The sequence below is a fragment of the Serinus canaria genome, chromosome 1A (assembly GCF_022539315.1).
Source record: "Serinus canaria isolate serCan28SL12 chromosome 1A, serCan2020, whole genome shotgun sequence".
Classification (NCBI taxonomy): domain Eukaryota; kingdom Metazoa; phylum Chordata; class Aves; order Passeriformes; family Fringillidae; genus Serinus; species Serinus canaria.
The window spans coordinates 7,977,008-8,265,365 of NC_066314.1; the positions used below are offsets into that span (position 1 = coordinate 7,977,008).

At 39.0% G+C, this 288,358-nt stretch overlaps 1 protein-coding gene and 1 pseudogene across 4 annotated transcripts; both read left to right on the top strand.

Annotated features, from left to right (window-relative positions):
• The first annotated feature begins 80,906 nt into the window (after positions 1-80,906).
• On the top strand, positions 80,907-212,038 carry SEMA3D (semaphorin 3D). 4 transcript variants are annotated; one of them, XM_009086870.4, is made up of 19 exons: positions 80,907-81,075; positions 89,099-89,230; positions 122,394-122,584; positions 136,739-136,899; positions 149,215-149,277; positions 150,896-151,015; positions 155,335-155,428; positions 158,659-158,787; positions 165,159-165,301; positions 177,117-177,231; positions 177,692-177,761; positions 179,499-179,643; positions 189,908-190,130; positions 193,218-193,306; positions 195,112-195,153; positions 196,398-196,555; positions 198,574-198,638; positions 200,813-200,952; positions 210,587-212,038. In XM_009086870.4, the coding sequence occupies exons 3-19, from the start codon at positions 122,470-122,472 to the stop codon at positions 210,998-211,000; spliced, it is 2,286 nt and encodes a 761-aa protein (XP_009085118.2). In that variant the 5' UTR covers positions 80,907-81,075; positions 89,099-89,230; positions 122,394-122,469; the 3' UTR covers positions 211,001-212,038. The 4 variants fall into 4 exon arrangements, with proteins under 4 accessions (XP_009085118.2, XP_030094207.2, XP_030094206.2 ...); XM_030238346.2 differs by lacking the exon at positions 80,907-81,075 and adding an exon at positions 81,369-81,513; XM_030238347.2 differs by lacking the exons at positions 80,907-81,075; positions 89,099-89,230 and adding an exon at positions 81,368-81,513.
• On the top strand, positions 129,679-131,459 carry LOC127059124 (inositol 1,4,5-trisphosphate receptor-interacting protein-like 1; annotated as a pseudogene).
• Positions 212,039-288,358: the final 76,320 nt, after the last annotated feature.

The following is a 288,358-nucleotide window of genomic DNA, read 5'->3' on the forward strand; positions in this document are numbered from 1 at the left end:
ATACTGCCATTCCTGTGTTTCAGACTTTGCTTCCCTCAGAAGGATGCACAAATAGTTGGAGTAGTTGCAAGCACCTGCCCCTGCAATTTTCAACTAACTGCATCTCAGAAAGGGTTCTGACAACAAGACATTCTCTGACATGAACACGGCATGCTGAGGCAGGACAGATGACTTTGCTACATCTTCTAGCCGAGATCTCTGAGGCCAGAGAACCAGTCCTTGAGATAAAATGAAAAAAAAAATAAATCAGGAAATGTATTTTTGCCAAATGAAAATGAATTAAATCTATTGTGGGCTCTCATTCCATTTAAGAGCAGTTGCATATACCTGAAAAACAGGTTTGTAAAGGAAAGGCTTCCAGACACTATAAGAATGTTAACAGGCACCACTGTGTTGAAGGCACAGATAACAGCCCATTTAAAGAGGGTTTTCTTTCATTGTAGTCGCACACAATTTAAAAGCAGCTCCTTACTTGCTTTCTTTTGTCATATCCATTGTGAATTTTTCCTTCTAGGAAAATGTAAATCGTTGTTTTCTAGTCATGTTTCTCATGAATTTGCAGTTACTTTGTAACCATTGTTACTCTAAAATTAGATTCCTTAACCATTGAAAAGATGAAGAAAGCATGGTCTTGGCTGAAGAGAGTGATGTCAAAAATAAAAAAGCATGGATTGTTTCTTGCTATTCACATCTATTACTATTTTGACAAATAAATTTTATTGTGGTTTGACTTGATATTTGATCTGAATTGATATTGATTGATTTGAATTGATTTTACCTATAGATTTCATAGGTCAGCATATTATTTTTTTTTTCTTTGGCTCTGCCAAGAAACCCACTCATTCTAATTCTTAATGACAACACTTTTCATCTTTTTTATGTCTTGTAAGTTACAAGCAGAAAACAAATTGTCAGTGATAATGTTACTCACCTTACTATTCTCTATTTTCTCCCTTTCTCTCTTCCTCAGCACAACTGAAACAGTTTATTTAGTTCAGTAGTCCTGGAAACAAAGGTAAAAATTGTCTTAACAATTCTGATAGCCATCAGTTGTTCAGCAGATATTACAAGACTGTCTTATCTCCTAATTAATCAGGAAAGCACAAATTGCACTTGTAAATTTCTATTTTAGTTCTACATACATCTTTTGCTTCTAGAGAAGCAAGATGATGGTAAAAAAGATCTTCCATGGCAACCACTGTGCAGCTTCCTGGCCAACAGGTTTTGAAGTCTCTGATCCTGAAATCTGACTTCATTAAGGGTAAATACAAAGAGCTAGAGAGCTGCAGTGAAGCCAGTGAAGGTCTCCTTGAGTCTGTGCATTGTAATAGATGATGGTAATGGGAGAGCTAAAATAAAATGCTTGTAAATCCACAACATAAAATCAGCATATGAAAAGGAAAGATCTGAAAGATTTAAGAGTCCATAGGAACAAAACATGATGGCAACTTTGTTTCATCACTCTCAAAACCTATAGTAAAATTTTAAAAATTGTTCTCATGAGGTACTACGAAGGTGAAAGTTTAAATGTGTGAAGAGAAAGGAGGAGGTGTTAGGGATGGTATGAGTTTTCTGGATTAAGTGATTTGGCTTCTAAGAAGCTGTGCTGAGTGATGAGGAAAGGACAAGGAAAAATGGGGAATTCCATTCTATCCAATAAAATATTAAGGAGAAGCATTACATGAAGAGTTCATTCTCTTGCAGCTTGATTCCTCCCTGCTGAATGTAAGGGCAATAAATACTCTGCGGTTTTCAGGAGAGAATGCACTGAAAATTTTTGTTCCAGGAACTATTCCATTCTTTTATCAGTGATGATGTGTGCTGCATGTAAACAGTTGCCAGGAAGGGTAAAATGATAAGAAAAGGTTAAATTTACCGATGAAAAAATTGCACGGTTAAGGCTTAAAGAAATTCAACTTTGAGACATTATTTTGAGCTAACGCCAGCATGTTTCCTTCTTCATAGTCTGAGAAGAGCCACCTTGTTGCTCTGATCACATATTTTCAGCTTTTGGGATAGAAACCTGCTTCTTTACAAAGGGTCTAAAAGAGCCTCTACTAAACCTGAATATAGTGGGCTTTTGCTCTGCTATTTCTGAACACCTTGTTCATATGAGGAAAAGTTTTTCTCTGAAAGGAGATCAAAGGAACTTTTAGGCCATAATGGAGAGGGAATGAAACAAGACTGAAGTACAGTAGGGGGAAAAAAAAATTTTTGCTGTATTCTTTATGCTCAGATCTTTCTGAATAAATATCTGTGCGTGCAGAAGCAGCCAAATCAACCATTTGGTCTTGACTTCTTCCTTCCTCACTCCTTATCTGGATAAAATGTACAATAATCAGCATGAGGGAGGCCAGGAAATGGCAGATGTAATAGTGAGTTGCTGTCATGCTTCCTACCCTTTTAAAAACTGTGGCATAATAGTATCTGAGATACTGTTATGAGATTGTTGACTTGAGATCTTCAACTTGGCTATCTTGCCCTTATGACACTCGCAGTTCTGAAGGATGAGTATCTGCATTGTCACAATGGCCCTTTCTTGGTGATTCTTCCTGCAGGGGAGTGTGACTCAGGCAGCCTAAACATCTTTCTCTGCATTTGCACCCATGAAACACAATGACAGTGGAGCAGATGCAGCTTTATGAGATTTGACCTGTGATTCTTAAGATGTGATGCTCACTTTCCAGTCTGCCCCTCTTCCTGAAGGCTTCCTGCTCATATTTGATTGATCGTTGAATGCATTTTCCAGATATGCTTTTTTGGTTTTATTTCCCCTCTCCCTTCTCCTTACTCATTTCTGAAATGAAGCAATGAGGGGGAAGAAATGAACTGTAAAAGAGCACAAAAGCAGAGATTTGCTGAATGACTACAGCAAACTCAAGGAGCCTTCAGGTAAGAATGGAGTAATGGGACAACAAAATATCATATGATTTCAGGACATGATGTGACAAGTATTCATATGACCTTGAATTATGCATATTCAAATACTTCTCTGTCTTCAACCACCATTCTTCTGGGAGCTCTCTCTGTATCATTTAGCTCAAAATGAAAGATACTTTGTTCCTTTAGGCATACAGGGGTTTCTCAGATATCCTTCAGCCTGTGTTTACAAGGAGGGGAGGACACACGTTTGCAGCCTGTCCTGGCAAGTGTGGCAGGTCTGTGATTGCCCTCATAGCTGCTCAGTTTCCTCTTCCTCTCATGTGGTTTTTATAGTTCTGCATGCACTCCAGCTTTCCTCAGCTCACCAGCCTTCCTAAATATGTCACATTGGCTCCTTGACTTCCAGGGCATTCCAGGAAATGGGTTTGGTTTTAGAGTTACTATAAGTGAGTTTTTATCTTCTTGCAAAAAGTTTATGCTAGCATAGTACTTCTCTGAAAATTCAGACAAGTGAGGGGATTGGGAATAAGGCCTAAAGAATACAAGACCAGTGTGGTGCCTGAGATCTTTCCTGTATGCTGTATATTTCTTAACCAGGAGACACAGAACCTCTTCCTTTTCCTCTTTCTGAGTCCTCTGTTTAGGCTGAAAAAAATCTCTGTGGAACACAGGGTTGCACACTGTGTGAGAGTCTCAAAACTCTGTGACTAATGAAGATGCAGGGGATGAGAATTCCTTTCTAATCACAACATGAAATCCACAGTAGCTTCTAAAAAAACATTCTTAGAGCTAGGCTGATTAGTACTGCTCTATTGTTCAGAAATATCCGAGAAGCAGACTGTATCTAGACTATTTTAAAATGTATTACTCTTTCAAACTGTATGGAGTATCCAAAATGTGTTTTATACATGTGTAATTAGAAATAATACAAAATATGAGATGTATCATTTGGGTGTCTCCACACTGGGTTGGTCACATAAGACATTAATTTTCTTAATGATTCTTTTTTGCTGAAGAAGATTTTATTTTACATACTGTGACAGATGAGTAATGCGATGGTTGACTCTCACAATTAAAAGGCAATATCATGTATACATGTTAAGAGCAGTTTTATAGACTTACAGTTATGTTTTAACCTGCTTGCCTTGTTGTCAGGGGGTGGCCTGGGTTTGGGAGGGTTGGCTTGTTGCTATGGCAAGATCTGATCTCCAATCAAGATTTAAGGAAGCAAACTCCACCACTGGACAGCGAAGAAGGAGTTGATGGACAGAACTTTGGGAGGGGCTAAAGGGTTAAAAGGTGGAACATCCATTGTGTGTATGAGCGCATGGTAGGAAAGATCCTCTACTCCTGGAGCCATATTTTCTCTATTCAGTCTTCTGTTGTATTTTTTATAAGGTTTTAATAAACCTTCTTAAATTTTTGGAAGTGAGTATCATTTCTCACAATACCTTTATGGAGCCTGAGAGTATTAGATATAATATTTAGTCTTTTAAAAATTAGATTTACAGAAATCTCCTGACATGCATATATCATGTCACATAAATCAATTTTGAATACACGTCTTAAGACAAGTTTTGTCCAGATGTAGCTAATGTGGTGTAATTATGAAAATTCTTCTGTGTCTTCAGGAAGGAAAAAACCCCACCTTTTATTCAAACTATGGAATTCTGTTCCTTTTTTGAGCAGCATATGTCATTAGTAAACTTAAAATATGCATTGGAAGTGCCTACCTTAGTGCTGTGTTGCTGTGTCCCTCTCCTGTCCCTGAACATTGAAAGTGAACTGGAGTCCTCTTAAGGTTTATACAGAGACAAAGTACAGTTGTAAAGACTTTAAATCAGTGAAATTTGCTGCCACTTGAGAAAGCATCTCTTTTTTCAGTGGAAGAGAGAAGTAAGGTGAATGCTGTCTTGATTAGAAGAACATGAATAGGGAAGATCTGTGGAAAGCCAGTAGTGACTGTTGTCTCCTTTCCTGTGACCCAAATGCTTTTGAAAGAGGTTTGTTTGTATCCAGTAGAACACAGAGTGTTAAAAGTCCTGCTGAAAACCAGAGAAAACATCCAAGGAACAGCACTCACTTCTGCACCAACAGCCATGTATTGTTTCAACCTTTGGCACAGGGAGGCTCCTCTCCCATCCAGGGAAGGTGGAAAAAGCACAACCTAGAATTTTTCATCACACAGAAAACAAGAAGGTCTCTTCTTCCTTTGGGTATCTCTCTAAAAGTCTTCTGTTGGATCACCTCTTCCTATTGCAGAATCGTCATAGTGGGGTTGAGTGCAGTATGGAATTCAGTCTGCCTCACGTGCCAGCCATTGTACTAGCCTTTTTTTTTTCTTTTTACTTATTTGTTTCATACTCATCTTTCTGTGGCTTTGACTCTGACATAAATATTTATAGGCTTTTGGATTTCTTTTCGCTGTAAGAGATTGTTTTTAATCAGTATAAGCTCCTGGGAAGTCACTGGTCCAGAAACCAAAATGTACTTTTTCCTATGTATGATAGCAGAAGAGGAACATAGGAATCTGTTCCCACTTCTCAACTAGGAGTCATTTCCTTTGCTCTCTGTACTAATGCTTCTCAGACTGAGGCCAAGAAAGCTGTGTAGATTTTATATCTGCACTTTTGACCCCCATAAGATAAGTGAATATGGACAAAGATGTTCTGTGTTTTATCTGAGTGAACAAGGAATAAGAGAGGAAACTGGTGACTATTTTCAGAGTAGCTACACTTTAAAATCACGGAATCATTGAATGGTTGGGGCTGAAAGAAACATTTCAGATCATCTAATTTCAATCCTCCTACCACACAAGGACGCTTCCCACTGGATCAGGTTGCTCAAAACCCCATCAAATCTAGCCTTGAACACTTCAGGGATGGGGCATCCACAGCTTCTCTGGGCAACCTGTGCCACTGCCAAACCAAGCTCACAGAAAATACTTCCTTCTCTATATCTATTTAAGTCTACACTCTTTCAGTTTAAAGCTGTCCCTCCCCTTGTCCTATCTCTACATGTCCTTGGAAAAAGTCCCTCTCTAGTTTTCTTATAGACCCCCTTGATGCCCTGGAAGGCCACTAAAAGACCACTTTGAAGCCTTCTTTTCTACAGGGTGAACAATCCTCTCAGCCTTTCATCATAGGAAAGGTGCTTCACAGATCATCTTTGTGGCCTCTGGACTCCAACAGAGGTTTTGTCCTTCCTCTGCAGAACCCCATCACTTTCATGATTCTGGTTCAGTGCTGAGCAGGAGAATGTAGCCTCTATATGCCATCAATTACCTTTTGAACCAAACATTTCCAAGTCCCAGGTGCCACCTCCATGCTCCATACCCACACTGTGGTTTAGCCCGTGCTGCCCCAGGTGTGGCTGTCCCATCACTGATCTGCTGGTAGCAGCATTTTGTTATTGCTCTGTTCAAAGTACCAACCACAGACATTTGCAGACAGGAGTGTAAATATTGGATTCTCATTTTCACCCCAGAGTTTCCTAGTGGAAGGTGGGAGGAGGGTATGTTGTGGACAGTTGTTGCTCTTGGGAAAGAGGTGATAGTGTGGGAATGGAAAACCAGAGGTCATACACATGCGGCTGAGGCCTGTCACATGGCCAGTACTCTGGGCTTTTCTGAAAAGGTCTTGTGGACAGTCCTAGCGCAGCAAATTAAACCTGGGATCCTTTCCCTAAAACTTTTCATCCCTCAGATACATCCATTTCCAACACATTCTTCATTACCCTGTAATATTCCAAGAGAGATAGAATTCATATTGATCACAGCCGTCCATTTCTTCAAGCTTCCAGAAGCCACACATTCATCTCCAAAACAACACATCTGCCATGACATTATCATGGGAGTTTTCAGGGTATATGTATTGATCTGACTGAGGATGAGAAGCCCTTTGCAGTGTTGTCTTCCTTCATGAAGGCCCGAAGTGCCTAGTGATGTTCGTGCAGCTTGGGTACAGAATAGCCACTGTGATGGCAGATCTTGAAAATCTCAGAGATCTGATGTAAAAGGCAGATTTGAATTTTGTCAAATGTATGAGTATCCCCACTGCACTGATTGAACCATTTAGGCATTTGGAGAAATACCACTATGACAAGAGTGCACATCCTGTGTTGTGTAAAACATTCCAGTGTGCATGGGTAAGGAGCTGTTTGAACTCATCCTTACTCATATTTCTTGCTGCAGTTACCTCCATAGGTCATTCAATCAGTTAATTTACAAAAGGAAAATAATGCTTCACACACTGGTTTGTGGTGCTTTCTCATCTCTCTGAGAAGTGTGATCATTTTGCTGTAAATAATGTGAATGGTACAGTACAGTAAATGTTAATTTGTAAAACTGTGTAGCTCCACCTGACCTAGATCCCCAGAATCCCTCCCCATACATGTGCAAGTGCTCCTCATGCTAATGAGGAAAGCATGCTCCTTGGAGAGGAAATACACACATCATGCTTCACATCTTAAAGTACTCAAGATGTTTTTTTGACATGCCAGAGATAAGTAGCACGAGGCACAAATGCATCCAATACTTGATGAGGTACCATACTACTTGATGAGATACCAAAATATACACAAATCCATTATCACTCAGCTGTCTTCCACTGCACATGCTGAGACTATCAATAATCACACTTGGTTTGGATTTCTGGCTAATATCCTGAGTTGAATTAAAATACAAGTATAACCTGGCACTAAGACTTTTTTTCCTGCATTACAGGAAAAGCAGAGCTAATTCAAAAATGTGTTGGATTCACTGAGAATTTTGAAGCGTGTATCTGCAACTACTTGCTGCAACTGGATTTTTTTTAAGTTTTACACCCTTTTACTTCTCAAATTGTCCAACTTTGACTTAGGAAAGTACAGAGTAAGAAGGTAATAATTTAGTTTTCTTATATTTATAAAAGAATTGAAAAAAATCCCAACATAAATTGAATATTACTTTTTTTTTTTTAGAGGTCTGGGCTTGGTTAACTGCCTTTGAAAAACAGACCAATAGAAGCTTGATTAGACTCAAAGGTCATGCTAGATCAAGAATAATAGTTAAATAATTAAAATAAATGTAACCAGCCAAAAATATTATAAGCCTTTTAATGAAGTCATACAATTCAGAAGAAAATAAATTATTGACTGGCAGACTGAGTGCTTGGAAACTTGCAGCTGGCAAAGAAAAGAAGAAAATGTGTTCTTTGCAGTATTTTAAATTCATAGATTACTCCAGTAGTTTAGAAATAGGGCCTGTAATAGGACCTGTAATCCTTAGCCAGTGCCTAGCTGGTTATGTTTTCCACATTGCCAGTGAATCAGAAAGCAAATACCTCAACAGCACTGCAAATTCCTGTGGGGTTTGTACTCATCTTATAATTTTTGCAAGGTCTGACTCCTGATCTACCTGTGTGTAGAAAACTCTTATTCATGCCAATGGACACAGATGTAAGAAGAATGCTGTATTTTACCCAATTTCTGTATTGAGTAAAACAGAACAAAATTTGGTGTTAAGTGGTACGAAATAATCACTATAAAAAAACATCTCCATCTGGATGTATATACTACATTCAAAAACTACTCATAATTACCTGGAAATTGACATTATTTGCAAGACAAATGAATAATATTGCAAAACTCTTTCATGGGCTGAGAGCAAAAATAACAAACCAACCTAACTACTATACTGCTCTGGGTTATAGGCATGACCAGAGAGAATAAAAGTATGAAATAACACAGTCCATCCCAAGTCCTCTTTGACATGTCAACAGGACTCAGAATCAGATCATTACATGCCCCCTTGCACAAGTGTATTGCAATCCTTTTTTATTGTGTGAGCATCTCTTTCCTGCAGCACAGCTGTATCCAGCAGAGCACAGGATGAGCTTACATTAATACAGGATGATATTCCATGAGTGAGACTCCTTTCCATTTCTTACCCTTCAGTATAACACTATGCCTCATTTAGTCCACATTATCTGAAGTTTCCACCGAGGAATCTTGTTTGTTGTTGCCCATCTGATTCTCCCTGCAACACTATTTGTGCACATCTTCAACAAGGACAAGGTCCTCCTTAGCTCCCAGTCTGGGGCAAAAAAGGGAGAGAAAGAAGAGATTAAACCACTTTCTTTGTATGATAGAAGGAGCAAACACCAAGGGCTCAAAAAATACCCAGCTCTCTCAGGTTGCACTCTTGTGCCCTAATTCAGTTAATCCCTTCTGTTCTTGGTGGTTTAAACCCCTATTCCTGGTGGTCTCTGCAATGAATAGAAGAGTACCAACTGTAGCAAACATCATTGCAGGAAGTGCAAAGTTTGGCACTCCCTGCTCAGCAAGGAGCTGCCTGTGAGCACTGAGGAACTCAGTGGGTTCATGTAGCAAAAACCCAACAGCAGGGCTAGGATCACTTTGGGATTTAATGGCACTTTCCCAGTGTCACTGGGACAGACTCAGAGCTGTTCTTTTGAATTGTGCAGTGGTAAAGAAGAAATTCCACTTTGTAGCACTATTTTCAGGGCAAATATTGAACATTAGTCTGGAGATAGGACAGCAGTGAAACGATAGAACTGATTCTATGGTTCAACAGTGAGACAGTGACAAAATAGGTGAAAGTGTCTTGTGGTACCAGATACTGCCTTTCACAGCCAAAGGACTCTGCTTCCACCAGCCAGTCCTACATGAAGGGAGGCAGATATCTGGAAAAAGGGGTTTTACCACTTCTGGTATTTGCTGATTTCTAGCTTGAAATAAAGATTTATTATTCCCAAAACATAAGTATATAATTTGGTCTGTCTCTTACTCTGAAGTGACAAAACTTTTGTTGAACCAACTTCTCAGGTTCAGGATTTAATTTTTAGGAAGGAATGTCAAACCCAAAAAGACCAGAACTTGGGGAAATCTGCCCAATTTAGAAGAGGAACACAAGGCTTGGCTCTTTTCATGCCGGATGCAAAGCTTATCCTCCCCATTGTTGGCAGTTCTACTCTAGGCCTCTCTTTTTCCTCCATCTCCCACACTCCGTGTCTCCCTTCCCCCACCTCTGAAAAGGTTTTGCCAGGTTTGGTTTCCCTTCCTTTGCCATCAGAAAAGAAACACTGTTTACAATCTAAAATTTGTGAAAAAACAGAAGATTTTTGTTTTTCAGGTCAGTCTGCTTATAAGTACCCTTTGCATTAGCAGAGCAATAGAATCGTTTCAAGTAGCCAGAAGCCTCTGTTTAAGAAGGAAAAATATGCACTGCGGCAAGCATTAAATGAAAAAAACCCCAAACCCCCAGAAATACTTATGAAATGGAAATTAAGCTAGTGTTTCAAAACAACTTACAAAAAAAAAGTTTCATTTCATTTTCTGGCTTCATTCAGTTTTATGTTCCTATGTGTTCCAATTGTTTTTTTTTTAAAGAGATGTATTATTGAATTCTTTTTGCCGAAGATACTGCTTTGTGGTAAACAGAATTTGAGCCCTCTTTTTCCAATCCTTTTGTCAGGCTAAAGAAAATGATTCTAATGCTTTCTGATTTTTGTTTAATAAGAAGTTCCTTCACATCTTCCAATTTTCTTTCTTTCAAAACATCAAATAATGAAAAATTTCTCCTCTGAATGTTGTTTTCACCTTCATTTTTACTCCTTTTAAATATTACTCTCTCTGCACTCATTAAAAGAGTAGCACTATCTTGCCTTATGAACTGGGAGACTGTCACAGGAAAAATTGCTCCTACACAGATGACTTTGCTGACCTAGGGTTATAAAAGTTTTTTTGTGAGACTCTAGCTGATAACAGAAAAAGGACTCCAGTCCTGTTGTGAACATCCTAAAGTGAAAAAGCCCAGCTTCATTTATCATGAAGGTTTTCTCCTTGAGCTTCATCTTTAGTTTTGCTGCTCACTGCCTGTTCCGTGACCTTCTTATCACCTTTTCTCCTTCACATTTCTTCATCTCCAGAAGGAAAGTGATTCCAGAGCCTGCATTAGAGTTAGGCAACTTAAATCAGTTGCTTGCTGACTCCAGGCCACTGCTATCCTCACAGGCACCTGAACACTAATGGTAGTACAGAGAGCAAAACTGATGCACTTAGAATCATAAGTCTAGAATTGTTAAGGTTGGAAAGGATCTCTATGATCAAGTACAGCCCTTAACCCAGCACCACCCTGTTCACCACTAAACAGTGTCCCCAAGTGCCACATCCACGTGCTTTTTTTGAACATTTTCAGGGATGGCACTTCCACCACTGCCCTGGCAGTGTATTCCAACACCTGATCACCCTCTCAGTGAGGACTTTTTTCCTAATATATAATCTAAAACCTTCCTGTGTGCCAGGCGCTCAGTTTTCAGACAAATGACCTCTGCTCTGTTCCTTTCACTAGAGTGATAGATATGTTGTGTCATTGTCTGCACAACACACAGCATCTAGTTCAGGATGTTTCTGCTCTTTCTTATTCTCTTCTGGGTGTTGATTATGCGCCCAGTCTTGTATAATGCTTAAGAACATATTGTTCTCTTGCAGAAGGTCATTGCATACATATTGGATATACAATGCAATTCTAGACCTCAAAAGAGCTCTTTCAAAGTGATTTTCTTTCACTTGCTAGTAAAAAAGGTCAAAAAACCACTGCATTTTTCACTCTGAAACAAATCAAAAGCAGAGTTGGATGCTCAGGAGTTTGTTCTGCCAGAGATGATGTTATGCTTAGAGCACAGGGGTCATTAAATATACCAGTATGCTCTTACAATAATAAGGCACAAAAGCTTCAGCATTAGTGGCACATACTAAGGATGAGGCATACTTGAATCAGAACCCTGTCATGACTTTTTAGGCCCATCTAATAAATATCCAGGAACCACAAGTTTTGTAATTAATTTCTCAATTCCTAACTATTGTCAACTACATTTTAGAAATTAATTAAATGCCTCCTTTGTGAAACACTTTTTGTGAATAATGGTAAATGAAGATGGTGAAGGGCCTGGAGGGGAAGCCATACAAGGAGCAGCTGAGGTAATTTGTCTTGTTCAGCCTGGAGAAAACTGAGAGGAGACCTCATGATGGTCTGTAACTTCTCATGAGGGGGAGCAGAGGTGCAGGCACTCACCTCTTTTCTCTGGTGACACTGACAGGACCTGAGACAATGGATGGAACCTGTGTCAGGGGTGGTTTAGGTGGGATATTAGGAAAAGGTTCTTCACCCAGAGGGTGGTTGGGCACTGGAACAGGCTCTCCAAGGAAGTGATCACAGCACCAAGCCTGGCAGAGTTCAGGAAGTGTTTGGACAATGCTCTCACGCACAGGTTGTGGTTGGTGTGCAGGACCAAGAGTTGAACTTGATGATCCTTTTGGGTCCCTTCTAACTTAGGATATTCTATAACTTTATGGTTCCTCAGGAATGTCTGTTTTCTTTATCACCTTTCAAGTGACTTTGAGGTGGCCTTCATATCCTGACAATGGTGTGATGAAATCTTTTCTCATTATCCAACTGCATTTTTACAATCAGTCTACATTTTCCAATTGCAATTGTACTTACATTTCAGCGTTTGAATCCAGCTCCAAGGCTTCCCTGACAAATAAATCCCAGAGTGGTTTAGCATCTGTACAAATGACATATTGCAGACACAGTACACTGAAGTATGTAGTAAAAATTCAGATTTTATATGGTAGTCTAAGATATTTGAGTGAAAGCACAAACTGCTATCCAAGAGCAGATGTTAATTAATAAGTCTTATATCATATGTGTTCTTTGCTCTTTATTGTGCTGTTTCAGGAGTGTATGTCCAGACTACCTCAGTTATCTCCAAGACAGTTTGGATCTTCTATCATCTCATCAGTCCAAGAGGACAATCAAATTCTTACCTTTTGGAGAAGATATTTTGTCTGAGCAGTTCCATGTGTTCTGAAGCTTATCCATCTGGCATCTGTGAAGGGAACTCAATGTGATAAATATTACTACACATTAGCATAGTTTGAAACCTTGGCTCCAAAAGGATTTAATTAACTTTATTTACGGAATGGTCTTAGGATGTATTTTAAGACTACTCCCTACAGAGAGATGAAGGTAAACACAGACTTTGACACTGCATGCTTGTGTTTGTATGTGTGGATGTCTGCTCTGAAACTCTCTCATCCAAAATACAGGTTTTGTTTTCTTGTTCCAAATGGAATATCCAACAACTTAGTCATTGGCAGTAAAACTTTTGGGTGCCTGAACTCTTCAAAATGAAATGTCAATAGCTGTTTTTTTAACATATGACTCAGGGTAAAAGTGCTATTGCCAAGGTTTATCAGTCATTAAACTTTCACTCAGTGCAGATACAATCTGTGAGCCTGGGAGTTGAAACAAGAAAAAACATGTATTCCAAGGCATAAACAAAGATCTCATCTGATTATAGTGCTGACCTATCTTTGGTTAAAATACCTTCCAGAACAGCTGTGGATCACTAGGCACATACTTATGGACAGGTTTTTCACTGGCAGATTGATGGAGGTTCTGCTTTTGGCAGCACCACGTATTAGATGTGGGATGAAAGGCAGTAGAGAAACAGCCAGTTTTGTGAGGAAAAGTAGCAGCAGAAGATTAGGAAGGGCAACTGGAACCACTTCTAGATGGCTAGACAGATGGAAATTAATTCAAACACTGTGGAAAGTAAATTAAATTACAACTCAAGTATGTGCAAAAATTAAGAGACTGATAACAAAAGACATTAGGAAAACTTTAAAAATAAATAAAACATGATTCAGCAACTGCTCAGCTTCGCTGTGTTAAATGAAATAAAACTCCAGATGGACCAGCATCAAGATATGTAAATATGGAGAGGATGCTTTAGATTGATATATTGTAACTGTGCAGTAATAGACTGATCCACCTACAAAATATCACACATTCATAGTAATGATTTCTGGAAGACAGAAGGAATATTACTTCACAGAATGAGACTGGGTCAAGTCCTCAGCTGATGCAAATTGCCATAGTTACTTTGACTTCAGTGGAGTTTTGCCAGTTAATTCTGGACTAAATCTTCAGCTGAAGATTTTACTTGTAAAAGTTTCTGATGTTTCATTTAATATCTTCTGTGCTAAAGAAATTCTCTCTTTCACATTTCCTCTGTACTTCTGAATTTTTTTTAATTACTCAGCCTCTTTTTTTCAGTGATTAAGGTCTTTTTTGTGAATCAATTAAATACGAACAAATATTTTCCAGGAAGACATACTAGGAATGTATCACTTGGATTCATTTGCAAGGCAGAGCAATCTTAGTGAAAGTTATGTTTCAGTTATTCATTTTTGGAATCTAGAGTTTCATTGGTATTTGTATTTTATTTGCTGGAATCTGGAATTGACTTTCAACCTAATTTTGTTTTTTTTTTAATAGGACTCTTAACTCAGTACATGTGTGATTTGGTGTCAATGTAATATTCTCTTATATGTGTGTATAGATAGATATAGATATATATATATATATGTATATATATATATAGAGAGAGAGAGAGAGTCAGTTTTCTTTTACATTTATGTACACAAAAGAAGTTATAGATCATTTTAATATATAACATATAAGATATATATATAAAAGATATAGATATATATAAGATGTAATACATCAGAAGATTAGGAATGATAGGGTTTGCCCAAGGTCTTAAGATGCAGTTCCTAATTCTGGGATTTTCTGTATTATCTGTGAAAACTGCTCACTCTCTTTGTGTCAATTCCCTTTTACTTGTGGTTTAAGCCCAGCTGCAGCCAAATCCCACACAGCCACTCACTTCTTCCTCCTCCCCAGCAGGATCAGAGAGAGAAGGGTATAAAAGCCAGAAAACTCATGTGTTGAAATACAGACACTTTAAGAAAGGACACAAAAGCTGCACATGCAAGAAAAACAAGGAATTAAGTCCCCTCTTCCCATGGGCAGGCAGGTGTTCAGCCATCACCATGGAGAGCAGGGCCCCATCACACATAATGGTGAGGTGAGCTGGGAAGACAAACACCATCACTGCAAATGTGTCCCTGCATTCCTCCTTCTTCCCCTCGCCTTGTGTGCTGCCCACAATGTCCAATGATCTGGAACATCCCCCTGGTCAGTTTGGGTCACCTGTCCCAGCTGGGTCTCCTCCCAGCCTCCCACACACCCCCAGCCCCAGCCAGTGTGGCTGTACAAAAAGCAGAAAAGGCCTTGGCTCTATGTCCTGCTCAGCAATAACAGAAACATCTCTGTGTCATCAACCCTGTGTCCAAGGCAGATCTGAAACACAGCGCTGTACCAGCCACAGTGAAAAAAATTAACTCAACCCCAGCCAAAACCTGAGCATGCCTCTGTTTAATGAGACATATTTTCCTTCCTTATCAGTAGATAGCGAGGATAGAACTGCTGGTTCCTCATGTGCTGCCTTGACATGGTCAGGTGGAATCAGATTCATCCCACCCAACCTTGTCTTCAGTGTTCTAATCTTTAGTCTGCCTTCATCAACAAAGGAGAAAAACCTACTTTCAGAGCATGCTTGCTCTAAATCATCTTATATTCCTCTCATATGCCAAAGTGAATCCATCCCTGAGATGGATTTGTTCTCTTCAGGTTGGAAGTAGCACAGATTTCTAATCTTGAAATTGCTGAAATTAGAGAAATTAATTGCACATTATTAATTGATGATTAATTACATGTACAGCCAAATAAATTGGCTTGAGAAGACTGAATTTTATAAATTGTGATATACCTAAACCTACTCACAAAATCACTGATGTTCATTGCTGCCTGGGGACTTCCCAGCAATTCATTGCAGAAGTACCTGAAGGAGGAATTTTAGAGGGGAACAGACAATTGCAATATATTCAGGTCAATCTTTAGGGAATATTTTGCAAAAGATCAAACATAACTATTTCTTTATTATAACCTCCCAGATATTAGACAAGCCATGTGTCAGTGCTTCTGAATATGAAAGGGGGGAAGATATTCATAGCTGGAACCAAATCTATGTATGTGTTGATAGGCATCAAGCAGATACAAAACTAAATTTAGCCTGGTTTATGCTGAATGCAGAACCATTAGAGATCTATGTAAAGGCTTAAATGATGTGTCACCCTTAAGATCTATAAAATTGCCTGTTCCATGGGCAGCCCATGAAAGTGATCTCCTATGCCTAGAGGGGTTCAGGATTTTTTCTACTTTTTCAATGCTTTGGGTTCTGGGCAGGCCATAAACTCAAGACCTGTGCCTGGAAGGCAGAAGTGCTCTGTTTGACCTGGGATTGCTCTGTTTATGCCAAAGCAGAGGAACAGCATACAAATAAGTTAGACTTCTGTCAGTAAGACACATTTGCTTGACCACAACTTCCTTTACTATTTATTGAGCTTATAATTGATATATAATTATTTTTATATAATTTATATATAAGCCAAGATTACCTTTAGCAAACACCACAGCTGAACTGAATTTCCTGCTCCACACTGAAAATTAGACTCCTCTTTGAAGCTCTGTTTGTGTCACCCATGTTTTCTCCTTCAGTTTTCCCCTGCCTTCAGAAATATTTGGTCTCTGATGCAGTTCTTCGTTCAAGGCAATGGTCACTGACTGTGTCCTAAAATTGGAGAGGAAGTAATGTTAAGAATTTTGGAAATTTGAGTATAAAATACACTTTATGAAATAGTATAATGAATAATTTAAATTTCTTTTCTTTATACCATACACCACAATCTTTAGAGAATTGTTAGGTTTTATTAACTTTCCATGGAATCTCTTAGCTGTTTTCACTTGCCAAATTCAGAATAAGTATCTGAAAAAAAATATATTAAATTTAATATACTGCAATCTTTTAGATCATAACCTCTCTCTACACACATAAACTACATTATCACAGCTGTGTAATGCCCTTTTGACTGAAACTGACAACTCCAAACAAGAAACCTGTGCATTAACTTTACTCTTGCATACAGCTTCCACTTGGTTCTAACTCATTGCTGACTAATCAGCTCTCTGGCAGGGTCTAGTGTATAAAAAGCATCAAAGAAACTTAAAGCCACTTTTGTTCTCCCATCACTGGTGTGAGGAGGTACAAAATACACAATTAACTCATTGTGCTTTATACCACTTCATAACCAGCCCTCATCTAGTTTTCCCCTCACTAATGGCCGTAAAAGGATTCTGACTAACTTGGGAGAAGTATGGCTTTAAATAATTATGGTGTCCTGAACGCAGCTCAGATAGTAGATACACTCAGCCTTTGTATTTCCTGGGATATTGGCCTAAAAATAACAAAAAAAAAAAGCACAAAAATTCATTCACATCTCTTTTTTTAGTAGCAGAAAGGGATATTATGTAACTTTGGAAATTCGATAAAGACGCAGCTTCAGAGATGAGCGAGTTAATGGGAGCATTCTGGTTTCCTCAAAAGAATGATGTCTCTTTGTTACAAACATGGCTGAAGAGTCCCCCAGGGCTTGAAGTCCTCTTCTGTACTGCTGAAAGGATAATATTTAGAACAGAGACAATCAACTACTCATCCTCTGCCCTGATTTATGGTCTACACTTTGGATAACACTTCATGCTGTAGTGGAAATTTTCAAAGCTTTACCTGTCTTTTAAACCCTGGGCAAGGATGGAAGGGGAATGAGAAGCTTGAATGAAACACTGAATATAATGCACACTGCTGCTGTGCATAGTGGCTATAGACACATTAATATGCTTCTCTGGAAATACTTTTGACCTCTAGGTGGAATAAGAGCTTTTTACCTACAGAATCTGTTCTATGAGTCACAATAGAGAGTGGCCACTACAGCTGATTTACAGTGTGACATGAGGCTTAAGAAAATGCCCAGGAATACCCAGCTGGAAGAGGAGAGAATGTCAGGAGACAAGGAAGACTGGATGTACCACAGGTGAATAAGGAAGTACTCAGCTTAAAAGAAACCTGTGCGTTGAGACATGTGTCCACTAAGACACATATCTGGTAATGGTGACAAGGAGAGAATTTTTGCTTGATGGCATAGATCTCACTGGGATAAGAATGATGGCTGGTAGGTGAGGTAACTTATTCACAAAATGTTTATTAGTTTTGGCTTAACTCAGAGAAAATGTAGTCCTCTTCTCTAGGCTTTTAGTAATTTATTAGGCTCTGGGCCACCCAGTTTCACCACCAGACAAGTTCCCTGTAGGCAGCAGCAGGGGGTACTGGAGGGATTATTCTTTAGGCAGCAATAACACAAATTTTTTTCCAGATAGGTCAGTGATTCTCAAACTAATTTTCCTTTGCTTCTCAATGGGGGGGCCTTGGGATAGGACACAGCAATAATTATTTGGCTCTATGGCTCCCAGGAACTATAGCCCCTGTTTTCTGCTTCTGTGTGTGCGGTCCATCTGTGCCCCTAATCAAAATTACTTCTAGGACAGATAGAAACTTCTTGAGTCTTAACTGCCACTGCTTCTTGTGGGAATCTGCCTGGCAATATGCCTAATCTTCTTTTCCATTCTCTTTGTCTGTAGTTTGAGAACTCTGATCCTAAGACAGGTTTTACTTATTTATATGTGTATTTGTATGTGTTTTTTAAAATTTAAATTTTAATTGGTTTCCTGAAGCTTTCAACTTCCTTGAGGAGTTTGGAGTTGATCTGGTGAATCATTTAAACCTTTTTGCTTTGCTAGTGTCTTCTGTATTTCTCCCCTTCCCTTTTGTATTTTAAATTCTCATCTTCATGATATTACACTGACAGCTTGGGAGGGTGGGGGAGGAAAGGAACAACCCCTTTTTATTTTCTCATTCCCCTGTGTTACCTCTACTACTCTTGTTTTAACACTGAGAGAAACCATTGCAATGTTGTCATACTTTTTCACTGGCGCAGATTCAATGCTCTGAAAAGCAACCTCATGCTCTGAATGGCATCTCTATTTGCCAGGAAATCACTTATTTACTCATGAATGGCTACACCCCTTGCTGAAACTGTCAGGTGTTCTAAACACATCTGGAACTTCTTTGGGATATGGAGGTTTTGGCTTAGCTGGCATCTTAACTAAGAGGCAGTGCATACAATCAAAGTGGAAAGGATCCTCTTGAATTAAATAGAAATCTTTACAAAATATTTGAAACAAGTGCTTAAAGAAAAAGGGGAGAAACTTACCAAATATAATTTCATCTTTACTCTGTCTTGAAAAGCAATTCTCATTAAGTTAAACCTGGCAGTTACAGGGAGCCCTGCCTATGACTGTTTTGGACTCAGAAAAGTTATTTTTTAATGAATCCCCCATTTAATCAGGTGTTACTTGCTCCACATAGTTGACAGTGTGGTGGGTTAATGTCATCCTAGGCAGATCTGGTACAGACAGAAATTAAACAAGTCCATGACCAAATGATCACATTTGAAGCATTTTTAGTAAGTGAACAAGTCTTGTCAAGAAGTAAAAGCAACTAAAAATGCTTCAGGATAAATATAGTAAAAAGCAAAAGGAAATGAATATGATTCTGTATTTATGAGATGTGCAAGTGCTTTCAAGAACTTCCCTGACATCCTCCCTGACAAAAGCAATGCTCTTGTGGACATTGGCTTGCTTACTGCAGTGCCTGGCCAGAAAGCCTTCATATACAGAGAAGGCTGATAAGCAGGAATTCGCTAGAAGAGAAGATTCTCTGGAATTAATTACCTGATTGGCTGCAATAATTGGTATGGACCAAGCAGGCTCATTCAGGGTGAAGCTGGTTTTCTGTTTTCTTTGCCCTGTCAGAGATTAGAATTAATTGAAATAGAAGGTAATATTTGAATGCTCATGTCCAAATTCTGAAATTAAGATAATATCACCTGCTTCTTAAATGATTTCTTCATTCCAGCTGATTTTTTTTTTAAGGTAGAATGACCATCTTATGGAAAGGATATTAAATTAAATTCATATGCTGAACAAACACATTCTCTGAAATTTAAGTACTAGCAAGTGCATTATAACTAAAGAAATGAGATAATTAAATAGTAATAGTAACAAATAGCATATTGGTATTTTTTATCTATTTAAACTCTTAAAATTGTGAAAAATAAATTAATCTTTCATCCATTTAATGTGATCAGGCACAGAAAAAATGCTCTTCTAGGCACATGCCACAAAATCATATATCTTTAAATAAGATAAAATTTATATGCTGACCTTTCAAAAAGAAACCACTGAAAGATATTGGAGATGATAAACTTCATTGTGAATGCTGTAATACTGAGACACATTCGTATGCTTTGTTATCAAAGTACTCTTTTTGGATGACAATTTTAACCAGCCATAAAAATTACTAAGCCCAACTCCACCTTCTGTGTCTAACACTGCACAATTGTACTGTCAGTCATTACACACAATGGTAAGATTTTGACATTTTCAATGTGACTGAAAGTTCCTATATGGCTAAATTAAGGTCATTAAAATACTGCCAACTTGAAATCTTCATGGACAAAAGGAGGAAATGTCTAATACAGATGCACTTAACCCAGTTTAACCCTCATTTTGCTTGTGAGAATAAATCTTTGGGTTTTATCACTGTAAAGAATAAATTTCTGTGTGTGTCGTTACTTTGAATAGGTTGGGTAAAAAACCCACTCAAACCAATCCAGCACTCCCAACACTGACCATGCTTTAATCACACTCACAAGCATGGGCAAGAGAGGGCCTTAAATTTTCAGAGCATGTCCCAATGGAAACATTAAAGATCTTGCTAGTGGAAATGAGCTACCTAATACTGCAATAAATATAAATCTGCCTGAAAAGATCATGATTATCCTGGAAGTCTAACAAATTGAGACACTTGGTTTTGGTTAGGAGAAAGCTTTCATGTTCCTCAAGTGTTATCTGCCCAACATTCATTTCATCTCATGCAACACTTCTAGATTTATGTTAAACTGAGGTGTACAAGCCTTTCTATATTTTTTTTTTTTTTTAGTTAAAACAAAATGTTTTAGAGTTCCTGTAGATGAGGGTTGATTAATTAAAATGCAAGCTTTGGTGGGACATGTAATTAGTAGGGGTGTTTGATCAAAAAGAAGGAAATAAAAATAATAGTTAAACTGTTACAAGTCCTTCAGTTTTATATTGATGTTTTCAGGTCTAGAAAAATGACAATGAACCATGCTTAATATGGTTTTAAATTTGGCCAGTGTCTAACATGATGTATTACTTCAAATAAATGTTTTGAGTGAATCATATCTACAAGAAGCCATTTGTAAAAGTCTTATGTTCATTTAAATATACATCTCCGACCTTATAATTTCACTTGTGAATGAAAAAATGATTGTTTGAGAGTAAAATATGGGAATGTTTATCCAAACCAGTGATTTTTTTCCTATTAAAATAGACAATAAAGTTCTGAAATAATTTTCCATTTGTCAGAAGAAAATGGACTTTTAGGAAATAAATGTTTTTTTTCTTTGATGAAATAAAAGAAGACTGTGTTTATTAGATGTTATTTGGGGATTTAAAACAATGGATCTTCTGAAGAAATCCAGGAAATACTGTTCTGGTTGTAAAACTACCAAATTTGTAACATTTGGCTGATCATTCTGAGACTTTTTGTTCAAACTCTGGATCTTACACTGAATTGATACCACCAGTTACAGTCATTAGTATTATCAATACCAATGTGGTTTTGGTAACTTCTAATGCTTTAATCTCTTCTGGATACAGTTTAAAGTCATAGTTTACTTTGTGTTGCCTTTATATGCGTTAAGGATTCAAATTATTCATGCAGAGTGTAAGTAAGTGTATGCTATAACTGACAAAATCTCAACATCAAAACCTTGTGGCTGGTCACCTGAGACTCTCTTTGCACACAGAAGAGCTAGTTAGCAGAGATATATTTCATCACATCTTAAAATAAATGTCAAAAGTAGGTCAAGTGTATCACACCCTGGAAGTCCTTAATTCTGTCTATTGACGTTTGCAAACCCAGCTCTTGATGTCTGCTGCAGAAATCCGAGCACAAGTGTTTATACTTTCATTGTCAGATATGATTAGGGACTTGAAAATAGCACTGAAGTGATTGGAGAAACATTCCTGAGGCCTCTGCTCCAAATCTGTCCAGCTATTGAAAAGATGTATTTATTCCACAATGAGAATTTTAAAAAAAAGTAAGTTTGGAGCTATGATAATTTTATTTTCTCTGACTTTGGGATTCCAGTGGCACTCACAGGTTTATGTGTGCTGAATGCAAAACTCATGAGAAGGCAATGCAGCCTGGCATGACAGCTAATGAGCACCAAGTTCACATTTTGTCAGTAGTACAGGCTGGACTCAGCAATGAAAGAAATGCTACATGATAACAAGTATTCTGCCTGACATGAAAAGTCATGAAAGAAAGAAAGAAAGCAAAAGAAGGGCTTGAAAAGGATGGAACTCCTTAAAGTACTGAAAAAATCCCGCTGATATTTAGAGCAGTTAAGCTGAAGACAAGGAGTTTTGATCAGAGAGGGTAAAGAAACTAATTGTTGCAGCAGAGAACACAATAGGATGAGAGAAGATAAAATCACAAGCAAAAGAGGGCCAAGTGGTTCTTTCTGTGTCTTTTGGAGTTGCTGATAATTGACAGTTCTTGGATTCAAACCAAAAGTCTTGCTGTATTTGATATAAAGATAACCCCAATAGCTTGGAGGGAGTTTCATGAGTGTATCTTATCTCACTTCATGAAAACAGTTTGTATTTTTAACTGATGACAGTTCATTTCTGTAGAGTAGGAAAGAAAGGTGTGGAAAAAAATGACAGATTTCCAAATATGATAAGAAAATAAGGTAGTGTTTAGTTTAGAAGGTGTGTCTGACAGCAAGCTGTAATTTATATGCCCAAAAGCCTTGGAAAATCTGGGGTGGGGGAAATAAACCTCAACAAAAATAGAACAATCATCATTCTGAGGTATAATTTACCTGCATTAAGGAGGCAATACATATCATGTCTTGTTTTGAGCAAAGTCTCTGGATGTATAGAGATTAGATCCAGAAGCAATTAAACCATTGCCTCTGGAAAACTGCACATTTTCAGGTGTGTAACACAGGGTAAGGGGAAAATTGGATTTATTCAACTACAAAAGAAAGAAAGAAAGAAAGAAAGAAAGAAAGAAAGAAAGAAGAAAGAAAGAAAGAAAGAAAGAAAGAAAGAAAGAAAGAAGAAGAAAGAAGAAGAAAGAAAGAAAGAAAGAGAAAGAAAAGAATAGAAAGAAAAGAAAAGAAAAGAAAGAAGTAGAACTACATGTATGTTGTTTATCCACTTTTCAAAATTATAATATCAGTATGAGGAATATAAGACTGAATTTTCATAGTTTAATTTACTACTGTCTGTCACTGGTTTTTGGAAATAATAGATATTTTTAGCCCACCATCAGTTGTCAGGTTATAAATTGTTTTTGGGGTTTTTTAAATTGATTTGTGTCACCTCACATCTGAAACAGGATGAGCTCAAATATGAATGTGCAATAATATTGCTAAATCCTAGTTAGGTTGTGTGTTCAAGTCACTGAGCCATTGGATCTACACTCAGTCACTCAGGAGCATGCAGTACTCCTTTCATGTCTGTGGAAAAAAATAACCTTGATTTCACCCAGAAACAAATCTGTAAACCATCTAGGACAACTTTCCCATTCCAAATCAACATGATTTTTGAAGATGGCAACAAAGGAAATCTGCATTCATTAAAGGCAGACAGGCCAGTATCTGAGAAGTTATATTTTACTGCAGGAATGGATTTAATCAGGTCAAAATCACAGACTTCCAAAGTATCACATGGATCAGAAATTTACAGTGTTCATTCCTGGGGTTTTTTTGGTTGGTTTTGGGTTTTTTTCTCCTTATTTACAAAATCTGATGTACAGGGATACAGGTCTCAAAGTTTCATTAAAACTAATTCTGGTGCACCTCTCTTCAAGAAAGACTGTCCCTGAAGACAACAAAACCATAAAAGATCATGAAAAACTGATTACATGCAGACTGTTCTGGAAAACTGAGGTTCAGGGTCACTGGACTCCTCACTGTAATCCTAAAGGTTTAGCCCAGCTGAAGCTCTGGGACTTCAATGAATCAGGAATTACAGTCTACCAGATGAATCACTCTTCCAAGGGAGACCATGGAAGCTGTGGCTTAACTGTTTTTTTACAGGGAAGGAGAGCTTAGGGAAAAATGCACTTAACCCTTTCTTGGAGTTAGCAGAATGCTCATTGAACTGGAAATGCTTCAAAACAATCTGAGTTCAATAAACCGCTCCTGAATTAATGCTGTTAATTAAATTTTCCAACAAGTTTTAAAGAAAAACATGAAATATTTCCGTTTCTGGGTCTTTCAAATCATAGTCACTGAAAGGAAAACACATTTATAAATTTCTTTCCAATGTAAATTAACCAGGTTTTGTGTACACACAAGGGTCCATTTAGAAAGAGAAATGAGAAGGAGTTTTGACTGCTCAACAGCCAACAGACTTATCTGCTCCCAGCAGAGTCTCCTTGGGGTTGAAACACTGCTCTTGTGTCTAAATGGAAAGCAAAAAGTGATCTGTTTAAAGAAAATTCTGGTGTTGGTGTTGGGTTCTCATGAAAGGTGGGATTTTTAAGGATACATACTAACTTCCTATATGCAACTACCTGCATGCTATGTTTTTTCCTTTAAATCTACAGTTTAACCTGAGCCTGCTTGGCTGCCTATAGAAGAAGCATTAAAAGATGCAATCTGTTCCAGTTACAGTAACCTGCAGCAAATATTTCATAATTGAGAGCTGTGGAGGCGTTGAATCCATACCTGAAACATTAATATCCTCAAAGCACATAAACAACTTCAGTGTCAAAGACTCTTTTCCCATGAAGTTTCATTATGCTATTAAAATTCACACCTGAGCCTGCAGGGTAGGATTGTTAACAGCTGACTTGGAATAAAATACACACTAGATAGGGTTTATTCTATTAAAATAACTTGTCAGTAGTTTCACTTTGTATTCTTTCCATAGAGTTTGATAGATGAAATGAATGTCTTAAATTAACACCATAAATGAAACTTGATACTTTGTATTTTAAACATAGATCTGTGTACAAATAATTGATGGTACGGCTGTATTTTTCATGATGCAATGACATTTTGCATAGTTACCAGCCACTAATGAGGTTTTAAGAAACTGCATTTTTAAGAGTCAGTGCTGTGTGTGCTCATGGAATATATCTGGCAGCCTCAGAGAAAGCCTGTCACACTAAACAAGTTATTTTTCTGTGAGTTATCTGATAAGTGGCCCGTATCCGTGCAGAGCTCTAATGTAAATCTTTAAAAAATGCAAGAAAGCCTCAATATGATCACAATATGGTCCTGGGTGTTTTGTAAAGCCAACAACTCTTCCAGCCAACTTAATATTCCAGCCCTGGGAGGGACTCCTCCCTGTGTTTTGGGAGTTCTACAAGTTGTTTCTGAAATTCCAATATAATTACTAGCTTTATACCAGAAATCCCATGGAAGAGGCCTGATTGGAATGTATGCATTTTCAGAAACTGTATGATGTTTTAAAGGCTTCTTTTTGTAGCTCTGTTTAATGGAACTGACTCCAGCCTCAGCCTTACAAGAACAGAAATACTTTCCTTTCCAACATGTCAAAATATGGTCACTTGCTCAGTTTGAGAAAGACTCTATTCATATTCCTTTCCATGCTGCTTCTCATGTCACATCCACAGGGCTATCCCTTTAACTTTCAAAGCATTCCTTAAAATTGTTCCCTGGGCTGCTTACAAATAAGCAAGCTAACATCAAGATAAGACCTCTTACCACTATTAGTGATCACCAGATAGACCAATATTATTTAATTTCCTTAAAAGCCCTTGGCTGCCTCAGCATAACAGTTTCACCTCCACATTTATTTTTCAGCCTTTGGTCATATGGGTTCAAGGTCCAGTGGGCCTCTTCCCTTCATTCAGTTTAGATGCTGTGGCATTTTATAAAAACAGACTTGGCATGGCATTTAGATCAAGATTGATAGATTTACAAGAAAGACATTTTCATGTGCTGTATTTAATATCCTTTCTTATTTATTAACAATATAGTCAACAGCATCAATAGAATTTGAGGCTGTATAATTGACTTTTAAAGAGACAAAATAAATTCAGCTCAGTATCTCAGATTTAGGCACCTAAAGCCATTTGGGATGCCTGAGAGTATCAAGTACAGAGACAGAACTGACAGATCTGACATGCTTTCAATGACCTTCTGAAGCAACACTTCAGGTCATCCCAAATTACACTGGAGGTATAAATTGCATCCTTAGTCTGAATTCCGCATTTTGCATGTAGAAGGTAATCTAGATTATGTAAATTTATTCTGACATTAAGGAGAGCCAAAGTATCTGTGTTAAAAAAAAAAAAATTGGGAAATTTGTATGAGTGCTGAGCTACCTGGAGCCCATTAAATATTAACTCTGTTCAGGTGTATGTCCAAAATTATTCTTTTCTGTAGACATCTTGCTGGGGTTGTACATTTGTTCATTTGTCTTCCCCAGTCTGGCAAACTCTCTGTTTCTAAACCCATGCAATTCCTGTGATTAATGCCTGATGCCAAGACCAAGGGAAAGGCATTTCTCAGAACTATTTCCCTGTAAAGCACTCAGTCTATGGTGTAGATAAAAGGTACCAGCTGGAAAATTGCTTGTATCTTTCCTTCCAGAAGAGAACACTTTCTAAAAGTGAAGTAAAGAAGACTTATTCTGATCTAGCTGGTGGTTAAACTGGTTCTGATCTAGTAATTGCTCTTTTAAAATACACTTTCTACAGTACTGTAACCTAAATTTAGCATAGTGAATGTTTTTGTTCAAAGGCCACGCTAGTCAACAATTTCCAGTGCTGGAAAATATTATAAAAAATTACTGGGAACAGCAGGCAGTCTGTTTTTTTCCAAAAGCATTAGAAATTACCAGCTCTGAAATGAGACCCAGGCTCCCAGCTAGCCTGGAAATGGAATAAGAACCACCTATTTCTCCAGTACAGTTCTTGAATTAATTCTGGCTTCTGGTTGGAAACATAATTAATTTTCCTTTCATTTTTATGTTCTTGAAAGTTTTTTTTATTAAAACTGGGAGGTGACATGACAGGAGAATGCCAACTTGGTGCTGCCTATTTCTTGAGAGCAAGAAAACCAGTTCCCTGATGGAGACCTCATGGAAAAGTTGTGTAAGTCTGAGGAGAGGGATGGGCTGATGGGGAGAGGGAGATGGGAGAACAGGAAGAGATAAAGGGAGATTAGTAAAGAAGAAAGCTGGAAACAGAAAGCTGTAAAGTAGAAACTGAAAATTTTTTGGTTGCTGCTTCTAGGATTTTGTTCTGTCAAGGAGGACTTGCTCCTTTCATAAAAGGAGTAAGTTTGGGGAAGCAAGTAGAGGCAGAAATGGTTTCTGGCCTAACCTTTCACAACAGCTTGGCTGAGCTGTAGACAATTTTACAGTGGAGATGAAACAAGTTTGGAGACAGGCTTGAGCATGGAATAGAGGTGAACTCCAAAAGCCCTAGGTTTTTAAAGAAAAACAAGAGGTTGTGTAAGGCTTTAAAGAGCATCTGAATTAGAGACCTTGGCTATGCTATTATGATTTGTAGATATACAAAATGCCTTTGCTGTGAGCTGAAAATCAATGTTTTTCAGAAATGAAGGTGAAAATCTTTCAGTGAAAGATTATCAGATTCATCTCTGTACAAATAGCAACTGTTCTATCTCAGAGGCTTCAAGTAAAAGTTAATATTTGCATAATTGCAGACAAACATTTTTAATGAATAGGAAACTTTGACATGTTCTGAAAAAGCTTCTTAAAAGAAAACCAGCCCCAAACTCAAAACAAACAGCAGAAAAACCAACTAAAATCCTGCATGGGAAGCATTTAATTTTAGTTTATTCCATCCTTGATTAGTTTAAAGGAAAATCTTTTATTATAGAAACATGGTTTAAGAATAAATCTCTGTTCAAGTCAGCACTGGAGTAGTTAGTTACTTTCCATTGGCACCTGTGGGACCTAAGCACATGATTCATATTAGACAGATGCCTAAGTGCTTCCCTGAATAGGACTGTGACACAGTGACCCAGCCCCAAAAGTGCATTAATGTATTACATGCAGTCACTATAATATGCCAGTAAACCAGAAATAAAATGGCTGCTTGTGCCAAAAACATCTCATGATATGTAGCTTACAGAATGGTACATTGTAGGTTTACTACTGTAATTCATTTTTATCACTGCAGTTCAGCTGATTTCCTGATGGAAAAGGTAAACAGGATTGAAGAATCAGCACTCCATGATTTCTCTGTACCTGAAGAGATTTATTCTCAAATAAGCTTAGGGACATTCCTTCTGCATTCTGATAGACAGCAAGCAGATTGAAGAAAGGCCATGCTTTCTGCTGGGGCTCTCAAACAGCAAAGAAATAAAAGGATTCCTAAGACATAGATGGTAACTTTGTCAGCACTCAGCAGAAAATTCTCAACTGTAAGTGAAAAGCAGAAACACAGCAGAAGAATAAATTCATTCAACAACTCCCCAGTTCACTAATTTAGAAATACCCTCCCATATGACAGCTAGGATAAGACACATTTTAAGATTATTTCCTTATTTTTATCAATTTATTTTGTAGATTCTTCCAGTTCTGTAATTAAGTCTTTGCTTAGCTTGAATACAGTTTGTCTTCCTATTAAGTCCAGAGTTCAAAGTGATTAGATATATCTGGGGGAGTACATAACACATGTTCAAGCAAAAAACCCCAAATAAATCAGTATTGCAAGTAAGTTCATTGCAGGGTCTATATTTTGAGAGGAATTAGGGGATTGAAAGCCATGGTATGCTCTTGCTAAATTCCAATGCTTGGATCAAGGTCTGAAGGAAAAAGGAATTGCTCCTAGTAATAGGCAATTCATGACTTAAAATTACACTGTCCCAGGGAAATAAGCCCTGAACAGCTCATTGCATTGAAAAGTGCTGCAGCTGGAAGACTAGGATGGAAAAAACCCAGACAACTGGAGCTGGAGAAGTGACAATATGTAGGTGAAGATGTGCAGGAGATGAATTCAACAAGGTGAAGTCAATCCTGTGTACAAGGGCTCTTGGTGCCCGAGTCCCAAGAATGGCAACATGTGCACTGAGGAACAAAAATCCCCCAACTGTGAATTTTAAAAGTTTAGTGTTGAAGAGGATTTAAACAACAAGGCTTAAATTACTGTGTTTAAATTGATTACCATAGTTTCTGAATTGAACCTGAATTTTGGTACAATGACTGAATTGTATTCTAACTGATTAAAAAAATACATGACTGTTACCCATGCTGTTGCCAAATAGTCACTGTTCACATTGCATTAATACTTGCTACTTTTTCTAAACAGACTACAACATGCATTTGGTCTGAACTGATTTTTTTTAATTTTTTCATGGAAAATGATTCTATTTATGCTAAGATGGGCCTGCAGGCAAACTTTCTAAATCCTCTTATCTTCCTTGAAATTGCCCCAAAGAAATGGAGGAAGTGAGCATGATTCCCACCTTACTCAATCCAGCCCTAGAGACTTGGGTTTGGTGATGATTACCTTCTCTCAGAGGACTTACACAGAAAACAACTGCTTTGAATTCCTGGCTTGATACAGATCTGAAATCATCACCCACCTCTCTCTTTTTTATCTTCAAAAGAATAAACAGAATTGCACCCAACCATTTAAATGAGCTTAAAGTGCATTGTGTTAAAATATTTCCCACTAAAGTCTCATTGAGGAAAACCTGTTCTGTCATTCAAGCATGGCCAAATCCACAGTAAGCATGCATGTTCTGTTTTCACAAAAAAGTCCTTGTAGGAAATATTAAAAGAGAACACAAGAATTCTCTAAAAAAAAAAAACTTACAAAATCTCTAGTTTGATTGCAGTTGTATTTGAGTGCCTAAAGCAATGTGTTGCTTTGTGAATCAAAGGTTATTTTTATTTTTAGATATTCTTTCAGCCACTGCTGGAATTTCTAATCAACAGGAACATTTTCATCCTTTGCTATCTTGTATAACTTGTTAAAAAAGCTCCTATTTACACTGAGGGGGCACAGAGCATAATTTCACATATTGCAGGAGAAGTAGATCGTGAATGTCCAGGAAGTCTAATTTTAAACGGAATTTAAGGGTTTCTTATATAGTGTGGGATTGAAAATTCTTTGCATAAAGAATAAGGCAAATCACACCCATTGTCTCAATGCATTTACTTGCAAATGCAGATCTGCCCAGAAGGGTGTCCAGACACAGTAATGTATCCTAAACACATCACCTGTGTCTGAAATTAGGAGAAAATGAGGGAAGTTTGCTCCTTTCTTACTTCATTTGGTCTTGCTTTGTCTTTCTTCATAAGCCAAACTAAATATCAAGTGTACAAAACCCACTTGGAAGTGGAAAAAACAACCAAATAGCACAATGCATTTCTTGTCTAGGGTGCTTCTCCCAAAGCTGAAATCTTGGAATCTGGTGTTGGCACTCCGAGCCTCTCTCCAGGCAGGGACTGTGAGCTGGGTGATAAGGCACTTCCTCCAACCCAGACTTTTTCTCTTCCAGTCTGTCAGATGTTATTTGTCCATTTCCCTGCATCATTGTGAGTCTTAATCACTTAGGACAATGCTCATATAATCATCAGTGGAGAAAGGTTAAGGGTCTTAATGTGCCCCAAGCACTATAAAAGCCTCAGAGAAGAGGTTCAGTGACTGAACAATATTATCTTCAAGGATAAAGATGCTTTTTTCTCCTTAATATATACAACTAGATGTGCTTTTACTCTAATGAGCAGAAATTACTTTAAAGGTCACTGATAATACTCTGTATTTATAGAGCCATTTAGAAATATTCCTATCTCTTCCCATCATTGTGGAGGAGTTTTACAATCCTTTCCTTTCATCAGGTTGGCCAATGACACAATTTCTTCTACAAAGTTTTTGGAACATGGGTAGAACTTGGAACAAAGTTCCAAGAATTTGGATGTACATGTTTAGGCTGTTACAAATTCTTCAGAATTATTAAAACCTTTATCTACTCAGGGACTTCAGTGAGACATTCACAGTTCCATATATATAAATTAACTGATTTAGATAAAAGATCTCTGAGATTGAGCAGCTTCAAGAACTTACTGTCCTCTATCTAATTATCAAAGCAATCTTCACCTACCCAGCTGATATTTCAGGTTCTAGGTTTAGCAGCATTGGCATCTCCCACTCTCTTTGTGTCCCTATTTTAAAGCAGTGGAAATCAGATGCCCCACCACTGTTTTAGCAGCCATTTGAATGGGTCGTGGAACTTTTTTCTCTGAAGTGCCAATTTTGATACAACAACACACACCCTAAATTAAATAGTTCCAGTAAAAGGATCAGTGCAGCCAACTTGGCTTCAAATTGGTGAAAGTTGGCCTAGCACACTGGGTAAATCCTCAGGAGGATGGTGTTAAGATACCAGAGATACTCTGCCATTGACATCCAAAGTACTTCCAGAAAGCAGTCATACATTTCTGTTTCACCATAGGCACATCTGAGTATGTGAGAGAAGGGCTCAAGTCTGAGTCATGTGGTTGTGGAGGCCTGTGAAGCTTTTGTATACATTGTGTATAAAAGGGATATTTCAGGCTCTGGGATGTCCATTTGGCACTTCTTCAAGAATGCGAAAAGCAGGCTTAAATGAAAAATTCAAACTTCTGTAATAGCTGATTCTTCCACATAATAAGACACAAAAAACTTCTTTACTGAAAGCAAAAACTTTTGTCCCATAAAATAATTCTAAAACAAACAAAAGCTCTTCTTTTTTTTTCCCCCCACATGATGTGATCAAGTACATTTGTCATGGGTAATTTGTAAAGTGCATGCTTTTAACACTGTGTTGGTCACAAGATTTGTACATTGCAAAGGCCCAATAAAAGCTCAGAAAAAGCTTGGAAAACAGATCCTTGCTCATTGTAACTAGAGCATGGAACAGACTGATATCTGAGCAGTGAGCTAACAAGTGACCCATTACAGAGGTTATTTAAATGTTTGGAATAAAAATGGTAATGCCTCTTTAGGTGCTTCCAATGGCAACATAGGAGTTTGAATTCTCTGTTGTAACAACAAAATGCTACAGAATTTAATGAGAAGAGCCTGAACTATTAAACCCTACAAAGGTCACATTAATTGAAATCTCTATGTAAGCCATTTAACTGGAACTTGGTTTTTTTTAACCTGGAAGTTGATTTTTCCTCTTTTGTGGTTAGAGTCTATCATTATCTAAATGTTTACACAATACCATTGATACAGTTTCTCATTTTTGAGTGAACGTGTAACCTACTTTTTGCATATTGTGATGGCTATCAAATTTCTGTATTTTTGTTTACCTTTAGCTTAGTATTTTTTCACTGGTAACATAGTCACTAGCAGTAGAACATTTCATCATGCACAGTCCTGAGGGTATGGATCTGCACCACAAATCCACCCACAGTAAAATCAGTACTTTAATCTTCTCTGCCTTTTTTTTTTTTTTTTTTAACAGTGTTTATAGGGCATATCAAGTGTGAAGGGCTTTCTATAGAGCTGAGAGACCCTGAATTCCGGGCTAGAGGTGAGAAGGTTTGCCTTGTTCACCTCCCATACACAGTGGGATTTTATAGGTGCTGTAGTCCTGACTCCCTCTGTGCAGTGGCAGGTCCAGAAGATGACTCAAGTCACCCATTATAATATCATCCATTGAGTACGGTCTGTTACACATAAAGGGGGTTGAATAGTGCTGCAAGTGTCTTTAAAACAGAAAATAAAGCATTTTTTATGATGGTTCTCTGAATCTGGAGGCTCTGGAAAGCTTCAATTAATTAACTTTGTTATGAAATATTTCCTGTTCACAGAGAAATGTGTAGGGTTAATGAATACTGACAGTCTCGGAGATCTGAGTATTGGAAACACATCCTCTTACTGTACATCCTTAGAGTCAACCAATACCCCTTATCAGTCACTGGATAAGCAGCTCCACTGTCTAGGACTTGTTTTCCTTAAATTAACATTGTTTCATATGGTCCTCAGAAATCTAGCACAGCAAGCCAAGCTAATAGCTTTGTGCTTCATTTGCCTGAAACAATTATTCTGGTCTTTTCACTCGGAGAACTTTTTTTCATTCAGTGGTGATGATTAGAGTTTGGCTGACTTTTTTTCTGTCTGGTCTCTCTAAAGTTTTATCTGGTACATGGATAAAACTCCATATAATCCAATCTAAGGTAAACAAAACAAAACTGTAGAAAAATGGAAACAAACAAGTGGGAATTGGAGAAGCGTTCCATGGGATGTACCGCGTCTGAAGGCTTGCAATGCTGAACATTTCAGATAAAGAGCTGAGAACTTTAGCCAATTTCTTTTCCTCTCATCTATAATTTCGTGTTCATTTCTGTATCATGGACATAAACTCATCTGCTGCAAAAACACATAGGAAATTATTTCTATAAAGCTGAAATTGTTGTGGTAAACAACACTTTTTCTTCATGCAAGTAGAAAAACTCAGAGCAGTTTTACAGTACCATAAATAGAAAGAATTCTTTAGCAGAAAACTTTGCTTTGTAACTAGAATGTATAAGGGAATAACTGATGGAGCTTCAGCAAAGCAAATATTCATAGCAAACATCTGGCTGTACAGTAGGTTTATAGCTAACATAGAATAATTTAAACTTAAGTCACATTCCCTCTTGTAGTTAGATAAAATGATTCCAGACCATTCTGGCTTGTAGTCATTAAGACTACTAAATCCTGAGCAAAGGTTCCTGGTTTTAGATCTCTCTTTCCACTGGTGATCACCCTTTCAGGGAAACTATTAAACCAGTATTCTTCATCCCTTCAGAGACAAGCAGCACAATATTCTCTTTCATTCCTTTCCAGTTCTCATTCTTCTCTTAGGCTAAATTCATAGCCCTGTGTATGAGGTCCACCACCTATCCATGATCACAATGTTTGCCCTTTCTTATGGGCAATCTGTCAGCTGTCATCTGCCACATTTTACCATCATTCATTTTTAATTAGAATGTTGAATGATTATCTTGATATTATACTTTTACTTTAGCAGCTTAAAAATCATTGTGTTACTTATATCCAGCTGAAAAACTAGAGAAGAAAATCTATACCAGAACAAGAATAAATTATTTTAAAAGGGACTAAGATAGATATTCTGAATAGAAATAACTGAAGTTTCCTTACTGTTACTTCCATGACCTAAACCAGGATAATGTTGTGCATTCAACCTCAAATAAAAAAAATAAAATATTTACTTTGAATTTAAAAATTGGGAGGAAACAAAAACTGTTTACAACTAGGAAGTTAGAAATTTGTAGGTCTCAGGTCTAAATCTGGATGCCTAAATTTAGGAGACTATGATGCAAATATCTTCAGGTCTGTGAGAGACATTGTATTCTCTCTCATAATAGTCATTGGAGACCTCACACAGGATTTAGTCTGGTTTGATGTCTGGTGGCATTTCAAGTTCCTTGTGGCAGCTGCTTGGCGTCCCCCTGCCAACTGAGTAGGACGTGGCTCCCCTGTAAATCTTTTGTTGTATCTCCCAGTCCTGTGAAAATCTCACACTCCCTACAGCATTTCAACTGGTGTCAGACTCCTACATTTAGATAAATTAATTGAATATAGTAAAAGCTAGAGATCACAGCTGGCCAAAATCCAGGTTGTCTAATCTAATCTAATCTAATCTAATCTAATCTAATCTAATCTAATCTAATCTAATCTAATCTAATCTAATCTAATCTAATCTAATCTAATCCAATCCTATTTGAAATATTTCGTAGAATTTCAGCCAGGCTTCAGTTGTCACTGTCATACATCTCCCCCTTGTTCTGTATCATCTGATAAGCAGCATGTCCTGTGTGCCAGGAGATGCACATGCATCATGCCAATCAGTCATGCCATGGCTCTCTGCTCTCAGAGGAGCTGAATGGCTTTTCCACGTGCTGTCAGTGGTATTCTCTCAAAACCTCTGTTGATAATTATGAGATCTACTGACTAAATAAAAGTGTGCAGATATGTTCCTGAATTTAGACACATTCCATACAACCAAAATCTACACTACAATAAATTTTATTTATGCCACTCTTTTGATCGTTCTAAATAGCCCTGCAGAGGGGCAGGGTTTCCTCCTACCCTTGTTCAAATCCACAGGTCCAGGAGAACAGCTGGGAGTGCATCCATGTGAGTCAGCAGAGGACAGTGGTAGCTGGTAGCACTCCACACTCACACCCTGGAGACCAGCTGACCTGTAGTTTGGCTTTGTGCTCCACAGTGAAAACCATCCCTGAAGGTGCTCAGTTCAAAAGTGCTGTATTTTGCTGCCTAAAGACTTGCTAGACAGCAGTTCCAAATGGAATGCTGTCCATGATGGGAGTCTGGACTTAGTCTGATGGAAGTAATAGCAGGTGTGGAGAGATCCCTTTGGAAACAAAATGGGCCAGCACAATTCTTGTGTTAATGCAACATGTGTTCTTAGTTTCATTTGCATAAAACCTTTTCTGTCCATGTGCATTTATGCAACTGAAGAGAAAAGCTAACATATAAAAGAACACAATGCAACTTTTGGAAAGCAAAATGTGTATTTGGGAGACAACTGTTCACATCAAGGCCCAGTTGGATTTTTTTTTTAATACAAAGGCAACTCAGTAAAATCAATGAACAGTCTTGTTGTTGTAACTGAGCAAGATTTATCCCTTGCTGTCTCAATTTTACAGCTGCATGGGGTGCTTATAAGGGTCAAGATTCTGTCCTTTTTTTTTTTACCCTATTCCCCAAAATCTCAGCATTCAATCAGCAAGGTCACAGAATCCTTTGGGGAAAAAATAGAGAAATTAGCCAAGAATTTGTTCTTTTTCCTCTGTATTTTTTATATTTAGGAACTACAGGCTTTCTTTGAGCAGCATGAGCACAGTGCTTTTACTTTCTGACACTGAGAGGTTTTTTGAAATGCTTGATGTGATTTGAGTTTACTCTGTGCCTTTCTGTCTGCCTCAAAAGAGTGTTGATATTTCCACTGTATGTACTTCTGGTGTTTGAAAACTGAATGGTAATAAACACAAACAAGCAAAAAAAACAACCCCAAAAACCCACAAGCCAACAGTAGAACACATTCAGAGAGAAGGAACACAAAGCATGGAGGAACTCTGTTGGAATATAATGGTGAAGATGGGAACTACATTAACCACTCTGAGGAGAAACCTTGAATCTTGTTCAATTTGGATTTTTCTTGGGAATGTTTGGGAACATTTCTGTTTGAGTTAGCTTGTTGTAACCTGGAAGAAATCACAGCTTTAATAATATTCATCTGTGAAAATCTGAACAAACTAATTATGTTTAGGCATGTCTGGGCTGAGGTGTTACCCTAATTTAGGGCAACATTTTGTGGCTTAGCAGTGCAATAGTCACAAACCATAAGGAAACACAGAAGAGACTATTAAGTCTCCTCCCACCAGGAAGAACTGTGTGTGGTCCTTCATCCTACAAGTACTCTCAGTAAAATGCAGAAATTACTGGAAAATAAAGATGATTAGTGGAGCAAGAGAACTCAACACAGTGAATGGCAGCTCACATTTCTGGGTCAGCTGGATCTTAGATGTGTCCTTACTAAATTTCATGACTTGTCAAAGCCTTGGAAATTGTAAATTGTGAATGGAGCATTAATATAGAGAGTCTGGGAAGCAGCCAGTTGCCCATGCAGTTGCTTCCCAAGAAATTAAAGAAGACTTAAAATGTTTTCGGAAGTACTTTGGGCAAAGAATAACTTCTGATTGTATATAATGCTGGTTTTTATTGCTGTGCATTTCTAAGTCCACATTCAGAAAATGGTGTATTTGTCTCCTTGTTTGCAGGAGCACCTAGACAGTTCACTATAATTTTACCAAGATGCTCATTGGGAGATATAATTTGTTTTTATTAGTGGTCCCAGAAACCTAACCTGGCCTATAAAACTGTCTAGCTGAAGGATTACACATATATAACTTTATTTACTCTTTCCAGCTCTACCTGGCAAACATTTCACAACAGCACACCGTGTTTCAGTGGAAAGTAATCATTGTGCTGCCAATGGCTTAGAACAGGGTCTCCATCCTCAGCTGTAAATTTACCAATCTTCAGTGATCAACACTGATTAATCCCAGATGAGTACGTGATTCTCCAAAGCTGTGGTCACAGCGTTGCAGATCTGGGATGGAAAACCAGGGGTCACATTTCTGTTTAGAGTGGCACATTCAAATCTCTGGCTGTCTTGTGCTTTGCATACCTTAAAATCAACAACTGACTTACCTAACCTGGAAGGAATAAAGCAAAGCAAAACAAAACAATACCCCCACAAAACACTCTTGTGAAATGAGGAAGATTAGAAACTTGCCAGGATGGCCTTTATATCTGTCATATCTTGCTGACTATTTTGCATTCCTATGCTATTGCAGCAATTTCTAAGTATGAAACTTCCTTTTCAGTGGTGTGTGTAGTGGGAAGTTATAAATTAGACCTATAGACAAACACAAATCTGAGGCAGAATGTTAGTGTGGATTATTCACAGCAAAAGAAGGAGCTGTCTTTACCAGAGCTGTCAGTGACTCTGCTATCCCACCCAAAATACTAGATAATGATCTGTAGGAAAGAAATCTGTGCTGGAAACCAGCAGAAGTAGCATTAATAGGTCTTTTTTACTTCCATATTTAAAAAAAAATCTTTCAACACAAGCATGGTTTAGTGGGTATCTGGGGACTTAACTGAAGTATGTCCATTTCACTCACATTGTGGTAAAAATATGTACATCTGAGCATGATCCTTTTTCAACTTGTAGAAGGAAAGAAAGTGGCTTAGGAAGCAAAATTCTGCTTTAAGGAGTTAAACGTCTGATCAAATACTTTGTTCCCACTCTGTGTGACACTTTAAGCTGCCTTTTCAGTTTTCCTCTCATTTGAAAATTCTCTTGCCAGTGGGGAGATGGTGCTCTGGTGATTAAACACAGATTTTAGTGGCTTGCTTTATTAACAATGTCTCTGTTTCTGCCAAATGTTGTTGTTGCTTCAGGATTCTCTGGTGTGTACCAAGAGTTGGCACATCTTCCTGCATTTGTTCTGGCACTTTTCAGTCCCCACAGTGCAGCAGCACAGGCACTAGAGGAATAATCCAGCAAAACGCCCCAGGGGCAGAAATGCCAACCAAGCAAAGCCTGACTCGAGTAATGCAGCCAGCACACTTGAACTACCCTGGAAAATAGGAACTGGAGTAATAGAATTGTATTTTATAAAAGATACTATTAAAAAAAAAAAAAAAGAAGAAGGAAAAAATGGTTTGAAATGAGCTGTTTTAAAGCCAATGTGAGCCTGAGCAGGGAGCAGTGCATGGCTGCTCCCAGGGCAGGGCAGGAATCAAAGTGGTCCACAATTTCCCTGAGAGCATGAAAATGATTGATGGCATCTTTCTTACAGGCATTGATTGCTTTCTGCTTAGTTCTGGCTAGTAGAGATGAGAGCTGCCTGCCATCCATTCCCACCCACCTGGTGATGAGGGAGGCAGATTTTGACCTTCCCTCATCACAAAGGCTGAACACCTCCCAGAAATGCAATGTCCCCAGGAGGGACACTGACCTGTGTCCAGGGCAGCAGGAGGGGTCTGTGCCCATCACGTGTGAGCACACAGAGGCTCGGGGATACAAACTCAGCTGTGAAGCTGAACATGGAACAGCTTCATGACCAAGAACCCAAATTTGCCCAAAACACTCCAGAGCAGCAGTGTGGGAAGACCCATGGAGCACCAGGCTGTGATTTGAAGCTTTTGTAGTTTTCCATGTGGAACCTGAGGTCTGTGCTGGGATCTGCAGGGTGATGGGGAGATCTCCAGCCTGCAAGGTCCTCAACCCAGAGATGTCCCTGTCAGAAAACACACACCTGGGTGCACTGAATGCAGCTGGGTGCACTGGGCCAGCTTGGCCTCATTCTCCTGGAGAGACCAAAAATGTTCCAGTTCTGCTCTCACCCCAATCCTGGACTTGCAGAGAAAGTGCAATGAGGTCAGTTTTCCCTACCTGCAGTGTGGGAATTATGGTTCTTGTTTAAAGTGCTCTGTGATCTGCAGCTAACTGTGAACTATTGATTTCTTTGTTCCCTGCTCAAAAGAGCTCTTGCTTCCATTTAAGAATAAAACTTTTTTTTTTTCTCAGAGCAGTATTTTTTTGCTCTATCTCCAATACAATTAATTAAAAAAGATTAATATATTAATTTTAATTTATTCACACATGTGAATCATCTAATTAAATTTTTTACAATGCTTTTCCAAAAGCTTTTAAAAGAAATATAATTTATCTGAAGAGTCACTTTTTAACACAGTATTTCTATAAAACGTAATTTATTTCTTTAGGTAAGACAGGTAATATTTTCTTTCTGACATCCCACTGACATTTTGACACTCTTCTGCTTCCCTGTGTTCTTGGATAGCAGAAAACAACACTTAAGAAATTACAGGGGATTTATTTACAGTGAGACATTCATCAGTGAGGTGGCAATAGCCACTCTGGTACTCATTGCAATCATGAGCTTAAATAAATTCCCAGACAGCTGTGATGCCTCCTCTCTCCAGCTGTGCTGCCCATGACTATTTTAAAGATCATTAACAATACTCATGTAACAGCAGACTTACAATCACCATGCAATATAAAGTTCCCTGACTAAACTAGCAATTTTCCATTACAATTTAAAATTGTTATTAATGGCAGGGATTTGCATATTCTAAAATATCATTTTATGCTTAATTTGTCTTCTAATGACTCCAAACATGTATTGCTTCAGTAATGACCCTTTGGACTGTGTTCTGCTTTCTTTCTGAATTAATCCTGACAGCTTTCTCACTGTAAGAAATCATTGATTTCACAGTAGTGTTGCACAGATTTCAATCACAGTCTTGCATCTGCATTTAGTTGTCATGACTGCAGCTGAACACTCTTCAAATGTTTAAGCCCTCCTGCTACCTCAACACCTTTTTAGAAAAGCCACCTCCCAGTGCCCACCAGGAATTAGCCATCAAAGCAAAGGCAGTTACCATGGTCTGGGGAATCACTGGAGCATCAATCAGGAAGCCTTTTTTCTCCTTTATTTGCTTGTTACCTAGGAAGAAACCCCACTGTTTTTATGTTATTGATTCTTCCCTGATTGCTATCTCGATAAGTAGATTAAACATTAGCACTCTGTAGGGTCAGGCCACTCCTGCTGTTTATGATTTCCAGTTCTCTTACAAAGATACTGTCAGTTTGCCTCAAACTCCCTAGCACATGTGTTTCACTTTAAAACTGAAATCATCTCATACAGATGCAAATCGCCTCGGTGCCTCCCCAGGGATTGTGTGAATTGGCATCCCCCTCATAACCTCTCCAGCTTGTGTGTTCCCTGAGAGCAGCCACTTAAATTCCACCTTACACCTGCAATATTGCTCCCTTTAGAAAGAACTGCTCTCACTCCACAGGGATATGTCAGAATATGGCTGGTGGAAGCCAAAGGAGTCTTCGAAAAAAGACTTATTATATTTGGATTTGAATAATAAAGGCTTCTCTGCAAGACTGCAGATTACCAAAAGTCCACTTAAACCAAAATCTCTTTAGCATTCAAATAATCATTTAGACAGGAACTCAGCCACCTAAAGAAACTCCTTTCCACTTCATCATCATTCTGGGAATAAAGCCCTGAGACTTTTCCAGCAGTCTACTGGTATAAGACTGGTGTAAGAGGAAAATCAGACACAGAATTTTCAATTTTTTCCAGCTATTAAGTGCCTTTCAGTAATTTCCTTTTTTTGCCATTAATACCGAAGAATGTCACTTCCTCAACCTTTTTAATTCCCCCCTTTTCCATTTGGGTAATGAAAATAGAAGGTAAGACTCATGGCAGCATTACAGCAATGAAATCATATTATCACTGCCTTCAGTTTCCCCTCCCTGAGCACCATGCTTCCTACTGAGTTTGTATATATCTCTTTTTTCTGAACATAGAACCTTTTATTTTTTTTCTTCTTTTTTTTAAACATTAAATATTAAATCAGATCTTTACTTTCAAAATTACTCATTGGATAGCTCTCTTATTCATTAAAGCTCTTTAGCAGTTGAACTGACTGCCAGTAAATTAAGGAAGGATGATTCAGGATTGGGTCAGACCTAAACTTACTACATTTAGTTGACCTATAGCATGTTATTTTAAAGATTTTTTTAAAAATTGCATTTCTGCATCATAGCTTTGCTGTTGATGATATGCTGTGGGAGCAGCACAGGTTTTGACTTCTGCTTCATTGACACACAAGAACCATTTTCCACCTCCTCAGGCCAATTATCTCATGCACTTTCCATTTCAAAACCTACCAACTGAATTCATTTGCAAGGAAATAATCCTACATTAAAGGACATCCCAGGAGTAAAAGCTACTTACTCTGTGTAAAGCAATGAAAAAATCACAGTCCTTAAATTATAATGTTGGCATTTCAGCTCTTTAGTTTCAGACTCCCAAGAGCTGTTTCTACCTTTTTGAGGTGGAAATAGTAATTTCTATTAAGATGTGACAGCATCTTTCCATAGACAGTGCATCTCAGGGAATTTTTGAGAAATTTGTGCCAAACCTCTTATTTGGTTCAGCTGGTATTGGGAGACTCTCTGATGGTCAGTTCTCATGGTTGCTTGGAATCCTCTGTGCTGAGAGCTATAGATTTATTTCTTAATGCAAACCCATCCTGATGGGTTTTGCAGTGTACACTACCCAGATTTCTTGTGCCAGTTTAAAATTCCCTGCTGCCATGTGAACAGAATAAACTGTAGCAATGGTATGCAGGCAAACGTGTCCCTTTGTTTGTTGCAATCGCATAAATCTGTGCGTATTGATACTGGTGCAAAGGTCTCTGATGATCCTGAAAGAGAGAATTTGGGCAGGATATCAATCTCTTATGATCCCAAAATAATGCCATGAGATCTTTAACTTCCACTTGAACAAGCACTAAAGGCAGAGAGATGGAAACTTGGATTAACTTCTTAGCCAAGTGACACCTCTCGCAATGTTTTTGACCCTTACTTTAAAGCTGTCACCGGTTGCCTTGATTTATGGAAACACTATCCTTTTAAATCCTTCTCCCTCTTATCTCTGCAGGCAGTTTCCTGATTTGCTTTTCTTTCTCTTAGATCATCCATATTATTCCTTGACAGAGGCTGTGTGGACAGCCACACTTTCGATGGTACTCAGAAAGAAAAATGATTCTCTGTTTTCCAGCTGAACAGAAAATATTACAGATGGTGTTAGTAGTTTCAGTCAGAAGACTCCAAGACTTTTTGTTTCAGGTTACAGAAAGAAAAATAATAATTTTTAAAAAATGCAGGAAAATATCACTGCAAAGTTTTTTTCTTCTTACTCTAATTTCACAAGCTAAGTTTCCCAGGAAAATCAGAAGTGCACTATAGTAACAGGATACCTTTTCCATCATTCCAAAGAGCTTTCGTCAGTAATAAAGAACCTGTTGGGCTAACTCTGATTCACCAACAAAAATAAAAGCTGGCCCCAGCCCCAGAGGTTATGTCTGTACACCAGTGGTGTACAGAACCATGACCAGGGAACAGGTCAGAGCATGAGCACACCAATATCTCTGTTATTTAACAGCTGCCATGATCCCTGCTTTGCCTTGTGCCTTTCAGTGTTATCCAGACAATACCTGGGTGCAGTTCAAGGGACTGCACATGCCTGTTTCCCATGGGCAGTTCAGGTGTTTTCATCCTGGTGGTTTTTGGAGAGAAGCAGAGCCAGTGTCTGAAGTCAGGCCATGCCATTTCATCAGGGGTGAGGGGCACAGAATGGTCTTTGCACATTTTTACAGCTCAGTCACAGGAGGGAGTCTGCAGCTGAAACATAAGGAAAGTGGCAGCACAAGAAGACAGTGGAGTATCAGCCCAGGGGAAGGAAATTTTGTGAGGCATCACCTGGAGAAACACTGTCTAAGCTGGCATAGTCTCAGCTGTATTTAAAAGGAGCTTTTCTAGAATCTGTGGGTCAAGATGAAATAAATAATGAAGACTGGCTTAAATGCTGAGAATAGACAATAGAGTAGGATTATTAGGTTTTGCTTTTGAGGCAGAAATGCACATTAGTTTTAAAAATTATATGAAACAACCATTGGCCATACTGTTATTATCCCCTGCCCATACTGGTGGCTTTCACAATTTCCTTTGGAGGGAGGACAGTCAGGCTGATTCTGCTCTCATCCAAAAAAAAAAAGTGATGAGGTGGGACATGAATGAAGCAGAGCACATTTTTCCTACTCCAGTGGTGGCTGATCTGCCTTGTGGAAGCCTGACCTTTCCCAGAGACTCATTCAAACACACCCCATAAAATGTTCAATACTCTCTAGTATCTTCATTTTTCTGCCATGGGTTAGGAAAATCTAAAAAAAAAAAATGTCTAAAAGGTAATTTTGCAAAGATGACTACTGTTAGTTAGTTACCATATCACAGCCCTAGAGTTGAGATTGAAATCTCCTTTGGTATGTGAGAAACTGTAGAAATAGACTTATAAGAGTTTGAAAATATGGACAAGCAAGTTGTACTTGATGTTCTTCTGAAAAGGCATCCACAAAGGGAATAAAATCAGAATAAAAGAGTACAAAATAGTAAGTCAAATATGTCACTTGAATTTAGACAAGTGATCTCAACAGAGTAATATCTTGAATGACAAAACCATTAAAGAGAAGGATCAGATCTCCTCAATGTGAAAATAAATGTAAAATAAATCTACCTCCAGCAAAGTCACTTTCCTTGCAATATTAGTATTGCAATGTTCTTCTGCAAAGAGATCAGAAGTGTCCCACCTCAATTATTTTATATGTGAAACAAAAATTTCTAAGTGAACTCATACCGTTTTTCATATTTTTCTTTCTCTTTTTCTTTCTCTTTTTCTTTCTCATTTTCTTTCTTTTTTTTTAACATGGACCTAGATTATGGGTTTTTTTTTTTTGGGTTTTTTTTTTCGAAGTTACTCTGGTGAAGAAGGGAACTGTAACATGAATGCCAGAACTGTCTGCAGCACCATCTCCTGCAGCTCCAAACCAGCAATGTGGGTAAGATCACAAACAAACAGCACAATCCCAGTAGGCTCCAAATATCCTGAACTTCCACTCAATAAAGCTGGGCCTTAAAACAATACAGCATGGCTTCCCCTAGAGATACTTTTTTCTGAGAAAAAAGAATAATACACTGAATCTTTAAATTTTTTTTTGCTGTGTCTTGAGACTTTTGTAATGAAGCAGGGAAAGTACAGCATGATTTCGTTATGTCTTGACTACATACATAGTGAATATTGACTTTTTTGTCAATTAAAATGTGAACATAGCTTGAAGATTCCACACAGCTTAATACATGATCAGCACAGTTACTCAGGTTGTGGGTATTTTAGGAACATGCCCAGATTGCATCTATCAGAAGCAGATAATTTTATTTGATGTGATTATTGTGGCTTTCTTATGTGACTTAAAATGTGCAAAGTTGAAGTTCTCTTTTTCCCAAAGTCAGTTGCCACAAAGCTATGGGAGAAAAGCAATTTTTTTCCACATGAAACCCAAGTTCTTAAGCTCTGTTCACACAGCTGGGCATGCAGAATCAGCAAAGCTCTTAAAAATTCCCCAGGGAATTAAAGTGACTTAATGGCAGTGTAACAATGGGACAGGACTTGTGACAGTCTTCCCAGTGACTTCCAAATAAAATAAAATGTAAAAAATAAGTAAAATAAAAAAACAACCATTCAACCTTCTCTGACAGAGATAGTTGCAATGGTATTAACCAGCAAATTTGTTCAGACCGAGACTGTGACCCTCACTGTGTTTATTGCAATGACACCACTGCCACAGTCACTGGAAATGGAGTATGTGAAAATTTTTCATTGTTTCTGCACTAGCTTGTTCTGCTACAGTAGCTGAGGCAATTTAAAGGCCAACTCGTGGGAATTACTGCAGCATATCTGTTAAATGTGAACATTATGTTAATAGCACAAGCCAGTCTGATTTAGCAGCTCTTTAAGGCAGAGTACAAGATGGTCCCTTGTCTCCTTTGAACTGAAGATATGCCTTCTCTTACTGTGGGGATGATTTCTAACTGATCACTGAGAGACTTTTTGAGCATTTTACATAATTTTATGGTCCTTATAATCTTGATTCTTTTTTAATAGAGAAAAATTGGCTGGCCTTCTCATGTGAATCATTGTGGTGTTTGGAAAGGGAAAACAGCCAGTAAATGTTACATAAAAACAGGAGGGGAATTGAGTTACAGACATAACCCCAAAGCATGCAAACCAGTAAAACATATCACATATTATTCTTTACCAGTGCAGCCTGTTCAGAGGTACTGGGTTGCTTCTCCAAGGTCCTGTTTAATACATGACTGACAAGAAAATGACATCCCCTGTCTTGAAGCTGACTTGACTGGCATCAGTGGAGGGGTCTCCTTTCATCCCACCAAACCTGAGCACTGAGAGGTCATCCTGTGCCTGGGATCTCTTTCCTGCTGTCAAAGCATCAGCTCTGGGTTCCTGCTGCCTGTCACTCCAGTCCTGACACAGCCCAAGGTATCATCTGTGCCACCCTTGTGTGCTGATGGACACAGCAAGTCTCTGTCTTCTCCTTCTTCCAGACTTTCCTGCAGTTGTCTCAAGTGTGAGGCCCACAAAAGGGTTGTCAGTAATTACTAGGCTTAGCAATTACTAAGATTGTGAGTGGGCTGTGAAAAGAGTAGACCTGGAAATTTATTTATTTTAGTTCCACAACTGAAGAGGGAAAATAAAGGTAGTGTTTGACAACGTGCAAGAGGTAAATCCATTCAGGTCAGAAAAGGTTAAAAATTGAAAACCTGTTCCTTTGTCCAGCAACCCAACCTAAAAGACAGTCCTGAAAAAAGCTGTTCCTGGAAAACAGCCTCATGCCATTCTGGCTCACTATCCTGTCAGTATAAGCTATCAAACCCTGGGCAGGATTCAAGGTATTTAGGACTTTACAGGATTTTAGAGTGAGGTTCAATGAGGTTCACTCTGCTGAGGACATTTGAACCTACTTTGTCCCACCTAGAAGAATGCCACAAGTGCAGCACAATGGTTCAGCCCTTTCTCTTTCCATAGACAAAGATTCAAAAAATTGGAGTGTAATTATGACTTCCCAAGTGAACACCTCAAAAAAAAGTGTGTGGGATAACCAGTGCTGATATTTTTATATGGAATGATGTATATTAAATCAAAGTTCTCAAAAGAAAAGACTGGAGGAACCTCCAACATTTCTGATGTAAGATTGTCATACTCACTTGAAATTATACTTTGTTTTATTGAACAATGATTGAGAGGATTTCTGTGGGAGGAGAGGGATTTAAAATACTTTTTATTGTTAGAAACAAAATTTGATCCTGTGTCTTCCAGATTCTGCATGAATTCTATTATTACTAAGTAAAAATGAAGACATTGTTTCTGTTTCTCTTTTCTCTTTAAGGCAGGCTTAAGGAACTAGCCTTTTTCCTTCCAAATTCATAAAATATCCTGGGCTCAGAACTCAAGTGCTACTATTTCACCAAAAAAAAAAAAAGAAGAAGGAAAAAAATTTCAGAATTACCCAGCTTTCAGAGTAAATCTTATTCTTAGATTTAATCTAACCTAACCTAATCCAAGCTTCTCAATTTTCTTGGGTTCACCACACACTTCAGGGTCTCATTACTGTGTTCCCACATCAGTATTTTGCCATTTATTTATTCTGAAAATTGTCTTCATCTTCTAATTCTGATTGTATCTATTGATGTATGGGCTTCCTGATCCAGCAAGACAATAATTCCTGATGGAAGGCACACGAGGATTTCTTGGGAATGCAAGAAGGGAGAAATCTGAGGAAGCTAAATCAGAGAGTGACAAAGGATATATTGGGTAGAAGATATTGTTTTTACTGCCTGGTGACATCACAGTCAGACTGTTCTGCACTGCTTCTGCTGTGATATACTTCATTTGAAGAAATGCAACTCCCATGGTCAGTGTTTCTTAAAGCCAAAATTGAATATACATGTAGAATTCACTTAGAGAGAAGCTGAACCAAACAAATGACCTACAATAAGTAGGTGTTCCTAGATTAAATCCTTGAACTGCTCATTTTGGAGATCACTTCTCAAACTGACAGAGAGGCAGGCCATGTTTGCCAAAGAGTAACACTCTTGACCTCTGTTGGCTGGGCCATAGAATTGTTGAGGGAGGCTACGTGGAGCACGTTCCTTAGGTGAGTGTGTTTCAGTTTAGGCCATTGGACTCAGAAAAAAACTTCTCCTTTGGCAGTTTGTAAAGGTTTGGGCTCTTCAGAAAGTTCATGCAAACCCAAAAAAAGAAAAAAACAAACAACCAAAAAAACCCAACCACAAAAAACCAAAAACAAAAACAACAAAAAAATCACCCCAAAACCAACAACAACAAAAAACCACAAACAAACAAAAACCAAAACCAAAAAGTAACAAACAAACAAACAAAACCCAAAAAAAAAACCCAAAAACCCACCCCAACCTGGGGAAAGGCATTGGCCATGGATTAAGAATCTCTTTTCCAATAATTTCTTTTATGAGGGGTAGAAAGTAAGGCTGGAGGCAGAGAGAGAGGGAAGCTTACTTGGGAGGAAGGGAGGCAACAGAGCTAAATGATGACTTATGAATAATCATTTTTTTTGTTGTCATGACATTTTATTGCATCTGGCACCAAGTGGCTGTGTCGTTATAGGAATTTATGTTCCTGCCTCATTCAAATGGAAAAAAAGGAATTAACAATTTGCTTCTAAAATAAAAAGAACATGCAGGAGCATCTGCAAGGAAAATTACCTCTTTCATTTAGCCCAGCTTTAATAATGTGTAAAAGTAGAAATTTACTGTCCAGCTGGTTTGGTCAAATTCTGTTTGGTTCCCCTTGGGCTTCATAGTTAGTCAAGCAGAGGAAGAATCTGCTAGCCATGTTCAAAACTGAAAAAACATGGATGAGGTTTTAAAAGGTTGTTGTGCTTTCAGACACTGTGTCACTCAGGTTCTGATTCTTTAATTAATTACAACAATTATCCATCTCTATCAGAATTCAGCTAAGGACTCCCTGAGACCTGAACACTGGGCAGGCTGTGTTTGGTTAGATACACTGATTTGAAGAGCTCCTCAAGTGAAACCAGTGTCTGTGGAGCCTGGGGGGAGAAAACAAGACATCCCACCTCTGTCCAAACTGCATGCTGTGTTTGCCTCTTTCCTGTCTCATCTCAGAGCTGGACCTATCCAGTGCCTCCACATATTTCCTCTGAAGCTCCTAGGTTGGCACTGAAGAGAGCTGGAGTTGGGGTTAGCTGAACCAAAGTTCAGTGTCTGTGGGTGTTCTCCCAGCTGGACACTTGTGTGCCCATGGCAACTGACTTCTTGTGATGTCCACTTTGTGGTGTTGTTCTTGGATGGCTGGAATAGAGAATGCTTTAACAGCTATTTGCTTCACTTGACTGGGGATGGAATGGTTCCAGTTGTGTAAATAGCTCCTGGTGCTCTTCCAGTTTTTCTCCTCACTGCCCCATGGAGATGCATTTACTTAAGCAGGGCATAGTAGGAGAAGAAGCTCTGCTGGATTCCTCCTCACAAACCTTCCAGCACATCTCAGGCCTGACCTGCAGCATCCCTGTCAGTACAGCTCTGACCTCTCCTTGAACAAAAATAACCAGTTTTACCACATTAGGTCATGGTTTTGTCTTAACAGCAAATTAAGAGGGATAACTTAACCCATGTGACTCCTGGTAGCACTTGGGCCTCCAGAGACAATCAGTGAACACCCCAATCAACTGCACATTTCTCTACCCTTATATGAATCCCGTGAGATAACAGTTGCACAAAAAGGAATATTATCTAATTAACACATGCAGTTGGAATTTGATCTTCCGTTTTCCTTTGGAATATCCCAGCTGAAACTGCACTCACATCACTACAGGATTTATGAGGATTACACAAAGAGCTTTTTCCCATACACATGGTGAGTATGAGTTTCATCCATCAATGCAAGCTTGCATAAGCCCTGTGAACGAAGGGTTAGGCATGACTTTGAAATCCTATCTCAAGGGGATAGTGGAAAAAATGGAAAGTGCACAGAATATAACACACAATCTGTGGATATGATTTTTTTTCTCATGTATAGTTGTAATCTGTAGTTTATGAATGTTAAATTAAGGCTGGAAGATCTAACAACTTGCATAACATAGTTTTCATTTGTTTGCTTGTTAACTAAACAGCATGGGAATTAAAAATCATCTTTTGATATTCTGTGTTGTAGGAATAACATCTGAAAGTTACTGCTGATTTTAGAGGCTTGCTTGCCTCCAAATACCCACAGCTGCAGAGGAGAAGAGTGAAAATTAGTACTTATAATCCCCTGGCTCCTAGGGGGGAGGCCACATGCCTAGATGCTTCTGGGAAAAATGATGGAGAAGGGAAGATGCCTGAATTCTGGTCTGATAGAAATTCCTGATGTTACATTTGTTCCTGGAGTTATGCTCTTGATGTCTGCTGAAGATATGACACCCTGTTAAAAATGTATTTAACAAAAAAATTGAAAGCATTCACTGCTGACTCACAATTGCTCTCCTTCTCCACAGGTACTGGAGTTGGTACAGAGTGCTGGACAATGCAACCAGACAAAAAAGTCCATCAGCCTTTCCTAGCCAGGGACTCTTGTCTGAAACACTTGGGGAAAAAAATCACACAGAGAAACAGTAAAAAACAAAGTGGCTTTTGTCCTTTCATGGCCTTTTAGCTTTGCCAGGGTCTCATTCAGACCTTTGAAAGAAGTGGAAAATAGTCAAAGCTTTAGAGTAGAGACCATCTTTCCTTTTTCTTTCTTTCTCAGCATTACCTTTCTTCTCAAGCCCTTCAGCATCCTTAAACTTTCTTCCTCCAGGAAGCAGCATTAGGAACAGAGAAAGTCCAGACAGAAAATGTGTATTCCAGGGGCCACAGAGACAGGATAGGCAGTAGGAGAATAACAAATAGAAGACTATTCATGAAGAGCTGGTCTTTGGCATCCTCTGGCATGTCCATAGAGGTGGAAATCATGCCAATTCTTGGGTTCTGTTCAAAACACTACAAAAGAAAGGCCAGCAACATCCCCACTATCTTTAGAAGAGCTATCCTAGGGCAGAGAAAGCTGCTAAAACCAAGATCAGAAGAGAAGGAGGTTTTCAGTCCAGCTTGTGTCATTTTAATGGAGACATAATTTGTATGAGTGGTGAGCACTGACCTGGAAAATCAGTTTCTAACTGAGATATCTAAGAGGTAGAACAAAAAATGTCCAGTTAGTTTTAGTAGCTGAGCCTACAAGGTGCAAATTCAATTACTCAGAGAATTCCTAATGGTTAAAAAATATCTTGTCTTGTAGGCTAGATACTGATCAGGATGCTTTACTTGAATAATTTCTGAAAAACAAGACCCTATAAAACATAATATATTTGCTGGTAAAGAGATATTAATTGCATTTGTACCTCATTCTGTCCAGCTGGATTAAGTTCTTGCTGAGCACATCAGACAGCTTTTATTTGCTTCTTGTCATGTTAAGAAAGAAGGCATTTAATGCTAGAAAATAGCTTTAAAATTATATAAATCTTTGCAGCCACAAAAGGACCCAGTCAGACTGAAAATCCTTGCTTCTTAAAACAAACTCACTCTGGTAACATATTTTCAGTCCAAATATTCAAAGTAATGTTTAACCCTTGTTGTCTTTTCTCCCCTCTTACACGATCCCCTTGTTCACTTATTTCAGTAAACTGGATTTAGATCACAGCTCTTCACTTTTTGCTCAATGCAATGTACAAGTAAGCATGGTAAAGTCTCACTGAAGAAAATAAATGTAAACTTCAGGTCACTCTCTGAGTAACTCTGTATGGCAAGAGAACTGCTGCATGTCTTTCACTACAGTGTGATGTATAATGATGAAAATCCTGGGAAAGTTAAATGGACAAGGCTGGATCAGATAAAAAATATCATCATTCTTAGACCTGAGAAGCTCAACAGGACACTTTGGATGCCAAAAAAATTGTCCAGGCTTTAGAATTTACATACTACATGGCTTATAACAAGGAATTTGAAATACGGATTTTTGTCTGTTCATATTTGCCATATACAGATGTAGACTTTATATTTTATTTTCATAATTAAGTTTTCATAATGAAAATACTTCAGGATCATATGAGTCACCTAGTTCAAGTATCCTGTTAAAGAAATGTAACTCCTCAATTTAGAAAATATGGAATATTTTCGTGTCTAAAAAGCTCATTAGGGCTAGAAATTTTTTAGACTATCCACAAATTGAATTACAGACTATATTTTGAAGAAAAAAAAGTGAATTTTGATGGAAAAGGATTGGTTTAGCAATTCACTCCTAAATACCAAATGAAAAAAGGCAAGAGAGTGCTGCACCTGGAAGCCACGTGTGTTAGAAAAGGATGCTCATTCCAGCCCTGGCCTCTGGCTTAGCCCTCTCTGCTCAGTTCTGCTCATCCTTGAGGTGTAATCGCTGTAAGCTCCATTGTTAACTCTAAATTCAGACATTGCCAGCATTTATACCATCTGTGGGCAAATTATGTTACCAAATGGGCTGGTTGCTCTACTCCTAGAAAAGATTTGATTATCTGAGTCCTTACATGAAGTGATTTCCCATTCTCTGTTGGCAGAGGTCCATGATAGCAGATTTTAGGTTGATTTTCAGCCATCAACCAGTTTTTCTCCTTGAAGTCACAAGTTAGTTTTTCTGGCTGATATTAATCTGGGATTTACCTTTTAAGTAGGAGCAAAGATACCAAAACAAATTTTATTTTTGAATGTGAATTTAAGGAACTATTTGAAAGAACCTCATGAAAACAAAAAAGGCAAAATATCATAGGCACCTATATGCAGACTGAAAATTAACTACCCTGCAAGCTTCTTGTTGGATTGGCCTAAATATTCCTGTATCACCAATTACTTTTAACATGAATATTTGGATTTCATTTGAGTGGTGTTGCAATGTCACCTGCATAAATCTTTTTTCAGACAGTCTTCATTTAATGTGTGCTTTGCTCGGTCAAGGCCTAGAAACAAAGAAGAATTCTTTAAAATTGAACAGGAACAAATTCCAAGGTTGAGAAGATATCCCCCAGGAGTTTCAAAGGAACATATATTGAGTAATATTATCAGGAATTCTGTAGGAAACATTAATTGTTACCATTCCCAAACACTTGAAAAATCAGTCATTGGCTTATATGAGACTCAAAATCTATAATATTTTAAAGCATGGTTTTCAGCTATCTTCTATTTGCTTTTTTATTGCTGAAGTTGCTATGGTTTGAATTTCCAAGCTTTTTTCTGCCCCATCCTGTAGGCTGATGCTTTATCTATGTTTAATGGAAACTGATCTTTTATGAGCATATAGCTTGGAGCTGAATTTTCAGAAATCTGTCACCTATTTCAAGTCCTAAAATAATATGATGAGTCTTGGAGTTACAGGGTCAGGTAAGAAACCACCTTATGGCATTTTACTTGTGTGATTTGGAGATCCCTTGAGAGATTCCCTTCCCAAAAGGCCCAAATGTGTTACTGTAAAACCTCAGGCCTGTTCCATAAAAATCTTGCTCCAAAGAGAGAACCATACCAGCTTGTCAGGGCCCAAGAATTCATCCCTTGGGATCTTTTCATCACACCTGTGCAATTCTTCACTGTGTGGTGCAGTGAAGCTGATGGACAGCTCCACGTGCTGTCTCTCTGTGAGAGGAGAAATGAACCCCAGAATGTCTGAAATGAACCCCAGAGCACAGCACTGCAAGACTGATGTTTAAAAAGCTCATTACCTACAAATGCATTGCATGTCTTTCATTGGATTGTAAGAATTGGGAATCTAGAGTAATTGCATGATGTCTTCCTTACAACAGACTTTTTGTATTTATCTTCTCAACAGTTTCCAGGGAATTGGTATTTGCCTTTCCTGTGAGCTGGGAGACAGGACACAGAGATAGATTACCTTGGACAAGTCTTCAAAAGAGCTGAACCTGGGCCATCACCAGACCACACACTTGTTCCTAACCCAAACAGGTGGAATTCACTCTTTGCTTCCCTTCCACAAAAACAGATCTCATGGTTACACAGGGAGTTTCAGCTGCACTCTTACTTCCTCCCAAGGAAGACAGTAGGGTTGTAGCAGATTAATCTGCTTTTTATTTCCATCAGGCAAGTAGCTTGACTTTTTAACTGACCCGCTGTGATTTCTGAGTTGAGGAAAAACACAAAAGGTTTTTATTAAAACCAAAATACTTAGCTTTTCTGAAACACCCTGCTTGGTATTTGCTTTCTACACATTAAACCTGTTTTTCTTTTATCCCTCCATAATGTTTTGATGAAATGGATCCTCCAGCCTTACTATTCAGCAATTGGGCCTTTAAAAACAAATTTTTGATAATAGGAGTTTTAGAACACATTTATATATTTATTTCCTGGATTAGTGTATTTAAGGGGGTGTGAGGAGCTGAGGATACTGGATGCTTTTTCTAAACCACACGGGGTTCTTTTGGCATTAGTGATGGAGCTGTTCTATGCCAGATAACTGAGGCTTAAATCAAAGCTACTTGATTTAAAAGTTCATGCCCAGGTTACAGAAACACCAGTGGTGTGAGCAGGTTTTCTTCTCTTTGAAACCCTTAAACAGCTAACTCCAGCTAAGGGGCTTATACATGCCTGTAGAAAGCAAAATGTCTGTGCTTCTGCTTCTCCAGCAAACCTGGCCACAGGTCCTGTGGCAAGCCCTCATTCACTGCCTAATTCTTTTTACAGGCAGCAGGTATTAAAGGAGCTCCTTGCAGCAGCTGTTCTGGGAAACACTGGCAGGCTGTAATCCCCAGGCTGAAATGCTCCCAGGTATTTGCTGACTGCTCAGCTGAGGAGCCTCCAACTCACTGGAGCCAGACTAACTCTGGGCTCCTGGTGTTGGTAGCCAAATGTAAAAACAAATCAAAATATACCTCCAGGATCTGAGTCTTAGGCTAAGTAGAAAAAGCCCAGATCAAAAACCTCTACAGTGGGGCACCCAGGAAAGTTCTGTTCAGCTCTTGAGTCCTTTTCAAAACATGCTTGTTTTCTTTAAACTTAATTCATCTTTTGAAATGTAGAATATAATTTCAAACTGGAATTAGAAACATATTTGCTTGTGACTCAAATAGATAAATCGATGGGGTTTTTTCCCCTCCAGTTTTTTGTTTAAGTTGAAACTACTTTTCAGCTTCTTTTACCTAATTTGGTAACTCTGAAGTTTGGGGTTTTTAAAATTTTATTTAGTTTTAAGCAATTTTAGAAATAAAGTATTTACTGAAAAGCATCACCCAGCACTGGAAAATCACTTTGGAAGGAAATATAATGAAAAATATTCTCAAAGAAAACACTGAAAATGAACCAACAAACATCCTACTGCAAGATGAACAGGAATATGAGAAAAAATATAGACTTCATTAGACAGATCAATTCCTCATAATAGCCTAATCTAATAATCAGGCTGACTCAGGGCTTTGTGTGACAAGAAGGATCTAAGAAATGCTGAAGCCCTGGCTCACTGCATTCTCTCAGACACTTAAGTTCTATATTACAGCCTCTGCTGTATTTATTATTATTAGTATTAGTATTAGTAGTAGTAGTAGTAGTAGTAGTAGTAGTAGTAGTAGGCTGCTTTAACTTCCTTATCCAGGGATGAGAGTTTTATGGATTGAGCAGACAGTGTACCAGCAGCTGAAGTTAAAATTATTCACTTCTTATATTACAGAAAGAACAGGTCATTTGGAATGGAAAGCTTTCACAGTCTTTGTAACTGAGATGGGCAAGGTGGCTCTCAACAGTTTCCATCCACAGGATAACTAAGATAGTTGAATTTGTCTGTCTGGCTTGGGAATGAGCTAGAAGCAGTTCTAACAGGGGCATGAAGATGGTTGAGCTTTAGGCAGTTCTGGAATGCACTGCTACCACATTCATTTACTCCATTTCATGGAGTCAGATCATAACAGAGCATCATGCTGTATACAGAAAACACACAGACACAATGAGGTTGTGAAGCAGCTTGTACAGAAATCTCCCAGTGAAAGCTGTTCAAACAGAACCATTATTTTTTCAGCCTCCCCTGCTTGTTTTTCAGCACAATGTGGTATCTGGAAGAAACCTTAATGGTCAGGCTTTCTGTGCTTTGGAAGTGCTCTCACCTGGCCACCTCTGCAGAGGCAGCAAGGCAAAACCCCAGGACAGCTCTGCCACAGGCAGTCACAATAAAGAGCAAACCACAATTGTGTCCCTGTCAGGGGGACTGGAGCTAGATGATCTTTAAGAAACCTTTCTAAGATTCTATTATTCTATAAATAGTACTTAGAAGTATTCAAATTACTTCCATATTATGGTGCTGCTTGGCATTTTCCCCAATTTAATCCCTCTTTCCAGTGTGTGAGTATCAGAATGTGTGCACTGTCCCAGATGGAGTCTGGCCATGACCTTGCACCCAGGCACTTTTCCCCAGTCTCTCTGGGTCCCCTGTGCCTTCACACAGCTCTGCAACACCAGCAGCTCACAGTCCTGCTGTGAGTTTCTACTCTGCAGTCTGCTTCTCTTCCTTTCAAACCCTCATCATCCAACCCCTCCAGCAGAAAGTTTTATTACTGCCTAAATCAGTGCTCTCACATTTCATGGCATGGAATTTTCTCCCATTTTCTACCTCTCGAACAAAAGGCTTTCCAATTCTTTCTTTATGGCATCTCCATCTTTCACTACAGTGACAATGACTTCAAATGCTGTGTTGTCATGTTTTATTAGCTCACTTCTGGGTTTCTGTGCCAAAGTCATAATGAAAACATTACATTAAATTAGTCCAGGTCTGATCCTTGAGAAATCCCACTGCAATGTCCATGTGATCCAAGGCTTCTTGTTTAGGTACAGCTTGTCATTTTCCATCTAAACAATCCTTTAGCCAAGTTCCAGTCCTTGTATTAGTTGTCTCCAGCCCAAGAAATTTCCTGTTACCCAGTCCCAAATATTTTACTGAAGTCCAGATATTTACTGCATTTTTCCTCATGAGAAGTTGAAGTATTTTATCAAAGGGAGATTGAGTATCTTTAATAGAAACATGTGAGACAATCTGTGGTTTTATCATATTTTCATTTGACTTTTTTTTCCTTAATTATTTTTTTAATTTATTACTCCTTTTCTTCAAAATTTTCCTCAAGCCTTAAGTAATGCCAGTAAGAGTATAATGGCCTTTTCTTCTCTTTCCTTTTTTTTTTTTTTTTAAACAGGAGAGAATGACAGTATTCCCAGATAACTAGCTTGTTTTAAGGAATCAATACAACAAAATCCTTATGTGAAACCTTGGTGGAAAACAAACTCTTTTTGTGACTCAGATTCCATTAGCCTTGGTGTATATTTGTTACAGGGCATTCCTGAATTTCCAATCCACATCTGGTATAAGTAAGACTAAAATGATTTTATAAATTGACAAAAACCAAAAGACTATAATTAGTGAATTGGAAGATGAAGGATTCTTGTCATAAGAAACTGGAAATTGTGTAGTCAGCTACATCACAGAAGAGATCTTTAGATCACTGTCAGCAGTGGTGCAAAAGATGGCATAAATTAGATGTGGGCATTGGTGAAAATGCAAGATGAGCAAGTTACATTCAGAAGAAGACCACAGATATTCTCTTTTTACAATACACAGTATAAAGCCCACTTGTGATATTTTTACTTTTGTTTACACTGATGGACCTCTGATGATTGAACTGTGGAATTTCTTTTGACCATCACCTCTGATGGATGCCCTAGCCAAGACAGGCTGTACTCTTCTAATCAGATACTTCACCCTCCCTACAAATACATTGCTGAAAATGACACATGTTCACAAGCATTTGGTATCAATGTAGAGCCATTTTATCCCCCTCAAAATATCCTGTAAGTTATTTTCTTAGAAAATTTCTGATTCAGTTCTTTGAGCCCACTCAAAACCTTGAGGAATACACAGATACAACAACAGGCCAAGGAGGCACTTTGCAAGCCATCACAATAGTAACTTTGATTTATTGAGTTTGTTTTTCTCCTGGTGGGGGCTCATCTCCTGATCTGCTCTAGGGAGCAGAGCACGTCTTCTTGCCCTGGGGAATCAGGAACTGCCAAACACTCCTGGCCACTTTAAGTCCTGTTAAGTTGGTTGGATCCCAGAGACAGATTAGATGAATATAATCTTTAATTTCTGATTTTAAACATTACTGTTCATATGGAGTAAGATTTGTTATAGAAGTCTATTTTAGTGGAAGACAGAGAGGATTTAAAGACATCACTCACCTTCCCTGCCCTTGAAATCTGTGTGATGCCAGGTATGAGGTCACCTGGGTGGAACAGAGACACTTGGCTTCACAGGAGCCATATACAAGAATTAAAAACTGAACAAAACCTGCAGTGCTGCAGTGAAAATGAAATAATTACATTAATCTGCTTTAGGGCAACTGGTGTTGGATTAGAGCTAATCAATTGGCCACGCAGAATACATAATAGCCACTATAATAGGACATCATACAGAGGCAGCAGATGGATTTCTGAAGAGTAACAAAGAGACTTGGACACCAGATAGATTGACTTTCTTTATCTCTTCACACTTTTTATAAGCACAGAGCAACTCCCTTGGCTGGCATACACTCACTTGGGTCAGCTGAGCTGAGTGGAACTAAAGAGATTTACAAGAGCTTACAGTCAATTCCTTACACCTCTTTTCCCCCTCATTCTGCTTGCACAACTTAGCTTTACTTGCAATTTCAATCTTTTTGAGCAGCCTCTACAACTTATAAGAGGAAATTCTATGCAGAAGTAATTTATTAAAAATAAATCATTCCACTAAAAAAGTTTTCTTCGTTGAACATTTCCTGCCTCCCTTGCACCTACCCTTGGTGATCTGTGAATTTCTTCACGTGTGACTATGCTGGGGAGGGGGCATTAATACTTTTCTATTTTCTCTTCACATCAAAATATGTCATTTTTTAAAAATTTTCTCTGGATGCTTGCACATGTGAATAGTTCTGCTCACTCTGTTATAATGTAGAAGCAAGAAATGTTGCAGAGAACCAGTCCTCTGTGAACAGTCAAAAATGCTTAAAAGTACATTATAGCCCCTAGACATTAGACTCAAACTTTTTGAATGAGCCAGCTTGAAATCTAATGTGAGCTCCCATATTTCTGCATCTAACTTTGGTATTTTTAGCTGATGTTCCTACAATGATGGTTTGCACATTCAAATACTTTTCATAGCCCATGAAATTGTTTTGTTTTTTTAGTGCTTTTTATCAAATCAAGCAGAGAGAAAGAAAAAGGATTTTAAATTAGTGATTTATTTAATCTTTCCCAGAAGTCCTTTGCTATTTCTTTGTATTTCAATCCATTACTAGGAATAGTGAGAAAAGGTTGAAACAACTGTATGTGATTAAAGTCTTCATGGTCATGTAGGCATTGGTTTTTATAAAGGTGTCAAAAAAGTACTGACATGCAAAATTTCAGTATTAATACAATAGCTTAAATAATTTAGATATTTTTATAACAAAATTTTTGTAATTTTTATAGCTCAAGCACATTCTGGATAAACATATCTACCAAAAGCAAGGGAATCTCTAATATGCATCATGAGCAACAATATATAGTTGCTCATAATGCATATTAGAGCATTTTTAGAAGAGGAAGGCATCTCATCCTCCAGTGTTTAGGGCTGGTAAGAAAACTATTGGACAGTGAAGGGTTAATTCTGATGATTGAATTCTTTGACCATTAAAGCTGCCACTGGCTTGTACAAAGGGGTTTGTTTTAATTGTTCTTAGCAAGTATGTCCTGGATTGCTAAACATGATTTTAATTTATAATGGTATTAACACAGCAGTTTGTTGCATTGTCACTTTTGGGAAGCACGGAATGAGACATGAGAGTTACCGGATTTGTTTGTGGGCACTTGGGAAAGTTTCATCACAATAATCACTCTCTTGGGACTGAACAGTTCATACTCGGATTTTTTAAATAAAACAGGACAGACACCAAATATTTCAGTGAAATTCTGTTTTGTATTGGAGCTTCTGTTGGAAGAAGAGCCTAGGGAGGGTGAATTTGAATTTAAATTTTATGTTTGTTGTTTGTGTTGCTTCAGAAAATCCCAAGTGTGCATTGGCATCCCAGTGACAAACCCATATCCTCATAGCAATCATTCTGTCTGCCAAGTACTTCTCCTTATTGCTCCACCTGTGGGAAGAGACTGAAGAACAAATCAGGGAATTGCTGTAACTGCATCAGGAGTGCTGTGTGAAAGCACAAATCCATCTGCAGCATTCCCTGCAGCACAGGGATGCACATCTCAGGTGGGTCTGACCCCGAGCTCTTGTTGCACTGTGGGGATGATGACAAGGTCCTCACCCTGGCACAGTGGGAGGTGGGTGTAAAACTGCTCCAGGATCAGCTGAACAGCCTTTCCACCACCTCTGGGTGCATCTCATGTCTCCAGTGGCTGTGGGAAGGGAGCAAAGCTTAAGGACAGGCTGAGGGAGCTGGGCTTGTTCAGGCTCGAGAAGAGATGACTGAGACACGACCTCATCAATGACTGCATCTGAAGGGATGAAGAGGATGAAGTCAGGCTCTCCTCAGTGGTTCCAAACAATGAGACAAGAGGCAACAGGCAGAAACTGGAACACAGAAAGTTCCACCTGAACATGACAAAGAACTTCTTTACTGTGATATCACATTTTGTGATAGAGACATCCTAATATAAACCTGATTTTTATGATTTTTTTCCTCGTTTGTTTAACTTTTAATTCCTGTAGGCTTTTGACATCCACCACAGCATGCCACAGTCTAACACCACAGTTTATCCCAGCACTGTGTGAGCAGATACAGCTTTCCTGTGACCTAACACTGGGTAATTTTTTTGACAGTTAACTGTTTTGTGCATCACAGGAGAAAACAAACAGCTGTTTCCAATATAATGTGATCAGGAGTAGCAGAGATAAACTGCATGAAGTACAGATGTGATAAAGAACCTAAAGGACTACTGCTATCACAAAAGGAGCTAACAAAGAACACAGGCTACCTCAACACTTTCCTTTGTATCAGCAACATCTCCCAGAAATATTCTCTGTTCAAACTATTCAGGATCCTTTATTCATGACCTCCACTTCCAATTGCTCTGTGAGTACTTTTACTTGTCAGGAAAAGTCTGTTCTTTAGCATTATCACTCTGAAATTGTATCATAGTGGCCAAAAGAGCTGGAATATTGATCTTCTGCCCACTGAGAAGGAAAGTTCAGTAAAACACATGGAATGATTCTGAAGTGTGTGGCAGAGAAAAGGCAGGTGGATGTTTTGGCAGTACCACCTGGATGGTGTCAGGGATAGGGCTTGGGAAGGGCTCACAGAACCCCAGGCCAGCTGGGTCAGCATGGCAGGCAGAGCACCCATTCCTATGGATGTGCTCTCAGAATTGTTTCCAGATTGTCCAGCCTGGCAAAGTGATGCTGAGTAGCATTCAGCCATTGCAAACATCTCCCTGCCATTTTCATTCCTGGGAGTTTTGTGTGCCTGACAACAGCCCTGCTGTTCCTCAGGTGGATGTGTCTCACAGGTTTCCTGTGGCAAATCTGCACATATGCTGCAGTATGGAAACAGCAGCACTGGCTTTCCCTGGAAATGTTCAATATGCATCTGTTAATAGGATCAGATTTTCTTCACACATTTTACAATCTGTTTATTATACACTGTTCAGGCTACTTTGGCAACACTGGTGTTCTTGCTAGCAAAACACCCTACCATTGTGAAACAAGTAGAGATGCCAGTTTGCCATGAGAATGGTTACAAAATGTTTTAGTTTGGCATTCTAGCCAAACTAAAGAGCTAAACTATTATCTGAGCTGCTTGCTTCCCATTCCATGTTCTTGCTGAGTGCTGAGAACTCCCCTGTCTTTTCCTCTGCAACTGAAACTCTCCCCTTCTGTAGCAGACAATTCAGTGGCAATTCTCTGTGATAAATAAAGAACATGACCACTTATGAGGTCTTATGTGCTGTCTAAACTGTTGGGATGCTATTTAATATCCTTACTTCACATCCTGTACTCAAGGGTTTAGGATAATTGGGTAGTTATGTTTACAAGCTGGAAATGTTTGGGTAAAATCTAGGCAAAGATAATTGTTTTGTCATTCAGAATGAGATTCAGCTCATGGACTAAACCTAAATTTGGACGTCTCTATGTATATCCCTGCTTGGGAAATTATGTGCTGAGGTTGCCATTGTGTGGCAGCATATGCAGATATGTATTAGAGTACCTTAGATAACAATTAAATTCCTTCATTTCCTACTGTTTGAGTCCACAGTACTAAAAAAATTAAAAAATCCTAGAAGAAGGGCCTTTATTTAGTTTTAAAAAACTAATAAGCATAAAACTTGTCAGTTCAAGTAAGATTAATGATGTAAGATGTAAGGTTAGTAGGAAGCATGAAAACCCCCCAATTGTAGCTTGTTTGCAGGATGGCCACACTGTTTAAAAGAAAATTCTGGTTAATAAGCATTGTTTCCCATTCTTTTACTTTAGCATCTGAAAATGCAAGTTGGCCAGCACAGTGGTGCACTGGGGCATAGCAACTCTTTGAGCATTTGAAGAACATTAAATTAAAAACCATTAGGTTGAATAAGTAAAAACATGCCCTCCAACCTGTTTCAATGGTTTGTTTTGTAGCACTGACAGACAACACTATTTATAGACTTGAAACTTCTTGAGTGGAAAAAGTTAACAAAGGTTTCATACAATGGTCCAGTTCCCTTTGCACATCAGAGTGTGTTCTCTGTCAGTGTGTGACACTGGAAAGGCAGTGGGTTTGGACACACAGAATCCTCTCCATGAAGACTTTCAGGCTGTAGCAATCATCTTCACTGAATTAAATAACCCTCCCATGCTGCAGCATGACTTCTGCATTTCACAGCTTTATCTGCATTCTCCCTTTATCTGATGGAAGCAGAATTTTTTTACATAACAAAGCTGTTAATTAGTTCTTGAAAAGATTGATAGGGACTTATTTTGTAATAATTAGAGCTAATGCCTTTACTCCTGAGGCTAGGGCTGTGCTGGAACAGAGATTGACAAGCTTTGTAGTTAAACAGAGATTCAAAGGCACTCCATAAACAAACCTGTTTTATGAAGGTGTAATAGACATATGCTTGCAAAAGCTGTGTATACCAAGTGTGTTTTGCAAGAACACATTATGTGAAGGAAAAACAAATTTTCAGATGATGTAATGGAATATAATACAGTAAAGTAGTTGTATTTCTTACAGGCATCTGAATTTCTAGACTACATTCTCTCTCTTTCTACTTTTGCATATCCAGTGCTAGAAATAAAACAATTTAGCTTTTCTGTGGAACTCCTAAAATAAACACATTTCTAAGGCTAAAACTCTGCCTTCAAACCCCTAGGTAAAACTGTCACTTGCTTCACTGGGTTATTTGGATGAGGAGCACATAACAAGAGGCATCAATAGGTAAGTCAGAAAGTGAAGTAACTATCCATACCCTTTAAAACACAAAAAGAATTGTTTAGAACTTCCAATTACTTTTGTCAAGAATAAAGTAAAATAAAGAAAGTAGAATAAAGCCTTGCTTTAGACAGGCTTTTATTTAGCACTTTCTGAACCATTGCCTCTTCTCTGGAGAAAACAGGGACCATGGAATGGTTCGGGTTGGAACTGACCTTAAAGATGATCTCATTCCCTCCCCCTGCCATGGGCAGGGACACTTTCCACTAGACCAGGTTGCTCAAACCCTCATCCCACCTGGCCTCAGACACTTCCAGGATGGTCCATCCACAACTTCTCTGGGCAACCTGCTACCCCCTCTCAGGAGATAACTTACTCTTAATATCTAGTCTATACCTACCCTCTTTCATCTTAAAGCCATTTCCCTCTATCCTGTCACCACAGACCTGCACTAAGGTCTTCCTCCAGCCTCTTCTTCTTCAGGCTGAGCAGCCCCAGGCTTTCCTCCCAGGAGAGGGGCTCCCTTCCTGCCCATCTCCATGGCTCTCCTCTGGCCCATCCAACAGGACCATGTCTTTGTTGCCCTGAGAGCCCCAGAGCTGGATGCAGCACTCCAGGTGGGGTCTCACAAGAGCACCCTAAGAGAATTGTGAATTAAATACAGAGAAATCAGGACCTCAGGACACACTGGCTAGATTAAATTTTTAGGACTTAAAAAAAGAAATCGAGAGTAATAACCATTATATCAGTTTTAACCTGATAAAAATGCATTCTTAAAATTTTATACCAAAAGAATATATACTGGTAATAAGGCCCAAACTCCAGTGATTAAAGAAAAATAAGCATCACTGAAAGGTTTTAATGATATGACACTTTAATGTATTTCTTTACTGTGAAGGATAGATATTTTTTAATATTTAAAGGTATCTCTATCTTAAATCCATCTGCAAAGTGCACATTCTGCATATTATAGATCCATTTGTAAACCCATCTTATCTGAAAAAAAGTCTAGTTTTTTTTTCCTTTTCCATGATCTCTGCTTACTTGCTCACAGTCTCTAATATATCATCTACTTGAAAATGGCTGAAAGAATGCTTTATGTCTGTAAGGTGTAAATACCATAAAATCAATTATTTTGGTGATGCACTCCTGCTACTCTACTCATACAGTTACTCAAAAACTGCAGAAAACCTCCAAAATAGGAGTAGTATGAGAAAAGGAGAACAGGGAGTGACTGCTGGCAAGTTATCATGATACACGAGCCTTGTGGTACATGGGCATCAAATACTCTGCAGGATGAGTGTTCCAGTGACCAAAGGGAGGTATCTTTTAACATATAACTAAACCATGTAACTCAAGAAGTGATGTGGACAATCAGATCAAAAGGCACAACTGGCCAGCTCATGAAAGGAAGGGACTGTGGGAGATTTTCTCACATGAAGACACCACCTCAAACTTGAGTAGGCCATTTTACCTTCAAATGAAGTCTTTGGCAGGGTTTGTTCAAGTGTGTTCCTGCACAAAAATACCACTTGCCTGCCCTTATTTTGCTGTGATCACCACTGCTGGAGACCAGGCACTGATACAGAAGGGCCCTCGGGCTGTTCCAGGACTGTTGTCACCGACATGTTTTATGAAAAATCCTTCCCTTAGGATTTTCCCCTCCTGAGAACAAGGAGAGGCCTCAGGAATAAACTGTAAACAATTCTTATCTGCTGCTGTGGAATGCAACAGGGGAATCTGTGATTGGCCTCATCAGGCTGTTTCCAATTAAGGGCCAATCACAGATCACCTGGCCAGGCTGTCTCGGTCAGAGACAAGCCTTTGTTATTTTTTCCTATTCTATTCTTAGCTTAGCCTTCTAGTGAAATCCTTTCCTCTGTTCTTTTAGTATAGTTTTAATATATTATCTATCACAAAATAATAAATCAAGCTTTCTGATACATGGAGTCAACTTTCTGGTCTCTTCCCTCATCCTGGAACCCTTGTGGACAATACTACAGACTGTTTGTTCTGAGGTCCTGTGAAGCAGATTTTTAATTTGGATGTGGGTTTCAATGTCTTAAACCAGAAGGTGCCTTCCTGTTCAGATAAGGTCTGAAGGATGAAACTTTAGCAGGGAAACATTGAAAAGCAGACTCCAAATCCTGACTCCCTGGTTTGTGTGGTGGTTTAAGCCAGGCTGTGGACTCAGAGAACCAAGCCTGGGCGTGGGTTCTTTGGGCAGACTGCACAGAGGCCACTGTGCACTGAGGCCAGGGCAGCAAGCTGCTCATTTAGAAAGGCTTCCTCCTCTCCTTCCCAAACTTGCTAGCATGTGTCAAAGGGAGTTGGCCTTCTGAATTCCCATTTTTGCGTCTCTGGAACAACTGGCTTGCCCTGACCACTGAGCTATAATAGCTTATGGATCCAGTGCTCCAGCATGAGCCACCTCAAATCTGGTGTTTGAATCTCAGTGCTATAACAGTGCTTTCAGCTTGGAAGGCAAGAACAAAAGAAAGTGTCTGAGAGTGTGGAGCTATGAGGTGCTCACATGGAACATTTCTGAAGTTAAGCACATTTGTAAAGCTACAAACTGATCTCTTGCTGAAAACAGATTGCATTCTTCTACAAGCAGTATTCCATTCTCCTTAAACTTGAGTACAGCTGCCCCAGGCTTGACCTAATCCAGCTCTCTGGAAAGTTTTCTGTGTGATAAATAGGACTTAATTTCAGATGTTAATAATTTCTCCTTTTTTTTTTCCAAGTCTTATTTCTAACCACATATATGAACCATTCAGGCTTCAAAACATTCCAAAATTCTAAGATCAGGTCATTTTATCATTAAAGGAATATAAGGAAGCACATACTCAGACTGAAAAACTGTGCCAGGAAAGTGCCTATGCTACTTGAAAGAGGAAGATTGGGATTAAATTGGTATTCACAGCTACAAAGAGATGGCAGGGATCTGCATTAGGGAACCCAAGCCATCTTTTAGGTGCCACTGACATTCATCAAAATGCCACCAAACCCTGCAGGTAATTTAAGTGCCTAGATTAACAGATTAAGGTGTCTGTGACAAAATTACAGCATCATGCTGCTTTTTCTGTTATTAATGGACAGAAAATAACTCCAGGCTGAGTCCAAGTGGCTGCAAGAGGCTTCTGCTCTGCAATGCCCTTCAGAGCAGATCCATTTTCTCAGCAGGGAATAAAAAGATGGACATTAGTCTCCCACATGTTATCCTTTGTGATTATTCCACATAACTCCCCATGTGACATCTGAACTGAGAAACTCCAGAGAAGAAGGTTCCTGAACTGAATGTAAATCTTAGCCTGTCCTAACTCCACGTGAGAGTGGGATTTAAGCACCCCCCAGACATCTCCCAAATCTTGTTTACTGGGAAAGATAACTGAGGCCCAGGCTGACTGTCATCTATGGTGAACTGCTCAGGGTCTTTGTTTTGAAACACTGCAGTGTCTTCTGTGCTGCAGAGCTGCAGGTCAGCCTAGGAGCAGTCCAAGAATTTGCACTTCTGTGTCAGGAAATGTCTATTTTGAGGATGTCCAGGAGCAAGGTGCTGAACTCAGGCTTCACCCTCCAGCATGACTTCATCCTCTTGTTTTGCCTGCCTCACCTGCCTGGTCTGACCCAACAGACTTGCTTACAGCTTCTCTAACTCCATAACAGACCAATAAGTTCAATAGTGCTGCCTGCCCACACACTCCATATTTTCTAGGTTGCAAATTCCCTTCTTCTGAGATTAAAACTGATTTTGTATGAAATACAGCACTATTCATTTGAGCAGCAAGTGGAATGTAATTTTCTGTACAACCTGTTCTTGTTTTTGTTATAATTATCTATAAGGTTAATTAAATCATGGGGAAATGAATGTTAGAGGCTTTTCTTAAAGAAAATCTGTTATCTTTCTAAATCAAATGGAAAGATTTCTTTTCAAAACTTCCTGCCAATTGGAAACATGGAAAAAGTTTTTCTAGAACTATTTGCAACAAAACTTAGCATCTTTTTATTTTTTTTTTTTTCCCAAAACAGAGAAATCCTGAAAGTACACTAAGATATTAGAAGGAGCAAAACTAGCAGCCAACCCTCTCCTTTCCTGCACACTTTCTGGATGCCAGAGCTATTCCCACTGCCCTCAAACCTCTCCCAAACACTTTCTCATCGAAACACTCCACTCTTAACCTGTTACTCCATCCAGACACAACTCAGCTCCTGCTGTTGGCAAGTGCAAACCTGATGAGAAAAGAACTGAGCAATGCCACAAACATTGCTGGTTCTGAAAATGAAAACATTTCACTTACCTATTCAGCAAACAGAACAAGCAAAATCAATCCAAGAAATCCCTTTGCAAAACATTGCACAGGGCAATTAATTCTCCTCCCTGAGAGAAGAAAATGATAGGGCTAATTTGCATATGAGAGTTGTTTATCATGTGTAAAGATGGTTATAAAAAAATTGTTGTCAGCACCTTTTCATCTGAAAAGGCTGTTTTAGCAGCAGTGATATATTTAAATACAATATTATGTTGTTTCCAGCAGGAGATTCTTTGATCTAAAGAAATGAACATTTCATTTATCAATGCATTAAAAAACGTCCTCTGTAAGCTGCTATGATTTTTCATCTTGCATGTTAGTTTTGGCACAGCATTTCATAGAATTTTGTAACTAGCACATATGTAATCACATAAAAAGTAATAATAAAAATGCAAGGAATCTGGAAACTGAATTCAGGGCTGCTCAAAGTTCTGTTCAGGTCCAGCAACACCCTTTAACACATTTAGTGCACAGTTACCCTCATACCTATACCTATATGCAGGTAGATAAATAGCTATCCTTATAATGGTAGCCAAGCCTTCTACCATCGATTTTTCACCTTTCAGTTATTGCTTGAATGTTAAAAACTTCAATTGAATTCATTTATATCAGGTTTAAGTCATAAAAACAAACTTCCTGAAGAAGTTTATTCCACAGGGCATCAACTCCTGTAATTATAGTGATTTAAACTCTATCATTTATAGTTTTGTATATACAAAACTTCCTGCCTGGTTTGCTCAGTTTCCCAAAGCTTGAAGAGCTTGCTTTGTCTTTTATCCCATAATTTTCCTATGGTTTATTTTAATTTAGTTGATATACTCAACAACTCGTGCCCTAGAGTACAATCCTTTCACAGATTCCTTTTCATATGGAGGAATTACATGTTTTTTATGTGCATACATTTAAGATATTCAAAAATCATCTTTCTTACAGGCTTACATTGAGAAATAGTAGTCTTTTCTTTTTCCCTTTCAAGGTAAAAAATAAACTTATCTTTTATTAGCAGTGAGCCAAGAACTTGTCCTGTTCTCATTGTGCTCACACATAATGAATATTTTCAATAATAACCTTAATGAACAAGTCAGGGAATTAGTTGGCTGCATAAGTGATTACGATCAGGTCACTTAAAGGGTAAGACAATCTTAAAATTAGTGAGGCACTGGGGAGGGCTATTTAGAACATTTCAAAATGTACATGTTGAGATATTCAAGAAACCTTTTTAACTCCATCTTTTGCTATAAAGAAAAGATCTCCCACTGGCTGAAAAATGACAAACCATCCATACATAATTTAATTTGTTTTGTATAATTCTACCCATTATTTTATTTGGAATGAAAGACACACGTTTGCAAGGCTTCTCAGCAAGTCTCTACTTGAATTTCTGCATTTTGGTAGTGCACAGCAGGATAAATATATGCAGTGTTTCTTTCTCCCTTTAAGTAATGGAGACAGACAGTGGAATGGAAACATATCCATCTATGAAAAGTGTTTGGTGCAGTTCCTTTAGTCAGGCAGGTCAGCAGCTGAAAATGCCTGGCTGCGATGACCACAACATGCAGGTTGTGTTGTGTGTGTTCTTCCCTCTCACAGCTGCTTGTCCAATCAGGACAATGGTTTAAGTGTCATAAAATATTTTAGAAAACTTTTATATGCTAGATAGAATTTTATTCTCAATAATGATGTCTTTCTATGTGACAATGTACAGCAGAAATATTGAGTCTTACACACATGAGAGTGTGTGATAGTAGAAAAATAAAATGACAAAAGGCAAAACTGAGATGATGGTGTGGGTTTGTCTGACTAACAGAAAAAAAGCTAAGATAGGAACAAACTGGTATGGAACAAAAAAACATCATGCCTGTGAACACTTCAGAAATGCTTTTATAGGGAGAAGTAATATGTTGTAAATACTGCTGATATTTCACAATTGACTGTCTCTGCTCATAGCTTCATGAGGGTCTGTGTAGAATTCCAATTCAATAATGAGGATGAAAAGCCAAAGGCAAAAAAATCATCCTGGGGAAATTAATGTTTGTCAAGGTAAAAATGCTTTTGAAGTTCATGTTTTAATTTATTCTGAAAGCAGACCCCAAATGAACCCCAGCCAAAACCCCTCTAACTGCAAAATGTTGACACTTTTAAAGGATTTTACTGCTTTCCCTTCACATGTCAAGTGGGGTCTGCCCACACCTAGCACAAATAAACCATTCTATATTGAAACCAAGTTTCTGAAGTTATGGCTGCTATACATAGGAGACCAACATGTTTAATATGCTTCAGCTCTAACCCACTCCTCCAATGGAAAATGAGTAATTTATAATTTAATTTTAATAAATTATTTCACCACTTGTTCTTTTTTGAGAAAACAGGCTGTATTATTTGGCATAAGTGGTGGGATATTGTGCAATTCACAACAGAGTTCATATTTTCAGTCCATACTTGCAATGTTTCAGCACAGCTTCACCGAGGTCAGTGCTGCTGCATCAGCCAAGGACCTGCTGTTGAACTGAGCTGAAAATTTAGTGTGTAACACACAGAAACAGGAAAAAAAAGCCCAATTCATAAAGAAAAAGCAGGAATGAAGGCTTTAGTCCTTAGTCAAAAAACCTCCCATAACCAAAAAATTTTACAGTTATTGTTAATTTCAATGGCTCACAATTCACTCTTCACCAAGCCACACCAGTATTTGTTTTGGAGTATTTTGCTATACCAGATATAGAAAATAACACAGCTCAAAAGTCATAGACAGGGCAAAGTGACATAATGAAACACAGACATAGAGAAATCAGCAGAGCTACCTGGGATACCAAAAATACAGTAAAAAAACCCTCTCTGAGAAGTCTATTGGTTATGTCAGCAAAAAGACTTGAAATGAAAAAAGAGGGACAAATTACAAATATTTGCCTTTTTTTTAAATAAAAAAGTATATTTGCTTTAATCAAATATGAGAATCTGAAGCACCTACTTAAAATCCCTCTTTCTGGTTCCAGAAATGAAAAAAGAGCACAACCATTCAAAGCAAAATGAAGTATTTTCATTTCCTCATCCTTGCTCCTGCAAAGGCCACTTTTTTTCACGTATTGGAGGAAGGTACAAAGTCATCTCTAAAGGACACATGCAAAATAATCTGCTAGAAGGGAATATCTGCTTAGAAAAATAGTTGCCATTTTGAATGTTGCTCTCCTTGAAAAATGGTAGAACTGAACCTTAAGTCTTCTTTCACATGCTATCTTTCAATATATTCATATATTGTGTTTATATATATATATACCTCTAATATGCGTCATGTTATGAAAAATGTTAGTGCCATTGTGGGGTATCAGTTAAGAAAAATAGGGGAGGTTTTTGTGCTACAGTTTCCTTCACAAATTGGTGAGTTTATGTCTGCCAGAAGATTATCTTTTCTTTGGAGAACATATGTAATATGACAGTTGTAAATTCTATCACATTTTTCTTCTTGAGTGTTCATGGACAGGATGCTGCACTTTAAAGGAATTCTGTGAGACTAAAAATTTGAGGTCAGTGGGTCTGGATGTCTGTTACTGAGTAGATATTCTATATTTAATTAAGTGGCTGATCCTGAGAAAAGAATCTGCTGTTTCTCCTAACCTGAAGATGTGACTACTCAAAACTTTAAGAGTCATTCCCCAAAACTGAGATTAGCAGTTGAAGAACCCATCCTGTGACTCATGGGATCTGAGATTCACAAGTCAAACCTCCCTTGTTTTGCAGGGGAGTAGTGAAATTTGGCTGGCTCTGGGAATTCTCCCTGGTGGTTTCTATCCTGCCTTAATTGCTTTGCAGATTTGTAACCTGTCCATGTTCCCCTCTAGACTGCACAGGAATAACAGTGACACTCTGGGGCCATGGTGTTGCCTGCTTAAAAAATGTAAAATCTTGAGGCTTTTGGTGAGTGAGTGCCAGGTAGATGTCTTGACACAGACAAATTTCTGCAGCAGACTTGAGAGGGGCTCATGGTGATTGCAGGCAGAAATTCCCACCTTCATCTCTGTCCAGCTGCTCCTTCCCACAGCTGGGCTCTTCAGCTACCCTTCTAAATGTGGCTGAGGTGTTTGTGCATCCCCAGCTTACCTCCTTTTCACACAGACTGTTCTCCCACTCATCCTCCTTCCTCACCTTCACTGCTGTTTGTCACTTTTCCCATTGCAGCAGGGATCTTTCAGAAATGGAGTTAAGGGAAAAAAAACCCCATGTCCAAGACTGAAAAACTACAGATTGCTAAGGATTGCATCTCTGTAATTGTTCTGGTTTTCTGGTGGTTTTTCCTGTGGATTAGGATGAAAATCTGGATCTCCTGATTTTCTCCAGATGAAAGTAAAGCATAAAATTCTGTTCCCAGAGTGATCTTCCTTTGTTATTTTTATGCACGTTTGGTTTTGCATTGAAATATTATTATAATAACTTCTGCTGCTACTTTTTTGGGGTTTTTTTTTTGTGTGTAGGGTTTGCAAAACCTCTCATTGTTCTGTCCCAGAAATAAGTCTGACGTGCATGAGCTGCTTCTCTTGATGCTCAGGACTCGATTCTGATGGCCACATATCAAAGGAGCAGAACTAATGGGCATTGTCCACTACAAAAATACCATTTTGATTCATGGTTTGCATTTTGCCTCGTCAGTGGTGTGGTATCACAAAACAAGGCTTAGATATTTTTCAGTGAATTCCAAGCCAACAGTTTTGGACTATGCAGAATGTGTGCTTGCATAGGCATCCAAAGATATGCCATAAAGCCATGAGCACAGAACCCATTTCTGCCACAAGCACCACAAAAACCGGGACTGAGTTGCTTCAGATAACTCCAAAAACCACCTAGATCCTTGCCAAGTCTGTTTGCCTTTATAGTTTAATTCTAGAGTCAATAAACACAAAGGAAAGGCCATCAAATGAAAAGTATGCATGTAATTTACAATTAGAGCATGCAACTGGTATATCATAAAAATATGGATACAGTTATGACTCTGGGCTGGATGGAAAGAACCACAAGTTTTGACAACTTGCACCTGCAATATAAATTTGCTGGGTTTTTAGAAAAGTAAAAAACTGCATTACATGTACACAAAGTACATATTCCTTAGCTATGGCCCTCTTTTGAAACAGAGATCCTGAACAATGTTGCCAAAAGAAACAGCTTTTGTGCTTTCAGACAGCCAACATCTTATAAAACCAGGCAGATGAATGATGTTATGTGTAAGGGATGAATAAAAATATCAAAGACTGGAGTTCCAAACAGGCTTTGTAGGCCAAGAAAATGGTATTAAAATTCATTCCACAGAAAATAAAAGCAAATAACATCGGGACCAACCTGGGCCCTTAGTTCTGCTCCAGAAGCTAAAGGCTTGTGAATATTCCTGAAGCAGATGGATCCCTCTTTTTGCAGTGAAACTTCCTAAGGTTTTAGACACATTACTACTCTTGGTTTGTTCATTGATAATAAATGTGTGAGCCTATGGTTTATGAAAGTTTTTTGGTAAGTGGGTATCCTTATAGCTCTTTGATGTTGATAGTAATCAGAGTCATGCTCTTGTATTCTGGCTTTTGAATTTGGGATGAACCTTTTGCCATCAATGTCAGAAGACTGGATTTCATTCTGACTAAAACCAGAAGAAAGATTTTGATAAGTTAGACTGACAGCCTTCACAATTTAAATGATAGAATTGCATTAACTCCCTCCCAACTTATGCTTGAGTTACCACCTAATAATGAAACAGCATGAATGTAATTCCTCAGTGATCTCCAAAATTATTTATTAGTGTACAATTTAAATAAAAACATTCCCTGATTTATGTTGATGAAAGAATTGAACACAACATTAATCAACAGAGGCTCACACTGCTTTTTAACTTTCTCATACCAGTAAAATAGGCAGGTGAATATTTCCTCTTTGTTCTTCAAAGCAATTGCATTCAGTTATTTATATAAAAAATGAATATTGGTAAAACATGAATATGGCACCATAGAGTTGGATCTATTTATCACATATTATACAAATGCATGGAAAAACCCATTCTTTTCCTAGGCTACACCAGATTTTATTCAGAAACTATCAACTGACCATCAAAGGTGATAAGAAGAATGGCATTATACAGACAAACATTCCCTGTGGGTAAGTTATGGGTGAGAGTCACCTCACCTGACTTGACACATCTGCAGATTAAAGTTCAGACAATGAACCAGTCACCATGCTCTGCCTTTGGGGGCCTTCCCCAAAGGAGAAGTCATCTGATCTTTCTAGAGCAGGATCACGTATTCTTTGGAGGTGCCTGTTTCCCTTCTTGGACTAATTGGGAGTCTCAGGTGACTGGATCATAATTAATGTCTTACTTATGGCTTGTACTTGCATGGTTGATCTTTCTGCATGACCAAGACATATCCCAAAGAGAGGAACAGAAGGGGTCACAAGCTGAAAAATAGGAAGTGAGGAAACAAAAGTGTATTTTTACCAGTATTTTTTTAAAGGCCTTATTTAATGAGAATATTCCTCCTTTATCTTATTTTTGGTCTTCTCTAGAAGAGGGCTGCTGTAACACAGAGGGATTCTGGCAGCAATCCTCAGTGTTACAAGATACATCTTGGAAGAATGTAGTAAGCTGGACAGCCTCTGTCCCTTGGTCACATAAGTTACAGCTCAGTTATATATTTGAGCTTTTTATGGCCTTGCAGATGCTGCTATTGTGACCAGTCACTTCATTTGTCTCCCTCATTCTATTTTATTGGTGTTTTATTGTTTTCTATTGAAATAAATTTTTATTCGTGGGGTGTTTTTTAATTTCTCAACCAAGAGCTTCACAAATAGAACAGTGTGATTCTTTGATCCCTTATGATATCCAAAGACAGAATAGATGTAAGCACTCCCATGTAATTACTCCCAGGTAAACGCTAAAGTTATCAGGTATTTTTAGCCTGTTTAGACATAACCCAGAAATCCCTAACTTACATCTGGATCTGCTCTGCTTTTCAGTTTTGCCAACAATGCATTTATGTCTGGTAAATAGTCTACTGGGTCTCATGTATTCAGAGACCTTGAAGTACCAAAATAATTTGCTGTTGAACCTTTGCCTTCCAAAATCTGGATGACGAAACATACTGCTACAATGGGATTTGCTCTAAAACTACCTAAAAATCACTTATCTTGATAATGATCATGGTTATTAGCTATGGGAATGATTTCTCCAGAGATTTATCTTCTTTCTAGTTACTTGGCTATTTCTCTTCCTTCCAGTTACTCAGCTCAGGACTGGCACTTTTTCTTATGTATCTGTCCTAGCTCACCCTGAGGCTGAAGGTTGAACTTGGGGATCATCCACTGAAATTTCTGAGTCAAGTCAGAGATAAGTTATAAAATCACAGTTTTGGCCTTAAAGTACTTCTCTACATAAATGAAGTCTTCTCATCTAACTGACATTAATGTGTAGCTGCCAAATAGCTGAGATTGAAATAATTCATAAATAAATGAATTTCCTTTTTTTTTCTACTTCCAATAAAATTATTTAACTAGGAAAAAGTTAAGCTGATAATATTTTTCTGTGCTGAACAAAACTGTTGAAAAGTACTCAATTTGCAGAAATTGAAGTCTTCCTTTTTAATATAAAGCTCTGGTTTATTTAAGCTTGTCAGTGACCTGGAGCTTTGCATTGACTTGGTAGATGCAGCATTTTTCCACATGTAAATACCTTTGGTGTAAATGTCTGTTTCCTAAAGCATTTTGTGAGTGCAGAAACTGCAGTGCAGCTTCTTTTCCATGGCCTCAGGCTCTGCTTCCATTGCACTCAATGTCCCAAGTCTTCACTTACTGAAAGAAGAAAATTTGAAAGAGATAATGTTGAAATCCAGCAAACCAAACCAATTCCACATTGCAGTTCTTGTCTGTAGTTTGCTAAGACAAAAGTTATCTCTCCAAACCAATGTATCAAATGCTGGCTCTTGAATGCTCTGGGATCCTTCCCATTTTGGGTCAAGTTACAGTCCTCTCAGCTGATAGAGCCACAGAATATATCAGCATTTTATATAGATGCACATGGTTTCAATGATGCTAAACTTCTTAGATATTTTTTGGTTGTTGTTGTTATTTTATTTTTTTAAGCCCTATCCTTGAAGACTGAATGGCAGCCAGGCATAGCCACATCTAGAAATGCTGCTGATGTAAACTGAATAAAATCTAGTATGAAGCTGGATCAATGATTTATCCTGCAAGTAGAAATATACAAAATCAATTAACAATCTGTTAGTTTAGTTGGAATAAAATAACTTTCCGCCAGACTCTGACAGCAATTTTGTTCAGCAAGGAGCACCAGCATGTGGCAGCTCTGTTTCCAGGTTGTAACGCTGAGATGAATAGCACCTTTCATAACAGAGTCCTCAATAACCTCTGGACTTGATCCTGAAAACACTTTGTATGTAATTATGTTGGCTTCAGCTGCACTACTTCAGGGTGGGTTTCACTCATTTAACATCAGACATTTAGAAGGAGACATGGAGGCTCCCTCTGCAGTCAAGGGAGAGATAGGGAATACCCTAAGGAACAGGTTGTGCTCCTTGCCTGAAGTATTTTTAATTATTTTTTTAGATGATGGGGTAGCTCATCACAGAGGGAGACTGGCACCAACCTCTGCTGACTGCATAAGGAGCAGCTACAATTCAAAAATCTCATTTTTATGCAATAAGCTTATTTGAAAATTTGAGTGCATTTGTTTTTGTGAGGAAGTCTGGGGTCCTTACAGCAGCCAGATGAGTTACTTTTGGAGACACCCAGTCAGTGCAATATTTACCACTGCAAAGCATGGTAATGACTGATGTCTCCTGTGGCAGGAAAGTGGCATTCTACAGGCCATAGATGCTGCAGGACAATCAGACCTCGATGATGCAGTTGTGATGCCAAAGGCAGTGCTGTGCAAGAAGAAACCAGTTCATCAACTGGACCAGAACCACAGCTGTTGGGGTGATGGCTCATGCACTATAAATCCACATCTGGCCATGTGGGAGGAATGAGTGCTGCTCCCGTAAACAGTTCTACTGAATTGCAAATAAATGAAAAATAAAAGTGGAAAAAAATAGTAGTGGTGTTTTCCCAACAGCTCCCCACAAAATACTTATTCTAATTCAAAATGTAGCTTGCTGTGCATGGTTGAGATACTCAAAATACGATGATTCAGGGATTTTGCTAAACTTTTGGGATTTGGCTTCCATTCACTGGGATTCAGATGTCTCACTAACCTCTTTTGGCTAGGCTAGGTTTCTTATACAGGGATACACAAACTTAAACCTTTGAAGTTCTCTTCTAGAGCTCTCAAAATCCACAGCTTCTATAAATATATGCCTGCCTACATTAGAAGGAGTGATCTTCAAGTTAAGAGCTCCTTTCCTTCAAACCCGTTGAAGATGTTTAATGAAAGATTTAAACAAAATTCCAAGATAGAACAGAGGAAGCATGTAAACAAACCTGCTATACCAATTTATTGTTTTCATCCTGCTGAGAGTGCTGAAAATTGCCATCTTCCAGACAAATTTCATATTGACTTGGCCAGCAGCATACTGTCTTCAGCTACTGACAGCAATCTGTTCTCACTGAGGAGGCTATAGCAAATTTAATGTTTAAGAAGAGTTTAAGGGAGGTGATCTTATAATACAATCAAAATAGTTATTTATTGAGGACAGTGAACATGAGCCCACATAATGTATGCTGTAAATCACTAAGGCATGTGGTTCCATTTAACACTATTTTACTTGAAAAGTGATCACTCAGAGGTAAGGTTTGCCCTAAGCTGGGTAGGAAACAAAAATATTCAAGAATAAGTAATAAATAGGGTGTGTTTTGGACAAAGCTATCTTTTAGAGCCATTTAGAGGAAAGAACATTTCTATCTATAGAACCATTGCTTGGATGTTTGTCTTCTGTTAACCACAAGTACATATTTTCACTGGAAAAACGCGAATTTCAGGCATTCACAAAGATTTGTTCATGCTAAGGAAAAACAGAACTAGATATCCTGTGTTCTGAGATAAGAAAATACATGGTACTATATCATGTAATACCACTCATGTTTTATTAAAATGAGGGTTTTTTAATTCCTATTTCTACAGCCACCACTGAGGGGAAGTGGAGTTCTCTGGACAGAGCTCAGAGCTGATTTTATTCTTACCCTCCCCTGCTTGGTGCTGAAGCCCATAAATCAGTACAGCAGTCACTGCCACTTAGGGAGACCAGGAGAATGCCTTAAACCAATTAGTGCAATGGCTGATTTCACTGGAAGTAGAAATATAGAAGTTTAATTTATACAAAGCAGGAAAATGAGCTTCAGTTAATATTTTTTTTTCATAGAACTATGGGCTCTCAGAAGCTGATTTTCTTTCCTACCCTGGACATAAGTGGAAATGCAACAAACCTTTTTCTTGACATACTATTTATGATCTGTAGACAAAATTTTTATTCTTCTCACCATATTTGGGTCAGATCCCACATGCACTATATGCCTGTCAAGGTCCTGGCCAGGACAGGGTAAATTTTTGCAGCAGTCAGGAAGACATGTCCAGGACCCTGGGATTACTGACACCACCTCACAGCCATGCTCAGGGATAGGGCAGGGTTTTCTCCAGGATGTTTTTTTTTTTCCAGAGACATAAAATCAGCATTACTGTGCAGGTGTCACATTATGATTACCAACACTGGAGTAAAGCAGATTCTTCTCTTCCCAAAGTGGTGAAACAAGAAGAGAGCAAAGTCCTTTTTCTTTCTTTGGAGACCCCCAAGGGTCAGCCTAGTTGCATCAGCACAGGGAAATAGACAAACTGGCTCTTCCTGTGGAGAAAGAGTGCAGAAAAATAGACTTTATCTCCTGATGGACTGCAAGGTGGAAATTCAATACCTTACTAGCACTACAGTTTTTCTTACTCATCCTCTTTAAAACACCTGCCTTCTAGTAACTCTCTGGTATGTGTGTGTGTGTATATATGTATGTATATATATACAGCCTTTTCTATACAGTCAATTAATCAATGTAGGTGCCATTATTGGAAGTGAAGATACGACTTACTGTCTTCAGAGAATATTGATCCAGATTCTTGGACAGCATTTGATTTGAATTTGACTTTATTGCAAGTATGGAACTCAGTCTGCCAATGTGCTTGCACAGTAACCATAGGAATTTAACCTCCCCAGGGAAGCAAATTTGGTGGCTGAGTCACAAACAGGCACTTGAGGCTGACTGGATGAGGTGATTTCTGTATTTCTGTGCCCAGCTGATTGCTCCCTCTTCATCCTTACAAAGACTGCCCCACTTCTGGATCCTTCACTGCTCATCTGGCTTTCCAGCAGATGAAGGTAGATCAGTTCTGGTCTTTAGTGGCTTTATCTACCATGTCTAACATTTTCTGGCTTTGCTGGAAGCAAAAGCAAGGATGGATGAACAAGCAGTGAACACTGTGAACAAGCAGTGTAAATCAACACCTTATTCCTTGGGCTTGTGAAGAGTGGGAGGTTCCTTAGAAAATTTTCAGAGTTGGACATGAATGATGGGACCTTCTCATAAAGAACCTCAGAGTCACCAAATGCAGAGTAGTTCCACTTGAAGTGATTCTCACTAGGCACAACTTAGCCCAACATTTGGAAAATAATCCCTCTCCTTAAGAGATTTAAGCAACACCACTGCATTGCATCATGCTGCAGGCATTTCTGTCACTGCTTACAGAAGGAATAATAGTACTCAGCCTAAGGATAAACACTTACAGTGTGGCAGCAGGCTGCTGTCTCGTGTTTCTCCCACAGTCTTTCCTAAAGGACTGTCTATTTCACCATGACAATTAATTTCACATGAAAATAGTTTTGCCTGAAATATGCCAGTTTGGCGTTGCAGCGTCTGGACATTGTTCAGATTAATGATCAGGCACAAAATTAAGCAAATGGGAAGTAACAAAAACAGCTGAACTCTCTTCCTCATTTTAGTTATTTATGAAAGATCTGCTTGGTTATTTATTTAAATCATGCTTGGAATATTGCCTGATGAGAAAACAAAAATGCAGGTACAGGTATCTGATGTTCAACTTCTGCTCTTTCATGAGCCATTCAGCTTTACAGGTAAATTGAACAGTTGCTGTGGGCACTGGGTGGAATTTGGCCTTAGGGAAGCCCCAAATTAGCTACTAAAGAAAAAAATAAAGAGAGAGAAACCCCCCTCACTTTTGAAATTCGTGTTTAAAAGGAGCTGTTGCATTCTTTTTCCATCCAATAGTCAGTGTCCTTCCTGAACAAAAAATAATGGCATCATCCTCACCATCATTATAATCATCATATCTTCAAAACATGGGAAGGAACCTTTCTCTTCTTATGGAAACTTTAGACATTTCTGTAAATTTGGCAGAAATTCCTATTTCAGGGGGCATTTCCAACACCCTGTTAAGAGCAAATGCAGTCCTGACTACAAAGGTCACTCAGAGAGGTGGCAATAACACAGATGCTGAAAAAGGTAAAATTCCTTCTGAGTCTCCCAGTAAAGCTGTACTTATCTGCTCTGGGAATTTCTGAACAGTGGTTTAAAATACAATGCCAAGGAATGCATGGAGTGATCATTTACAGTGATGCTGTGCAGATGGTGAATGCCTGCTCAGCCTGTGTCCATGGCATGACCTCGTGTAACCTTGCCTCAGAGCCTTCCCAGCGAGGCACACAAAAGCCCGCTCGTTCCCTGCTGTCTGCAGAGAAATGTTATTTTATCGGCTTTCCTTTGGTCAGCAGCCACAAGAGGGCAGATTTTTTCCTGCTTTCCTCCACTTCAGGAAGAGCTTCTATTTCACAAATTCGGTTTGATAACTCTTGAAAGACAAATCTTCTCCTATTTATTCCATATTCCCCCCCAGCTGCTAAAATAAAACCATTTCCAAAACATTTATTTTTCCCCACATTTATTTTTCTACATTTCACAGAGTCTGTAGATTTGTTCCACAAATGAGAAAAGGAAACATTCATGCTGGTTTCTTTTTCACAGGAGTCTGAAACATCTCCAGAACATGAAAAAAGAGAGAATTTTGCAGCTTATTTTCTTTTTATCAGGATTCATGTTCTCAGAGTACCTCAACCCCCTATTCTATAGTTCTAATAAATGTATGAAATACAGCAAAAAAACCCATTTTTCTTCCACCAACCTGCTCCTCATTTTCTATTTGTTGAGCTTCTACAGTCGCAGAAGGGGGTTATCAGCAGAGGGCCAGTGATCTTCAGTGAGTGGGAACAGGGTAAAGTGCAAGAATTATTCTGCAGAAATTCAAAACACAAACGGGGCTGAAATCTGCATCATACTCATCCCAATTATATTTGTATTAAGCAGTGCCATGGGAGGATTAAAGCAATGCAAAGTTTCATCAGTGATAATGATACGAATGTGGAAATTCAGTATAAAATCTTTCTTTTTTTTTTTTTTTTTTTAAGGCCTTAAACAGCAAAAGGTCAACAGTCAACCTATCTCCAAATTCGTCCCTTCATCTTTTGGGAACATAAAACTCATGTAGATAAGTACAGTCTATATTTGCATATGTAGAATTTATAAAAACAATGTCAGTTTGGGACTGTAGTAACAAACTGTTTAAAAACCGTAGGTAAAAAAAGGTGTAAAGTTGACTTTTGGTGAACCTAAAAACCTCCCTCTTATTTAGCTCCTGTCGTGTATACCCAGACCACCCATCTGACTTGTGTGTGAATGGTAGGTGAGGATGAAGTTCTGCTGAGGTGAGTTACATGATGGAAACTCCAACTTCTCTGGGCTTCCTTGGTTCTGCTGTTATTTCACGGAGCAACAGTCGGGGTCTGTTCCACAGCTGAGCTGCCAGCTGAAGCCTTTCAATCTGAGCCCTTCACTGAGGGAAACACAGCTCTTGAAAGAAGCCCAGTGTGTCTTGTCTGGAAGGGTCTGATACTGCCTGTGCCGTGTGTGCAGTGGCTCTCAGCCTGCGGGCAGGAAGGCTCTTCCTCGGGCAGCCACAGAAGGAAATATGTTGGAGAGAATGGTTTGGTGTGGGAGTGGGCAGGTCCAGGAGAGAAATTCTCTCTGAGGAAGTGGTCGGCAGCATGCGAAAGCTGGAGAACCACCAATGTAGCACATTCCGGGGCAAAACAAATAAATGCCAATGCAGATGTGTCCCTGGCAGCTACAGTTCGGCACACAGGCAAACTCTTAAATGCGCACCAGCCCTGAGCTCCGGGCCACTTATGGTGAGTGGGGCGAGCTGGCTTTGTTTACTCATCAGTCTACAAGCCATTCTGCCCCAGAGGGAATGTGACATGGGAACACCGTGAGCAGACCTGAGGCTGCTTCAGCCACGTGGATGAGGAGCAGCAGCCGCTCACGGCGATCCCAGAGACAGCTCGGGATGCTCCTGTGCGAGCTCGCAGGTGTGTGATCGGGCTCGGGGGTGCACACGGGCTCGGGGGTGCACACGGGCTCGGGGGTGCACACGGCTGCCGCGGTCGGTGTTGGGGGGCGCACCCCGACACTGCTCGGGAGCCGCGGTCCGGCGGGGCCGGGAGCGGGACCTGCAGCGAGCAGGGGGTGTGTGCCTGCGGCGGCTGACAGACACCCGGACACACAGGCGCACTCTCAGGCGGCAGCCCATTTGCTGGAGGGGTGTGCATGTGCGTGCGAGGGAGTGGAAAGGGGTGGCGGGATGGAGGGAGGGCGGCCGAGGGAAAGTCTGACACTCGGCGCAGAAGGAGCGAGACCCTCCGCTGCCGCCGCCGCCGCCGCCGCCGGGGAGGAGCCGCCGCGCTCGCAACGCCTCCGACACCCGGCCCCGGCCCCGCCGCGCTCCGGCCGCTCTCCGGCCCCGGCAGGTACCGGCCGGCCCCGCGGCTCTCCGGCCGCTGGGGCACTTTCCGCGCCGCGGGGAAGGGGTGGGGGCGGTGTGGGAAGGTGCCTGCGGTCCCCTCTGCCTGTCCCGGACGCTCCGCTCGTCTCTGCCCCGGGCGCCGCCGGGGCTGCCCCGGCAGGAGCGGAGCGGTGCCGGCACCTGGCGGCCCCCGGGCCACCTGCCTCGCTGTCAGCGGGGAGATGGGGCTGGCTTAGGAAGGGGCTAGGCTCTGCCGGGGTGGGCTTGGGGGTGAAGAGAGAGAAGGAAATAGTTTTGGGGAGCGGGGCGGTGAGGCTGTGAGATGGGAGAGGAGTTCGTGCGCTCAGCCCGGCACCCCTGCTCCGCAGAAGTGGCTCCGGGCTCTGGGAAGGCAGCAGGGCATGTTCAGCCCATGCTCCTCAGCAGAACTGTTGCTTACCGGAGCGCTGGCAGAATTTATTCCTTTCCACGCAGTCCTCCAGCATCGCCGTGAGCGCGACTGCTGAGCGCGCCCGTCCCCGGGAGCGCAGAGCACCTGGCTGGCCGGGGTGCAGCCGAAAGGAGATCGTTCGCCTGCTCACGAGGACCACCCTCGCTTCACTTTGTGAAGGAACTTCCAGGGTGGGAAAGCTCCTTGTTTTGCAGCGAATATTGCAAAATGAAAGCTGTTGCTTGTAGAAGGGAAACATTCCTGAGCGCGTTAGGTAATCGGTGACTGTGCTGCAGGAGCACAGAGCAGCCACCTATGTTTCCTCCAGAAGAGCTTCACTTTGATTTGAATTGGGGCAACTTGTCCAAGAATAATAGAGATAAATGGGACCAGAGGCTGAGAAAGCAGCAGTTGTCACTATGTCTGTGTCTCTGACAGAGGCCAGGAAGATGCAGGCAAGCACTAGAAGAATTGTACCATGTCACTTTCTCTCTTTTACTTGCAAATCTGGGGGACATGTAAAGAGACTTGATTTCGGTGTTTTGGAGGTGTTTAATGCTAACGGCACACCACCTCTATACCTTTTTTCAAGTCCTCATTAGTATAATTGATGTGATATTTCATCTTTGCCTTCTAATTATTTTATTTAGGTTATTACGGGCTTGATCCAGAAAAGCACATCATCTCCTGCAAAGTGTGAGGGTCAAAGTCTTCTGTGAAAGTTGGGTGTCTAAATAGTCTTTTAAAGAGAAATTGGGGTATTTTAATCCATGATTGTAAACTTATAGTCAGACAGAGATACCCAAATTCTGCAGGTGCCACACCTCTTTTTCTTAAAATTTCCAAGACAAGTCTTGCTCTGAGATGTCTCATAAATTGAAGCATTTTCGCCTTGATCAGGCTGAGAAGCTTGGCTTCACTTTTAGTTGAACTTTATTTTGGCTTGGACATCCAGACTAGCCTGAGATCCAGGAACTAAATTTGCTTTCCCTCTCCTTAGGGCTGGATTGATCCAGCAGGGATTCTCAGGGTGTGGACAGCAGAACAGGCTCCCATTAGGTGCAGTGCTGAAGCACTGAGAGTTGTGCTCTAGACCAGGCAGAAGTGCTGTGATTCAAAGTCTCCTGCAGTCAGTGTGTGGGCTCTGCCCTTGAGTGCTTTAACCAGAAATGGAAATAGCAGCTTCACCAGTCTCTGCTGTGACTGAAAATACAAGAATGACTTCTATTACAAAAGCTGGTAGGTGCTTTCAGGACAATAATCCCAGGAAGGGAGAAGTGCCACTCAGTAGTACTAAGTCAGGTGACTGATATGAGAAAGATATAATTTCAAGTTGTATTCCTGCCCTCAGCTTTGTCTTGGTGAGTAGCTACAGTCAGATCCCCAGAATACTGATACCTCTTTTTGACCCCACTCCCAAGTACTGGCCTCTGCCTGCTTCTTTCCCAACTGCAGGTTGTGCCATCAACCAACCTTCCAAAACACTGTAATTGCTCTGATCTTACTCTGCTGCTCAATGTTTTGGTTTTTTTTTCTTTTTTTTTTTGTTTTGTTTTTGTTTTGTTTTGTTTTGTTTTTTGTTTTCTGAGAGGTGATGTTTTCACTGCAGATACCACAGATACCACTGTGTTCATTTCACAAATTGTACTGCAGCCTGGACATTCTACTGGGATTTTGCAATTAAATAAAACAAGGCCCTTGGGGGGTGGGGGGGAGGGAAGTTTTAATTAAGGTAGAGTGTTAAAGGGAAATAGATGCTGTTCATTGGGAAAGAGCCCTTTAAATTGTTTGAGGATGCTGCATCTTTATTACTCAGAGATTGAGTAATGATAATTAAGCAGCTAACCATGTAAACAGCAAGATATTGAAAAGCAAAGGCAAAGGATGAAATGCTCCCAGCAGCACCTGTCCTTATTTTGATCCCAGCAGAAGGGATGTATATGCTCAGCCTCTTTTCCATGTCACAAAAAAGCAGAGGAGTGAATGTCCCACACAGTCAGGATCTTTACAGTTTAACTGGCAGAAAGCCATAAACATTGGAGTCACCCTGTGAGCCTGCTGTTAGCTCAGGGTGGCCAAAATAATGATGTCTTTCTGAATTCTTTTTTAATCCCTGTTCTGCTTTTCCTCTCATTCTTTTTGCTGTTAAAAATCCAGCAGCTGTAATCTCAGATGTCACTTCACTGTGTGTCGCTGACATACCGGTCACCTGTGGATCCAGAGAGGCTGATTCATCAGCTGGGAATCAGCTGAATTCCCAGCACATGCCAGGATTTCTTTGGCTAAAACCCCTGGAGCTGGAATTGGCCACTGAGCCACCTCTGTGCTCTTTGAGGTTTCCTCCATGAGGGAATCCTTTGGGGCTGGTTAAGCAGGCTTTCCCACCGCGCTCTCTTGGCAAGGCAGCCTGCGGGATTGCCGGAGCTGTGCTTGGCCCTTTGTGTTTTTAACCCCTGGAGAGAGCCAAAGGTGTGTGCTGAACGTCATTGCATCAGATGGACGCAGGGAACGTGCCCTGTGTTTGTTTTCCTTGCTTTCTGGATTCTCTCCAGCTGCAAACAAACAGCAGAGAGGCTCGCAGTACAGCCATGTGCATGAGATGTGATGTGTAGTGGCTGTATTTAGGTGTGAAGGAAATTTTGCTCCGTGGGTCTGCTATTTTTAACTTTTTTATAGTCCTGCACCTCTGTTACACTTCTCAACAGTTTCCCCCTGCCCCAACATTTCTGTCTGGGTTTTATATATTTTATAAACTTAGCAATGGCAATGAGTCATTATTTAAATAATCCCTGTATAAATCTTTAGCCCTTTTATCTTATTCTTTCTATCCTTGTGTGTTCAGAAAGGCCCCTCTCTGATATTGTTGGTCTTTTTCCACATTCTGGAGACGTGCTGCGAGAACATGCACGTGTTATCTGACAGTGGGTGATAGAAAAAAAGAAAAAAAGGCAAAAAATAAAAGCACAGCCCTTCTATTCTGCTCTCCCCAGCCTAGATGGATCCAACGTCACATGGAGGGGATCCAGGATGAGTCAGGAAACAGCGCTGTGGTCCAAAATTCCACTTTGCATTACAGCTGGGAGGCAGCGTTTAGCATCATGTGGATTTATTTTATTTTGACGGGAACTGCAAAATAACTTATGGAAGTCACATAACCTAATGGGCAGAAGAGATAACAGAAAGCCAAGAAGAACCTGGATTCCCATCTGGGTTGAATCATTGACTCAATTGACTATCAGGGTGATGGGTGTGGTAGTTTAAGCCTGGGACATTACAGTGGCCTTAACTAAGTCACTGCACTTCCCCCAACGTAACTGGAAAATGTGATTAATGTTCAGAGCTCTGTTGGTACCTGAGAGTTTCCCTAACAGTTTCCCTCGTCAGACTCAGCACAGGACATTGCAGACATTTTTTTCAAACCTAATTTTTCAGGACAAATACTAAATGGTTCAGAACATATGTGACTAAAGACAAGTTCATGCTTTAGAGCTTATATGTGCATGGAGACCTGTAGTTCTGCACTGCATGAATTTCACACTGTGTCTATTACTCAGCTTTCAGTAACACTTATCCTTTTTTGTACATCTTTGCATATTTTTCTTCCTGTGCTGCTATAAACAGAAGAGTTGTGTGAGCTTTGTCTTATAATGTGGTCAGTTTAAAAGCAAAATAAATAACCATAATTAAACTGTTTCCAATTTAGTTGGTCAGAGAATCAGGAGACTTGCAGGAAGCAGACGTCAAGCAGCAGAAGAGAGGCTGAAACCTCTGTAACATCTAAACATACTCCAGTGACCTGCTGGGTTGTTGCTGCTTTCTGATTTTTTTTCTCCAAGGGGGTGGGCAGAGGAGAAGTTACCAATTTTCCTGGAACATCCTCTTCCAAAATTCCTGAAGACACTGCAACACCAAGTCTGATCTCATCTTGTGTCAGCATAACTCATGCCTAAATGCACTGGGAACAGAAAGCGTAGGATTAACTGAAATTATACAAATCTGAGGCTGTCACAAAATGAAAGACTTGGGCCTGTTCTTAGTCTATCTGTACTTAGTGACTTCAAGAGACTTAAGCTCATGTTTAAAGATAGGCTGCTGTGTAAAATGCTCTCTTGAAAGAGTTACTTGCTTCAAGTCTAAGCCTAGAGTGAGATCAAGCCTTTTAAAAATTAAGTGCAGTCTTGAGTGCTGGTGTGGTGAAATAGTCCAGCTTAATCTTGGCTACAATTTTAAGATTTTGAACAGCTAGATCTAATGGTATGTGCCTACCTAGCCTGTTGTATTCCCCTGGAATTTATCAATGACACACTCCATATAATTGTGGTTACTTTTTGTCTGTCTAAAATCCTTTTTTGGTTTTGCAAGAAGCAGACTGCAAAGAGAGAGTATGTAAAAAATTCTTTCTTAAACAAAAGCAAAAAGTTGGTTTTTTTCCCCTTCCACAATGAAGAATTAAAACAATGTCTGTTGCTCTCATGCTCAATGTCAGAATTTCTGCTAAAAAATAGAAAGAAGAAATAGATGAATTTTTCATATGGAACTTATTCCCTGTAATTTTATAATGCATATATGTGAGGTTTTATGAAGGCTTATACTAAAAGGCTTTAGAACAGTGTCAAAAAGGAAAAATGCTCATAACATCCTTGGGTACCTAGAGAGCTCCACTTTGAGAGAGGGAAATAAAATAAAGGGCAATGACAAGTAGTAGTAGGCTGTTGCAAGTGCAGTTCCTTTTCTCCAAGATTTACAGTAAGAACAGCTCTAACTGTAAAGTTCTCTGCACTGTCATAATCTGTGGCTTTGCAGAATGTAGCATTCTCATATCCCTTCTCTCACCTTGTGAAAGAAAAGTTCCACCAGCATATAAGTTACCTTTAAAAAATCCTTTACCTAATTTCATGTCTTATTTCCTTTTTTAAGCAGGTGCTTGAAAACCTTTATGAAGAACATAAATAAATCTTCAAAGCTGGTACTATACTGTGTCCTGGTAATAGAGTGATCATTTGAAGATCCATCATTTGTTCAATAGAAATCAGAGAAGACGCAGGAACAGATTTAGCATTTGTGTTTATATAGTCATTAGTTACAAGCAGTGGGCCTTTACTCATTCAGAGGGGTTTTTATTAATTTATTAGCCATGTTTCAATAGCATTGGGAGGGGGCTGTGAGACCTCGTAGAATGAATAAATGGTTTGGGTTGGAAGGGACCTTGAAGATCATCAATTTCCAAGCCCCCTGCCATGGGACTCCTTTGGGATCCACAGCAATGAGCTCTCACAGCAGACTGGTATGAGTAGGGTCAGTCTTTTACTTCTACCAATACTTAAAATAAAACCTAAATTGTAAAAGGATATTTCAGTGGCTCAGGTGCTGAGGTGGCCTGGAAGGGGAGTTTCCCAGGTGTGGGTCAGAGCAGTGGTGTTGCTGGTGTTCTGGAGCTTGGCTTTCTCAGCCTTCTCAGTTCCACATTTTTGTGAGCCCTCCCTTGTCAGGCCCAGCAGAAGGAGTCTGGCTTTGCCCAGCTGCTGCATCTTCAGGGATGAGACTTCTTTTTCTGGATCTGCCCCAATTAAGGTTTTGCTATCAGTGTTGGTATTTCCTACCTGGTACTGAGCTACACCATGGAATGAATCATAAGGAGACCAAACCTACCTGTTCCCAGAGGAGCATGGCAGCCCAGGAGCTGCTGGATGGAAGGTGTTGGGAGAAGTAGATCTTCTCATTTCAGTCTGTGGGGAGAGGTGGGCACACTTGGAGCCCACCCCAGCTCTGCAGGTGTTTCTGAGCTCCTCTGCCGGTTTCTGAGCGCCACAGACACTGAGCAGTCACAGCTCTGTTGTGTGTGCACCCTGTGGTGCAGGTGCTGTGGGCAGGGGTGGCTACATGTAAAAGCTGAAAACAGCAAAAGACAGTTTTATTCTGATCTTTAAGGCTGAACTTGGCTGACTGAAGAGTCAGTTAATATCATAAATCTCTGTTATTAATCAGATTTTTTTCCTAAAACTATTTTAATAGGCGAGGATGCTTTACATAACTACAGTCTGAATCATTGTGGTCAGTTGATCTGATGTTTTGTACAATCTCTAATCTTGTCAGAAGTGAGGTTTTCTCAGACCTCATGAAATCCAAGGTGTTTATTTTAAGACTCAATTTATTATTTTGCAAATTGAACTCAAAGCTTTGAAGGCTTTAAGGAAAAGCTGACTTGATGTAATTTTTGGAATATCACCCCCACCTCACTGAGGAAAGAAAAGAATTGGTGCATCTAAGGAAGTTACTAACATTGTTCATACCCAAAGGTGTTTTAGGTGTGCTCTTTCTAGAAAAAAAAAGGTGCATTCAGCTGTGCTCCTCTGTGCTGTCTGTCTTTTTAAGATGAATGTCCTGGGTAATACTGTTTGCAGTGTACGGGTTTGTTTTGGAGTTACAATTCGGTGTTTAGAGTCCTCTAGTGACATCTACAAAAAGCAGATTTATTTAATCTCATAAAGCTGCCTCAGCTTGAAAAAAAAGTAAAAGTTGGATTTATGGCAAAGAAATACCTTCCCCAGTATAACATCCCAACTACCTGTGCAACTTCCAGTGAAGTGAAGGGAGTTTTCACATGGAAAGATTTTCCATCCTTAGATAAAATCATTAGAAGCTTCAGCCTAGGCTGAAGATTGATTAAACTTACATAATAAAATTTATGTGAAGGGGGAAATGGGCTGATTTTCTTAAGGTATCTGTCTACAAATTCACATGTCTGTGATTTGGTTTTTAGGTTGGTGAGTTGTTTTTTTTTTTATATTTCCGTAAAGAGTTTTACACGTCTAAGTACAGATAAATTGCTGTGCTGTCCTCAGGAGACTGAAGCTCCTGTGTCCTTTGCTTCCTGTGACTTTGCTACAGCTCATTACTTTCCTAAATGGCAACACGAGCACCATTATGGAGCTCGTAACACAGACAGTTATCTCCTCAATGGTTCTTAAAATCAAATCCTTCCTGCTTGGTGAAAGATGAGTTACTGTGCTTTGGCTCCTTAAGTGATGCAGTGATGGAAGGATTGGTTTTTTTTCTCTATTTGTTGCTGTTGTACATTGATGTGTAAGGATGAAGAACGAGTACTGAAGCACAATACACTACTGAAAGCTCCAGTGCCAATTTCTCTGGTTTTTCACAGCCTGACAGAAAAGCAGAAGGTGTGTGCAGCAAACAGTGCAGGGAGTTCATCTCAATCCAAATATCTGCCTTCAAAGCAAGAGAAGAAAGAAAAAAACAGAATGCAATTGTTGTCTTCCATTTAACAGCCAAGGTGAGATGCTGTGGTCTATCCTTTTTTTTCTACTGTGCTGTATCTGTGGTACTGTCAGCATGTCCTGTGGCACAGGGTCTTTCCTAAGAGGAATTGTCCATCCTTACCTTTTAGTGGCAGCAGTTCTCCAGGTGATTTCAAGTCACAGGACAATCTGCTCCTGCTTCCAAACTCCCCTCTGAAATTTAATCTCCTTCCTACAGTTAAACTCTCTCTTGTACTTTTGTAAAAGCTTCAGGCATTGTTTTCCTGTATCCTGTCAATTCCCAGAAATGGCCCTGACATGATGAAAATCTCTCACTCCCCAGGGGTACTCTGCCATGTGGGGTGTTAAACTGTTAAAGGGAGAGAATTCAGACAGATTTCGGGTCTTGTGCCAGGTTTTCACGACAATGGTAGAAATTCCTTTGTGATAACATTGATATCACAGGCACAGCTGTTCTGCAGTTGGTCAGTGATGAAATATAGATAGCCATTTTCTTAGTGAAGACAGGCTTTACTTCTATTTTTATCCTAGGTTACCACCATTATTTATGGGTAATAAAATCTGTTCTAGTAAATGGTGTTGAAAAAAAAAAAAAGTACTTTCCATCCTTTCTGTGCTTTCCTTCCTTCCTTTCCCTACAAACAAGGTAAATGGCACTGAAGTGGTGTGAGAAAAGCATTTTGGAATGTGTGTGGATTTGTTGTGGTTTATTTTCCATCCAGGAATTCAGCATGACACAATGGAAAGTGGGATTCGACATCTCCAAGATAAACTATTAGACAGCCTATAAAGTGCTGCACTCATCTTTATAAGATAAATAGTGTGTAAGGCCAGAATAACTGGGACACAGTGGCTTTGATAACAAGCAGCATTGTTATCTTCAGTGCAAGCATCAGCAGAGATTACAGTGCTCTGTTGTGGTGGCCCTGGGGGAATCTCACAAGGCCTTGCAGTAGGCACTGTACAATTTGTTTTCATTCTTTTCTCAGCAAAATACTGGTTTGATGCTTGGAAAGCATGACCCTGTTTAAATTGTGCTGACTCTCTTCATTCTGGTTTGAGCCACATGGGAGGAGAGGTGTGAGCACAAGCAGTTAGAAAAGTTGAAAAGGTGCAGATGGAGGATGGATAAATTAGTGATTGACAGTGAGCAGACAGTTTGTTCTGAAGAGCCAGCAGAACTCTGTGAGCCTTGTGCTCAGGATTCAGGATCCTCAGTTGGTGTTTCCAGTACTCTCTCCTTGAAGATCAGTAGCTTTTGTCCAAATTATTTTACTAGATCTCACTGATGGGATCTGGTCTAAGCTGCCCTTGCATTGTATTATGGAAATGGCACATTATATTATGGCTTAGCCTGTGTGTGCCACTGCTCAGAAGGAAAACCCAGCTCTGCTGTGGGGGCTGCAGCAATCACTCAGAGCTCTTTTTGGAATTCTCAAGTTGAAGATGTGACCTCAGTCCCATGGGTGTCTTTTGTTGTGTAGCAGTCATTTCCACCTCCTGCTTTTCTCTTAGACTGGGAGAAAGTTCCAAAATAGGCATTTGAGTTTTTGGCAGTGTTTGCTGCCTAAGCACTTACCCTTCATTCCCTTACAGAGATATGGTGCTGTGAGGGATTCTCTGGTGTGTGTAAAACTCTGAAGTAATTTGTTCCTCTGGTGCTTTGCAAGACAGGTTGGAACCCCTGACAAAGAACAAACATATTTTGTTGTTCTGGAGCTGGTGGATTGGGCAGAACTTTCTCATATTGGTGTGGGAGATTTAGATTTAACTTTTTCTGTTTCAGAAGATGAACTAGGCAGTCCCATGCAAAGGATGTTGCAGAATGTTGTTTTCTTGATATCCCCAGAAACTGAATCTTATTTGGACAATAAGAGCTACTCCACAAACAAGCTACTTGATTCAATCTAGGGGTAACATGTTAGGCTTTAGGAGTCTAATTAATACAGGAGATGATCAAATACCCCTCTAAAAACCAGAAGTCTGAAAACCTTTTTTCAGTTATTTCAGTAGCTTTCTTGAAAGATGCATGGTACTTTACCTGTGTGTTTCCCACAAGCTGCCCATACTCTGTGCTCATGGTTTCTGAAAACAGAACGTGGTTAGACTTTGATAATTCAAGGTTTATACAGGATTGTTTTGATTAGTTAGGGATCAAAGCAGCTATCCTAGAAGGGGGAGCACTGCACTTGTATAGTACCAGAAACAGTGGTTTTGCCTTGTCATTTGCCTGAGTAGTATGGGTCTGACACCTCTTTCTCCACAGAAACTGGCTTTTCTGTTTCATTTTAATGAGATAATTGCCAAAAAAATCTTTCCAGATGAAAGGAACAGAGACTGTTTCATAAAGTGACCCATACTGCAACCCAGGTGCAAGTTCCAGGCAAGTCAGAGGACCTGCTGAGCATCCAGCAGTTCTCCCCAAGATTATTCTAAGAAGCACATATCAGCCAGGGCTGGAGCCTGCTCTGGACTGATAAAGGTTGTCTACATGTGGGAGTCAGCTTCTGTTCAACTGGAATAACAGTGTGCAGAGTGGTATCTTCCTCACACTGACTCTGCCTGGCCTGTCTGCCCTAAGGCTGTTGTTCAAATGAAGTAAGTTGCTTCCAAATTAAGTAAGTTGCTTCTTTCTAATACACTCTCCTGTGTGATGTGATTGCAGAGCAGGCAGTGTGCTGCTAATTCACATCTTTCTGTGTCTGGACTCTCATGTTGACATGCCCCAAGTGTTTAAATTTTAAGGTCTTGGTCAATTACTTCTCTAAGTGCAAGAGACACAGTGTCATTGCTCTGTGCTGTGATGCAGAGTGCTCAGAAGCTGCATACCAGAGCAGAACTCTGAAGTGAATGTTGTATTTTCACTGATTTTAATGCGAGATCCAACTCTGTGCTGGTGTTCCTGTGTTTAGTTGTATCACAGTAACACCTAAAAAATCCTGGAATTTTGGCCTTACTGTGCTCTTACTGCTAAGTTAAGATCTAAGAATAGCTTAGAGGAGATCAGTAAAAGTTAGAAGGGAGGTTTGGAGTCAGGTTTGATTTATGAGGAAGAATAAAAGGCTTTGAGTGTTCATAGCTTGTTAGAGTTTGACAAAGAAGAAGACATGACTGTAAATACTTCAGAAGTTTTATTCAAAAAACAGCAGAGGATTTGCTTGATTTTAAGGACATTCCAGAGGTTAGGAGAGCAGCTCAGGAGACCTGGGGTTAATTCCATGACATATGTCCTTAAGGCAAGTCAATTCTGCTTACATCCCAGCAAATTCCTAAGGGCACCCAACTGCCTCTGCTTTGTCTACATCACTGAGTATTTGTCAGCTGATTGAAAAACACCTAATTTAGACAATTAACTTGGTAAATACCTTTACAGGGCTAGAACTTGGCCTCTACCTGCCTCAGCTGTATGTGTAAATGAGTCAGAGTTACCATTTATCATGGAAAAAGTGTGAGAATTACAGGTTTGGAAACTATGGATGCTCAGATATTATAACAATGCAAGTACAGTGAGTGGAAAAGCTAATTAAGATGGGATTGATTTCACTTGTCTGAAGTGTGAGATGGTCACCTAATCTTCTTCTGTTTTCTGTAGAGGATGAGGTGCTCCCAGGGGCAAAGCAGTATCTGAGCCAGGGGATGAATTAACTTGGCAGTGCCTGTCTCTGCCCTCCCTGGAGGGAGCCAAGACAATGCCTGAATTTTAGATGGTTGGAATTAGGCAAGATGAATGTTATCTTAAGAATATAAGGATCAAATAAAATCAACTCAGCTTGATTTTAAGGGGGAAAAAAATGTCTTTACTGGATGTGTTTGCTGAAATGTCCTTTTAAAACAATTATATAAACCACCTCAAAGAACTTGTGTTTTCTTCCTTTTATTTCTTGTAAAACATTCTTGTAAAGCATTCAGGAAATGCTTTTATTAATATCTAAGTACATGACAGAGCTCCCATTTCTACTATTTCCTTGAAGCAGTCCTTACACACAGTAGCAACATCTCAAGAAGTGCTGGTGTGCTATGCATTAGTAAAAAGGTTGTATTATGTACAGCCTACATGTCCCACGTTACCCAACAGTACACTTGGAAATCCAGACATGAATAACTAAATGGGAGCTGAGCTCTTTTGGCAACCTCCTTCTGATGGCTCTTGCTTGCATACAACAGCCTGAGTGGTTGGAGATACTGTGTTAGCTCTAGGTGGTTGCTGTCTCCTTTAAAGGGACTGATCCTCAGAAGAAATGCAGTTATGGACATTGTGAATTTTAAGAAAAAAAAGAAGTGGGAAAATTAAAGTTACTCAGAGAAGTTACAAAAATTTTGAGAGCTCCTATGGGCTCCGCTGGAGGTCCATGTGTAAAGCAGCTGTAGGATGGCAGGGATCTGAGGGAAAGTTAGGCAGTATAGATTCATGAGGAAGACCAGGATGACCTATGTGGGGTCTCTGCTGACCCATGCAGTGGCAGAAGTTCTCACTTGAAAGAAAGAGCAGCTTAATTAGTCTGTGCTGTTGTTGGTGTGACTCGATGTCAGAGTCCTTCCCCCCTTGTAGGATCACATTCAGTATTACCCTGCAGTGACTTTGTGAGTAGTTTACTCTTTTTGGTTTGTGCTCCTGCTGTCAGGCTTTGTCCCTCTTGTTTTGGTATCTCCCACCTCCAGCCTCTCCAGAGCTCACCTTCACAGAGCTCTTCTGCCTTTGTCCTCTGGCTCATCTAGTGATGAAGAGACAGGGATGTGTGAGCAATCAGTCACTTCAGGGACAGGGACCTGGTGTCAGAGAGCCTGTGGATTTCCAGTATGGTACTGGACTAGACTTACACTTGGGAATGTCTAAATGTGCTCAATTCGGAAGTGTTTGCAGAAATTTATGTTTATTGTTTTTGCTTGACCTTGCAGACCCAACACTAATGCTTTGGAAATCAGAGCTGAACAATCCTAAGAACTTAGAGGGACATGCAGGTTTTGCACAGAGGACCTAAACACAGTGGGGATTTTATCTGTGTGTAAAGCAGTTGTGACCCTGATCAGGAGGTGAAATAAATACTCCTTAATTTAAGAAATGCTTTTAGGTTATGAGACTGTGAGCTTAGAAGCTCATCTTAACTAAAGTGAGACTTAGTGAGTTAGGTGGGAGGTGCACCCATTGCTGGATCCCCAGGCAGCCTGGGCTTGAATTAAGATTTGTGTTCCTGGACACCATAAGGACTTTTGGCTGTTCCTGCTGTAGGCAATGTGTAAGGGAATGAAGACACAGATTATGTGAATTGCACCGAGATCAGCTGCCTTCTGGGCTCCCTTGACACCCCGAAGCCATAATCCTCCCGTGGGTCACTCCAAACCTGTGGTTTCACACCACCCACTTTGTGCCCTAATTCAGCAGGCAGTGAAAGGTGTTTTCACGTGCCCAGAGCTTCAGGCATGCAGAGGACCAGTCTGTATGTGAGTGTTTGTCCACAGGTCACTGCAGGTTGTAAAACATCGTACCAAGCACAGAGAGAAAAGAAACAACAGTGATAGGAGCTGGATGTTGGCTGTATATTGCCAAGTAGTTGTTGTGCTCTGCCTGCTACTCTTACTAACAACTGTCTCACTTTTTCCTCCCTCGGACTGTTTTCTCCATCTGGTCTCATTCAGTATGTATTTAGACTTCAGGCTGCAAGGAGGAGAGGCCCTTGCATCCTACTTGATAGTATGTGCAGCATTATGGGGTCCTGCCCTGGCTGGGGCCTCCAGGCACTGTCCCAGTGTAAATAATACATAAAAATACATCAGCAGTGTCCCATCGATCAAGGAAACCATACAGAGACTTAACAGTGATTTGGTATTGAATTGCTCTACTGTCTGCCATGGTATTCCTGCACTAACTCGCTGTAGTTTTCTGAATTAAAACTACAACGAGCCCATACAAAGCCTGGTGTCTGTGGGCAGTGTGCAGGGAGCTGGGGGAACCTGACATTGCTAAAATCAGGAAGTGGGCCAAAGATGATCTACAAGTCCGTGGAAGAACACATCTTTTGTGATGTTCAGGGTTTTATCGTTTTTATTTTGGAGGCTTTCCAAGATTTAATAGCAAAAGAGCAACCAAAAGCTTGGTTGAAGCAATCAGACCAGATTTCAGCTGCAACAACAACAGAAATAGCCCGAGCCTTTGTAGAAATTTCTTCTCTTGTGACACAGCAACTGCTCATGTTGCACCAGGTGAGATTACATTAAGGAAAACAACTGAGTGATGCAGGCAGCTTTTGAGGTGGTCAAATGCAGTACACAACAAAAATAGGAACTATCACATGCTAAAGTTAATCTGCACTCAGAGCTAGACTGTTTGCTGTACATAAAGAGCATGAGTTGAAACTGATGAACAAAATTAACAGTTGTTTTAGAGACCAAAGGTATACCTCAGAAATGAGGGAGGACTGTTTTTATTCAGTTTGGAGTCATGAAGGTGCAGTGATTTGCTCTTGCACAGTTAGAGGGAGTTAACAGTTCCTTGCAGTCAGTTTGATGGGATTGCTGAGGGGGTTTGGGAGGAGGAAATGGACAAGTCCATGGCCACTGAGTATACATGTCTTGTGAGAGCAAAGCACTGGACCTGTAGCACCAATTCTCAGATGCTTTTCATGAGAAATTGAAAGCATTTTCAAACCGTGGATCCACTTAAATTTGAAAGATCATTTTGTCTAAGTCCTTTTCTATTTAAAGCATCCCTGGAGGTGCAAGTGCCAAGAACTGTGCAAGTGAGACTCCTAATTCTTTCTGTATCAGACAAACTGGTGCTCCTGATTTCAGTTTCTGCACACTAAATAAAGTCCTTCTGTTCTGCAGAAATCTTTATAAATACATGTTGGGAGTCTTTGGTTTCCACAGATCCAAATAAATCCATAAAAAAGTTTCTGCCATTGCTTTTAGGAAGAGTTAGGCAAACAGCAAGGAGCAAAAGGAGAGGTGAGAAATTGTGTCGTTTCCATTCATATCATTCACACTCACACATTGGGAAAAGAATTCTCAGCTCATGAGTGGGCTCAAAATTAGAAGAGAAACATCCCCAAGGTTTCTGGAGTAGGAAGAAGAAAAAAAGCTGCAGAAGCTCCCCTCTAAGAAATTGCTATAAAAATCCCAACAGCTGGTTGGCAGAAGGGCTGTTCTTTGACATAAAATACTTCCAGAAATTCTTTCTTCCAAGGTCCATACTGATTCTTTTTTTGTTTTAGTTTTTCTTTCACATGAATTAGTTAAAAAAAAAATTAGGCATCTCATCTGATTATGACAAGAGATTCTGGCAATAATTTTGCTAATTTCTCAACTGATCAATTACTAATCCCTTCTTCTGAGCATGTGGTGGAAGAGAACAACAGACTCATGACACCCCTTTCTTTGTCTGTAACCCTGCCATCTTAAGAGTTTATTTCCCATTTTCACTCTGATTTCATCATAAGCCTTCTGTCCTCAGTCCAGCAGGCACAGCAGCCCTGAGTGCCAGGTGTTTATAATAAATAAGCCAGTGCTGACTGCAGCTGAGACAGTGTCCATGAATGGGTCCTCTGGCAAGGGGAAGAGGTGGTGACATGTGGCATGAGGGGTGTGACAAGCACTGGAGATCAGTACTGTCCCCCTGTCACAGTCCTGTCTGCATGGCTTTTATCCCCTCTCTTTTGAGGTTGGTATCTCCTGGGAGGTGAACTAAGCACAGCTGTGAGGAAGTCAGTGAACTTCTGCTCTAAAACCAGCAGCACCTTGTAGGAGAACACTTGTGTGCACTGTAGTGGATATCAGCTCTCTGCTGGTACTTTCCAGTTTTGTCAAAGCTTTTCTGAAAATGGCTTCAGTGATCATTAAAAAACAGCTGATCTTTTAGCCTAGCACTGCCTTTAAAAAAGAAACAAACAAAAAAACCCCCAAAAAAGTTAAATTTCCAGAGTTCACCTGTAATTTATCTGTCCACATGCTAATAAAACCTAGAATCCTCTTCATTTTTTTATTTCTACCTGATGGCTGTGTTAGCCTCATTTTGATGTGTAGTCACACTGTTGGAGTATTTTGCAAGGTTTTGCCACGTCTTGTATTTTCCACAGGAATTACACAATGAAAGGCAGTATTTTTTAGGTGCCAAAACTTGATGGGATGTTTTCCTGGCTGTGTCACTGGCTGATGGCTTTAGTGGCACATTTCCCTTGTGGGTGTAGGGACTCTGAAGGCAGTCACAGGGGAGACAGATGAGCTACATCTGTATTTGAAGTTAAACAAGGTCAGGAGACTGTGCTGGCCTGTGCTGGCCTGTGGTGTTTGTTAGTGTGCTCACTGGACTGGTTTTTGCTCTTGTCAGCTAGCACATGTCCAAACTGCCTGACTGTGAGCTGGGGGGGATACAGGGCTCCCAGGAGACAGTATGGATGAGACCACTTGGTTTTGGAGGGATGAGTGCTTAGCTGTATAGACAGAAGCTGTGCCAGGCTGCTTTGTCTCAGAGTCTGCAAATAGTGTCTGGCCCATTTTATTTATTGCTCCAAACTTAGACTTGGGGTCTGGAAGCTCAAGTCTGAGCAGCTCTAGGGGTGACTGTACCATATTCCTGTAATTAGACAGATTTTTCCTCCACCCATCTTCTGTTTATCTTCCTAGATGTAAGCTCATCAGGGAAGGTATTGGTACTTGCTCTTTATTTGTAGAGTATATTGTACCATGTGGTCCTGGCCTGCAGATTTCTGTTCAAATAAAGGCAGTTGAGTCTGCTCTTGCCTGTTTGCTTTCAGCTTGGAAAGTTTTCCCTGGCTATAATGTACTGTATAGGAAGGAACAAAGGATAGCTTCTTAAGAACTGTAAAACCTGCCTCACTTTAGTCCTGACTATTTAATTTTGTAGGCTTATGTCAGACCCTTAAGGTTAAAAATGTTTCTTTTCTTGTCTTGGCTTGAACAGCAAATGGAATGTTTCAAAGAAAAAAAAAAAAAAAAAAAGAGTCCATACGAGGCAGGCCAGAGTGATGCAGCCTTGCCTGTTTTTCTTGATCTGAAACACTGTATTAGCTGGAGCACAAAATGGTCTGGCTACCTCAGTTTCCATCCCATTTTTGGATGGAAAGTTGTTAACCAAACAAGAGCAGAAGCAATCATTTACTTCTGAAAGGGAAGGTTTTTGCTCATTTTCTTTGCAGCATAACACTTTCTTGGTTAGACTGTTCTTCATCTCTTCCTTCTCCATGAATGCCCCCAAAGCAGAAGAGTAAATAATTTTGGCTTACAATGAACAAGTCTCTGAGATGATAATGAGAAGTGGTGAATAAACTTTCCCTGTCTCACACGGGGCAGACTTGAACTCTGCTGGAGGGGCCACATGCAGCAAGGTCAGGAGTGTGATGAAGTATAAGTTTGGAAGGGGAATCTGCTGGAAAGATAGAATAACCCACTGAGTGATAAGTGCTGACAGACTGGCACCCTGGTGTTTGAAGTGCTTTTCCTTGCAGGAGAAGTATGTCTCTGATCCTGTTGTGTTATGGCCAGGCTCAGTCTGTTTTGAAAGCCTATCCTTTCTTCACATGGAGACTCAGAAAGAGTCAGGCTGAATGTGTTTAACAGAACCCTGAATTTTGGGCCATGGTTAAAGCCTAGTTTTATAAATTTGATATGGCTTTCCCAAAAGGTATTTATAACAATAATCATAAGCATATGTCAGTACATTTACATTATTATTATATGTTTACAATAATGCTTTTCTAATACTTCACCATTAAGTAACTGTGTTTAGTGTACTAGTTCACAGAGAATAAAAATGTTAAGTTATGATTTCAAAGGAATGATAAAACAATAACACTGGGGAAGTTCAGTCATCTTAACAAATTGGGAGCATTATTCAATCTGTCCAGGCAGGCTCTTGCATGGTTCCTGTTCTTCTCTGTTCCTTTCCTGTGGGTTTACCTTGAGAATGCTCCCAGTATGGCCACACAGGGAGACAAACTGAAATATGTGAGTGAGACCCAGGGTGGGAGGCAGAAGATTAAGTGAAATGTCCTGGGACCTTCCAGGAGAATGCCGTTCTGCTCTTTACCCAAACCTCAGTGACAGAAGTAGTATCACAAGCTAGTCGGATGGTTTGACTAATATGAGCTTTAAAAAAAAAGCAGTAGTGATATGTTTTCAGTTCCTTGAATCAGTTTATTTCAGTTGCATTTGCAAATGTATGTATATAAAAAGAACAGAATTACAAATTTTGTAAATGAAAAAGGTTGGGAGAAAGAAAAAGTGAGATTTTTGTTTTTTTACCTTCAGTTTTTAATCTAGGAGTGGGGCATGTTCCCCATCCCATTTCCTGTATATCCAGGACAGCAATATTCTGCCACTTTTTCAGAAGATTTCTGGTACCTAACATGGCAGCTCTGTTGTCTAGTCTGATACTTTGACAACCACTTAGAACACTTGGATGCTTTGGAAGACAAGAGCAGGCAGGAGTGGAAACCCTCAATAGTATACAGGACTAATCAAGCCTCTTTTAACTACTTGAGCACAGAGGGTATATCTATAGATAATTGACTAAAACTGTTAATATTTTCAACAGTAATAATGATAAATCACTAGACATGTAGATCTATCATGTTTCAATGATCTGCAGCCGTTCTCCCCTTCACTGGAAACAATGAGATATAATTTACAAGTTATTTTATTATCAGCATCCCAGAAGATCACTGTCTGCACTTCCATCCCTTCACACTCTCTAATGTGCATGCACTAGGCTGCACTTTTGGATCATGCTATCATGCAAATCAGGGAGCTTGTGTTTCTCACGACTCCTGAGTTATTCCTGCAGAGGGTGGACACTGAAGGAGAATGACACCAAGGAAGAAGAAATATTGTACTGTTATTTTTAGATGAGCTGAGCTAAACGTTTCCTTTATTTTTTCTCTGCTTCACAGTTTTACTGTAAGAGGCAGGATCACTTTGTTTTCCATCACATTCATTCCAGCTGTAATTTTTGCAGCTTTTCATTTCTTGGCCATGTAATCTTCTCAATTCATTTGTGATGAAATCCCTGTTGAGAAAGCTGACATTTTTGTTCATTTCCTCTCAAGTGAGGATACCACTACAGGAAGGACCTGAACACCTAACATCACTGACATCCTTTTTTGACATAGTAGCAGGAGGATAAGAAACTGTTGCACAATTATTGGAGGGATTCTTTACCTCCTACAGCAGAGAACCATGCTCAGATATGTCAGGGATGTTTGTGATTGTTCAGCAAAGGGCATTATGTAGTAATGAAGTAACTACATGTAGATTTGGAACTGGAGAAACAAAAGAAATTGTTCTAGTAATGTTTTTGTTGACTTTGGAAGCATTTATTTGGTCTGGCTGGTAAAATATATAAACAACCTATATAAATATAGGTCAGCATACGTTTTTCCTTCAGTATAGAATCTGAACCTTAAATAGATTAATGGGTAGGCACTGTGCAGCTCAGGCTGATAGTTTCACTTTCCAGTGGTTACTGTTCCTCTCTGTTGGTTGTGTGTGTAGCTTCAAGTTACCAGGCTGCCACCTTCTATTTTTCAGGCACCTGAATTGAATGGGGGTGAGTGTGAGCCTTTGTGATATTATCAAATATTTTTACACTAAAGTAGCTAAAGACAAGCTCTTCTTTGATTCAAATTTTCTGAATGAATGTGCTCTCTAATTGTTCCGTCAAAAGAATTTACAACTGGAACTAAGACAAGAAATGGAGTATTTGTGTACTATTGACCACAAATGTCACCAGTATTAAAGGGTCATGATGGTCATGATCCTTTTCTACCTAATTTAGTGCAACTTCAGTGAAATCAGTGGACACACACCAACGTGCACATTATTGATTCCTCTCTGCATTACCCTGATACAGCTCCATAGTGGAGACTTCGTTATGAATATTTATTGTAAATCACTTCTGCTTTCATTAAAAATGTGATGATATTCACAAAGTTAATTCCTGGGAAAAAAAGAAGGAAAATGAGAATGAGAAATTAGATAATTGCAGTCCATAACTGTAAGCTTTTCTAAAATATTGAACATTGTTACTGAGGCAAAATAATTGCATTTTCATTTGATCATGTTTAGAAAATTGCATGATCTTAAGAGGCTTGAAAACCTTCAAAGATACTGAACATGGGCAATATTATTACCCTAGGTAGTGGTATTCATACCAGTTTATGTATATGATCTAAGTAGGCATCTCTCTTAGAGAAGATAAATTAGTCTTCATTTTTAATGTCATGTGTGGGTCTTCAGAATTTATTTATCTAAATTAGATTCAGCACAAAGCTTTCATGTTTACTTCTGCAGCTCCTTTGCTCATGAGAATCAGTTTACCTGATGGACACCTCTGGTGTGATGCCACAGCTCTGTGCCTGTGCAGAGATCCAGTTCATCTTTGTGAAAACAGAGTGAGGCTGTCAGTGTGCAGTTGTTTAAAATAAACTCCACACTTCACCAGTGTGGTGGGTAAGATCAAGTTTACAGATCTACCCAGGATTTTAGAAGGAATTTGTAGGGATTCCTGTGGGGCTTGACCTTGGTGGCAGTGTTATTGACATAGGTAATTTTCTTCTCTGTTGCACAACGGAAATATAAAATGCAGCCTTACTAAATAGTCTTTAATGAGGCTAAATAGTCATTGTTGAGTTGTACAACTGCTACTGCTACTTTCAAATTTTTTTAAAATTTAAATGTCATTTACTAACAAAATTCCTATTATGGTAATTTTCTCTGCAAAGAAATTAAACAACTACCATCATGTGCAATTAATAAATATTTCTAACAGGAGATCATGGAAGAAATTTCCTACTTTTACTTGATGAGGAGTGTGAAAAGGGAAAAAGTAATGTGGGGAAAATTCTGTTTTTCATTCAGACACTTCTGCTTTCAAAATTGATACAAAAATTAAAAAAAGCTCTATAGAAACTGGAAACTACAGTGTGGTTTTGCATTGTGACTCTTTATATTTTCTCAGTATTACACAGCACAAATTTAGGCATCGTTTAAACAACAAATAGATTGCTAGTTAGTGACACTGCTTTTGTTTTTCTATTCTTGTAATTCTGAAGAATCACTAACTGGTATGGACATTATTTTGCAACAAACGTTGCAAGTCTCTAATTGATAACTTTTTTTCTGTCTTCTTCCTTTAACACCAAAAAAAAGAACCATGGTCTTGCATTAAAAAAAAAAAAAGAAAAAAATACATAGCAGATTCTATTGGCTTATTGTATTGAATGTGTTCCCAGAGATATGTCCAAGAATCTATGTTGTTGTACAGTGATAGTTTATAATTAAACTTCTCGTTCCCTGGAGGGCCCTGGTTTTGGCTTCTGAAGAGTAAAAATGCAACGTGATAGATGTGTCACTTTTTTTCACTTCAGATGAATGGAACAAATGAATGTCCAGATTTGCCTAAATTACTGCCCACATGTAGTCCTTAAAAATTAAAAAAACTCAAAAAAACCTGGCAGCTTGTTTATTTGAAGGAATTCTGCCAGTATTTGAAAGCAACATAAATGCAAGAACAAATGGTTCTTTAATTATTTTAAAGCACTAGTGTTGTATTTATTGGCCTATTGTTTGTGCTAAATTCAGCTGTTTTCATGATGTTTAGTCTTCTTAATACAAAACATAAATACGCAGTTAATATCCTGAGGATTTTCAAAATAGATGTTGCCTTGTCAGATGTCTTTCAGAACTGACTTTGTTTTGACAGTTGTGTCAGACTGTCTTTTGTTTGGGTATTGTTCCTTAGTCAGTTCACACAGGGTAATCAGCTCAGCTATTTCCAACTCTAATAACCTATTTTACCAAGCCCAGAGTGTTCCTCCTTTACTCTCCTTTTGCAGGTGCTTCTTTGCAGGGATGCTCTGCAAAGTCCAGCCCAGCAGGGCAGAACAGGGCTGTCAGGTGGGTAAATCAAGATCCTCAGCTTGGCTGATGGGGTCACTTCTTGTATTTGGAGACACGTTAGCTCAGTACCTCAGTCATGCATGAGTTCCCAGCCTTGGCTGTGGCTGATGGAACGTCTGTGAGAAAGGCAGCACTGCCTTTTGGTACCCCTCAGAAAGCTCTGCTTTTATTTTGAGTGCTCTAATTTGTGGAATTAGTGCAAAAGCATTTTATAGGCAACATCCTGCCTGGAACCACATGTTGGACAAGGCTGAGCTGGAAGATACACTCTGGGTCGGGGTTAGTCTGACACACAGGAAAGAAGAGAAGGGTTGTTGCAGAGTTTCGAAATTTTCTGTCCTCCAGCTTGGAAATGAGGCTGGGCCAGCTCCCAGTGAATGTACCCAGCAGTTCATTATTGCTCCTAGAATAGGCTCTTCCAGAGTTCAGTTGACTTTTCTGGTTGTTCTTTTGCTTTTTGGGTTTTTTTTTTTCCTCTGTCTTTGGGTACACCAGGGAGTCATAACTAGCTACCTCTAAATTCAACAGCACTTTAGAATTAGGTGCTTAACATGAGCACAGAGGTTTTGGCTCTCCTGTGACTGGGTTTGATAGTGTCCTTGGATAAGGCAGTCTGCCAGCTGCAGGTATGCCTATTCCCATTCAACTCTGGCAGTTCAGGTAATTAATGATTTCAGTGTAATCTAAGTGTTCCACCAGTTTTGAGGAAGACCCATCCCAATCTCCGTGGTATCCCCATCTTAGTCTTGCACCAGCCCAGCTGGACCCAGCTGGGCACAGACACAGTGACGGTTTGGGGCAACTCTTGCAGCAGCAGGTGCTGGCCTCATTTGCTCAGGAGCCATCATCCTTCCTTGGTGTCACCTACCCTTCATGTCCCTGTTCTCAGCCCCAGCCATCCCGCAGACCAGGGCTCAGCCTTGCAGTGGCTCACTGCGGCTTGCAGAGCAGCCCCTGTCCTTGCTGCCTGCCTCTCGCTGTCGGGGTGCTCGTGACAGATGACAGCATTGTTTCCTAGCCTGCTTTCTGGGATTTCTGGCTCTGCCTCCTGCCCCAGAGTTTGGCAGTTGCCCTTGCACAGTGTGCTGAACTCTCCATGACCAGCTCGAGGGTTTCTCAGCTGCGGCGTCCCGTGGCACGGCACAAGGATCTGCCTCCAATTAGCTCGGGAGCACAGCTCCAGACATGTGCTGGGTTCAGCAAATGCTATTTGTTTGCTGGGTGATGATGTTTTTCTAAGCTTATGCTTTATTCATAGCATGAGTGACATTTCTGCAAGAGGTGGTGATGTGTCTCTGGGTCTTAGTTCCGTTCTGGTTTTGGAAATACACTTCAAACAGCTATAGCAGTGCACACTAGATAACCTATGTATGAGTAAAGTTACAGTGATAACCAGGGGCTTAGGAATTAAATTAAATTATTATAGACACTAGGTTTTAAAAACAACAGGGGTTTACTGTGATGAAAGGAATAATTTTGATTCAAAGATGGAATAGATCTTGTTTTAAAATATAATTATATGTTTACAGTTTTGTGATTGTCACTGTTGGATTAATCATGGAGTTAAAATGCAGACCTTTTAAAATGAAAAATAGAAATACAGCTTTTTAAACATTTCATTTCAAGATCATTAGGTACATTATTGCCTCAGCTACAAGACAATTTCATATTTGCTCTGATCCTCTTTGATCTCTAACAGATAGGAAACAGCCTTCACTAGTCTCTCTTCATAATGTTTCTTTTTCAATATTCCTGTATCTTGGACTAAATTGCCTCTATTGAAGATCTGCAATGGCCCAAAGGACCATATTTGAGCTCTGAATTTTTTGTATCTCTCTTCCTGTTTTTTCTTTTGGCCTGTTTTCAGATTAATAATGTGAGACTAGATAAGCTTCATGGAAAAAAAAAAAGTTTATTCCATCATGTTAACCCAATAATACTATCAGGCAGCACCAAACAAAAAAGCTGTGTGTTTCTCCATAGCCCTGTGAGGAATACCTTTTTTGAAACCTGGAGATTTATATTCCTGTGGGAATGTAAAGGATATCAAAGGCAGCAGATCTGAGTGCAGCTGTAGTTTTCATTAACAGAGGTAAGTATTTGAAGGAATTTTGATATTTCAGCCATCGTTAATTATCAAGGGTCTCTTGTGTGAAATATGGCAACCAGAACACAGATGACCATTTATTGCTACTTTTGGCTTCATTAAAAAAGAAAAGAAAAGGAAAGGAAAAAAACTTCTTAAATGCATTATGTTTTTAATATTTAGGAAATAAGTTCATAGTAACCTGGAAACTCATATCCAGGTGCTGTGAATCACAGGAGTTTCTTGTGGAACAAAGCACAACTATGTATACTGTGTATGAATCTGAGTGTGCATGCGTTACTTTTCTATGAATCATGCATCTTTTATATCTTTAGATTCTTATGAATAGAAGAACATTAAAATCACTTTAAAATTCCTTTACATTGACAGCTAGAGGATCAAATATATAGAAAGAAATATAGAAGTGTGGACACTTCTGAGATTCTGGAGTTCTCCATATTACCAAGCAGAAGAGTTTATAATCTCTGTATTTTAACTTTCCTTGTCCAGTAATATGGATTACAAAAATAAGATTTTTATATAGTGTCTACAAGTGTAGTTTGAAGTACTGCCTTCAGCTTTCAGAAATTTCATGAAGTAGTGAAGACTAAGGACATTAAAGGAGGTGTTCAATAGCTGTGTGTGATTGACCAAAGCAGTTCCATTAGATTGTCTTCTTCCTCTTTTTTTTTTTAATAATTTAAGCTGTGCTTTTGCCAAATACCAGTCTCAGAACTTTGCACCCTACACTCTGACAAGAGGCAGCAGTATAAAAGTGGTGGGAAGAGAGGCTTTAGCAATATATTTTCTCCTTTTGCTGTTCTCCCAAGGCAAAACTTGGAATCTCTCTGAAGCCATTTGCCAGCATTTACTATTAATCTCCAGCCTATATATACATATTAAAATTCTTTTTGAATTGTATTCAGTGGTTCATGTAAATAAGTTTGCTGTCCAGCCATTATTCATGTAAGACACAATGCAACCAAATTGCATTGTGGTTTTCCTATTGCAAAATCTCTTCCTTTTTTTTTTTTTTTTTAATTTACTAATATTTTGTTTTTCTGAAGGCACAGTGGATGCAGACAATGTACCTGCCAAAGTCAGAGAGGCTGCAGACAGAGGTTCCAGTTTTTAAGTTTCCAGGGCTTTGTGTATTCAGATTCAGGCATTCCAATTTGAATATGCAGATATCTTACAGCCATTTAATCTTGCAAAGACAGAGGTTGTATTGGCATGGAAGAAAATACAGAAATGCACTCTATAAGGCCATGAAGGAATGTGACTGCATTACAGCAGCCTAACAGTTATCCTCCATCAGCTGAAGCATTGTAATTGTCTGTCTGTGCACTTGAGCTTGCCCAGAGTGAGGTAAACATCCATTTGCTCCAGGGATTACTCATTAAATGAAGCATTATGGTTTAGTACTGAGAAATCTCTGCAGTCCTTCCATTATTTTCTACTTAAATGACAAATTTCTTCTGCATAAAAGTCTTAATTATGTGATTTGCTGTGTGTGTATGTTGGATGTTTTTCAATTGCTCATGCAGGCTGTAGACAAACACATACATGTGTGCACACACAACATTTTCCCTGCTATAATTTGGTATTTCTGGCACTTTGCAATAGTAGGGTCAAAGCCAAACTGTAGCTACCTCTGGAAAATCTTAAAAGTAGCTGTAATTGAAAAAGGCAGCATAAATTTTCTGTTTTAAAACCTAGTGAAGACTTTTTTTCAGAAAGTATAATGCTTTTCATCATTGCTTCAATTCTAGTTTTTGATAAAGTCATGAAATTTTTGAATGTGTCTATTTTTAGAAACAATTCTGAAACTCACTAGGCAGTAACAGAAATGCCTTTACATTATTGTGATCCACTGCAGACACTAACTTAACTCCAAATTTGACTTTTGATAGATGTAGCAAAAAGAATGAAATTATTCTGAATTCTAAGTAAGTAAATCTAACTAATTTGATCCTCCAGAATAATTACAGTTTATAATACTGAATTGAAAAGTTTGTTGTAGTTGTAAAATGAAAGGAACTTTTTTGATAGGGCTTACTGTTGTAGTTCTGTGAGATGTAACCCTTTTGGATATTTCCTACCCCTCATGATTCACTCTGTTGCTAATGAAGTTATGTTCTGACAGGCCTTTAAATAAATGCCTGTGCCTGTATGAAGCACAAGTATGGAGTACATAAAGTACAATTGTTTTAAGTATTTATATTTGTCTAATGATGCACTAGAATCTAACAAACTCAAAGGACGTATCCCTTTCATGAGCTGTAAATTTCAGAAGTTCTGACCTATTGACTTCATGAGAGTAAAAATTCTCCAGTGGGAGTAAGATGTTCATCATGTCTTAACATAAAGTCCTGGAGTCAGGGAAATGCCTGGCTGGAATAAACAAGCAGCTCATCCAGTCTGCCATTCTGGCACCAAGGGTGGGTAAGACCAGATGTTTCAGCGGAAGGCATAAATCTTCACAATTTTACTGTTCTGTAGTGCAAGATGGTGTATCTTACTCACTCACACCTTAAAACATGAAGATTAATAGAGCTTATAACTCTGTTTCCTCATAGTTTATAGCATAAATCTTAAAGCACGTTTTTTTAAATTATTCAGTAATTTTGAAAGCAGAAGATTCTAAAGATACATTATCAACTGGTGCAGAAGTAAAACCCTTCACTCCCATGCCACCTTTATTAGAGTAAAAGTTGTGAATATGAGAAAACTTGGCTATTTCAGTCAACTAAAAGTGAATTTTACTGCAGTGTGAGAGAAGCAAAGGGCTTTGTCAAGGAGAGACGTGACAGATCTCCCCAGCTGCTGGGTGCTGGATGCCTCTTCCATCCTACCTGCCTGCAGGTATTCACCAGTTCATGTGTGGGAACCCTTCTGCTACCAGTGTTGAGCCATGGATGGCTGTGAAACTGAAGGGTTTGTCTTTCACTGATCTCAGGTCTGGTTTTGCCCCACCCCTGTATTTGCCAGCCTTGGCAAATGCCTGCTCTGTTGAATTGAACTTTGTTCAAAGCTGGCCCTGGATTCTCACCAAAGATTTAGTTGTGAAATATTATATCTCATCCTGTGCAGTGACCACAGCAAGATATTTTTCTTTGGCAGCGAACACTTGTTAGAGCTGATGACTGCTATCACCTTCTTAATTTTCTCTTGACCAATTTTCACTTAATTTCCCACTCAATTCATGAGACAATTATACAAAATAAAAGAAAGAGGTAGCATGTGTAATGCAGCTAATGCTGAAACTGTTGGATGATCATCACAACTAAATCAGAATTTTAGTTTTTTTATTGCCCAGTGGGATCTACTTTCTTGCTAATATGAAGGTGGTGCTGTATGAGGGGAAATTAATACATTATCACATTGCACTGTTGGTATTGGAAGGGTTCTTCACACATTGGATAGCAGACATATAAACTTGTGTGCCAGATGGTGTTGCAGATGCAAGAATTTTACAAGGGCTCAGAAGGATACTGGACAAGTACTTGAAAGTGATATCTACTTGGGGGCTGCAAAAGAGACAGGCCACAATAGGCTCAGGAAATCTCCTGAGCTGAAAATAGATGGCGAGGAGGGGGAGCACTAAGGGTGGGGAAATATCATGTATAAATATTCTATAATTATTCTTCTTGCTGTTGAAAAGAGACTACTAGACTGGATGAGCCTTCAGTCTTGCCATTACAAACATTTTTATATTCTTATTTAAGTAACAAGTTGTTGTGTGAGAGGATTTTTCTGGAACAGGAAATGAATGTTGAAAGTGGAGAAAACCCAGAACTGCTTAAATGTAGAAAATCAGTAATATGTTTCATGATCCATATTGCCAGGGAAAGAAAACTGAGAGACAACTTTGATTACTTTCTCAGTTACTCTCTTCATTGGTTTGCCATCTTGCCTATTTAGCTTTTCTATTTCACCTGACATGGAATAGATCTTCATTGTTTTGTAGTGATTTCTAGTGGTATTTTTCCAGGTACATACAGAAGGCATTTTCTGGTCTAGCTGCATATCTCCTACATCCTACATGCTTCTTTCTGCAGTAGAACTTAAGTTCCATAACTTGCACTACAGTACATGTATATTATTAATAAAGGAAAAAACGGCTGTAGCGCTGTGTCTGCTGAAGATATTCTTTTTCAGAAAGTGGATCCTTATGTGGAACAATTAAAAGAGGCATGGTCAAGTTACAGTTCATGGGTCAGTTTAGTGACTCATGATATTGAAATTTATTATGCATGTAAGACATTTATTTTAATCTTGTTTTTTACATTTGTCTCATCCTTCGTTGGGGTTGGCCTTGAATGCTGAATTCTTATCTTTTTATTGCTTTGTTGTTTTTAATGTCTACACAAGCACTTCTGAAAAACAAGAGCATGGTTGAGGTGCCTCTAAAGAAACAGAGATGCTAGGGCTTGAGTGGACTTTTTTAATTCACTCACTCTGCATGTCCAGACTACCAGAGCTGGGTTCAAATTTGTAAAAGTCACTAGAAACACCTGACTTTCTTATCCATAAAATTTAAATTTGCATCTGGCAGACTTTTTGTTGCCAAAAAAGTTTAGGAAAAAAGTTACAGCTATCATTGTTAGTATTGCTGTTCTTAATATTATTAGGATTAATGATGATGGTGAAAATTATAACTGTCCTTACTCCCAAAATTGCTCTACTTGATATTAAGAAGACCAAAACTCTGCTGCAGTGGTTTCTTTTGTATATTTTAATGTTTTGATAGATAACTGACTTTTGTCAGCTGTCTGAAGCTACTGCTTGCTGATCATTAGCATGACTACCACCCATGAGCTTATAGATACTCTGAAACCATTCAAGAATAAGTTCTGTGAAAAGGCGTTTTTCCAGAAAGTCTGTTAGTAAGAAAAAATGCTTTTTTGCATCCTCCCGGTATATTAGTGGCATGAGACAATAGCAATTTAACAATAATTTTCTTGGTATAAGTTATTAGTCGTCTTTGTTCTTTTGAGGAGATATTTATATTTTCAGTGGTTTTTTTTGGTTGTTGTTGTTGGGTTTTTTTTGGTTTTTTTTTTTTTTTTTTTTTGTATTAATGGCAGTTCTGTCACCATCTGGCTTAGTCAATCACAGATCTCCAGAATAACGCAACTCGCAGTTTGCATACATGTCTCTGTGGTTTTTTGGGGGTCCAGAGAAATGTGACTATTTTGCGTTTCCTAGAAAGGGAGTTGTGAGCCCTCAGCCTGCATTGCACATCACACATAAAGAATCTGTAATGAGCTCTTTCTGTGCCTCAGGAGGAGCACAAAGCAGCTGGAGTGGGACTAAGGGTCCAGACAGCTGAGCTCAGTGGGGATGGAGGATGGTCAGAACTACAGAGAAAATGTTCGATAGCTTGTCAATTCATGACCCTGAGGTCTGAGAGGCTTCCATTCCCTCAGACAAATGCTGATCCCCATTAATATGAATGGTTGAACTTCATTTGACATCAGTCAGTCCAGGGTCTGAGTACAAGTACATTATTCCCCGTGCCATTAATGCAAGTCACATACCCCAGCTAGGCAGACAAGGGAAATAGAATTTTCAGTAGTCATTGTTGTTTTGCTTTGCAGTACTGTGTGGTGGTGGTCAATTCCTCATGCTTGATTATCTTCAAGATATTTGCTGCATTTTATAAAGTTCATCTGCAAACTGTGCTTGCTTCTTATAAGTGGTGTGCTGTATCATGTAGCCCATTTGACTGGGTAGAAAGAAGCATGTCATGTTTAAGATAGTGACAGTGATAATTAGCTGTTAGTATCTAATTCCACTTCTTTTTTCACTTCAGTTCCTCCCAGAATATCTAGTGAGTACATTTAGCATCAGCTTCCTTGGCAGAAATAGTAGGGGCACATTTCCTTTGCAATGACTCAATGATGTATGTACTAGTTATGTATATTTAAAGTTGAATGTATGAAATATATTGTATAAATTTTGAAAACTACCTTACTAGTTTTTTATTCTTCTCTAGGCACAGGAATTTTCATTTTGTATTGTGATTTAAGTAGAGATAACTAAAAATCAAGGCTTTAGTTAATTGGTCGTCATATATCTCATTTTAGGGGTGGTTACCATTTAGTTTGCTAAAGGACCCAAAGACTCAGATTCCTTTTGAACAGCCAATATCTCGTTTTTCCTGATGATTTATTCATAGCAGTTTGGTTTTTACAATTTCTTGAGAGGAAATTGCCCTTCATAGGATCTGTCTATATGTAAGGTTGTTGTATAATGCATGCTCATTTGCTTAGTTATATTTGTAAGCTCCAGCTGTGCCCATCACTTGCTAAATCTGTCATTGAAGGATTTTGTTTTAAATTCTGCCTGGCTTTGTTTTCAGATGTCTCTGAATTCCTTCCTGTGTTGAGTCACAGCTGTGAAAAGAGAAATCTCCCTCTTTAATTCAAGGGGTCAGTGGTTTAAAAGCACTGAAGCTTGGTGGGGAATGGCTTAAGGAATGTAGTTAATCATGGTGATCCCAAGACTTCATAAACTCACACAAGGCTCATCTGACAGGAAGAGTCCTGGATATCTTCAAGCCCTGGTTTCTTTGAGGAGTAGCTATTTTACCAGGGAGTGGAATCCTCTATGGACCAAGCACCTGTGGTGGGACTTTGCCACCTGCTCAGCCATAGCTATAGAAACACAACTTAATCTTCTCCACCACATTTCTTTTTCTAGCTAGGCCAGCATGGAGCCCAATTCCTTTCTAGTCATTTTTACCCCCCCACAACGTTGAGAAATATTTAATGTGGTAACTACAATGGCTTCCACTTCTTGGTTCCACTGGGAGATAATAGACTGGCAGGAAGGAGTTGCTGGTCTGGAGAGAAAAGAGAGGTCAGCCTGGAAAACGCAGATGGTCTTGTGTGCTGGGTGAGAAGTCATTGGCGTGGTTTGGGTGCCAGTGGCCTTTTTCACACATCTTCTTCTAACTCTAGGGGGGCAGTTCTGGAATTAATCCCCTTCTTGTCTCACCAGTGCAGCCAAAACCCTTATTTCACATACCATGTTAATAATTTTGACACTCAGTTCTGTGCTTAGTTTTCAAACCAGGACCTTGTGGAACTGTACCAGGAAGCTGTGAGATACTGAATTGATACAGCAATGCAGTGCCTGCACCTGTGCTGTGTGTACTCCACTTGCCCTATGCACACATTGCTATTCTTGATAGAAGGGTTTATTATCTGCCTGTGAATCAGTTCTTGAATTGCCTCAGCCTTTGGACAGTCTCATAAAAGAAAGGTGATCCTGTTTTCAGTCAGATTTTAATAGTAAAGTGGTTACTTTGTAAGCACCTTGGGTAGACACTGCCCTTATCAGAAGAGTCTTTGGGAAGATAAGATCACTAGAGAGTAGAAAAAGTCATTTGATGGTTTTCAGACATCCAGGTTTAAGTGGAAGGGTGTTAGACATTGAGCAAGACCTTCAGTGTGTGATTCAGTTCAGTTATCATTTGTCCATTAACTGCTAAAGGAAGTAGTAGAAAAAATAGGGTTGAAGGAGACATGAGCGAGTCATATGGTTTAGTTTGTATTTCAAAGGATGGATAACTTCAGCTTTGGATTAGATTGCACAGAGCTGTGTTCAGTCAAGCTTCAAATGTCTGCAAAGATGGAGAATCCACCTTCTCTGAGTTCCTGTTCCAGTGTTGACAATCCTTTTAGGGAATGAAACCTCAGAACTGCCTCAAGACTGAGATTGCCTCATCATCTTAGGGGACAAATGACTACTGGGGAAAAGGAAATGAGAAATAGTGTTTTACATCCTACCTTTTGAATACTGGTCTTCTGGGTATGGAAACAAACTGGGTAACCATCTAAAAATCTTTCCTTACTTCAGTGAAATACTGATTCAGCTTTGCCCACTGTGTCCTCACTTTGTCCTCACAAGACAAAGGAAAGTGATTGTGATTTTAAACTAAAGTGGAAGTATTTCTGTGTTGAATGGATTAGGTGATGCCTGAATTCTTGGTTTCTTTTTCAGTATGGCTGTTTTAGATTCCAGGTACTGTCATGATAACACCCTTCACAAAGCAACTTAAAAATAGACCAGCAAAACAACTATTGCACCAAATATAAATTGATTTCTGCTGTGACACAAACAGAAAGCTTTTTGAGGGTCTGAATAGATAGCAGCATGTTGTAACCTTTGAAAATGGTAAAAATGATGATTAGAGGACACAGGACTGTTAAATCCTTGATGGCCTGCTGTTTGAACCCACACTGGCAGTGTATTTTTCCTTACACAGCTCTGTGAAATTCTTTATAGAAAATGAAACTGTGATTGCTTGTAATTTTCTGTAGTTTGCAGAGGCACTTAAATTTAACAAATAAAACACTGGAAGAAGTGAATGTGAGCCATGGATCTCACTGCAGGAGTTACAACTCTGTTGTCCCTGTGGAGAAGGCTGGCTGTGTGACTAAGGGGATGTGGGTACTGGTCCTGACTGCTTGTGTAACCTTATCCAAGGGATGGTAGCATTAAAAAAAATCCAGTTAACTCCTAAACAAGGAGAATAGAGACATTAAAGCTTTTGAACTGCTTGGATGCTGTGATGATGAGTACCTGAGGGAAACCCATCAAGAAGAACAGGTCCCCATTGAGCCAGTGACTTGTGTAAGCTCACAAGTGGGATTTTTTATAGAGGCTGTGCTGATTCTCTGTCACATATACTCCAAATTTAAATGAAATCAAATGTTTAAAAAAAAGAGGAAGAAAGCAAATGTGTTCAGCCTAACAATAAAATTACTGGGTTATTGGGCCAACAGAGATCACTGCTCTGCAGACTGCACATTCATATGTGTATCACTTAACACTTTGGCTGTACAAAATGTTGATCCAAAATTAGTTGGACAATGAGTTAAAAAAACCCTTCTCCAATAGACTGCAAGCATATAGTCATGAATTATTGAATCAGTTTGTTGGAAGTGGAAATTAAAACCCTTCCGGCATGTCTTTCCCTGTAGTGCAGTTTATACATTAAATTCTGCAGACTGTGCTGTACAGAGTTCACTGACAGTGCATCAAATAATGAGGCCATACGTTGATGAAAGGAATTTTAGGGAAATATGCCATTGGATATACAGCAAACAGATTTGATCAAAGCTCAGCTGCCCTATGAAGTACACATTTTTTAACCATTGCTAAACTGTATTAGCCTGAATTCTTTTGACAGTTATGATTTTACTTTTACACAGCTGACAGTAAACTAAATAGTACTGGCATTTAAGGAAACATCCTATCAGGATTTGTAAAATAGAAATAATAATAAAAATGTTTAACTATATTAAGATGCCAACTACAACATGCAGTTGCCTCAACTTAACATTTGTAACATTCTGTTTTTATCTGAGAGTCTCACAGACTTTAGATACAGCTGTGAGTGCCTGCAAGCATTTACACAAAATTGCAAACTATTTGGCAATACATTAATGCTTACATCAGATAATCTAGCTACTAATTTTAGTACAATAAAACATTGGCTGCGAAATGAAATTTACATTTTAAATATTTATGTAATTGTAAATCTTTGTTCCCTTATTTCTTTCTGCTTTGGGGAGGGTTTGTTTTGGGGTTGTTTTGGTTGAGTTTTTGATTTAGTAGTGTCTGCTGGGCTGTGATTGTGTGCATGATGTGCAGGTTGTTTGCCTGCACACAGAGTTGGCTGCCTGGTGATGCCTCAGATGTATGTATGGCTGAAATGTCTAACATATTGCTGTGTAGTGTGCAATTAATGGAGCCATACAGCACTGGGAGCTGGCTGAGGTCTGGATTACTTGGATCAAGGACGTGAGAGCCCCACCTACTCGCATCTGTAGATGTATCCATGCAGACACTCTCTTGTCTGTTCCCTTTCAGAGTGTGCACTTTCTCCACCTTGCTGCTGTATCCTGCAGAGCTGTAAGTCTGGATTTGATATATCACAGATTTCACCAGAGTGCTGCACTACCTTCCATCAAGCTGGGTTTTTTACAAATGTACAAAAGTCATGGTAGGGCAAGTTCAAGTAACTAATCTGTAGAATACCCCATTGCTAGTAGTTACTGGTAATGTCCAAAAAGTCAGCCAGTTCAGACTTCTGGTCCGTGCTAGAGATCTGGTGCTTCACTCCTGCATATACTGGAAGGTCTCCTATGAAAGGAAGTAGCAGAGAATGGTTTTTCCATAGCAAAACACTGGCAGGAATTCCTGGAGGTGAAAATGAGACTGTAATCCTTCCTTTGTGTTGGCCAATGTAGGTTTATGTTTCTTCCAGCAGAATGGTGGTTGCAGGGTCAGTGGTTTGGGTGGCTTGACAGTGCTGCCTGGGGTTAATTCAGGCTGCAGCAGGACAAATGCAATCTGATAGAGTTCAAATGCTCAGGCAGGTCTCCCCAAAATGAGCATTTCTTTTCTCTGATGGCCATTGTGACATTTTTCTGGCTTTCCGGTGTTTTCTCAAGAGCAGGCCAAGGCTGTTCCACCGGCAAAGCTTCCTGCAAGTGTTGTCTCCCTGTCTCCTTCACTCAGAGCTGAGCCAAACCACCCCAAGTGCTGCAGGTGGTGACAGACATTTCAGAGGAAAATTCTCTGTCTCTCTTTGAAACCCTTCAGACGTCACAGTACTTGGCAGAAAGTGGTTTTCCATCTAGTCTACCTTTTCATTAATGTCTCTAGGAATTTTCATGCTACTGCCTTTTTCTTTTCTTGGATACCAGAGTTACAAAACTCATCTTAGAATCACTTTTCATAGCGTTAGTGGTTTTTTTGGTCTGCTGGGGAAACATGCTGTACTTAAAATAATGTAACAGTGAGGTTTGGCTTAGGGCTCCTTTTGATTCTTACGTGTTGCTAAATCGTGCCTTACACTGCTTTCTCCTTTGGCTTGTGTTTAGGTTTTGTTGTTTGGGGTTTTTTTTCTTTTTTTTTTTTTTTTTTTGGATGATCAGACTTGTAGGGCATTCTCATGTCCTTCTAAATAAAGAGCCTATGGAAAACTGTTATTATGGACGTAGTACCTGAAGTCATAGTTCCTTCCCCAAAGAAAACAAGAGGAAACAGAACACATAAGAGATACATATGCATCTAACTTTAGAATGAAAGGCATGTTGATATTTCTGTGTGAAGATCCCAGCTTCACATCTGACTGGTGGGACATTTTATTTATGTGCCTACCTCCTTTTAGAAATATCATTTTCAGATGACAGATTGCTTATTATCCCATCCTTTTTCTTGAACAATAGATACTGTATTTGAGAAATAGACTGTAGAAGGTAAAAAGCTATGAGTGGTTATTTTGTTTGGGTTTTTTTTTTTTTTTTGGGTGGGGTTTTTTTGTTTGGTTGGTATTTTTTTTGAGGAGACACAATATACAAATAATTAGGGTTAGAGAATAGCATTTAATCTATCATCACTCTTGGATTTATGTGTTACATGTCTGAAAGATATAATGCCACAGATAAAATTTCTCAGAATCATTGATTATAATGATACATAGCATGTCTGTGTGCATGGCTGTCTGTCTGCCACCTTCTGAAAAGATTACTTCTGTGTCTGTGTGAAATCTTTGGGTGTAATCCTGACCTCCCTGACATTGACCTGAAAAATATCCTGGTATCTTTTGAGGATGAAGTGCTCATTTCCTATGTGTATAATTTTAGGTGCCCAACAGTCAATTTCATGGTCAGATAAGCTCCTCAGAGCAATGTGACATGGACCATTCTGTAAAGTTTCTACCATTTCTACCAGTGTTTAGCTCCAAACAGACTATGTGCCTGTTAGAAATGCTTCTACCAGCAGATTCCCTTCAGAAAGATGCTGAAAAGTATGAAAAAGTAGACAAATTAAGGGAATTCCTTCCTTCTTTCTTTTCACTTCCTTCGTCACCATTTTTACTTGATCTTGAGTTCATCTCAACAAAAAATCTAGTGTAATCCTCAAATGTATTTTCTCTCTCTATTGGAGAGCTTTATTTATTATCAGATGGTTCTCTACAATAAGATTTTTTGCTGACTCTCTTCCCTCAATTACATCCTCATTGTCTTTCAGACCCTTCATTTTTCTTTGCTCTATTTGGTTCTTCTCAAGTGGGAATCACAGCAGTCATTTTTCTTGCCAAGTTATTGGTGTTGAATGGGTGGTGTGTAAATCCTGTGAGGAGCTCAGTAAAAGTTAAAGCCTTTATAGTTTTGCAAAGCTCATTGTAAGCTGGGTTATGCTTCTTAGGAGTCTGCTAATTGTTTGGGTATTTAACAATAGCAAAGACTGCTCCATGGCAAAACCTCTTCTAAACCAGGTACACTAACCCCGGTGATTTTTACAACACAAAATGGAAAAAAAAATCATTTACTGCAGGCTCACATAATGTTTTTTGATTGTCTTTTTATTCAATAATTTCTCCTGGTGTTGGGAAGTGATGTAATGCTGATCTGGGGTTTGTGTAAAGAGCAGTATTTTTCTGAATCCTGAAAGAGAACATTTTCTATAAACAGCACAAAACCTACTTAATAAGTAGGAGAATAGTGATGAATAATACTGTTTACCAGTTCTTGGAAGGAGTTAGCTTTAACTGAGATTTCACAATGAAGAGAAAGGCATCTTCTGCCAAATAATAAACAGACCATCTAAGGGGTACAAGAACATAGTTTCATTGTGCTCTGGATAAATGTCATCTTTGTTATTGCAGAACTAAGTTAAGAATGTTAAGTAAGTCTAAAGATGTAATTTTATTTTTAGTCTATTTGATTTTCTAAGTTACTAATCTGAGCCATGTATGCTTACAGTTTTCCCTCTTATTAACAAGACAATTCAATATCCAGTTCATGATTACAGTACAGTTTTGAACCACACAGTAGACAACCACAGTAATTTTTCTTTTGGAATTTGTATGATAATTTCAAGGTGAGATATCTACATAATGCATTGGACATGCATATTTGCATACTTGTAGTTAAAATAATGTACTTTAAATATGTGTGCATATACATTTTCTACTTATAATAGTAGAAAATAATCAATTGAAATAAACAGATATTTATTTATCTCTTAATAAAGACATGATAAAGACATAATATACCTTTCAATAAATATGAATTGTAGGTGGGGTAATTTTTTGTTTATTCTTGTAGCTGATTAGTTTTAAATCTTTTAAAGCAATATGTTTTTCTGAAAGGCCAATAGCATGTTATTTTGTTGATGTCTGGAAGGGACATCTTTTTCTCTCTTCTGACTCCATAGACCAAAATAAAATAGAACCCCAAGATGTCAAACAAGGATAGATGAGGAGAAGAATGAAAAACTTTCATCAGTGATAGAAAATTACATATAGAAGCTACATGGCCTAGGCAACTTATTCATTAGGTTTATAATGAATTTATAAGCTGATAGTGACTAGGTTGCTCTAGATTTTCAGTTGTCACAATCTGCAACATTGCTGTTAGATTCACTAAAACTGAGCCATAACTCTTTATTGGAATATAAAATTCTGAATTTTAAAATGGCCGTGGAAAACTAGTACTGGAAACAGGTTTTAAATTATCTTCCAGTTCCACAAAGGCTTTTTTAACAGAAATAACTGAGATTTTGATGAATACAGTATAAAAAGTGTGTGTTTGCAGATGGGTCAAAGTCGTTTCAGCTCTGGACTTCGTGACGCCAGGAGAAGTGGGAAACTGCACAGTATTTGTGAATGCAAGATTTTGCATTTAGATAGGTTTGAGCTGAACGATCTGAAAAAGCTCCCATAAGCACAGAGCTCCTTACTGTCTGTGTGTTTGAGAAGGCTGAAGAGCTCTGTTTATTGCCACAAAGGGCCTGGAATAAATTATGTTTAGCAAATTGGCTCCAGGTTTTCTTGTTTCAGACAGTAGCTGTGGAGCAATCTGTTTTATAGGCTCCACTAGATGTGACCGATTGCGGGGAGGTGACACCTCGTTTTGGGACGTGCCATGGCACATGTGCCAGTCAGGTCTGGCCCCTCTCTCTGTCAGGATGGCAGCACACTTGCAGCTCCACTTTCTGTCTTCTGGCACTTTAACCCACATCCCAATTTATGGGTCCCGCTGGGAGGTCTGAGCAGGATGGAGCCAGGCTGCTCAGCCCCTCTCAGCCTTGTGCCTCCCGCCCCTGAGTGGGGCAAATAAAAGCTCCTTTATTCTGCTGGAAATGCCCCCGTTTCAGCGAGGTGTATGCATGGCTTCCTTCCCTGGTCGGTCTTGCAGGTGATAATTAACACAGCGCAGTGCTATTTCCTAGCTGAAGCCAAGGTGGGGAAGCAGCTTTAGCCTCAGTATTTTTCTTTTTAGACTCTTTTTCCTCATTTATTTTGGATCTGTTCATGGTGAGGAAGTTTTAGAAGGTGTTGGTCCTTAGCTGAAGTATCAAAGAGCTAAACAAACCAGTAATTTTTTCCTTCTCTGACCAAATTTGTCTTACTTTTGAAGGAAGAAAGGAATAGGGAAGTCAAATTTGCTTTTAGGTTTTATATTTTATTTCTGCTCATGGGACTGTTTTCTTCTGATCAGTGTGACTGTGGGTCTTTTCAGTACAGGACACTGATAGACATTGCATGTGTTACAGAGAGGAAGGATATTTCCTGAAGATTAATGGCAAGTTAGTTGGCCTGAAGTTCATTAACCTGAGCTATTCTGTTGGAAGGACTCTATGTGGAAGCTGGAATTGTATTAGAGGATCATCATAAACTAAAAATATATGTGACAATCTGGCCAGATTGCAATGAATCTAAAGACAGGACAGGGTTGGCTCGAGCTCACAGACCAGCTGCCTCCAGTGTAAACTAACCGCCTTGTGAAAGCAAATGGTTTTTCACAGACATTATTCAAATAAAAGGGAAATGGGGGAAAAAAAAAACAACCAAAAAAACCCAAAAGTTCCCATTAGCAAAAAATGCCTAAATGAAAAAGTGGGGTTGTGAGCTATGGGCAAAGGCCTGAGTTTGGTGCTGATTCTCAATCAATTCAGCAATGACAGTGCATTGACACAACTGGTTTTTTAGTCAAATTTAGTCTTGATTCTTTGCAGTAATTTGCCTCAAGAAAATGAGCCCCAAATCCTTTGGTGAATTCCCTGTTGGCTGAGGCCCAGACCTTCAGGCCATGACTTCTCAACATACTTGCAGTGAGACTGGCTCCTACTTAATTGCTTCTTTTTGAAGTATGGTTTGTCACTATCATCCTGCTGAAGATGAACAGGGCTGGTGTCTCATCTTCATATATTCTTCCCCCTCCTCCCCCTCCCCTTCTTTTCCCCTTCTTCCCCCTAAATAGATTTTTTAAAGGCAATTTAACCCTACCATAGTCTAATCCACATCTGTCCTTAGTGGTCCACCCTCCAATAGATGTGTTGGCACAGAAGTAAAGGCCTTCTCTTTGGATCACATCCTGTAATAAAGGGAAGAGAAAAGATGAAACAGGCATTTCATCTTTGTCTGTTTTCTCTCCATGTCATCTCATGAACATGCACTCCCCTTGGCCAAGACCAGTGCATTCAGACACAATGTGAGTGTTGAAGAGGGGACTGAGAAGAAAGAAGCTCAGTGTTCTGCAATAGGAGCTATGCTTTGGGCATTTTACAAATTATTTCCCTTTTTCTATTTCGCCATCATCCTCTTGCACACTTCCTTGTCTTTTACTATTGACAGAAGATCTGGAGGCTCAGAAAGCCCAAGTTTCATCTGAGTGAGGTTTCCTCTGTCAGAGAGAACTGTTTCCATCTTTTCATGCCAGGAAGGATGAACTGCCTGCATCAGGAGGTGCTGAATTGGTTCTGGGTGCTGGTGTAGCTGAGAGTTGCCCGACCCAGTGCTGCAGGAGCTTGAATGCCAGACCAGGGGCCACAAGCTGTGCTGCATCTCTCATGGGCTTGTAAGGAACCTCTCCTTTGATGTCTGTGCTAGTGCTGGCTGATGTGGGCACTAGGACTGCTCTTTTAATCAGGCAGTTCCAGTACCTTTCAGAAAAGAATTTTCATGGCCAGTCATGAGCCATTAATCTCTTGACTAACCATAACATTTCTTTACTCCTTGGTTTTACAGCATTACTCAAACACTGATATTTGTCATTTCACCAGCTGTCTCCCTTGACCTCTAGCATCATGCACTTGCAGGAGGAAGGATCTGGTCTTACAAGTATTTTCATACTCTGATGTCTGTGATTTATTAACCATCAAGTTTTGCCTTCAGAAGTCAAGAAGCCATTTAAAATAATTTCATGTGCAAAAGTGGAGTTATTGGGCAGAAGGGATCCTTGATAGCTGGATACAAAGGACACCAGGATTGCTGTTCCTCTTTTCTTTTCAACTACTGCATAGTGTGACCTTGAGGAAATAGGTTCACTGCAGCTTTATGGTTCTGTTTTTGCATAGGGAAAATAAGGACAGTGATAATTGCTTTCATTTGTAATACACTTCAAGATTTATGGAATATGAATGACACTTATTAAGTGAAAAGTGCTGCAAAGCTGGCTTAGTTGCACACTGTGCTAGCAAAATCTCCTATCAGCCTATTGACCCCAGCCTGAAACACTCATTAAAGTTTATAGGACATTTTGGTGGATGAGTTGCACTTCTTCTGCTGGAAATATCATACTGAAAGCACTTTTAAATACATCATCTGCATTGACTCTTTTTTTTTTCCTGTTAAAACTAAACACAACTGCTTGTTCCATCCAGTTTTCTTAGTTTATTTATGAAAGTTTTGATGGGTATGTACTCATTGTTAACTCTGCTTGTACCCCCATGGCATCTGAGACATTACAGTTCGTTCTAGTCATAGCATAAACATAAAATTGCTGTTGTACTGAGATAAAAAGAGTTATAAAACATTAAGATATCCAGTGGACTGGTGTGAACTAACAAGTTGCATGGTCACTTTTGAATGGTAAATGTTCTTTTTGTGGATAGTGCATTAATTTATTTTGTGCTTGAACTTTAGCTGTGCTAGACACTGGTGTTTGAAAAATTTACATATTTTTCCAATGTCAAAATGTGTAAATTTAGTATTAAAGAAACAAAACATTTTTCTTGTGCTGGAGAAAAAAAATACTTTTGTAGCAAAGAAATTAAATTAGCTGCTCTTTAAAGATAGGTCTGGCTTGCTTACAGAATTATTATTTATACAGTAATGCAGGTCTACAGATGTTTTCCTTTCTTTCTTCCAGATAAAACTTGGGTTGTTTGAAAAGTGGGGAGATACCTCACTGTAGTGCAAAAGAAGATAGAGAAGAAGAGAGCAGAATGAGAGCTTTGCAAGTGCCACATGCCTGCAGCCTGCTGTCTTTAGTGATGCTGTTCCTTCCAGTCACTGGAACGTCAAAACAAAATATCCCAAGACTGAAGCTTTCCTATAAAGGTAAACTTTTCAGTATTTTTTTCTGATTCTGCTGCTTTTGTTTTGATGTGATGTTGCCAGCAGTTCATTTGTATTACTTACCAGGAAAGCAAAACACAGTTCCAGAAATACGTAATAGAAGCCTTAAGGATGGATAAATTCTGCCTAGGGATGGTATCAAATTCTAAGGGGGGTTGGTCATGTAGAGGCACATGTTTCTGAAATATAATTGTCTTTTTAAACTATTATTTCTGTTTGCTCCAAGAGGATATTAACAGACTACAAAAATTAGAGGGGAATGGTACTTGAAACACTCCAAGGCACATTGGAGACATTTCCATGTGGCTGGTGGGGATATGTGAGACATGGAGGACATTCACACCTTCCTAGCGCATCAGAGAAAGTTGAGAGAGCTGCCTCAAGTGTTTCAAGGGGGCTGACATTTAATTTGGTAATTCTTTTTCTATCACTATGTTGGTATGTTTAACTCTGCATATGTGGTTTTCTTTGTCCTTGCTTCTTTGGGTCACAAAAGCATGTGATCCAAAGAATTTGGAATTTCTTAGTCTTGTACGTAGTTCTTGTTGATAATGGTACCATCTGGGGAGTTTCAGCACAGACATATTTATGTATTAATGGACAATTTTTAAAAAAAGGGTGGATTTTCTCATTCCTTTGAATGCAGAGTACACCTCCATAGGCACAGAGATGTGCAACTGATGCTGTCTTTAGCTAAAACAAATGCTCTCCAGTTAGTTATGTTACGACTATGTCAGCACCCTGCCCTTATGGGAGCTATTTCTGCTCTGTTTTTTAAACTTATGTCTTCCTATGCCTCGCAGAATTGCACTCAGGATGGTGTGATGGGGCAGGCTGTAAAGCCTTCATCAGGGCTTATGATATGTTTATCATGAGTTTAACACCCAGAGGAATTTATTGAGTAAGCAGAATGACATGCTATTTATTTACAAGCTTCTCTTTTGCTAGATTTGCATGCCACTGTGCATGCTATTGCACTGTGCATAGATTTGTTTGGATGTGTTTGTGTGAGAGAGACGGAGGAAGTGAGATCAAGGGATCTTGACAACATTTTTATAAATTCAGGAAACAGTTGCACTCACTGAAGCCAATGAATACAGAAACTGAAAGACATGACATGAGTTATGAAAGTTAGCAGTAAAACCCTCCTAACATAAAGCCAGCCTGCTCACAGCTAGGCCTTTTGAGATAATTCCCAAAAGCAGCATATACCATATGGCAGTGGCCTTTATTGTGGATTTGACACTCACGATTAGTGAATTCCTCTCAACTTCAAAAGCAGATAGCCTTTGGCAAAATCCTGATGGATGCATTTGGCAGGTAAAGAGGGGGAGAAAGAAAAGTTATTGAGGTCAACACAAGGGAAAAAGAAATGGCTGAAATCTTAGTTTAAAATAGTGGCAGAGACCTGCTGGGAGCAGTTGGGAAAATGCCTGAGCTCGTTTAAAAAAGACAATGAGCAGATGATTGATATTTAGGCCCTGACCCAAACTTTTATTAGCAACTTTATAAACCTTTCAGTTTGGCTTGAGGGATACCGTTTCCTGTCCAAACTTATCCACCTATATCCCTGTAGGGGGGGAAAATCAACAACAGATACAGATGCAAAATAGCACATAAATCTTAATTTGGAAAGCTGTGATGGAGCTGAAAAGCCAGAAAAAAGAGAATTATGAGAATTTATTGTGCCTTGTCTTACTTTTTTGGGAGGGTGGAAGGTGTGTATTTTTCCACATGGAGCAAGAAAATATTCACTGTTGTTTTTTCCCACTGATGTATTGTAAATGATACCAATATGGCTTATCATAATTAAACCATATTTTTGTTGTTGATAACAGGATGTCAGATGTACTGAATTTTTAATAAAGTTGTCAGAATTAAGTCTACCTTCCTTCCCCCAAGTGTTTCAGACAAAATAATTCCATGGTTTCTGTGAGTAAGATGTAGGAGAATAGAACTGCCTTGCCAGTTCTCATAAAATTGTTAGTCATATCACTGACAAGTCCTGGCATCTCTGTTCTTTGGAATTAAGACTTGAAATATCATCAGAAGGAGAATACAGGGTTCTTTCCCTTTGTGGAAAACAGATGAAAAATGGCTGCACCAGGCAGCTCCAAAAACCTGCTCACATGCGTGTCTTTGAAGGGAAGGTTTCATTCCCTTCAAGGTGCAGTGTGTTTATGGCATAGCTCTTCCCAGAAGAGCTGAGCATTTGCTGGGGCAGGAGAGCTGAAAGTAAGCAAGATTTTGCTCTGCAGTTACTGAATCTCCCAGCTGCATCAGTCAGTGGTGGATGGGGAAGAGGGAGAGGGTGGGGTGGTTAAAGATACGTCAGGATAACTGCAGGAGTGCTTCAAGAAACCACAGCATGTCACAGCTCCTTTGTGTTCAGACAGCAATTAAAATTTTCAGTCTTCTCTTAATGGCAGTTTCAGGTTTTCATCTTCTCTGGGTTTTCATCTTAAGAACTGGGAATCTGTGCTGGAAATGCTAAGATATTCCAGTGAGTGATGTGGGGATCAATGCAATGTCATACGATGGATTTCCTTTATTGTGTGCACGTCTTAAAATGTGTTCTAAAAAATCATGCACCTATAAAACTAAAACTACACACAATTCAATTGAAATATATTGTAATACAGAATTAAACTAATATATTCTCCACCTGTGTTAATATCATACACTATGATCTTTAATCACATATCTCATCCTTTATTCCCACATTTTCCTGATTCATTAGTTGAAAATTTCTCTTCTTCACTTAGACTTAACTTCTAGATAGTAATCATGTCATTACTATCCTAGAAATTCTCACTGCTCTTGTGATGTTTTTAGGGTGCTCTCACTGCATAGACCTTACTTAATCTATGTATCTTAGATACTTCTACAAGTTTGAGGTGCTATTATTACTACTATTATAGATTTAATATATGGAGGAGGTAACAAACTGTCTTCTAATAGAAGATTGACATCTTTAGAAAACCAGGGGATGATTTTTGAGTAATATTCCTTATTTAATATTATTTGTCTAGCACTGCATTCAGTCTTAGAGAAACAGTGTGTATTTATAACTCATTTTCATGCAGCTGGAGATAACCTGTGACCTTCATCCAAACTGTAGAACTCCTAAAGCACAGAAGTGACATTCAGCTTCCCTAAGCAGCACATCCTCGTTGTCTGCTGCCTCATTTAACATCCTCATTCCAACCTCTAGAGCAGATGCAGAAGGTTTTCATATACCAGTCTCATTCATTAATGTCATTTTCAGGACAGCATCACTTACTAAAGAATGGAAGGGTCTCTGTCCTAATTCATATATGTTTAATTCATACCATGTAGAGAGTCTTGTTTCTGTGTATCTTCTTAGTAATAATATTTTTCAATTAATTGAGAGGTGCTTGCATACATATTTTCTGAGTGTTTCTCTAGGTTCTACTTTATAAGGAAGGGTAGAGCACAGCCAAAAAAGAAGGTTGATTGCCTTCTAAGGAAAACAGAACAAAAACTGAACATTTTTCAATTTGTGGCTATCCTGAAATTTCCCTGCAGAAAAACAGATTCCTAATTGCAAATTTAGCCCTATTGATTTGATTTACTTTGCTGCTTTTCATGGACATCTTAGTGTAGTCTTTGTTCTCAGTGTACGCATTTATTTTACAAAAGTGTGCACCCTTGTTTATTGGCTGAGGGGGGATGCCCCAGCCCAGATTTGGATGTTGTCACCAGTGACATCCACAAATATATATCATTCCTGTGTGGGAATGTGGCCATGCCCCAGAGCAAGCCTTGCTTGCTGTGAACGGTGGTGACATCAGAGGGCCAGGAATCCTGCATTGTGACACAATACATAGGGAAAAGCACGCCTGAAGGTAACCTTTGGCTTTTAAAACAGGATTTACCTAGTGCTGTTAAAAACAACTATGGTAGTAATTTAAATCTAATAAACGAGGGCATTATTCTCAGCTGATTGGTTTTTCTCCACATTGAATGAATGAAGATGCAGTCTCACTCCCACTGAAGTCATGGCAAGTGTTTGGCCACTTAAGTAAATTGAAGCAAGATCAAATTCAGAGTCCTCACTTTTTTCATCTTATATAAGTAAACTAAAGACAGGCAGTTCTTTCTCCTCTGCTGAAGATGACAGTGCTAAATCATCAGCTCCACATGGAAATTAGCCACGCTTAAGGATTGTTTAGTTTCAGGCAGTGTTTTGCACGCAAGATTTTCTTCCCCCTAAGAGTGATCCATTCTTTAAACATGGTGAAAAAGCAAACAGAGAACATTTTGGTGCCAGGAATTCTTTTGAAAATTTGACTGGATGAGTACACTTGCTTAATGTTCAAAAATGGTCCTTTGAACATGCTGCTTTACAATGTCAGGCATTCTGTTCTCTATATTGTTTTTGCTTTAAACCTGTTTCATTTTATAACTGATGAGATGCTTGATTGTTGCATCAGAGCAGTTAGTTTGCTAAGTTTCAGTACAGCTGGCTTATTTCCATGTCATGCATCATTTAATTATCCATATAAAACATAGTTAAAACTGCACAGCTCCTTGAGCCTCACTTAAACTGTCTGTGACACTGCAGTAATCCCAGTGCCCTGATGGGGTGTTGCACAGCTATGACTGGTTGGAATGTGGTAAACTTGTGATATATAAGAGCCTAGAAATGAGTTTGCATTTTGCAGCTGTGCTTGCTCTGCTAGAAGAAGTAGAACCAGAGAAAACCCTGCTCCTGTGGTAGTATCAGCAGCTGTAAATTTGAGTGCTTATGAAAATCAAAGAAAATATGCTGAGTGAAGTGGTGTTTTCCTCTTGTTTTTTATTTAATTAATTTTTGATGGTTTGTTATTTCTCAGAAAAATCTATCTCAGATTACTTTGTGGAAAAATATGAAGTGTTTATGTGAGAGTGAAGACCTGACTACTGGAAGATTGTATAGTTACGCAAAATACTTTGCCTGTTTTGTCTCAAAAATGCTTTCTGGAGGCAGTGATCATTGAGACTTAAATTATACCCTAGTTTGTCGATGGATGGGCACTGCTGTCCATGCAAGGAAAGTCTCTTGTATATGCAGTAAACTAAATATAAATGTGAAGACATTTAGTAATAGGAAAACCAGAAAATTTCTATTCTGGTTTTCCTATTACATTCCTATTCCTATTACATTTTTTTCTTTTTTTAAGCTAGTGAACCTGAAGGTCAGATCAAACTATATGTTGCATTTTCTGTCATATAATTATCATATATATATAATGTCCTGGAGAGCAGCTTCCAGTCACTGACATCAACAGTTTACATAGCAGTTGAACTAAGAATAACCTTGGAGAACTAACCCATATCAACCTCTTAAGTGTAAACTATAGCTCACAACAGTTCTTATGTTTTCATAGTCACAGAAGGGCCTCAATTGGATAAAAGAAGAATTGTGCTCAAAAAATATAGAACTATTCTGCTGACTGTTCACTTTATTAAATTTTGAAAAATGAGAGGGAACAAAATTGAAAGAGTGATACTTGGCAAATAATTTTGCTCCCTTGTAAAAAGGAGGAAGCGACAACATCAAAACCAGTTTCCCTGGAAGAACAGGGGAAGATACATGATAAGTGGCATCAGCTCTGAAGAAGGTTCAAAACTCTTTCTTTGACTGCTTTACTAATGACATCTGTTAAGCAAATCCAATTCAAAGCAGTTTCAGCAATCCCATTATTGTTCTCATTCTGTGCACTAATGGGAGGGCGTGGTCCGCCTTACATCAGTCAGTCTAGCAGTGGACATCTGTGGTCACTGTTCAGGTTCTCAAGTCACATCCTGTTTCCCTTTCCTCCCTCCCCATTTCAGCAGTTCCACTGATAGATGAGAACCCCAAAGAAGAGCTGAGGAGTATAATCTCTCCTGTACTCACAGTTCTTTGGAGATAAATGCACAAAGAGATAACAGAAAAACAAAGAAGTTCCTGTATCAGTCAGAGAGATTGCTGACTCTGTTTCAGGGAGACAATTGTGAAGATGGTGGGAGTGACAAAGGTACATCGTAGCACAAATTTGAAAAACAGACATTTTACTTTCTGCAAATCCTGGCTATACCAGAATTTTGCACAGTGTTGAACCATAGAGTTTGAGAGCTAAGAGGCTATTGAAGACATGAGAATTTTTTAGTTAAGTTATTTGACCTTTTTAGGAGGCTTTTAAATCTTCCTGTGCATCATCCAAGCAACCAGAATTGCTTTAAGAATTGAAAGATTTCTCACTAAATCTGTAACTGAGCATTACCCTACATGCCATCCTGCGCCATAAGTAATAAGTATAAATACTAATGCTAAAAAAATGTCCCCCACCAGTATTAAATACAAGCCTTCACTTGTATACTGATAACATCAATGCGTCATGTCACCATAATTTATATTTCACAAGAGATGTGTGTGAGGGCATTGCGCCTGCTTTGCCAAGGGAAGCTCTGGGGTTCCTGAGTGGTGGGTCTGCACTTGGTGTGTGTTGGGGCTTTGGGTGCCCAGGGACATGATGGGTTCCCTGAGCGGGCTGGGGAGGGCAGGCAGGGCTGGCCTGCGATGTGCTCTGGGTTCTGTGACAGCACAGGGGCCGTGTCACAATGGGGACAGCTATAAAAGGCCACAGCGGGTGCCGCAGCCCCAGTAGAGCCTGGGCAAGCGGTGAGTGCACAGCAGTGAGGAGCCAGGGCTGTGGGAAGGCAGGGGCTGGAGCAAGGCAGGGGCAGAAGCTCCGGTACCGGGCTGTGCGTTCTGTGCCCGCAGCCAGGGCCCAGCCCCCGGCGGCAGCGCCTGGCTGAGGGCGCGGTGCTTGCCAGGGCAGCGGTGCAGGCCTCGCCGCCCGCCAGCTGCTGGGGGCCCTCTCCTTCCTGCCGCCACATGCCTGCGGCTCCTGCCCCCACTGTGAGTCTCCATTCTAGCCCCACTGAACCCCTTCTGTGTGTCCTCCTGCAGACCATGGCTTTACTGCCATTGCTCTTCGTGCTCGTGCAAAGCCTGATCCAGTACCCCCAGCCGGCTGGGGATGGGCTGGATGAGGCCACGCACCGGTGAATGAAGGAGCGTCAGGAGCTGCTGGACCACGAGATGGCTCGGCTGCTGCAGGAGCTGGAGGAGCAGGACGAGGGCTGGGGAGCCATGCTCTTTGGTGCCCTGCAGCAGTGGCAGTTTTGGGTCCTTGCTGGAGTCCTGCTCCTCTTGGGCCTGTGGTTGAGCTGCAGGAGAAGGAGCCGTGAGGCCAGCAGCAGTGATAATTTAATGAAGGTAATTATTTAAATGAAGGTAATTATTATTATTTATTATTTAAATGAAGATAATTTAATTGAAGACAATGTAGATGGACGGGAAGAATACACAGATGTCAAGACGCAGGAAAACAGCGATGCCAGTGAAGAGAGAAGCAGTGATTGCACTGGGCAGGAAGACAGCAGTGATTGTAGGATTGAAGCAGGCCATATTGGTTTTGCTGCATCTGTGAAAGAAAGTAAGGAAGGTATACAAGAAGTTGGTAATAATAGGTACAAGCATGAAGAACAGGGTGATGTGAACGTGGAGGCAAAAAAGGAGGAGGATGAAAAAGAAAACAAAGAAGGTAATGTGGCTGCCAGTGAAAAAGAAGGCATTCATGGCAGCAAGGAAGAAAGCGGCTGTGTGGTAGACAGAGAAAAGACTGGAGATGCTGGGAATGAATAAGGCATCCTTTTAGTGGACCACATAGAGTGGCCTGTGGAGGACCTGGAGAGAGGTTGTTCAGTGATAGCTGAGCTGATGGAGAGCTTCAGGCGTGTCTTTGTGGACAGTGTGAGCAATAGCTTCTACCCAGTGCCTCAAGAAGCCATTGGGGTGGGCAGTGCCTTTGAGGGTTGGAGGCCCCATGACTGGGATGGGGTGTACCGTGTGCTGGTGCCACTGAATCCCCCACCAGGGCACGCCTTCCACCTAGAGCTGAACAGTGCAGGGAAGGTGGCAGCAAGGACCTTCAGCATCCGTGTGGAGCTGGTGTGCACGTGTGAGAAGGAGCAGCTGGGAAAGAATCCGCTGTGCTTCCTGCACCACTTGCAGAAGGAGCTGGGGTGGAAGCAGAAGCGCAGCCTCTTCAAGACACTCTGCACCAGCTCCTACCTGGATGTGGAAAAAACCTCCTGCTGGTTCTTCCAGCTGGTGAGAAGCTCGTGGCTGCAAGTGCCTCAGTGGCACTCCTGGCACGTGGTGTTTCAGCCCTGCAGTCGGTCCTGCCGGTTGCAGCTGAGCAAAGGCAGGAAGAGCCTGACAGTGGATATTCTCTTTGGGGTGCGCCAAGAGGACTCTGACATCTTTGTGGGCAGCCAGCTCACAGAGGCCCAGAAAAGCAGCTCCAGCATCTCTGTGAGCAGCCAGCCCACCAACATCATTTCAAGGACAGCATGGCCCCAGACGTATGCTGTGGCAGAGGCAAAATTCTTCCGGCACATTGCCAGGCAGCTGCCATGTGAGAGCTTGCACCTGAAATGCCTGCAGCTCTTCACCTGCATCCTGAGGGGCACAGGCTTTTCCAGCTCTACCTGGAAGACTGTGGTCATGCACATGCTGACCACAGTACCGCTGTCCCAGTGGCACAGGAGCGCATTTGCACGGCGGCTCTGGGAAGTCATGGCGTTCTTGGACCGCTGCCTGCAGCTGAAACGCCTGGAGCACTTTGTGCTAGGCAACGAGAGGCTTCCTACAGAGATCAGCTTGCCACCAGCAATGCGAAGGGTTGAGCCACCCAACCTCTTTGAGCACCTGGCCCGAGATCCGGCTGCCCACAGAGAGGCCCTGCAAGCTTATGGTCAGCTGTGATTTCACCCCTGGGTGCTGCTCTCCAGCCACTGAGAGGAGTTCCCTGCACAGAGCTGTGCTGGGGGGGGTCACACCCGATGGCAGCCACCTGAAATCCGCATAACTGGCACATTTGTCACTGGCAATCCTGAAGCTGCTTTCCTGCTCATGTGGAAGGAAGATGCTGCAGCCCATGGATTTGTTGTGCAGACACATCTCTTAATGGCCTTGCCCTTCACCTTCGAGTTCCAGTGGTGCTGCTGACCAAGTCTGTGAGGCAGAAACTGGCTCCACCTGCACATCCTCACAGAAGACAGCGAAACTGAGAGAGGTTGCTTGGAACACCTTGAAGACGGCAACCTAGCCTGTTAGGGACTTAATGTAGTTAATTAGTTGTAGCTATAGCTTTAGTTGTAGTTGTAATCGTAGCTTTAGTTGGAGTTGTAACTGTAGCTATTGTTTTAGTTGGAGTTGTAGCCGTAGCTTGAGTTAGACTTGTTTATTATCATTCCTTCTAAAGGCCTATTAGTGTTGTCAATTTTGCCAAGTTACCATTAGTTTAAAGAATTGAAGTCCTCTTCTGTAGTGAGTGACATGTCTGCTTTTCAATAATATTTGAATATCTATATTCGAAAAGTTAATAAAATGAGATAAATTTCTCAAATGGCCTGAAATGTGTCATTCTTTGTATTTAACCCTCTGTATCTTAGAGTATGTCCTTCCTCTACCTCTGACTGAAATAAAGATGTTTTGCAAACACAGATGTTGGATATATTAAGTATGATGTCTCTTGAGCATTCCCATAAAAATGCCTGAAGTGAAAATGCCCTTAAGCACCTGAAATTTTGTAGCTGAAATTTCAGGGATATTTGGAAAAGTTTTCTTTACACCATCAGTTTTGTACGCTCCTGGGGAGCAATTCAATCCTGAAAGATGAAGACAGAGAAGTCCCTAACTGCAAAACCTGTGGTTTAATACATCTTTTTTTGTCGTCTCATAACCAAGGTTTTGACACAAAATTGTGACTGACGAAAGTCATGTTTTCTCTATTCCTGGTTATCTGTGTCCTTTTGGAGCGACCGTGCTGGTCTAAGAATATAAACTTTTCCACTAGGCCTGTATAATGTGTAGCAATGAGAGCCATTTTCCATGCACAGCTTTGTCCATTGTGAGATACAGCTAAACAAAATATAATTTACTTCTTGTAGTACATAGTAGAGATTTGTAGTAGTTTGGAAGTATTTATTCTCTTTGCCATTGTATCAATACATCTGTTGTCAATTGGTCAATTTTAAACTTAGAATACCTTAGGAGTTGGATAAATTGCTACAGTCTTGCTATCTTTATAACTTTATCTCAAAAGTTTGCTTGAGAATTTCTACAATTCCCATTTAAATCTTCATGTATACTCTGCAACATGAGAAAGGACTTGCTCCTACCTAAAGGAATGTGAGGCGACCTCTGTTTTGTGTTGTATATGAAAATTATACAGCCTTTAATTTCAGAGGCCTTCCAAGGTGTCGTTAGGTGTAACTGTTTTGAAGGAGGTTGAAATGTTCCCTTTCTGCTAATTTTGGTGTGGCTTGTCATTAAAAGAAGTGTGTAACTGGTCACAAAGGGAATTCTGAGTCTCAACCGAGTTGGTTCCACATTGCTGCATTCTTACACCGTGCTGGAGTTGGGGAATGGTAGCGTTGTCACCACAGATGTGCCTTGATGCTTAGAAGCCTAAATATGTTTAATAAATGCAAATACATATTACCAGAACAGAATGACATTTTTACTTTTGAAGCCTTTTTGCTGTGGCTCTGCTGCTGGAGATTTTTTTAAAGTAAGTAATGATCATGCTGTTTTAAGCCAAGTCCAATTAGATACTGTGCTAAATGAATAAAACCCAGTCACTATTCCAGCTTCTACCACTCAGCAGTGAAATATTAACCCAGAAGGGACTAAGCTGGATGCTTTCTAAATCACCAGGCTGGAAAAAACTCTTTAATTTTGAGGAAAACAGCAAATAGATACTATAAAACTGAGTGCTGAACATGTACTCATGAAAGACCATCCCTGTAACTAACTTTGTTACTGTGCCTGGTGAGAATGCTGTTTCTGTGTTAGCCAGGCTACAGAGATGCAGTGATTCAAATTGACATCTTGCTCTAAGCTTCAAAATCATTGGGAAATGTGCTTTTCACAGTAAATTTTTCCAGTGTAATGTCCTTGGTGATAGTAAATATGTCTCACTGTGAAGGGAAATTTCAACGAATAAGATTGGATTGTGTTGTTTTATGGAGTGAGAACAGTGATTAATTTGGCTGCAATTTAATCCACCCTCTGTTAATGTTTACTTTTGAAGTTTTATTAGGTCATGTTACATTTATAATCTTATCAATGGTCATGCTCAGAGTCTTACTTCCAAGCTGTTTTCCTTAGTAAATGACTGGCCAAACCTGATTCTTCATTGCTTTGCAGCTTGTGTTGTCATCTGCGTCAGTAAGAAAGGAGTGTGCAGTGTTGTCATTTCAATCTGGAATATTCTACAGATGTTTTCCTTATGATGTAATGAAATAAATGATTGTACAAGGCATCAGACAGGGCGCAATTCCCACTTGGGCATTTCAGTCATGAGGCAGCATTTTCCCCCACTGTTGTAACTCTTCTAGGTGGGGTTTTTTTACTGAGAAATTCTAGAACTGTTAAACAACAGATGAGAAATATCCATTTGGAATGGTTTCGTCAGAGATTGTTCCTTTCAAATAAGAAGGAAATGGGAAGTAGAGAGGAGTCTCAGTTATTATCCTTCATGTATGTGGAGAATCAAATCCACATATTTTTGCAACTGACACTTTTGCAAAGGCCCATGCTTTTATTTGCACAGGCAAAATTTGATGTAAGGAATCTATCATTCCTTACATCAAATTCCCGTGGCTGCAGATGGGAAGGAATTTTCCCTCATATTCTGTATGTTAGTTACTTGCATCCTGCAGATGAGTACTGAGGTTTTTATAGTACCATGTTAACTATGAGCTGTTCCTAAGTGATCTTGCTGGCAGTTAATAAACAGATCTTTTAAAGTGTTATTAGTTTAGAAAACAAACCCTGACATCTTTGTCTTCACAGAAAATATGAGAGAAAGGACAGTGCTGATGTATGGCAATGTTTGTCCAGCATTGGATATAATTTTTCATTGTGAAGCAGGATTTTTTTTCCTAAGAACTTCCAAATAAATCTCATCTAGGGGAATAGGAGTGGCAATACACAATTTGTTTTCAGATTGTACCTTAACAACACCCTGCACTGAGCCAGACAAACACACACAAACTTAAATAGAAGTGACTGAGCCAAAAAAATAATTGTCCTAATTATATTCCAGTTAGTCAGAATAATAATTATAAAATATTTTTCCTCCCAGAGTGCTGTTTGTTAGCCAGCACCAAAATTTAATTTTTTTTTTTTTTTTGCCTATCATATGGTTTGTGAGAGACCTTGGAGAAAAATATTTGGGTGTGGTTTTTTTCCCTTTATTTCATTCAGGACTTTTTCTCCAAAACACTGGCTGTAATTTTCATCATGATCAGATGTGCAAATGACTTTTGCAGTAAGTCTGGCTTTTCTAGCAGGAATGCTACATTGTCCATCTAATGCCAGGAAGGTGGAAATACCCTTAATTTTATGTTCAGTTAAATACAGGATTTGCCTTTCTGTCTGATGATTTCCAAATAGTTTAGCTTGGAGAGTTTGGTTGCGGAAGAGCTGATTCACATGTTTATTTTCTTTTCCCCAAAGTAATGACTACCCAACAAGACTTAACTATCCTTGTGCTCTTTTCTATACTTTGTTTGTGTCCTCATCCAGAATTACATCCACAGAGTATTCATTAGGCAGAATGTTACAGAATTTTTATTTTACAGCCCTTTAGCTTTTTTGCAGCTTTATAGATTCTTTCATTAGTTTCACAGAGAATTTTTTTTCCTAATTACATTTTTAAAGAGATTTGAAGCTACTGTTAATTCACAACAAAAATTTAGTGTCAAATTTTTGATTTTAGTAAGGATCTTAGAGGTGTTGCTACTGGATATTCCCATCACTATACCATCCTCACTGCAGTTGGAATAAATTGTCTTTGAAGATCCCTTGTTTGGCTGGAGAAGGAGGCCTGTGTAAGCAATGTGAAGTTCAACAAGGCCAAGTACAAGATCCTACACTTGGGTCAGGGAAGTCCTTGATATCAACATAGACTGGATGATGGATAGATTGTGTGATGAATAGGTTGAGTGCAGCCCTGCAGAGAAGGACTTGGGGATACTGGCAAAATAAATAAAAAATGGATTTGAGCCAGCAGTATGTGCTCATATCCTGCAAAGCCAGCTGTACCCTGGGCTGTACCACAAGAAGCATGTTCAGTGGGTAGAGGGAGGGGATTCTGCCTCTGCAGTCTGGTCTGGTGAGACCCCACCTGCAATCCTACATTCAGTTCTGGGGCACCCAGTTCAAGAAAGACATGAACCTTGGAATGAACCTTGAGAAGAGCCTTAGTCATGGTCAGAGTGCTGTAACACCTTTCATATAAGGACAGGCTGAGAGGTTTGGGGTTGTTTCACCAGGAGTTGATTTTGAGGAGATCTTATTGTAGCTTTTCAGTATATAAAGGAGGCTTGTAAAAAAGATGAGCAAGGACTTTTTACCAAAGCCTTTAGTGACAGGACAAGGGGCAGTAGTTTGAAACTGGAAGAGAGTAGATAGAAACTGGATATAATAAAGACATTTTCTATTATGAAAGTGGTGAGAAACTGGCACAGGTTGCCCCGAGAAGTTGTGGATGCCCCATCCCTGGAAGTGTTCATGGCTGTGTTAGGTGCGGCTTTGACCAAGCTGATCTAGTGAAAGATGTTTCTCCTCATACTGAGGGAGGTGATCTGGATGATCTTCAAATGTCCCTACCCACTACTATTTCCTGCTCCTTATTGTTCTTGGCTGGTATTGACCTTCTTTGCTGCTTTATATTTGGAGCACCAAATATGGTGAGGTATTGACCCTTGAGCACCAAATATGGTGAGGTATTGATTTCTGATTCTGCTATGCCATCCAGATAATTTATTAAGAAAATTTTACATAGAAAATATTTTGTGAAAGTAAATATTACCCAATTTGGAAGTAAAAAAAACCCCAGAGAACCCCAAAGTTAACAGGAACTGTATTATGACTTTGGAAAGACATGCTCCAAGACTGCTTATCTCACTGGATATACTCCATGCTGGTTGCATATATTTATAAAAGACACTGATGAGTCATATATAAACATTTTGATTATAAAGATTTTCTTTGTTTTCCCACAGACTTGCTGCTTTCAAACAGCTGCATCCCATTCCTGGGCTCAACAGAGGGGCTTGATTTTCGAACCCTGCTGCTAGATGAGGAGAGGGGCCGGCTGCTAGTCGGGACAAAGGACCACATCTTCCTGCTCAACTTGGTTGATGTAAACAAAAATGCAAAAAAGGTCAGTGCTCTTTCCACGGAGTTTACCTCCTAAGTAAAATTTTGTTAAATTCCTTTTTTGTTTGTTTTTTTTTCCTGTGTGATTTTATTTATTTCTTCACTGGGTAACTGCAGCTTCATTGTGCAATGCAATTTATCAAGATTTGATAATCTCACCTCCCACAGTTATACATATAATCTTTAATCAATTGAATTTCTTATGCTATATGATCTCCTGTGTGACTGGTGACCTGCAAGAGATTAGCTGTGTGGAAGAGCTCTGCAGTGAATGAAAATAGCATCAAAATATCAGCAAACAGGAAAAATGTAGCTCAGAGTGTTCACTTCTCAACTCCTCTGGTCATGGTTACCCTCCTCATTTAAAAGCATTTGGAGGGAAATGACTGAAGACAGCTCTTTCATTGCTTCCTGGCATCACTGGAATTGCTTTACTGTAATACTGAACAGAGCAGAGGTAATTTGGATGGTTTAAATTATAGTAAAAGGTAAGTGGCAATTTTAGCATTTTTGTTAATATCTCAAATTGCTAGTGATAGGAAAAGCTTCCACTGGGATCTTCTGTAGTCCCTTGCCCGTGCCCAGTGACAATGTGTTAAATTGAGATAATAAGATGACAATTTAGCCTTCAATATTTCTATCAGACATGGTGAATTGTAGCTTTTGTAAGAACAGTTGACTGCTACGAGTGAAAACCAGATGCTTGTGCGGGAACACATGAAAACTGGTTTCCTGCTTCTTCCAGATATGAAGAAAATATGAATTCTCAGCTGTGTTTGGTATTTTCTTTAGGCACCAGAGGGGAGTTTTAAATTACTGTGTTCTGCTGCCAGCTCTGAAGAGGTAACTGACCCTGAATTAATGCGATTGCAGGCAGGGGCTGAACAGGTGGAACAGGAGACTGTTTTGCCCACATGTTTGAGTACAACACTTGCTGTCATTGTATAGAAGAGATACAGAACTAGGCAGAGTGCTCTTGTTCCTTATCTTGACTTCAGCAATGCTGCACATGCCAGTATTTATAAAACTCAGATTCTGAGTATTTCAGGAAAATTCTTTCTGGGATGCTTTATCAAGCACTTAACTTGCTTCTGTCATCTCAGTAACTGACTCAAAATCCACCACCCCCTCAGGATATTGCATTAATGACAGCATTGCTAATTATAATTGCAAATTTTCAGACTACAAATTGATTTTTGGTGTAGGCTTTATGTAGAAAACAAGTTTTGTTTGTGTAAAAAGCAGATTTCTCTTTCTGTGGGGTGCTGCTTGCCTCCTAAGAGATGCTGAGTGCTGTCACCTCCTGTTATGTTCATTGGGGCTTTATGAGCCCAGACCTTGCTGGAGGTGGCAGCACCCTGTGTGAGCAACCCCTCAGTCCAAGCTGGTGACATTTTGCCTTTGGCCAAGCCCCCACTGCTCATTATTGACCTTATGCTTTCCAAGAAGAGCAGAACACAGAGCTAGGAGAACTAATCTGCAGTCAGACAGTGATATAGATGTTACAGAGGAAAGACTCTGTATTTGGAAGGAAAATTTGCATTTTCTAAGACGGATAGAGAATGTATGCTTACATATCTGTGGTAACCTGAAAGGAGGGAATAAAATTCCTAACCACTTGCATATCTAGACTAAATATGTGTGCAGGTTCAAATACTTCTACTTCTTTTAGTAGTAAACTAATAACAGTTTAACTATTCAGATAATATTTAACTTCTCAGAAAAAAACACATGAGGCAAAATATATCTAAGTGGGAAGAACTGACTTGAGAAGCCTTGCAGAGCATCCTGGTGTGATGATTTCCAAGGCCTCCATGGGCATTCAGCAACTTTATAAATGTATCTTCCTGCGTAAATGCCCAGGTAACACAAGGCAATATCACACAAGTGTTTCTCTTTAATTCCCCTGCGCTTGGCTGGTTGAATCTTGTCAGTGGAGGGAAGGGATGAGATGGAGGAAGTAGCGTGAGGAGCTGTGTATAAATCTCAGTGCTGAGGAGGATGCTGGAGGATACTCTACAGTAGCAGGGAAGTGTCAGAAAGTAGCATTTGCCGGTGCTGTGTTTAGACTGACCGTAGTTTGGGTTGGCGCCGGGCCAGGCGGCTCGCTTCCAGGCTTTCCCAGCGTGAGGAAACCACACATGTTGGGACTACAAGGGTCTGAAGTGTGTCCTTTGTACTCCTCTGGAGTATGACTCGTCTGGAAAAAATAATCTGCTTATACACAGCCACTAAAATGAGTAGAAATTGATTAGAATAATAAGCTTCTGCCTGTAAATGATGTGTTTATTAATGACTTTTAGGAAGGACTGTTAAAAGCAAGCTGAAGGGGCAAGAGAGGTATAACAACTTTGAGACTAGAATGCAAGATTGTTCATAGTTTACGGTTTCCTTTCTTTAAAACAAAGCTGAACATTAACTTTAGAATGCTCTGTGCTGGGTAGATTCATCTTATTTTAGTAAAGCTCTCAATTTCAGATATTTGTTTTGTTAGGAGCTACTGATACCTCCAAAAGCCAAGTCAGAATCCCCAGCAATTTATTCTCATATGTGGATATAATTACTTGGCAAGATTATATTTTAGAGTCTGAAGCTCTGTATTAAGACATTTCTGGAAGAGTATTCAAAGAAGCATCCAAAGCATTGTATCCTGCTCCCTTCTCTAATGTATACATATATATAATTTAATAACTTCCTTTTTAAAACCTATTTATTTACCTAAATTGGTTAATTTGACTTACATATATTAAGTTAAGGCTTTATTTCCTGGTGTATTTTTCCTTATGAAATAAATCAATAGTTCTGCTGGAGCCCCAATTCCTTAAATCATTGTAATTGTTATTCAATTTATTGTGTAATAGGTTGAAAACTTCCTTAGCTGGCAGCTTAAAAAAAAGTCTGTCCGGTTTCCAGTGCTTGCAAACCTCATTACAAAACAACAGTAAGTACCACAGTGTAATAAGCAAGTCTTCCAGAATGACAGGCGAATGCAGAAAGCTAAAGTGATTATAGTCAATAAATATATAAAGTTTAGCAACAGATAATCATCTTTCTGTAGCAGGGATGTATTTTCTCTGAAGTTTTCCTGTACAGAAGCCTGTAGCTCCTGTTGCTGGAACAGCATTATCAAGTGCCATAGTCTTTTTTGAAAGATCCTCACATGCCTGACAAATTCTGCAAGCTGTTTGCAAACTGGAAGAATTGTGATTTCTTCCTATGAGTAAAATAAAGATGAGCAGTGAAAGAAAACAGTTCCACTGAAGGCCTCTGTGCCATTAACACCAGAAGTGCTGTGTAAAACAAAAGGATGTTTAATAGCATGAGAGGCCGGAAAGCTGGAGAAGAAATTCTGTAGGAACACCAGGCTCTGGGATCCTGCTGGAAACATTACTTTAGTACATCGAATTTTCTCGTGAGTTTGCTTAAAGCCTTTTCTGTTTTACTCCTTAAGCTAAATAAATAGGAAATACAGAATGTTGTCAGCTGGGTAAACAGTGGGTAAATAGCTGCAAAGCAGTGGTGCCCCTTTCTGTGGCTGTGCTAACAGTGCACACAGGGTTACATGTCAGCGCGATTATCACGGTGTGATCCGCAGCGCGTCCCGCCCAGCTCCGCGGGAATAGGAATGCTATCAAGGCCTGACAAGCTTTTGAAAAGCTGCCAACCTGCAGGAGCTGTCAGTGCTAGAAGACACAGCCCCATGTGGGCCAAATAGATAAACATGTCAGATCCCCCCTAGCAGCTTTGGAACAAGTTGTTTTCATCTGTCCCAGTGTGCACTGGCTCTGGGTCACCAATTATCATCGCTTGGAGCATCCTTGGTTTGTAGTTGCTACTGTTTTTCTGGCATGAGCAGCCGTCTTGTGACATCCTTGAATGCCCTCTTGTATTGACTATTTTCTGTATTTCAGAGGAAAAAATATACATATCCACAAATATATATTTATCTGCTGGGTAAATGCTTATGAAATAGCTGCACGTAATTTCTTTCTATAACTCCAGTTCTTGCCAACAGTTCAAGTGGGTTTGTATTTCATCACTATTTGCAGTGTGACCCACCCATCTCTGCAGGAAGGGGAGCATGTATGCAAATACATATGCATATTTATGTAAAACAGCACCCATGAGATACAGGAGCAGAATTTTACATTCATTTCTCTGAGAAACTTTCTATGAGTCTATATAAGCGTGGTCTCAATTAGGAATGAACCCAGTGGGAATTTAGCCAGTACTGAAAGGAGGCTTTGGTTCTTGCCATCAGGCCTGAGCCTCAGGAATACATACAGAGTCTGAGGTGTTTATTGCAGCCTTGAAACACAGTAATTCCAAGTTGGTTCTTCTTAAAAAATATATGCTGCTTATTCTATAGCTCAAAGGAAGTTAGCTTCCTGCCTGTCAGCAAAACTGCAGACAGTCTGAGAGTGAAGCTTTTTTGACCTGTCAGAAGAAAAAGTTTGCCAGGAAATATTATTGAAGGCCAGAAAGTCATGTGGAAGCCACTGGAGATATCTAAATTTAGGAGAGTGGGGCATCAGGATAATCTAGGATAAGCCCAGTGAAACTTCAGGTTAGGGACTTCCAGAGGCAGAGGTGATACCTTTGTGCTTGTCAGCCCTTGGAGGGGTCTTACCTCGGAACTATTTATTCTACAAAGTTGTTTGACAGACTTCAATTTAGGCACCTGTGTAGACAAAGTGAAAGCTTTTGAAAAGTGTTTACAGACACAAAAGCGCAGATGGAGTGAAACGTGAAGAAAGCAGTATGAATCCAGAATGACAGCAGTCCTAGGTGGAAGAGAGTGTCTCTGTTATTTCCTTTTGCATTGTTGCCATAAATTATGTTTCCATAAACATCCGCTGTCATTTTTGTGTTTTACCCATGTGTTTAGCTATAAAGAATGGCCAGTATCCTGCTCTCTGAAAACATTTGGTTATATTGGTCATTGGCTTTTTCAAAGGTAGGATTTGTTTTTAGTCTGAAGTGATAAACATGTCAGGAGCAATGCCATTTACCCTAAAAATCCTGGTGTATGGTTTCCTTTTAGGAGAAACAGACGGTAGTCAGAAGTCTTCAGTGGTTACACTGTGGAAAATTAAGTGTAGAAGCACTGAGGCCTTTTAAGATTTCATCCAGTGTAAATTAAATTAGCATCTGGTATATTTTCTTTAAGCTTTCACATGTGCCCATAACATACACATGAAAATGCACTTTTCAGAACACCCTTGAGGATGGAAGTATTGGCTGCTACTTAAGTTGTTTTGGAGATCAGTTCAAGAGGAGAACTGGGGCATGTGGAGATGTTGCTTTGTCCCAGACAGATGCAATATTAAAGCCCATTTGGTTCTAATGTGAGGTTTCACTCTTAACAGGCACCTGCCAAATTAAAGGTACCAAAATCTTGTGAATATGTCTTCCAAATACACAACTTTCATTTTCCTCTGACTTTCAGTGCTTTTTACTCAGTTTGACAGCACCATGAAAATAAAGAATGCTGTGCACTGACACTGGCATTCCTGCTGTGTTGTAAATCACTTTGAAACAAGTCTCATGTTCTCTCTTTCCCCCTTCCTGTTACATCAGATTATATCTATCAGAGATCCAATTTTCTGTTACTGTGAAATAATTGGAGATGGAAATTCTGGTCAGTTTATTTCCTGGATGCATGTTGCAGGCATGGGAAATAGAGCCACAGGGGCAGGTCTGTGGCAGGTGTAAAAAATATTAAGGATACATTCTTGGCCTTTAAGGATCTCTTAAGTATTTCTGGGAGTTAAACCTTGATGAAACTGCTATAAAGAAAGCTAGGTGAAAAAACTCTTGAGGACAGCCTGGTTAGTTTTCAAATACAGGGAGAAATTTAGATGAGGAACTTAGATGTCTCAGCTTCTTTTGTTTGCTGATGACTTTAAAATATTGAATTCCTGAGTACAGCAATTACAGTGGGAGTCAGTACCAAGACCTGCTTGGGGTAACCTTCCTGTTAGGATTTGTCTGTGAGAGCAATCTGCCCAGTTCCCCAAGCTGTGGACTTCCATACTGCCCACATTAATGCAGAGGTGAGATATTTAGAGAACAACTGGTGTACAAATATGGTGTGCTAAATCAGATAGTTTTGTAATTGGTGTAGTTGGTTAGAGCATGGTGCTAATAATGTCAAGGTCATGGGGTCAGTCCCTGTACAGGCCACTCATTTAAGAGCCGAACTCAATAATTCCTGTAGGTCCCTTCCAACTCAGAATATTCTGTGATTCTGTGATAATTGTAACACTCTTTGTTTTCCACAAAATAATACAGAGAATGCATTAAATTCTTTCCAGTGTTTTCTGGGAAATTCAGTAAATTTTTAGTGCTTGCAGTAATTTTCAGTGAAGTGACCTGGGGTCAGTATACAGCACTGACAAATGTCCTAGTTCTCAGGATGCAATCCATGAACACCCACTCTTACTGCATTGGGGCATGACATTTGTGATATTGTCTTGTGCAGCAGGGTGACATTCTTATTGGATCACTGTTGTATGTTTTCTCAGTGCTCCTTGATCTTACTGTTTTTCTTTGCTTCTGATTTTTGAGCTATGAATTACAAAGTTCTTCAGAAAATCAAAAAAATAAAAAAAAAAAGAAAGTCACATTATTGTCATTTTACTGGTGGGAAAATTGAGACCTGACTGTCACATATAGTAAGGCAATAACAAAACTAGGATTAGACTGTCTCCTGGTTTACTTCAGTCTGTTTGGCTCATGTTGCCTTCTTTACTGTACTCATTTTATGGTCACATTGAGCTAAGTCATGAATCCTTTTTTTTTCACACAGCGGGGTAGTTTTCCATGGAGAAGAGTTAGTTTCTCAGGGGGAGTGTATTGCATATGCCAACGTGACAAAGGGTTTACAACTCAATCTTTGTTCTTCAGAAACTGCAGTTGGGACTGTCATATGGTGAATTTACCCATTCCAATGAGCCTAAGCTTCTTAGTTATAGTGTACATGCTTCACAAAGCCTTAATAAGACATTTTGATGCCCAGAAAGCTGTAATTTTATTGCATAGCTTCCCTCAAGCATCAGTATGATGAATATCTAGTACATAGAATGAAACAAGGGAAGAAAGCTGGCCTTCTCTTGCTGCATCAAGCAGCTGTTTAAAATCTGCATTTTCATTTAAATGCTTTTATCACTTTTTATTCCTTTAAAACAGGAAGAGAGCAATCCCTTTCTTCCAAGGTCCCAGATTCGCTGTGTGAGTGTTTTGAGATGTGCCAATCAGCTGATATTCTTCACTCCTGCTAGGGACACACCCTGCTGGAGCTCCATGCACCCCTAGCACAACACTTTGGGTGTGTGGTACCAGGGGCTGCACTGATAGAGAAGTGCTGCAGCACGTGCACAGCATCAGGCATGGAGAGGCTCCAGTGAAAGCCCCAGGGCTGCTGAAAGCCAACAGCCTCAATGGGACACTCAAGTGCTTGCTGCTGGCATGAGCGTGGCTATCTTGGGGACCTAAACTGGAAGGAGTCACGTTGGTCAGTTGGTCTCACTCCCTGCTATCAGCACCACCTACCTCATGGAGCAGTTATTCCTTTCATAACCAGCTGTTGTAAGTGGCCCTTTGGGACACTTCATGCAACTTCTTTAGGAATGTTGTTGCCGTGGAATAGATCCTTGTTACTCCAGTGTTTCAGATTAAATTTTTTTTTAAATCCACAATCTGATATATATTTATTTGTGAGCAATTTATACCCATTTCCTCTGGCTGTTTATAATTCTGGTCTTCAGAGCCCTTTGATTCTTCCTGCATAATGTAACTCCATTTGTATTAGTGGTGCTTCCCAACTTTCTGTCGCCTGCATGGGTTGTGGCAGAGTTCTGGATTTTTACCAAGGCTACTAAAGGGTACATGAAAGAGGATGAGTTCTGTTCCTTGAGGGACTTCATAAGTGACTTTCTACCTCAAGTTTTTATTTATCGGATAATTTCTTTTTTTTTTTTTTTTTTTTTTTTTACTAGTGCCTGATTTTTGCTGCTGAGCTAATCAGTTTCCATGAGACAATTTAGTAAATACTGAAGTGGAGCCGTGAGGAAGATCAGCTCTAGCACCTTAGTGTACTTCGGCTGGGTTACTGAAGTGCAATATTAGAGTGAACCAATGTCTGTTTACCAAGTTACATTTTCTTCTCTACCACACTCCATTGGAAACTTGTGTTATTTCTCCCCTAACTAGAAACTTGCTTTGAAACCTTACAAACAGACGAAGTAAGACCAATGGGTTTTTTAATTGTTTAGGTAGCTTATGATCTTTCTCTTTTGTATTGTGACAATATAAAGCATTTTCCACTGATTTTATGAAGTCCTGCACCATCCTAGATTTAGAAGCCTAATTAGAAAGGATTCTTGAAAAAGCTGTAATTTCACACATTTTTTTTTGTAATCAGACTTTACTGCTTTATTTTTGAGAATCCCTTCTCCTAAGGATTTATAGTCTGAAGTGTTAGCTTTGGAACAAAATCTGATGGAGAAAGATAGATACTGAAAAGTGAGTAAAATACCAGTGTTATTAATTCATGACAGATAGCAGCTGAAATTAGGGTCTTTTGGATAGAGAAGGGTGGATCCATAGATTTTTTTTATACATCTATGTGTGTGTATATACACACATAGCTATATACACATGTGCATATATTTGTGTATATATATATTTATCATCCACATACCAATTATATATATATATATATATATATATAAATTTTTTGCTTTTCTTTTCATTCCTTTATTATAGTAAAAATGTGTATTTCATAGACAGGAAAATGTTACTTCTAGAAATCTGCTGCTCCTGATTTGGAAAAGACCTTTGTGGTTTTAAATGTTTTGTTTTAATCAGAAATCAATTTCCAGCTACCCTTTAAAGTGATACCTTATCTGTCCCACACTTATGTACTGCTTAGTTTCGTACTCCTGGGAGGTATTCTTTCTCTCTGATAGAAAAGAGCTTATTAAATTTCATTTATTAGGAGAATTTAATTTCTTTCCTGTTGCTAAATTTAAGAAAATATTTGAAGAATGATTTAAAAGTAATGGTAAGGTTGTTTTTTGTTTTAATTGGGCAATAGAAGATAAAAGCTGGAAATCATGACAGCAGCCAACCTTTGGAATTTTGATACGGTTATTTTAAAAGGAAAATAAACTGAAGATTAAGAAAAGAATTCTATTTAAGTATATAGTTCACATATTCCAACTGGTTGCATTCTTGACTTAAATTCAGTAACTCTACTAAGCTATTCTAAGATTTCTCCATATATTTAAAATACAGATGCCACTATAAAATATATTAAATATATAATTTGTACTTTTTGTAACACAAAATGATTATAACTTAAGTCAATGTTGTTGTCACCTTTAATATATAGTGCCTGGTTATCTGTTTTTTTTTGTTCCTATTCCTTGAAGTTTTTGCTTGTTGAGGAATTTGGGAAAAAAAGAATTTGTTAATAAGCTGTTAGCATTGTGAATAATGCATGTAAATATGAAAAAAAAAGAAGAAAAAAATACCAATTTCAAAGTTTCAACTCATTTAAAAGCTCAGTGATTTTAAATCTAACAGGAACTACAGGAGCATGCAGTCTTACTTTTTTGAGATATTGTAAAACTAAGTAACTCATTGGAATAAAATAGAATAGTAAAACTTAATTCCACCCCCTACAGAAAAGTCAATACAGATGTGTAGCATTATGTGTGTCAGTGTTTGAGGGAACCAGACCTGTGGTACTGTTACACAGCATGTCCTGTAATAAAAAATGAGGCTTATGCTTTTTTGCTCAGCACATCAACTCATTATTTATTATGCAATTTTCTTGATCTATTATGATTTAGAACTGACAGTTTCTGGGAACATCTCATTTCTCATATGTAAAGCAAATAATTATAACTTTTACTACCCCATATATAATTGCAAATTGATTTTCAAGTTGGATCACTTAGCTTCACTTTTCATTGTCTAATGTGGCCTTACATAATGCTAAATACTGCGGCTGTTGAGTAAGTGGAGAGTAAAACAATTGATTTTTTAATATAATTGTCTGTGGTCAATTACCATAGAAGTGGGGGTGTATGTATTTCAGCCTTGTAGGACAAACACTAATTCCCATGAAGGAATCTGTAGAATTGGGGTAAGTCAAGTCCATTAACACTTCTGGTGCCTTGGAGCAGATGTCTCTGTTTGTAACTCCTCCAGTTCTTCTGTGTATTTGGCAAGGAGAGCTGGGCATTTTCGAAAGCCTACAAGGGGATGTCTTGTCTGCCTAACTGGATAACTAAACTTTGGCCAAACACCTCCCAAGCCCCTTGGCCTCTAGGCTTCCCTGTAAATGATTCAGGGATCTTTGGCAGAATTGGGCATAAAGTTTATGCCAAAGAGAGCTGACAGCTCAGGCAAATCTCCTTGGCCAGATGTGTTTGGAGATCCATGATCTTGTATTCCTCTCTCTGTTCCTTCTCATCAGCTTTTCTTCACTGGTAGCTTTTCATCAGCTTTTCTTCTTAAACTTAACCTGTGTTGCTATTGAGATTCATCCCACTCTGCCCAGGCAGAGACCAGGCTGGACCTACCTTCAGCCCTTCCTGATATTCCCAGTCCTTTCCTCCGTGCTTCCTGGCACTGTGCACTGTGCCACCCACACACCCTGGCGTGGTTGATTTCAGATTGCATTTTCATACCTGGATGCTACGACCACATCATTCTGGGAAAATGCTCTGGGAAAGCACAGTTGTGCTCCAGTGCTGCAATGCTGTTACACTGTCTTATCTCTGACTCCTTGTAAATATTGCTGTAGAGGGTTAAGGTTTAAGTAACTTAAACTACATTATTTCTACTAAGAGGTTTTTATCAGAAAGGTAACTAAATTCACGTGAGAGGAAATTAATTGCCTTGCAGAAATCCAATACATCCACTTTCATGGGAATGAAAGAGGGAGAAGTAAAATCAAAAGTGTTTCCAGACTAAGAGAAGCAGTGACTGTAGGTTTTGGGAAGTGATAAAGGTACTTGACACAGGACACTGGCTGTTTGCTTTCCTTACCCGTGTGGGACAGCCTGTGTATGTCAAGCCACTTCCTACAAGGTGCCAACAGCTGGGTGGAAGGGAGTATGACAGCAGTCAGCTCGTCTTGTGTGCCATTGTGTTGTGCATCCTTCTTGATGATGCTTTTATTTCTGATGCATATTACAATAATTCTTATTCTTATATATTTGCTATTTAAGATTTTGTAAGGAATGATTGGAGACTACTCTAAAGCATTTGTGACTACTAATGACCTGCTGACTGGTGCCTGAGACTTGAGGCAGTGTACTAATCAATATTTGCTTAAAAATTAGTGTGATTTGTGGTGTTTTTACTGTTAGTTATGAGAAATAACAATAGTTTCATCTTGTCATAATTAGAAGTACAAAATACCCATTTTTATCAGACTGGTTGTAGAAGAATTTGTATTTAGTTTCTATTTTAAATTTAATAGCATCAAGCACTAAATCTTAACCAGTCTTGACTGCTTAATGGAAGTCAGTGAAACAGAACCTGAACTGTTGTTCATTGATATTTCTTCACTAACATAATTTAGATTACAGTGACTGATAGTATTTTGCCATCAGGATTCATCTACATCAAAACCTATTTTATAGAATTCTTCAGGGCAGATTAAAAAAGAGAAACTGTATCAATATTTAATGCCACTTATCCAAGGTCCATGATTCTACTCTAAACTTCTGTTTCATTTTCTCAGTAAACTCAGTTAATGTTGATGGGTGACATTTTTAAACCATGCACTGTTGATTTTCTGTCAAATGTACTTTTTGTTCTACAAATTTCCCTTGAGCTATCCTTAGTTTTTTGAACTTTATTCTGTTCATCTGAAAATTGGCAGAAAGAGCTACATATTTTTTTATAACAGTTATGCCAAATCTACTGGCCTAAATTCTTTACAAATGTAATTTGCCTGGCTTTTCAATCAGCTTAGTTTCCAGATGATTTGGCTCATCATAACTATGAGGGAAACACAGAATGGTGACAAGGTGCCCTGGCCAGATTAACTGAATGCTTTTTAAAAGTACATGTGGCCAGTGAAGAAATAAACAAAGATCAGGGGGTTGATTTAAAACCTCTTAACTTTTTGTAATGGAATCTTGTATTTGAATGTCATGTTCATTTCAATTTACAGGCAAGGTCTTTCAACATGCATAAATCTGTTTTAACTGTTAATTCATGTAATAATTATTCTGTTAGTCATAGGACAGGTTATAATCTTCATAATATTTGTTTTATTTTAACTATGTTACAGATTTACTGGCCTGCAGCAAAAGAGAAGGTAGAATTATGCAAATTAGCTGGGAAAGATGCCCAGGTAAGTATGAGGTATATTTTTTATTATTGTTGAGATTTATGAATATCTTTGTGTTTGTTACTAAATGCACAAAATGCATTAGTAAGCTCTTGTTACACTTCTTCTGAATTAATGTCCCAAGTCTTTTTTCTTAATTTAAAAAAAAAAGGCATTTCTGTTGTTTTAAAAATATTATTACATAAAAAAATTCAATATTGCAGGCAGCAATCATGCTAGATTTTTCTTTGATGTAATAAATGCAGCTGAGAGATTAATGGACTTACCTCAGAAATGTATACCAGGCAATGCTTCCATAAAAGACTCTTTTTTTGCATTAAAATGCTTCTTTTTTTCTTGGGAGTGTCCTGAGTGTAACTTCATTATAATTCTTTAAAGAAATAGAGAAGTAGAGCCATGTACAAATCATCTTAACTTGGGACAGCTTCAGTTAGGGTTAAAAGAGAATCTCATTCCCAATGGCTTTTCCCTGGAACCACACATTTTCTTTTGGAAGTATATTTAAGGTACATACATGTATACAGTACTACTTTTATATGTTTTGCTTAGCACAGATTGCATCATGTGTCTAGAGCCTAGCCCCATAAATGTAAACATTTGCTGGCTGTAAAATAAAATTTCCTCATTCTGTCTCAAAAAAATCTCCTAATTTCTGTTCAGCACAGTGGTTACCAAGGTAGATTCCAGCTCAAAACACTCTCAGCTCTCTGCTTGAAGAATTTCAACTTCTTATTCTAACTTGTTGCTACCATTATATTCATAGCAGTCAAAACCTAAACACCTTTGCTGAGCCCTGGGAATATTCTTACACTGTTGTATATGGAAGATTTGTGCTGCTCTATTTCTGTACTAAGAGAAGAAGGAAAGGGTCCCGGGAGAGAAATATTTGTTTTGGACTCTCACTTAGGTGTAGGGTGATGTCTAGAAAGTATGAACAGATCTTGTGTATTCCCTCTGAAGTACTTGTTTTGTGTTTCTGTATTAATTTCATTTTGGGTAAAGATATAGCAAGCCTTTTCCTCCAGCCCATGTACCATCCTTGGAGCACACAGCAGCTGCCTGTGCTTCCCAGCAGGGACCAAGCCCAGCTAGAGCCTGGACAGCCCATTGGACTCAGAAATGACCAAATAAAAGTCACCAGTAAGATGTGGTTGGTGCAGAGACAAAGCATACCCTTGGAAGTGTGTTGAAGCCTTTTAGGCCACCACAGTTTCTTTATAATGCAATATTTGGTGTTAAAGCACCCTGAGCTGGGAAGCAAAGGCAGAAGGACTGGTAGCCACACAAACCCAGTGGCTCTGTGACCTCTGCCCTATTGTTGGCAGGTGTTGTTTGCTACAGCACAGGCTGAACAGATACACTCCAAACCATGCTGTAAGCACACAGCTTCTTATGGCTGCAAGCCTTACAGCAGAATTAGGTTTGCAAGTCTGATTGATGAACTGCCTGGTAGATAGCCACTGTCAAATTGTAGTTGTCACAGCTTTGAACTACTTTGTAAACAGTCTCTGCTACAGTGGTTTTAAGTATAACAGTGCTATGGCTGTAACTTAGTAGAATGTATAACTTGAAAAAGAAGAATAAATATAAAAAGTAAGCTTTATCTTTCTTTTCCCAACAGACAGAATGTGCCAATTTTATCCGTGTTCTTCAGCCTTACAACCGGACCCATGTTTATGTCTGTGGCACAGGAGCGTTTCACCCTCTCTGTGGATACATTGAACTTGGAACTCACAAAGAGGTAATTTAACTTTCTCACTAGTGTGACATGTCAAGGAATAGCCCTCATCTTGTTTAGCATTCATCATAGATTGGAAAATACTATGTGAGTGTGTAAAAAATGACCTGACAGCAGCTTGCATAAATAACAGGATAAATGGTGGATTCTGCGGGTCAGTCGGGAACTCTCGTTCTCACATTTGGTATGTGCATATCACTTTTGAACAAAGCACTTTCCTCAGGCTTAATACACAAACTTCTTTGGAATGACACTTCCGTGTGATTAACTAAGTGGAGAGAACATCTAACCCAGATGTCTTCCTTTCTAGTAAGTCATTTCTGCACATACTTTCCTTATGCACATACATTCAGAGTTCAAGATGAAACTTGTAGTTCTATCTTTTAGTGTACATATTCCCTTGGCCCACAGAGGGATTCCTATGCCTTGTGCCTGAGAGTAATGAACTATTTGAAAAGGGTCTCTGAGCCTGAGTGCAGGGACAGTGTCTCAGGACTTTGCAATGTGTTGCAGTCTGGTCACTGAGGAGGTGTTAGTTGTCGTCCATCACTAGTGGCATATTCCTGAGCTGGTTTAGCAGCTGATTGGTCTTCATTTGCTGGTGACAAAGAAATCTCTATCCTAAGTGGTAAATGTTTGAGACCTAACCCCCAAAACAGAAGAATTTTGGTGTTGTGTCAAGCAGCCACTTAGTACACAAGTCCCTTTTTAACTCCTATATGTATCACACCTTGGCTATATTTATCCCACTGGCACTGTTCTCAGACAGTGTTGAGATGTGACCTGTCTGGCTGATTGCCTGTGGTGCAGGCTTCCTATGCTGCTGTAGAAATAGCTTTCTCTTTTCTTCAAGGCTGGGTAAAATTCTGGAATATAAGAAATGACATCTAAAGTTACTAAATGGATTAACCTGAAAAAGAAGTAAGAATCACAGAACAGTTTGGGTGGAAAGGGCTCTAAAAGACCCCCCCCAATTCCAACGTCCCTGCCATGGGCAGGGACACTTTTCACAGGTCATGTTGCTCAAAGCCCAATCCAGCCTGTCCTTGAACAATTCCAGGGATGGAGCATCCACAGCTTCTTTGGGTAACCTGTGCTGGTGCCTCACCACCCTCACAGGGAATAATTTCTTCCCAATATGTAATCTAATCTTACCCTATTTCATTTAAAGGTATTCAACCTTGTTATGTTGCTGATACATGAAATCAAGAGAAGATCCTCATGGAAGGAAAAGAAAGGAATAATGCTTGCCTAGACTGAGATCTGTCATTATGTACCCCACAATCTGTGGGTTGGATGACCAACCCAGAGGGGCTGTCTGTGCAACAGAATACTGAAGCTGTGAGAAATCTACACAGTAGTGTTCTTTGCCTGATAAACCATTAATGCTCCTGGTGTTGTCTGGTATATGGTGTATAGTTTGGCTTACAGTGAAATAACTCTGTAGACTTCTTTGCTTTGCTACTTTCAATATTCCAGTTGAAGCAACTGAAATTTTAGATCCCTTGTATCATGCTGATTTCTTAGCTGAATGATCAAATACGCAGCTGAATAGACCAGAACAGCTCTCAGCAAGAGTATAAAGAAGGCTCTGGTTTACCTCTGGGTCATTAGCAAGATTCCTTATTCACTCTATCATTGCCCTACTTCATTTCATCGACTTCATTTGTGAAGGTTGTTTTCACCAGACCTTATGAAATTATGGATTTGGTCTGACTGTTCAGTCTGGCAGCCAGTCTAGACAAGGGGTCTGTCTCAGCTAGACATGACCAATTACCTTGTGAGAGGAAATGGAAGAAGAATCTTGGTATTGTATTTCCTAATCCCCTCACTGTCCCCCAGTCCTGCCTCTCCCACATTCCTCCTGGTTGCTCAGCTGCAGGGGTAGGTTGGACAGTGTTCAGCCTTGCTCCTGCCTCTTCTGACAGAGCAGCTCTTCTACAGCCTCCTACTGACTTATCAGCCTTGAATGGCATCAGGCATATTTTCCCTTTCCTTCTTGGAGGCCCAAACACTCTTCAGCCATCATCCTTCCACCGCCTCTCCAGATAAATGTGACAAGGCAGGAGGGTGCTGAGGATAGGCACAGTGATATGAATTTGACAGGCAGTTGAAAATGTCTCCTTGTAGGAACTGAAGCCAGGAAATCCATTCTCTTAGAATTTTTTCTTTGTTCTGTCCCTTGCCTTTTTAAAAAAAAATTAAAAAAAATTAATCTCTGGGTTATAATAACAGATAATGAGTGTTTGGTATTTAACAACCTCCCCAGGAAGATGTGGGGTGCTTGGGAGAGCTAGGCCCTGAGATAGCCTCATAGAGACTGGGAAGCCAGGCAGTGCTCTGCTGACCTTTGAAAGCTGCTGGTAGATCTGCACAGTGCTCTCCTGGCTAGTGCCAGTGCTGTGAAAACAGAGAGCAAAACACTGTGGATCAGGTGACTCAAAACCACAGCAGCCACTGCTTTTGAAGCAGTACAAATCCCCAACGGGATCACACAATTAAAGGGGATTAAAGTCCTCCTCCTGCTATTGCTCGAGTCGCTGCCAAAACTTCTCTTGGCTGGTGGAGAAGAGGCTTGGCCTGGTTGATGCTGTTAGCCACAGCTCTCCAAGGGATGCTCTTTTCTTTGAAAGCTTTGCCTGAAGTGAAAGCAGGAGGTTAATTCTGTGTGAATGCCTGGTAGTGTCCATTAGTTTGTCTGGGTGAAGTCTGAAATATTTGATGTTGATCTGTAACTCCCTTGGTCCCCTGAGTACTGCTGGGCTTGCAGACAGCCTCTTCCCATGTGATAAGGCAAGGGTTCTCTGAGCTGCTCAGGCTTCCATATCCTAGAACAAAGAACAATGGGACACCAGCATTGTCAGGAAAAAAAAAAGCCTAATTTTTAGTTTAGTTTTATCCTTGCTGCGCTCACTTTAGCAGCCTGAGAATTTGGTTTGCCTGATATTCCACAGGTTTGGGAAGGTAACAAGTTTTTTGATGATTAAATTCCACTTCCTACAAGCTAGGATTGCTGGAGGAAATTGAATTTATGTTCCCAGATTGGAATTGATTTTTCTTTTCTCTTAAGGAGCTTAATTATTCAATATCCTAGGCTTTTGTCTTCTGAGCCTAGAGAGTTTAGGAGGCACCTCAATAACATAGAAAGGTTTGGTCATTTATAATCTGATGTGCATTAAGGATGAATTGAATTAATGTGTTGAGAAGTCTAATCCTATGTGGCCATCTTTGGACATACTTGCTTGTCATTTGTACTCTCCTGGCCTCTTGCAAGGCAGATATATGGAATAATTAAAATCACTTAACCCATTTTTAATTGTTGAAGTCATGGAAACATTTTGATTTTTTTAAAACTAGCTTCTAAATTTTCATCTCTGTAATACATTGATTAGATTTCTGAGCACTAGTAGGATTTTAAATATCAATGTAGATAGGAAAGCATGTTAAAGAAAAACATCTTAAAAGAACTTCTGTAGCAAATCTCCCCTCTCTTTTAAAGGCAGCACAATTCTGAAGTCCCCATACCTGCAGAAAATTCACATTACTCCTCTGAACTATCAATTTGCCTTCAGCAGGACTCTATGGATTTCAGGTTAACTGTACTTTCAGAAAACCATTGAAAGGGGCAAGTAAAAGAACCCCTGCTGGCAATTCAGAACTATAATTAAGCTTCAAGTGGATGCCTACAGGAATTGAGTTGTTGATTGCCCACTGAAAACATCAGCAATAATTTTTAAGTAACTTATATTCTTTATCTTCCTCTATGCTCTTGTTCTGTGGCCCAGGAATTAATCATACTGTATTTGGAAACTGCAAGGAAGAAACTATTCTGATATCTCTTGTATCTTTAGCCTTGTTAAAAATAATAAGAGAGAGCATATTCTGCTTTCATTTTAAAAGGGTCTGAACTGTGTCTGTTGTGAACATTATTCAGCAGTCCCTGGAGAAATTTCAGAGTCAGCCAGAATCCCTTCAGGGTCTCCTGTTGCAACAGAGTCTATCAGCACTTTCCCAAATAGAAGCCAGTGCCTTTTAAGTACAATCCAGCTTTTAATTGGAGTAGAAATGAACAATGCACCTCTTATTTTCTGAAAATAATTGTATTTTTTTCTAAGATTTGTGTTTCACTACAGAGTGACCAGGATACAGTAAAACACTGAGTGAAAAAATCCAGATATGAAACAGACACAGACTGTAAACATCAGTGCTGAGATGACAGCTGCATGGTCTACACCTTCACTTTGTACACTAGTAGAACAGGCTGTCTAAGTGAGTTTTTCTCTGTAGCCACACCAGGATAATGAATTGGTGTTTATTCTCAGGAGATGGTGTTCCGTTTGGATACCCAGAACCTGGAGTCTGGCAGATTGAAGTGCCCCTTCGATCCCCAGCAGCCGTTTGCTTCGGTGATGGCAGGTAAGGAGCCACCAGAGCCAGGCGCTGCCCTGGGACCTGCGATGGCTCTGTGCGAGCACAGGGGCTCAGTGGATGCCACTGCTGGAGCTCCTCTGGCACTGGTCATGTTTCCAGTGCTGGGGAAGCCTTCAGGCTGCAGACACCAGAGAGCTGGAAGGGCAGCAGTACAAACAGAGGCATTAGAACGGCAGTGAAGCCTCTGTCAGCTGGGCGGGAAGGCGGTTTCACCCTCACCCAGTCATTGCTCCTTTTAGAGGACAACAAAAAAACCCACATGGACAGAGAGTGTTTGAAGCCCTTGTGGGCCTCTTTCTGCAATTATCAATATGTTCTGCCCTTTGAAGTCTGCTGACATGCACTATTTCCATAAATACGTTTCTGAGGTTTCTATTTACTCGAGTAGCCACTTCTGAAGCCGGGAGCCGAGGAGCAGATAGTGCTCGCTGCCTGCTGCGTGCATCGCAGCACTGTGTGGTCTGACATTTGGGGCCAAGGAATGTCAGCTTGACCTCTGGATTTCAAATCACTATAAGAGCTACTTTTGTCATGGTTTGGTTCATAGCTTTGGACAATTTTCATTTAACTTGTCCGTCGAGCATATGAATACAAGATAAGAGTGAAGCACCATGACGTTTTCATTTACAGCCAAAGAGTGGTGACAGTGCTTTGAAGTGTCGGTCACTCTGTGTTATAAAAAGAATATGACTAATGTTCAGTCTTTATTCTCAGATAATAAGATAGATGATTTGTGATTCTGACCCTACAGATGGGGCAGGACTTCCTTTATTAAAAACAATAGATTAAAGCCTGTGCTTATTCTTCTCAGAGACCCCTAGTACTCTTTAATGACCGTGAAGTCTATTTTTAAAATGGGGTTTCAGAAACTTTAACTTTTTTTCTTTTACTTTTTTTTTAATGCAAGCAGTAGAACTCTGTGATTTATTACAACATTGCCTAATTTCAGTAGCACTCTTGTGCTTTGACTGTTCTATGAAATCTTGTGAAATGAAGAGGCTGCTGTCTTTTAGCCAGCTAAGACATGAACTTTGCTGCATAACAATTTTTGAGCGAGATAAAATTAATGGTCAGGGTATTCTAGTACCCCTTTTTTGACTTGCTGGTGTCAAGTGCTTCACAGTAATGTACAAGAAGCACTGTAAAGAGTTACAGGCCTGACCAGACAATGTGGTTTTGGTCTTTCTTTGGATGCTAACCTTATCCCCAAGTGAACTAGGGGAGCAGTATAGTTCATGGGTAAGATTCTGCTCTGGAGCTCAGGTGAGATCATTTCCCATCTCTTCCATTAATGAGCAGAGTAACCTTGGCATGTCACTTCTCTCCATCTACTTTTATTTATCTGCCAAATGGCAGTAAAGATTACTTATATCCTTCAGAGAACACTTTTTATTCAGTTATACATTATGAGCTAAGTAATATCTAACTATATTTTCACTCATATATGTAAGTTAATGCAACTGAGTAATTTTCAATCTTTATAGAAATAAGTAATCTGAGTATACATGACATATCACTTCAAGTAGACCCATAGATAAATTGGAAAAACCAGTTTTTTGACTGAAAAATCACCTGCTCATCATCTATCCTCACGAATTACCACTCACCAAAACTGTTCAAGATGCAACAGGAGCTTGAAATGAGAGATACCAAATGCTGAGAGAAGTGCTGAAAATGCCTTGTCAGCAGACCCTGAGCAAGGATAGAGAATTTCTGTTGGCCCTTCAGATGTATCGATCACCAAGTGCCTGTCACTTAGCAAACACCAATTACCCTGCCCATCCCTCATTATGACAAATACCTTTCAGAATGCACTGTTGTTTCTTTACAAAGGCAACATGCTGTCTGAAAGATGTGCTTTCCACAACTGCCATGGATATAATACAGAAGTAACAATAATAATGAGGTTAAAAGAAAGATGATAGATCTTTTTTGGACAAATAAAGTGCTTGTGGATCATGGGTTGTGGGTTGGTTTGTTGATTTTTTCCCCCCCTTGATCTTATTTTTTTAAGTGCATTTACATCTTTCTCAAATGAAAGCACAAACATCAGTGTTGAATGGTATTTATTCTGCATTCACACTCAACAAAGGCTTCTCTCTAAAAGATCTTGTGAAATGTTTCAACCCAGGAGTATCAGAAAACCTGGATGAGGAACTTTTGGAAGGGGATTTTTTTATGTATCATATAGCTTTTTATAAAATTATAATTTGTGAACATGAACTTTTTTGTTTTTATGAATAAGAGATTTATTTCTGCAAGTCATTAAACAAAATAAAACAAAAAAAACCCTCTTCAACAAGTAAAGCTTGTTATTTTACAAAAAAAGGAGTATTTTAAAATGCACTATATGGTAAAAAACAAAAAAAGTTTTACAGTGATACTGTTTCTTTCCTTCTTTTTGAAAAGTACTGAGATCTGAAGGGAAACAGAAAATATTGTGCATTTCTTAGCATTTTCATTGCCCACAAAAGGGTCAAAAGAGCAAATAGTGACTGCAGTTGCGGCAAGCTCAGGGCACTGTATTACAGATGTAGCGTCCTTGTGAGGCAGATTCTGGCTGCCTTATTCAAGCAAAATGTGTCATTTATTTCAGGGAGACCACTCTGTGTTAAAATGATGATGATTTGTGTCTGTAGCCATATTGCTGTCGTTTTCACAAATTCCCTGAATTTGTGCCTGAATTCCTCTTTGTGAAATAAGTGTTGGATGGAGATCCTTGCTCCAGGAACGGGCCAGGCTGCAGCATTCCAGTGGGGAAGCATCCATCCTGTTTTTCTGGCTCAGGAGCAGCAAAGCCATCAGGGCCATGGCAGTCCTGGGACACAGGAGTAGCTGGAGGTGGCCATGCCCTCACTATGGCTCCCAGGTGCATGGGAGAGGGTGTTCAGATTAAAGAGACCTTTATACCCTTAAGAGCTCAGTGCCCATTAAAGCCTGGGAAATTTACTTTCCTGAGTGCCTGAAAGATCTGAAAATTAGATGTTGACTATGTTACTTCTCAGACATATAATTACAAATATCACCCTCATTTAAATGTAAATAAATTCACAGAACCAAAAAACCCATTAAAATATGACCCAATAATATTTTAAAGCATTAAATTAGTTTATAGACCAATTAAACACAGGTGTTGTTCACCCAACAAAATGTAAATTGTTGTAAGTTTTTTTTAGGCCACAGCTGTAGGAACCGTATTTCTTTTTCATTTGCAGATGAGTATCTTTATGCTGGAACAGCTTCTGATTTCCTTGGCAAAGACACTGCTCTGACACGTTCTCTGGGTCCTTCTCACGACCACCATTACATCAGAACTGACATTTCTGAACATTACTGGCTTACTGGTAAGATCCCAAACATATGCTGTTGTCATCTGCATTGTCCCTGCCTCTGAAGTTAATAGCTCCTTCCTTATATAAATATATGTCCAGTAACTATAAATATAGATATTGTATCATGGGGGCTTTGGATTACATAGGCTTTTTTTAAAGAGCTCAGTGGAACAGAAATGCACTTGAGAAAAGTCACAGAGGTGAAAATGCTAATTAAGGGAAGAGTTTCCATCTTTGATGTGTATATCTGTGTATAATCCTACAATTGAAATAATATCATGACTGAAATGCTTCTATATCCAGTCTTGTCAGAATCATTTTTTAAACTGTATTTTCCAATCACTTGTTAGAAGCTGTTCTGTATAGTGTGTTGAAACGACAGACTAGAAATCCACATTTTTTGGTAGAACGTCTTTTTTTTTTTTCTTTTCCTTTTTTAGGGGGAAAAATACCCTTTGTTGCTGTGAGGATCATTTTAAAACCACTAAGGGCACACTAAAATAGCTTCCCAAGCAAAACAGTGCTTTTTCTTGCCCGTTAAAAAACATTGTGAGCTAGTAAACCCTCTAAGAAACTGGCTGCATTTGCACCCAGCCAGTCTCAAACCACACACAGAGTAACATGGAAAACTTCACTCACAAGCTAACCCTGCTCAATTAAAGCATCCCCCTTTTAGCTGTCAACTGTCTTTAAAGATGTGGCAACACTGGCCCTGGCTCAGGATGCCTGTGTGACTATTATGGGTGCATTGTAAGGCCAGGGCCTGCTGACCACAGGGTTAAGTTGTCTTCCCAGCAGACAACTTCTAAAAAGGATAATTTTGCCTCTTAACTCTTTGAGACCTCAACAAGAGGAAATGTTCTTTCTTTTTCTTAATAATTTTTCCCTATACCTTCTCTTCCTTCTTCTGTATTGTTGCCTTAAATTTCTATCTAGGTGCAACTCCATAACCCCAGGATTTCTGCTGTGAGATAAGGAGAAAAAGAAAAAGCCACTTAGAAGTCATGTTTACCTTTCCAAATAGGAGATTGAAGAATCTCACTCTGCTGACCTATCCCACTTTCATTTCCTGTGCTGAAAATCTTTCTTATCCCCCCTCTGGTATCTCATCTGTCGTTTCCACACACCTCTTGTGCGGTGCAGGGCAGAAATGGACTCTGATGTGGACCATGATGGGTCCTTCCAGAAATCAGTTTTCTAATTCTAGTTAGCCATGCAACTGCATATCCAGTTTTATCACTGATGGCCTGCAGATGCTCAGCATGGAAAGGTGGCTGGGTAGCTGCTTTCCTAAGGGATGCAGTAAGAAGGTAAAAACAAAGGTTTACTGTAGTTTGGCCCTGAGGAGTGTCTGGTGCAATCATTAGTATAGATCCACATTGATGAGCATTACAGGGTTCAGTTGACAGCCCAAAAGAACTTGTAGCTTAAAAATGCATTTCCAAACATTTCTTTCTCTTATTATTGTTTCTTTGTGAGCAATTTGAGGCAAGGGAACAGCACAAGAAAACAGAATAAACTGTAGGTTTAAGAAATGTTTAAATGTTTTAGTGGGGGGGGGTGTCTGCCTTTCCTCTCTTATTTAGATTGATTCACGTTATTCTGTTTTCACTTAAAGCATCTGTATTTGTGAAACTTTTCTAAGGAGAACAGTATATTAATATGTCTGGGTCTGAAAAACAGCTTTAGTGTGCTAGACTGTGAGGCGAAAATTGCCCCACACTATATAAACACTGAAGACCCTATATATTCTTCAGGTTTACCTTGTTTCCAGCCATATAAAACCCTACAGCCACAATTCTGTCTAAGACTTCACAAACACAATCCATTCAGTGTTATACTAAGAGGCATAGACATAAACTAGGTGCTTTTAATATTTTGAAACAGTCCTTTTAAGGTTGGAGAAAATTTTAAATGCAGCTTGAAATGACGGCATCATTTCTGCAATAAGCCATGGGGTGGCCAATATATTTCTAGTTTATTGTGTAATGTTACCAATTACATACTTCTGTGCTTTCACCCAATATTGGTATAAAGAAAATATTTACTTGATTTCAGATTTAAAACTCCCATCTCATGTAAATCCCTTCTTCCCCAATTCTACTGCCCATTTACTAAGCATGTGTTAGACCTCCAGTAAAAGTTGTACATACTTGGATAATTGTACAATTGGAAATAAATTATTACCACGCATGACTCATGTTTTACTTAGGATAAGCATAAAATGTACAGCTTGTTTTTTTTCTAGAGGGCCAAGGAAGTTTTGCTATAATGCACCTTAATATTTTTAAAGTTTAGTCTTATTCTGTTTCTGGAAACAAAATTATCCTTCCCTGAGGGAAGGGAGGTAAAGACAAAGCATGAGGGAAAAATGCGTGGGATACCTTCCAGTTCCTTGCAGGGCATCTCTATCTTGACTAATTAAGACATGTCCTAATCTCAGTGGCTGAATAGCAGCTCCACAGAGGGGGAAGGAGGAAGGCAGCTAATCTTTCCCATGACTCAGGCTCACACGTGCTCATCCTCCCGCAAGGGTGGCACTGGAGCAGAGGGGAGCAGGGCTGGGCTCTCAGGCGTTCCCACAGCTGCTCACTGGAGCTGTCTCACCCAGGGACGAGGCACGTGGGGCTGGTGGCCCCTCTCCGGATGGCAGAGCCACCCACTGGAACCAAGTCTGCCCCGTGCCAGCCCCGTGGGCAGAGAGCACCCCACCAGCCCTACACACAGGCATCCTCTGAGCAGCTGCACATCCCTCCCTCCTTCGTAGGAAGAGAAGGCCATAGCTGGAACGAGGGTTTCCTTAAATTGCATTCATCTCTTTTTTTTCCTTTTCACTTTTTTCATTGCAATTTAGTCGTCTTTTCCAGGGCAAAGTCTTGGAGGCAATGAGTTCTTTATATCCTGCGAACTTTGGATGGGATTCAGCTCCCTTAGCTCTAAAAGGCAAAAGCTAGCATCCTGTCTGAGCTCAGTCCTTTTGCTTGCCTCTGTAATTTTCTGAGCAGGGTGACACTTCCAGAGGGTGACTCACCCCGCCTATTGTAGGAATCTGTCTTAAAATAGGATTATTCATTGTCACTTTGTCCCTCCCTGAGAGAGGACCTGGCTGAGAATGGGTTAGGAGCTTGACTTCTAGGTGGTTATGGTAAATGAGGTAAGAAGCACTGTCTTTGTATTCTGTCAGGCCATGTATTTCTGGCAACCCAACTACACAGAGGTGCTGCTTCCCACTGTTTCGGGTTGCTTTTTCATTTCTTTGTGCTCTGAGACAGACCCTGCTTTGTGGTTCTCTTTTTCTGAGCCTAAGTTCCCCATAGCTTACACTGCCAAAAGTCACTGCTGGTTTCAGAAGGGGTGATGGCCAGCAGGTAACCAACAGGCACCCCAGCAGTGAAGAACCAGCTGTATCAGCTTTTCCTGTCAGGCCACATGAAAAAAAGCACAAGCAACACATGTGCCCATCTATTGCCAGAGCTCATGGTGCCATTAATCCCTAGGCTGGTTACATACAATCTAGCCATGAACTTAATATTTTGGATGATCTTCTGCTGAAGCAAATAGTGGGGGGGAGGATAGCTCTGTCTGTGGGAAAACAATCAGTAGTTTAAAATCATCATAGTTTTTCCTCCCATGAAAAGAGTCCAAAAGCCTAATTCACAGTTAGTTTAAGTGCACTTTTATTTGTTGGATAGATGGGTTAGAAAAGATGAGACTAAGATCTCAATTACAGAACATTATGTGCTTTTGAGATCATAATCTCTTCCATTTAATTATTTTCACTTCATATCTTTTACAACGTATTTCTGTTCGAATTTAACTGTCAATTTCAGTGTTTTCAGTTGTGATTTAAAATTGTTAAATATTGGTGTTCCTTTAATTCGTTAGAGATTCTTCTAAATCTGTTCCAGGAATTGGTATTGAGACATTTATTTTTGCATTTGGCTTGCCAAGGAAAGCAGTGAAGTTTAATCTTCAACCCCCCATACATTCAGTGTTTTGTTTTGTGAATGCGGATTAAGAAAAAAAAAAAGGATGTGACTTTCAAAAACATGGAATAGAAGAATTTCACAGGTTTCCTCTTAAATGGCTGTTTTGCTAACCACATATTTAAGAAACCATACTAGAAGCATATTTATGTATTTATTCATGCCTAGAGATCTAATCTTCAAAGTAGCCTTACAGGCCCTGAGGGGTAATGGAATATTTTCCTCAAGCTCATTTTGAAATCCTAACTTAAATTTATAGATCTTGATGCCTGCATCGTTTCATTTTTTTCTGCTGACACCATTCTCTAGTGTCAGAAAGGTTTTAAATGGAAGCAGCACTGTGACTATTTTCACCCATAAATTTACTCTTCTGTCTCAAAGGTGCACACTGAGCACTTAAACACATCCCGTTTTGTCTCAGGCCCTTTGTCTCAGACTGCAAACTTTTGAATCAAGGACTCCCTTTTTCTTCTGTGTGTACTGTGAAGTTCATGGTGAAAATTCCTCGAGGCTAATATAAAGTAACAGTCATTATGAAGGACAAAGGCATGAAGATATATTGAAAGCTGATAATAGTATTCCCCATATAAACAGTGTGCTCTGTTTGCTCTGCACTCTTACACCACCCTCCTTATTGCTTTCTACTGCAGCCTACCTGATACTGGGGGACAAAGACTGTGTATTTTATTGCTGAAAGAATGTATTTTAGAGTCAAGGGTCTCTTTGCACTGTATTTGTATAGCCACTTCTGTTTAAAGAAAAACACCATTGATCCAAGTGCCCTCAGAAGAGCTCATCTATTGCAGCCCACTGGGGAATGTCTTAAAAATCACTGCCCCAAGTAGCTGGTTCACTTGTGCAAGGCAGGGTTGTTGGCTGCTCTGCTGCAGTCCTGGACCCTGGAGTTGCTTCAATTTCTGATTTTAGTGCAAAATTACAAGGAAAACAAACAAACAAGAAACCCCAACACAGGTAACAAAAGCCCTCTACTAGTGAGCAGGTAGAGCAGGATTGGAGGCCATGGATGAGGGGGCTTGGGAGCAGTGAGGAACACCTTGGCCCAGGAAGTTCACCTGCAAGATGCAGGCAGACACCCACACTTACCTTGGAGGAGACCAGGACTAATGCAATGGCCCAGCATGCCACAACAAGGCATTTTTTTTGCAAAAAGCAGATTTAAATAACCCAAACAAACCATTACATTGATATAGCCAATCTATTTTCAAACACAGGGAGCTGCATCCTTAAGAGTGACCAACCAGTTTTGGGGTTTGCTGTGCTAACTGGGGAATCCCAGCATGTCACTGTGTTGGATTTGTGTTGGAACCATGGTTACTGACAATTTTAGACTTTTCTGTACTGACAAACACTGTCCCCCAAGAGAACACTAGATTTGACCTCAGGCTGTAGATTAAATTTCCAAAATGAGATGATGAAAACTAAGATTATTAGTGTATAGTTTGAATAGAAGTGTGCAATATTACATAGTAAAAAACTTAGAATTTAAAGCTTTAGAAATAGTAAAATATATAAAACTAGGTAAAAGTTTTAAAGCAGAAGCTAGTCCTTCTTCTTCACCTTCTTCTTCCTGGGTTTGGGTGATATTGTATAATTAAATAAAAAAGTCCACACTACAAACTACAGATAGTTAGTTGTTGAGCTAAAAGTAAAAATAATTTAAGTATCATTTCTTAATTAAATAGTTTATCCTTAAAAAGCCTCATAGAGAGAGAGATTTGGCTCCATTTTTTAGGTTGTTAAAATGAAGTACTACAGAACTCATAGTTGGTGAGACTGTAATACAAATAAGAACTATTAAAATCTAAATCCAAACAAAAAATACCATCTCACACATTTAATCCCAACCCTGACAAAAAAAAAAAGGTAAAAACTCCACAGATTTGGTAGATTTAGTCAGTGAGATTGCTGTATCACAGATATGTGATATGTGGGAAACATTCCTTTGCAAGCTATCTCTAGTAAACAGTAGTGTATTTCTGTATTCATAACTGCTGCCATGAGTAATTAAATTAATTTAAATTCTACCAGGTGATTTCAGAAAATCAGCTTAGCTTCATTTTTGTGGCAAGGGCAGTAAGGCAGATTTGTGTAGGCAATACTTTGTACTGAGAGTTACTCTGTTTCCAAACAGAGAATGATAAGCAGTGCTGCATACTTTTGCAAGTTGTAGTAAGATCTACACACAAAAACATCAGCCTAGGAGTAAATACTTCAGACTTTATGGTGGTTTTCCCTTGGAGTTAGTAAGAAACACGTTGCTGCATATCTATATAATATTTTTATTTCGCTGAAAGTTGTAACATAAATGCAGAGTTTAACAGCAAGTACTAAGGCATTTCTTCACATTTTTAACCCCCTTTTTCTTCTGATTTCCAGGAGCGAAATTCATTGGAACTTTTCCTATCCCAGATACTTATAACCCAGATGATGATAAAATCTACTTCTTTTTTCGAGAAATATCACAAGATAGTGGCACATCTGACAAGACAATCCTTTCCAGAGTTGGGAGAGTTTGTAAGGTGAGGACTTTTAATCTTTTTGATAAAAATTAAGCAAATTTGTTTTATTTCTGTGAGAAATGTGTTTTCCCCTTTGTTACCCAATGAACCACTGTAGTAATTTTTCTGAACATTGATTACTAATGCCATCTGAAATTTACTTGGCAAAAAAAAGACTTGATATTGACCATGCACCTCTTTTAAAAAGCTAATATGATTATAAATTACAATCCTGTGTCCAAACAGTAAAGTATTGACCTTCAGTGCAACACTGTCATGCTTTGTTTCATGGGCTTCCAGTGAGGGTGCATGAGTCAAAGTGTACACAGTGGCAAGGTATTTGGGGTTTTGTGGAAAGCGCCCATTGATGCATGGACATACAAACCCATTCCTGGGCATTGCTGAGAGCTGGGGTCAGTCATTTGTTTCTGCACATTCCTGATAATCCTCTGGGGTGAGGGGAGGCTAAGGAAGTATGCAGTTTCTGAGATACACCCACATCTGCCTGGGTGTTTCCTCCCCTGGAAGAAGAGCAATTCTTGACGCATTGACCAGGAGGAATGAGACCTTGGGTCTCCTGCAATGTAAAAAGTTGATTTGGCTGATGCCCTGACCTCCTTTGAATGAATTACTCCTTCACTTTCTCCTTCATTCTGCTTGGGTTTGCCCTTTATGAAAGATTTGTGCCTCGATGGTATACACAGACTTAGGCTTTCATGAGCTTCAGTCTTTTCGGAGAAGCATCTCTGTCATGGGTAGAATCCTCCTAAAAAGATGAGGAGAAAAACATCATTCCTGCACATGAAGACAGCAGTCAGTGTAGTTTGCTGTTTAGTTTGCCTGATGGTTTTACTGAGGTCTCCCCAGTGGCAGAGGGCTTTGTAGACTTCTGTGTCAAATGTACACTCAATCCAGTCCCTTGTCCCCTAGGACATTCTGTCCCTGTATTCTGTACTAACAGAAGTAGTTAGTAGAAGTACTTCCATCCTGTCCTTGGGTCATCAGGAATCACTGGTAAAAATCAGGAAAATGGAACTTGAAAGCTGCCTTCATATTAGTAACATAGTAAACCTAAGCTTAGAGGAAATGTTTATCTCGTGATACATTAGATATCAGCAGCACCACAGAAGTCACACAAGCAGGTACATTTCTATGATTTTGTTCAGAAGTTTTAACTGACTTGCAGTTTCTGAGCAGTGTGACCATGCAGTGTGTGGGAGAAGAGCACTCATTTAGCTATGGACACACACTGAAAACAAAGAGTGGACAAGTGTATGGATGTATACATCTACAGCTTCCCTGCAGTGCAGCAAACTCCCAGCTCCAACTGAGATTTCAGTGGCCACAGCCATTTCACACTTCTGTCCTTGACCTAAAGTGTTAAGATAACAAAATATTCATTCATAAATCAGTTCTCTAGTAGGTTTTTAGCCAGACGAAAGAATGGATAATCTTTAGTTGGGTATTTCACAGCAGAGTGATTAATGACAGAATGGAAATGCAAACATTTATGATTTGCTGCTAGACGTGGCATTTGCTGATTATGAGAGAGCACTTAATGCATTAGGAGAAATTGATAGACAGCATTTTCAAGCCAAGGCACATGAGAGAGTATAGTAAACTAAGATATATTGGCTAGAGAAAACCAGCATCCTTTACCTAGAGAAAAAGGGAGATAAGCTATCATAATAAAAGCAAATGTATTGTAAGGAAATCCTAATGACTGTGTATAATCATACCTCAAATGAGAATGAATTTGTAGAGTAATCATGTTAATGGGAAAAATGTAGTGAATTTTATTTTTAGTAGTCAAACCAAAACAGTGAAAACTGATAAGCAAGGTGATTATTATTAATAGTTCTACACTGTCTTCTTTATTTATTGAGCACTGGTTGCAGAATTAATTTGATAATCCAGACTCCTGTTTTTTTTTATATTTCTCCTAATTACCAACAAGTTAAAAAAAATATTTCTAGTTCTTATAGTAACAATAGAATTATTATTGGTATTTGATATAAATTAAATGTGCAAATAGATTTCTCTGTTCATGGATGAGATATTTTGGATCTGTGCTGTGGTATGAAACATCTGCTGTGCTTAATTGTCTCTGACATGAGAACAATGCCTTTGATTGCAGCAATTGATAACAACAATTTCTAACTGCACTGTCTCATTAATGTGATCTGTACTGCACAAAGTTAAGCCTTTGCCTTCTTTCCCTGTTAAGCAGAGAATAATAGTATTTGGGAGGAGCTCAGCAGCTTCTGAAGTAGTTTGATTGGTGTAAACACAGTTTTTTTCTGCTGGAACTTGATTGCTCTCTACCTTGCCATGCCTTAGGGCTTCTGTCCATTAATGCCAGAAACACATGCTGAAATTAGAACAGGCTTTGTTTTTATTAAGAAGCTTAGTCAATGCAGCCTATTCTTTGGCTAATTTCCAAGGGTTCGACAATATGGTCTCTCAGTGATCCCCTCCCTTAGGGAAAATCTCTGGAAAGCATTCCCCTTTCCCAGCTACTTTCAGACCCAGAAGACTGCAGTGCTCTTGCTGGCAGCTCTTTGCCCAGAGTCCAGCAGCTGTCCCTTGTCCTGTTCAGCAGAGCATTTGCACCCCGTGCCCTGCAGCCTGTGCTGCAAGAGCGCAGCCGCTGCAGCTCTGCACAGCCTCACTCAGCTTTACATCATCTCTTCTGTGTCACTGGCACTGGGGAGCAACTGCTTTCAACAGTCACTTTCAGAACCAGTTGTGTCATTTATCATGGCAAATGGCATTTCCTGTTTTTGGTTTGAGCAAGGCAGAAAATGTGTCATTGCCCTATCTGCAATACCTGATCCTATTTCTGGTGCATTCATACTTCCATAAATTGCAGTGTTTGGGGTTATTGGTTTTCTTTTCATGTAAGGCCATAACCGAAAAGAAAAATTATTATTTTAGCCAGCAAAATTTATTTATTTGTTAAAATGCATGCAGTTAGACATATGTATATTTATTGATCACACAAACCTTGACTTCTTAGGAGCATGGATCCCCTTATTCCTATTTCTAGAAACACAGGCATAAGCTTTTACAGCTACACTGTCTTCAAGCCCACAATGCTGAACCACTTTGTATCAGATAAAGACAGGACACAATCATTAGACATTGAGGAAGATTTTGAAAAAAATACAATTTCAGCATCCATACACTATGCCCTATGCAGTCCAGTAGCAAGTCAGCTTCATTTCTGTACATACTGCAAGATGATGGTAGAATTCTAATTCTATTTATTGACAACCTCATATATGTACAAGTATAGCCCTAGAAAAGGCACAGTTTTCCCTCTTATTTTCCCCACTCAAATAAAGAGAGAAATAAAAATTTAACATAGAGGAGACACAGAAAAAGTTTTGAAGAGGGAGGAAAGTTGTTGGAGCTTTTGTTTGTTTGTTATCTATATAGAAACACATCTTTTCATAGTTACAACCTCATCCTATTGGAATGAAGTGGAAATTAGCCAAAAGCAGTAGTCTCTCTGCTGCAGTATGAAAATCCTGTTTATTATTACAGCGGTTTGCATTTGCTGTGTTACAAGCTTCTCTTTAATGGTTTTGGTGATGTATTGCAAAAGTTAAAGCTTGCAGTCTTAGAGGCTGGTTTCCGAGACCTCAACTGCCAAGAAATCAGACTCCAGCCCCTGATGTTTTCCCATATTTCCCAAAGTGTTTGGTATCCAGAAACAGCCTTTGTTCTAGTGGGAACAACTGAGCTCTTTGTCTTTTTTTTTCTTTTTTTCACCCTTTTTTCTTTTTTTTAATACCATTCCACCCCTATATATACCAAGCTGTACCTGGGGAAAAGAATACTGCAATTAGGCACAGCCCTCTTGGTTAAACTGTACTTTCTAAGCACACTGGAATGTAATCATTTTAAGAGCTCTTGAGTCGAGAGCCCTGGACACACCCTGCATTCCACCTTTGGGTAATGTAATTTATTTCCAAAGGCATGAACATCAGCAGAGTTCAAGGCTGTGACCTTGCCTCCTGTCTGGTGCTTAGAGCAATTTGTATTCCCAGAATGGCAGGAGGGAGTTATTCCTCTGCAGCTCCAAGTCCAGAGTCTCCACGGGCTTTGCCACAGGGCTGCTGGTGTGCGGAAGTTAAGTTTTTCTTGTCCTGGATATAGTCTAGCCATGCCTTTGCTGTGACTAGGGATAACTGGTCCGTGATCATTATTGGTGTTTCTGCATTGTGTGGATAATTGATCTCTCCCCAAAGCCCTTGGAGCTATCCTGGCAGTGTCCTGCTTTCCCGTTCAGCTGCACCAGCCAGGTCCCGGAAGCCAAAGAGCCATGTTCACATGTTCTCAGCAGGGCTAATTAATCTGGGCTCAGAGCCATGCTCGTGCAGCCATCCTGCTTCCAGCTCTGGAGGCAACTCATTCCAGAGGAGATTTAACTTCCTGTGTGTTACATGCTTACATACCTCCTTTGTCACCATAATATTACCTACCCACAACTCCAGCCATGGGAAATATTTTTTTTCTTGATTTCTCAATAATAATGATTAAGAACTCTCTGAAAAAGTCATCCCTTGAACAACCTTTGCCCTCATTTGCCCACTAAGTGTCTTTGCAGCCGTGAGTTCTTTGGCAACCATTCCTCTTGGACTTCCTAATTTGGTATTTGCACATTATGTGCCATTTGAAAGTTTTCAAATTATTTAGAAAAGCAGATGCTCATCGTGATGATTTCATTTTTAAGGGCTGATGTGTTGGAGATTGTCCAGTTCCATAGAGTATCTGCTTCTGAGTGTGATGGATTAAGAGATATTACATCAGCTCTTTTGGTCCAACTTTTCTTATTGGCAAGGGTTATATAAGTATAGGAAGTTTTGTAAATTTCTGTCCCTCATGGGTGTGTTTCAGTAATTGGTGTTTTGAAAGGGGAAATCATGATTTACAGATGATGCAAAAATATGTAAGATACGCTTATATGTAAAGAGGTGTGACTGAATTTTACTGAACCTCAGGGAAAGTGAGAAAGAAGTTGCAGTATCAGGATAGATCTTTAAAAACTGGACTATGGAAATGCAGCTGCATGACCTCTGAAGCAACTTTGGATGTCATCCTAGTTGCCAGAGAGACATTGCATAAGACACTGCCAGTACGCCTTGGCTCAGAAGTGGAAACCTCTAGAAGTTCCTATAGCTAATCCAAAGTCCCTGACTTGTGAGTGCTTTGGCTCAGATGTTCAAATATCTGTAAGAGTACAAACAATGACTTTCTGATTTTGAAGTTTTACTTCACATGACTGAATTATCTTCCTGTCTTTTTTTTTTCCCTTTCAGTACATTTGCTATAAAAATGTACCATGGTTTGCAGTTTTGCTGTTGTTGATTGAGTACAGTGTTGTAAATGCAGAGGTTTCAGGATTCCAGATTCTAAAGGACTCTCTAAGATGATGATCTACCTTTATTCTTTGGTCTCATGCCCTTCCCAGCTCTCAACCTGTGGTTATCAATGCTGTGATCACAATATCTCATGCTAGTGACTTCAGGCACTTGTATATATCCAAGTGAGGAAACTAATTATCAGGCATGCCCTTCCTTCATTAAAGGCAGATAACTAGTTTTGGAGGAAGACTCCATTCATCTGAAGAACATATTTTCCACTGACTTTAAAGGGAGCTCTGCCCTACTGAATCCCTGGAACCTGAAATTCAAGACATTCTGATGTAAGAATGTGAAATTCTGAATGGCAAATTCAAGCTTATTTGTTCATAAAGAAACCAGTTTATCCCAATGCTGGGTCTCATTCTCCTCCAGTTTCACAGTGCTGTCAATCTGTTAAAACCATACAGAATCTGATTTCCTGTTTGACATTAATTGCATGATCCATCTAATTACTTGACTTGCCCTCATAATCAAGAATGATGCCTTTCATAACCTGAAGACTTTGTTCTCTGTGTTTTTATATATTTCTTATGTATGGATATATTGTTATTTATATTATGTATATATGAAAATTTAGACGAGAGACAGGTAAAGGCAAGTCAACCACCCTGGAATAAACCATGTACAATTTATACTCAAAATTTTAAGTAGATTTTCCTGAGAACCCCGTAACATATTTTATTTCTTTAGTCATAAGACTTTGCTGACTTCAGATTCCAACTGAAGTTAGATTGAACAACCTAGCAGTGGATATAGTAGAGTACATTTAATTTGTGGCAGCATTTGGACAGTTTAGGGGAATATTCTTAATACTAGCATGCCTGCTGGAGATAATCTGAGCAGGATTGCTGCGTGGCCTAAAGGTAAAATGGTGCTTAGTTTTAGTCTTTTATTTCTCCCAAGCCATCCTTGTCTTTACCTGAGCCTGTTAGTTTCTGGATTTTAGGGATTTTTCATGGTATGTTTAGTAACAGTCCAGAATTTTTCTTTGCTGTGTATTTAGATTTTCCAGTCTGGATCCCATCCAAAGATAATTTGATAGAACTTCTGGGTGTGATGTTTAAATATTTTCCAAAACAAAAATCAACATTTTCCATGGTGAAACAAGCAGTTATGCATGCTCAGTGCACTTACTCAATGAAATAAAAACAAGCCTGGTTGAGGAGCAGGAACTAAACAGAGTCCCCACCTCATTGTCAGATGGGAAGAGCAGACAGGGAGGAGAAGTAACTTCCCCAGATTTACCTGATGTATCCATAGGAGAGCAGTCAAAGTTCTAAAGTCTCATGTGCCTCCTTTCTCTTGCTTATATTGCAAGTGTGTTTTTATTCTCTCTCAAGTCTTCATGCATAGCTTGATGTTTTCACCCATAGCCTGATGAAATCGTGGGAGGAATCTTCATCTACATTTGTATGGTTTCAACAAGAAATTTTGCCCCTGAATTCCTGAAGGAACAATTTTACTTTCCTGTGTTAGGTTGGTACCTAACAGTTGAGTGGGGACAGAATATGTAAAGTAAAACAAAATGATTATAGAAAGAACTGAACCTGACGACAGAAGTTGCAAGGAGATTGTTGGCTGTGTCTCCATTTATAAAGTCAGCTACAAGGTTGGAGGGTTTTTTTCCTCCATAATATAAGGCTTTGCTCCAGGGGATGCCATTTGTTTCTGGTAGCTTTGTCACATAGCTGCTAAGCTTCAATAAGAGAAAGGCTCCAGGGCCTTTTGCAGTTTCAGCACTTTTCCTCTCTGTTCTCCAACATTTCCTTTTATTCAGGCCAGGAATTCTCTTTGGGTAGTCCTTTTGCACATCTTGCCACTGGCTGTAATTAATAACCTGCTTCTAGAAATTCCACTCATTGTCTTGTTTCTTTTTTCTTCCTTTTTTTTTTCTTCCTTTTAGAGGCTGTTCAGGATAATTACTGTCTTTAAAGTTTTATGAATCACAGTGTTTGACATCTTTGATGTAGACTGATTTTTCAGATAACTGCACTTTTTGTTCTAATGTTCAATTTGTCACTGTTACTTACAAGCAAATAAGAGATTTAAATCCCCAAAGATGCAGATGTTCTTTAGTTTCATTGCCATCTGTTTTCCTGCCTACTGGATTCCAAGACTAACATTTGTTCATTTTAATGAAGCTATATTTATATAGTATACAAGATACAACAGAGTAGGAAATAGATACAACAGAAAGTCTTTAATATAAGTGGATTTTTAAATCACTTGATCATATAGCAGTATCTTTTCTAATGGCTTTTATTCTCATGTGAACTTATCTTTAGCTAGATGATTTGAAAAAGCTTAATCTGCAATTAAGTTGTTTTGCTTAATTGCACATAAATTGCACATAAATTGCAGATCAGAAAACTGAAATTTCCATGGAAGACTCCCAAGAGAGGTGCATGACATGACCTTAAATTACTTCACAAAATTTACACTGTGCCATTTAAACAGCAGTCTTCCTGAATGTCAGCCATACAATTACCTATGCTTATGGAAGTGGGACATCTGATATTTGAATTCCCAATGTAATTTGGTAGAAACCTGATTTCTCACTGCAACAAATTGTTTTCTGCAACCAACTCTATGAAAAGGGATGAAATTTTAGGGTTTCTGTTAATAAGAGTCTGCCTGATTTATTAAACTACTATTGGATTACTTACCCATTTATCTAAGTAATTTGTAGTTATAATTTTTTGTGATATTTTGGGGTAGTATTTCCCCAACAGGTAACAGGTTGAACAGCCCTCCTTCTAGTTGGCAATTATCTATATTTCTAACTCAGACAAGCACAAGTAACCAAGGTCTTACAGGCACTTCTTTCTGTTAAAAAGAAGGTATTTCAGGCAGAAGTGTTGGTATTTGTTACAGCTTGTGAGATTACAAAGCTGTAAGTGCTAATTAAAGCTTTATTTATATTCAAAATGAAATATGCAGTCCCTAAGTGCCTTCATCTGTCCAGTAACAAAGTTTATAGTAAACACAGCTAATCCGGTGTGCTTAGAAGTGATATTTTGGGAGATAAGATTTCAGATACTCAAGGCTGGTTGGCTGTTAAAAGATTAGCCATATTTTTGGAATGAAAGGCTTGTTCATGCTGCCTTCCCCTTCTCTCAGCACTTAAATTTATCTTGTCTCCTTGTCCATTCTCCCTGAAATATTTAGAGTTCTTTGTATTCAGACCATATCTCTTGTCAAAAATAATTTCAGTACATCCAGTTAATTACTTAAGCAGGCTTGAGGCAAACCTTTGCTTGGTATAAATCAGCTGAATGGGCTTCTTAGGAGTCTATGACTTTGTGTTTAATCCTCACTTCAGTCCACCTGTGCACTAACTGGCATTTGCTTTAGTGATTTTCACTCTTCCATGCGTTTCTTCTAATCTACTGACTACCCAGCCTGTACATCCTACTGTGTTTATGTTCTGCTCTACAGCCAGCTCACAGCATTTGAGCACATCAGTGATTCATTCCAGACTGCTACTACTAAATAATCTCTTTGGCAAAAGAGTCTGTCTTCTTTCTGTAGCAGTCCAGTCCCAAAAATAACTTAGGCCAGTATTTCCTTTGTTTAGCCTCTCAGAGACCAATAATCAGGAGTGATGAAGGTCCAAAGAATCTCCACCAGAGTGGGCAGATACAATGCAAAGTGAATGCCTTGGTCTCATCAACATGGTCTGAAGGAAAGGAGAACAACTCCATGTTCTCCAGCACCTGAAGCCTCAAGATGGTCAAAGACTGACCTAATATGCACCTAAAAATACTGTGAGGAAGGAAGAGGTGCCCTTTCTTAAAAAAAATAGACATTTACTGAGCTTAGTAAGAGAAATTCTACTTGAGACTCGAGGAACAAAGACATACCTAGATTATTTATAGTTTCAGAACCTCCTTAGACTGAACTAATTCTGTATGTAGATAAAATCATGGCCTTTGTCAGTTCCTGCACTTTCTCAGTCAATCTAAATGAATCCTGGGCACGCAATAGGAAAGGAAAGACACCATATTAAACAGAGATGACATATAGAATTGAGGAGTACTTTATGTCTACTGATCCAAAAAATACCCCAAAACCACAAGAAAAAATATCTTCATAGTAAAATGTGCTTTTTATGTTGCTCAGCCGTGGCAGTAGGAAGAAGCATGTTGAAGGATATGTCAGCATATTATATGTGCAACTGTCTAAGTCAGTGAAAGGTCTTTTCAGTCTCTCTGCACTATAAATTTGTCATTCTCTGGCTTCAGAAGGACTTGGTAGCTGTTGGAATGCTGACTGGTCACTGAATCCCCTTTGCTCCATTATAAAGTGTACAGAGTTACTTTGGCAGTTTCTGGAAATGTAAAGCACACCAAGTGAATGTATTTTCTAATGCCTCTTAAATTCAAATAACATGGTTAACATCATGTCCTGGCGTGAGAGAAAGCAAATGCAGATACATCTTAAATCCATATATTTTATACTTTAATGCATGTAGCACTTGCTAAGATTACTTCCTTTGAGCACAATGTTTGGTTCACACTGCTATCTAACAACTCAATGGAACTACTGATATATTTGAAATAAGCATTTGTGAAAATGCTGTGGTGGATCACAAGTTAAGGTTGGTAAAACACAAGTACATATCTTCCATCTCTTGCAGAAGCTGAATGCTGCAGTGACTGAAGTAGAAACTAGACAAGGATCTTTCTTCTATTTCAGCCCCATCACTTGCTCCACGCTTTCTTCCTATTTTCAGATTTTAGTCAGGTAGTTAGAGATGTCTCATCTCCTGTGATGCTGCAGTGCATTCACCAGAAATCTAAGTGGTAGCCCTGCAGTGTGAGATTTGCTTAGCTAATCTGAATTGCCAGAGGAAGGAAAAGCTTAACACTCCTTGCATTTTAACATTCTTTGTTGCATCTTTGCAGTTGTTTGCTTTCAGCTGCACCACAAAATCTGCTCTGCCTTTGAACAGAACACACACATGCAGAGGTTTTTTTTGCTATTTGCTTCAGGCTGCTAATTTTGACACCTTTATAATAAATCTGTTGGGTAGATGCAAAGCTTCAGGCTTGGCAGAACCTCAGGAAATCAAGAGAGGAGGCAGCAATTCTTGTAAGAGCAGGAGTTCCAAAGGCCATATATTAACAGGAATCATTTCCAACTGAGCTAATCTATTTGAAAGTAGCAGGTACATGAAAAGGAAAAGCAGTTAGAGTGCATTACCAGAGAAGTGTTACTCCTTGTGAAGTGATTTCAGCACTTAAAACCATCTTTCTGAATGCCTGTAGTATGTATGATACAGCCCTGAAGGGCCAAGTACAGTCTGTGGTGATGACATGTAATTCCCACCAGCCAGTGTTTCCTACTCTGGCTGGTTCTGTGCCTTCGGATTGCAAAGTGAATTAACAAAAAAGTGATTTCTCCTAATGAATCTGAAGGGGCTGAATATTTATGGCTAAATTTGTGGTCCTTAAACTTACAACACAGATCCCCTAACCTTTATAACTGAGAGGAAGAGGCACCTTCTGGGGCTATTCAGAACCTGCAGCTGGGAGACTATTCCTGGTGATAACATTTCTTTTAAGTGTTTCAATTCTTGATTCCTGCTGGTATATCATTGCCCTTACCATTTTTAGGATAAAGAGTTCTGGGGGCCAAATAGGTTTGCAGAGCCTGAATTGTTCTGCTGTTTGGAACCAGCAGGGTCTTTCCTGTCATCCATGAGCAAACTCCTAGTTTGGCTTCTTAAAATTTAAATCTTCTGAAATCTATTTTCCATACATCTGTGCTGATCGAAGTCAGTAGAAGGTCACTTACCCTTCAGAAAGGTAATTCCAGTTTCAAGTGACCCTTTATAGTTTTTTTCTTTCTCTAGTGGCTAAAAGGAAATTTGGGCAAGCATGCTTACGTTTTGAAAACCCATAGTAAAATAAATGAAAAAAATCCCAGTTGCAGGAGGACAGACTGATATTTCTGTAACAATGATTATTAGAATAATATGACTGGTTTTTCCTGGAATGCATTTTTCTCTGTACTGTGTACACAAAAAAAAAAACCCAGTGCAGTATTTGCATTGATTTTGAAGAACAACTGATTATAAAAATTAGTCTCACAGAGAGCAATAAATCATGTGATATGGATATTCCAGTTAAAAAGCTGGTGAAGGAACTTTGCAATCAGTTTTGAGTATAATTAGAAAATTTGAGTTGCCCTCTCTCTGAGCTGATCAGTAACTACAGAAACTACTTAGAAAAAGGCTCTCCTACACTCTTTTAAGAAAAAGAAAATGAAAAAAAAAATTATGTTGTTGTGGTTGGAGTCAGCTGTGGAATCAGACAGAAGATGCACAGTCCATACTGTGCTGTCATGTGTTAAAGTCCCTACTTTTTTAATATTCAGGTATTTCATTTTATTTTTGTTAGAATGATATGGGAGGCCAAAGAAGCCTAATAAACAAGTGGACAACTTTTCTGAAAGCCAGGCTTGTGTGTTCCATACCTGGTCCTGAAGGGACAGACACGCATTTCGATGAGCTGCGTAAGTTGATTTATCTTTAATGGTTTATTTTGATGTTAGTAATACCTGCTTTTGTTGGAATTTTTCACCCTCTGGTTTATGGAATTACTATGTCTTGTGCTGATTTTACTCCTCTTCCAAACCATGCTAGTAATACCTCTGACTTTGATCAGAAATCCTTGATTATAACTAATACTGATCTGATCAGAATTACAGTGTTTTTCCTTTCCCTCCAAAAGCTGGAAAGTAAAAATCTGATTTGGTATAAAACCCACACTATCTGCAAATGAACACGTTTCAGAATATTGCTACAAATTCACATGACAGAAATTAAAATTCCAACAAAAATAATTTGGTTATATTTTTATGAATCTGGTTATATTTTTATAAATTTCCTACTTACAGCTGGTTAATGTAGAAATAGTCAATGGATGTTTAACTAAAAAAATTAAAATCCCCAAATATGTTTTTCTCACTGCAGAAGATATATTCTTACTTTCTACAAGAGATGAGAGGAACCCACTTGTGTATGGAGTCTTCACTACAACAAGGTACGTGTTGGTATCATTTTTGCCTCTGGAAACAAATGATGAAGATCTTACTCAGGAGTTTTATACTTTTGTGTATACTCAGGTCTTCTAGACTAGATCCTGATTCCTGAGAGCAGTTAGGAACTGCTGGAATTAGGTGTCCAATGTCAAGGCTTTAGTCACTGAGGACAATATTTTTCAGAACTGGAAAGAATAAATTATGTCCCTAAACCTTTGTGTTCCTAACTTTTAAGAGTGATTCTAAAAAGTAATGTAAATGTAACAATCAAAAGCAAACTAGATTATTTCAATCTAATCCAGTTGAATTTGTGAATTTCTGTATTTATTGAGCAACCAATTGCTACAATTTTAGGCAAATTATTGTTGTGAAGCCTCATTTCTGTAAGCAATACTTTGACATCTGCAATTTCTTAGTATCAAAATTACTCTATAAACTGATAGTTAAGTGATTTTATAGTTCAGAGTTAATGAAAGGATAACCCAGCTTTATCTTAGGAGGATGCACTAATTAATAATTGACCTTTCAGATCAATAGTGAAGTGCTCTCTATAAAAAGTCAGAAAGAAAATTAAAAATTCTTTCTTTTGTCTCCAGAACCTTTGAATTAAGTGTAAATAATGGCTAGCCAAATGCTGATGAGTATGAGTACAATGAGGGATTGCCAAGACACTCCTTAATTCAGAAGCAGTTGCCACAGTAGCTCTCTAGAATATATAACCTCAGAAAATACTTAAAATTTAAGTAAATATTATGCAATAAATGAAAAGGTTTGTGAAGCAACTAAAGTGCATGCTACTCAGCAACCTGGCGGTTGGTGTTCTTTGGAAAACTGAAATTTTTTAGATTTTTTTAGACAAATACATTTTAAAAGGGAAAAATGCATGAAAATTCAATAAGTGTTTACTTTTATATCTTGTTTTTTTGGTCTTTCTGATGCAACTTTTAATTCTCAGGGACCTCACCTATATCACTAATATATGGGCTTCCAGATGTGAATGCAATGTAAATGAATGTCCTTCACTGGATGAAAGTCTAATCAAAATAGCTAGTAAAATAAAGCTAGTAAATGATAGCTGGAGACTGTCAGCCCCTAGAAAAAATGACATTCTCTTGAGTAGTCCCAAAGGCCAAACCAGGTTTCAGCCGAGCAAAGCTTAAAACTGTAACAATGATGCTTTAAGTTCAAGCTTTCATATTTTCTAGATTTTGTACTGCTTTAATGTATAACTTTGAACTTCCTATAAAGTGTTAGCAAGTTCTCTTCATGGTTTAGTTAAACAAAAAAATAATTTTCCAGCCCAAGAACCAAGGACAGCATTGCAGCTTCAGGCCCAAAAAGTATAAACAGCAGGGAATTGAGGAGATCATCTGTGAGGATGGGACTTCATAAGCTGAAGCTGTAACTGGACAATTAACCCCAATATGTAAATGGACCAAAGTGTGAAAATTCGTGACTGGTCCATCTTGGGTGGAGCCCCAGACAGGCTCTTGCACTGCCCAAGGTGCATTCTTTAAAGGCCTTTTAATAAATCCCTATTTCATTGCTTTAACACTGTCTAGCCTCTGTTCTAGGTAGCCTCTCTAGGTATCAACAGCAGGGACATTAAATATCTGTAGTTAGCAGATCTGTGCTCGTTGATGTTTAGCAGCACATCGGCCACCAGGTGTGGGATTGATCCCAAGGCTCCCTGACCGGGGGTGTTTGCAGCCTGCCCATGTTTTCCTCTTCCCTTGCAGCTCGGTGTTCAAGGGCTCTGCAGTGTGTGTGTACAGCATGGCCGAGATCAGGGCGGTGTTCAACGGCCCCTACGCGCACAAGGAGAGCGCCGATCACCGCTGGGTGCAGTACGAGGGCCGCATCCCCTACCCCAGGCCTGGCACAGTGAGTCTCTCCTTAATTACACACCTCTGCTTCTACTCAAAAGCAATCGTGTTTCACACCCCTCCCTCCCCAGGCTGGTAATTTATATTTTCTGCTCAGGATGTTTCAAATTATCCTCTCAACTCTTCCCCTTCTGTTGATAGCTCAGATTTCTACCTACACTGTAAGTATATAAATATACATTTTTCCATGTCTCTGAGATAACATTGTGTCCAGACTATTTCCTGATTGTCTCTCATATTGTGGTCTCCCACTGTACAGCTATATTTCTGTCTGTTGGGATCACCTCTAAGGCATCAATGCTTCATAAAAAGCCAATGACCTTTCTTTATATAGTTATCACAGGTTTTTTATTTGTATTTCTAATATCTTCATGTCTGTTAAAATCATTGAGATAGTGTCTCTGATTCTGTTGTGTGTATTTGTGTATGTGTTGTGTTTTGAAGTAAAATAAGGAGCTAACTGCTGGACATTTTATGGGATAAAAAGTAAGCGACAGGAAGAAAAGAGAAGCTTGGTATCTGGAAATACTTCTAACTCCAGTCTCTTAGACTTCAGCTGTAACAGGCAAAAATGAGGAAGAAAACTGAAAAACTCATTAAAGTTTTCTTTTCCCACTTCTGTCACAGTATTAAATTTCAAAAAGCACGGGCCAGCATTACAGATGAGGAAGAAATGGTCTTTTCAAAAAGCACCTCAACTTTAAAAACATCACAAGTTTAGGCAACTCTTTGTACATAAAATTGTAAAAGAGCAGCAATTTTATCTGGAATAGCTCTTCATCCTCTTGGTCAGGTATTCAGTGAACAAGTCTTAGGCAGCCAGCCGTGAGCTGTCAGTATTGGACATGGCCTAGAAGTCATGTGGCCATTTCTGCACTATTTCTTTGACCTCAGCACTGGTGTAACCTCTGCCTCAGGCCATATTATCTAGTTGATTTAGTTCATCTTTTCACATAATTCCTTGTGCCTCTGTGTTTCCTTCTTCATCCTTCCACTGGGCTGAACTGTGTGTTCCAAGCTGATGCTGTTTGTGGCACATGGTGGTCCCAGCGCTCGGCAGGTCAGGCCCCAGGTGCTGATTCCCTTCTTTCAGCTGAGGATGAACCTCAGAGCAGCTCTCTCTCCAGGGACCAGGACAGTTCATAATTTGGCTTGCCCATGATCTGTCCTGATGGAGCAAATCTCAACCTGAACAACTTAGGCATTGCCAGCTTACGCATCTCTGTCATGTGAAATACCCAGTGCCCCCCAAAAGAAGATTAAATTTAATTTTTTTGTGTGTGTGCAACTTCCATACCTGGTTAATAAGATCAGATGAATTTAATTTTAGCTATTATAATGGTGCCAGGGAGAACAATAGCTGGTCCCATGGCATCTAAAGAGATTAAAATAACTCTCTTGAAAAACTCAGAGTGCCCCATAAGGATGAACACTTTGCACAGATAGACGGGTCATAAGCTCATTGCATTTTTGAGTGTATTAGCCATCACATGGTTGAGCTGGGATTCTCAAGAAAGGAAACATGCCATGCTGAAGCATGTCAGTGCTGATCTTTATCACTGATTTGAGTATCCATGGTTGCAAGGTTTGTAAAAGTTGGAAAGTTTAAAGATAAATATTTTCTGTAAGCCAACCCTTAGCTCTCCAGCTGCTTCCTTTAAGCACCTGATAACAGCTGTGAGAAATCAGTATCTTAAAAGTCCTCCAAACCTTCATAGTCAGTGGATTGGTGTAGGAGTTTGTCTGACCAAGGACTGAGAAAGGAAGTGGATTTACTGAGGAAAGCTGTCAGAAGAAAGATATCTATCATATTTACTGTATAAATTAGGTAAACATAATGCTGCATAACTTTTTATCTGTTCCCTTTGTGAGCTGGATTGCAAAACACTTCAGGCTCAGTAGTTTGATGTAGGGTATCCAAATAAGTAGATTCATGCCATGCTCTTGGCTTGTGATGGGCTATGCCAAACTTGGATATGAACGGATTTAGGGTGGGATCTGGACAAGCAGTACTGTGCTAAAAGGCAAGGAAAAGCAGCAACATGAACCTTGAAGACTGCTGCAGTGTGAATGCTGAAATGCTTTTCCTTAGAGATTAATTTTGTCGCTTTTTGTCAGCTATGAGGTGGTTCAGGAATGCCCAGAACAAAGCCAAAGGAACAATCTACCCTTTTTTAAGTTGCTAGAACATTTTTGAAATTTAAGCTCCTCGTAAGTGTTGCCTACAGTCGGCGTAGCTAACACTGCTCTGATTCTGTATTTCTTATACTTTAAGTTACTGGCAAAGTCTAAAAATGGCTATTCTAGGAAATGCATTTCTTTTGGTGGTTGGCTTTGAGAAATGCATTGACTTCCTTTCAGCATTTATACAGAAGCAGGAGACTGCATACCCTAATTTAACTTTCTGCTCTGCTGCCTTTATCTCCTAAGTAAATAAAGCTGCTCACTATAGAGACTGTGACTACTTTGATTTTGAAATTTTGACAAAATGCTTCCTGTGGCAATTTGTGTTTGAGATAAACTCCCAACATGACCATGATATCATGCCTTCGCAATGCTGAGTGGGTTCAGGCAGCAGCAGCTCCTCTGTGCTCATGTCCCTGAGCTGTGTCAGGCTCTGCCTGCCCTCTGCTGTCATCAAAACACCCCTGGACACGGCGGCAGGGGACCTCTGGCACACTCCACACCTCTGACACTGCAGAACATACAGCTCTTTAACTTCGCTCAGTGGTATAAAAGTGCAAGTGGAAATAATGGGAATTAAACAGAGGCAAGGCTTCAAATCTGTTTCTATTCAGAAGGTGAAAATAAAAAGAGACAGAAAGAAAAGCATGAAGCAGGCAGCCCCGACACAAAGAGTGAGTTGAAAACCAAGGGAGCTTGTGCTCTATCTGCTTTAGCTGTTTAAAAAATTGGACTTGCATATCTGCAGCTGTCCTCAGATAACAAATCCAGTTTTATTCCAGTCTTTTAGGGTTTCTCTCAGGAAATTATCCATTAATAAAGAAACCATGGAGAACTTCCTTTAAAATGCGTTCTGTATTCTGAAGCAGAGTTTTCATAATGCCGTCCCAGAAATCACAGACGGCATTTGAAAAAGATTTTCAGTGAATTAGGAGGAAGAAAACTTTTCTAGTTTATTTATTGAGCTGTAGCAATTGCAGTATCACAGCAACTCATAGTGCCCATTTGGAAATTCTGATGGGGTTCACAGGAGTCATACTCATTTCATTGACGGTGAGTAAATATTGTTAAGGTCAGATTTTTAGAGAAATGTCAGTATTTAAAGATGCAGATTAACACTCAGTCTGATCTACTGCAGAATGCAGGACTGTTAAATGCTAGCCAGGGCAACCGCAAGTATTTTGATAGGTCTGTATATCTTACTGATCTGATTTGTCAAAAGAGCAAAACATCTGAATGAGCAAAGTAAGAACCTTGCAGTCTGAGTCACTTAGCTACAAGAAGGAGCAGCCCAACACCTTGCTCTTGTCCATTTAAAGAGTTTAATGTCTCACCTACTTCTACTCCAGATCTGAATCTGGTCCCAGCCTCTTGAATTCTTTGTGTTTTCTTTTTATTTAATGAGTTCCCTTACAACCCCTCAGATTTTCCTGTAATCATGGAATCTTAGAATCATAGAATCCACTGAGTTGGAAGAGACCCATTTGGATCATGGAGTTCAACTCCTGTCCCTGTGCAGGACACCTAAGAGTCACAGGATGTACATGAGAACATTGTCCAAATGCTTCCAGAGCTCTGTCAGACGTTCTGTGACCACTTCCCTGGGGAGCCTGTTCCAGTGCTCAACTACCCTCTGGGCAAAGAACTTTTCCTGATATCCAACCTAAGCCTCCCCTGACTCAGTTTCATCCTTCTTCATCTTCTTTTCTCTCAGTTGTTTTCTCTCCCTTTCTTCAGTGAAACCCCTTCCTTTATTTCTTCTGGTCTTCCAGTGTGCATGCTGATCAAGATGTGGTGTCCATTGGGACTTGGCTGTGCCACAGAGAAATACTGCCTGCCAAAAACCTCCCTTGTCCTCCCTTCTGGTTAGTTTTGCTGCTTTAATAAGCTTGTTTATAAAACATTGAAGGTTGCAGAGGTTTCCCTTGTTATTTTTAGACTTATCTTCCCCTTTCACCTGTCTTTTATGGGACAGATGGCATTCTTTGCTTCTCCAATTCCTGTCTCCTTTGATCTCCCTACTGTAAAATGGGGCAGCTTAATTAAGTAAAATGTTTCACTTTATGGTTTTATTTTCCTCAGAAAGCCTCCTACACCTCCTGTTACTTACCAGCCTGTTTTCCACAACATGAATCACCTTCCAGCTTGTAACAGCCTTTTGCAATGTTGCAAAACTTGTCACCTTTCCTCATATTAGAGGTCAGCAGAGAATTGCAAAGTGCCACCTGCAAAGTCAAGTTCACTCATCCAGCTGGTCTCAGCTCAGCTAGCCTCAGATTAATGCTCAGTTTTCTCAGCTTTTTTTTTATCAAGACCACAGGTGTGTTAAATAGCAAAGCAATACAAAGTGCTCAAGAAAAAACACAAGAACAAATCTTGCACAAGCAATGGAGTACAACCATTAAAAAATAATAGGGGACTTAAAAATTTTGTTTTCTTTGCTTGTGCTTTTTGTTGCAAGGGAAGAGTTTGTTTGATTCCATTTAAAATTGGCACTGTTTGTATTTCTCCTACAAACCTGTTTTGTTCCCCTCACGCCAGCCTTCCTCCAGGCTCACTGAGTAGCTCCAAGGTTAAAAGTGAGTCTCCCCGCTGTGTGTTCAGTCCTGGCACTCATCTTGTAGAGAGCATAAAGGGGTTTTGTAGACATTATAGACAAATACAGAATGGATTGTGCAGCTCTGATCAGTCTACAGAAAAGAAGCCACATGGTATTTAGGCCTCTCAGGAACCCAAGTTCCATCTTCAGTGCATTGGCTGTGTTGGAGGTCCCCATTTAACACAGAAGTGAGAGGATGAAGGTAGTTCTCTACTTTATCTGCTATTTGCTTGATGAATCACTGGTAAGACAACTTATTTAGAGCCTGGAAGACTTAACTTATTAGTTACTAGTTTTGGCTAAGATAAGAGGTAATTAATCTGTGAAAAGTAAAATGTCTTCAACACGAAGGAGCAAGGAGTTCCCAGGACAAGGAGCAAGGAGTTCCCAGTTCAAGGAGGGAAGCCCAGACTAAGACATCTAATTCCCTGCTATGGGAGCGGTTTAAGAAATACTTCACTCTTTCATGTTTCATACTGGATACTTCCAGTACTCACAAGAGTGACTTGCTGGCATGGTTCTCAGTTGTCCTTGTGAAATCCATAAAAATTCCCAGCCTGGACATTATAAAAGCAAGCAGATGCCTACTTCACTCAATATAATCAATTTACCCTGTAGCTGCTTGAGTCTCAGTGTTAAGTGGGTCTCAGGATACATGTGACAAGACACTTTAAAACTGGGATTTTCAACACATTTGTAATAGAAACCCTTTTGAAGTTCCCAGGGAACAACATTCTTTTTTTTAGTTTGTCCATAGACACCAGCACTACTGAACTACAGATGCATCATTAATGAAAAGGATATTTGTTCATGTACCTTATAGCTAGGTTCCCAAATAATTGCCACCATTTTAATAGGTGTTAGATCCAGCAGCTCTTACTGAGTTCACTGGATGGTGTGAAGCACTATCCAGTTTGGCAAATTGGAGGTTTATTTAGGAGCCCAGCTTCTGGCACCAGCTTTTGAGAAACTTGGCCACGTTTCCCACATAATGTTAACACAGTCACACTGTATGTCTCAGCATTGTGTGAGATCCACACATCCAGCACTCTGCTAAGCTGCAAATTTAATAAGACAAGTGAAAAAAGGAGAAAAGCTTACATATGTGTGGTGGTGTTAATTTAGTGTGTATTTGCTTTTATTTAAGAAAGATTAGCCTAAACTTACCACTGTGTGACCACATTCAGATACAAATAACAGGTGAGGGAAGAGAAGGCATCTTTGTAGATCACATGGGATCAGGACTTAGTCCAGAGTGATTACTGTCAAAACTGAGCTCACACAGAAGGCATGTCAATAAATTTAAGTAACTATTGATTTTTCAGAAGATTTGTGCCCATAGAGTTTATAGAGCAGTTGAATGCCCTTAGCACTTCCAGCTCTGTTTCTTTTGGGTTTGGGGGTTTTTGTTTGTTTGTGTGTTTTGAGTGGTTGTCTTGTTTTGTTTTATCCTTCATTTCTGACACACATATTTTTATCAAGTTATTATTTATGGCAGTAAAGGCCTAAACAACCTCTGAGGAATTGATTATATGGTGAACAAGCATCTTGCAAAATTTTTATCTAGTGGTGGGAACTTGACTGATATCATGTGATTAATTTTGTTTGATATCAGCTATCTAGAAGAGCATCAAATCCAAGCTGCTTGTTTAGAGTTCTTTATCAGAAAGAGAAAGATAGCCTTCTGTGAGAAAAGAAGCTGCTGTTCTGTGCAGTTCACATGCAGCCAAGATTAAAATCTAGATCAGGTGAGACGAATCCCACCCTATAGCAAAAGCTGAAGGTGCTGAGAGAGCTCAGTGATAGTGTTATGAGAACTTTTATGAAGCCAGATTCTCTTGTAGTCCACATGAAACAACTCTGCCAACCTACTCCTGTGACATTTGATATAAAAGCCAGTATCTTATTGTCCCCAGTGGGAGATGTCACATATCTGAGACAGCATCTGGTCCTGATGATGTGAATAAATGAACTATGAACTGGGCAGAGAACCCAGAACTGCTGTCATGAGACCTGCAACAGGATGTGAACTCACCTTTTCGGACATGAAAGGTTGTTTCACTCACCCACTTGACCATCCTACATCCTACTGATTGCTAGAAAAGGAAGCACAAGCCTACAGGAATTGTTCTGCAATGATGGGTGGACCCAGCTTTAAAAAACTGCCTGAGAACTTTGCCAGAGGGTGGCTAAAATGACCTTCTAATTCCCCTGTTCCATCCATCATGCCACAGTGAGTGATGCCTCTGGAAATAACTCCCTTGGCCAAACATAACAGTCACACCTGCCCAGCTGTTCTTGGTGGTCATGCTGTCTTAGGATAGGGTCCAAAGCCCTGAAATAATTGGAAAAGATCCTGTTGACTGAAGCAGATTTCTGGATCAAACCCCTAGTCCTTATTTTTAGTTAATTAACTAAGCAAGCTGGCAGAAGATTTCCCTGTATCGTGCATGGTAGGGCTTGGGCCTTTGGGATTACTGTAGCAGCTCTATAGTTCCATATTGTCAGAAATTTTATCCCAGTGGTTTTTAGTAAGTGATGTCACTGCTCTCATCTTCCTCCAATGATACATTTTTGGCAAAAATCTAGATCTTCTTAAGACTGAAGGGGCTACTCCCATTTTCCACATAGAAATGAGCTTCTGGAATTGAGTTGTTAATAGGTGAGCAGTCAGCACATTTCCAGTAGATGCAGATACTCTGAGTAATGAGTGGGAGCATGAACCACAGAAATGGGACATATGGGGAAAATCAACCTGTAGTCCACCATGAGGGGAAGAGAGTTACTGCATGGTTGGGAAGTTGAAGAGGTGAATTTGTTTCTCATCCTTTACAGAATAAATTAATGCAAAACTCTACTGCAAAGAAAATTAAAGTCATCACATGCTTCTCTCTATTTATCCCAAAAAACTTTTTTTTCAACACCTCTAAAGGTAAACTTAATTTTTTAATCTCAAACTCTGCTTTTTGTCTCGAAGTCATATTTTTTTGTGAAATTATTTTACTGATATTGTTCTCTTCAAAAGCCAAGCTGAATACAGCCCACTGAAAGGATGTAACCTTGCAAAGACTTTGTAAAAGCTCAGCAAAAAACAGAATGTGGGAGATGATACCCAGCAAGCCGAGGGTGAAGTTCTTACAGAACTGCCGGCACAAACCCCCTAGGGATATCTCCCTGCAATACGTGTTTCCAGTGGAACTGCTTTTATCAACAGGACTTTTCCTTTTCTTCTTTTTTACTTGTATTCAGCTGTATCTTCAAGGAATGTTTTTTGGGTGGTTATCACATGACAATGCAACCCTTTTTTTTTTTTTTTCTTGTCTGTTCTTTCACAGCCATAAATGGAATTATACAATGAAACAAAAATGACTGTGTGATGGAATTTTTCTTAATTCAAATTGGCACAGATTTACTGTCCATGGGGATATTGTCAAAAACTATTAGGTGATCCAGGGGCTTAAGATGTTTTTCAATAAACTATTTCAGATCTGTTAAGAAGATGGGGATGCAGAAGCTTAACTCCCACAGTCTGAAACAACACTAAGCAAGTGGACACTTGCACAAAGTCTGTTATCTCTCTAGATAGCCATAACATTCAGTTCAAGCAAGGAATGGAAATAGGCTGCAGACTCTTAAATCACCAGGGCTACAGCTCTGTTAACTAAAACCAGAGGTCAGGTTCAGACCCCTAGTTAGTCTTTTGTTTAATGTTAAGATGGGCTTTGCTGTAGTTTAGGCATGCTCCAAGTGTCACCTTCCCCATGGCAGTGCTGTGGCGGTGTTTGGGGTCTAAGGTAGACCAGGAATTGACCCAAACAGAAATTTCAGATATGGCCACAGATGTGGATGTGTAACATCAGCTGGCCTGTGCTTTGCTGGCCTGGTTTGTTTCTGAATATACAGGTAGTCTCAAATACTTTTGTGAAGCTTTTCCCTCAGTCAGAAATATAGTTGCTACTCTGCCTTACATGGTGGAAGAAATCCTAACTGGCACCATAGATTCAACACATGTCAAACTGGGTAGTTGGGAATGTGAACTAAAATCTTCTCTGTCAAAAATTGCTATGAAGGAGAGCTGTATAGCAACTTCACCACAAACCTGAACTTTTGATACAATACTGAGGTATTACCAGATGACATTTCTTTCTTCACAGGCTGTGTTAGAGCTCCACCTGGCAGTAAATACAGGGATTACTGCATTAAAAACTAATAAAAAAGAAGCAATGAATAGTTCCTATGTGAAAGGTTGTCACCAACTGGAATAATGTGTCCAGTTCATCTTATCCAGAATTTTCATTCCCCAGTAATACATCTAGGTGCCTCCAGATTCCAAACAGAAGTTTTCTCAGGCTTGGATTCGAGACTGATTGTAAAAGAAGGGACAGAAAAGACATGTAAACAGTTGCTGTAAGAAAGCAGAGATAGGTGATGAGAGATCATGGGTCACTAAAATGAACCACCTTGCACATATGTACTTGGGCTTACCCCAAAAGGCACAGAAGGGAAAAACCTGATGAAGGTTGAAGAAGTATGTTTGTGGGTAGTCTTTGGGCAAGATGTGTTGGAGCCACCTTTGTGTAAGCTAAAGAAACAGGTGGAGTGACCAGTTTGTCAGTAGGGGTCTAATAGAGGTGGGAGTGAACCCCAGCATGGAGAACTGTCTGAAGGAGCAGAAGAGAATGAGATTGTCCTGTTAAAAGTTAGAGAAAAGGATGCTGCCACAGCTGAGCCATGGGCCTGGTCAAGAGTATCAGCTCAGTGAATGATTAAGGAAGTAAATTTGGAGAAATAATGAGTCACAGGGATTGTCTGGCATCCTGAGAATACGCCTTTTTTAGATGAAAATATGTGTGATGTGTATGAAGTACAGTTCACTGAAATTTAAAGGAATTCTGGCCATATACTGGGAAAAGTTACGGCCTCTGATTTCAGGCCGAAGGCAGAAACTCAGGCAGCAACTCAGGCAGCTTTGGAAAAAAGAACAGAAACACTGAAAGCAGGAAAACCTTGAGATGCTGCACTTGAAGTACGTGCGCTCCTCCCGCAGCAGCCACGGGAGGGCAGCCCAGGTTTGCTGATGGCAGCCCCTGCTCTGGTTCCAGCTCTGCTCCGGGCAGCCTGCAGCAAATTTAACTGTGCTGCTAGCTGTGCCCAGAAGCGAATCCTGCAGAGCACGACAGGTCTTCTTTCCTCTCCTTGTCTGTGTAAAATACCAAACGTGGCGTTATGGCTGTGAGTGTCACAGGGAACAAGGAGGTAAAATTCTCTGCACCCATACTCAGCCCATCATGAGAATTTCTCTGGTTTTAAAGCAATTCTTTCAAAAAATGAGGCATTGGTGACCAAGTGCTGCTTTGGGATGAGAAGAACCGCTGAAGAATAGGATTATTACCAGCTTTGCAAATGTTATTGCAGAAAACTTGATTTCTACTTGTTCTTCCCTAAAATTCCACTCATCTCCTTGTTCTCTGTCCCTCAGTGTCCCAGCAAAACCTATGATCCTCTCATAAAGTCTACCAGGGACTTCCCTGACGAAGTCGTCAGCTTCATCCGGCGGCACCCGCTGATGTACAAGTCGGTTTACCCGGTGACGGGAGCGCCGGTGTTCACGCGCATCAACGTGGACTATCGCCTCACTCAGATCGTGGTGGACCACGTCATGGCAGAGGATGGGCAGTATGATGTCATTTTCCTAGGGACAGGTATGGGAGAGAGCTGCCAGTGTCATTCTGCACAAACCCCATCCTTTTAGAGCACCTTTAGTCCAGTAGGTTCTGCATAAACCTGAATCTAGCTCTAGATTACCATCTTTTTCCCATGCATATGAATTCCTGTGCGTTCAGGAAGCATGTAGGTGCTCCTGGTTCTGATCCAGCTCTGCCTGCAAGTGCTTAAATTAAATTAATTTGTCAATTCAGGATATTACTGCTGTTGGGATTTAAATGCCTCCTGCTGCCTAGGTGATAACCCATTTAGGGGTCAGAGTACCTGAACTTTCTTACCCTCCAGGTACTACCTGTCTTTACATTACATGGTAGTCTCACATCCTGCTGAAAGCACATCAATAAAACTATTTAAAAAAAAAGAAATTACCTTGATAGCTTCAAGGAGTGTTTCCTATTATCACTAGTGACATGGAGCTTCAGCATTTTATCTCATGTGATGCTGAACAGTTAAGGATTTCAAATTGAGCCTAAGGCAACAGTTATACTCAACTAATTTAAAAGATAAAAATTATCAACATGAAAGCTCCAAATGTGACAACTAGGATTAAACACAGAGAGGTTAAGCTATTCTGTCAGGGAAGAACCTGCTTTGCTGTTTTTCTCTGGGTAATTATTTATCTATATACATTTTTATAATAGATAAATGCCTTAAGGAAAAGGCCTAGTTGTCCCATAGTAATTAAATTTAGAATCACTGGATGAATCACCCTACAGCAAGGTATGCTAAGGAATATGAATATACCTATTCATAACATTTCTGAAGTAATAATCTACCACATTACTCCACTGGGGTTTTTTTGCTCTTATTTCATAATTCAACATTGTCTCACTCTCATTCTGTATAGGTCTTAGCAAGCACTTTCTACTGGTAGATCTGAGTGCTTTAGTAGGGAGATCATTGCCATTATCCCCAACTCAGAGAAGGTGAAACTGAGGTACATAGAGGTGGCAAGGTTTATCCAAGTGCAGTGAATGAGCTACTGCCATGAGAAATTAGGATTAGTTAGAAATTAGTTTTTCCCTAATTAGGGAAATTAGGATTTCAGTTTGAATCCTACCCCAGTGCTATTGGATTGCCCAGCATTTTATCTGGCTTGTGAGCAAATTTTGTCATATAGCACAATTTGATACGTGTGGGTATTCTGAAGTAACTTGAGGAAAGGAGTGAATTGTCAGAGAGCATCATCTCCTGTAATGTGGGTTGTCTCAGCCTTGAAGAGTTTTCTACCTGTGTTACATCACACAGGAGTCTAGAGATAGCCTCTCTCTCAGAACCTTAATGTCTTTCAGCAAAATTGGTTTCACAACCCTTGTCTTCTAAAAACAGAGAATGTCACAGACCCTCTGTGATCCCAAGTCAGTGCAGTGGGGTCAGAGAAAAAAGCACAGAGTCATTAAAAAAGCCCATTAAAGTGCTGTTTGCTCCCCCACTGGCTGAGAAGGCTGGGGATGAGCTTTAGGCATGATGGTGGAAAATCCTTGTTGCTTTCTGAGAGCAGTATTAATATAGTCAACAGAGTAAAAGGAACTCCTTCCCAAACTGTGTGATGCCTAGGATTTGGGAGTGCTCACTGCAACTTACTTTCCTTGTGATAAGAGTGAGAAGAAATTTGAAATTTAGTTGTCTGAGAAGATGAGATCACTTGTAAAAATGTACAAAATATTCTTTTAGTGGCTGTAGAAGCTGCTTTCACATGTTTGTTGTCCTCTATTTTAAAGTTTTTTGTAGAAATAAAATTGTATTGAGAGACCAACAATCAAATACTCCAAGGTTAAGTGTTCCTACCTGGCACTAAGACAAACAGAAGTGTAAGTAGTCAGGTTTAGAGGTGTCAAGGCCAGCAAGTACCATGCAGTCACTAGATGGCACTCCACGATATGCAAACATTTCTTTTTCTGCAGTGCCTTCCTTAAAAGTGAGTTATCTTTTCTGTAAATGGGTGGTTTTGTTCTGTTTTATCCTCTAAACTCATTGTAAGGAAAGAAATTACCTCAAAGATAAAGTTTCAATTATTTAGAGAGACTGAATAGGGATATAACAAATAACCCTGGAGATGCTGAGCAGCAGAAGATCAGTAGCTTATTTATTATATGTTTGAATGTACACAGCCAACTTGTACATGTGTGACTTTGGCAATTATGTCAAACAAACTCTGGAAAAAACCTCTCATTCATAAGGCAAACTGTAATAATTTGGCTTTGATTGGTAATATTAACTTCGGTAGTTTGGGAAAAGAAGAATGAAAATCTCATTCTTTGCCTTGTAATGTATTATTTTTCATTATTTCACTGCTATGTGTGGAGCTTAGGACTCAGCTGCACTGCATCATTCCCACATCCCAGCACCCAACCCACTTCCCCTGAGCAATTTCTGAGCTCTTTTTAAGGCTGTTCAAGGTTCAGTAATGTGTAATGGTCTGACATGAAATGAGCAGCTTTTTTTTTCACCAAGCAAGAATCCAGGTTAAAATTGATAAATAGATTTAACTTTAAAACTCTAGATGACTCCAAAGAAATAATGAATAAATTAAGATTTTCATGCTAAATGAAGTTGAGTTAAAAAAAAAAACCTTCAATGAAAGAATAAATTTAAAAAGTGCATTGCTTAACTCATTGCATTAAAATGAAGTTTACTTCTGATTAAGGAGTTATACTGGAAACAAATGAATTCTATAAAAAAGAGGAAATAATTTTCTGCCAATTTAGTCCCCTGAGCCAGTTCTCTTTGGGGTCAGACGGGCCCCAGTTCTGGCTCAGGGAAATGTGCAGAACTTGTATCTGGCAGCATGGACATGCTTGTCTGTGTGTGTGTGTTTGTGTAGCAGGAGAGCTGGACCATCCCTGCCAGGAGCAGCCTGTGACTGTGTTGGCTCAGCCATACAGTGAAACCATAAATACACTGCATGGAGAGAGCTCTGCAGGCTGCAGTGGATGCAGAGGGGATAGATGTGGTTGGAAAGCAGCATCCCTCATGGATTAGCTTTATCTACAGGGCAGGAAATGGAGTGGCCCACCCCTATTGAAGCATACCTGAGGGTTTTACATGAGGCACATTTGTTTCAGATGTAGGCACAGTCCTGAAGGTTGTGAGTATCACAAAGGAGAAGTGGACCAAGGAGGAGGTGGTCCTGGAAGAGCTGCAGATATTCAAGGTAAGCATTAATAGCCACAACATCAATTAAATATTATTCAGGGGAATTCATGGCCCAAACTGGCTTTGTCTGTCTGGTTGTTTGTTTAGTGGAACTCATTCAAGTTTCCAGAGGAACACTACGTAAATTTTTAAATGTCTTGGTATTCTTTGGGCAAGTCAATTGAAAAATGTCCAAAACCAAACAGACCATGATTTTTCAAACCTGTAGAAAGCATCACTTAGCCTGCTTTGTTCTAGTTTGAAATCTTATTATGAGCCCACATTTTTTATTATTTATACCTATTTAAATAGTAGTACTGTATTTTTAATGTAAAATTTTCTATGGCCCAATTGGCATTGACAGTATTCTAGGTACAATCATAATTTTTAAAAGACAAGCACACAAAATTCCATGGGTGCAGAGGAGTCCTTTAAAATAGCAACAATGGGAATTGAAAACATAAGGAAAATAAAAAAGAAGTTAGTTTTGATTATCAGTGTGCCTTTATTTATTGGTGAAGGCTGACTCAGTATTTCTGACCAATTTGATTTGGTTATTCTGTAAATGGAACCCTGCTAACACCAATGACTTCTTGATAAACACAGCTTGTGAAAAGCCCAAACTTCTTTTTGTTGCACAGGCACAATTTCTGACTAACTTTAGTGCTGGTAAAGGAGCTGACATCAACATACTTTTACATCAGAAAAAGGGAAACCTTTGTCTTCCCTACTGATTTTCTTTTTCCATTTATTAGTTTCTTCTTAGTTCTTTGCTTTCTCACTTTGCTTTCTTCTCATGCTGCACAGCTCTTCTTCAGTTTTCACTTTGCTTTTCCATCAAAGTTCGTCTGCATCCACAGCATTTTGATTAATTTCTCACACATCCTCTCTGCTATGTGCTGTCCAGCCCAAATTGTTGTCCATACTGAATAAATTAATTTGGGATTTTTCCAAGTGTAAGCACAGAATCATTAACAATTATTTCAAAGAGTTCATTTCTTCATATGCTTTTTGATATGTCATGTGTATGATGAAGCTTTGATTTAAAGGATCTCTATGTCTTCTTCCCACTGTCTTGGACACCAATTATAAATATCACTCAGAAAATACCAAGATAACTCAGTTGCCTGCCAAATAATGAGCAGTTCCAGTATGTGCACCAATTTGCTGCATTCTTAAAACATAACGTCAAGGGAAAATGTGCCATATCGTATTTAAAACAAAAAAGAGGTCATTTTTTTCTACTCAGTAGACATTCCTTCACATTTTTATTGGTAATGTTTATAACTGCTACCTCCATGTTTTTGAATCCAGAAAATTGAAGAGGATAATGGCTAAAAAAATGTGCTTTATTTCCTCAAACTGCATTAATATTAAACAATAGGTTTAGATTAATCTTCTGTTGGGTGATAGCTAATACCCTGAGCTTTGTGCTGTTCTTACATCAGTTACAGGCAAAAATTTCCCTATCTCTCATAGCCATGAAATATATCCTGGTGCAGGGATCTGCCTATGTATCCCTTTAATGGCAACTAAGCCTTTCAAATAGTGCTTAATATGAACTAGAGTTGATGTAAAGGCTCCTTGCCCAGGATGGGGTAGATAGCAAACTCTATCCTTCCAGCTGGGGAAATTTATGGGAGCTCTTTTTGGCAGCATGAATTTCTTGATTTTCTGTTGTTTAGGGTTTTTTTTTTCATATTTTTTAAACCATGCAAACGAACCTGTAGTTTTGTTTGCTTATTGTGTGTTAAATTTTGCCCTCTTTTTCACTAAGAGCAGGGAATTTGTAAACTAATACATCTTGCTGTTTTATTTTTTCAGCATCCTTCATTTATCTCGACCATGGAGATTTCTCAGAAACAGGTAATCATAATCTCATCTAACTACTGTAGGATATGGGGTACACTGAACACCTATTTTCAGGTGATGCCTGTTGCTTAGTTGCCAAGCTTTCCATGGATGGCTCTTAAAATGTAACTGGAAGGAAGGAGACATGTTTGAAATTGTTTCCCTGCCTAATTCCTATTTGCTTACAAACAGTAACTTGTGTACCCAGGCTGGTAATTATTCAGGAAAACAAACCTTTAGTCATATGGTAGTGGGATTTGTAAGTGTGGTAGTGGGATTTGTAAGTGAAGCCAATGCACATTCTTTTTCCAGCCTCCAGAAATACTTGTCTCTTTACAATCTAGCAATAAATTATTATTACTATTTTTGTTTTTATTTTTATTAGTAGTCAGGAGAGATCAGGGCCTCACTGTGCTAAAATTTGTATGCACACAACCAGTCCCCCTCCTCTAAAATTGCAGCCTGAATCTGGGTGGTCCAACCCTGGCAACGCAGGGGCCGGTCCCAGTGCAGTATCTCCTGATGGGAAAGGGTTTTATGGCAGCTCCAAGCTCTGGGATGGCTCCTTGCATGTTCAGGAGGCAGCGTGACACCAGAGCCACCCCTCCCTGACCCACAGAAGTGGCCAGAGCAGCTCTGGCACAACACAGCTCACTCACACAGGAGGAGATATTTTGGCTTTCAGGCACGCACAGCACAGCTGGGTCCCATCTCCCATGAAAAAAGGTGGCAGGCCAGATGGAAGTGCTGCATGAGCCAGCTCCAGCTTGGACCACCCTTGGCTCCTCAGGCGACCCACTCACATGCTGGGGACAGGGCAGTAACATTATCCCTGTCCTACCTCAGGATCAGAAGCAGAACATGAAGTTTATTCACACAAGGTCACCCCTAGTTCCCAGACTGTTAACATCATGAGTATCCAGCCCTCGTTTTTAAATGTGTTATTAAGCCATTCTTTCCGTGGTTTGGTTCTGATCTTTTACTACAGCACACGTCTAAAAGTGTGAGGGTGTTGAGTGCTGGTGTCTTTCCAGGACTGCAGTCCCCTTTCCTCTCTGCTGTGTTGCTGGGATGGATGGGCACTGGCCAATTCACACTGAGCCCTGAGAAACATTTCACACTAAAGGAGGAATTTTTTTGTTGTTTTACAAAATCTGGGATAAGGTTAAAAGTCTGCAACTGTGGCACTGAAGAAGGGAACTTTTTACCCTGGCTACTTGGAGAACACTTCTAATTAATTTGCTTTGCCTGATTTGCAGCAACAATTGTACATTGGTTCCAGGGATGGATTGGTTCAGCTCTCTCTGCACAGATGTCACACGTATGGGAAGGCTTGTGCAGACTGCTGCCTTGCCAGAGACCCATACTGTGCCTGGGATGGAAACTCTTGTTCCAGATATGCCCCCACTTCTAAAAGGTAAAAAAACCCCACGATGTGCTGTAAAAGATCTTGCTGCTTGCAAGAATTTTAGATGTTCCAATTCATAACTTGTTGCCTTTTTACTTAGCATATCATTTGCCTTAAAATGTGATCATACTCTGGCCATGTTTCACATTTCTGCTCGAAGAGCTGTGAAGACAACATAGCTTTGTTTAAGTGTGTGTGTGACAGTAACTTGGCTATGGCAGCTAAGATCATAAATCCATCACTTTCCTTTTTTATGCTGAATGCTTCAAGTCACAAAATGCTCAGATGGAGGTCCAGGTTGTGGCTAACTCTGCCCGAGAGGCAAGAGCCCCTCTTAAGCTTCTGACTTTTTCAGAGTAGTTAGAAAGCAGAGTTTAACATAGCATCCCAGAGTGGTCAATAATAAAATATATTTAATTCCCTGACCTAACCCAACAATTGTATTTGTGGTCTAGCCATGAGAGGGAGACAGAGATTTAAGTACCATGATTTGACCACATTGGCAGCAGTCTGTCCACAGTGAAAGAAGCTTCATCTGAATTTTCTGTACCCACCAGCTAGGACAACACCTTGTATCTGGATGGAGGGAGAGCACACTGTAGGGTCTAGCAGTGCAGTGCCTCAGCTGCTGGATGTGTCTCCTGAAGTTTTTGGCTGATTTAGCTGGAACCAGAGTTCTTCACAGCCTCTTTATTCTGCTTTGGACAAAGTCCTCCTGACAGTAATTCTTGCAGTGGGGTTGCAGTTAGAGCTCAGGCTCTGACACTTTCTACCTTAGGGGTCACAGGGCTGGGTCCGGAGCCATTGAAGTTAATGACTCATAAGTTATCATGTCATGGTGTCAAGAAATTTTATGGGTTCTCCCTCATAGCCAAAGCAAACTAAATTCAGAGAAGCATAAAAGAAAGGAGAAAAGCAAGTGTTCAGGCTCACTGCAAAGTTAGTGACACATGAGGCTTGCTGAAGTCTGGGGTGGGCTGGGACACGGAGATCGATGGTCCGTGCTTTTTAACAGATGTGCAGCTTGGAGGGAAGGCTAAAAGTCTGTGTCTCAAAACAAAGGATGGGTGACTGGCCCTGGGAATCCTGCAGCAGATCAGTTACTTGAATGTTTTCCTTCTGTGCTGAAGGCTGTGCTTCCAACATGTCTATAGCTTTTGCTCAGTGAACAGATCAGCCTTAGCAACCTGCTTTCCTTCGAGGCCATGCTCTGCACATGGGAGGTCCCGCTGCTGCTGCTGTGAGGAAAGACTAGTTCTTTCCTGGGTCTCCAATTCTTCTACTGAAAAATTGAAAAAGTTGCCATTTTTTCCATAGCTCTTGTGAAATAAATGCAGGCATACACAGAGAAAGAGTTTACTCTTCTTTTAGTGCTATTACACTGAAATAACAGTAAATCACGGTGAGTTCGTGTAACACACCCAGAGTTTGGTGGGCAAGTTAGTAAATCATCTCAGACCATTGCCTTATGTTTTTTCTGTCCATTAAGATGAAAGATAACAAGATTTGTCAATTGTTTTTTAACAAACTAAAATACATGCTCTTCTCTCTTCATTTTAATAATTGCTTTATTAGTCAGTATTACCTTGGGCTAATACTGAGCTTAATTTTGAATATCACCTGTTAAACTTCAGGTCTTTTTCATGATCTACAACATGAAATGATTTTAGGTATCTGCAACACAGTCCACCCCACCATTAGACCTGTGCTCCTAAAGCAAGTTCAGACACTCTTTCTGTCACTGCTTTACACACGCTTTATTTTAGGCAGATATTTTTCCCTTGTTTTTCCCCTTTTCCCTCCCAGTGGTTTTCCCAAATCACAGGCTCTTCTCTTGATGTCAGTTATACAAATCTCTCTGGGCCACATGCTGCTTTGAGGGTGAGACTGGTTTCAGTTAAGACTGTAATTGTCAGCAGTAGGATGGGAGCAATGCAAGTCCACATCTGCTGAGCTCCTCTGTATTTTGTTGTTGCATTCCAGCAATTATGTCTGAAGTGTTACAAGTTTGCATGCTCTTCCCATAGGCGAGCCAGAAGGCAGGATGTCAAGTATGGAGACCCAGTTGCACAGTGCTGGGATGTGGAAGACAGTGAGTATTTTTCACCTTTCTTGCTCTTTTGTTGCTTAGGCAGCAGATTTTGCTGTGACAGTCTCTGTCTCCAAAAACTTGCTGAGCTCAACAGAACGGTTGCCCTTGCCACACTTCATATCCATTAGCCCTCACACAGTTAAATTTTGAGCTGGAGCTGGTGAGGGACAGCCAGCATGGGATGTCACCCTTGCATCCCTTATGGGCAGCCCTCCCCAGCACTCACACCAAGCAGGGAGGTATGACCCTGACACCAGAGCATCACACACATCCCTGAAAGTAGCTAATGGGGTGTGCAAGATGTTCCATCCAGAAACAGGGCAGCAAATCCCGCAAGGAAGCTTGCAGGGTTGGGTGGGGAACATGCCATCTCTCTGTCTGCCACTTGACACTGGTCCAAAGGCTGAGCTGTAGCTGCCAAACCAGCCCCTTCCCCTTCCCACAGCTACTTAAATACTCCTGTTATTAACAAGACCCCCCTTCCCCCTGCCTGCTTCCCCCTCCCTTTCCCACACCCTCTTTTCAGATGCCAGAGGGTCTGGCTGCTCCTCTGGCATCTGCAGCCCTTCTCTCTCAGTGAGCACTGTCAGTGTGAAACCCTGCGGTTACACAGCAATCTCTGTGGCAGCATAAAATAAATGAATAGCATTCAAACCCGAGCTTGCCTTTGTCTGGGGTTCTTCTAGCTGCTTATTAAAGTGAACAATCCAGACAAAACAGTATTGATTGTATCACCACGTTGAACACTGGCTTTGGGACAAGCCATCCCTTCCCATTGATCTCCGGTTATTCCGTGCGGCTGCGGTGCTGGGTCCCTGCTGCAGACCTCAGTGGGAGGCAGTGCAGAAATCAGAGCTGCTTGCCATGGGATCAAAGCCTCAAGTCTGTTGCACGGTCTAGAGGGCTCTGACTGTACATGTGTGCTTGCAGACATAGTTTAAAAGTCAGGGTAGGATCTCATTTCCATCAAAGTCAACGACAAAACTCCTGTTCATCCCAAGGGCCAGAATTTCCTTGCTTGCTGCTTGCCACGACTCTCCAAACACTGATATCTGAGACTGTGCAAAGCTCAGGGTTATAGAAACCCTAGCAGAAAGGCTGACAGTGTCACATTTTCCTGGAAGAATAAAGAGATACTGGAAGAGTTAGCTTTATTAGACAAATCTACAGTCTTGTAGCACAAAAATTGGTATTAATACTCTGACATGGTGCCACCAAATAGCAATTTCATCCACCTAGGAGTGACTCCTGTGTGCCATAAACCCATGAAGCTGACCTTTGTCACTCCAGGCTCTTGGGTTATTTAGGCCATTTGTGATAATCAGTAGTATTATGGTCCCCAAACTTATTTAAATCCACTGCTCTCCCAGAGACTTTGTTGGCTGAATGAAGTTGTTTGGCTCTACCTAAATCTTAGTGGCACAGGGAAATGGTGCAGAGAGCTTGAACTTCTATAGATCTCATACAGGTATTTGTTATATTGAAAGCATGATCCAAAATTGTTTTAATTATGATGTGGAGCTAACTTTTGATTCAGGAGACACCACTGTTTTCACCTTCCTTTCTGTTATTCACAGGGCATAAGAAACAGCTTTAGTCTCTTGCTAAGGTAGATAAGGCACAGATAAGACAGACTAGAAGAAAAAATGAAGATGTAGAGATTAGAAATTACTTGCTCAGATTTAAAGACCAAGAAAGGATTTCAGATCCCCTCATGGCTCCTTCAGTGTTTGTTCTGAAACATACTACAGGGCATTTCAAATTACACTGAAGGGAAGCAAACCTCAGTTTACTCTAGCTCTGTGACTCCTTTGGGTGAACAAACCAGACCATACAATCTAACTTAACAGGTTTAGCTCAAGTTTAGTAGTTGCATTACTTAAAGGAAAAATACAGGTCAGCTTTTAAATTCCTCATAGGTGAAAGCCCCAAGTTTAAAATGGAGCAAGCTCATGATACAGATTTTATTGACCTCCTTAAAAACCAGTTGCACTGAAGGAAGGTTAGCAGCCGCCTCTAAATCCTCATAGTTATAGTTTAAGCTAAAAGTTAAGTTTCCTTTTGCGTTTTTATAATTCACTCACTCTTATAGCATCTGTTCTGAATCAGGCTGTTTTCCCATTGCTTTAAAAAGCAGGTCAGGGTTAATCTCCTGTACCATGTTTGCTTTCCAGGCATTAGTCATGAAACTGCTGATGAAAAGGTGATTTTTGGCATTGAATTTAATTCCACTTTTCTGGAATGTACTCCTAAGTCCCAGCAAGCCTCTATTAGGTGGTATGTTCAACGCTCTGGAGAAGAACATCGAGAAGAGGTAAGTTATAATCATCAAGGCAGGTTTCCTCCACAGAGAATTCAGCTGAGCATTGAGAGGCAGGAGTTACTGGGGCTAGTTGATGTTTTACTTTTCCCTGCCTCACCTCAGGTATCACATAGCATTCTGCTATCACCATTTGGGGCATGCAGTGGGGAAGAGAGAAGCCGTTTGCACTCTATCATAAGCAGATTTTGATATTTATTTTGACTTAACCTGCCCATCCTATTAAAAAAATAAAAAGAGAGATAATATAGCTAAGTGATTAAAAAGTCAAAGCTGTTTTGTCCAATAATTAATGCATCTGCTTCTGTAGGTGAAAGTATGTTCAAAACCTTATGTTTCACTAAAGTCTCAGCTCTATTTAGTGGCTGATTGCTTTCCCTTACCATGTTGAGCAGTGTAGCTAAGAATTGCATGTATGGTTTGCTGCTTCTCTCCATCTCTCCCCAGAGGAGGAATGGTCTGTGGTTAAAAGGATTTTTATTTGCTTTTTTTCTTGTTAGTGGAGTCTGAGATTTTTCCTTAAATGGCATTTAGAGAATTCAGGTTAAGGATTGCTCCTTGCATCTGGTGTAGAAAGCAGTGGGATTTGTGATGGCCCTTAATTCCTTTGGGAGCTTTGCTGTCCTCACTGATGGAGGAGCTCTGGAGAAGCCTCCAGGTTGCTGCAAACCCCCTGCACAATTTCCTGATGGTTCCTCTCTGAGCTAGTGACAGAAGGGCTCTCCAACATGACTAAAAGGTCAATGTACTGGGACTGGTTTGGACTGGGTTTGTGAGTGAGTTTCAAACCTCGGGAGTTTTCATAGCCTTTCTCTTACATGAGTGATTTTGTGTCTGAGGCCAAGTCCTGCTGTGATGGCAGCCATGGCAACAGGGAAGGAGAAGGGAAATGAGCTGCCCTTTCAAAGGATCTGGTCCCAGGTGCTAGATATGGTTTTCTGTTAGATGTTCATCCAAGACAAAAACTAGTTTAAATGACAGGAACTATCAAACATACAACTGGTGTTCCACCCTCAGTGATAATTCATCCTATGAGACTTCCTGAGTGCAGAGGACGTGCTGGTCCATTCCAGAGGCTGGGGAGTTGCAGGCCAGGGCAGGTGTCTGGGAGGGAATCACCTCTGGGTGAGATGTGACTCATGGTACTCACCCCAGAGTTGCACCCCCAGTTATGTCTTGGCCCAGAAAGCCAGAGTTGGGGGATCTTCTACCAGATAAGACAAAAACATAAAAGGCTGTATATTGACTGTAACACTCCAGTACTTTTAATTTATTCCCCTTCTCTTACACGTTTGGGATTGGCAAAACTTTTTTCCTCTGCCGGGGGAAAAAAAGTGTAATTAACTTTTAGACAGGTGCATTAGCACCAAAAGAAAGAGATTTCTACTTTGAAATACTGCCTGTAAGCCCCATTACAGCCTGTATGTGGAAATAAAAAAAGCCTTCTGATCAAATGGCCAAGAACACTCTCAGCCACAGGAGGCTGAAGTGCACACCCAAATAGAAGTGTATTGGCATTTAAAGACCTACAGTCATTCATTTTACTGAAATGGAGTTACCTTTACTCTCCTGTACAGCAGACTATGTGCTCACCTTTCCTAAGGCAGCAGTTTGTAAATGCACTCACATATTTGATAAGGGAAACAAGTAAAGTACTTTCTTAATTATTATCATGTATTTAATTTTAAAGTAAATTTAAGCAGATAGTTAACAGGTTTCTGACTTGGGGGCCAGGGGGAGAGGGGGTGTTTGTTCTTGTTGTTTTTCCTTCGTTTTATGTGGCTTTCTTTTTTTTATGAATGAGAAGTCAAGTTTTCAGAAGACTCAGTCTTTTTAAAAAGAATGTATTGCAGCTATACCATGAACTATAAACTTTGCATAAAGGAGCCAGTTCCCTGTGAAGAATGTAATATTTCTATATCATAAGAGATTACACTTTCAAGACTTAAAAGCCTCTTTTGAAGGGCTGCTTTTGAGTCTTTATCTGTGTCAATTTAAGGAAAAAGATATTATCAGTTGATTTTCTCATAAATCACAGGTTCAGCTAGGCCTCTGAAGGTCATGGAACCAAGATCGAGCTGTCTTTCTTGTTTGATCATAGAACAAACTGCAGGTCAAACCAACTTCTGAGCAAATTTACAGCATGCTAATATGTATAGCATAGCCTTAATAAATGCTATACTCTTTCTTGATACACATTGTATTTCCAGGAAGTTTGTTGTGGCAGTGGCTTGGCCCCTCCTCTTTGTTCTGATCCAAATGCCCCTTACCCAGGCCTGGTGATGTCCAACATAGCAGGACTGCCAGCATTCCAAGGATGTGCACGTTGGGAGGGATTTAGGGAATGTGTGCACATGTGTGGTGGCATTAGAAGCCTCAGCAAGCACACAGAATTCATCTTTGTACATTAACAGCGATGTTTACTGGGCTTGCTCTGTGGAAACAGTCTGACATCTGTTTGCATGAGAAAAGTAAATCTTTCCTAAAAGGCTGGATTAACCTCTGAGGAAAATTTAGTAGAAAATTTGAAGGAATAATCTGCACAAATTTTCTACAATATGAATGTTGAAAGTAGGCAAAGAGCTTTTTGTCACACGTTGTGCCTTAATCCACAGCAGTGCCTCTGTGATCTGGTTTTGGTAAAACTCAGCTCTTGGGGTGATTTGGGGGTTTTTTTGGTTGGGGTTTTGGGGGCGTTTTTGGTTGCTTGGTTTTTTTCAGTCTGAAGATAGTAGCCTATAGAAATGTGTATACATACATTGATGGTTAGAGGATCAGGTCACTTAAACACAGTGTATAGATATTAGTTCTGTTTGAAGCTTGCCAGAAAATTCTAATAATAGCAATTTATAGTATTTTGACCCAGCTTAGTTTCAGGATCCTACAAAACTGAACTCCTGAACAAACTCTGTTTGCATGTATTAAATTGGTGGACATCATTTCTAGAAAAAACAAAAAAAAGAAACTTTTTGTTTGCTTTTTAAGATAACTATATTCATGTAGAAATTACATGTTTTCAAATGCAGGACATCAAATTCCTAATTTCATTTATGGATCCCTAAATGATTGACCAGGTCTGTAGAGATGCTGAACAATCATTTCTCCTATTTGATGGAATAAGGGTGAAATGGTTAAAATGTTAATCCCTTAATAATTTGCAGATCCAAAAATTGAGGTTTCCAGGTTTTCTAACTTGACTTACCAGTGAAAATGAGTTCATCAGTATAAAAACCTGATTGGAGACCTTCCTAGAAAATCTGAAGAGCAGAGTAATTGACTTTCTTTTCAAAGTACTTCAGTTTGACAAAAATACCATATGTGACAGAAACACTGAGGTCATATTTAATGTATAGCTTGATCTTTGCTCAGCCAATGCACTACTATAACTTTTCCCATTGCAATTATATTTTCTGCTCTTTCTGTCTCCCTTCCTGCAGCAGATTTCTCAAATAACACTGTGCATTCTTCTGGTGCATGTCTTAGCAGTGTAACTTATTGTGATGACGATACCATGCTTTGCAAATGACTCCACGCACCTGGAACTTAGGTTACGGACTTTTAGTTCCAGGGCTGGAGCTGTAATGTCTTAGCAAGTCTTTAAACTTGGCTTTACAAAGAGATGGCTTTGCACTGTCCCAGACATGCACTGCAGCTTCCTGAGGGAAGGGAAAGGGCAAAATCCAGAGTAGATGGGAAGCATTTGGCCCAGCAGGATGTCCCCGACATTTCACCCTTAAGGTCATGGTTCAGAATGTGACTTCCAGGCAGAGCAACCTGCGGGGAGGGACAGGATCTCCTGTGATACAGAAGCTGTCACCAGGTCATTTTGCTGCCAGTGGGAGTACATTTCCCTGTAGTTTTGGGCTGTTTTAAGGTCAGGAGTCAAATATCTAGTGCTTTTGTGGTTAGTGTTGCTCACGCAATTGATCATGTTTGTTCCTGTGCGTGCAGCGTTAGTCAGTGGGATGACGGAGAGTGTTTCAGTGCCTGGAGTTCATAAAAAACTCTGGGGACGTCATCTGTTCGTAGTGTCTTGGACTGCTGAAGCTCCCTGAAGCTTTAAACAGATACTGGTTATTTCTCAAAAAAAGTCCTGTGTTATTTTATGTACATAACAAGTGTCAGGACTGCAAAAAGCAAATGGCGTGGCCCCCTACAAAGGCATTAGTTCTGGTGCCTCATTGCTCTGAAAAGCTTCAGCCCCTCTGCTTTGGGCTGCACTTCACCCTCAGTCCCCTGTGGCTCCAGATCTGCCAAGCTGCCACCTCAGCAGCAGGGGACAGAGCAAGTCATATGGTCTAAAGTGACAAAATAGGTGCAGAATATTTTTAACTTTCTTCTTTCTGCTCTGCTTATACCTGGTGGTGAAAATAAATCCACCAAAATGCCTGAGGGTATTCCAGTTTCTCCTTCAGCAGTTCTCGCCCTTTCCACATTCCTGTCTCACAGCTCAGACTGTGTTTTCCTGGTGGACCAAACTTAAGGACCATCTGATATTTTGGTAGATAGAAGAGCTGGACCCACTTTTGGGCAGGACATATTGCAAGGCACAATGTTGTGACCTAGCTCCCCCATCACAGCGGGAGATATTGTTTCATTCCACATTTTAGGCATTTTTTTCAATTAATCCAAGAGATAAGTTTCAGTATCTTTTTGCATCTGGAGGATTTTGCATCATGATGGCAACTTTGTTACAAACATCTGGTCTAGCAGAATCATAAGAAAAAAAGCCACAGATTCAGTGCCAGCCCTGAAATCCAAAAGTGATGGCTGAGTCAGGCAGAGGGCGCACAGCAAGGACTGAATTTCCAGTAGTTCCTTCTGTCAGGGGAGTGTAATTCTGTGTTTGAATCTTTAGGTCAATGAGAAAGAAGGTCAAGAGAGTTGGGAAAAAGAAATAAAGAGATTAATTCTGCAGCCTAAGGACTGTTTAGTTCTCATGCTTTCATTCTTTTATTTTACTGTATAATTCATTGTGGTTTTTTTTCTTCTAATACCTTGAATGTCTCAAGTAAGACTAATATTTTTGACAGTTTCATTGGGAAAGAGGAGAGGTAACTCTGTACTGAGTGACATTTCTGATTTAATTTGGATATATTGGAGAAGTAACAGGAATGGAGGAGTTTACAATTTATTCTCAGAGTAAGAAGTAAACTTCACCTTGAAACTAATAGGAATCATGCGTGTCCATTATGCCATTTTACCAGCAGCACATTCTTTATTTTCCCTGAGGCTGTTGGTGAAGTAAAAAAAAGATGTTTTAAAAAAAATTTACTGTACAGCTGTGTTGTAGCTAAATTATTATTTTCCCGTACAAGAGAAACAGTCATGTGTAACAATAATGTCAGAAAAACCCTAGAGTGATCTTTATTTCCAGTCAAATGATGAGGATGAAGAAAACAATAGAAAAACGAAGATGAATGTGAATTCTCTGCAAATGTTCCTCATTTTCTTTTCTCCCTCTCTCAATTTGTTCAGGGGTTGCACTAACCCATGATTAGTCCAGCTTTACCTCTAACATTTTTTCACATGTTGATTAATGAGGAAAGGCAGGCTTTGAAGCCACTTTCTTCTCCCAGACAGGTGCAGTGTTTTAACTGTGAAAGAGCTGACATGTGAATTATTTGTAAAGAGGGAGCTATCTAGACACATCATTAGCAAAGGACAAAAAGCATTGACCTAACCTGGTGCCACAGCACTTTCAAATCCTTGATTGTTTTCCAACTTACTGATTGTTTAAAGATTTGCCATCATTATTGTCAATATTTTTTTTCTTTGTTGTTAAATTCAGGTTGTGAAAATCAAGTGTTAGATTTGCATGGAGTTCTTTCTCCTTTGTCATACATTGCCAGAATCTATGGCATGTGCCATAATTCTGTTAATGTAAGTTTTGTAAAACTTATGTTTTATGCTTATCATGAAAGATGAAAATACAATTTGTTGTTACAGTCTCATCAAAAATCTGTTCCTAGTTCACTAAGAAAAGAAAGCAATTGGTAATCAGTTGCTTCACTTTGAGTGATTTAAGTTGTTTCCTTTGGAACAAAGCTGTCTTTCGTGTTAAAGTTTTATTGTATGCTCAAATTTAAGGACATGTCAGCAAGCTTTTGTGAATTTAAGCCTGTGTACTTCTTAATTGCTAAATCCTATTAAGAAATATTTTGGAAGAGTTACTGATTTTGACTTGGTGGGGGGTGAAACAGTGAATCCACAGTTGAACAAAACAAAATTTCTTTTATCTAAGTAATCTTTTCACTTTCCTCAGAATTTAATAAAATACATTTTACATCTATAGGTCAGGAACCAAAGACCACATTAAACATTCAAGTGAAAGGTTAAAGATCTACTACCAAGTAATGAAATGCCAGGTGTTTATGAAACTCCAGAGCCCTGTGGGGAGGAAAGCAGAGAGGAAAGACAGGAGGAGTTCTGAACCTATGGGTAAAACAACATAAACAGGATACCAAAAAAGAGAAGTGAGGGGGGAAAGCAGTAATGAAGTGTTGCTCAATATGTGTGAAATCGGAGCCATAATTTTATCCTGCCAGAGGATAGGAAAGGAATGAACAATGAAGTCACAGAGGAGGAGGTGACAGTCACCCTAAATCAGTGTCCAAGGTTAACACAGGACACTGTGTAGGAGCACTGCTTCATTAAAAGCAGGAGTCATGATGGGCTGGGATTAAGGGACATAGCCAATTTAGACTTTTACCTTTCTCTGCGGTGTCCCAAGGCAGAGCAGGGGACAGCTCCATCAGTTAACACATTTATGACTAAAAAGTGATGGCTGTTACACAAATGGTTATGAGCAGTGGGGTGCTGGACCTGGGGGTCCAGTGATCTTTTCAAGTCTAGATCTGCCATTATTCTGCCTTTCTTTCACTGAAAAGAGGCAAAGCCCTAGAGAGGGCACTTTGGACTGGCACCTAGCCAGCCCAAAGAGCCAGCTGGAGCCCTTCCAAGTGTGGGAGGTGCACAGCTGTCAAGAGGCTCTAGACTACAATACTGGCAGAGCCACCGGCAGGCAGATGCTACTGCTGCGATTGCATCAAGCCCCAAGCTCAAAGACATCAGTCCTGTTTTCACTCAGGCAATGTGGGAACTTGGTCTTTGCACAGTGCCTTATGAAACCCAAATGTCTGGAAGTTAGCTTCTTCTTCCCAGGCTTCTCCCAAAATTTTGCAAACGTGGATCTTCATGTTGACATGAAGCCTGGGCAGAAGAAAGGGATTTCCTTGTTGTCTTGCAAAAGCCAGGCCTCCAAGCACTTCCACCTGGCCCCTGCTCCTGCTGCTCTCTGTGGAGCACAGCACCACAAGGAAACACATGTCCTAGACATATTTCTTCATACAGCTCCTTATTTGTGGATTCTTTTGTAAATTTTGTGCTCCTGTTTTTACTGTAAAAAAGGAGCATTTACTTGAAGTGAAGTGTCACTCACTCACTGACTAGTGCCCTGTGCTGTGGGTTCTGCAAAAGAGCAGCCTTTTCTAGTTTGTCTCCCTGTTATCTTCTGTGCATGTGGCTCAACCATAATTTATCTGGTTTAGACTCAGTGTGGTAAATCAGAAGTAGCTTGTGCTCATGTAGCACCTGTTGTCAGGGCAATCGATTTTCCAGGAATTTCCTGAAATCTGTATCATTTCACCCTCCGGGTACTGAGTAGATATGCTTATATACAGTTTACAAACAGTGAAACTAAAGCTCCCAACACCAACAACTGGGGCCGGGAGCCAAAAAATACTTGGCCAGAGAAACAGGCAACCAGAGCTACAAAATCTGACCTGCTTTTGTAGCATCTTATTTCTTGTGTCTACTGCTCCCCTGTCTGTGGCAGTACACAGGCCTATATCCATCCATCCATATGACTTTCCTACATACCTGTCTAATGCATATGTTACTGAAGACTGTTAAAGCTGAAGCAGTAGGAAACCAAAATCTCTGTCTCTGGTTGTGTTATATTCATGTGTATTGTTTTTTCTGGTGATCTCAATATGGTCTCTAAAGCTTTTTTAATGATTTCAAAGTCATTGTCATAGAAACTTAGAAAAGGGTAAAGCTGAAAGCCCTATAAGGTTATCTCATCCATCTCTTTGCTCCAAGAGACTCTATTATGATAAAGTACTAGTGAGTTAGAATCATAACAGATGGAGAATCATATGTATGTATAAATTTTTTCCCATGGAGTAGCAGAGGGAATCGTGTGCAGATTTTTTACATAAAGAAACAGTGTGTAGCTTACCCGCTGTGAATAAATCTAATTTAGTCATCTTTATGCCTCCCTGATCTTCACCCTCTGAAGTTTGCTGGAGGGTCAGATGTGCACTCTGGGAAATTTTGCAGATTTTCTGTTGGTTCTTTCCACCCCCAGCCCCCCTTCTGAAATCCACTAGCCAACTTGAGCTGAAGTTTTCCCCCTTGGCAGCGATGCCACCAGCTGAGCTGAGGCTGCCTCCAGCAGCAGTCCAGGTCTGTGGGTGCCAGCTGTGCTGCAGCCTCTGTGTGGCAGCAGAACACAGCACGCCTGGGAGGGAACAGCCTGGGACAAACCGGCATCATTTTCAAAGGAAATGCTGGTACTAGATGTCGGGAGTTAGGGCTCTGCTTCCTACTCCCACCTCTGCTACTAATCTTTATATGGTCTTTGGCAAATCACTTACCCTCTATGTTTCCCAGATGCAAAAATACTTAGGTACCCAGTGCCCCATCCTGTTTATTGGTTTGGTTTGGGTTTAGTTTTTTGGGTCTTTTGGTTGGGGTTTTTTTTTTTTGTTTTTTTTTTTTTTTTTTTTTTTTTTTTTTTTTTTTTTTTGAGGTGGGGAGCTATTTTTTGATTTAGGTTGGTTTAGAAATAATCTTCAGGTTACCAGACACATAACTTACCTGACAGTGTTACTAGTCTAAGGTACACTTTACTTTTAACATGTGAGGCCCTGCATTTTTAAAATATTTCTAGACTTCAGCTCCCACTTGCAAGCTTATTCTTTGTTTGGGGTTTTGGTTTTCTTAAATTCTTATTTTTCTCTAAGTTATTCTACACAGATCTTAGCAATAAAAGTGCTGTACTTTGTTGTATCCGTCCAGCCTTATTGCCTGCTTTTAATCACATCTCAGTGAGTCAAAGCCAGCATCAATTTCCTTTTGTAAAACTTGGTTGAAGAAGATCAGAAGCACAATATTTCACTGTAAAGATCAGTAGTAGTATTCATATTCATCATAACAGGGCCTCAGCACTGCTAGCACTCTGGTGTTTTAGGTGTATTACAGATAACTCAAAAAGAGCAGTTAAAAGAATGATGGGATTTGTGGCAGTAAGTAGCTCCCCTTCCTCGGAGAATGCAGCCTCACTCACTGCACTGTGCTGTGCTGAGTGCTGCTGTCTGTCCTGTCAGCTGTACAGCATGTGTCTTTTGCTACTGCATGCTGAGTGTCCATGATCCAGATGCTGCAGTTAGGAACAGGACTCAGGCCTTAACGGAACTGCTGGTTCCTGTCCTAGCTGCACCATAGGGATGGGACACGCCATGTGCCAACCAGGCCATGCCTCCACCTCAGCACAGCATTGACACCCATCTCATTTGGACTATGAGACTCACCTCCTGTGCTCTTTTCTTGTCCAACCCCACAGCTGAAGGCTGATGAAAGGATCATTAAAACGGAGCACGGGCTGCTGATCCGCAGCTTGCAGAGGAGGGATGCGGGAGCCTATTTCTGCAAAGCCCAGGAGCACACCTTTGTGCACACCATCGTGAAGCTGAATTTAAACGTCATCGAGAACGGACAGATGGAGAGCACTCAGAAGACTGAGGACGAGGAGGGCCGGGTGAGGGATTTGCTGACGGAGTCCCGGCTGAGGTACAAGGACTACATCCAGCTCGTCAGCAGCCCCAGCTTTAGCCTGGATGAGTACTGTGAACAGATGTGGCACCGGGAGAAGCGGCGGCAGCGGAACAAAGGTGGTGCCAAGTGGAAGCATGTGCAGGAGATGAAAAAAAAGCGAAACCGAAGGCACCACGAGCCAGCCAGGCCACCATCGACGTAGTTTGTAAATGCTATTTAAAGAAAGGACATTTTCAGTTTAGAAAAAAAAATACTGTGTTCTGGTTTTGTGCATCTTGCCTATGAGTTAGTACTGCTTCTTCTTGAAATCAGAAAATTTACCATCACTGTTAATCTGTGTGAGAATGTACAGTGGGATTCAATGCCAAATGAGATGTTCCTTATTGGAGTGCTGCAAACCAGGCAATCATTTCAAATGCATCCATTAAAAAAAAAAAGTGTACACTTTTAGCTAATTTCTGGGTAGCCTTAGACTGCGTGAGCTGTGTTCTTTACTTCCTTTGTAATTTTCACATAGGGTTTAGTGTTTGTGTTCCCATATTAACATTTGCTGCCACATTCCACCCCAGAGGTGGCTACATTTCAGGGGAAGGCAGATGTACTTCCAGTTCTTTGGCATCTTTCTGAATAAGAAGCATGGTAGAAATGTGTGACAGATCTGCAAAAATACCCCTAATTTACCCACTGGGCCTGTATACAGGCACACGGGTGGGGTTTGCTAGCACAGAGAGGCACAGCAAAAAATCAAATTAAGTTTTGGCTTAGGGACAGCATTCATTCTGCCCATAAAAAAGAGAAAGCATAATCATGGTTTTAGAGTGGGGAATTATCGAGTGTTACTTGTTAGTGTTTGAGTAGCCACCAGTTTTCAGTCCATCTGCTGAAATGAAATGCTGACTGTAATTGAAATTGCCACCAAGATGTTTGGGAGTAAATTTCCTAAGTGGTCCATGGGAGGTATGTGCACAAATCCTATTAACAAATAATGGGACTCTTGCCTGCACCTCTTCTATGCCTCTAAAGGTTCAACTCTGGCTGTTTCTCTGGCCCTTTGCTGGCTTTGTTTTATGCAGAGGAAAAGAAAATTAAAAGACAACAACAAGGCTAAAATGAAAGACGATGAGGGAAGTATGTAGTGGCTGAGACCAGTGCTCTTGACACGGAGCTGACATTCCTCAGATGTGTGTATTCTTTGGGATTTTTTCTCAAAGGTCTTATGTATTTTTAAGTTGAAAATTTGCATTGTTGGAATTAATACTTTTATTATAATTAATTAAGAGATGTCCACGTGTAAATAAAACTTGTAAGTTAGAAATTTGCTGTATACCATAATTTCATTTGTAAAGTGTTCCTTGCTCCCTGGTTTATATTTTGGGTTTAGTAATGTAAATTTTTACACGTAAACAAGAAATACTGGCCTCATCCTTGTCTGTTTTACACCAGTATTATTCAGTTTGATTTTATTCCTGATATGCAGCAACAAACACAAGCTCAAAATCAGGCCCACTGTCTCCTCTGATGACTGAGTCACAGCCCCCCTCTCCTCTGTTCCATCAAACCTCCCTCCGTTTTGCCTTTCACGCCTTTTTGAGTGTGAAATGACAAATTAGCCACTTCCTCACATGGAAGACAGCTTTGATGGATACCAAAATGACAGACTTTACTTGTTTCTCATGCATTCTACAGATCTTGAGAGCAAAGTCTGTGGGAAACGCGTGCAATTGATGTGCACCTCATTAAGGGACCAAAACTGTTGGCTCTGGAGCCCTCGCCCATGCTGGTGTTTGTGTGCGCATTCAGTCTCAGATCTAAAATTGTGAAGGTCCAATTTGCATCGTTGTTCATTTCCTCTCTGTTGAAAGTCGGATATGGCAAAGTGTTTGTCAGATTTCAGGAAGGAATCTCAGCTTACCCACGTTTCTTGTAAAACCCGAAAGCTGCGTTTGCATGTGTTGTACAAAAGCCAGCGATACCATATGTCATTAATTTTAGATGCTGTTTTAATAGGAGATCTATGAGTTAATTAGGAGATATTAGATAGCATGCATACAATGCTTTGATAGTGTAAAGCACTGAGTGCTAAATATTATAAAATACATCTGTGGGGAGGAGGGAATTTCTTAGCACAGGACCTTTAATCAGCAGAAAGACTGATGCTGAAGATACTAACCAGTCGTACAGTACTTTGAGAACATGCAGAGAACTTTTTGGCATTTTTGCTACAAAATAATGTAGACCAGGCATTTCACAAGAGGCTCATCAATTTGGGTACCTTGATTTTAAGGCCAATTAAGACTACTTAGGGAAGGTATGGGGGGGTATTAAACTACTACAAATAAAGCACAGGGATACTTAATATTCTTGGCTGGAAGATTATGCTGTCACCATACAGAACCTGCCTGGTTATTCCTTATTAGATTTTTATCAGTCCACAAAGTCCCATTTCTCTGGCTTGGGCATTAAGGAAATGAGTGGAACCACACCAAGGCTGTGGAATGGCAGGTGGGCTGCATTCACAGGCACTGGCAAAGGATCCACTCCTCTCATCAGTGGTGACATGGTACTTCAATTGACAACTCTCATCACGTTTGCCTACATCCTAAAAAAGCAAAGCAGGGTCTTTTTTCATATTTTTTCTCCTCCATGAAAACTAAATCATCTGAATAATGTTTGGATATGATTGGGGGTTTGTATTCTACAACTGAAACCCCCCCAAACTGACTTTAGTAGAAATATGGGGTAAGGGTCTCAGTACTGGGAACATTAGATTTTAAATGGTTGAATTAAACTGTTATTGCTCTTAAAATCTACTTTCATTTCTTTTCTTTCAAATGTTCTTGCAATACGATTCTTAAAGAAATGACCTCATCAGTCTGGGGTACAGTGGTAGCATAAAACCCCAATTGAGATATAAGACCTCTTCCATCATGGGAAATAAATTCAATATCCTCCAAACCAGTGTGTTGCATTGGGTTCATGCCGCCCCGGGGAACGTATTTAATAATCCCACATAGATAAAAGTCTGTGGTTTGATACACTGGGTTAGATGAATGCTGTTGCTTGCAGGGGTAGCACACTTCATACTGTGCAGGTAATGCACAAGCAAGGAATCCACAGGACCTTGAGACCCAGGAATGAGAGGGATAGACTGAGAATCACTACTGGACCAAAGGCCTGGCTTTGTTAGGTGGGGCTCAGCAATGCAAACCCACGAACAGGAACAGGAGGAGCCATGGGTCTTTACCACAACCTGCAGTCCCAGAGGGAAGTTCAGAAGATGAGCTAGACCAGAAACCATAACAGAGGAGTAGCCCCCACTTTTCAAAGGGGTTTAATCTTTAGTGTCATTATAGGCTCAACTTGAAGTCTGCTTGAATTTCAATTCAATGATTTGGGGTTCAGCTGGGCTGCTGTGAGCTGTGCTATGAGCCACAACAGGCCTGTAGTTAAAATGAAACTGAGCTCTGCCTCTTTCAAGAGTGCCATAAAAATTTAAATTGAATGAATTTTTGGTACAGTGTGGAAAAAAAAGTTGCCTCCACCTTAATAACTGTAGCTTTTAAACAGATCCCTTAGTGCATTGTTTCAAATGTCATGAGGTTCCCCAAGGCCAAGTGCCAGGCACTGCACTTTGGCCACAAAAAAACCCTGCAGTGCTGCAGGCTGGGCTAGAGGAGTTGGAAAGTGGCCCAGTGGAAAAGGACCTGGGAGTGCTGGTCCACTGTGTCTGAGCATGAGCCAGCATGTCCCCAGGTGGCCACGGAGGCCAATGGCACCTGGCCTGTGTCAGGAATAGTGTGGCCAGCAGGACCAGGGAAGAGATTCTCCCCCTGTACTCGATACTGGTGCAGCTGTACCTCAAGTGCTGCGTCTGCTTCTGCCCCCCCAGTTTGAAAAGGACAAGGAGATGCTGGTGTGTGTCCAGCAATGGGCAAAAAGGACTAGAGAACCTCTTCTGGGCAATGACTGAGGGAGCTGGGAGTGTTTGGTCTTGAGGAGACTCATGTGGGACCTCACCACCCTCCACAGCTCCTGAAAGAGGGAGTAGTGAGGTGTGGGCCAGCCTTTTCTGTTGTGCCTGCAGTGAGGGGATGAGAGGAAATGGCCTTAAGCTGAGACAGGAACGATTCAAATTAGATATTAGAAAAAATGCTTTTGCTGCCTGGGTGGTCAGGCCTTGGAATGGGCTTCCCAGAGAGGTGGTGGAGTCACCATCCCTGGGGGTGTTTAAGAGGCACCTGGATCTGGCACTGGGGGATGTGGTTTAGTGGTTCAAGGGTTACAAGGGCAGTGCTGGGCTGACAGCTGGACTAAATGGTCTAAAAGGGCTCTTCCAATTTTATGGTTCTGTGATTCTGATCTTTGCCTCTATATGATCTATTTATTTGAATATGCATTCAACAGGGATTACAGTTATTAATACATTATCTTTTTCTTCAACAAAACCTTTCTATTGACCCTACTTCAGCAGCAGGTCAGTGCTCAACTGAACCAAAGTGGTTTCAAGCAGACTCTTAGAATAACCAATACAATGTGAGCTGTAGTTATAAAAATGCTGAAAACTGATATAAGCTTTAAAGCCCAGCAGGGCTCTAAACTTTGCAGCAATCTTGCAGTCAGTTAAAATAAAACAGAAAATGGGATTAGCAGAAAAAGGAATAAAGTATTAACACTTACTCTGATAAACTGGTTCTGTTACTGGAAACCATTCCAACAACAGGTGTGAATGTGTGTTCATGTCATAAGAAAATACTTTCTCCTCTAAGCAGTTAAGCTGCTTGAGGTATCTAAGAACATGAGCACTTTCCAGTTCATATGTAGATTTTGTCCCCAGTTCTTATGTCACCCATAATGAAGTAATAAGGCTAAATGCAACAGATACCCCCTGGTTAATGTGCTTTTGAGATCAGAAAATTCCTGCAGTTCAGATGGTATGAACCTCTTATTCGAACCATTATGGGTATTGATCTTCATTTAACATTTTAGATAATGAATAATTATTTGTTATTATTACTCATTGATCATGTAATCAGCCTGAGTCCCATAATAATGTCTCAATATTTAATAACAGCTAATGGAAATTGAGTTGTCTGACGTTTTTTCATACAGGCTCATATGTACAGGAGTGCATATGCAAATATCTCTTTTCTATTTATTTTGTAACAGAGGTTAATTTGCAAAAAGCAAATGTGATTTCAAGAGTCAGGGTTCATTTCAGTCTCTATTGACAGTGGAGATTAAAATCTTCCTGGAACTGAACTGAAGCCTAAGCACACTATAATCTATTTATAGTCTGGTAGTCAAATCCCAAATCTGTGTGCTGCTCTGTGGAGTATGTTGGCCTGGTTCTTTTTGCACTCAGTTATGGATGAGACATGGAGGTCTAAGGAATTACATCTATATGAATGGAAAATTAAGCCCACATGTCTCTCTAATATATTCTGTTACATTTTATAAACTTTTAATGGTCTCTCTTGTAATATTTCACTGTTGTGTTGCTAATGTTACCCTGAACTGGGCTGCTGTCACTAGCTGAAGTGTGACATTCTTTGCAGTTGTAATCCAGATTTCAAGGTTTGTAAAGTAAGTTCATTACAGCAGAAAAAATGAAGTCATGTGAAAAAAAGTTTCATTAGTAATTCTACAAAACAGACTTATAATATTTTATTTCCACATAACAAAATAGTGGTTATACTAGAATGTGTGAGAAACACCAGTATTTGTTTTCTGTGCAGGTAAAAATACATAACAAATTGTAATCTTGAGGGTCTCACTTGCCAATGTGTGTCTGAAACAGCTGGTGTGACAGCTGTGGCAGGACTCATTTTTTACTTGCTTGATCTTTTCTTTTCCCAGTAAGCCCATTGTCTCCTGCCTTTCAGACTCTGGTCTAGCAGATAACCCCACTTTTACATGGAGGAGGACTTTGGAATCAGGTATTTTGTGACATATACACACACCCCTACACAGTCATGGTATCACAGTCTGCCTTCAGGTGAAGACCTCCCTGAGCACCAACTCCAGCATTCAGTTGCAGATGCAAACCAGACACTGCGAGGTAAATTGGAGACCAGATGGAGTTTTCATTCACAAAGAACATTTTTTGGACAGGTGCTGAGAGGTCTCCTTTCTTGTTCTCATGTGGTTGCCGTGTAAAATTTAAAATTAAAGTATTTTGTGCTTAAAAGCATAAGATTTTCCAAAGGATGTAAAAAGACAAACAAACAAGCATACATTTCCATGTGATTGGTTTTTATTTTAATATGGACTCCTGGTCCAATGTCAATGCTTTAGTCCAGATAGTACAAGCCAAGAAAATAATGTGTCCAAACAGTTTGTATGATATCTGTAAGGACCCCAGACACATCTCAGTTTTGGTGGTATTTCACATTTTTCTCCCTTCCCTTTATGGTATAGAAGTGGATTTAGCTGGACTTTCGGATTTTTTTAGGTGGGGCGGAGTGGTTTTTGTCAGTTTAATTTTTTTAGAAGGGCCTTATTTGGTGGTCTGGGTTTTTCAGACTTTTTGGGATTTTTTGATTGATTGGATGGTTGGGGTTTTTTTGCTTTGTTTTGTGTGTCTTTGGTTTGCTTTTTGTGTTTTACTCTTCTACAGTTCTTTCATGTTATTTCTCCTACTGAAAGGGACCACACCCAAGCCCAGGTGCTTTCTGGTGTGTAATATATGACACAGCAATAAGAGGAGCAGAAGGCTTGGCAGGTATTTTGGTATGGAGACAGCGCTGTCTGCTTGCAAGACACAAAATCTGAAGGCTTAAATGACAGTGCTGGGAGTTCAGAGACCACAGTGTACTTCCCTGGCCTCCATTGAAAATTCAGGTAGGTTTATAGAAGGTATAATTTTTACTTTCTTAATTTTTTTAATTAAAATGTGTTTTAAATCTTCACTTTCAAACCTCTCTTTGCAAAAAAAAAAAAAAAAAAACAAAAACAAAAACCCAGAAGTCCAAAGAGAAATCAGCATCAGAGGTTTTTCATATCTTCCTTCAGAGACTTCATGTAGCTTCCTCCCAGGATGCTTTTTGTTGAAATTAATTGTAATAATCACATGTTATGACTGCCTCTGTGCTTGTGAACATGTTTTGGCTGTAAAAACTGGATGCAAAGCATATGAATCTATGAAAATACAAAAGAAAAAATGAAAAAAATACCATTTTCAAATCTTTCTATTACTTTTCCATTTTGATGTTGATGCATCTCCATCCCATCTTCCCCAGTAACTGTCTCAGAATGTTGCTTGGCTGAGAAGAAAGGAAGAGATTGCAAAAGCATATTATCTCCAAATTATAAATTCCAAAATGAAAAGTCACATTAAATGGTCTGGCTGTGAGGATTATGATTAATACCTCACTTTTGACCAAGAAAGACTGTTTTTTCTCTTAAAGTGAAATTTATCACTCTGCCCAGCACAGGAATTGTATGCCATTTGGCCTCTTTTTTGATTTGTAAGGCATCTCAGGTTGATTATGGGAGTTGGGGTGATTTTCACTCAATAATATAACTATTTATACAGCAGTAAGACTGAAGTATCTATTTGTACATGTTGCAGCTCATTGAGTTGCTATTATTACAGAAGTAGAGCTTAAATAATCTACACTGTTGCTTGGCCTGCTGGTTTATTACATATTTCAATTTTATATGCAAAGGTAACTGAAAGAAATGTATATTTTATTAGTACTATAATAAACAGAAAAATGAGGTTTTGCCTCTTTTGTAAATCCAAGTAAATCTACAGCATAAAACAAAAGATTTCAGAGAAACAAAGTCCACAGCATGCTACAGAAATAGCAAAGGTGCTAAGCCAAGGTTCAGTAATCTGAAGTTTCTTTCTTAGAAGTCTTTCCTAAGTGGGGATTGAGTGAGATTCACCACTCCACTGAGAATGTGCTTAAGGCCAACAGAGTGAGTTTACAGAGAGCTCAGAGAAGCTGTGTGCTGCACAGTGGTTGATGCAGAGCAATACACAATAGGTAGCTCTGTGCTTATTAATTTAAATTCAATAATAGCTTTTTAATGCCTACCTTTCTAGATGATTAGCAACAACCATTTTCCTGAAAGTCCACGCTGACATTGTGCTTTAAAGTTACCCTCAGGCTAAATTGATCACCCATCCATCTTGGGCTGTCTCTGGAGTACCTTTGGCTCTAGAGTGTGATTGTCTCCCTCAAAGTGTTTTCAGGACAGGGGTAACTGGGGAGAAGGAAGTTTTGTTCATTTTTTTAGTCAGGCATTGCTGCATCTGTCCACAGTTACGGGGCGAAAGTAATTTTTTGAGAAAAAAAATATCTCTAGGCAGGAAAATAAATAGGCTGGCTGGTCCACCTCCTGTTCTAGCCTTCAGCACAGCACCCTGGGTTTCAGGGGATTTATGGAAGGTTAAAGAGGCTAATTTGTTAACAGACGGTCTGCATGTTACTTCCAAGGACAGCCGCATCGCTGCTCCCAAGGATGCCAGTTTCCCAGTCCCATGCTGTGTCCATTAGAGCACTGTGCTCCTGACCCTTTGCTGGGAAAGGTCTCAGGGTACTGCTGGCCTGAAAGCTGATGCCAAGTCCCCACTGCGGCAGTAGCGTTCTGCTCACCTCAATTCCACCTGCAGCTGCAATTGGATCCGGCATTCTTCATTTCCGAGCCTGAACTCTTGTTCCTGCCTTAGCCTGCGCTGCTGAACAGCTGCTGTGCTCCCCCACTCCCTCCCCGCAGGTGGCTGCAGTTGATAATGTCTCATGTAGGATCAATCTGGGTCCCATTGAAGTAAGTGGGAATTCTGCCAGCTTGTCCCAGATCTGGCTCTGCATCCAGCTGGTGAAGCACTTGCAGCTCCTGCAGGAGAAGAGGTGCTCTGTGCAGCCTGGCTGATTAGCCAGGTTCATTAGCAGAGGCGGGTGTCAGAGGGAGAGAAGGAACACGAGAAGCCCTTCAGCTTCCTTCTGACACCACGGGATCTGTAAGAACTTAAATGCAGCACTGGTTTGTGTGCACTCAAGGAAACAAAAGCTAATTAAGCTGAAATCTGTCATTTTCTCTGTAAGAGTTTAGCAGGGTCAGACTTCAAGACAATTAGTGATGAGTCTCAGGAAGATGCACACAAGCTCTTCTCTGGCTGCTCAGAAACATTTTCAGCACTGATTGGCTTCCTGAGCTCCCCCTGCTCCACTATTTTTTCCACCTGTGATGCCTCTTTTCAGGTCCTTGGAATCCAGGAGGGCTGTTGGCTGAGGAAATCTGTGCTTAAAGTAAGAGCTATGAGGTAAAATCTGGCCCTTCATGATCCAAACAGAGGGAAGTGTTCTGGGACGTGCTCACACACCAAGTCCATGTGCACTGTGAAAACAAGCTAGCAGGCTGTTCATAATCATTTCTATTTCTGCAGTGTAAACCATAGTCCAGGGGGCACTTAGGGGTTCATATATTTTGCACCACTGTGTCCATGTAGTTAGTGTGCAGAGCAACAAGGGATAGAGTTGCAGAATGAGAGAATCTGCAGTTCCCAAGCACATTTCTGCAGGAATGCTCATCAAATACTGAACAAAAATGCACACCAGCTTAGAGAGGACAACTTATGAATTGCTAATACACATTATCTCCCTCCCTGGTTTTGCTTTAAATTCCTTATAACAATTTGTAACTGAATATATAAATGGAAAAAGTTAGCAAGCAGTTTTAAGAGATGCTAGGTGAAACTGAAGTTTTGTTAGGACAGGAAATGACAAATCTTGACTCTTTGGCCAAAGTTTGATTCTTTCCCTTGCAATAAAAGTGTTAATAGCTATCTTTCTTATCATCTTCCAGTGTTGCAATTACATGTCATTACAATTACATCTTCCAGTGTTAGGTGCATTTCCACATGAAGGAAGGAGCAAGCTGCTTCTTCTCTGCTTCTCTCATGGGTAGGTGGGGTTCTTAGCTTTCTCCCAAGAAAACTTGGCTGTTGTTTTTTTTTCCTTCATGAAGAAAACAACCATAAACACTCAGTGTTTGGACTGTCTGTGGATGGACCAATGTCAAGGATTTCAAGTTGAGCACAGGGGTTGGCATGTGCAGCCCTGAAACTGTTGTTTTATCTTTGGAATTTGACAGCTTGGGCACATAGGACATGGTTTAAAACACTCACATGAGAGCCATTGTCATTAAGGTTTATTAGTTAAGGAAACACAATGTTTTGTTATTAAATCTAAGTAATATACATTTTGGGTGATGCTTCCATACAGGGAAGATGGGTATCATAATGAAATTATTGCTGTCCTTTAAGGAAAAGCCCTCAGATATCAACAGCTAAGGTAAACTGCTCCATTTCCCAAAGCACAGCTGTGGACCAAAAATTTTTGAGGAAAAGTTTTCCAGAATAGCAATAGGAAAGTTGAGGGAAGCACAGATAATTCTCCTTTAATGAAGAGAAGACTAGAAATTCCCTGTTTCTTAATGTGATACAAGTCAGATATTTGCTGCCAGGTCAGCAAATCATTATCAGATTCTCAAGGAATGTACTTCTAGTGAAGTATGTTGCATGAAACAGGCTGTGCTGCTCTCATATGGGGCATATTGCACCTTTCACTTCATACTATTCTTTTTGTAAAAAGAAATAGTAGGACAGGAACAGGCAACAATCAACCTGCATCTGCATATTGTTTTCTTGCTCTCTTTCCCTTCCATCTGGTAAGTATTTTTACTTTTGTTATATTTTTCTCTTGTTCTTGAGGAGATGTCCTATTCTCACATGGGGTGTATTTCAATGTGCATTCCTGATCACAGGACTTAAAACATGCTGAAGAGGGTAACAATGTTTTCACTTAATACTGTCCAAATGCCCTTTTGTAGAGGTGCCTTTATCTCAGGAACTCATAATTCACTTGTTGCATGCTTCACCTTCCCTCCTTTTCCATGTCACTAACACAGCCTGTGAAGGTCCTCTTTGACAAATGAAAATGCTCTGGAATACGAGCAGTAGGATGCACGTGTTATTTTATGCACCAATGCAACTCCATTCTGTTCCTATTAAAAGAATTTTTTCATCATGAGTGTTCTTGTCCTTTTTCTCCACACACAACACTAAAACTTCTGGGTCTTATTTTCTAGCTTTTGTTGTTTGTGATATACGTTCTGCTTTTGTTTAGACTGGAAGGAGACCTTTTTTATTCATAACAGAATGCAGGATTACATTAATGCATAGAAGTTTTTTGAAAGAGGAAAACAACACTAAAAATTTCAGACATAATACAAGAAGCTTGTTTTATGCAGTGTGCAGGCAGTTGGTTAAATGAAGTGACAGGAGCTCAAGGACCAGGAAGGTTTGTGTGGAAGGCACTGCATGTCTCATACCATGGTGCATTGTGTCCTTCACCATGATTTGTCAAAGATGAATCTTTTCATTGGCATAATGCATTGAATCACAGATCTGAACTTTGTCTGAGGCACACAGATGAATAATTACATTAACAGGAGCAGTTTTAGGAGCATAGTGACAGAAATATATGTGTTAGGAAAGTTGAGAAGATTTAAGATTTAGTGTTCTGGGCAGTGATTTGATATATGATACCTGCAGGAGAGAGAAATCCAAAATGTGGACCCTTGATCATAGCTTTTGGGGAACAATGAGAGATAATGTGTGGTGCACTTTTAATGGCAGATCCTAAAATATATTAGGACAAGTTAAGTCCTAAACTAGCTGAGTGACTGGGACTGTGTTGTAAGGAGTGTCATAGGCATTAGTGTTTCAAGGGTGGCAGAATGGATAATAATTTTACACTGTAATGAAAATGATAGATTTTTTTCCTTTCTCTTGATAAAGAACTAATGGAAATGATAATGTGTTTTCTGGTTTGTATTATTTGGGGGAAAATACATCTGTGAATGTGCCAAGTGTCTGCTCAAAATAAGAAATAAGATATACAGATGTTGAGTATTTGGCCTATGTCTTTGTGATATTGTTGCAGAAGCGCATTATTTAAAAGAAAAAAATAAAAATCTTTCAAAGCCTTTTCTGAAATGCTGTTTTATAGACCATACACAAGGATCTTATTTTATTACAAAAGATATTCTATCAAAGGCTATTGGCAAAAGCCATCATTATCTGGCTGTGTCATTTGTAGCTTTACTTCCTATTGAAATATGGGATCCATCTGCTCACTGATCACAGGATAACAGCCATCATTCCCACTTGCTTATCATAAATGATAGATCTGAAAGTACCAGAAATGTGATGGAGTACAATCCCAACCCCTGGTCAGTTTCTTAAATCATTCATAGTTATCTTAATTTAGGCCAGGCTGATATGCTTCCAGCATATTGACTGAATTCCAGCTTCACTAAATTCAGTTTGATCCACTTGAAATTTCCAAGGCATGCCTAAAATTCCCATCCTGCTTTATTTATTTTTTTTTTTTTATAACAGCCTATTTGCATTGATGCTCCATTCTGGGGCTGTGTTGGTACATGTGAGTCTGGCTCATGTTTTAGTTTACTGCTGTGCTGTAAAGACTGCTTTGTTTAATCTTAAAATGAGTGTGTCACAGAGTTTGAAGAATCATAGCTATGAAATCTGGCACACTAAGCATCGAATCCATCACTAAACAGCTACATGGGAGTTGGTCACAGACTAAAAGAATTTGAATGTCACTATGAAGTGTAAGTTATTTGTCTGTTGCCAGGTTGATCTGTTCTCAAATTCCAAGATGCCTGTATATAGCATTTTTAAAATAAGAAAACTTAGAGCTTGGCTTGAGAATGTGGAGTAAGCACCAAAAATTTGGTCTTTTGCACTCTGATTGTTATCAGTGATACAGAGGCAGAATTCAAACTGCAGGAAGGAAAGTTTCCCAATACCTGGTGTGATTCATAGATTTTCTGAAACTTCATCCTATAAATGGATCTCAATCAATAGCCATTAATTTTTTGTCTCTCTCCACAACCACTTGTCCAACCTTTTAAATATCCTAAACTCCCAGAATTTAAAATGGTGTTTTGGAGCTTTGAAGAATCTTTTGGGTATATCTGTCACCAGCTTTGCTTCTGATAACTGCTATCAATATAGATTTATCTGCTTTGCTTAGCCAAAATTGTTATTCAAAGATTTTTCCCTTAAAAACCTTCTCCTGATGAACCCACCCCTGAGGTTCCAGTGAACATTATTTATGCATGAGTGACACAGAAATCTGCTGAGAGTGGCCAAGTGCTGCTGCCTGTGGTTCCCTGTTAACTGCACACAACCAGTGCTCTCTCAAACCCCATACCAAAATTGCCTAAATCACATGTTGAGGACAAATGACTAAAGAAATGTCCTTTTATTATTCAAAATCCCTTCCAAATTAATTGCTTGAAGTGATTTAGGAGAGCTTGCAAGATATAACACGCCTGGAGCCCTTATCAGCTAGGAGAACATTCTTCCTCCACCTTAAGGCAGTATGTGTCAGCAAAGTACAGAATTATTTGTGCTACTGAGAGATTGCTGCTTGATGCATTCATTTAACACATACCCCAGCACATGGGCATGGTCATAAATTCATTTTGCTTGAAAATGGAAAAAAGCCCCAGAGCTGCCCATCTATTCCATGTGACTTGAGCAAAGACACACTTGGACTGCATAACTTTAGAATCCCATTTTGCTGTCTGACCTGTGCTAATAGGACTCTATTAAGTCAGTTGTCTTCTGGAAATCTTTTGACCTCTCCATGATTAGTTACGAGATGATGTAAGTGGCAGTGAAGAAATGGGTTATAAGTCACAATCTGACATTATTCCTCACTAAGAAGCTCCTGCATCAGAAAATAGTTCTAATGAGGCTGCTTCTCTCCTACAGCAGCATCTGAAAAGGCTTGGGCAAATTTCAGCTGAACTTAAACCTGGAGTTAGCATTGTTACTTCACAAACTGGATACATCCAATTTAAGTTTAAAAGCTTCAAACTGAATCATGTAGACAGAAAAAAATTTAAAAATAATTTCCTGTCAATTACTTAAAAATATATGCTAACAATTTAAATTTGAGACTCCTCCTGTGGAATTTTTAAATGTGGTGTGTTTTACCATTTTATTGTTTAAAATGTCAAGAATTCTAAAAATCAAACAGCTTCTCTGTTTCCTGAGATGAGTTGGGGAAGAAAATTACAAAAAACTAAGCTCTCATTTGCTGATCAAAATGTAGCTTGCTCTGAAGCACTTTTTCAATGTTTATTTATTTTTAACTAAATGCAGTGATTTAGTATTGAAAACAGAATATTTCTATTTGGTTTGGAGTGCAAGAATAAGAACCCAGTAGAATGATTTGTTGATTTGCATTAAAACATTGCCACAAACTGTGAATTCAGTGCTTCCAGGGAGTCTTACTTCAAAGAAAAGATTTTGAGAACCATGGCATTAAAAAATTGCTAGCATGATCATGGGGATTTGACAGAAATACTTTCCTTTTTCTTACTTCCAGCTAGGAAAACATGGCTAAGCATCGTTCCAACTCTTTGTGGAAACAGATGGTTTGTGATAGTGAAAGACTATTTCAGACTGAAATATGCTCACTTTTTTCCTTATCATTCTTATCATTTTTGCCAACTGTCCTTCATTATAGTAATTTGTGTGCATATTTTCTATGGAGTCTTCTTTCAAAAACATAACCCAGACCTTTAACATTTTCTGTGCTTCTGTGCTGAATCAAATCAAACCTGGGTCAGCAAAGGAAAGATGCTTGTATTTTCTGTGTGTGCATTTTGCCACCCTGTTCATATCATTTTAAAAATCTAGTTAAATCCACACAGGCTGGTTTCATTTGTGCATTTAACCTCTGCAAAGGTAAGACCAATAAAGATTATATCCAACTGTCACTGTGTTAGATCAAAATCTCAGGCTCACCATATGGTACAGAAAGGTTTGGGTATATAACCCTTGAATCTGGATTTGTGGCATAGAATTTCTGCTCTTACTTGGTAAAAGATGTGACTGTCAACAGTGCAATTTTCTCAGCTTTTGTAGCTGTGAGTCTGGCATGGTGATGTATCAGTACACATTATAAATAGAAAAAGACCAGGCTTTAGTGTGTACCCTTTCCAAATGTCCACCAGTAACAGTGAATAATTTAGCAATTAGACATGTCTTTATCCAATATAGAACAATTTCTCTAATTCCTGCTATCCTTGCAGGATAAATGGTGGCTAACAGAAGAAGCCTTTTTGTTGTTTGTTTTCTATAGGATGGTATGGAATCATAAAGTGCATTTCTAATGAGTTCCTTTCACTAAACCCCTCAACTTCTGGAGATGAAGAACAATGTCAGGATGAACAGCTAATCAATTGAGTATAGCAATTCCTGTGAGAATAAAAATTCCCTTGAGTTAGTTATGAAAGTACTTAAAAAATAAATCTTAAAAGGACACTTTAAAATTTATTTAAATATCCTTTTTTCTACTGCCCTCTTTGCCAAAATCCAGCACTGTGGCTATAATGACAATGAAAAAGAAAAACTAAAAAACAGATCAGGTAAAAGCATGGAAGGAGAAGAAAGACAAAAATATTTTTTGCTTAAGGCTGTTTTTTTCATCCTCTGCTGGATTTTACCCTGGATTTCCTCTCTCAGGTAGATTTCTTGAGTGGGGAGGAATTGAGGGGCAGAGAAAGTAGTAGAATTCAGTAAGGTACTCAGAAATACAGTGTTTCAGAGGAACTAATTTCCAAAAGGAATAAAATTTAACATTCATTATATTTATGTGTCATAATAAATAGCAAAATATTTCCATTATTATTATATGTATGGCTTTTCAGGCTGATTTTTATAACAAGGGAAAGCTTCTTAGTTGAGGATAGTTAATCTCACTCAAAGATTTTTTTATAGATCACAGGCAGGGATTTTTTTCATAATTCATGTTATTAATGTAGATTCCATGTTCCACTGTGAACTTATACTAAGCTGAGTAACTATTTAGTTAACCCTCAAAGGCAACATTTTCCTGCAGACATTTGACTATTGTGGAATGAATCATTAAAGCAATTTACTTTAGCAAAAAGAAAAAAATAAAGACTATTTCTGAAAGAGAAGTTTTCATTCCCATGCTGTTTCAGAATTTATTTGCCTATTATGATTCCATAATAACTTAAATGGTCTCATTCCATTCCTGATTCATCCAATAACTTCTTTGAAAGTTGGAAAGCTAATTGCAAAAGTGATTATTTATAATATCTGAGTGCTTTATTCAGGGGGCCCATTAAAAGCATAAACACTGGGGACAGAGAAAGGTTACAACTGTTTTAATGAAAAGAAACATATGAAAGTTTTATACAATTATCACTCCTAGACTTTTCCAGATTTTAAATAAAAACTTCTAATGAAAATCATGTTTTCCTTCAGAGTATCCAGTATGTTCTATTCTAACCAAACCTGGTTATTTTACTCCCAATATAGCTATTCCACTTTACTTGACAGTGTTGTTGTCAAGATTTTCTTGTGATATTCCCAAAATGTTTCCTTAGAGTCATGATGTTTAGTGAAGTAGTGAGAATTTCAGCCTGTAGTTAGGAAAAAAACAGAAGGGCCTCAAAACACACTACTTCATCTTTAAGTGATTTTTGTTTGTTTTGTGGTTTGGCCTTCTGTTTTAAAGAACCATACCACTAGTAAATCAATGTGGTGACTGTCTGAGACCAGAATATTTTCCATTTGCACTGCTACCAATCTGCTGTTAGATGAATATGGCACCTCTGAGGGCCAGCAGGACAAGTGACATTCTACACCATCTGCTGTTCCCTCAGACAGACTGGATCATCCAGAAGTATTTTATTTATCTCAGCCACGATTCATTTGTGAAATGATGAACTGTTTAAGAATGATGGGTTTTACTTTCATATGCTTCACTTTTTTCATGGTGTTTAAAAAACCAAACCAAAACAACCCTGAGGCTCTCGTGCCAATTGTTCACAAAGAGATAGGCAACACTTTTGGTTAGTTTTTGTTGTTAAAATATGATATTTTCTTAAGACAGAAAAGCCTTGCTATTCAGTTTCTTTCAGTCTTAGTTTCACAAAAGATGAGTTTGGATGGAAAGAGAAAAGAAAGCAGAAGTCTGTTACACCCTCCTTTCTTTCTGCATGTTGGCCTTATGTGTTAATGCACAATGGCACTGAGGAGGGAGGAGACCTCAGTTTAATCCATCATCAGCTGACAGACTTTGCATGTGTGCAGAGCCAAAAAGACGATTTGGAAATCTGAATATTTCATATCTTATACCCTATGTGCACATCCAGCCCAGACTAACATTTGAAATCATCCTCTGGGACAAGGTCATAAAGATTTAATTTCAAAAGTGTTGTTCTCATACAACTTGGAGTTTGCAGCTTCTGTCAAGCATTGTTTTCCTTTCTAATATAGAATAAACTGTTGTGAACAATATCAAGAGAGGCAATTCCAATCTCCCATATAGACCCAATCCTGAATATTTTCTACGCCCACTGGAATCAATTTTATTTTGGAGTATTCAGTGATTTTAAGGTGGTTTTGTAGTGAATTAATGTGTTCCTAATAGATGCAAACATGCTAGTGCAGTTTATTACATCTTTTCTTCAATTTAACTAGCACTCTAATTTTTATATCACTTGCTGTTCTAACCCATGGCATTTCTCTCTTCTTTCTTTTGCTTCCCAGCCTTTGGACAATACCTGAGACATTGTATGAGCCAGTCATTATTTTATTTTGCAGTGCCAGGTCTCTGCTGTGTCAATAGACAGAAGTGGGGGGCATGTGAAGACTGTAGGGGAATAGAAACTTCTGTGGATGAACTGGAGAGGATAAGGATGTTGCTTGAAATTGTGAGGCAACCCTTTCAGGATATCTGAGTGTTTTATGCTACATCCCTCAGGCTACATCTGAGAAATAGTCAAGACTATGGCATGTCATGCCAGTGTGATGTGAACAGGAATCCACATCTGGAATGTAGATGGCCTCCTGCAGAGTTAGGTAGCCCAGACATCTGTATCAGGATACATCCTGGAGCAAAACCAGACCCTTACATGAGGAACAGTGCAATGCCTTGACCTGGGAAACATTCATTATGGTTGGAGAAGGATTTTTTTTAGACAGCATGTTCTTACCAACCCTAATTTTTGAGTTGATGGGTAGGCCAGGGGATAGATTGTGTTTGATGTGGGGAAGAGGAAGCCATGGCAAAACTCTCCAGTGAGCTTCTCCTGGGAGACCAGAAATGAATTGCATGTGAGCCATGTTAGTTACTCAATGAATAATTGGAAGGGCTTCAGATACAGCAGTGATGAGAGCACTGCAAGAACCCATGGAGAGTGCAATCATGAAGGTAACAAAAGATGGGGGGTGTTCAGCTTCAGAGCAACATGCCAGGAACATGATTTAAGATGTTAAACTGGCTAAAATATCAACAGATCAAACTGAGCGAGGCTGAGACATAATGTCATCCTTCAAACTGCAGATTTGGGACTGAATTTACACTTAACAGTTTGAGACTCTTCCCACTGAAGTCTGTGGCAAGCTGCCAGCTGACCTCAGTGGGAACAGACTTAGGCCAGAAGCTACTGTGCAAGCAGAATTCACAAATGAATCGATGCATTAGAAATAAAAGTCATGGTTTGCATGCCAGAGAAAAGGGAAAAGGGCAGGGAGAAACCCACAGAGATCTAAACCAAAGGGTAAAGGACAAAACACAATCCAGGATGGAGAGGCAGTGGCACCAGGTAGTTACAGAAGAAAAGGCAATAAAAGATGGACTAGAGAAAGAGAGTGAAACCAGCATCAACATCTACTTGTAAGAGAAGGTTCAGGGTCTGCAGCCAGCCAAGGGGAACAGCAAAGGGGCTCTGGCTCCTGACAGAAGGTGGTGCTGGAGCTGCCCTTCAGAGAGATTCAGTGGAATACTGAAACCAATTCTACTTATCTCTGTTATTGTGAGCATGATTGGGAATTAAAAATATGCTGATTTGGGAGGGAGCTCTTTACTCTTGTGGACACTGGGTAACCACATTAAACAGATGCAAATTCTGAATAAAAGACTTCTCTACCTGAAGGAAGGCTAGAGCAATGCAGGTTTGAAAGCAGCTATAATACTGTAGGAAACACTAGTATAAGAACAAAGGAATGAATCCATTTTTTTTCAAGAAGAAGTGCTAATGTAAAATAGAGCTGCTGCACTGATGTCAGCTAATGCTGTGACCTGCACTTGGGGGAAATCAGCAATGATAGAAACAACCTCACTGCTCTGACCAAACAGCAAATGACATGGAATGTAATTTGATTGAACAGTTTAAATTGAAATGTCACATTACCAACAACCTATGCTTCTTGAGTGAATGCATTAGGAAATTGTCACAATGGATCTGCCTTGGAACACGGCACAGCAAATGGAAATCACCACAAATGGAAATCACCAAGGACACTGCCATTGTTGTCACTAATTCCAGGCATTAGCTTCTTGACTTTGATGTGTGTTTGAGCTCTTCAGCCTATTAGCTTCCATTTCCTCCAAGTGCCCAAGCATTCCTAGCAGCAGCTTTTCATGGAAATCTCCCTGGTATGTGCAGTCACTGGAGCATGGGTTCCCCATCACTGGAGCATGTAATGGGGGTGCTGGAGCTGGTGTGATCCACACTGTCCCTGCTGGGACACTGGGATGGCACAAGGTTACCAGCTCAGTCAGCATGACTGTGACAGCTCTATTTATTCCACTTTGGGGCCAGATTCTTTGGTCTGGGTCTCCTCTTTCATCAGAAGTGGGCTAGCACAGAATTTTGCCTACATAGAAACCACATGTTCCTAGTGAGCTGTATTTTTATTAGCAACCAAAATTACTAGTTGTTTGTGTTGTTACTTTTGAACTTTGCTTTAGAAGCAAGTTTGTCAGCATTTTTGGTTCAGAAGATTGAAAAAATATGGTGACTTCAAAATAAAAGCAATTAGTTCATAAAGAATGCTTAATTTCTAAGGTATATGCTTACCTAAGGTAAGCACATGCACATTAACCTAAGGTAGGATGTATACATTGACCTCACTTTTGTTAACATATACATCTGAAATCAAATGTGTCAGTGAAACTTGACAAATGAAAATGACAAATTAACAAATAACAAATGACAAATGAACTTGACTTGAAAAAAAAAGCTTTTCTTTGAAACCAATGTTTTTATTGCTTAATTTTCAATGCTAGTTCTTTTTTCATTACTTAGGACAGCACAAATCTGTAATATGCTTTAATTAGAAAATATTTTCAACTTTTTTATTCTATCTGAATCTAGGTGTGACAAGCAATAGCAGAATTCTCATTAACAGAGTTTGTTCTATGGAGGTGAACTGAACTCTACAGGCTTCAGATTTCTGACTACTTGGCTTCCATGAATTAAATGGTCTTTTTTGTCCTTTATCAGTTTTTGTGGGCAAATGGGGGGGGAAACAACAAAAAAAGTATTATTGGCTCTTCTACGTTGTGGATGAGCTAATATCACCTGAAACTGAGGCACATTTCTATATTTATTAGAATAGTAAATCTGTCTTTATGAATCTGAATACAGAAGCATGATGGACATGTATAAGAACAGCAGATATCAAGATGAAGGATCAGAGGCTTAACCAATTGCTCCCTGATGTCAAACTGAGAACCAGCAGAAATAATCATTTTGGCATCAGACAGGAAAAGTCAAAGGTCAGGATTTAATGCCATCACAGAAGGATTCTTCAAATAAGCCAAGCAGGTGCTTACTAAAGCATGATTATTTGTTGTGTTTAGGGATTCAGAGAAAAGCATGTTGTGAATGGGAATGCAAGGTCTCTGTGTAAAAACAGGGGGAACTCTCTTATCTGGAAAATCTTCCCCACAGTAAGTTTTTACTTGAACAATTCCACAGAAAGTAGGTGAGTAGGCTCCTCCTCTTTCCTGCTGTTCTTCTCCTCAGCTAATAAGATCTGCCTTTAAAGGATTTTCCTTTTTACAATGAAATAAAACCAGTGTCCTGCGAAAGCTGGATGTGCTGTTGAACAGGAAGCACAAAATTGCTCAAGTTCCAGCTTGTCAGATCAGAAACAATGTCTTAGTTTTGTTCCAGCACAGAACACCAAATGTGACTCCAATTGCCAAGGATGTTCTGCTGTGGAACTCCAGCAAAACTCTTGGCTGCACTGATATCTTCCAACACAAGAAGGTGTCTGTTTGTGCAGTCCTGCTTCTCATCAGTCCACACATCAGTGCCAAGTTGAATGGAATCTGGGATGAAGTTCCTGGATGTACAGATCTGTGCTTTGGGTGCTGGCTTCCACAGAACCTCAGAATCTCAGTTGTTAACTCATGGAAAAATAGTCACCTTTATAAAGTCCTCTAAGCATCCAAATTCTATTGATAGTTGAGATGTGAGTTTGCAGCATCTGCTTAATTCTAAGAACTGCTATCACACATTCCTCAGCAGCTCCTAATGTATTTGTCTCTCAGAACTACTAGGAGAAATGGAACAGAAGGGAGGAAATGAACAATTCATGCAGTACAATTTACCTGTGTCTGACATCAGTCTTCCTTCTGGCTTTTGAACAAAAATAAAGCGGTCCTAGAGACATGCCATTGCTTGAGGGTTAGGGGTAATGAGAAAACAGATCTAGCTCAGGTTAAAAATGGTTGGAGTATTAGGCATCAAATCTGCATACTGTGTTTCAATACTGAAACACTGTTGTTCAGTGATGAAACTTGGAATTTGAATTACTTGTGCAGTTATCCCTCATTCCACAGGGTGCTTAGGAGGGAGGGGTGGGATTGGAGTAACCTCAGACTGCTTCTGCAGGACAGAATAAAGTTTTGAGGTCAGACTAAAAAGCTTTGCTCAAGCTGTTGATTGTATCTTCAGAGTTCACATGATTCCTTTCCCCAGCCTTACAACACAAATTAGTTTGTATATGTTTATGCAAACTGTATAATCAGCTGGAGGTTTCAGAGGTTGAATGTTTTGTCAAGTCTTGGGGAATGGCTCAAATTCATTGTTCTTCAAACTCTAATGCCATCAGAAGCACTAAAACAAATTCCCTGTGCATGTAATAGGAGCAAAATACATGTTCAGGATACTCAACATGGAGTGCATTGAAAGCCAAGAGATTAAGGCAGAAAATGAAACTGTAGACACAGAATTTGAAAGATAAATAGTGAGACTGCTATGGGTAACATTGACCATGCCATCAATTTTGTCCTCAAACTTTGTATGAATTGATCTATAAACTTTTGGATCCTTGAGAAGATCTCCTCTCTGATTTCTTAGATGCCCATGTGATGTCCATGTGGATCCCATCCTTAAGTACATACAAGTTTTCCATTTCTATCTTTTTAAAAAATTTGTTCCCTTATTTTTGCTTCATCATTCTCCCCTCCCCCCCCACCCCCCCTCCACCTTAGAGCATATTTAGCACATGCTGCAAACCAAGGGATGAATCTCCAGAAGGACTTGAACGCCTCCTGCTTCTGTGGACACTGGCTGGAGGGTTTAAATGTTCTGCTAATAAAGTTCCTAATACTTTCTAAAATTATCAAATAGAGGAGCAGCTTCCCATTTGAAGTGAGCAGGGATGTTTCCTGATCCCTTTCCATGGCTTGCTGTGTTGGCTGTTTAAGACACCCAAGTTGGAGCTGCTGGATTCCATTGCATGAAATGAGTCACTGGGGTGAGGAATACAATAGCAGAGGAACTGTTTAACAGAACAGATCAAAAATCCATCTTATCCAGCATCTTGTCTCAATTCAGAATACTTCAGAAGGTGTTAAACCCATTTAGTGCATGTGATATTATGTGATATTATACAACAGGGGATATTTCTTCCTTACCCCATCTGGTGATCAATTTATACCCTGAGGCTTATGGATTGAATTCAGATTGGAACTATTCAATTCTTTCATTTTCAAGATCCAGAAAGAGTACATTTCTAAATGCTGCTACATGTGACTGCCAGACACAGCAAGCCTCTAGTTTCAAACAAATATCCTGTAGCATTTTGTTTAAAAAAAAAAAACCAAAAAAACCAAACCAAAACAAAAACAAACAAACAAAAAAAAACACCCCAAAACCCATAAAGTAATCAAAATTTAAAACAAAAAAAAAAAAAAGAAGACAAATAAAAAGAAAACATACCACAAAAAAATCTAGCCTCAAAGCAGAAATAATATCATGGAGGAAAATAATCTAATAACCTTTTAATAAAAAATTTTACTAGTTTTTTCAATTATATTTGGAAAAAAAAAAGCCAAAAAACTTGCAACTACTCTAAAATATGCTTTTGTTTGAGTAATTCCAGGATTAACCTCCAATCATTTCAAGCTGAAGTTCTGAATCATGTTCTTTTCACTAATGTTGTGACACTGTGAAATTATGCGTGTTTCCACTACTTGAAAGAAGAATAAAGGTTAAATGTCAGTGAAGTTCTTCTAATTACTGGGTGGAATCAGGACATTAATTTTTTTTTTTTTTTTTCCTCCTCATGATTCTAGGGCCAAAAATTCAGCAAACTGTTGTAGTTTGGGTGCAACCTGCTCTAAGCTCTTCCTTCCTTTTTTCTTTGTCACTGAGAGTTTCAAAGGAGTGGAAGGATGATTGTGATCTAGTTCCATTCAATTCTGAATGTGGTTCCCAGGTCCCAACATCACTTTTGATGCTCATCCAGAAGGATGTGTTCCCAAACTGCACTTTAGCCTTCATTTTTAGAAGTTACTGCAAATGCTTGTCCAAAGAGTGGGCTCTAAACCAGTGCCCCAACCCACAGGAAATTCTGACATTTAGACATTGGTTTTCCTTCTGAATTGTTACATCAATATATCAAACAGTTTGAAACTTTATGTCAAACAAACTGCTGAAATATTTCTGTTCTGACCTTATTAAAATGTTTTAAGGTAGATTGTATTTTAAAGGTTATTTAGCCAGATAAAGCAAATGTTCTGATGTGATCCTCAAAAAACAAAATTGTTGATAAAAATGTCATGTACCTTATGAAATTTTCAAGCTCATTTAATCAATGTTTTTTCTGGAAAACTTTTCCTTCAGGAAAATAATAATGCCTACCTCTTCTATAGCTGATCACTGTACTGTTGGACTGTCAAACTATGGTGAAAAAGAGTAAATTCATATTCCTATTGTCATGGATATTCTTATTAAGATACAGTTCACTTGAAACTTGACTAATCAAACATAAATCTGAATAGTCACTTTAAGTAATATAGGCAGGACTTGATTGTTCTTGCTTAAGTGTTTCATACAGTAGCAATGCTGCTGATATCCAGTGTGGTTTGCAACTAAAAAGCATTCTGTGTTTATCTGAATTGTTGAAATGTTAGTCCAAATTCCACTGAAAAAGAAAGTATGCCAAAACAGAAAGCCTTTCATCTACTTGCAGAAGGTGTTTTTCATGATTTTTCTTCTAGTGACATGTAAAAAATTGCTTATTTTTAAGGCTTCTATTCTGTGTGGTGTGATGCATTTGCCTCATCCCATTACAACCTTCACGGCATCACTAGAAATCAGGAAAGTATGAAAAGATGAGATTTGTTCTCAAGCCCTTCAGTTAGGTTTTAACCAACATGTAAAAAGTATATGTGGTTCCAGTGCAGTGAAAAGAAGAATGACACAGATGGGAGAACTTTGCCCTCCAGAACTAAGAGCCATGAGGGTGTTAAAGGAGGCAGAATATTCAGGAGCAGTCAGCACAGGGCTAACACAACTTGTGCTGAGAGCAGAAACAAGCAGGTTTGACCATAATCTCCTGTGTCCTGTCCAAATAGCAAAGTGTCAGAACTGAAAAACATGACCTGCTGTCTCTGTATTTCCCCGAGTAAAGTTTATCTTTACATTCTAGCAGTAATTTAGAACAAGCCTTCTAAAATTGCAGTGCAAGTTCTTGAGGGGGAATAAGTTACAGATGATGTGTTACATGCTGGAGCATTCCCACGTGGGGTTAAATGATACCCTCCATGGCACCCACTTGTGCCACGAGCAGTTGGTGTTATCTCAAAAATGCAGATGCTTGCCAGCAGGCATTCCTGGTCATTCAAGTCTGGGCAAAATTGGACATCACAGAGAGGGCACAGGCTTTGATTTATGTCTGAGATACTCTAATACTCCATTACTCACACGCTTTAATAGCAAAACACTGCATGAGCACGTGTTGGAGGACGAAACTCATTTACTGCACAGTCCAAAGGGGAAGCAGCAGGTTTTCTGGGCTGATATTTAGGACCTGAACAATGTAAAATGGCTGATGTTTAGTACTTGAACAATGTAAAATCTTGTATCAAAGCCAAGGAGCTGGAATGATTGTCAACTGGTGTCATTTTGCTCCGGCTTTCAGGCCCTTTCTGTAATTAGATATGTTCTTGCAGGATACACTTGATACTGGAGACATGTCACCTCTGTTAAGTTAAATACGATCCAGGAGAAAAGGCAGAAAGCCTAGGAGTTTTGGCCAGCCTTGAAATCAAATGTTTAGCTAAAAGTCTTCCTATTTTTTTTTTTTTTTTAATTTGAAAAGGTTGAAAATCAAACAGCTGACACATTCCTGAGGACTGCTGAGTCAGTTGGAATGTTACTGAATTATGTTCTCAAGCCTAGTGAATTAAAAAATGTGGATTAATGGCACCCTAAGATCTTCAAAGACTGATTTACAGCTAATAGTTTATAGCTGTATCTGCTGACTCAGCTTAAAGAAAGCTTTCTGGTTTAAGTCTCAGAGTGAGATATTTAAATACGCATTTTAAATTAATTCAATTAAGAGTCTATTGCTTCCCTCTGACTATAAACTTGCAAGGTAGAACATTTAAATTATAAAGCTAAAGGGAGATCAGATCTAATCCCTTTGCTGTCCTAAAGTTGTTCTTTATGTATTTACTAGTCTGAAGCTGGGGGCTCAAATCTGTAACTTAAATATTTTTAATAATATTCTGCCTGTAGTATACCTTTATATGAGATGTCTGTACGTTACCATAGAGCACATAAAAAAAAAATTAAGCTCAGTCATTTCTGGAGAAGATATTTAAGGCTTAACATGAGTAATTGACTCTTATAAAATCTATAAAAGATTGCTGTATTCTTTTGTTTTCTGAAACTTCTCAGGACACAGTAAAGCTTTAGGTATATATAGCTTCTAACTGAATTAGCAGTATTTCAGCAGCTAGAAAAAATCATGGAACAGAGGCAGAGAAAACTGAGATTAAATTTACCATAAATACAATTTTGAATCAAAGACAAAAGCAGAGCTAATAAAGTGCTGGAGACAAAATCCATGAAATAAGAATTTACACCACTTCAAAATCTGACCCTTCATCTACTTCATTAAATAGTGCACAGTTTGCACCATTGGTTCCACATTACAATCACATTTTTCTCCCTATCTAATTTGCTATTATGATTAATTCCTAGTGCTTCTGTTATTAACTATTTATTAAACATAAATAGATCTTAAGTGAACTACAGGAAAGGACTGCTGAAACTCTCTTTTAGTGTAATGAAGTGGTATTTTCTTGCTTGCATGCTTTCCAGAGTTATTTCACTTTATCAAAAGTTTGAATGTAATCATCTATCATCTATCTACTATCTATCTATCTATCTATCTATCTTCTATCTATCTATCTATCATCATCTATCTATCTGTCTGCGTCTTGTCTATCTATCTATCTATCTATCTATCTATCTATCTATCTATCTATCTAATCTGAATGAGGGTTCAGTCCATGACGCTTATCTTTTAATTTCTGAAATAAATAAGAAGGAAAAAAGAGAATGGAAAAGAGAGAAAGCACAACATTACAGTGGTCATTCAGGCTTCCTGCTAGATTACTTAGAAGTAAATATACAAACTAAGTCTTCTTTGTGCTTTAAATATCCATGAAAAATATAGTAACTGCCACAATAGTCATAAAATTCTTTTGTCAATACACGGGAAGTGTGGGGAAAGACAATGGAAAAGGTGAGAGAGAACTGCAGAGAAAGACTGAGACATAGTCCTTACTTTTTAATAAGTCTCAGAAATCACTTAATATCCTTTAAACAATGGTCACACCTTGGGCTCCCATCGAGCCCCCTCCCCACTGATATTGCCAGTGCAACACCTCTTACCCCTTTATTAACCCCACATTTTATGATCTGTTAGTCAGGGAGGCACAATTGCTTCACAGGCCATAACCACAGCACCTGCCCCAGCATCTGAACACCAAGATATGCGAGTGCAGAGCAGGACACGTGCTGCCTGCATGGGGATCCCAGCATGCAGGAGCAGCCAGAGGAGCAGGAGCAGCCCCAGCTGCTCAGGGGGTGCACACTTGTGGTCGGCAGGCACAGGGCTTGGCAGAAGAGTGAGCAACTCCCAACAGTTCCAACAGTGGCAAATTATCTAAAGGGAATAGGGGTGTGAATTTGTTATGTGATCATGTCATGGAAGAGCCTCTCATGATCCAAGCCACGGGGTCAGGGGTGTGAATACTAAGCCCAAACTCCTGTTTCATGGAGCAGTGCTGTGGCTTTTGGCTCAGTAAAGATAGACTGCGAAAGTTCAAATGAGTTCTCTTGTTTAAAGTTCAGGTGAGATAGCTTTGATATCCTGAATATTCTAGCCACCAGCCAGTTCTGTAAAGGAATAGGTTCTAGCTTTGAACAAAGGAAAGGCATCCCTACTCTCCTTTCTCAGATACTTCAGAAACACCAGCTATTGCTGAGATGTTGAATGAATATTCTTGATAGAAGACAAGTTATAGGAAATAGCTTCTTGGCAGCCATACATTAGAAAGAACCTGTCTGCTTTTTTTCTTTTTTTCTTTTTTTTATTAGTATAAGTGTCCTCTGAAATAGCATCATGGTTCTCTTACCCAGGATAATTTTAATTAATGTTGTGAATGTGAGGCACACTTCTGTCCATCTTCCTATTTTTAGACACAAGTTTTGATGAAGGGACAGAGAATGGGGGCAGAAAAGCTTAACAAGCCCCACCATTGGTGTTTGTGTTGTGCAAAATGCAAGCCCCCTGCTCCAGCCATGGTTTATGATGGTCTAAGTGGTGAGAGAAGCCTGTGTTAATGTTTGAAGCAGGAGAAAGCTGGACTCTGTTCTACACATCCCTGAGAAATCAGTCTGAGAGCAGGGATTGGTGCTTCCTGCTGGCAGTGCAGCCTGCACCAGGAACAACAGCCTGAAGACAGAGGAGTGACCTTGTATCACCCTTCATCTGGAATGAGAGGCAGCCTCGCACCGACCTTGCAATCTGAGAGCTTGTTTGCTCTATGCAACTGTTCCAGCAATTCTGCTCACAAACTGCTGTGTGCTTCCTGCTTTCAGCATGGATTCTTCCTTACCTGTCCCTATTCTGCCCAGAATGCCCAATGCCAAATTTTATGATGCAGAAATTTCAAAGTCATTATTTCTTGTGAATGAAACCAAGATGATTTTTAATAGAATCACGGTTTAGTCGATGTCATTTCCTGGTTTAGAAATTACAAACATTTGAAGAAGACAAAGGTTTTCCAGAAGTAATGTTTTGAATGGTTTTCAGTGGAAAACTACTGCCCTGTAACCAACAAAACAGTTCATTTAGTTTCTGTCTTTTTGAGAATCCCTTACCTGACTTCAATTACTAAAACACTCTGAAGGAAATCCTGGTCTTTCCTAAAGCTGTTAGCAGCCCTCCCCTGGATTCCTGCAGGGCCAGTATTCCACTCTCTTCCTCACATTCTTGCTTTGGCCTCCAAGCTTTGTAGCTGAGAAATTCATAACTGAATTGCTCATCTCAGCCCAGAGGGCATGGCTGCTGACCCCACTTTTACACAGCTGGTGTGGAATACAAGGACATTTCCGGAAATTTCATCTGCCAGGAGGTGCTTTCTGCCACACTATCTATCACCTTAACAACTGCAGGGGAGTGAGTACATAATGTGCTTGACATTAGCACCTGTTTTTATAACACTCCAGTTAAATACCAGAGGCCAGGACTACTGGGTTTTATTCAAAATACTGCTTTACCCTCAAACCAGACTGTAACTGGATGGTGGAGAAGGAAATGACTCCCAAAGAGAGTCAGCCTCCTTAATCTACTGGTGTGATTGCTTGTGAAAAACTACTGATTGCACATCGAAGTTGAAATTAGTCGTGTTTAAATGTCACTGATTGGAATACATGATTCTGTGAACCTAGATGAAGGAAAGATTGACAAAATATTCTAATCAGGAAAGCAGAGCATTACATTACCTTAATATTCTAATGTACTTTATGAATTATACAAAGGATAATTAATTCAACTCTAAACCAAATCAGTAGTGACAGACAATGGATTTTTTTAGTTCTTACTTTAGTGTCTACTTAGAAGTCTGTGTGGCAGTGGTAAAATCCTTGTTCAGTTCTTCATGTTAAGATATCCAGACCAGCTAATTACTTAAGTAAAAAACAAACAAACTACCCTATTTTCACCAAGCAGTGGAGGCAGCATCCTCATCTCAGAGCAAACAAGGACAGGCTGTCTACTGTCTTCACCTAAAACCAGAAAGAGGAGTTATCATCATGTGGTTCTATTGTTCACTTAGAAATTGCCCTGCAAAGTCCACCATGTCCAACACAAGCACATGCTTTTCTTGTCATATCTTATATTAAATGTTCTGGTAACTTCAGCACAATCCTAGGGACATTTTTGCAGTAACAAATAACCTTAGTATTTGTATCCTAGACACTGTATCCTAGTGTCTAGTCTTTGTGTTATGGCATTCATGTGCTTGCCTTATAAATAGAATACCTTAATTTAAAGCTCTGATTGCATTGATAATTATGGATCATAGTAACACATAGGTTTTTCAGTTATTAAGTCAGATAGGCCTTGCATTCCTAATGCTGTTTCAGTATCAAATTGCAATGAAAGAACCTTCACCACTCCATAACTGTCCTGTAAGAAAAGTTTGATACATCTATGCTAGTGAGGTTTTTTATGTGTTATGTCCTTCCCACCATTAAATAACAGAAATATAACAGTCAGCTTACTGCCCATGGTTTCATTTCTTTTTTTTAATGTTGGCCTTACACTGTCTTTTGTATATCTAACATTTATACATTATAGAGCAGAAAAAGTTTAGGTAGAAATCTAATATGTTCCTTACTAAAATATGTGACATGAATGATAGGGCACCAACCCCAAGATTTTTATGAATAGTCAAACTGCCCCTTATCCCCACTGACAAAAGTCTCTGAATTCACAGGCATTGATAGTTGTCTATTTGTCTACATAGGCTGTCATGTTTGATTTTTTAAATTTCCTTTCCTATTTTTCAAGTAAATGCAATACTAGGAAGTTACCATATCTGCACAGGTGAAAAGAAACATGTAATTTTGGTGTCACAGATTAATAAAACTGATATAAGATGACCCTCTTCTTTGTCTGGCCAGGTTCACCCAGTCTTGTGATTAAAATATCACAGAGAATTAAACTGTCAGGGAGTTCAGCAGAAAGGATATGATTTGTTGCCTCCTCATTACTTCACATAGTTCTTATGATGACTATTGGCTTAAATACAGGTGTTTGTGGTTATCAATCACCTTGGAAAAGAAACCTCCAGGCCAGTTTTCACTGGTTTGTTGATGGGGTGAGCACATCTGCCTGCAGCCACCAGTTAGCAAGCACATGTAATTCAGAAGAAACAGTTGCTATTGTCTATGTTGGAGCATTAAAATCACAAGCATTTGCACTGTTGGAAAGGTTTATGGGCAGAGGAGAGAAGTTCAGTAAATTATTTCCCATAGAAAACACTATAATTTTTTTTTTAATAATTCTGAGTTTTTTCCCTAAGGTTTATTATTTTGTGTCTCAGAGACCTGTAATCCACCCCAGAAAGTTTTACAATATCTTAGATGTGGAACAATATTGGAGAGAATAGCAAGCTGCTGCATGAGACAGGGAAACTTGATTTCTGCTTCTGGAGCAGGACTACCTATAGGTCGGGGAGCAGGGACCAAAGTTCAGGTCTCCACTTTGCCCAATGACTGTTCAATCACTCTTGTTCACTGGGTCATGAGTCTTTTTCTAAGAAGTAGAACAAAGCCAATATTTTCACCTGAAGCACAGTTTTGCTGTTCTTATCTGGGTGAGAGAGAGGTGTGGATTTGAAATTAATAATTTTTGAGAGAAGATGAGCTTTGAGCACAGGTTTTCTGATTCCCCCCTGAATTATCTGGACAGGAAGATGATGTATAGAAGAGAGTCCTTCGTGCTTTGAGAAGGACTCATTATAATGTTCAGTCAGAGTTCAGAGTTTGGATTTGTCTCCTGGGGTGTCCAGCCCCAGGAGACAAATCCAAACTCTGAACTCTGACTGAACATTATAATGAGCTTCACCATGAGCACAGAATATGAGCCTCCTTATGAGGCTCTGGTGGTCCCTTTCTAAATGTCTCTAATCTTTTGGTTGGTGATCTCAGTTGGCTTTGTGCACTTACATTGAGGAGCACTGTACGCAGAACTCAAATATCTAAACAAAGTCTTGCCACAAGACTACATCATTGGCACACACTTAGAAGTTAAGTATGATACCAATAAATGCAGTGATCTGAAGTTAAGCATTGTATCAGCACATGTTGCTGAGTTCCTTTGAAGATTCAGATTTCAACTTAATTCCTCAATTTTAACATTGATTTCTGAAAACTGGTCACCTAGAGCTCTTCAGATTATCAGTGGAGACAGACAGGCAGCTCCTGGGACAGTGACCTCATCCCATGATAACTGTACTATGTCAGAGTCACTTCCTTAAGGAAATTCTTCCTGTTTAAAGCAGGTTTCTTCCTGTTTATACCTTTTTGATTGCTTCCATTATTGTTATTCTTATTGTTGTTATTATTTTTGATATTTTTTAAGATTACCACTGAAAGGAAAAATCCATTTCTGTTGCCTAGAACAGCATAAGGAGTCAGTTCAGACTAAATACCTAATTTTTGGTAGGTGGGACCAGTCAACTGAATCCTTCATGACTTACTTTCCCATCTGTAAAATCAGCACTGTTCTCTGCTTCTCCAGGAGGCTGTAAAGCTAAATAAGTAGAAGATTGAGAAATGTTTGAAAATTAAAGTTGTGTATGATTTATGAACTCAGAAGTCAGGGGGAATTTTGCTACTGACTCCATTTGTGCCAGGATTTAGCCTGAATAATTTAACTTTCATTTGGAGGAAGCTATTATTTTTTTTTTTTGTTTTTCTTTTTATTTTTTATGTTCTAGTATACATGCAACAGGTAAAAACCTCAGTATCTGATGGCTTTCAGAACAGCAATGTTTCTTGTTATGAACCACTTACTGAAGATAATAGTAGAACTCTGAATAAGAAAGAAGGCTTAAATAACCCCTTGACCATATAGCCTGTATTATATTGTATAACATTTTTAAGTATGATCACTTTTGCAGATGCTGGCTGTGTGGCTCTCTCATGAGGACTTCAGCTATTTGGAGATGTATGGATGTATATAGCATGTTGTTTCCCTGAATGTCAGCTACTGAGCCACTTTCTCCACACAACTGGAGAAAAAAATGTTTCACCACTGTACAGGAGTGTGATAAATTCACTGAAGAGTTTTGGTCTTGATAATCTCAAAACAATAACAGCCTTAAAACCATTCTTGTATTTCCTTAAGCAGTAAACATGCAGAGCAGACATGGTTGTGTTCTGCCTAATATCATCAGATGCTGGAGCAATTCCAGCTCCAGCACTGTGCTGTGTGCTCTGATGCATCCCAGCTCCATGGGAGAACACCCATTTCTCTCCCCTACCTTGTGCCCAGGCAGAGCAATGGACCAGCAAAGCCCTTGCTGCGTGCTAAAAAGTTGTTTGGCCAATGGGATGTGTACCCAGACTTTTGTGTCAGAGGTTGTTTTCTTTGTAATAAAACTCAAGTTTTTGCAGACTGGCCAAATTGGGTGCTGCTGACTGATGGCAACAGATGACTTCTCAAGGAGTTTCCTGTCAGCCTTTCTCTGAAGTTTCTGGAGAACTTGAAAACAAACAAGTATTTAAGAAAACAGGGCACATGAAAATGGCTCCATATGTAGATTTAGGTATGCATTCAGAGTGTAAAGCCAGACTCTGCTGAGCTGTAGGAATACCCTATCCAGTAGCTCTTTCTATGGCCATGGCAGTGTTTGCTCTCTGCACTTGAAGGATGATATCTTACCAAGAATATGTGTGGTACACTCAAAGTCTTGCAAGGAACCTAGTCTAAGTATTAATTATCCATTTTAGCAGGCAATTTAAATTGTCTGGTGGAATAATATAATAAGAGTACTTTATGAAATTATAAAAAAAGCAAAATGTTCCTTTTACCTTGAAACACTTCCCAAAGGACCTTGTGAGATAAAAAGATTTCGCTTTCACAAGAGGAAAGGAAAATAAATGTTTATATTTCTCCAAATATAGAGAAATTGCTTGTCTCCCTACAAAACTCAGGAGAACTCAAGAAATTTAAAAGGCAAACTCCTCTCCTTCTGGAGTTCTGGAAAAAACATAATTCCCAGCTGACTGCAGTTTGTCAGCTCTGACCTCCAAGCTTTTGAATGTTGTGTGTTTTGAAGCCCTCACCACCCAGAAGAGAAAGCCTGGCAGAGGGAGAAGTGTGGGTTGCTAAGGGAGTTCTATGACAAAAAAGAGACCACATGCTATCTGTGAGTGAGAGGGTAACCCCTAAATCACACACTGGAGTGGGACCAAATTTCAGCTCCTTATGGGTCAGTAGAGCAGAATAACACTGGCAGCTTTAGAGAAATCTCTGGTGCTTCAGTGGATGTGAAGTGGAAATGGCACTAATTTAAGGACTGAAAAGCTTTTATCTTTAACCTCTTGTTTACTGTTGTAGTAAGTCCAAACCTTACCCAAGCTGAAAGATGAACTTGATGTAAAACATATGCAGTTATTGGAGGATGATGGTCAGTATCACCATGATAGAAACCCCTATACATGACTCAGTGAAGAATTAAACCTGCCTGAGCTGTTTAAGCTGAGCCCATTTGCCTGGAGCACCCAGAAGTTCTTTGTTCAGCAATAAATTAAGTAAATATTTCTGTAATTGCCTATGCATGTCATGTGAAAGCCTCTAATCCCCTGCACCCCTCTTTTGCAGAACATTCCCCTTTTTCCAGACATATGAAATGTCTGAAATGTAGAACTGGAGAACATTCCCAGAGTTATGTGTGAGCCTTGGATACATCTCCACTCTGATTTATACAGTGCAGGAATATATTCTGAAGTGCCTATGGCTTGTGATGTTTTGTAAACTGAAAAATTCTTTTTTAATGTGGTAAGGCTAACCTAGTTGAATTTTTATGCTGACATCTGTCAGTGACATGAGTCTAGACTGTCTGGTAGCCATCCATTATGGATACATGTTGGTAATAATAAAAAATGATCTGTGTGCTTGGCCGAGGAATGAATGCACATATGGAGTCTGTGGGCTTAAACTTTGGGCTTATGTATTCTGAAAAGAAAAAAAAATCAAATATTCATGAAGTTTGTCTAAGCTTTCCAATGTTGCTGTGGGAGAGCATCTTTTTTGTAAAGATAAAAAAAAAACTGAAACAGAAATATTGGATATGAAAAACTTTTTAAAATGGTATTTTATTTCTTTAATGTCATATTCCTAGAGAGTTGTTTATATTAAGGCAGCTCCCTTCTTTCTGTAACCCTATAATGATTTTGGACTTTCAACCAGGATTAAACAGTAGCCACTATTCTCTTCTAGTAATTGAAAAGAAATGGAGTCACAATACATAGATCAGGGTAAAAGAATTGTGCAATAACTCAACAAAGAGGAGTAGGATCCTCTTTTACTTAGAGGAAAACTGATTTAAAAGTTGTCTGTTTCACATCAAAATGTCATCCACAAAACTGATTCATTCCACTTTCTAAATTGAACAACAGAACTAACAGGTTTGGGATCTTTTTTCTTTTTTCTTTTTTTTTTTTTTTTTCTTTTTACAATGTCCTAGCTACTCACATAGAATGCTTTACAATGGTGATCAAATCTGATGCCCAGAAAAAGCTGTGGGAATTGAGGCCCATGAAATCTTGTTTCAACTGCTTTTATATTTGCTGTCGGAGATGGATATCATTCTCAAAAGGAGAAGGGCGTTACTTTGGCTCCTGGTGTATTGCTGATCCCTCCCTTGTGTGCTTGCCTCAGGAGAAGCAGGAATAATTGTACAGCTCAGCTCTCAACCACTGATCAGTAAAACCATTTATTGGCCATCCCTCTATAGTCAGAGCAGTTTGGGAGCCTGTTAAAGTAGGACTTTCCCAAACTGGGGAAAAAAGAGGCAGTTATCTGCCCCAAGACAGTTATTATTGTGCTTTTTAATAATTAAATAGGTTGTTGGAGCTCTCAATCACTATCCTCTAGCACTTTGCTTGGACTCCAGATGGTGAAAGTAAAGGTAATAATTCAACAGTTTCAAGGAGGGGATGAGACATTTGGCTGGTAACAGATCTGTCTGCTATGGACAGCTCAGGTGTTCACCAGCAACTTACAGCCAACACTTGAAATCGGGGAAGAGAGCAAACACCTAAAAGCAGGAGATGCAAGAGCTCTTTGCATTATTTAGGGCTTGAGACTTGTGCTGAGTACTTGTTTCTCTAAAAGCAGGCCACTGAAACCATGAGGTCTGTTACTGGAGCATAGTATTCCTTCTTGTGAAGAAAACTCTGGCTCTTGAATTTTTGATTACTTATAATAAAAAGAAATTATCCTCTGATAAGTCCTCTGATCATTCTATTTTAAAGCCCTATATCTCACAAAGAGGATTAGAAATTATTTTTATGTTCAATTAAATATTTTATTGTGTTTATTTTTGCTTACAGGGATATTCCTCTTCTACACTGGCTGCATGTAACTTTTGCTTAGTTTTCTGTTTTTGAGCTGACATGGGATAACTTTTGTAATTCTCATTAAAAGTTATAGAACTGATTTAAAATTAATTTTATAAAAGTATAATATAGAAACATGGTGCAAAAACTGTGATTGCACAACCTGAGTCTATCTCACATACTCTGCTGGCAGAAACTCCAAAGGAAGGTTGTGCTGTAAAAATGCAATAGTTAAGCCACCTATGAGGATGTGGGCTTTTCTAGCAAACTCACTGAGAATTGTGCCTTGGAACTTGGGAATGTTTACATTTAAAGAAAGCTCTGTGGTCACTGTCAACAAAACTTAGAGCAATAGTCACTGTGTGAACCAGCCCAAAGGAAGCAGGAAGATAACCCTGGAAAACACTGCCTGGCCCAGATGGGTGGTCTTGTAGATTGTCAATTGGCTTGCCCTTTCTGTTTACATCCCTTGGTTATTTTTTCCATTAGAGAAGACCTTCAGATGAGGGGCTGATGGGTGTGTTTTCTTAGTTTGGTGCACATTCATCATGTTCTAAATATTGATTCTGCAGCCAGGGTCCCGTGTCACTGAATGCTGGTTACTCACAGGATCAATAAAGGATAGTTTTGTTACTAGGCTGAGAGGATTTGGATATCTTTGGCAAACCTTTAATTTTCACTGCTATGGCCATCGCTGTGTGAGACAAACTTTCATGTGAAGGACCTTGTTTTTAAGATGCTGCACACTCAGAGTGAATGTGATGTGCCCAGAGTTGAGGGAGAAACACCTTTTTTGCTCCTCAATCTGAAATTTCTTTCATCTGTTTCATGCTACTGCAGATTTCATGGAGGCTTTAGGGAACAAAGGGACTACAGCTCAGATCCTACAAAAGACAGCAATCTAGGACAGCACACACATACACACACACACACACACACACACACACACACATTCACTCATCTAACATTACATTTAGGAAAGACTGCTTCCAGCTTGGACCCCCAAATGTTTCCACTGGGAGACAAAAGATACTCCATTTGTGTAGCATGAGAATTTGGTGTATTTGCAACCAGTGTCTAATGAGATAAAATACAAGCTGAAGGTCCAAATGGGTCTTGGATATACTTACAGAATAAACACTGATCCATATGTCTGCAAAAAGCAGCAAAACTTTACTGTACTGGAAGAGAAACCAGACAAGGAAAATAAAACAAATCTGTGTCAGTTCTCCAGTGGATGTTGCCTGGTAAACTATACTTCATTTAAAATGAGGTGCAGATAAATGCAAAGATAAAGCTTTACCTCTAAAAAAATGTTCACACCAAGAATCTGAGAGATTTGGTCATGTTAAACTGCAGAATAAATAACAAATAAACCCACCTTTTAGGTACTTTAAGGTTCAGTTTTTACTATTTTCAGCTGAAGTTTCTGGCTATTGTTTGAGGCACAGACTCATTGTGAGTAGCAGGGTGAGGGGACCAGTTGGCATTGCTGGACTTGCTGAGTGCACGGATGTCACTTATTAGAGAGCAGGGAGGGAACAGAAATTTTCTAACTGGTTTTAACAGTTAGCATTTACTTTTGTGTGTGAAAAGTCAGTTCCTTTTATAAAAATTGTTTGCAAACTTTTCAGCCAGTGATCAGCACTTTTCCTCAAATCCAGTGGCAAAATTTCTCTTTTAATTTTTTTAAATTAAAAAATCATTTCATGTTGAAAGATTTTCCTGTTCAAAATACCACATTTGATAAAACTAGTCTTTCTAGGTAGGGGTAAATAAATATATATATAAAGAAACTTTAGATTTTCAAAAATTTTTTAAAATCATCTTTCTGAAAGGAAAAATCCACATGAGGGAATGTGCTATCGAATAAGGGGCTACAACCAAGGTTTAGAAAAAGGCAGAAAGAAAGGATGCAGAGAAGCTTTTTGTTAGAGTTCAAATGCTGGACTGGAGCCTTAGTTTGGGTGTTTTGTCTGAATCAGTTCACTTGTCACTAACTCATTTCCGTAGAGTGAACAAATGAATACATTTGCTTTTGAGTCCTGGTATGGTCAATATGTGATCATTCTTGTTGATAAATGGACTCTTAAAACTGAAGTGAAGAAGTTATAAGTAAGAGCTGAGTGTTTAAGAATTCAAATAAATAATTTGTCAGGAAACTGTAACCATCTGTCTGTTCCCTGCACTGTTAGGTTTTTCTTTCTTTTTTCCCAGGCCACTAGAGAGGATGGCCAAAGTGCCTAAAACAAATAAAGAACATACCTTTTAGGCTTTTGATCAAAACAAGTGAGAAGATGATCAGTCTCATAAAGGAAAAAAATTAGGATCATGAAAGGACTACTTAGATTGTCAAAATGAATCACACATTTACACTATAAAATGGAGGCCAAAAGCACATTCCTGAGTTATTCTATGTCAACAGCCATTTTTAGCTGGCATGAAACTTATTCTCTATTTCTATTTCACAATCTGTTTGAAAGAACTAAGGCCAAGATGGAAATGATAGGTGTTTGATATGAAACAGCTCTTTGAAAATACTGGTATCTTGTTAAAAATATCCTGACTTTCCAAGGTGTAAAGTTGCATGAGTAACCACTCAAGCTCTGGCTCCTTTAGAATTTAGATGCCATGTGCTGCAGGGAAACTGCATGTATCCCTGACAGGTTGAGACTGATTCTTCACCTTCACAGAATCATAAAATCATTAAGCTTGAAAAGCACTCTGAGTATATAGAGCACAACCATTAACCCAGCACTGCCAGGTCCACCACTGAATCCTCTCTCCAAGTACCACATCTACATGGTTTTTAAACACTTCCAGGGAGGGTGATTCCATCACTCCCTGGCCAGTCTCTTCCAATGACTGATCACCCTTTCTGTGAAGAAATTTTTCCTAATATCCACTCTAAACATCCTGTACTGCTACCTGAGGCAATTTCCTCTTGTCCTATCAGGTTTTACCTGGGAGAAAAGATCCATCCCTTTTTTTTACCTGCAGAAATGATAAAAAAATCCATGGTGTAAACAGGCAGTGTAGACCTGCTCAGCTTTGTTGGTGTTAACTCAAATACCAGAAGCAGCATTTTTACCAAAACAAACAGGGCACACTATTCTCTATAGGTCTGTGTCTCTCACAAGTGGACTTTGCTACCCAAAGTAGGATCACTCTCATCTACTACAGACACCCACAGCTCTTCCTCAGGGACCCCTCTTGGGACAGTCCTGTGAGAGGAGAGAAATGTGCTCTTTTAGGGAAAACTAATTCATCTCCTTCCTTGTAAACATCTATTTTCAAAAGGAATCAGGGAATTCTACGCCAGGGGAATGTACTGGGGTTTCTTAAGCCTTGCACTGAATACAGTGTATGATGATGATTCAGTGAGCAGGGAATCCCTCTTCTTGCCTGTAGGCCAGTCACACATCTAAGGAAAAGGCTGCTAATTAGAGTGAGTCACTGTTGCACTGTTAGAAGTTTCTTGAATTAAAATGGTTGTTGATTTATTATTTTTCTGCTTTCACAGTTTCTTCTTTTTTTTCCAGACAGATCCACAAAATTACCTATATGCTGGATATTTCCCCAGCAATGTATGATGACTGGCAAATTAAAAAAAATCAGAGTTGCCAGAGACAAGGCAGTAATTACAGACTTTGTGTGGTCTCCTCTGCTTGGCACATACTGAGACACCCTAAAGAAATGAACCTGCTATTTGTAATAGTCCAGACCTCTTGTACTCTACAATCTCTCCCATCCTCAGAGTAAGCATGAAATGTTCTTAGATTTTCAGCATTTTGAAATCCTTTTAGCAATAATACAACTTTACAGTCATTTTTCAAGGTATACATAAATGTGTTGCCTGATTTTTGAGTCTTTGATGCTTGTTTCTGATCAAGAAGGAGGGAAAATTACCTTTTCTTTTTCTCTACTTCCTTCTCAGTGAAAAGTGAGTTAATTGCATACCTCTGTTTTAGGAGCAGCCAAATTCACTGGCCAACAATTATAATGAGAAATTAAGTAAAATCACAAGAACTGGAAAGACCTATTTTCCACAATACAACAAATTCATAGTAAGAAACAAAAAAGTACTTTTGTTTTCTGAATACTTTGCTTTGCTGTGAACAACTTAAGTATGCTAATGTAAGTTATGTACAGAACTTCCTCGTGATCCATCTGTTAGAACACTTTCAGCACAGTCTTAATGTTCATTAGGAAGCCATAAATAGAAAGAATAGTGCAGAGCCAGCTCTTTAGCTTAGAACATTTTCAGTAAAATATTTATTCTAATTGTCTCCCCTAGCTTGTTGAAATGAGATAGGTGTTTGAAGATACAGGTATAATGTATTGTGGAGCTTCTGCCAGTTAGACCATTAAGATCTTCAAAAGCATACTCCAGGATAATGCATGGCTCAAGAACAAGTCTAACTAAAATGGAGAAGATTTTTAAGCTGGTGTCTTGACTGCCTGTGATTTTACTTAGAAGTATTTCAAAGAGGAGGCAAGAGGCTTGCTTTATCCTCTCTGAGCTTCAGGGCATCACATCAGAGAAAATCACCCCATACCTATTTGATTTGCATTCTAACTCTGAGATCATTGTATATGGACACCTTTTGATCCTATAAATAATGACTTCACTTTCAAATGTGCCATTTCCAAACATTGACACAACCATTATTTTTCATGATCTGCTATTGTGATGAAATATTGTCCAGTGCTGGCCTAAGTCCCATGGATAGGAAAATATTATAAATTTCTAGGCTGGCTAAAAAAATAAATATAGGAAAAGAGAGAAATAGTTTGTGGAAATCTATGTGGAATGAGTCCAAGTTCTTATACCAGGCAATACTTAAACAGCTTAAAATATGGCAAAATATGAGATACAAGAGATTTTACTATACAGTTTCCATCAGGTACTTGCCTTATGTAGCAGGTTGTGTAACTCCATTGAAAGTACCCTGATTGTCCCATGGAGAGTATATTTCAGAAATATTTATGGATTTTAAGGGAAAAAAATTATTTAGGTAGCAAACAGATGTATTGACTGAGAAAAAAATTCTTGACTCTGCCTCAAGCTTTAAAGGCAATGTAGGGAAAATTCAGAAAATAACATTACTGCTTGGGGATTATTTTCTCTTGAGATCCTTGACTTGCTCGTGGCTGTGGCTGCATAAACACCTCAGTGCTTCACTTAGCAACCAGGTGTGGGAGTGCTGGTGTCCGTGAGATCTAGCCAAGCTCTCCTGTTCTCTCAGGGCAGAATATTAATACAGTGTCATGGACATGCTTAATGGCTGCAGTGCTCCAATCTCTAGATTTAATTTTTCAATATTTAAATAAAATGTTCATTTTCCTATCTATATTTGTTTTGACTTCTCTAGTAAGACAGATTAGATGTTCTCATTGCTTTGCAAAGGGCCTTTTTGGTACTTTTCTTACATAAGTATTGCTGCTAAAATTCTACACATTACTAAAATTTGGTGTAAAATTAGTTCAAGGACAAACTAAATATAGTAGATTTTCTTCATTATGTGACTATTGAAAAACAGTACAAAAGATGTCTGCTGAACTACTCAAAAAACCCTCTATGGCTACATAGAGAGATATGTGCTAGTAAATTCTGAGCTGTGCATCCTTTTCTCTATTATTTTGTTATCAATGTCTAAACAGTGTAGTTTTGTTTGAGCACAGCAAGATTCCAATGCACTGACATGGAGAAACATCATAATTTCTGTTTCCTTTTTGCATGCTACTGATGCCTGGCTGACAATCAGACATGAGCAAAAATTGCAAGAAACTCGAACAGCTTTTTCTGTCATGTAGTACCTGAGGTGCTGCATCACCAACATTTCTCCACTGTCAGTCTCCCCTTGAAGATTTTCTCTCTCCTGGGAATACCATTAACATTCTCTGTACTGTTCAGCATCTCTACAGACCTTGTGCAGGAACGGGGAATTGCCACTTACCTGGCAGTGCACCGTTTGCTCAGCTCTGCATCAGACTGAAACTGCATCTCCACCTTCCCCTGAGGCAGATAAAGGGATGTTTGAAAGAGAGAGAGAGGGAGGAAGGAAGGTGTGGAAAGAAGTTGCGGAAGAAGTTGCGGAAGGAAGTTGCGGAAGGAAGGAAGGAAGGAAGGAAGGAAGGAAGGAAGTTGCGGAAGGAAGTTGCGGAAGGAAGTTGCGGAAGGAAGTTGCGGAAGGAAGTTGCGGAAGGAAGTTGCGGAAGGAAGTTGCGGAAGGAAGTTGCGGAAGGAAGGAAAGAAGTTGCGGAAGGAAGGAAGGAAGTTGCGGAAGGAAGTTGCGGAAGGAAGTTGCGGAAGGAAGTTGCGGAAGGAAGGAAGGAAGTTGTGGAAGTGCGGAAGTTGCGGAAGTTGCGGAAGTTGCGGAAGTTGCGGAAGTTGCGGAAGTGCGGAAGTTGCGGAAGTTGCGGAAGTTGCGGAAGGAAGGAAGTTGCGGAAGGAAGGAAGGAAGTTGCGGAAGGAAGTTGCGGAAGGAAGGAAGTTGCGGAAGGAAGGAAGTTGCGGAAGGAAGGAAGTTGCGGAAGGAAGGAAGTTGCGGAAGTTGCGGAAGTTGCGGAAGTTGCGGAAGTTGCGGAAGTTGCGGAAGGAAGTGCGGAAGGAAGGAAGGAAGGAAGGAAGGAAGGAAGGAAGGAAGTGCAGAAGGAAGTGAGGAAGTGCGGAAGTTGCGGAAGTTGCGGAAGGAAGTTGCGGAAGGAAGTTGCGGAAGGAAGGAAGGAAGGAAGTTGCGGAAGGAAGGAAGGAAGTTGCGGAAGGAAGGAAGGAAGTTGCGGAAGGAAGGAAGGAAGGAAGGAAGGAAGGAAGGAAGGAAGGAAGGAAGGAAGGAAGGAAGGAAGGAAGGAAGGAAGGAAGGAAGGAAGGAGCAGCACTTGGGAGAAGTAGTATTCCATGAAGTTCCTAGTCCTGTCTGGAGAACTGACTCATGATGAAATTGGTAGCAGAGTGTGAGTCCTTCCTATCAGTGCTACTGAATGCCTGAAAAAGGCAGTTCCCATCTGCCAGTACTCTGTCTCCTCACCAGAACACACACCTTCCACTTCTGGTGCAGAAATTATCCCCTCACAGACGTGACTAATGTTTGTCTCCATTGCCAGGAATGAAGTTTCACAAACCAGGAAAGCCAATATTTGTTTGAAGCACAACAGCAGGCTCTGCATAGCAGCCTGCTGCCCTGAACACACCACCAGGATTTTCTTCTCTGACCATGCTGATCACAGGGGCACATTTAGTACTTCCCTCAGGAGGTTTTCATGTACACATACAAACCAGTGGTTGATTTGTTGATTTGGCTAATTATTATCATTTTCACAGAATAATTGGATATAAGGTACCTATGAATGTTTGTACTCTTCCAAAGTAGAAACTATAATATCTGGAGAAAAAAGGTGAGAAGAGACTACTGAGGAAGTGTCCAAAGGAACATGAGAAAACCCCCTGATGATGGAAGAGACAGGTTGTAGCAAGAGATGCTGCTTCACCTCAGAGCTTTCTGCCTAGCTACAAGACACTCCTTTGGAGTTTATGTCCTTCAGCTCTCTGGAAAAATTCCTAATCCCTGTCTGCTCCCCAGCATGAGAAATATCACTGAAGACAATTAGCAAGGTGTGCAGCAGGCAGTGGAGCTGGCCAGCCAGGAGCCATGGGTGTGATTCAGTGCTGAGTGGATCTGGTCCAGCCGTGAGCAGCCTGGGAGAGAAGATGTGTGTGTGCAGCTCACCCCTGAGAGAGCACAGCTCATCACTTTTGGAACAAACAGTGAAATTCCCCTGCTTAATTTATGGCTTGTCTATTCTACAGGCCACACTGGAGAGGAGGATTAGCCCAAGGTAGCTGTAAAGGAACCAATTCATGCTTGAGACAGCATGGCCACAGCAGGATGCAACTCAGAGGTATGAGCTTTGCTCCCCAGGAGTGCATAATAGCCTCCAGCTTGTTTAAAAACTAGTTTGAGTTTCTCTAAATTATTCTTCAGAAAGAGTGTTTTCTTCTTTTCCTTGAGTTTTTATTCAAGCAGAATTAAAAAAAAATAAAAAGAAAAGAAAAAAGCAAAACAAATGAATCAAACCATGTTCTCTAGACTGGAAAGACAGGAAATAAGAAAGAAAGATTTATGGGTTTTAATTTTTAAATCTTGGGTGGTGCTCAAAACCTGCACTGATGGGACCATACTAGTAGCTAGATAGAGACAGTAAATACCAGGAGAATAAATGATAAATCTCATTCATGTTTTTATTGGGTGAAATCCTGAGTTTATATAGCTGAATTACATGCCAAAAATTCAAAAAGTTGTGTGTCCAGAAATAAGTACCTATATCCATGAGGGAATCAGTGAGAACTGTGAATTCTCAGTACCTCTGAAAATTGCTTTCACATAGATACAATTTATAGGGCTACCTTCAGACATCAAGCTTTGAAAAAACTGGCCAGGATTTCTACCTATTTATTGCTTCCTGGGCCAAAAAGAGTGATGAAAGTAGCTGGGTTTTTCTGTTATTATTTCCATATGCATTATATTTATAAGAATATTTATGCAAGGAATGTTACAGAAATTCCATGCTTTGTTTCCTTTGTGAAAGATACCTTCCTCATAAGAAACACATTATGCTTGGTCAAATATTTCTCTCTATGGGAGGATTAGATCCACAGTACTGCAGGGTTCTCATTTATCAGAAGCACTTACTTTATCACCTGGCTTTTATTAAAAAAAAAAAAGAGAGAGAGAGATCTATTCTGTTTGGACAGCCACTGTACACTGGATTTAGGAGATTAAGGTTTACTCTAGAAAAGTGTTATTGTGAGATATGATATGAATAGCATGACATCATTTCTGGCAATAGAGTATCAGTGAGTGAAAAGGAAAAAACCTAACATGCAGACAACTCTCTGATAAGAGGCAAGAGTTCTCTACTCTTTTCAAAATTTACTGTGTTTTAAGATTGTGTATGTTATATACCAGTCTAGAAATGAGAATAGACAAAACAGCAATAAATTCTTCTGGGGGCATTATTTGAAAATATATTGAAGTTTTTAACTGTGAGAGAAAGTGGAGTTTAGGGCAGATTAATGAGGAGCCAGTGGGTTTGGTTATATTTCATTACCAGAAAGCCAAGGATTTCCAACTTCTACTTCAAACCTTTGTATGGATATGGTAGTTAAGATTTTGAAGCAACAATTTATTTCTTTTTTGATAAGCTGCATGACCTTTTAATAACTTGCATGATGTAATGGGAAGACATATTTATTCAAAAATTAGTTCATTATAATAACTGAGTTCTTCCCCGAAAGAGGACAAACTTTTATGTAATCATTTTGGTTATTGCACTCAATAGGTCAATTTGCATGGAATAACTAAATATGAGTGATCTATAACAAAGTGGATTTAGTTGAACAAGATTTTACTCTAGGTAACAGAATTTCAGTTTACTTGCTTCTGTCTTTGCTATACAATTTCTAAAACCTATTTTCCCTACTTTTAAAACCATATAGAATCACTTCAGAAACATGTGTCAGAATATTATCTGGTTTCTCAATCCTAAATTCCCTGGCAGAATGGCTTTTAATACTCACTGGATTCAAGGTGAATAGAAAAGTGTCATAAACAGTAATGTAACTGTGTAGTCTTAAAAACAGGAGTGCATATTGAGGAAAAAAATATATCTAGCTTTTACTGAGATTTTGGACTGGATGTATAGCAAAATTTAAAGTTTATTTTATTGGTTCTGATGCTGGTGGCTCAGAGGTGTAGTGAGCACACAAAGAAATATTATACCCCAGAAAGTCTTTAGCAGGAAGTTTAGATATGAGACTTGGTGTCTTCAAATTCAAAGACAGACTGTTTTTGCCACTTTCAAAATTGCAATGTCTTAGTTGCTAGGTCACATTGCTGTGTAACAACACTGAGTTTTTGTTGAGTTTGTGTTATTTTCATTGATTTAGGTACTAAATTTAGCCTTGTGTGTCTTTAGTGTGCCCTCTAAATATACCTTCCTTAACAATAATGCATTCTTTGCCATCTTTGAGCTTTACAACAGCCATGTAGATGCCTCTAAAGTGAAGTATTCTTTACAAGAAAGACGTTGTAGATATAACTAAATTTTTTTGCAGTTTAATTGTAACTGATTAATTATATAATTTCTGCATCAAGTAATTCTCAAAATTAGATGTGTCCTATGGTTTATTTAGCATTTTATTCACCCTGTATTTTAACAGACTTTGACAACTTCCTTACATTCCTAGGATTGGTTTATATATTGCTTTGTCTTATGTTAATATTTGCAATCCTTTCTGTTATGTCAATTAACTGCCAGGACATCCATCTAGACACAGTGTACTAAAGTATAATAAAGAAAAGAAAAATACTTCAAGATGCTAACAAATTATAGCCATGCCCAGATATAAACCAGATGTATGAGTGATAAACACAGAGATACAAAATTGTCACCACCCTTCAAAATCACAATTTTAAATGTCTCCACCTCTGACCTGTGGCAATAAGCTTCACCAGGGCGTGAGACAGAAATCTATCCTTGCATTTTCTTGTATAGAATTTTTGAAAACTTTTTGTTGTTTTCTTTCTTTTTCTTTTGTTGCTTCTTTGGCAGGCTACATCTCTCAGACATCCCTAACATAAAAACCTAACAAGCATGGGGAAAAAGAAGTGGCTAATGGAGCTGTGGTTGCCTGTTAGCAGTGCTGAATGCAAACATGTGCTTTGGGTTAGGAAATGGAGAAGTGCTCTCAGTACCACACAGCCTTCTTCCTTCACTCACTACTTCACAGCTGTGTTTAGTGCTGCAGAATATATGTGCTGATATAAACCAAGAGCACACGTAGGCCAAATGCATTTTATCCATGCCATGTAGTAACAACACCATGTCTTAAAGAAAATTTGGTCACCTTTGATTTGGAAATCATGGAAGCGTGTTGAATTTTCTTTAGCAATCTGAAGTAAATGCATATTATTTTAGAAGAGATTTTTTTTTCTTTTTAGTCTCTTTGAAGCAGCTTTTGTGAAAAGTGAAGTCAGGCAGCATCCCCTGTATTTCAGGGATTTTTTTAATAACTGAAAAATGAAAGCAGATTCTTTAAATCAAGACTGGTTCACATTTTGATTTGCTTTCACCTCGAAGATTCATTTTAGTATAATGGCATTCAACCTGTACCTCATGTGCCCCTGGTGTTCCAAGAACTCATAAGGGTTTAGAAAAGGAGACTAAGGAGAGCAAAATCAGTTCTCAAAGGGCTTCACTTCATACTTCAGCTGTGGTTACTGGGGGTTGAGTCAGAATAGATGTCAAAGTTTTAGTTAAATGATAGCCAGGAGTCTTCAGGTTCTGCTGAGCAGGATGGAGACTCAGACTGACCTTCTGACCCTTCAGGCTGTGAGACTTGGCTGTGCCTCACATCACCTTGGACCAAATTTCAAGCATCACAGTTCATACATCTATAAGGAAATCATGAAATGGACTCATCCAATATAGGTCTTCTCAAAAGTGAGAAAACAATAAAATCTTTTATTTTCCTATCAGAGTTTAGCAATGGGATAGTCTGGTTGTACTTTTGAATGCATCTGTGAAGGATCAGCACCAATATAAAAGCTGGAAAGAAAAAAAAACCAACAAAAAATATAATCAAAACAAAAATCCCTACTGTGAACTGAAGACAATGTAATTAAAGATGTGTCATTCATCCAGTCAGTGCTATAAATAAATAGAATACAATACAACTCTATGAAGATAAAAAAGCAGAGCACAAATTTCCTTGAAATAATTAGTCTTGGTTCAACTCTTTGTTGCACAAAGTCGTCAAACTAAATCCCAAACTGTGCTTTGAATTTTTGAGAGAATAAGTTAATTTAAATCTCAGTTTAACAGTGAGTATGTCTAATATGCAATGCAAAGAAAAAGCCAAACCATTGATAACATCCAGGGAAAATTGCTAGGTACTAGCCAAATATGTTATTAGCCAGTCACATTTAAAGGAAGTAACTAATTTTGGTCAGGAGGTACTAAAAGCCAGGAGGGAATCCCTTTTCCTATTCCTGGTATTATATAGGAGCATTTATATTTAGAACTGAAATCCCTGAGAGACAAAGGGAGCATTTCAGATGCATGACTCACCTTAGCATTTCTAATTTAAATACCCACTGCTCTGCAGGCATTGTACCCTGTTTTATTTACCAGCAGAGACATCACCATAGTGCCTGGTGCCTCTAAGTCTGGATGGAGCATCAGATTTAGGCTGGAGTTCCTGAACTGAGTCTAGATGCTGTCAGCATCAAGAGGCTGCCAACACAGGCGTTGCATATCAAAGACAGAATTAGCTGTCATTTAAAAAATCAACAAAAATGCTACAATTTTTAATCCTTTAAAGGATGGCTGTATAATTTCACCCAGTGCAGGCTGCACATATCTATTGTTCCAAGGATATTATGTAAACTGCCAAAGTCCCCATAACACCAGGGATAGTTAAACGTGTAAACAGAAATAATTCTATATTTAAACATTATAGTTCTTCTGGTTGTTAAACTATCATTAGAGCAGGATGGAAGCTGGTTTACAAGCTTCACTGTTGTATTTCTACACTGTGGGTGGTAGAAGCCAAGCCATGTTAAGACAATAAAATTTCTTTGTCAAATATACTGTAGATGACTGTTTATACATAGCAAGATTTGCCTCTCACCTCCTGAACCTTCAGGATAGAGCATGGGTGAAATGGATATGTTGTTTTTAGTTGTTGCAGCAGCCTGGAAAGTTAGGGCTTGAATCTGCTGACATGGCTGTGGTTGTTTGCCAGTTCTTTCCCTCTGTTGGAGCATTAGCCCTACATTCTGCCTGACTCCAGAAGATGTGCTGGAAGATGTCCCCTTTGGTGAAAACATACAAAGTTTGAGCCTACATAGACATACAGGTGCTCTAATCTCTAAAAGAAGTACCAGTTATTGAGGAAACCATCTCTTGCTGTGTAAGAAGTTATAAACTTACTGAAAATACCCAAGTGGGGTGGCAGCATTTAGCACTTTCCTTTGGTCCCCAAATAGAAATGATATTTACCACATAGTTCATGCTTCAATGGAAAGCAGTATGGATTAATATCTATTGACAAAATTAAATCCTATTAGGAGGGTATCAGGTCTTAAATCCAACAAAATTTCAGCTGCCACAGATCAATGCTTAGTGGGCTGAAACCCTTAGAAGTGGGGTTCCAAATCTGCAGAAGGGTTCAATCATTTTATCATCATTTAAAACAGTTGTTTTTTAATGGGAATGAAATCCATAGCATTGTAGATTTGGGCCAAACAACCTTCACAGTGAGCTGCAGCAGCAGAATCTCAAGTTCACAGAGGTGTTCCTTCCACTTTCCTGTGTCATCCTTGCAGAGTTACCTTTTAAGATCGTTCATGAAAAGAGAAACATCAAAAGTGCCCACTGCATCCAAGTTATGTGCCTTGATTCTTGATTCCTTCTCCCTTGGTCATGCAGCATAACAGGATATGGGAAACAGGAGCAGGGAAGTGTCTCCTGAGGAAAGAGAATTGCAATTAAGTTTTGAAAGTGCAGGCCAGGATGTTTATTTTAAAACATGTTATCAACCCACCACTTTACTCCATAATAGCTTGGTGTTTGGTGTCCTTATCCAGCACTGAGACAAGGCATTGATGCCCTCCTGACCAAATCCATGTCACATGGGCTGATTTTAGGGGTTGTTCTGAATAGGGACATTCTGCAGGGTCCCATTCTGGGTAGAGTGCTCTGCACTAAGGACTATGGGATTTGTGATGTCAGAAGAAGAGCTAAGAGGTCACTGACATGGGAAAAAGTAGTCTTGGGCACTTGCTTCTACTCAAATATTTATCTCTGCTCTTTGCCTCCTCTCAACTCCCCTCAATCCATGATAACTAAAATGTAAAATAGCAGCAATTATTAGTTATAAACATTTGGGGAGATTATGATATTTCTGGGCCTAGTTGCTGATGTCAATGGACAAATGTGGAAATTCTCTTTTTTGAGTTTTTTAAAATGAAAAACAAGAGATACAGTTGTATTTTAATTAATGTTTTGAGATAGCACATAAATCATGTATTTGTCTTATAGGCATAATTCTGCTTGCCTGAGAAGAGCAGTATTATTCAGACAGACTGCTCTTTAAAATAGCATCTGCAGTGCAGTTCATTTCATGCCAGTGCTTCTTTATTTTTGATAGATTTAAATATAAAACTTACATAATTCTAATTTAGACCTTAGCCTTGCAGATTCAATCCTTGGAAGGTTTTTGTGATCTATTCAAGCCTGCTATAAAGGGCAAATATCTATTCTACTGCTTTATCTAAGAAAACGTAAATACCACCATTAAATGAAATTTTAAAAGGAAGATCTAGGTTTTGAAGAAAGCACATCATCTCCTTTCCAATACCTATACTGGAAGACACACATAGTCACTGAATCAAAACACAGTGTCCTTCAGACAAATATTTTTATATCTGGTTTTGGTGAAGTCCTTTGAAAATGTTGGAATTTTTCTGAAAAATCAACTTATTTCTCACATGAAGTATGAAATCAGGTCAGGGCTTACTGGAGTGAAACATGAATTAGAGTAATTGTGAGCTGATGTATGCAATTAAATGAAGCTTTTTATCTGTTTTCAGCTCTGTCATGATGTATTCTCATTTGCATCAAATTTATGACCTGATCATATGTCAACAGTTCAGTATTGAGATTTCTATTTATTGAATTCATTATCTCAAAAAGTTCAACACATGTACAATCAGATTGCTCTCATTTTAACACTGCATTGTTAAAACTTTTAAACAGAGTTGAAAGAAAATTACATCATATTCAGTCTTTGAATGATCTTCTTTGTCTTTTCCATCTTAGCTTTCTGAATAATTTATCATTACATCTAGTCACTTATCTGATGTACAATAGCAAGTTTTAGTTGTTGAAAACAGTACCAGGTTTTCAGCTATTGGTATGTAGATGACTGTTTAGACAGGTGAACATCCTCCACATTTGCACTAATTTGAAACTGATTTTTGTGTCATGAATTTTTTATTTGCTTGGTTGAGGTAATTTTTTTTTCAGCTTGATTTTTAGATTTTTTTTTTGAGGGGGTTGTCAGAAGGCTTCTTCTGAATGCTTGTATAAAAGAAAATAGATTGAAAAAGTGGTTGTCAAATGACCTACAAACCTATCTGATCAATCTCAGCACAACTTGTTGCCTGTGCAGTGTACAAAGGCTTAAACTAGCTGGATTAACATATTTATTTGTAAACCTCCCACAGTTACCATCAACAGGGTTTCAGGCTTACAATCTCTTGGAGGAGAAGATGGTGCTGCCCTGCACCAGAGTCAGCTGATCCCAGCTCCAATGGACCCAGCAGAGCACAGTTGAGCCCCTTGGCCAAACACAGAAAACATAGTTAAGAAAGCAAAAAAGGAAATAAAATAGTCTACCCAGGCAGGAGAAGCAAAAAGAGCAAGAAACAGCAGAAGGGACACCATGGTCAGATCAGAGGAGGTGGTGCTCCAAGGCATCAGAGGAGGTGTCCATCATGGGTCACAAGGATCCCACACAGAACCAGCTGATGTTTCCTGAGGCACTGGAGCCCAGGGAGAAGCAGAGAACAGTGAGAAAAAGCTTTATGTACTGACCATAACACCTGCTTCTCTTTGCCCTGTGCTGTTCAGAGAGGCTGAGAGAAGACAAAAATGGAGTGAAATTGAGACTAGGTAAAGAGGAAGGAAGGATCAGTGTCAAGTTAAATGCCTGTCTTTTTATTACCTATCCATTTCAATTGTCAGTAAAGTTAATTTTCCCCAATTTGATCTCTTTTGCCTTGATAGTAACGGGTAAGTGACCTCCCTATCTTTATCTCAGTTCATGGATTTGCTCTTCACTGTTCTTCCCATTTTTTCCCTGCTCCTGCTGAGGGAGAAAATGAGTGAGCAAGTGCTTGGGAGTGTGTTAGCCAAAGTCAACCCAGCACATGCAGGAAAAGATGACTCACTTTTATGAATAGTCAGCATCTGAGAGATGAAAATGTAAGTCTGATGTAACTGAAAGATGCTGTGGACTTGGAGACATTGTGGAAAGATTAATATCAATAATAGTGGAAGGTCTCAGATTATTAAAAGGCTTTGCTCCTACAAGAATGCATTTGCTTAATATTTCAGTGCTTATCACCAGAACAGTAATTTGTCAAAGCTGGGAGCACACTAATAAAATAGAGCTTCAGAAAATTCAGCTTTATTCCCAATTGTGCCAGGGAGCTGCTTTAGCATCTTGGAAAAATCTCTTGATTCTACTTCCAAACAGTTTTCTGACAGTAGTCAGACTTCTTTAGACCAATGCTTAAAAATTCTTAAGAAAAACAAGTCAAGCTTTCATACATGGAAGTGCAGCAATGTTATAAGCTAAATGGAAGTTGTTATGCCTCTGATTCCCCTCCAGGACTGTCTGTTTAGTCTGTTTGGCTTATATACCCTTGAGGAGGACTTGCCTGTATAGTGTTTGGAACAATGATATTTAATCCAACTGCATTTCCATGCACAGTTTTAAAATAGGAATGGTTTCAGAGAGGCCATTTACAAACCCATTTGCAGAATGCTACACATGAGCATAGATGTTTATGGGACTTGAGCCTCCCCATGCCTGAAAAGGCAACATAAAATGAGCAAAATATGGAATGGCTAGGCTGAGGTGACCTGGAAGCTGGTTCTGTGCTAAAGCAAGGATAAGCATGGATTTATAATGAGCCAAAAATAAGGTCTATCTTGGATTCTTAGTGACATGAATGTTTTTTAACTCACAGGTTTGTGATTCTGCAGAAACATATGGAGTTTTTTGAATATGTTTGCTTTTCAAACACATAACAAAAGTCTGTGAAGCTCCATTTTCATTATGGAGTTTAAGGTAAATTCCATTAGGATCCTACATAGATCAATTAATCTACATGACTTTGCAATTAACACACCTCTGCAAGCTCAGACACCTTTGAAAATGAAGTTTGTATAGGGTTTATCACCACTTTTTAGTTTCCTTTAACATACTGCCATGATTAATCCTAGCACCTTAATTCACTGGCAATTTCCATTTGCTTATATTTAACTCAGCTGTTACATTTAAAAAGTTTTACTGCTGAAGCAAAGTTGATTCTGAAGCAAAGCATTTACAGAAAGCTGTTCTATCTTTGATTCCTGACACTGGGTTACAGAGATGTGTAACAGAACCCATCCACTTTAGGAAAGCGTGCCTTACAATTTTGGGGAGATAAGATTCCATTTCAGTCAAGAATGATGATCCTGTGCATTTTTTCATTTGCCTGAATAAAATTGCTGATAAGCCTTTATCAGGAGAGGTGTGGCTGATTATTTTGGAGCTGAGCAGAAGGATCTGCAGATGATGGGGGATCAGCCCATGAGGCGAGAAGTGTGGCACTGCTGGTAACAGGCCCTTGCATGGAGGGATTGTTCCCCTTGTGTCAGAGGTGAAAACAAATCTTGTGCTGAGAAATATAAACCAGATTTCCTTTTGTTGGCCTGAGGATAGGAAGGGGAGACAAGAAGAGAGGGGAATACTGTAAATTGAGTCTGAAGTGAACTTTCCACAATAAGACTACTATATGAGCTAGAATACACTCCCTGAGGGTGAAATTCACTCTTCTGTGCTGGGATAACACATATCTGGGGTTGAATTTAAGATTTCTTTTGAAGAGTTAAGGGCAACTAAACAGTTCTGTACATACAATCCAGCAGCTAGTAGCCCTTGCTTTTCTCTCTGGGCCTGATTTACAATGTTGAATCCCCATGTGCTTGACAGGCACCACTCAAGGCAGCAAACTCAGCACATTATGAACAAGAAAAAAAAACAAAAAACAAAAGCTCTATAGCTTGAGCCAAGTACTGGATCTTTATTTGCTGAGATGTTACAAATCCATGTTCTTTGTGAATAGTGAAGAGGGGTTGCAGAGTTTGCTGTCTCAGCAAACTCTATCAGTGTTTTCAAAGACCAAAAAAAAAAAAAAAAAGGAACAGACACAACTAAAAACCTAGTAATATGAAAGCAGAAAAAGAGGGAGAAGGGAAGGAAATTTCTATCATTCATTAATGTAATGCATTAAATTCTCTCTTGCTGTAGAACCCCCACAAGAATCAGTTGTGTGGAGTCAGTATGACAGACAGAATTTGTCAAATATTTATTTTTGTGCCTATTTTTCATTACTGTGAACCATTAGAGACATATTTTTTTCTTTTAAAGAAAAATATAAATTAAAAATTGCTTTAATAATGAAAATTATGTATGTTTTTCCAACACTGTTATGTTAAAAAAATAGGTTTCTGTGCCACTCCTTGAGTAAAAATAGCAGTTTTATTTAGTTTTTATTTGGTTTGATTATAAAAACATAAATGACAATTCTTAATAGGTCTACTGATTTCAATGAGACAATATTGATCAGCCTGAATAAGAAGATCCAAAATCTACATCTTTAACTCATCCAGTGTAAGATGCTCTATGATCTGAACTGTAGCATAAATCCTTAAATTAAGTCTAAAAATATTGGTTTCCTTTCACTGCTTTCCTGGCAGTTGTAATTCATTATCTATTCTTCCTGTGAAAGGCTGATGGATGTTTCAAATTCCTTAAACACCAAACCTGCAATTTGAGAAATAAATGCTAGTGGGTGGAATGATTCTTAATGCTTCCTTCCTCCTCCCAAGGTGTTAGCATTCCTCTACCTACATGGTCACATAATGTCTTTATTTCTTGCTTTTCTTGTTTTATCTCTTCCTCCTCAATTGTGCAACCTCTCATCCTCTTGTCATTTTCTTTGAATTTATCACATAATTGAAGAGAAGTTCTGCTTTTTAGCTGCTGTTTGCTCTTCCCTTCATTTTTTCAGACAGCTCAATTCCAGAATGCAGGTGTGTGGGTTTTATATTTTCCTTATCCCCCTTTTCACAGTAAGATTAATGAGAGAATCACTTAGAGAGGTTTTCCAGGTAGCCAAGTAGTTGCTAAAAGGGAATAACAAATATTTTAATTCATTTGTCTATTATTTGATGTCACAATACCATTCAGCTACAACAACTGCCATCAAGACATTATTTTTCTAGAAGATGTATGTGTGTTTGAGTGATGTGAAACTACCTTTTGTCATAGTGGATTACCTCTGTTTTAAACTAAGCTGTTTTAGACCTTCCTAAACTCAAACAAACAAAGGTCTTGCTAAAAAAATAATGTCAAGTGATTTGTACTACTGCTTTATTTCTCATCCCACTGAGACCTTTATTTGCTATATTTATACACACTATGTTGTTCTGGCCTATGTTTTAGTGATTTCTTATTTATTCTGGATTTAAAAGATACAAACAAGAAAGTAGCTGTACAAACAACACCAACTCAAAGTGGTTCTCTCCTAAAGAAGCTAAAGATGATATTGGAGCATGTTCTCTTTGTTTTCTCTCAGGTCCTGTTTTAGGCTCATCTCACTACTTTCTCTGCCCTTTCTTTTTATTAATACAGTGCTTAATCACCAGCTGCAGGTACCCAGCTAGCACATTCAGAAAACTAAACCCATAAACCTGCAGAACACCCTCACTGTAAAACAAATGTACATTATTTTTGGAGGTTGATAAAGCCCAAAGCAAGCTGAGTACCCATTTCCTACAGCACTGATAAAACCTCACCTTGCTAAAGAGAAGCAAAAACTCTTATTGCCAATTTCTGCATGTCTGAATGTGAGAGAAATGGTCCTGCTACTGTCCTGGGCTTGGCGCTGTTCAGGCAGAATGGGTTTACTTTATGCACTGATATTTATGCAGTTTAGGAAATAGGTTTGTAAGGTTGATATCTGAGCAGTTAAACAATTCTTTCAGTTCTGTTGCAGTGCTTTTTAGTAATTTAGGTTGTTTTGGGGAAGAAAGAGGCATTTTCTCAAAACATTTTATATATTTGAAAGCATAAGTTATGTTCATTCTTTTCAGAAGTCTGGTGAACACTTAATGACAACATTAAACTTTTTCTGTCGATTGACACTCAGTAAATTATTCTTAGTGTCCCCAAATTAATGCCCAAAAGTTCTACAGCATCACTGAGTGTTCTCTATGAGAAAATTCTAAAATCTTTATGCATGAGTGGCAGTGTTTCAGGTGTTTAATTTAATAACACCACCACAATCAACTTAGTTCCAAAGTATATTTATTTCTTAAAATTTTAATTTAAAAGTCACAAGTGGGCAGCAAAATTTCTAGTACATTGGGGTCTGCCTAAATGAATTGAAACTTTCTGTTTAACAGTTTGCTCATAGATACCTACTCATTTGTGCAATATTTTTTATATTTACTCATAATTTATCCAGAACTTTTTAAATACTAATCCCATATACTTAGAGGTTGTTCTGAATGATTTTGTGAAGCAAATGGCTTAGGACTACTAAAGAAATCTAATTTACCATGTATTAATTTAATATTTTCTGAAAATAGGTTGGATATCAAAGTTACCAGAGTACTCTAAGGAAATTTTCAAATTCATTGTGATTCTATTTTGTATGAAAAATGTCTAAGTTATTTACTTAAAATAATTGGAACTTTTTTCTGTTTCTTAAACTACATCCTTTCATAGAGTAATTGGAAGTTTTGAGAGATTAACAATAGCAGACACTAAAAAGTGTTTTAGAGATTAAAATGTCAATTAGAGATATATGTGTAATAGCTGGAAACAGTTTCTCAGGTGCTGCATGAATCCCATTGCTGCTTTTCATTCCTTAAGGGTTTGCTGGCAAGCTTATCTCTGGATATACAGCCTTTGTCTAATGGCCATTTTATGGCCTAGGCAAGTCATAATTGCAATTAGCTTAAAATTCAAGGCTGAAAGAGTCTATTGTTTTTGTGAGGAGCCCAAGAATCAAGGGAACTGATTTTAAAATACAATGGTTTTTCAAACACTGAGTTATGCTAAATGCTGTGCTGTGAGAATGATACAGGACTCATTCTGCCTGCCCAGAGAGAATTAAAACTGAGAACCTGACCCTCTGTGATGTTGATTATTTGGAGCTGGGGAATCCAGTTGAAAGGATATAGCTGCAATTTAATGCGATTAGCCTGCCATACCAAGTCATTGGATAATTGTAGACCTTGCAAGACACTGCTCTGGTGGTGTTGATGTGCTCTGGCCTTTGGGAGCACTGATTGGAGACGGATGATGAGAGTGAAATAGATTCAGATAAAATTAGAGACAACCGGAGCAAATAGATGTGGATTTTCTCATTTCAGCACAAAGGAAACCTGGCTTAGGTGAAATGGAATCTGGCTGTAATATGCAAAAGCTACTTATCCCAACTCCCCCTGGAATATGCAACAAACATATGGAGTAAGCTTGAGATTTAACCTCTCTATTCAAGTTCATATGACAGATTCATTATTTTCTTCATTAGAGAGAGAATATCAAGGTCAAAATCTCCATTCTGATTAGCTGGCAAATGTGCACTCCTCTAGCACAGAGCATGCATTCATGTGCAACCACTTTGCTGTATTTGAACATCAATTAGTTTCATTCCTCTTGAGGAAGTAACATACTATTATTTCACAAGAATTAAAGGCCTCAGTTTAATTTCTGGTGATAAAATTCTGAACTCTTGTTCCCCATCCCAACCTCCCACAAAGTGAATGTTGATTTCATTGCTGTAATTCTGGTTTAGTCAGAGATTAGGCCAGTTTTGATTCACACATTCTATCTCCTTGCATCCATTTATCTCTGGATGCAATAATGCAAAGTTCATCACAGCACATACTTAATTTGATAGTGTAGATGTAAACCAGTGGTGTAGTCACATATGCCCAGCCCCTGTTGAGTTAATAGAAGGTGTGGTTTGGAAGTAAAAGCAAATTAGATTTGGATAGGTATTCAAAGTTTACAATTATTTATGCAACACTATAAAAATGAATAGCAATTCCCCCTACAATCCAGAAGATTTAACTTGCATAAGTGCACTTAAGAATCTGTGTCCAAGTCATTAATGGATTTTATTTATGTAACACATTATGAATTGCCTAGAGTCAATTAATGATGATGAATTGAGATGATAGCAGCATACAAACTGCTCCGTGTTAAAGAACAAAATCACATCTCATGATAATCAGAAATTATACCTTACTGTTTTTTCCTTTTCCACATCATTGAATCTGAGAGAATAGATTTCACAAAGAACCAGAATCAGGGTTTGTCCTGATTTTGTAATGAGGTATAAATAATTCATAGCATTATTTCATTCAATGTGCAGATCATTTGAATTCAGAATCTAAAAGTCAGGTATAGAATCATTGCTTCACTTGGGTTGGAAAGGACCTTTCAGCTCATTGAGTCCAGCCATGTGCAAGCACAGGAAACTGTCATGGTAAATTTTAAAGTATAGATAGATTCCAGGAAGACACCTTTGCTTTCTTTGCTTAGTTAAAATTAATAGTGATCAAAAGTTTCATTTTCTTATTTCAACTCAGAATTAAAGTCAAGATTTCATTCTCATTTGCATTAATCATAGTGCCTTCAGCAGCAAATGTTATAGATCATTAGTTGGTAATGTCATATATTGTATTAAATGTTCTAATATGAAAATATTCCTTGTAAGGAGGAATTTTGTATGGAAAGACTGTAGGAAGGTCCTTCTTTAAGTTGGTGTTGATAGTCTGGGATGCTGAAAGACAAAATGGGAGATTCAGCCCAATTTCTTACAAGAAGAAATTGCAGATGACTGTGCAGCAAGATGGTTTTTTGAATATATATATATATTTTTTTACAGGCAGTCACACATAAACATACTCATTCACAAAGACATTTTTTAAAAACTTCACTTAAAAATAATAAAAATAATAATAATAATAAAAAAAATAGGTAATGTCTGGAACCATCTACAACTTTCTAAAAGCTGTGAACTCCAGCTGGTGGTCATGGATTTCTGTCAGAGAAGTCCTCAACAGCCTGTACAAAAGCAGGAGATGCTACATCTGGCAGTTGACTGCAGTTCCCTGTCCTGTCAGAAGCACTCCCAGCTAACATAGCTATAACCAAACTTCAGCCCTATGAAAAGTCCTCCAAACTGATGATGGCCACAAGCTGGGAGACTACAAAGGAAAAGGTCACTTAATAGTTTACATATTTTCCATGATATTTCTTTGTTTCTTTGATGGACATACAATGACCCTTTAGACACTGATTGGAAGCCTTAATTGATTTTAACATTTTCATTGCTTTTAACTGCCAGTCATCTTTTTGGGGTGGATTTTCTCTCTATTCAGAATATTTTTCAGTTTCTCTTGGATCCTAAATGCCAGTTTTGAGTTCCAGTTTTGGTTTTTAAAAACCTACACGAGGAATTTCTGTCAGTTCAAAAGTTCTTATTGTACACAAGCCCCTGAAAACTACCCAGATCCATTCAAACTCTAGAGAGTGACTGTAAAAACAAGGTTTATGAATAGATTCATAATAAAATTTGGAGCACAGGGAAAATATTTTGTTTCATATTAAGCCTGCTCATAATTTGTTTCATGTAGAGTCTGTTTCTCCAAAAGACATTCCTGATTGTTCACTTAGAACAAGAAAAAAGAGCATTGTGATTCCATTTCATCTGTAATTTCATTATCTCCCTCTGTACCATTCCATTTTATTTTGTTAAATTTTTTGGACATTGTTCCATCAATGTAGAATAGACTACTAGTTTTACTTTTGCGTCAGTTGTTTTTTGCTATATTCCTTTTGTAGTTGAAACTATTGGTGTTAAGGCTCTGAAGTTCTCGCTATTTCAGTGTATTAAATATGCAGAGATGATTCTCTAGTCCTGAGTCCAAGCTGCATCAAAATACTTCCATCAATACTAAGAAAAAAATCTCATTATCTTAAGATACTTGACTGTCAAACACCAACTAGAAATATTGCATTATCTTGCTGTTAAAGCTTTGCTCAGGAGATGTTTAGGACAGTTCTAATTTTTCCATATCAAGTTTTGAAAATTTAACAGCATGATGATGGAGCTTCCCAGTGCTTGGAAATGTTTCTTGGTACCATTTAATTTATCAGTAGAGTTTTAGCTTCGGAGAGATGGAGTGGGCTGCATTGCAGGGGTCTACAATAGGTAAGTAGGAAAAACAATTCTGTGCATTATTCACTGTGCATGTAACTCCTAAAAGAAAAGAGCTCACACTTGCCTTCAAAAAAAACCCCTGACAGGTCCATATATAACAAAAGTGTGCAAACTTGAATAGTTACTAAATTATGTGGAGGTTTTCCTAACCTCAAATTTTTTTTTTTTTTTGATGCACTGTATCTTAACTTTATATGCACTTATATCTTACATATGGTACTTTTGAACATTAGAAATCAATTGCTTTCTTATAAATATGTAGAAAACCTAAAGGTTTTTTACATTATTTTTAAACTTTTTCTTGTTTCTCCTTTAAAATCATGGACTGCTACCTTAATTTTTTAATTTTCATATATGAATGCAAAACCTCAAATTTAAGCTTGGTAAAAATCAGAAGGGTTTCTTCTGGTGTTGACTCAGATCTGTGATTCTCTAATTATTTGCTTGCAGTTTAGAAACCAAAAAATATATTCCATTGCAAAACAAGAGGGCATTAGGATTTTACACCATTTGACAAATTTTGTGCTTTCTGGAAGAAAAAAAAAAAATCCCACAAAAATTACCAGGGACATGATTTTTTTTTTTTTTTTTGCATAAGCATTTGAAGATCAAAAGCTTATTGTTGTAGACATTTCTCCAAAACCCAGATATGAACACTTAAAAGAAATTTAACAAACAAACCTTTGCTTTTTTTCTTCCCAAAACATGATTTTGTTATGAAAGGATTGTGCTGTTTTTATTCTCTCTTCTCTTTACTGGGGACACACATAGACATTTGTAAAAGGTCTGGCACTGAATTCTTTCCTTCTGAAGCCAAATACAAAAATCCTCAGCAAGAGTGGGCTTTATATCTTACCAGGCTTCAAAATATTACCTTATGACTTTAAAATGAGTTCCTGTAATTGTTTGTGCTATTCTGCTTCTCTTCACTCCTATTGCAAGGAAATATGTGAGGAGAACTTTGCTTAGGTATGACTGCAAGAAGAAGAACATCAGCAGTAAAGGGTTTTGAGCTTAAATATAAAAAATAATGTACATTTTGCTATACCAGTACTTATCTACAGTAGTTATAATCCTAATAAATTAATTCAGCTACAACTAAAATGAGAAATTATTTTTTTAAGGTGCTTATTTTATACAACCAATAAGGTTCACAAATTTTCATCTTCAGTTTTGCATTTCCTTCAGATAATAGCACTAAATTATTATAGAAAAAAGTCTGTAGATCTAGATGGAAGCATGTAGATCAATGAAAAGGAAAAGAATAGTAAACCTGGTGTTTTTTAGGAGCTATTCTAAAACAATTAAAACTTTATTTCTAATTCCAAAGTCATATTTCTTAAGTCTAACTTTACAAAACTGAATTATTGTTCATCCTTTTATTGTTACTGCTTTTTATGTGTTTCAGCAAACTGGCATTGCCAATTATGTAAATTCAGAACAGATACAAATAAAGCCTCTCACATCACCATATATTAAATCTAAATATACTGTAAATATAAATAGTACTTAATTTGAGTTCACACTACATTCATGGCTGAAAGACATCTTGGTAACGATTGAAGAGGTGCAGCACATATTCTCCTTTGCCCACTGGAGCTTAAAGACTTTCTCTGTCCTTGGAGGGTACTCTGAGGAGCCAAGATTCTCATGAACTCTGAGAAGCCTCTCCAAATACAGGAAAGAATGGGCCAAAGTCTCACAGGATCAGCAAACACAACATGGACATGTTCAAAATTATTAGTACCCTTCTAACAGATTTTTGGAACATTTAGTAAAACCTGGTTTCAGGGTAAAATGAAAAGATTAGTTTATGTACTGAGTCCTTAATGCCAAGGCTGATAGTGAAATAGGTAGAGATGTCAGATGTTTTCTCTATAAAAATGTATTCTCCCAGTAGCTCTCTGATGAGGTGGTACCCCAATTGGATGCACAGAGTAATTATTTCTCTCTCTCGAATCCAGAAGGCAGCGTGAATATGGTGATTAGGTTTTTTAACTTTCATATTCTGTTGCAATTTTTAACACCTGTGCTACCCTTCATTGTCCTAAATTTACACATTTTTGCTGTTGATGTTTGTTTTTTCCTGAGTCAGGGCACTGACCCTGATATTATTCAATAGCTTGATGGAGGGCAGTATCACTCACCCCACGGCCAGGCTATAGGTCAATTTCCTGAACAAAGCCACTGGTGATATTTCCTTTTGTCTCATTCCTTTATCCCACTGAAATGCTGAATCCACTAGGTCTGGAAGTAATGAATTAGATTTGGCCTCTCAGGCTTGATGGATTTGGAAGTATACTAATCCAAAGGGAGTTATAGCACATTGTAAATCATAAATATCTTGAGAAAGAGGAGAAACGTGTAAAATTTGTAGAAGACATGAGTTACAGCACAGTTATCTTCATAGAGTCAAGTCCTCTTGAGTATTTGTTTTGCATTATTTCAGTGTGAAAGCAACACTACCCACACCTAATCTGAAATGCAGGTAGGTAGTGTTTCAGTTTTATTTCTATTTCACCCACCAAAAGAGGAAAAAATAAAATTTTGGTAGGGCCAAGAAATGAGAACTATATTCAAATTGAAAGAAATAGCCTACGTCCATAGTGAATTTAGATGCACAACTGAAATATATATGTAGTTATTTTCAGTATGGAGAGAATGGGCCAAAGTATTTCAGTATAACTAACTATTATGTATAATAACTATTTCAGTATAACTATTATCTAACTATTATCTATGGTTTTAATATTTCAGTAACTGCTGTAGTATGAGTATATATATATTATATTATATATATATATATATATATATTATATATACACATGTACATATAAATATGGCCTGAACTAAATCATAAACCTACTGCATGAATTTACCTGCATTGAACCTATATTATTGAATGAGTTTTTTGTTACCTTGATTTGCTAGATTAAAGGTGTCTAAAATGCTTGATGCACTCATTTTATGCTTCCTCAACTGGATTATGGCTAGGTAAGAAAATGTAGAAGAAAAATAATCAGATTCTGTTGCAATCTGTTTCACAAGAAAAAAGTCACACCTACTGATGCTTGTGTGATTTTATCACACTATTTAGGAACAGTAAAGCTGTTTTAAGTAAACTTTACTTCACTGTATGTAGCATGTCATGTGGAAATAATATGGTGGCATTGTGTCTGGGTAGACTTCATTGTGTAGGTGGGAAAGTGATACAAGGTAGAGTCACAAATAATTTTATCTTAAAATTTGGTGTAAATTCCCCAAGCAAAGCATGCAGTGGTCACCAGAAGATGTTGAATTCTCAGCATTCATGTAATTTTAGAAAAGTACTACTCTCTTAAACCTTTAGGGAAAGTTATTAACTCAGATCTCATGAATTTCAGCTCTCTTTTTTTAGTTTTTAGGCAGTGATTCTTTCATTCACAACCCCAGAAGGGTAAATAAAAGTCAGAAAAAATGTGATCAAGTGTACAAAAAGAATTTAATTCCCTGCATGAAGTGTCCTCTCATGCCTCAAAGCACATATATAAACAGACAAACATGAGTCATAGCTGAGGGTTTTTTTTTCCATATAGTAAAGATAAGGTGTTAATGATTATGTTTCTATTTTAAATAAGGACTCACCCTATAGGACAGAAAAAGAGTCACTATGATTATGCAGTGCCTCTTTCAGTATTCTGTAACCTTTTCTGCTGCTCTGATTTTTCTTTCTTTAAAAAATCAAAGCCTTTCAAAAATACTCTCTAAACTCATTCTTTCTTTTTGTTCCATGTGTTTGCCCTGTTGGCAACATGGTTCTATTAATTAACCTTTACCAACCTTTCATAGATCTTTTTTCTGAGCCTAAACACCAAATAAGAGAACTGTTCATGGAACATTTAAGGGAGAATTGACTGAAACAAGAGCTTGACATTGTTTTCAGTAATGAATTTTACATTGAAGTATTCAACTGGACTTGAGGAGATTTAAAGCACATTCTAAGTTGTGTTACTGTGGTGCAGTGTAATGCTTTGCTTCAGCATCTGTTTTTCACACCTGAAGCTATTGTACAAATCTAGGATCTCATCAGTTTGGGGGTTTTCTCCCATCATTTTCTTGATTTCTTTTTTTTTTTTTCCTTCTGACAAATGAGGCTTTTATAAATTAACTCAGGTGGTGCACGTTTGACCCCAATTTTTGAATGTGCTCCCTGGGTCAAGTACTTTTGTGTGTGAGACTAGAGTCATTCACCCCACCCTGAGGCAACCAGAGTACTCATGCATTTAACTTACCATCAACACGTTCTTAATCATAAATAATTTTCTACATGTTTAATCTAGGCAAACAAATCATGCTAAAAACAATTACAGGCAATTGCACTTTATTTTCTAGCCTCTGCTTACCATGTTTAACTATGTGCTGAATAATAAATTACAAATTAAAATCTGTAGAAGATCTGGTATGTTTCAGCATGTTTAAGTGAAAAGTTGTTTTACTTTGAAAAATCCAATGAATCTTAGCCCCTGACCTTTATGTAAATTTAAGAATGATATTCTTGTATCTTTACATCTCTGCCTTCCCTACTTTGTCTTATCAGTTCCTTCCATGGCTGGAAGTTTTGCTTCCTCAACCTAAGTGCCAACATATGGTTGCATTCTGTAACATGAACTCAAGTCTATGAACTCCATTCCTTGGTCTCCACCTTTGGGACATCAGTAGGTGGTAATCTCAGCAACCTGGAGGTGATATCACCATTGTGGCATTTTCATTGACACTGCTCTGCTACACAGACCCCTTTGCCCCCCAAGTATAATTCCTGAAGAATTAGCCTCTCATTACACACCATTAAATCTCTTGTCACTCAATCCTGTAGGTTGATGGAAGCATAGGATATGCTGTGGGGGCAAAAGCTCGCCTAAGAGTTAAACTTGGCACCTCGCTGCTTGGTGATACAGACTCTGGATGGGTGGTCCCTCTGGATCTCCTTTCAATAACAGGTTCACAGGTAGACAGCAGCTACAGACAGGATTAGAAAGCTGGAATTCAACAACTCCCAAATTATATGAGATTTGAAGAGCCAACTGTGTTATTCTTATGCTTTGTAAGTTTGGCAAGGTGAAAGAATTGCATTTGATAAGAGTATAGTTCTTTATTTATTATTTTAAAATATCTAAGGAAAGCTTCCCTCCCTCCTGGGTGGTTTGCCTTTTCCTAACTTAAATTTCCAGTCAATGTTTGAGTTGCCCCTTCTATCCTTCTTGTGGTGATTTAGGTTTGGTGAAATCTAAACAATGTGTTTCATATTTCTTATATGCCAAGAGGGACTTTCAGGGCAAGGCTGAAAGAAAGCAGTGCTTTTGGTTAACATCTCCCATGAAGGCAATATATCTAGAATAATTGTCCTGGGAAAAGCAAGCCAAAGAAATTTGCTCAGCTGTAGACTGACTGAAGAGCTCAACAAAGTGATAAATGGTTTACCTTATCTGAGTACTGAATAATGTCAACCTGTATATAGAAGCTTTGATAGTCATGCAAATTGTTATCACATTTAGGTAAAGAAGAAAGTTCTTCTAGGAATGCAAAAGTTAAAATGTTCCCTCTCCCTACAGAACACTGGGGATTAGAGTTTAATACTAAGAAAGAATCGTGTTATAAATTCCTTCTGGAGTTAAAAATTTTTAGAAGAAATTTTAAAATTTCAATAAATATTTTTGTCCATGTTTCAAGATATTAAATAATCAAATAGTAATAGGATAATTAACATAGGAATTATCAGAGAGAGGTGAGGCAAAAGATACAATACTTTGTTCATGGTATCATCAGGAACAGGTAATTTAGGACAGCAGTTCAGACAGTGTTCAAGGATTTTTCAGAAAACCTAGTCAAAGTCATTGTTATCTCATAATTTGAAATAAAACACAAATTTTGAAAGGAAATAAATTACTTACTTTTGCCTTTGACTGGCAAACTATAATGACATTAACAAAGCAGCCCTGCATTTTTGAAATCAGTTTTTACTGATTATTTAAACTGTGTTTAAAGTATGCAATAAATTGTCACAGAAAATAAAGAGAAATAAGAATCCCAGTTTAAATCAAGTCATCCAAGGATCCAATATTTAATTGACTGTGTCATGGGTGGATTGACTTTGACTATATCACCAGTATTTAAATGCATAATTTATAAAAATGAATAAGAGAGATATTTATTAACATCGAAGGACAAAAAATAACCCATAAGCTACATTCAGTTTTTTAATACTGATTCCTGAAGTGGAAGGACATTCTTTATCATCTATCATCTCTTGACTTGCAGTTTAAATTAGAAGGTCATACAGAACCCCCAATCCCCTATGCAAAAACCCCCAAAAAACCATGTACACCCCTGTATTTCCAGGTTCTGTTGCCTGTTTCCCCAGTTGGAAACGGCCTTTGGAAGAGATTCCTTCCCTTGAGGTATCACAATAATTTTTCAAGCACAACCACTTGCTCTCTCTGGAGGCTCTTTGATTCCCCTCCAGCCTATCAGCTACAGATGTAAGGCACCTTTTCAAAGCATTTATCAGCAAAATTCTTCTCCTGGCTTTTCACCTACTAATTGCAAGCAGGGAGCAAGTTCTCCTTTTTCAAACAAAGCCACAATTTTTGGATCCTCCCTCAGTATAACTGTGGCTGTAGAGCCATGTACTGCATAAATTGTGATCGTGATAATGTGACACTTTCATCTTAGCTTGAAATAGCATCTGTCTGCTGCAGCATCTTTGAAATCTTGATTGATAAAGGATTTAGACCTGGTTTTAATTATCATCTTATGTACTTGGCAGAGGTTAATATTTTGCATGGGGGAAAAGATCAGGATTTAAAGCAAGAGCTCCAGAATTTTGATTAACTATGACTTCCAACTTAAATTTTTTAAATGAATAATTTTACTGTTTGTTTGAGAAATATGGAAGGGTTTTTCCATGGCTTCTTCGGTTTATAAACAGAGGTTATTAATAAAAATAATTCCATGATAAGCACAAACTTTTCTGTTTCAAATGTATTTCAAATTCATTAATGAACTAAAGTCGTGGTCCCAAAGTAAAAAAAAAATTACACCAGCTCTCATTTGGCCATATTTTTCTGGCAATCCTAACTTGATCAGTCCCAAGCAAAGAAAAATCAAAGAAAGTAGTAAACTCACTTTTGTTTCTTCAACTGCTGCCAATTATAGGAAACAGACAATTAAATCTTACTGTGTCATATTAATGCTGGTCATGTCCTAAAATATAACTTTTCAAGATAAATTTCTTCTTTATTTTAGCTTTCAACATGCCTTAAGTATTAGGGTTTGGGTTTTTTTTTTAGTATGATTATTTTTTGCCAGATGGATCTAGATCAAATACCTATATATGGCCTGGATAGGTATTACATGGCATTAGTATTTTAAAGAAATAACAAACCATAAGTAAGAAAATATGAGTTTATACGACAGAAATGTAGTTGAAATATCACACACTGAGTTAATTTTGCCGTACAAAGATTTTTTTAAAGTTTATAAAAATCATGTGCCATGCTTGCTTTTAAAATGTTTCTTGAATTCTTATGGCTAAGAGGACTAATAAAGTGAATAACTGATGTTGAATTCAGAAGTTTCTGTTGTGGGTATTTTGTTTTTTAATTTTTTTTTTTTTTTTTGTGTATTGCTTTGTCTTGGGTTGGGTTTTTTTTCTTTGTTTGTCTGTTTGTTGTGTGATTTTTCTTTACTTTTTGGGGTTTGGTTTTGTTTTGTTGGTTTTGGTTTGTTTGTTTTATTTTAATCAGTATCTCTCAATACTCAGAGTCATCATCCAGACAATATGGCTTTCATAATCCCTTTCCCTAATCTTCAAAAGGAAGCAAATGGGAGCTAAATGGAAGTAGACACTGCTCTCATCTTCCCAGTCTCAGCAGAGAGCAAGGAGCAATTCCACATAGAAAACGAGGTATCTTTTGTTCTGTAAAGATGATCTGTCCTCATTTGAAAAGAAGATTTCTAAGAGTCTAGTGTGATCAAATTGGAATCATCATCAAATTACTTGTATAGAAAAAAATTAATTACTACAATATGGAGTGAGTGGAAGTACTACTTCTTACACAATTTAGTGTGTAATATGATGTCTTCACTCCAAACCTTCAAACTGACTTGCACAAGGGAGTGATACCACTCAGAGACTATGGACTATTTTTAGATGATTATAGAATGAATGCTTGTGATCTGTTTGCTAAAGGGCTGTGTCTCTACTAGGGTTAGTTTATTCTGAACATGGGCAAAGCTCTTTAATTGAGCAAATATCAGAGTTTTTCAGATGCTTTTTTTACCTCTTCAGAACATATAAAACAGGCTTATTCACTGTGGCAATTACCCAGTTTTTGTGGAGTAGAGCACTGGGTTGATGAACTCTTTGGTTTCCAGACTTAGCTTGATTCCTTTTTTGTATTTGTCTCAGACTTCTAGATGAGCAAACTCATATAATTCAGTAATTTTGATTCTTTAGCTTTTGAATTTCATTAATCCATCTTATGTGATTTCATACAGAACACACCCATAGAGTAATTTTTTGTTTTATTTAAAATGTGGTAGGTGTCTTTTGTGTTTTTACAGAAGATGTCCTTGGCTGGCTGACAGTTTAGTTGAACTGTTTTAACTACTATGTTAATTAGCAGTGCTACTTGCAGATCATGGCAATATGCTTTGCATTTTCATTCCCTGTTTTTGTATTATTGAGACATGTAATGAAAACAGTATATGGGGCTGGGTTTTAGGCATTTATTTTTAACTACTGTTTATGGCTCCAAATTCATTCCTTGTGTAAGATGTGCCTAGCAAAGCAATGAATATGGATGAGACTGACCCATGTTCCTATATTTTCACATAATTTCTGCAAAAGACAGTTGTCTGTGCTGGTCTCTGTGGGAAAACTGTATCACATGCTAACTTTGAAAGAGGATTAAAGAGATGATATAATAGTTTTTCTAACTCTAGCTCAATGATTCTTTATGATGTGATTATGGAGTGAGCTGCCAAAAGATAAATAAATAAGGGATGAGCTTTTAAAGAAATAGCTCTTGTTCATTTTGTTTTTCAAAGAATATGGAAAAAGAAATCACATCACTTCATACATACATATCAATTCAGGAGAACACAAGCTTCTCTTAAAGGCTGAAGGAGTTTTTAGATTTTACTATCCATATTTGTTGTGTATGTGACCTTTGCCTAAACTTACATTTTTTCAAATACTAGGGCAAGAAAAGTCTCTCTCATATATTAGCATCTGTTTCACTGCATCTAAAGAGCTTTTTACCCATGAGCTATTAAATAATTAATTTTTTATCCATAGAATGTGGTTATGAACAATTAAAGTCTGGGAAACAGAGACCTAATTAGAGTAAAACCCAAACACAGGTAAAAAGGAGCACAATTTGATTGGTTTTCATTGTGATTTTTTTTAATCTTTGAAGATTCTCCTCCATACTCCCTCTTAAATGTTGAATCATTTTCCATGAAGTGTCTTTCATTAGTCCAGTTTCTTCTAAGGTTAGCTGCCACCATTCTAAAATTAAGCTGCTAATGCAAAGAAAAATGATCATTCCAATTGTGTGGTCTTCTGCAATCTCTGCTGTGAGGCCAATAAACCTGAAATAAGCATTTGCAAAAATGTGCTGCAAAACGCTCCCCAAAACCACTGGTGCCAGCTAAAAAGACATTTTTTACTCTCACAGATAAAGAAAAGCACTTAAGGAATGAAAGGTTTAGTTTGCTGGTTTTGTGCTAACTAAAGCTTGGCTCTAATGGTGAATATTTCAGCATTGGCCTGAGCAATAGAAAGACATTTGACACTTAAACTTCCATAATAGAGCTATTTCAGGGATGAAGCTATTTTGTTTATTGCACAGTATGAAAATCATATGGAACTAGCTCTTCAGGAAAATAACAATAAAGAGAATATCCACATGCCATCAATAATTCTTTGCTATACTGTGGAAGTAGAACCACTCCACAATTATTGTAGGCTTGCAGAATTCCTAAAAAGTAATCCTCAGTTATAATAAAGTTGGCTTGTGTGATGATGTCGTGCAATATGGTCTAATTACAGCTAAAATAAACAAAATGATGGTTAATCCGGGCAAAATGTCCAACAGTTTATAGGCTTTGGCTTCAGTCTTGCATTCTGAAGGAGCAGAAGCTTTCAACAAAGTCCAATGCTGCTGCATTTGCCCACAATTCTCTTCTAGCCCAGTGTATACACAGTGACCTACTCTGTGCAGTAAAACAGCTTCTGCTGGCAGAGCCTGCATTTGGAGGATGTTCTGCCTTTTATGGGAAAAAAGCAACAATTTTTATGTGGCTCATGAGGAGAAAGTAAAATAGAGAGCTCCTGCATTGTGGTTTTTTCTCTGGTTTTCCTGGGCTGACAAAAAAACCCTTCAATGAAGTTGCTGAGGTGATGTGCATAGACAGCAGGCATAGTGCCACTAATGCAGGTGAAATCTCCCTTAACCACATCCAGAGATGAGTAAGGGTTCAAAAGAGGAAAGATACATTTGGAATACTTTTTAATACTTTTTAGTTTATGTTTCTGTGGGGTTTTATGTTTGTTTGTTTGCTTTTGTTGTTGTTTCATTTTGAATTTTTTGTGTGTCTTTATGTTATTATTTAACAGGTCCTTCTGGTCAGAAATGCAATGGAAAAATGGTAGAAGACATAAAATTAGCCTCTTGAATGCATGCCTCATCTCTGGATTTCATTAGGTAATAGATTTTAATGTGTGGTGGTTTATATTGTTTTAAATTAATAGAATTTAATGCTAAAAAGAGTGCACTTTTACTCTATAGCATATGCTGAAAACACAAATAAAGCTTTACATCTGAAGATTTGCCATGCCCTAGTATTTTTGATTGCCTCAATCACTGGTAGCTTACTTTTATTAATAGAAATATTTGAGAAAACCAAGAAGTAATAACTAACAAATGTAGATTTCTTTTCATTCCTACTTACAAAGTAGTTAGAATTCATTCAAGCCATCTACAGTTACAGGGATAGTATGTAAGATTATCCATCCTGTCGCTGTCTTGGCACAAAAGAATATGTTCAGAATATAATGAGCTTAATAATTTTGATGATAAGCAGCTGGTGATTTTTGCCATCAATACAAGAAGAAATATCAGAGGGAAAACAAATGGGAAAAGAAGGAAAAACTAAAAGAGAAAATTAAGATGAAGAGTTGAATTACTTTTTTTATGCATATCTGTTCTTTTTATCACATCTTTTAAGTGGTTTATACCCTGAGTGTTGAGAAAACAGCATACTTAACTGATTCTTTGACCTCTACAGAAATAATTTGTAGTTATCACTGAGGTCTGTTCTTATTATAGCATCAGTGGGTAAAAGCTTACAAGTAAAAAGAGTTTTATGTTCTTGTACTATTTTCACAATTTTTCATCTTTTCCCAGCATGATTTTCATACTGTTGGATCTTGGGTTAAGATTAAAGGCTGATCCTCTGATGAACTTGAAGAAGATTCAGCCATTATGCTCACTACATGCAAAAGAAATTATAAATAAGAAAACAAGCCAAAACAGATTGGGAAAGGGCAAAAAACCCCAAGCGAATAAATGAAGTCCAAAACATTTGGAAAAATGTGAAAAAGACCATCATATTTCCCAAATAATGACAGAGATAGGTTATCAGGTGTTTGTGGAAGAAACTTTTATGTACAAGGAAGTTATGAAAACATAAACCCCCCTAAAACCTAAGAAATTTCCTATGTAATTTAAATATTTTTAGCTATTAAGATTGATGGGGTAAAATATATGTAGTTGAAAAATCTTGGAAGTGGAAATCTGTGTAAGAGAACAGACTGGAACTGTTGAAAGAGAATAATCATGTGCTGTTTAAAAAAAGTGATATTGCAAACACCAAAAGGGTAATAAAAATAGAGCAAAATAGAATGATAGAAATTTAAGATGCATATATTTATTCAAGCACTGGCCATTGAAAGGATATTTTGTGATGAATGCTTGATTACTTGAAGAAATAGTAAGTAGTGGAATAGTAATAATTTCTGATTTCAGTGCAGTGGGGTTTTGTGTTTTTATATTAATCTAAAGAATTTATCTAGAATGAGAGCAAGCCCCCTCAGGAGCTGAATATAGCTGAAGCTTTTAAGCAAACCTACAGATCAGATCCTGAGTAGGGAAATAGGTCATAATCCTATAATTATACATGAACACAGCCTTTTTTTACGTGTGGTGGGAGTCCCAACTTATTTTAGCAATTTAAAATTTATCTTCTGATAGCACCTTGGGAGCCTTTTCTGGTCAGTAATGGAGCCAAAACCCCAAGTATCTTAGTCCTCACTCTGCTGTATTCTCATTAGTGCTGATGATTTACTCTGGCTGTAGTTTACAGCAGAGAGGAGCTGAGATAGTGTTCCATTAAGGAAAATAATTAACGTTTACTTTTTTAGCTTGTCACGAATATGTCTTCTGAATATATGAAGAGATTCCTTCCACCACATGTGACCTCTTCATCTTTCATGACCTCACTGCAGCTTGGAACAGAAACCAGTACTTCCATGATTTAGAGAGTGTGAGGGGAAGATGGAAAAAGAACAACTACTGTAAATATAACTCAAAAAATCATGACAAACTGGGAAGCTTAATGATTCTGTGGTTTCAGTAGACAATGTTCTGTCTGGCAAAAAGCTTTGTCAGAAGAAAACTGTTACCATGTAGCTTGTGGTAATGACTTTAACTCAATATCAGGTTTTTTGTTTGTCTGTTTCCTGGGGTTTTCTGGGGGGGATGTGGTGTTGAAATCAGTTTGGTTTTTTTCCCCAAAGATTATGTGGACAATATTTGTAGGCTGTCCTGCCTAAAGGCAGATGTCACTCTAGTGTAAAGCAAAAGTGGCCCAGACAATGGGAATACTCTTCCTGAATCAAATGTTGGCTTCAACTGCAGGTTAGCTCAGTTCTCACAGAGTTCATGGAACATCAGGAATCTGCTCAAGGCCTTGGTTTAAATGCACGTTAGCCACACCAGGGATGCTCCCTTTCTCCTTGCAAGGGTACCTTTAACTGCTGACAAAATTAGATTTCTGTGGAGCTAAGGAATTCCCATCTCCACATCACACGGGATGTTTGTTCCCAGTCCCTTCCCGGAGAAATAACAGCATTCTACATGCAGGTCTTATCATCCTCACAAGGTCTATCATGCATATGTTAAAAAAATTATAGCAGAGTACTGAATTCTGTGGATGTGAATCTTGTTTTTTGATGCTGTTATTTTCTGATTTAATATTTTAATAAAAATTTATATTGATGGTTAATATAAGAAGATGCTTATGAGTAGACTATTTTAACATTACCATAAATATTGTATACACTCTACAAATATAATTATTAATTTATTCCAAATATTAAACATTGTATACTTATTAAAAATGGATTTCACTCAGTTACTTGAATAGGATTATTCAGCTAAGGAAATGTGATTAATTGTATTGATTGATTTGAACTTGCAAGATTGGAGCAATAGCCTGAACATTGTCAGACACAGCTGCTCTGGATGCTGTTTTTTGCTATCATGGATGGGTGGAGGCAGTTGAATTTTGCTCAGGGTGATGTCAGCAAGATGGTGACTGATCCAGTGTCCAGCCATCTCTACAAAAGAATCCAACAAAAGCCATCCTTGATCTAACTTATAATTAGAAGCATGGACTCTTTTGCACCATAGACATTAGCAAGGATAATTAAATAGTCTTTGCTACTGACACTCCTCCAACAGAACTGAAAACTAACCTTAGAGTTCAAATGCAGCAGTATCTTTTTCCTCATTATTGCAAAGGAGTGTAGGCACAAAGCTGATAATTTTGCTGACACATGTGCTTGCATGCATTACCCCATTGGTTTCATTGCTCTGTGTACAGGAGGGGACAGGCATGATCAAAGCAAGGGATCAGTAACTTGCTCTGAGTTATTTATGTTCTTTGAAACAAGACACTGTACTTGGAGCTGATTTTTGTGGGAACAAGAAAAGCCATTTTTAAAAGTGCATAGTAGAGGGTAGAAAGAGGAGTTGTCTTTCTCTATTTACTGTTAAAATAATTTTAATCTCTGTATAACCAAGGAAGATAACATAGTTAAGCTTTGGATGTTGATGACTGAAGCAGAAAATTTCACCTGAATTCAAGTTACTGATCCTAAACTTTGAGACTAAATCTACCTACAGATAGCAGTTTAAAGGAATCCAACTTTTATAAATTTCAGGTGTCTGTAATATTTTAATAAACCTAGAGAGCATGGTGACATGCAGTCTAACTACAGATTAGTCCATCATGCTTTAAGATAAAAAAATTATTGTACTTTTTTTTTGGTTGACCTGAACCTGGAAGAGAACACACAGATTTCTGAACTATTAAGAGTAACCATAACCTAGAACAAATTGTACTCCCTATGCACTTTTAGGGTTTTTTTCCCTTAATTAAAAATACATGCTTGATTAACCTAAATTAACATACTGACATTTTCTAAATGCAGGCTGATGTAATCTCATCCCTGGAAGGTGAGCTAGGATAACTCTATAAAATAATACATGTAGGCACAGATGAAATGTGTACCAAACAAATCTGTGTGTGCCCCTTGGTATCTAACCAGGTCCTAAGGAATGAAGGTTGTATCTTAGAGTCTTTCACTGTTTTTAAGTGGTATAAATGTAACAGGTTCAGCCTACAGCAGCATCTAAGTTTTATATTTTTAATCAGTTGTAAATTTACTTTCATGTTTCTTCAAAACATCTGTAACTTTTAAGTATTTTTTTTATTCATGACTTGACAAAAAATGCTGTGAAAAGACTTTGTTTGAAGAGATCTTCTCTAAACAAATGTTTTAACTCTTTGGTTCATTTTGCTGTGATGTACTTCCCCATCCATGCTAAGAATTGTACTTCTGGAAGGAAAATAAAATTGCACACATATGTGTCATAATACATGAAATAAACATAAAAAAAATGCTACACATAAACTAAAGATCCTTTACTGCATGCCATAGCTAATAATTCATATAGGAATAATGATGGATTTTTTACTTGTATGGAAACTGAAATATCAAAGATCTAGGGTTGGAAAATGCATCCTAACTTATACCAGTTGTACAAGACTGGATCAAAAATGCATTTACTTAATCAGAAAACGTGACTGGTGTTGAAAATGTAAAATTAGCTGTCTCGGTTCAATCCAAATTAAAACCGGCAAGCAAAGCACTAAAAATCTTAAGAACAGGGTACCTTGATATCAATATCAGGGTAAGTAGATAAATAATTTTGAAGAAAATATTCTTCTGAGTTTGTAGAAAGTTGGAAAAAAAAATATGTCATCCTGATTCATTGTGGCAGAAGGCAGAGAGTGCTGGAGAAGAGGATGAGGAAAGAGATTTTCTCTATTGGTTGTAATGGCCTTTAGAAATCTACTGGGAGCAATTTTGTTTTCTTAAACTAACTGCTCTAAACTGCCTGACTGCAATCCTGACCTATCATCATAGTAACAGATAATGTCATAACACAGATCCATCACAATTTATTATCTAAATATATTACATATCTTTTACTCTCTTCTCTCAGTGTTCTCCAGCAGTCTGAAGCTGCTTTTGACGACAGTTCTGGAAAATGAAAAAGTCGTGGAATGTGTGGGAACCAAGAGCCTGGGACACTACTAAACTGTCATAACTTGAAAACTGTGTCATCCGTGAAATAACACATGCCCCAGTTTATATTGCACTGTTTAGATTAAAACATAAACTGTAGCACAGGGAAATTTCTTCCTATGCACTGTGTGCCAGTGCCTAGGATTAAAGCTGGAGGCTCACTCTCCAAGACTGGGACTATGAACCTCAAAATCCCACTCAGACATCACTTAGCTCTCCTCTTGAAATTAAATAACTGATTAATTTTTACACTGAGGTTCTCCCATTGCTTTAAGTTCCTTCTCTATAATTCAGAAATTGGATAGCCCACTGTGCTTACCTCGTCCTTTTATTTTAATTATTTCCTTTTATTTTCTTTGACTAAATAAATTGTGAATTGAAGACTGTGAAGTTCTGAATAGGAAATCAGAGTCTGTAAATACTGCAATGTGGATATAAGGAAGCAACTGGCAATAACTGTATATTATCAGGGAAGTCTAGTGATAGCCTGAACAGGAGTTAGAAGTAGAGAAATCGGGTTTACATGCTTATCACCAGTCACTACTTTATTTGTGTCTCTGGATAAACTGCAGAGGCACAAGTTTTAACAGGAGCCAAGTTATAAAATGGAGATGAGAGCACTGCTCCACTTTTGAGAAACTCTGTGAGGTCAAAACTACAAAAAATTTGCAAGTAGTTTGGAAGGTGACACCTCAGGTCAGGATTGTGCATTGTGCATTCTTGGATGCTTAGAAGGCAGCCTGATTTTAAGTACTTCTCATTGTCAGGCCTCAAGGTAAAGTTTTCATCAGATAATTATGGCAAAAATTGCCCAGCTTTTTCTCATTCTGAGACTTGGAATTAGAATCATGTGGAGACCACAGGTTACCTTTAGGAAAGGATTTTGAGGCATTAAAATGTGTATCACTGGGAATCAGAATCATCCCACAGAAATGCTGGTGTTTGGGAAGAATAATACGAAGGGATTATTGTCCTTATGTTTTCTGGTTGAGAAGTTCTCTGTTATCAGATTTCATCAGGAAAGAATGTTTAATCACTGATCATGTCACTGCTTAACTTTCAATTTTGAAAACTAAACTAGTCCTCTGATTGTTTTGTTTTTTTTTTTTTTCTTCAGTAAGAGATGTTCTCCAGTCCTTTAATCATATTCCCGGACTTCTCTAATCCATTTATAATTTTTCATCATCTTTCTTTAAACACATAATTGGACACAATAATCTAGCACTTATGGCTTCATTGCCAGTACAGATGTAACATACTCTCTTCACATATACTCGGCATTTTCTCTACTAAACCTTTCAAGGACTTTTGTATTCCACAATGAAAACTCATGTTCAAGTAATTATCCATGCTGACCTCTAAGTCACTCAATATTTCTCTCATTCCTTAGAATTCCCAATCCTGAAGAATGACTTACATTCCTTATTCATAATTATGTTCTTTCCACTTGGCAATGTTGAAATACACATCACTTTCCCACAGTGTGTTTACCAAGAAACTGAGTTCATTCTGCATATGGGAACAGAGTCTTTTTGCTGCTACTGATTCTCTTGATCATTATGTCATTAGAAAATTTTATAATAATGTATTTATATTGTCTTTTCTCGAGTGATTAATTAAAAAGGTTAAGTAGTATGTATCCACAAATTGAAATCTACAGGCTGACATTAAAATTATTACTTTATGACAATAAATCTTAATTTTAAACATATTTAGTTTGTCTTAACATTTTAAATGTGTAATACTGCCTATTAGTTATCAACATGTGTCATCATATATGTTTCTTAAGTTTTTTGCTAAATATTTATCACTATCAGATCTTCCTCTTTTCTATCATAATTATTAGTTAATTAACTGATGCTCTCAGCTTCCTTGCATGTCTGTTGTAGCTAGC

Excerpts from the sequence above, each read along its gene's own strand:
- SEMA3D (XM_009086870.4), top strand. The coding sequence starts at position 122,470 with ATGAGAGCTTTGCAAGTGCCACATGCCTGCAGCCTGCTGTCTTTAGTG. Across the intron at positions 122,585-136,738 it reads ACTGAAGCTTTCCTATAAAG|ACTTGCTGCTTTCAAACAGC; the intron begins GTAAACTTTTCA and ends GTTTTCCCACAG. Across the intron at positions 149,278-150,895 it reads TAGCTGGGAAAGATGCCCAG|ACAGAATGTGCCAATTTTAT; the intron begins GTAAGTATGAGG and ends TTTTCCCAACAG.